At 39.9% G+C, this 216,302-nt stretch overlaps 8 protein-coding genes across 16 annotated transcripts in view; 5 read left to right on the top strand and 3 right to left on the bottom strand.

Moving 5' to 3' along the window:
* Positions 1 to 6,749: 6,749 nt before the first annotated feature.
* cavin4a (caveolae associated protein 4a) lies at positions 6,750 to 25,067 on the top strand. The gene is made up of 2 exons (XM_041991468.1): positions 6,750 to 7,289; positions 22,349 to 25,067. Exons 1-2 carry the CDS (start codon positions 6,882 to 6,884, stop codon positions 22,937 to 22,939), a joined length of 999 nt encoding a protein of 332 aa, XP_041847402.1. The 5' UTR covers positions 6,750 to 6,881; the 3' UTR covers positions 22,940 to 25,067.
* Positions 25,068 to 38,620: 13,553 nt separating this feature from the next.
* Positions 38,621 to 46,451, top strand: ift57 (intraflagellar transport 57 homolog (Chlamydomonas)). The gene is made up of 11 exons (XM_041992469.1): positions 38,621 to 39,111; positions 40,396 to 40,570; positions 40,799 to 40,917; positions 41,093 to 41,183; positions 43,359 to 43,427; positions 43,515 to 43,637; positions 43,745 to 43,816; positions 45,150 to 45,281; positions 45,373 to 45,435; positions 45,682 to 45,748; positions 45,826 to 46,451. Exons 1-11 carry the CDS (start codon positions 38,957 to 38,959, stop codon positions 46,005 to 46,007), a joined length of 1,248 nt encoding a protein of 415 aa, XP_041848403.1. The 5' UTR covers positions 38,621 to 38,956; the 3' UTR covers positions 46,008 to 46,451.
* An 868-nt stretch (positions 46,452 to 47,319) lies between these two features.
* On the top strand, positions 47,320 to 65,581 carry tmem71 (transmembrane protein 71). Of its 4 annotated transcripts, none has more exons than XM_041992472.1 (11): positions 47,320 to 47,497; positions 51,841 to 51,917; positions 52,209 to 52,285; positions 54,401 to 54,446; positions 56,787 to 56,996; positions 60,030 to 60,325; positions 60,412 to 60,606; positions 60,808 to 60,874; positions 61,790 to 61,851; positions 61,936 to 61,985; positions 62,071 to 65,581. In XM_041992472.1, exons 3-11 carry the CDS (start codon positions 52,255 to 52,257, stop codon positions 62,092 to 62,094), a joined length of 981 nt encoding a protein of 326 aa, XP_041848406.1. In that variant the 5' UTR covers positions 47,320 to 47,497; positions 51,841 to 51,917; positions 52,209 to 52,254; the 3' UTR covers positions 62,095 to 65,581. The 4 variants fall into 4 exon arrangements, with proteins under 4 accessions (XP_041848406.1, XP_041848407.1, XP_041848405.1 ...); XM_041992473.1 differs by having other exon boundaries at positions 51,841 to 51,929; positions 52,241 to 52,285; XM_041992471.1 differs by having other exon boundaries at positions 51,841 to 51,929; positions 52,214 to 52,285.
* A 2,086-nt stretch (positions 65,582 to 67,667) lies between these two features.
* Positions 67,668 to 72,300, bottom strand: LOC121644492 (zinc finger protein 768-like). The gene is made up of 4 exons (XM_041992464.1): positions 71,773 to 72,300; positions 71,191 to 71,294; positions 71,025 to 71,097; positions 67,668 to 70,485 (listed from the first exon to the last, which is right to left on the bottom strand). The coding sequence occupies exons 1-4, from the start codon at positions 72,251 to 72,253 to the stop codon at positions 69,698 to 69,700; spliced, it is 1,446 nt and encodes a 481-aa protein (XP_041848398.1). The 5' UTR covers positions 72,254 to 72,300; the 3' UTR covers positions 67,668 to 69,697.
* Positions 72,301 to 75,541: 3,241 nt separating this feature from the next.
* On the bottom strand, positions 75,542 to 85,429 carry LOC121644493 (B-cell CLL/lymphoma 6 member B protein-like). Its single transcript, XM_041992465.1, has 3 exons — positions 84,907 to 85,429; positions 78,437 to 78,494; positions 75,542 to 76,826 (listed from the first exon to the last, which is right to left on the bottom strand). The coding sequence occupies exons 1-3, from the start codon at positions 85,288 to 85,290 to the stop codon at positions 75,922 to 75,924; spliced, it is 1,347 nt and encodes a 448-aa protein (XP_041848399.1). The 5' UTR covers positions 85,291 to 85,429; the 3' UTR covers positions 75,542 to 75,921.
* dnaaf11 (dynein axonemal assembly factor 11) lies at positions 83,546 to 139,790 on the top strand. 5 transcript variants are annotated; one of them, XM_041992460.1, is made up of 13 exons: positions 83,546 to 84,025; positions 92,847 to 92,916; positions 93,710 to 93,877; positions 94,194 to 94,271; positions 95,518 to 95,690; positions 95,770 to 95,981; positions 97,239 to 97,412; positions 115,772 to 115,849; positions 116,245 to 116,310; positions 116,614 to 116,683; positions 119,281 to 119,376; positions 122,682 to 122,758; positions 138,987 to 139,790. In XM_041992460.1, exons 2-13 carry the CDS (start codon positions 92,907 to 92,909, stop codon positions 139,174 to 139,176), a joined length of 1,392 nt encoding a protein of 463 aa, XP_041848394.1. In that variant the 5' UTR covers positions 83,546 to 84,025; positions 92,847 to 92,906; the 3' UTR covers positions 139,177 to 139,790. The 5 variants fall into 5 exon arrangements, with proteins under 5 accessions (XP_041848394.1, XP_041848395.1, XP_041848393.1 ...); XM_041992459.1 differs by lacking the exon at positions 83,546 to 84,025 and adding an exon at positions 91,998 to 92,095 and having other exon boundaries at positions 119,290 to 119,376; XM_041992458.1 differs by lacking the exon at positions 83,546 to 84,025 and adding an exon at positions 91,998 to 92,095.
* On the bottom strand, positions 86,370 to 91,142 carry LOC121644495 (oocyte zinc finger protein XlCOF7.1-like). 2 transcript variants are annotated; one of them, XM_041992468.1, is made up of 5 exons: positions 90,649 to 91,142; positions 90,118 to 90,233; positions 89,148 to 89,271; positions 87,520 to 88,328; positions 86,370 to 87,462 (listed from the first exon to the last, which is right to left on the bottom strand). In XM_041992468.1, exons 1-4 carry the CDS (start codon positions 90,935 to 90,937, stop codon positions 87,559 to 87,561), a joined length of 1,299 nt encoding a protein of 432 aa, XP_041848402.1. In that variant the 5' UTR covers positions 90,938 to 91,142; the 3' UTR covers positions 86,370 to 87,462; positions 87,520 to 87,558. The 2 variants fall into 2 exon arrangements, with proteins under 2 accessions (XP_041848402.1, XP_041848401.1); XM_041992467.1 differs by having other exon boundaries at positions 86,370 to 88,328.
* A 19,297-nt stretch (positions 139,791 to 159,087) lies between the features above and the next one.
* Positions 159,088 to 216,302, top strand: part of kcnq3 (potassium voltage-gated channel, KQT-like subfamily, member 3) — a 137,775-nt gene continuing 80,560 nt past the window's right edge. Inside the window, exons 1-2 of the mRNA XM_041992455.1 lie at positions 159,088 to 159,225; positions 159,765 to 160,209. Of these exons, the coding sequence (XP_041848389.1) occupies positions 159,896 to 160,209 (314 nt within the window). The 5' untranslated portion in view covers positions 159,088 to 159,225; positions 159,765 to 159,895. The remainder of the gene's footprint in view (positions 159,226 to 159,764; positions 160,210 to 216,302) is intronic.

Genomic DNA, 216,302 nt, shown 5'->3' with positions numbered 1-216,302 from the left:
AACCATCAGGAGCACTTACAAAAAGAGAGACGGAGATAAACATGAATCACAACAACAGAAACATTAAAACAAAAACGTAACTTTACTTACTGGTGATTAACCCCACAGGACAACACAGAGACTGTAACAGCATGCAGGTTAGTGAGTGGTCTGGTGAATCCTCCCCAGAGCCTAGTCAGAATCAGAAGTACTTTATTAATCCCTTTGGAATTCCTCAGGAAAATTTGTGATGTGTTATGTCATCACATAATTAAATAGACATTGATTATTATGGTGTATTTTGCTCTTATTACATTTCAATTGTTGCATCTGGTTCCAAAAAGACCAACAATATTGGGACATCTGAATATCAGACTAGAGGCATTGAATCAATAGTTCACAAATCAGTGAGTCACAGGAGCTGCATCTGCTTTTTACATGTTATATTTAAACATTTTTACATACACCTTGGTCCTGAAATGTTCTAGAGACGTTCAGGAACAGTGATATGAGAAGACAGATAACCAGAGTTTTTTCCAAACTTTATTCAGAAACTTTCAACCCAGAGCTCTCATACCAAGCCTAGACAATCAGTAGGTAAAGTGCAAAGTTTCAGCTGATCCTCAAGCGTTTTGACTGAACATGCTGGTAGGAGTTGCTGCTTCAAACTGTTTTCTGATGACCTGTGTGTTGCCATCCACTTGCTTTTTAGGATCGGTCTAAAAAGAATATTGATATAAAGACAAAAACTGTAAACCAACATTCCCAGTTTGTTGTGGAGGAATGTTTTGCCTCCTGGGCATCCTATACCAGGGATGGTCAGGTGTGTTGAAGCAGGAAAATATCTAAAACCTGCAGGACAGCGGCCCTCGAGAACCGGAGCTTGACGCTTCCCACAACGCTGCCTTCTTATTTCATGCTGTGAAAACGTGTAAACAGCAACCATGAAAAACTGTGCTAAATTATCCTGAACATCTCTTAGTTCATGTGTGAAATCCATAATATCATGTCAATTTGCACCAGTCTGCTTTTAGAGCAACATTTAAATGTTTTCTAACACAAAATATAAGTAATATAAGTGTATGGAAGTACAATTAGACATGCCAAATAAGGATGCTGGAACATCCAAGTTGCTATGAGTTTATTAATTAGAAACACGTCTACGTTGCACTTCATTTCATTCGCCACTAGATGTTCCACTAAAAGTGTCGTCTCATTGAAGCCTCGAATAATGAGACATTTTTTTAATCAAGTATCAAAGATCCAACAAGGTTTCAGTCAGCCATCACTAGCTCCGGGTCTTACTAATCACCTTCAGAAGTTAAAAGTTAACTAAAAAAGGTCCACCTGTGTACAATCTAAGAATCACATGACCTCACCTGTTCTAAAATGCTCCAGGCAAGCAGCAGCTGGATGACCAAAGGACTCTCCAAACAGGTCAGAAACAACATTGTAAAGCACAAATCAAGGTTGGGTTATAAAACAAAAATATCTGAACCCCTGAAAATCCACAAAGCACCAAAATGTAAGGAACATGGCACCACAATAAACCTGCCTACAGACGTCTGTGCATCAAAACTCAGAGACAAGGCAAGGAGGATGTTAATCAGAGAGGCAGCAAAGGTAACAAAGGTAGGCCTGAAGGAGCTGGAGAGCTCTACAGCAGAGACTGCTGGATCTGTCCATGTAGGGACCAGGCACACTGGGTGCTTTATCCCAGTGGGCTTACCCTTATACATTGATTGGTCTGACTGGTTCATAAACTCAGTAATTAAGCGACCCAACTCACACTCGGCTAGCCCAATCAAAATTTTAAACACCGCCTGTGATCCCTGTGACTGCATAGCTCATTTATTTAAAAACAGGCACCACAGGATTTTTGACAAAAAAAATAAAAAAATAAACTGTTCTCCAGGCCTAATGTGCAGAAATGATTGCCACTGCAGTATCAGCATATACTGTATGTATATATATATATATATATATATATGTGTGTGTGTGTGTGTGTGTGTGTGTGTGTGTGTGTGTGTGTGTGTGTGTTAACATAGTCTGTTTAAGCAGTAAGAATGTTAAATAACTTAAACTTTAATTACAATGAGACATACTGGACCTCTCAAAAAGACCTGGGGTAAAACTTGAAAACAAATAAGAACCTTCTTCTCATATTATGAGACAGTGAAACTATCTCTCCCGTTGTTTTATCTAGCTGCTTTCTTTCTCCTTCTACCGTCTTGTTACCTGCCTCTTAAACTCTCATCTGTCTGCGCTTTAGTGCTGCGAAGTTTACCGCCGGCAGCTTCACAGACTTAATTGGCTGAGTGTATCATGTGGGATGGCTTAACTCAAACACAACTGGTCTGCGTGTTTCCACTGTGTGTGACCACTTTTGTGAAAACGACAAAAGCTGAGCCAATTTTTTTAAAAAAAGCACCCCATCAGATAGGTCCGGGTCCGTATGGGACAGGTTCTGGGTCTGGATCCGGACCGCGGTCCACTTCTTAGTGACATCTGGTATAAGGTCACTTATTTTGTAGTGCACATCCTTAAATCTAAGCTTTTAAATCCTTAGGCTGTCCACCATCTGAGGGAAGAAACTGATCCTTGGTCTGTCATGCTTTGATATCTCCCAGTCTGTCTGTGCATGCTTTAAATGGTTCCCAGTCTGTCTGTGCATGCTTTAAAAGGTTCCCAGTCTGTCTGTGCATGCTTTATATGGTTCCCAGTCTGTCTGTGCATGCTTTGCATGTCTCTCAGTCTGTCTGCCTGTGTTTTAAGTGGTTCCCAGTCTGTGCATGCTTTAAATGGTTCCCAGTCTGTCTGTGCACGCTTTAAAAGGTTCTCAGTCTGTCTGTGCATGCTTTAAAAGGTTCCCAGTCTGTCTGTGCATGCTTTATATGGTTCCCAGCCTGTCTGTGCATGCTTTATTGGTTCCCAGTCTGTTTGAGTGGAGAACAGTGAATAACCATGGTGGGTTGGCTCTTTGACAACTTCTCCTGTGCATCATTGTAGGTGAATTGAGTGAATGTCCCCATGTGTGGGAAGAGGGGATCTCATGATCCACTGGGCTGTTTTTTCTAACCACTGCAGGATCTGCAGCTGGAATACCACACTGTTCAGCAGTGAGATGAGGTGGTCTCTATGGTGCCACCGTAGACATTAATAAGCCACCTGCTGTGAGGTAGGATTCTCAGGAAAAAGAGACTTTGTTGGTCTTTCTTTGAGACGTGTGACATTCACATTCTAAGTGAGGTCTGAGATGGTTGCATCTGCAGACTTGATCAGACTGTTGGAGCTGTGCATGGCAGCAATCGTGTATACAGAGAGTAGAGGACTGGGTGAGCTCTTATGGGTTTTATGTTCCAGGAAGAGAGGGAGGCCAAACCCTGAGTCTGTCACCATGGTAACTTACTTCATGGACATAACTTGCTCACTGGCAGGTCATATATACCTTATCAATCATTTCTCTTGTCTGTTCTTTTTCTCTGTTCTAAGATTTATCATTGTGCTGGAGTTTAGATTTTTATTTTCTTCATAAATTACAGTTTTTGGAAGTGTTGGATTAGGTCTTACTGATGCCCATGGCTTTAGAGGTTTTAATGAGTTGATCAGGTCATATACCCATTCAGTGGAGCATAAAAATTTGTGGTGTGCATGATCATAGGTGGGCCAATTTGGGCCTTTTTTTTTTGTTTTTTGTTTTTTGTCTCAGCCCTCCTCTGCATTGAACCACTGTAAGCCATACACTTCATAGAGCTGGACTTTATGGAGTGGCCAGGTTCACCAAAACACATGTGGGGAACCTCCCGAACATATGGAAGAAGGTCTTATAGTCAGATGAGCCTGTAATGTTTAAAATGTGTTGGAAGGACTGAGAAAAAGTAGAGACCTCAGTCCATCTGAGAATCTGTGGCATGACGCAAAGGTTGCTGAATAGCTGCAGAAACCAGCCAACCCGAAGGAACTGGAACAGTTTTACTTTGAAGAAGGGACAAAAATCCCAGAGGCTGAATGTGCAGAGCTCATAGAGACGCAACGCTAACAGACTTCAAGCTGTCAATGCTGCTGAAGGTGTTGCAACAACGTCAACTTTTAGATTCATGGAGATCTGCAACAACACTTGTATGGTCCAACATCAACGTTGTGGGCCATCCACAGTGAGCATCATAAGACTGATATTTTTCTTTGGTTACTCACAGCACAATGTTACTGAAAAATCACTTGGTCTAAACTAAACAATCTTAATTTTGTCATTTGAGTTCATTTTCCCTAAGTTTTACCAGGATGTTGCTGCTCTTTGCTAAATTTACTGCAAAAGTCCATTTTGGACTGCAATAACATGCTGATGTTGGCCCAATTACTGAAGCTGTGGGAGTTTGTGGTTTGAAAACAAGGACAGAGGAGGTTGGATATGGCCTTTAGCTGTCATTATCAGTCCCCCCCTCCTGCTGTCAGAGGAGGTACATCATTAACTGTCTAATTAAAAGCCGCTTGTTTCCCAGAGCTGGAGCAGAGGTCACTGCCTCTCTCCATGCACTGCAGTGTGTGTCATACATTTCTGTGGGGGGCAGGATCTCACGCACGCTGCCCCTTGTAAATATAGGTCTACAGACTGGAGGTGCTGGTGGTGGGTGTTCAGGGATAGGACCAGCTGCTGACTTCAGTCGAACAGATTCACCAGTCAGTTTAAATACCACTCTGTAAAAGAACATCCAGCATTCATTTATAAGAAGCTCTGATAAGTTAATGCCGTCGTCACAGAAAGGAATGACACAGTTAGGTCTGGACATATTCAGACTAGTAGACTTTGTAAATTTGCAGAACACAGACTAAAGCACGATCTGTAAACCGTTTTCTAATAAAACCTAAAACACAGAAGTTGCTTATCTAAGTTACGGTGTCTTTTATATATGGTTAGATAAGCAGATGTCTGATTATGCCAGTGATGCAGGGCAATTTTTCATCATTCTTTAGTCTAGACTCTGGCAGAACATATTTAAATTATGTCTAATAATGATTCTGTAAACAAAATATCCTTGTCATGGTTGTTCAACTGGTCCACAGAGACCTCCTTGAGCTAGCTTAGCACCTTGCAGATGCATGCAGAGCTAAGTTAGCTAGCTATTTTAGCACTTAGAAGCAGCTGAGACCTGACATTGATGCTAATTGTTTTGCTAACAGCACATTATGACCGAGTTACAGATCACAATATGGTTTTAATTTATTTGTACATTTCTGAGATTAATTCATTAAAATTACTTTAGCATTAGTAGCTAATCCAAAAGGTAATCGGCATAAGTGTTAGCTTGGTGTTTTGCTTACTAGCCAAGTCAAAAATAAATTAAATTAAACTCTAGACTGAAACAGGAAATTACTAACAGTTCTTTTTTTCCACAAAATCAAGAGATAAAACTCAATGTTATTTGAGCATAACTAGCAAACTGTGCTCAGTAGCTTACATGCTAATATGAAAATTAATAACAAGAGAAAAAAAACTTATTTTTCATTCATTCAGCCTATCAGATTGCTTTCTGTTCACTTGGACATTTTAAAATGAGCAAAGGGCTGAAAGCTGCATATATGCCCATCATTGCTATTTGCAAGAGAGAGAGGGATGGGGAGAGAGAGAAAAAAACAATATCTGACTATTACTGCAAATGCATTTTACTGTGCCAATCAAAACTTAAAACTGTATAACAAAGAATTAACGATGTGCAAAAATCTAACGAGCATTTTCCTGTGTGCCTACACAGCTACCATTAAAAACAGGTTTGAATGTTAAGGCTTTGTGTAGAGTTACTTTTCAGCCCGTAGATGACAAAGAAAGCTGAAGCCTTTAGTTTCACCCATTAAACTGAGCTAAAGAGCACTACATACAACATATTAACAGCCATGTACTGAAAATGTACTGAATAATCACCTAGTTCTGTAATTTACACTGTAGGTGTGTATGTATACGGTGCAAGTGTATAAAAAATTTGTATGTTCATAGACATAATCTTTTAGGTTTTATTTTTTTTTCTTCTTCTTCTCTGTTGTCTTTTTCATACACTGTTTTTCTTTTCTTTAAATTATTCTATGTATTTTTGCACTGTGGGATGGAGAGAAACATCTGTTTCCATTTCTGTGTATGTACTCACAAACTGTAAAAACTGACAATAAAAAAAGTATCTAAGCTATGCTGAGACCAAATGAATCTGTGTAGTGGCTGTTAAATATTCTGACGCTCCTTCTCTCACTCTGGAACCACCAATCATCTCTATAAAGAGCTCCAGATCTCAATCTTAGTCAATGTTTGGACTTTGCTGCCCAGGGAAAAGTTAAAAGGGCAGAGTGGTGTTTAATCCCCTGAAGACATTCCAGCTCTGAGTAATCAGACCAGGCAACTGTGGCTTCTTTGCATCTGCAGAGCTGGCAGGGGACTCCTGAGCTCTTGTTGATGAACATGTTTCACAGCTGCTAACAAGAACATATGTGCAAATAACGGGAAATTATGAATCACTGGGTGTGGGTGCAGCAAAGCAAAGCAGGAGCTGGATGGGTATTTCCATCGCCTCCTGCTTTGCATCTTCCCAAAATGTCAGAGTGTCACCTTACAGAGTTTTTATTTTTAGCTGGGAAGGGGGTTTCGTGTGAGCATTGACGCTGTCCTCTTAGTTTATCGCCTGGCTCACATCCCAATGAGTGCTGAATTCAGATATCCTGATGCCTTTTTAAAGAAGGTGGGTGGAGTCTCCCTTCTTTCCCATTTCCAAACCTGAGTTTGGGTCACAGCGGTTGGGTGTTGCCACTCTCCTGTCTCCCTGCTGGTAACCCCAACGATACTTGCTCAGGTTCCCAAACTAAACCAACCTGCAACTTTTAAACAAATTTAAAAGTTAGGACCCAAGTCTTAAAAAGCTCCAATGGACCAGCACAAGCATCGTACGGTGGGTGTCCAAGAAAAGCTGGAGATCATTGGGGTGGAGGATGAGTCTGGGAACCCCATCAGCGCCCTGACCATCCTCTCCCTGCTGGAGCGAGTGGCCGGCATCATCGATAATGTCCAGTCCTGCCAGCAGCGCATGGAGGAGCGTCAGCTGGAGCTAGAGAACAACATCAAGACCATCCAGGGGGACGTCCTGAAGCTGGCCAAGGACCACACCGACACCAGTGGCACAGTTGAAAAGCTCCTGCAGAAAACCCGCAAAGTGAGTGCCAATGTCAAGGAGGTCCGGGCACGGGTGGAGAAGCAAAACGTTCGGGTCAAGAAGGTGGAAACGACGCAGGATGAGCTGCTCACCCGCAACAAGTTCAGAGTTGTCATCTACCAGGTGAGCCGATGAGAAAAGCCTAAACATGCTCCATGTTTGGAGTTAGACTTTCTGACTTCTAGACTTTTTTCTTTAATCCACAATGAACCCGATTTATTAAGGAGTAGGCAACTCTGGTCCTCCAGAACTTCCATCCTGCAGGTTTAAGATGTTTCCTGCAATGAAATGGATACAACATCTTACTACTTGAATGACTCATTAGTTTAAATCAGGTGTGTTCAAACAGGGAAACATCTAAAGCTTGCAGGACTGCAGCTTTGGAGGGCCGGGGTTCCCCTGGATTAATCCTTTAACTGCCTGCTTTACTATATAATAGAGCAAATTTACAGCAGCTGCAATGAATTTTAATAAAATCCTTGGGCCATTTCTATCACTTGGTTTGCTCATGCAATACCAAAAGCAATTGTTTGTTATCCCATTACAGTTTCAAGTTTTGGAGAGAAAACAAAAGCAGCACTTCACTTGGAATAGCTGATTAAAAATAATCTAAACTGATCTATTGGGAGGTCAACTATGAGGGCATAATTCATTCTTTCCTGTATTTCACCTCTTTCAAATACCTACTTGTCATGTTTAATATGAATTTATGTCTGTTTGCTTTATGCTTTTTTTTTATAGACTTTTGGATGTGTTGCCTAACCCTAACTCTGTTATATAGGTAAATAAAAGAGAAATTAACACTATTATTACCATACCGGCTGGTCTCATTGCTTCCATTCATGTCTAAATTACTAGAGTGTGCCGTCTTCAGTCCGGTCTCACAGTTCCTCCAAGACAACAATCTGTTTCATCCATATCAGTCTGGCTATGGGCAAGGCCACTCTACTAAAACTGCTCTCCTGTCAGTTACTGATTCCCTACAGCTTGTTAGATCCGCTGGTCAATCCTCAGTCCTTATACTGCTGGACCTGTCTGCTGCCTTTGACACGGTCAACCATCATATACTGTTCTCCACACTCTTGGAGCTTGGCATCTCAGGATCTGGTCTCTTGTGGCTTATGTCCGACCTCACAGGAAGATCCTTGAAAGTATCTTGGCAAGGGGGAGTGTCCAGATCACATAGGCTGACAACAGGGGTGCCTCAGGGCTCGGTGCTTGGCCCTCTTCTCTTTTCACTATACACCTCCTCACTCGGTGCAGTCATTAACTCTCATGGCTTCTCTACCACTGCTATGCAGACAACACTCAGCTTTTCCTTTCTTTCCCACCTGATGACACAACCATCTCAATGCGAATATCAGCATGCCTTGCTGATATCTCCGCATGGATGAAAGATCACTACCTTCAGCTAAATCTGTCCAAGACCAAGCTTATTGTCTTTCCAGCCAGTCCTTCCTTACCGCCACAGATAAGCGTGCAGCTTGACTCTATCACACTTGTGCTTACATCTTCTACCAGGAATCTTGGGGTCATGGTAGACAACCAGCTGACCTTTAAGGACCATGTTGCCTCAGTTGCTCGATCTTGCCAATTTGCTCTTTACAAAATCAGGAAGATCAGACCCTACCTGACTGAACACACGGCACAGCTCCTGGTCCAGGCTCTGGTCATTTCACGCATTGACTACTGCAACTCCTTACTGACTGGCCTGCCTGCATGCTCAGTTAAACCTCTGCAGATGATCCAGAATGCAGAGCTCATGTCACTCCGCTGCTAATTGCTCTTCACTGGCTTCCATTTGCAGCACGTATCAAATTCAAAGCTCTGCTTCTGGCTTACAAAACAATAACCCAAACGGCTTCGGTCTATCCCCACTCCTTAATCCAGAGCTACACTCCCTCTCTGCCAGCAAAAAGTGCTCCCACCACATGGCACAAAATCAGTAGCTAGACTCTTTTCCTCTGTTGGTGGAATGATCTACCAAACTCCGTCCGATCCAAACAGTCCTTATCCACTTTTAAGAGCAATCTAATAGACTCAGTTGTTTAAGGAGCATTTCCACACTTAACTTAAGTCTTCTACTCAACAGAATGAGTTAGAAAGATTTGTCCAGCTCTTTGGCTCAACCAAGTACTGAATAAGCTGTGTGCACTTATGCCCAAGATGATATGATTTGATGAAATCGTGATCTTGTATTTAAACAAAATGACTTACAAAAAAAAAAAAAAAAAAAAAAAATTATATGCTCTGCCTCTAGCACTACTTGACAGCACCTGGTCCAACTGGACTCACAGCAGTCTGACTACCACTTAATTATGATTTCCCATCTTGTTTGAATTCTTGCTTGTGTAACTCGCTTTACATAAAAGCGACTGCTAAATGACTGTGGAGTAGAATAGAATAGAATAGAATAGAATAGAATAGAACAGAATATTAATTGTTCAACCAGTTAACCATTTGTTAAAAACATTGACTCTTATTACTACAGTCCAACAGAAATAAACACAAAGAACTATCTTAGCTTTTTTCTTAGTGCAAACTCTAGAGAGTTATGAAAATCTGGACACAGGAGGATAAATCATCTTAGAATTAAAAGGGAAAATATTGACAAAGACAGAAAATGAGTGTGAATCTAATCAGTCGTCTCAAGATTCGCACCACTGATTTGATTTGATCAGACCTTTTCCTTTAGATTATGTTTCATTTCATTAGCAGGCTGTGATGAAGGGTTGCAAGCAGTATGATGAGGAGCCACCATATCAAATTATAAAATTCCTGAAAGACAATCATTAAAGTGGTGAAGATGCATCAAATTTTACCACTCTGGATTACTTCACTTTCTACTACAAACTAGGTGCCAGATCAGATTAAATGACAGTTTTAAATACAATGTAAGGAAATGACATAAATGGCTTTCAGAAAACTAAACAGCCTAAAAGCCTGAGCACAAATGTGAATTTATTTGATGAAGGAGGCTGTCTTCATCTATGTGAAACTGGGACATAATTACCAAGCAACAAGAGCTGAATTTAAACAACTCTGACTCACATCATTAAGAGACCGATGCTCGGTGAGACGCTTGAGTAGAAATGTGAGAAAATAAAGGGCAGCTAAGGTTCAAACACTTAAGAGCCACTTTCAATTTATAGTAAAGCATCCGCTTTATGTTGAGAGGGGACGCTTTCATCCCAAGTAGGGACAACTTTAATCTGGTTGGCAGAAACACATGAAAACAAGGTGATTCACCCAAGTTTTCTTTGAGGTATTTTTTCAACCATCTGCATGATTATACATTCCTGGGGAGTCATCTTCTGACATGAAGGCATGAAAAATAGACCTAAACTCCGTGTCTGATGGTAAAGTAGAAACATGTTGCACCCTGAAAGAGTGTGAAGGACTCAGAGGCACCTGAGCTGATTGCTGAGGGGGCTGCTACAGACGGACAGACCTTATAATGGAAATAAATTGGGATTTTCTGTGGGAGCAGTTGGTCTGATGATGGACAGAAAAAGATGTTGCTCTGCACTGAAGGATTTTTAATGGTGATCAAAGACATTGCTGCTGGCTGCGAGAGTTCAGCGTTGGTCAGACAAGAGGGAAGTCACGTCAAATTTTTAGTCTACGCATGAAAATCACTTCATTCATGATCATTTGATCAAATAGTTTGATTTGGTGACACTAACCAAATCAGAGCAGGTAAATGTACACAACTGGCATTGTTTGCAAAGTACTTGAAAAGTAAATAGTTAAAGATTAATGAAATCATAAGTTAAGACAGCTTCTAGGGAAGGAGGATGGATAGAGGAGGTTCCTCTCAAGACAAGCTGCATTAAAACTGTAGCCAAATCTTCTCTATTTTAACATTTGTCATTTCTTTGTACATTATTTGAAATTTGAAAGAATAAAACTCAGTCTCTGCTGTGCTTAAGACCTTCCTTGCAGAGCCCGGTAACCATAATAACTAACTTTTTCAGTTCCAGAAAAACCTTTGACAAGATAGTGTGAGAACTCTAAAGATTTGGTTAGGTTCAGGTACAAGAACAATTTGGTTAAGTTTAGGAAAAGAATTTGGTTTGTCTTCAGATAACTAGTAAGTCCACTAGAAAAGCTTCAGGTTGTGGCTGCTGTACAGCATATGTTTAAGCTCTCTTAAAACAAACTGAAATAGGCAGAAAATGAACCCAGAGGACGAACAGAAGCTTCCATGCACATGCATATTTAACATGAAACCCTAAAACTGTTGTTTTTTGTTTTGTTTTTGTTTTTTTGTAGTGACAGTCTCAGTCAGCGTCTATTTGATGCAAAAGCACTGAGGGTGGTTTAAAATTGCTCCAATGGGCCGCAACATGTGTTGAATCATCTTCTATCTTTTGTGATCAGTTTTATTGTTTTAGTATGAGGAAATAGAAGTTAAAATGTTTATTTATTTATTTATTTAATTAATTTTTTATCATGGACGTGCTATAAATAGCTCACAGGTTGCATATCCTTTCTAATTTTTATGTTGGTGTTACTGCATCTGATTGGTACTTGAACCAGATTGATTTTATAACCTGGTTCTGTAGTGTTTGGATGTCAATGTTACAGTGTGAAGTTAAACCATGAAAGTAATCAAAATCCAAACGTTTAACGCTTGTATTAGGGACTTTTTGTCCATACAGATATTTCTTTCCCTCAGTTTTTAGATGTGTTACCCTTTATGTGTTGATGTTTTTGTAACTTTTAGACTTTTAGAATTCCAATTTTTATTTCTCTTTAGTATCAACAGAACATTTGAACAAATTTACTCCCCTTTCCTGTCATTAGAGGATAAAATAATAATAATAATAACAATAATAATAATAATCCTCTCTCTCAAAAAAAAAAAACTGCAATTACCTTAAATTAAAAAATTACAGGTTAATTTTTCTAGGATTTCACATTCTTAAGAATTTTTTGTCCTCTAATAACGTGAAAGGACAGTGAATTTGAAATCAGACACTGTCAGAAACACTAACAGTGTCTCAACATCAATTTTCTTTCTAACTGTTAGCTTTGAATACTGAGATTAAAAAAAAAACAACAACATGCAGTATGTGGAAAGTTATGGAAGCCGAGAGTAGCCAAGCTCTCATGTTATTTTAACACCATTATCTCATGATAACGGATAACTTATCTCGTTTTCTTGAGAAAACAAACTTTGTTTTCTCGCAGACAGAACATACAAACCTCCTATCTTTTTTATAAAAGTAAGATATATAAGAATGTACATTAATAAATTATATTGGATTTTATTGAGTGTGTTTGTGGTTTACTGGGAGAATCATAGACCTCCTCCAAGCGCCTCTTCATGCTTTGGATGCAGCAGTCTGTCTCAGAAGGAGCTCTGCAGGGCTGTCGGTGGTCGCGGGGAACAGAGTTGTTCTGTACTGGGATCCTTCAGTACAGCAACAGATGTAAGCTGACGTCAAATCAAACATCGAACATCCATCACTGATCAAATATCCCGAAGAGGCTGAAATTACCACGTGTCTGACTGTAAAGTTTTACCAATCACTGATTGACACCAATGGACTGTGGCTCCTACCATCAGCTGTTGTAACAAGATAAATTATCCCGTTAACAGCCCTGGTTTCCTCGAGATAACGATTAAAAAAAGAATAATGGCCAATAATGGCTGCTTTCAGTTTCCAACAAAAATAACTAATTTTATGTATTTTTTCAAATAATAATAAAACAGTTTCATGTAATTAAATGTGCGTTTAAAGGGTTAAATAATTTGAATAATTGCATAAAGTAGAAAAAAGTACAAAAGATGTTAATCTATAATGTTTTCATATAATTTTTTGGAGAGGCTGTCCACTAAATGACCTGAATGGGTAGGAAACTGAAACGTCACACAAGGGTAAAAAGAATTACACTTAATTAAATGTGTAAAAAATCTCTTATAAGACCTTTCGCATTTAGAATCGGGTCTATTTGTGCTCAGGCGTCTTTGCAACCAGTTTGGCTTTGCTCAATTCCCCATTTAGGTCTGAGCTTTCTTCTTTTTTTAACCTATTCAGGCTGAGTCGAAGTTGATTTACACAGGTTCATTTTGCATCAAGTCAACAAGATTGGATCTGAAAAGACTAACATGCAAATTCTATGCAGCCTAGCTTAGCATAAAGATGCAACATAAAGAGAAAGAGATATGAATTTAAAAACATGGCTGAGGATTTTTAAAAAAGTTGCATGTTGGAACCATTTCTGTGCAGAAACACTGCTCTCACAGTGAGGTTTCTGGAAAGAAGCCAAAGCCTTCTGCTTATGTATTAATGAGCATATCCTATGATATACATTTTTTTTGTATTTTCTTTCTTTAAATATAAATAATCTTGTGAAGCGCTGAATGAGTTATTAGATGTGTGTGAAGTTTGGGAAGGTGGACTCCACCACCAGTTCTCACTTTATATTTAAACATGTTTTCATGGTGCGCTGCTGAAAATAAAGAGCTGCCTTTGTAAGTTCATCTCTTAAATAAGAAGCAGTCAAGGTTACATTTCCCAAAAAATAACTGTATTATTTTACAATTTTAGGTTCATCATTTGAATATATTAGGATTTAAAAACATTTTCTAGCCTAGGACAAGATTGTACCAGACAAAATAGACAAAGTTGTTAGTTTATTTTTTAATTCCTGCATAACTAATTTATAGATTTATTTCTTGGTAAAGTGCAGATTTCATTACTTAACAGAATATTTTTATATTATTCATTGACTTCTTGCAGAAGTTTAGTAGTACTGGTCGATTGCTTTTCCTCTTAGCTTCTAGTCTCAAAGGTCAAGTTGCATTTTTATTTCTTTATTTGGGTGGTCTGATGCTATCAGTGACCTACAATTACAGTAGAAAAAGTGTATTATCTTCCCCAATAAAGTTAATACTTTGTCCCTGGAGTTGCTCTGATATTGTATTCCTTCTTCAAACTGCAGTTTGCACATTATGAGGAGGCTCCTGAAAGCCTTGTGAAAGTTGATAATTCCATCCCGACTGTGACAAGCGCTTATCTTCACGTGCAGCTTTGCAGAGACACATTCAGCCATCAGTTTTAGATGCCTCTGTCCTCGATAATGTCCGGACTTCAGAATAGAAACCGGAGCTCTGTGTCCAGCTAACAGCTGCTGTGGATCTGTGACAGAGGGACCTATTCTGGGATCACAGCATTCTTCCTCGCTGCCAGCAGGGACAGGCCATAAACTGCTGTCGCCCAGAATCAGGATCTGAGATGGCAGCTTAACACAGAGATCAATATGCAGCAAGAGTGTCAATCAGCCTGACCTGCTGCTAAAAACAGCCCCGACTATAAAGGACATTTTCTTCTGCTGATGTCTGTGGCCACATGGGGGCAGCACACTGAGCATGAACCAATAACTTGTGTGGGTCACGTATAAACAGATGCTCCTTGTTGGTTTTCTCTAAGGCCTCGTACACATGAAAACAGATATTTTAAGCAGATTAGAAACTCTTAAATTGGACAACTGTAGGTTTTCATGTCCAGCACAGCGAGGAGGACAGTGTTTCTACGTCTAGATGTGATAGCTTTGCTGCTGCTGTCTGAGCTGCTTTTGGTTGTGTTGGTGCTTTAGCTTTTCTCTGCGGTGGTAAAGACAGAAGCAGTTTGTCTATATCTATATTCAGCCCACATGTAGCATTATCTCCAGATTCCTTCATTCTGATATGGATGGTGAGATAGATGCAGACGGACAAACGAATGGTTAAATAATACGTTCTGTTTCCATCACTGAAAAGAAAAGAGTTGAAGGAGGGAGATGGATGGACGGATGGATGGATGGATGGATGGATAGATGGATGGACGGACGGACAGGTGGGTGGATGGATAGATGGATGGATGGATGGACGGACGGATGGACGAACGGACGTATGGACGGATGGATGGATGGATGGACGGACGGACGGACGGACGGACGGATAGATGGACACTGAGAAAGACTGGGGTAGATGATTGATGGAGTGATGGATGAGGGAGATAAAGACAGGAAGGATGGATAAGTCAGTTTAAGTCCAATAAAACGTCATTATTCCTAAAAGAGAAGTGATGTTGTAGAGCAGACTGTTGATGACTGAACTCAATAAACGGATTAATTAAAAGTAAGAAAGTGTGGGACAAAAATGGAAAGCTGTAAATTATTGTTTTGGAACCTATACTCATCGTCCACTTCTCAGGTCCACCTTCTAGTACTGGGTCAGACCCGTTTCCTCCAGAACTGCCTGAAATCTTGGTGTGATAGATTGAACAAGGCGGTGGAAACCTTCCTGAGAGGTTTTGCTCCATATCAACATGACAGCATCACACAGCTGCTGCAGGTTTGTCGGCTGCATCCATGATGAGATGTTCATTACCCGTTAAAACTTTAATAGACCTCCAGCATCCCCGAGAGCAATCACTTATATTATTATCAGTTTCTCACAAACATGAGGTAAACTGATAGATAGTTTACACTTTAGGTTGATCTACAGAAGTTTATAAGACATTTATAACCTGTCCAGGAGGTTTACAATCCAGCCACAAAATGTAGTGTTATTTTTGACACTTTGACACAGCTAACTGTGACTTAGCGCTGAGCTAATCTCACCTCAGATCTGCATCTGTTCTACAAACAAAGATAAACCCAAATACTTCATATTTGTTCTGCTCTGGTGCCTCCTGTGTGTGTTACCAATGCTGCCTCTGGGTCCAGGTTTAGTTGGATCTGGTCCTGGCGAGCCCCCGCCTGCAGAGGAGAGACTCTCAGTGTCGAGTTTCCTCATGACTGATGCGCTGTCGGTTATTCTGAGGCCTCCGTTCGTCTCCTAATATAGAGCTTCAGCTGCACCCCTTCAACCAGGAAGCAGAGACGCTTTGTTAGCGACGCTCGTCGCCGGCGGCTGAACCATGGCGTTGGGCAGTAATAAGAAAAAGATAAATAGCCGCCACCTCCAGCCCAGGGCAGCTCTGCCTCGGCTGCTGTTCAGAGCTGGACGTTGGAGGACGATGTGTAATTTTAGAGAAGTTAATGGCTTTTAGTTTGTTACGTTACTGCTGTGTGCCAACGAGAGGAGATGAGCGCTGACAAATGCCTGCAGGCAAACATGAGTAAAGGAGGTCAGCCAGCTGACAGGGAGCTGTAACACAACAACCATGCATGTTCCAAAAAAAAAGTATTTTCCTGTAATATTCATGCTACCTGTAAGTAAGGCTGAAATCTCATGTTTGTTAAATTAGTTTGTATTTAAACCCTTTATCTATTTAAAGTGATGTGCAGCTTTTCATATTAAATACAATGAATGAATAAATTGCTCTTAGTTGCATGCTGCACCTGTTTAATCCATTAAAACCTAAATATTTATAATTATAGATTAAAAAATGTATACAATAAAATTTATGGGAAAAATTACAAAATAATAAATAAAAGAAATTAAATACAACAATAAATTTAAAGCAAAGTATTATATTATATTATATATATAAAGTGTGTCTGTGTTTTGTGTCATTATCTGTTATTTTTAAATTGTTACCTCTTGGAAACTTTTCTTTATCTTTTACATTTCTGTGTAAAGGTCTATAGTTATCACTCAGTTTTTCATACGTTTCAAAGAAAAGAGAAATAGTTGAAGTTATTTGCTGCAACATCTGGCAACGTAAATACAGACACTATTTATGAGGCAAAATGATGAGGTTTGTCTAGTTTTAATGAGCTTTAATGAGCTTGAAAATGAGTTTTTGTTCACAGCAGCTTTATTCTTCATCCCAGTCTGAACCCTGTTAGAGAAGCTTTCTTTAATTTCTTGCAGTAGTCCTCAGGAATAGTTTTCCAGGAACCTTGAAGGACTTTCCAAAGCTCTTCTTTGGATGTTTCTGACTTGTGTTCCATTTTCTATCCAGATGATACCACACTGCTTTAATAACGTTGAGGTCCGGGTTCTGGGGAGGATCCATTCCTCCATCAGACCTGTTCAGGTTCGAGTTCTGGGGAAGATCCAGGAGTTTTTAGTCCTGGGTCGTCTTCTTTTGTCCTCCACGTGTCCAGTTTTTGCCTCCATGCTGAGTTTCCAGCTAACAGCTGTTTGGGAATCACTTTGTTGCTGCTGTTTTCTGTCGGTCAGACTGTTTGATCTTTGGTGGTTTTCACAGATGAAACTAAAGAAATGGGAACAAATGGCTTTCTGACAGGCTGCCAGTAACAAAGAGCCTAAAGATCCAGTGTTACCTCCTTCTTTGCTAAGTCGTTTTTTATATGTTGACTCAACACTGGCTCATCCCTCAATTTAGAAGATGTCTATGTTTGAATGAGTTATAGGTCAGTAAAGTAGCTTAATGAATGAGAAACTGGACTGAAAATGAGTTGTTGCTGATAACCTCTTTAGAAAATTATATTGAACTCTGACTGCAAGTACCGTCAAGTCTCTGCGGTTACTTGGACTCATTTATTGTGTCTTTGTGGAAATGTGGTGTGTTCTTGGTGGTTTCATTTTACAGATTGTAAGAATTTTGCAGATTTTTATTAAGCTCCTGTCATTTCTAAAGCTGCATATCTTTGGCTGTAGTTGTGAGATAAAAAGAAAGGTTGTGCAGACCGGGTGCAGTGATTAATCTCTCTGTGGTCACATGACAGAGTTTGATCAATAATCTGTGTGTGTGGTTTCTGTTTTGTCTCTTTGTTTTTGTAATCGGAGTCTCTGATGGTCTGAACTTCCTGCCAGCATCTTTCCTCCCCTCACCACTGCTCAGGTTATTAATACAGGCGCTGACCCACATTCCCCATCGCTGTAATTATCGTGTCATTCGTCGTGTCAGGATGTGCTCCGATGACTCTTTTCTGATTAATGAGCGTGATCATCGCAGGTGGCTACGGTTTAAGTACGATTTATTGGCTTTCATGTCCAAAGTCACCTGTAGGGCGCAGCAGGTGGGGCAGATTGGCGATGACTTTCCTACAACAGCTAGATGGTGTTTTATCTTTTAAGAGATAATTACAGGATGAAATGTGTTTAATGTTGACTTGTAGTAGTAGGATTCATTCTGCAGGGCTATAAATACCAGAGCACTGATCCAGCAGCCGATACCAGATGGTATGGTTATTATTTCTGCTGGTCCTGACTTCCAGGTGCTGTTCCTGCCACCAGCTTCCCATCTGAATGAGCTTCAGTTACTCATCTGTAAAAATAGAAATGCTTGATGTCATGACGGTGCCTGTGTCTTCAGAGAGACGAGACTTGCAGGTCAGGTGTGACGGAGCATCTCAGAGGAATATCGTGTTTTCATTCTGAGCTGTCTTCAATTTAATGAACAGCACATTAATTTATCCTTAATGGATGGAGGAGATATCTGGATATCTCTTTCATCTGTGTGAAAGACAGATGAGCCGTCCTGTGAGGAAATTACCTCTTTTTCAGTCTAACATTTAAAGCTGATATAAGAAGGTCAAACCTGATATATGATGTGAGGCCTGAGATCAAAATCCCAGCAGAGCCTTAAAGAAACTGAATATTTGGGGAAAAATCTTTAGATAGGCAAATGATGATGACTTAGCTTTGGCATAATTGTAACTTACAGTAAACAACAACAAAAGGAGCTTCAGATTGTTTTCTAAACCACCTACTACATAGTGCAGACAGTAGTTCATAGCCAGCATGAATGCAAACTTCTGAGTGATTCCTTCCGTAGCATGCTGCAACATTTTTAGCTTCATGTTTAGAAAAGTGAAAGTAAACAATGGTGTTTAGAATGTTTACTTCCCATGTAAGAAATGTAAAAAAGTGCATCTTTATGACACATCAGTAGAAAAAGAAAAAAAAAAGTCTATGAAGTTGTTGGATGCCATTCAGCTGCAGAACAATCATGTACTATTTGTCACAATATTTCACGTCATTAACGTTACAACAGGCTTGTTTAATTTGATTTCACAATATTAGCTACAGATCCAGAGATGTGGCCACAGATGTGGACCATCCTGGGTTTGTTTGTGCTTTGATTTCTATTTGAGGACAGATAAAATACTTTAAAGATCAGATCATCACACTTTGGTGCTCCTTATTATAACTAATTTGTCATCCATCTTGCATCCTACCTGTACTCTGAGCTCTTTCCAGCAGTAAAAGTCAGTCCAGTGTTGACTTCTGCCTTATCTCTTGCTCTGTCCCTTTCTCGTTTTCTTTTCCTCGCTTCCGCCGATAATGTCTTCTTGCATTACTTGGTGAATCATCCAATATGTGATATCCAGTTGCTAGATTGTGACACAGTGCCTTGAAGTAAAACACAGCTGTAACGTGATACTCCGGGCTGGAAATAAAAGTTTTAAAATGTAGTTTTATCAGCCTTGGGACTCTGCAGGACAACTATATATCCAGGAATATGCATAATGAATGTCAGTGTGCCATCAAAATGGATAAGAAACACAGCACTTTAAGGTTGAAAAGTTATGTATTGTTGCTTTAAAATCAAGATTCAGACTGTAAGATGGGCAGATGAAGTTTTAAAGCTTGTGTCAGCCATCCTGAAGCACACGGCTTTGAAATAGAGGAGCTTGTATCATTCTGCAGATGTCATGTGGCTGGATTTTTAAAGATCAAGCTGATTCACAGGCATTAGCATTAGCATGTCTGCTCAGACTGCCATTAAAAAATGGGATATAGGTTATATGGGGAGGGAGTCAGATTTGGGCCACATTTCCCTAGAGTGTGAACACAACCTTTGTCTCTCCAGTGTGTCTCTTCCCACAAAAGATAGTGAAGATTACTCACCCTCTGCAAGTTGTAAATCTCCTTTTTCTGAAAGTGGAAATCAACCTCCCACTAAAATCCATTTAGTGGGAGGTTGCTCTTGATGCCATTCCTCCTCATCGTCTTAAGGAGATCTTTCCCACTGTAGCTCAGGTGGTCCTTGCCATTATTAACAGCAGTCTGGCAACTGGTGTTGTCCCCTCTTCTTTTAAACATGCAGTTGTACAATCCCTGCTCAAAAAACCTGGCCTTGACAGCACAGTACTGGCTAACTTCAGGCCCTTCCCAAGATGCCTCTCATATCAAAAGTCTTGAAGAAAGTGGTATAACTTACTGTCAAGGTCCCATATTCGCCAGCCCGGTGCCTCAGATCAGCTGATCAGCTTCTTTTGGAGGCACCGTGGTTTAGGCGGAAGCTCAGAGGGGGTAGGGCCTTTGCAGTCGCTGCTCCTAAACTGTGGAACTCTTTACCACTACAGGTTAGAAAATCTGTTTTTAAAACCCTTCTGAAGACCCATTTTTATGAGCTGGCCTTTGATTTAGCACAAGACTTGTTTTCTTGTTTTTAGTGTTTTATTATTTTATCTTTTTACTGCTATTGTTTCTGTTTTTACTTTGCATTTTATTTTACTTTTAATTTTTTTGCTTCTATGCTGTGTTCAGCACTTTGTTAAAATGATGTGTTCAAATGCAATATAAATAAAGCTGAGTTGAGTAAGAAAGACACTTCAGGAGATCAATGTTAAACTCTCACAATCAATAATTTCCACTGAGCAGCTGAACTCATTGATGTGGAAACCCCACAGAAATGACTGGTATGTTTACTCTTGAGGTGTATGTTTTACCCCTGTTTTCTTGTCTAAATCAAACATTTAAAATCATATAAAGGTCACCTTGTTTTAACTCTAAAGTTTGCACTGAGAAAAAAGCAAAAGAAAAATTATTTGCAATTTTTTTTGCTTTATTATCCTTTGGAATCAAAGAGTTTTAACATGTTTTTTGAATGGCAGATAATAATATAGTTACAATATTAAAGTAGTCCAAATTTAAAACATTAATCAGACAACAAATTCTTAAGTTTGGCATCAAACACCCAAACTATGTAGTAGAGATGGCTCAGATAGGTTTATTTCCACTAATCTCTAATTCTGTTCAAGAGTTAAGTTTTTTGTATCAGAACATCATAAAGGCATAAGTTATATAGCTCATGTCAGCCTAAAATGAGTTTATCAGTTCAGCTAATCAGTCCAGTTTATTTGCCATTTGCCCAGAAGAAACCACATTGGAAAACAGTTGCAAGTGACTTCTTTGGAAGGGGCTGCAGGGTCTCTTCTCTGATAAAAGAAGATGGCAGCACGGCTGTCAAAGCTGCATCTGAACAAACCACAGTACTTCTGGACCAATGTCTTTTAGACATACCAGACCAAAGTGGACATGTTGGGTCAGAATAAACAAAAAAATAAATAAATAAACACAGCATATCAGCTGTAGCTCAGGAGGAAGAGCAGTCGTCTTTCAACCAGAAGGTAGGCGGATCGATTCCAGGCTTCCACTGACTACATGCCGAAGTGCCTTGGGCAAGACACTTAACCCCACGTTGGCTCCCGATGTGCCACATGTGTGTGGGAATGGGTGAATGTGATAAGTAGTATAAAGCACTTTGAGTGGTCAAACTGACTGGAAAAGTGCTATATAAGTACAAGTCCATTTACCATTTACAAACACCTCATAGCAGCTGTCAGGGATGATGATCTGGGCTTGGTCTGCTGCTAGAGATACTGGAAACCTTGCAGTCACTGACCATGAACTCTCCACACATGTCCAGACTGTCCACAGATAAATGGCACAGATTATACAAAAATCTTCATCTTTTCCACACCCCAAAGCTGTGTATGCATGTAGACAAAAGGCGTAAAAATACAGGAAAATCTTTATTTGTCAAAAACTCCTGTTTGTGTTGAAATGGACCTAGTCCATGTGGGTGGGTATACATCTGAAACAGCTCTACTCACATGTGGTGTCTCCCAGGGTTTAGTGTTGGGCCCCATGCTTTTTCTTTATATCTGCTGCCCCTTACAGAAGGAGGGCTGATGATTTGGGATCTGAACATCTTGCAGTTATTGAGTGGACCATGAACTCCTCTGGATACCAATGTATTCTAGAGTCAGAGTCCATCTGCCCAACAGCTAAACCTTGGCTGAAACTGTCTCAAAATCGTCATCTGAGTTTGTATTTAGATCATTTTAAGTCCTGGAGTATCCCAATGTTTATTTTTTTATATAACCTGATATGTAAAACCAAAGAATTGGAACAGGGTTGTTTTCTATTCTATGACAGACCAAAGCTGCTTTCTGTTTTAATTGACATGATCACATGAAGCCTGCAGCATCTCATAGCTGAACTAGTTGGATAACACACATCTTTCTCTTTGTTTTTCTAGGGTGATACAGAGATCCCCTCAGTGGCAGTAACCAAGTCTCCCAAAGGCCCAGGCCTGGAAGGTTTGGATATTGAGCCTGACACCTATGACGTCCCTGCCGACCTCTCCTCTGACGAGGAGTACCTCAGTGTGGAGGAGACCGACCCCTCGAGAGCTGCTCGATTCAAGAAAACAATGGTGAAAAGCACCGAGACCCTGAAGGCCGCCTTCTCCAAGGAGAACATGAGCAAAACCAAAGGCACCCTGGGCACCAAGTTCCACAATCTGGGTGAGAAGGTCATGCCACCACAGCGAAGGGAGAAGATGCACCAGGCTGGCGAGCGGTTGAAGCAGTCTGGCGAGCGGCTGAAGGAGAACATCGCCAAGAAAGCTCCAACCAAAGAGACCTTCCGCATCAAGCTGAAGAAGGAGAGGGCCGTCGCTGAGGGCCAGGAGGGTGCTGAGGGCGAGGTTGAGGTTGAGCCAGGCACCCACGCCAAGGAGCCATCTGAGGGGGTGACCTACACTGAGGTTGCCTTGGAAACCAAAAGGGAGGGGCCCGTGGAAGAGGCTGGGGCTACCAGAATAAGAGAGGAAGATCTCAGGAAGTAAATGAACTGAACAAGAAGCCAACATGAAGAGAGGATGAAACACTGGGAAAAACAAGGGCTGCGATTCCTTGAAAACAATGACGGACATTTGTTTTGTCTCAATATTAAAAAATGGAAGAAGTTGGTTTCAATTTTTAAAAAACTTATTTATCCAAATCTGCTCATTTAAGCCCTCAAATATTGTCTGTTGTCTTTTAAACAATTTAATCAACAAACTCTGAGACAAGTTCAAGATTTAAGAGAAAAGGTACTCAAAGAGTCTAATTTGAGAGTCCAGATTGTTACAGATACAAAGTGTGGATGAAATTCAGGTTTATTTGCACATGATGGTTGGAGGGAAGAGAAAGATGACAAGCAGTTAACAGAACTGTGAGAAGGATGCTGAATGTTGACATTTGTGTAATCTCATTTATTCAGATGTACATATGTAATCTTGTACAAACTGACAAAACTGGGGAGATAAAATTGGCTTCAGCTGGTCTGGTGTTAAGATAAAAATGCAGATCTGCCTCAGACTGGTTTCTGTTGCAGAGTAAAACACCAGCGAGCGCTTAGATAGATGTTAAAGCTGCACCAGGCCAAGAGATTTGACTGCAGTGACGTCAACAAACTGTGATGCTGTATTTGAATGATGCACGTTACTCCAGCTCAGCTACGATGTTTACAAAGAGTTCAATATTCAAGGCAAATACTCATTTCTTAGTTTCTGCATCAGTTAGGAATCAGTGGAAACCCCCCCTCCCCCAACGTCAGAGACTGGAGGAGGAATCTTTGTCCAGTGCAGCTTTCAGTTTCATTTGACAGCCTTCTTCTTAGTGGCAATGATGTGGTAAATTTAACCCATTTAATCCCAAATTTTTGTACTCTGCAAAATGAGTACATACATTTCATTCTATGGATCTCCCCAACACATAATGTGTATGAATTATTTAATTTCATGTTGGTTATGTAAGTGAAAATGTAAGTTTTATACCTGGAAACAGTTGTTGTTGATGTTTATTTCATCAATCAAGCTTTGTGTGGTGACAAGGTTATCATAGGTCTGGACTTAACAGGTTCAAATCTTTCTCACGAGACAGGATGGTTTAGTCTTTTTCTGTGTTTCTATGGAAAAACTGGGATAGGTGTCAGAATATAAAGAACTCAGATAGCTAGATATTCATCATTCTTCACTTTTGTTTCTATATCACGTTCTTTGTTATAACTCAAGAAAGGTGTAAGATGTGACTTCATTACGTAGCTAATGCATCTAGCTCTATCAGCTGATGGAGATCAGGGTTCACTGAACCAAAATACAAAAACCCATCCCGTCCTGAGTGAAACTCCTTGGTGAAAATGATGGTTCTTACTTAACAAACATAATTTTTTAGTTAGTTTTAATCTGTGTAGAAAAAAAAACTTGTTACATGATATGAATGTGTAATGCTAACAGTAAATGTGCTTACATTTATTGTTCTCATGAAAAAAAATTATACATAAAGGCATATGATTCTCATTATATGTAGTAGACCCTTTAAAAATACATGTACGAAATATCTCAGTTATGTCTGTTGAGGTGTTTTATTAACATCCTCTTGCAAGTTTAAATGGGTTAAGTTGGGGTTTATCTTGAGTTTTGGTGGCTTTAGAGCTTTTGACTCTTTTTATTGTATGAATGTTTAATTCTTGCCGCTTATTTCATAGTTTCTGAGCACGAAGTGATGACTGAGGTCAAAAGGTGTTCTGCATGTCAGTCATTAGATACTTCTTAATGCATCCAGTAGGCACGTTGGTTTTAGAAAACTATCATTATACTCCAGTACAGTGTGTTATGAAAATACACTTCCTGTTTGTCTTCCATTTCTTTCATATATTTCTGATCTTGTGTTGCTGCTGGTGAATGAATTTACTGCTTTAGCTGAAGGTCGTTTGGTTCGACTTCTGTCTTTTTCGCTTTTTGATCACAGTTCAGCTTCCATGTTTTGTTTAGCTGTTTTTACATCCCCAACCAAAAACACTTTACTACAAGAAAGAAAGAAAAACAGCTGATTGTGGCTGAGGTTTTTCTTCTTCTTCTTTTTGCTTTACTCACTTTGTTTTGATTTTATATAAATAAAGTTCACGTGACACAAAATGTCACTTCTGTCTGATCAAAGAGAACATGGTCACTGTTTTTGCTGTTTTTTAATTTCCATGAGTTTTGTTAAATATTTGTAAATGCAGGCCACCTGAATTTAACTAAGCAAATAGGTCAGAGCCTCCTGTTGGATAATTACTGCATGGACGATTATCTTTCAGCTGCAACAAGTTATTTAATTCCAGTTGATGCAATGAGTAGTTTCTCATTTCTTAAACAACCACATGTAAAGACATCCTGTGGTTTCAGAAGGGTCAGCTCTTTGGCATCAAGCAGAGAAAACATCTAAGGAGATGCAGAAACTACTAAAACTGTCCAACGCATAATTAAAACTGGAAGGATCATAGGGAACCACCATCTTCCACAGCAAGAAAAGGAGGGAAGAAAAACAGCAGTAGAACTCAGGACTATGTTTAATAGTGAAAGTAAGAACATTTCCACACGAACAATGTGAAGGAACTCGAGAGATTGGGACTGAGCAGCTATGTAGACATAAGAAAACTACAAATCAGCTTCAGGTTGCAAGGGAGCATAAAGATTGAACTCTGGAGCAATGGAAGAAGGTCATGTGGTCTGATTAGTCCAGATTTACTCCATTCCAGAGGGATGGGAGCATCAGGGTAAGAAGAAAGGTGGATGAAGTGATGCAGCTACCATGCCTAGTGCCTGTTGTACAAGCCTGTGAGGGCAGTCTATGATCTGAGGTTGCTGCAGTTGGTCAGGTCTAGGTTCAGGTCTAGGTTTAGCAACATTTTGTGTCCAAAGAATGAGGTCAGTTGATACCTGAATATACTGGATGAGCAGGTTATTCCATTTTCCTTGATGGCACGGTCATATTCCAAAATGACAATACCAAGAATCATGGGGCTCAGATTGTGAAAGAGTGGTTCAGGGAACAGGAGACATCATCTTCACACATGGATTGTCCACCACAGAGTCCAGACCTGAACCCTATGGAGAATCTTTGGGATGTGCTGAAGAAGGGTTTGTGCAGTGGTTGGACTCCCCTATCATCAATACAAGATCTTGGAGAAACATAAATGCAACACTGGATGGAAATAGATCTTGTGACATTGCAGAAGCTTATTGTAACAAGGGCACAGCAAATGCTGCTGGAATCAAAGCTAAAGGCGGTCCAAAGCAATATGTGTGTGACTTTATATTTATTTATTTTGGCCAGGCAGCATATTATTAATCAAACTAATTAAAGTACATCCCTCCACTGAACCAATATTTGTCACTACATAAAACAGGGTGACAATGTACAGACCCCAGGACTTAAAAAGGAATTGGACTGTATGGTGTTCCCATCAAAATAAAGTCCCGTTCTTTCTAAGATTTGCCTTTATTAGATAGGAATCGACTCTTCTCGTCTACAAAGAATTGGCTCTTTCAGCCAGCTTATTCATTAACGACACATCACTACTGAGCACCATAGCGAAACAGCAAAAGGAAAAAACTGGGAGTCGTTTTAGATCATGTCCACACAGCACTGAAACAGGTTCAGGTGTGAAAACGGAGGTGACAACTAGGAGAAAGGCTTCAACGTCCCCATGAAACCGCTGTAGTACATACTACAAGGCTGTGGGAGGCACTATGATGATTAAAGAGTAACACTCCAGAGCTAGAACAAGACGTAGCGGATGTGCAGATAATGACATACTTGCTTGCTCCTGCTGTTGATGGTACAGTAGCGCAATACTGTATTGTAGCCAGGACTGTCTGGAGCAGCACCACAACACAGCTGGTCACGGACGCCATGATTGTTGTTGTGTTTGGCGTGCGTTCATCACACTGACGTCATATCCTCTAGTGGTGCTGTTATGCTTCTCACAATACCACAGATGGTAGAGGTCTCAGACCTATCCCCGTTGGTACCTGGTGTCAGACATGATCAGTTTCATGGAGGCTAATCTCTGGTTTCGTGGGGATGAAAGGGTGGATTGCTAAAATACTTTTATGGTTTCACTGCAATTCGGTGTCATAGAGACGGCCCCTTAAATAACTGAAAAAACTGTGGTGCTACAAATAAACCTAAATTGAAGAAATGAGTAAAAAAAGTGCATCACTTAAATCACAATAAAACTGAATCTCTCTGTTAGAAAATTAATCACCTCTGAGTCTTATTTGACCCTATTTCTCTAGATGTACACTAAACAGTTTTTAATGGGAAAGATACAAAGCTGCTCACAGTCACCACTCCATTACAACTCACGCTCACACTCAGCCAGTCAGAATTACCAAAAAAATACTTAAATTCTCAGTCCAGCCAAGGTCTGAACCAGAAACCATAAAAAGGGTGAAACCACTTCACCACATGCTCCAGTCAATGAGTGAAAAATACCTAAAACATACCGACTTTATCAAATTATTCTGTTTTTTAAAGTGTCAGATGAGACTGTAATACGATTGAAATATTTTCTTAGATAAGCTGAATAAATGTCGTGCAGAAGAACATGTTTTGACTTAAAATTAGCTTTAAATGACTAATTAGCCCAGGTTAAAGTCAGTGTGTCCAGTCAAACCCCTGCAGGCAGTAATAATTCATAAATTTGTACCTACATTAATAGTTTTCAGCAGGTTCAACTCTTAAATGGTTCCAGATGTGTCATCATCTGTAACATCTGTTTAACAGCAGTGACAGAAGCTCTGATCTCATCTGTCTGTGGCTCAAATTAAATCACTGGCTGGATCTCAGCTCGAGTTAAACATGAGTCGGCAGAGTCATGCGGATTCACCCCTCGGCTGGTGTCGGCCTCTAAATGAAACGCCAATCATTCAGTTTCATTCCTCTGGGGGGGATTTACCGTCCGGCCTGTCTCTGCATGGCCGGGGGCCACGGCAGTTTGTCAGGCAAGAATTTATTTCATTTATAGAAAACACTGGGGGTCTTATTTCCTAAAAGAGTCCAATCACTGAACAAGCTGCAACATAAACCCAGCCAAGATGAAGTATGATAGAAGAGGCTCTGCAATGATCCAATTTTCTGCAGAGGAGTGGATGCCTGGCAGAGGTTTATGTTCAAAGCAAAGCTGGTCACTCCTGCCAGATGAAATATCCTGTTGAGTAGATTTATTTGGTAACAAGAAGAGCCTGACGGTAATGTCATCTGATGGAACCAATTCATAGAAGAAACACACTTATGAAGTAACTTACCATTGTAACAGTAGTCTGGACTATATGAGGGAATGTCTATCAGCTGATGTCCTGTTTATATGTGAGGTAATATATATAAAGGAAAACACATATAAATACATCTTACAGCTCAGTTTTGAATGTTCACCTCCTTCAGGTCTTTAACTTTACATATCAGGACAAAACAAACAATCTGATCCTCACCAGTTCTTACATTTAGATATATGTAATTTAAGATGAATTAAATATGACATGAGCACATAATGTTGTTCATGATATATTGTTAATAATTTAACTAAAACTAGTTCAAAACACAGAATCACAGAGAAAAACTGCCTCCATCTTATGATGCAGAAGCAACTTTAGAAGCAATAAACTGAAGTCACGGTTTTCTCTTCGGCTCTTCATTGAGGTTTGCAGCATTTCTGCAGCTCTCTGAAGGTCCCACCACAGTGGTTTCAGTTTCAGGTCTGGACCATTGGATCATGTCAACACCTTGATTCTTTTCTTTTCCAGTCATTCTGTGTTAATCTGCTGCTGTGTTTGGGATCATTGTCCTGTTACATGAAACAGTTTCAGCTAAGCTTTAGCTTTAGACATATGGACTCACATCTGACTACAGAAAACGTTGGTATCCAGAGGAGTTCATGGTCCACTCAATAATTGCAAGGAGTCCAGATCATCATCCCTCCGCCACCGTGCTGACAGCTGCTATGAGGTGTTTGTGCTGACATGCTGTGTTTGGTTTTTTGGTTCATTCTGACCCAACGTGTCCACTTTGGTCTGGTCTGTCTAAAGGACATTGTTCCAGAAGTCTTGTGGTTTGTTCAGATGCAGCTTTGCCAACCGAAGCCGAGCTGCCATGTTATTTTTATAGAGAAGAGTCTTTCTCCTGCAACCCTTCCAAACAAACCACCCTGGTTCAGTCTTTTTCTAACTGGACTGTCATGAACTTTAAAATGTAACATGCTAGCTGAGGCCTGGAGAGTCTGAGATGTAGGTCTTGGATTTTTTTCAGTTCAGAATTATTTTTCAATCTGTAGGATGATGGACTCCAGATAGTTTGGAATTTACTTTATAACCCTCCCAGATTGATGGACAGCAGCAGCTGCTTCTCTAAGATCATTGATGATGTCTTTCCTCCTTGGCATCATGTTAACACACCTGAATCTGTAGCAGCATACTTACTATACTGGATGATGTTATAGAGGAGCTCACACTGATGTGATGCTTCCTATTCCCTTTAGAAGCAGTAAAGGATGGATAGTTTTTCACACACTGTTTCGGTGCTTTGGCTGTTTTGGATTAAATAAAATATAGTGTAACATGTCATATGATGGTGTTCATTTGTGGTGTATTTTTCTGACTTGGTAAGGCCCTTTTAACATAACTATACTTTTCAATTATCTCCTGATACGTAAAACTTAAGAATTTTAAAGAAGGTGCACTTACTTTTATATACGTGAATGTACATGTCATGCAACTAACTTTCATTTATACCTAAAGTGAGTATAATTTCAGTTTGAATGGCTGAGCTCTTTTTAAATGACTGTGTTGAATGAAATTATGAGACTAACTCCTCTGTCAGCGGCTCTGTCTAATTTCAGCCTCAACAAACTTGGAAAGCTGACACCACTGTCGTCTCCTTGCAAAGATCTGCTTCACCTGTTAATAGGTAGTCATGACAACCACCAAATCCTAAAATAAATTGAGCAAAATGACACATATTAACTCCCTCCACTCAGGCAGGTCTGGACGGACATCGGAGCCGGATCGTAGCTGTTTCTCCTGGTGTGTTGCTGCACAGACACCAAAACCATCATTTTGATTTATTTTCGTGCATCAGAGAGATGGGGACTGAGGTGCCCTGCCTGTTTGTTATTAGCGGAGCACAACTGAGCTCTTCAGGCAATCTGTTGAAGAGCACTGGGTGAAGTAAAGGGAAGGGGGGAAAAGAAGCCCCATTAAGATGTTTTCAGAGTGTGAACACTCCTTTTGAGCTGGAAACACTCAAATAACCTGCAGAGATGCGTTTCTGCAGAGATAGACTTGTCAAGTCTGTTCACAGGTAGATTTACATTCTGTAAAAGCAAACCTGGGGCTGGAGAAGCTGCACAATATCCAAGATTCTTTTCTGCATTTATTTGAACTCTGAAGCCACAACAATAGGTGTGTTTTCTTTAAAATATTCTGTGACTCATGTCTCTCTTGTGCCTGCTGTGAAAGCTACAAGACCACAGAAGAAGTGCTGCAGATAACAAAAAACCTGCTGCAGGCTTCAACCTTTTCTTTCCACGTTATCAACTCTTCCAGGCTGTTTAAATGACTTTTTTTCCTTTTTTTAAACAGGGTCAACACAACGGCGAGCTGCTGAAATATCACTAATAATCCCTCTTTTCAGAGAAAAGCATGCAGCACAGCCACAGCTAATTACAGCGGGTCAAAGCTGGCCTTTATCTTTTCTCTCTCAGTTGGAAACTAATTAAAATGTATCGAAATAGTAATAACAAACATAATGCACTGAAAACATTAAAGTCAAAAGTCTTGTTTCCATTCACATGTGAAGCAAACCTGACATGATCTTCTATAAAGCTGCAGAAACAAAACAAAACAGAAAAGTAAGTAGAAAAAAAATTAACAAGGTGTCACAGCAAACTTTTACATGATGGAAAGAATTTCCTTAATCCCGTCTCCTCTTGATGTTAACAGAATGACTTTATCATTTCAGATTAAAAAAAATAATAAAAACTCAGCCTATAGTCAATATTCATCCTAGCTGGGAAGCTACTTGTTTATATATGTGCATGTGCAGTTCATAAATCCTATGTATGTTTGTTTCCTCAAAGATTAATACATGATTAAAACATGCTTTCATCTTTAGTCGGCTCGATTATTGTAACAGTGTTTTTACAGGTTCTATCTAAAAAATCAGTTAGACACCTGCAGCTGATCCAGAACTCTGCTGCTCGAGTCCTCACTAAGACCAAGAAAGTGGACCACATCAGTCCAGCTCTGAGGTCTTTACACTGGCTGCCTGTTCGTCAGAGGATAGACTTTAAAGTTCTGCTGCTGGTCTATAAAGCTCTGAATGGTTTAGGACCAAAATACATCAGTGACCTCTTGATCCAGTATGAACCTACCAGAACCCTCAAGTCATTTGGATCCAATTTCTTATCAGTTCCAGAGTCAGAACCAGACATGGAGAAGCTGTATTCAGCTTCTATGCTCCACATGTCTGGAACAAACTCCCAGAAAGCCTCAGATCAGCTGAAACCCCTCAGTTTATTTAAATCCAGGTTAAAGACCCACCTGTTCTCTGCTGCATGGAACTAGTTTTTATTTAGAGTCCAGATCTGCATCTGGTTCTTTTTCGCTGAAATCTTAACTTTATTCCTTCATCTGAGCTTTTTTTCTTTCTGTTTTTACGTAATCAGTTTTATCTTTTTTAGTCTTTGTTTTTCTAATACACTTGTATTTTTTTCTGCACCTTGCTGTAATGTTTTTATGTTTTGTGTAAAGCACTTTGAATTGTCTTGTACATGAAATGTGCTATACAAATAAATTTGCCTTGTCTTGCCTAAATGGAAGACTGGAGAGAAGACTTGAAAATGGCAACAACAAGACAGAACGGGACTGTGGCGAATACGTTTTTGTCAAACTAAAAAGCAAAGATTTTTACTGCTTAAAATCAGCTTTACAGCAATTAAAAAAAAGCTGACAACAGCTGGATTATTGATCCTACTGAGCTATAACTATATGGTTTATTGTTATGTCTGCTGACAAGTCTGAGCCTCTAAACACTCATCTGTTGCTATGATTTTTATATGAATAAACTACGTATTTATCGAGGGATATGAAAGCCGTATTTTTATTTAATAACATAGAAAGAAATGTTGAAAAAGATGTGTAAATGAGGCCATTGCAGCTCCAAACTGAAGTAAAATGATTACATGTGTGAATGTGTTCACATTTTCTAGGTCAACAGAGCCTCAGTGCTTAAAAAAACGTCATCTTCTGTTTGTGTGAATGCACTCGCTGTGTGGGAGCTAATAGCTCTCCTTGTCAATCAGGTTTCAGAGAACATAATCACTCATCAAGCAGCAAAAAATAGAGAGCACGCTCCTTCCAAGGCTACGCATCCACCATGTGAAAGAAGCGATGTCTCCTGTTAGGGAAATGAATCCCGAGTTGCAGCAGAGGAAGAGGAATACTGATGACGCTGTGAGTCAGACAACAGCAACAAATAAAACCATTATCCTCTGCTTCTGAAAAATGTTTCTTTGAATTTTACTGACCTCTGTCAGCCGACAGTCTAATTACACGACCACAGAGATGTAATATGACTGAAACCTGCTTTTAAAAGATTTTTGTAAAAGTAAATAGATTATTTAAAACTTTGCATTAATTTATTTATGGCATATTTAAGTCTGGTTTTACACAAATGTCTTAAGAACAGTGTAGCAATGATGTTGTTCCACAACAGTCTGGATCCAGATTGATTGACTTTATGAGCAGTATAAATTGCAGCAAATAATTTTGAATGTCTAGTTGGATGGATCCATAATAACTAAATTATTCTAAAATATTCTAAAGTGGCTTCTATGAGCCCTGACCTAAATCCTATTGAACATCTTTGGAAGGAGCTGAAACATGCCGTCTGGAAAAGATACCCTTCAAACCTGAGACAAATGGAGCAGGTTGCTTATGAGGAGTGGCCAAAATACCTGCTGAGAGGTGCAGAAGTCTCACTGACAGTTACAGGAATCGTTTGATTGTGGTGATTGCTTCAAAAGGTTGTGCAACAAAATATTAAGTCAAGGGTACCATCGTTTTGTCCAGGCCTGTACCATGAGTTTATTTTTTTAAATAATTCTGTTGAAGCATGGTTGAAAAGCAGTGTCTGACTTTCATTGGTTAAATTTCATAGAATTTTTATTTATTATTACTTTTGTCAGATTCATATTATTTCAGTGTACATTGTGAGTTTTTCTTCCATTAACCAAAGGGTACCAACAATTTTGTCCATGTGTGTATATACACACACATACATGAATGTCTACACACACAGGAGTTGCGTTATGTGTGCGTGAAGTGGTGACAGTGGAGGGAAAGTGTCCGAATGACTCATAAAACCGTGATGCATTATAGAGTCTAACTGCTGTTGGGATAAATGATCTACGAAAATGCTCAGCGAGGATGTTGCAGTCTCTGACTGAAGGAGCCCACAGTCTCATGCAGGGTGATGGAGGTTGTCCATGATGGATGTCAGCTTTGCTAACATGCTAACATATCCAGCATCTGTCTTACATCCTACCTGTACTGTGGGCTCTTTCTAGCCAGTAAAAGCCAGTTACAGCTTGACTCTTACTTTATCTCTTGCTCTGTCTCTTTTTTTATTTATTTATTTTTTCCTGTCTTCCTCCGATAATGTTTTGTGTTTCTTTGCTGATTAAGTCATGGTGCACATTCAAAACAGCCAGTGTGTTGATATCCAGTTGCTAATGTATGATACAGCGACATAAAGCAAAACATGGCTGTCACGTGACGCTCCGAACTGGAATTAGAACTTGTGAAACGTGGTTTCTCAGCTTCAGGATGCTGCAGGGCAACAGAATATCCAGAAAATGTACATAATAAATATCAGTGTGTCATTAAAACAAGTCAGAAACAGAGTTTTAAGGTTGGAAATTTCTGTAGCTTTGCTTTAATAAACTATCATGATCCCATGGTAATGCGTGTAAATAGCACATCACTTCCAGCAGTTTTCATGTCTCATTTATACACATTTTAAGCTTTCCCCTTGTTATTTTACATAATTAATACTGTTTAATAACAAAGTTGTTGGCTTGGTGTCATCCTTTGTAGCTACATTGAAAGGATGACACTACGCTGCAACAACACGACATGTTATGTGGGCAGGTGGATAACAGAGAGTACAGTATCTGTAAATGTGAGCTGAGACTGCTGCACAATCAATGTTAAATTACACATGTGGTTTTAGTGGAGTTGTGGTCACAGCTCAACACTTATTTTCTCCAACTGGAAACACAGAAGCTGAACTATTAACATTCTGCTGGAGCTAAAAAAAAAAACTAACACATGTTCATGTTTGACAGAAAAAAATTATTTTCCACCATGAAGACAACCATGTGCCTCTCTACAGGGTGATTTAATGCTGCAGAACAGTCAAACATGTCACCTTTCACCTCTTTTGAAAACCTCCAGTGACATAATGATTCTCAGAGATATAAGTTATTTTAGTGCCAAAAGGCATAAATTGGCTTCCTGACTGATGCCCAGCTGGTTTATAAGCTTCCTCGTGGCCCTCAGGCGAGGCGCCTCAGCAGCCGGCGCTCATTACCGCCTCGTTTAGGTTAAGCTGTGGATCCACCTCTGCTTCTCCTCCCAATTACCTCTCCATCCAACAGTGGCAGGCTCAGGGGTGGAGGCCAGGCCACAGACTGACATGCCGTCCGCCTGCAGAGGGTCAGTAATCACACCAGAGCAGAGGTAAAGTTTGCTTTCTCCACAGTTTGTAGAAAGACTTGTTCAGGTCTGAGGGGTCTCATTGCCACCAGAACTCAGAGGCAGACCATGTGACAGATGATAATTTAGTGCTTCGTTAAAATTCTGTATTAATAATAATTGAATACAATATCTGAAAAGGTTTGAACTCACAAAAATATTTTAACAGCTTTAATCAGCAAGAAGGAGCAACCAGAACACAAGAAGCATCACAGACTGAATCTGGTGTGGCTGAAATTCACTAATCAGTCTACTGACTGAGGTCCTGTCCACATGGGGGTGTGTTCAGGGGTAAATGCTTAAATTTTTAATGATCTTTGAGTTATATCTTAAAACACAACCGTTTCGTCTTCATGTTTACAATCATATTCATCTTTCCTGAAGCAATGACACCGTAGCTTCATACCACAGCCTTTTTAGTGGTCTTTATTGATGGGAAGTCCGGCTCTGTTCAGAGATTCAGCTCTTTCTTTATTTAATATCACTCACGGCTTTTATTTTAGTGTAATTATCAGTAGTTTATATGTTTTTATTTTGTTTTTTGTTTTTGCATCAAAACCTTGTTTTTATGCATTTTTTCATAAGAAATACAGTTACTATTTTCATCAAAACTTTAAATGAACAACTGACCACTGAATTACAACAAACAAATCAAACGTTCAAAGTCTGAACATTTTGACATTTTAGATTCACTAATTTATCCTTTTTTCATGGCATACTTGTACTTTAAAGGTCCTGTGTGTAAGAATTGCAGCTGTTTATTAGTAAAGATGGGTGTAGCACAGTTCTGAATGTACGGTGGGTGTCAGTGGCTAAAATTTTTCCAGACATAAAAGATGTTTTTGTCTGTGAGTGGATCCAGTGGCCTCAGGTGCAACAATGATTGTTCCACAGGTAAGTACTTCAGCACTGTGTACATGTGTCTTGTCCTATGGTGCTTTTAAGATGTTACTTATCCCAAATGGTGCTCTAACTCCTATCAAACAAAGCTGCAGTTTTAAAGCTTCAAACAAAGAGTTTGTCCATTCAGAGACACCGTAGTAAAAATGGTGGCACAAATATGGCAGCTGCCATGTATGTAGACACATGTAGTGAAACAGATGTACAGATTAAAGATATAAATGGCTCATTCTAAGAGAATAAAAACATAATAGATGTGTTAGTAAAGTGATTAGATACCAATAGAAACAGTTTGTTATGATAAATTTTTCTGTCACTGCTCTTTGATTTTTTACACGCTGCTCCACTGAATCCAGATCCCAAAAATACCACGTTGTTATTTTTCTCGTTACTTTGCGTACCGACCCCTAAAACTACACTCGCTGTCTTCTTACCTCATGTAGTTTACACGTAGACCACGTGGTTAGACCATATAGATCAATTACATGTGATCCATATGTGCAAACATGTGAAGCACACGTGGATTGCATGTGGACCACATATGGTCCGCATGTAGTTCCCATGTAGATCACATGTGGTTTGGGAACACATCACGTGATTTACATGTGCAAATGTGAACATGTGGTCCACATGTGCAAACATTTGGTCTGGGAACATTTTCATGTGATCCACATTTAGTTCGCATGTGAACACACGTTATAATTGGCTCAACCAGGCCCAAAAAAGCCACAGGTTCTCACTTCCAAGTGGGCTCACCTCCTGTGGGAAGGGAAATGAAGGTTGGGTCTTGGCCAAGCCAGTCCATAGCATCACAAACTGGTTCATTTCTTTATTCTTTTTCCAAGTGGCCCAACTGTGTTTTCTTCTTTTAAAGTGGTTTTGAGTAATAGTTTTCCTGGTTTACTGGAGATCTTTCAAAGGTTTTCTTTCGACATTGGCTGCTTTCTCTTTCTTACAGAGTGGCATTACATCACATGCGTCTGGAGGTGCACAAAAACAAATAAACGCCACACTTTGGTGTTACTTTAATCAAAACATGATGCACAGGCTTGACACGCTTCACGTAATTTCCTCTTTGACCAGTGGGAGGTGGAGATTTATGCAGAGTACTGTCTCATTAATGTGTGGCAACACAGAGAAGTAGTGAAGCAGATGTATAGAAGGAAGTGATGCAGCTGCTTCAATTAATAAATCCCACCTGATGTGGTCATTTAATGATGATGTTAATGGTGATGCATTCCCTTCATGTTTCCTCACATCACCTTTGCTGTTGCATTAGTATGATTCCACACCTCAGCTGAGTTGGGGGCAGTCGATGGCATGAAGCCGGGCTGCAGCAGCTCACTGAGCATCATCATCATCAGGGATGCGGGAGGCTGTCGACAGACCTGTCAATAAAACCCAGTCAGCGGGGAGCTCCACCTGGGAGCTCGCAGACAGGCAGGGACCAGCATGTCGATAAAACAAACACACCCCTCCCTCCTCACACCGCCTGCTGCACTACGGGGGGAAAGAGATATGAATTATTCACACATAGACTCACTCACTAAGGTTTGTGCAGGAGGAAGCTGCGCCCCAGAGAAAGTCCCAAGGTTGAATTTAGTTTGAATATGAATGATTTATTTTAAAAAACAGAATACAGCAACAACCATAAAACGGAGTTCATCTTCAGTATCACCTGATTTTATAATCATTTATGACAACATGTTCATGGCAGAAAGAATTCTAGAAGGTGATGGAGGCTGGCACTTTTTAAAAATCTGCAGCTTTAATCATTAAAGTAGATGCAGCATCGATTTCTGCTGCATCACATTTGATTGAGTTGCAGCTGAAGGTTGAGAAAACAACATGGATAATACTGACTCATTGTTACAGAGATGTGAGAAGCACATCCTCTTCTTCCTCCTCACCTCTGACATTTCAGTTTGTTTTTTAACTCATTTAAACTTGATAGAAAAATGGTTCATTCAAGGAGTTTCTGCACAGTCTTCTCTCTCAGCATGAGGATCATGAACTCGGGTGTTAAAGCTTAGAACCCCCCCTCCGGTGCTCCCTGTCAGCTTGCTCTGAACACACTGTTTCTTAATGCATCAGGCTGTGTTTGTATCGAGGTGAAACTAACCACCTGCAAACTGTATTTGTTATATGCATAAATACAAGTTTTATAACAAGAATGAATAAAATAAGTTATTATAATTATGAGTGCAAACATGTAATAATTCTTACTTGTTTTCATTGTAACAGAAAAGCTGCAGACAGGTGTGACAGGCACAGGGATTTTTCAGGATATTTTAATATAAAATGCAAGGAGTGTTTAAATATTGCACCACACCTGCTGGAGGTTCAGTTAATGTTTGATATGGTTCCATCAACGCCACTATCTTATGCTGAGCTTTCAGATTTTCAGGTGCAGAAAGTAAATTTATTCAACTACTCTCAGGAGAGTACAATCGTCCTCAGGTGGCCTGGACTTTGTTTAAATTGTTAAATTCTTGGCCCACTTTGGACCCCTTAGTATCAGTGTGGCCTGGTTTAACCAGCACAGCCTACCTGAGTATTGTTGCTGACCATGTTCATCCCTTTATGACCACATTGTAGCATCTTCTGATGCTACTTCCAGCAGGATAATGCACCATGTCACAAAGCTCAGATCATCTCCACCTGCTTTCTAGAACATGACGATGAGTTCACTGGACTCCAACGGCCTCCACAGTCACCAGATCTCAATCCAGTAGAGCAGCTTTGCGATGTGGTAGAATGGAAGATTCTCATCATGGATGCAACCGACAAATCTGCAGCAACTGTGTGATGCTGTCATGTCAATATGGAGCAAAATCTCTGAGGAATGTTTCCAACACCTTGTTCAGTCTATGACTCCAACAATTAAAGCAGTTCTGAAGGGGAAAAGGAGGTCCAACAAGTAAAGTTTTACTAATAAAGTGAACAGTCAGTGTTGTGTGCACTATGGTCCGGTAGGTGGCGGTAGCGCGCCCCTAAACTAGTTTGCTAACTGATTATAAAACCAGAAGAAGCAACAGATAAACAGAAGAGGAGGCTTTGATGCTCCCAAACTAACAACCGCGTCCTCCTGCTACCTCACAGTAACTTATGTCGCTGTCATGTAGATGGAGTCTTTCGTGCTGGTTAAAAAAAAAAGAAGTTTGATTTAGAAAAAGTCTAAGTCGACGCTGCTAAAGTTAGCCACCTCCGCAACTAGCATCTGTTAGCTTCCCGTTGCCTGACAACGGGCAGGAAGGAAGCTAAACAAACCTGCAAACCGACCTAACCGAACAAGACCTGCATATTTAACCACATAGTTCTTCTGCTCTACAATCAAACAGTATGGCGGACAATGGAAGACGTGGAGAGGAGGACGACCGTGGTCCAGGAGCGATTCACCAGGTGTTTGTGTTGATGGAGAATCTGCTGGAGAAGCTGAAGGTTCTCAACTACGAGGAGGAAGTTCTTGGCAAGCACAATATGAAAAACCTGTCCAGGTGAGAAATTAGCCACGAATACTAACAAATAAAAGTATTTTCCCCACTATTATTTGTTTATGTTTATATTCTAAGCAGTCCGGTTTTATTTTAATCTTCGTTAGTCATCTTGGTCAGTAGTTCTCCAGTTTTCGTAAGGTCACTTCAACATTTCCAGCTTTTTCAGTCAGTTTCACTTAAGTAAATCAGACAAGTGGGGGACAAAAGAAGAAGAGTCAATATTAAAAAATATTCTACAGCAGATAAAAGTGATGTCCTGAAGACATAGGAACAAATCCAGCAAAGACCTGAACCAGGACGTGAGAGATGCATCTGGATTTTCAGTTGATCCATCTACTATTGGCTGAAGCCTCATTAGAAACCGTCTCCATGGAAACATGTATGTATGTTATGCCATGTGACATACATGGCACAAGAACTAGACTAAAGAACAATGGCAATGGTTTTGACAGAGGGATGGATCCTCCCCAGAACCAGGACCTCAACATTATTGAAGCAGTGTGGGATCGTCTGGATAGAGAACGGAACAAAAGTCAAAAACATCAACAGAAGAGCTTTGGAAAGTCCTTCAGGAAGTCTGGAGAACTATTCCTGAAGACTACTGAAGAAAACAAAAAACTAGTCCAGCTTTCATTTAGTCGGCTTGATTATTGTAACAGTGTTTTTACAGGTTCTACCTAAAAATCAGTTATACACCTGCAGCTTATTCAGAACTCTGCTGCTCCAGTTCTCACTAAGACCAAGAAAGTGGACCACATCAGTCCAGCTCTGAGGTCTTTACACTGGCTGCCTGTTCGTCAGAGGATAGACTTTAAAGTTCTGCTGCTGGTCTTTAAAGCTCTGAATGGTTTAGGACCAAAATACATCAGTGACCTCTTGATCCAGTATGAACCTACCAGAACCAGACATGGAGAAGATGCATTCAGCTTCTATGCTCCACATGTCTGGAACAAACTCCCAGAAAGCCTCAGATCAGCTGAAACACTCAGTTTATTTAAATCCAGGTTAAAGACCCACCTGTTCTCTGCTGCATTTCATAGTTTTTATTTCGAGTCCAGATCTTTATCTGGTTCTTTTAAGCGGGAATCTTTAAACTTGATCATGTTTTATTCAGTGTTTTTTTATTTTCCTTTTTCTTTTCTTTTGTTTATGCTTCTTATTTTCTGATGTTTCTATGTCTGTGAAGCACTTTGAATCAGCCTGTCGTTAAATTGTTTAACATCTTAACTTGTCTTGCCAAATGTGATCATCCTGTCTGTCTCCCCCACGTTTTTCCCTCTCCAGACATTACTTTGTCTCCAGTCCGTACATGGCATCCAACCCCGGGGAGCAGTTCTACATGTTCACCATCATCGCTGCGTGGCTCATCAACATGGCGGGGAGGCCGTTCACCGAGCCGCAGGAGTACGATGAACCCAACGCCACCTTGTCCAACATCCTAGCAGAACTCCGAGCTTTTGTAAGTCACAGCTGAGCTCAGACTGTCATCGTGCTGGAAAGTGGATGTTTTATTTTTTATTTTGAATAAATCAAATCTTGTGCTCATTTTTCCTTTAATATTTCAGACAATAACCATGTTGACTTTCAGACAAATGAAATATTTCAGTGTTTTTGATCCTGACCTGACACTGTGGGTCAGTGCTCAAGAGGTTTGAGAGTAGAAGCACCTCATCACTATCTCTGTCAGGGGGTGAAGGTGGACTTCCCACCATCCAAACTGAAGTCCGGCTCCGGCGAGTACGTCTGCGTTGTGTTGGACCGACTGGCTGAGGAGGCTCTGAGGAGGAGAGGCTTCACCTTCAGGAGGTACGCCAACATTCTTCTCATTTCTCCATGCAAGAGTCAAATGAGTTTATTCCTGTTTCAGAGGGATTTGAAGGTAAATTAATTTAGGGATTTCATGGAAAAAAGGACAGTCTCTTGTTCCAAGCTGTGATCTGGGAATAGTTAGCAGGACTGGAAGTTTGTCTTCTTCTTTCAGGCCAAACTATCCATCAGAAAACACAGAAGAAGAGTCTGTGATGGAGGACAACGCAGAGCTCATGCTCAGCAAAGTAGAGGACGAGATGATGGTGGGTATCCAAGTTTTATTCATCTGCTTTAAGTAGGAAATGGTACATAAACTCTTTTATTTATATATATATATATATATATATATATGTATATATATATATATATATATGTATATATATATATATATGTATATATATATGTATATATATAAATATGTATATATATAAATTTATTAACCCATGGAGGTCTGGATTTGGACTTGGATCTCCTGAAGGATCTTCTCCCAGACCTGGACTAAAGCATCCGCCAACTCCTGGACAGTCTGTGGTGCACCGTGGCGTTGGTGGATGGAGACATGATGTCCCAGATGTGCTGAATTGGATTCAGGTCTGGGGAACGGGCGGGCCAGTCCATAGCATCAAAACCTTCATCTTGCAGGAACTGCTGACACACTCCAGCCACATGAGGTCCAGCAATGTCTTGCATTAAGATGAAAACCAGGGCCAACCGCACCAGCATATGGTCTCACAAGGGGTCTGAGGATCTCCTCTTGGTACCTAATGTCAGGCTACCTCTGGCGAGCACATAGAGGGCTGAGTGGCTCCCCAACGAAATGCCACCCCACACCATTACTGACCCACTGCCAAACCGTCATGCTGGAGGACGTTGCAGGAAGCAGAACGTTCTCCACGGCGTCTCCAGACTCTGTCACGTCTATCACGTGTGATCAGTGTGAACCTGCTTTCATCTGTGAAGAACACAGGGCGCCAGTGGCCAAGTTACCAATCTTGGTGTTTTCTCTGGCAAATGCCAAACGTCCTGCACGGTGTTGGGCTGTAAGCACAACCCCCACCTGTGGACGTCGGGTCCTCATACCTCCCTCATGGAGTCTGTTTCTGAGCGTTTGAGCAGACACATGCACATCTGTGGCCTGCTGGGTTGTAGACTCCGTCTCATGCTACCACTATAATGAAGGCACTGCCAGCATTAAAAAGTGACCAAAACATCAGCCAGAAAGCAGGAACTGAGAAGTGGTCTGTGGTCACCACCTGCAGAACCCTCCTTTATTGGGGTGTCTTGCTAATTGTCTATAATTTCCACCTGTTGTCTTTTCCATTTACACAACAGCATGTGGAATCAGTGTCGCTTCCTACGTGGACAGTTTGATTTCACAGAAGTTTGACTGACTTGGAGTTACACTATGTTGTTTAAGTGTTCCCTTTATTTTTTGAGCAATGTGTGTATATATATATATATATATATATATATATATATATAAATAATTAGTATATAAGTATATACAACATATTTTTTATCTTGTTGATTTGTATAAATGTAGAAAAATAACATATAAAAGTATCCAGCAAGTTCTACTAACCAGTTAATTGACTAACTGAATGCTCTGCAGCACTCGGGCGTTAACACTATGACGAGGAGGTACGACATCAGCACTGATCTTAGAGAAGCAGCTGTTTCTGTTCGTCAGTCTGGAGGGTTATAAATCATTTAAAAAATGTCTGGGGTCCATCATCCTACAAAGAGAAGGATTATTCACAAAACATTCCACATTTGCTAATCTTCCCAGAAGTAGACATTCCAGTAAGTTCAACACAAGTTCAGACCAAGTTCAGACCATGTAATGCTCAGAGAACCTGGAAAAAACCCAAGACCTACATCTCAGTCTCTCCAGACCTCAGCTAGCATGTTAAATGTTAAAGTTCATGACAGTCCAGTTAGAAAAAGACTGAACCAGTACGGCTTGTTTGGAAGGGCTGCAGGAGAAAGACTCGTCTCTCTAAAAGGAACATGGCAACATGGCTTAGGTTGTCAAAGCTGCATCTGAACATACCCCAAGACTTCCGGACCAATGTCCTTTAGACAGACCAGACCAAAGTGGATGATGACCTGGACACCTTGCAGTCATTAATGGAGCATGAACTCCTCTGAATACCAAAGTTTTCTAGAGTCAGATGTGAGTCCATCTGTCTGTCTCTTGGCTGAAATTGTCTCATGATCCCAAACACAGCAGCAGATCTACAGCTGGAAAAGAAATTAATCAAGCTGCTGACATGATCCAGTCAAAGTCCAGACCTGAAACTGATGGAAACCATTTTAATTTTAATTTCTGTGAGACTGTTGTGTGAGATGAAAAGGGCAGATTTTGGCTGTAATCAGGTTTTCTGTCTCTATTTCTGAATGAGTTTTTTTTTGTTTGTTTGTTTATCTGACTTCAGGAGGAAGCCGATGATGATGAGGAGACCGTGATGGACCTGGAAGCTCTGAAGTTACGAACCACTCACACAGTGAGATCACCGGGAAGCAAATAAATCCGGCTTCATTTTAAGGTGTGTTTCTACCAGTTTGTTTGTAAAGCTGTTGTTTTCTGACAGGACACAGAGCTGTCAACCAAACCCGAGGAGATTCTGGAGTCCACGGTGGACGCCGCCGAGTGGAACCTGGAGGTGGAGAGAGTCCTGCCACAGCTCAAAGTCACCATCAGGACCGACAACAAGGTTCAACTGAGCAGCAGAGCTCTGTTTCCATGGCGATGTAAACAGATAAACATGAAGGAGAACGTTGCATTACTACGAACTTTCCCATCATGCTGTCTGTTCTGTAGGACTGGAGAATCCACGTGGACCAGATGCATCAGCACAGAGACGGAATCAAGTCCTCACTGAAAGAGGCCAAGGTGCGTTCACTGACCTGCTCAGTATTAATGGTCGTCAGGGGCAACGAAACTGTCTGTGAAGAGTTTAATTATGTTGTCTGATCAGAAAAACATAAACAAGACAACTTTTTATCTTTGTAGCTGTTTACAGTCCACCAGACCTGTCCACCAATCACCAACTGTTCACGGCTTGTCGACCAATCAGAGCTCACGCTTTTCACACTGTAATACACAGACTGTGTGATGAAGCAAAGCTTTCTTTTAGACATGAGCTCAGTTAGTTTTCTGGAAAAATCTTTCCACAACAGAAAGCAGCAGCAAAGGTTTGAGAGGAAAATTTGGGAACTTTTTTTTTTGTCTAATGCAGCCGGAATGATGGAATGAGTGTTCCGGGTTATGGATCAGAGGTATTAACAAAGAAATCTGGTTATTTTGGCTCATCAGTTTTAGGCAGCGGTAAATTCTACGTGGGGGAGGCCCAAATCTGAGGCAGCTGTGTGATTGGTTTACAGGTAAATGAGGTTTTTGTCTGACTTTGCTGGAGGGTTAGAGGTTTAAACGTGTTTATATCAGGGAGAAAATGTCCCTGTAACAGGGTTAGTCTTCAGATCTGCCTGGTTTTTGTTGAGAATGTCCATTTGTATTGAATAAAGTTAAAGGGTGTCAGGAGAAAAACCCCCCTATTGTGGTTGGAGGGAACCAGGGCGGCCAAGTGGTTTGTCACAGAGGTGATCACCTGCTGGTTTAGGCTGAGTTTAGAGAGAAACCTGGAAGTGTTTTTTTTTTTTTTTTGTAAGGAATACCTGGTTAAAAGAGAGGAAAAGGGGGGTTTTATGGATGAGTTAGTGGCAAACTGACCACAGCTCTGAGATCCAAGAGGACCAGGGACCGGGGACACGACCATTGTCATGCGCAACCAGAATCTCACTAGCATCTATGATCTGAGCTTCAGGCCTTGTTACCTTTTGTTTACTCTGTTACAACATGCTGAGATCTGATGTTACGTCCAGAAACTGAGAACAAACCTGGACAGCTTGAAGGGATGACGGAGACTTTCTGAGACATTTAGTTCCTCATCACCGACAGGATGGTGAACATCTCCTCACACAGAGAGACAGACAGTAAAATTCATCAGTTGTGTCTCCTTTTAACCACGTCAGACATCTCGTCTTTTAAAAGACACGTAGAGCTGGTCCCATCTCTGTGGGCTCTCTGTGCTAATGATGTGTTTAATGACTAGTTAAAAAGCCCGATTTCTCTAAATCTGATCTGATAGTCAAACAGGTCGAGCGGAGAAAAGGTTACCGATTACTTCAGGTTTCTGCTTGTTCCTTCTACTTGTCCATCTCTGCAGAACTACCTGGACAAGCTGCAGGAGGACATCGGAAAGACTCTGGAGAAGGTGGGAAGCAGAGAGAAGTACATCAACAACCAGTTGGAGCTTCTGATCCAGGAGTACCGCAGCGCTCAGGCCAAACTCAGTGAGGTAAAACACTGGAGAGTAAAACTTCCTGTTGGAATTAAGCTCAGGAGAGAGTTTGAGGAACGGAGACTGATCTGCATGTTTCCTCTGTCAGGCCAAAGAGCGCTACCAGCAGGCCAGCGGAGGAGTGATGGAGAGAACTAGAGTTCTAGCTGAGGTCAGTGAACGCATCACAGAATGCTTCAGTTTTATAAGTGCAAAGTTTTAGTGAGTGAAGAAGTGCTGATGTTTAACCAGTCTGAGAAGAAATGATGATCAGGTGAGTGTCTGGATTCATCCTGATGAGGTTTGTTATGAGGTTTCTTTAGCTCTTAGAGATGGTTATTTTCTGTTTGGTAGTTTATTCTAAAGTTAAACATTTTTTATTCTAACTTCATCCATTTGTTTTTATCACCTGATCCAGATCAGCGAGGAGCTGGAGAAGGTGAAGCAGGAGATGGAGGACAAAGGCAGCAGTATGTCTGATGGAGGTAAGGCAGAAATCTTTTTCTCTGATCCCACGAGGTCTCCTTCCAGTCTGACCTGCCGTCTCTGCGTGTCCCGGCAGCTCCGGTGGTGAAGATCAAGCAGAGTTTGACGAAGCTGAAACAGGAGATCGTTCAGATGGACGTCAGGGTGGGGGTGGTGGAGCACACGCTGCTGCAGGCCAAGCTCAAAGAGAAGTCCAACATGACGCGCGACATGCACGCCACTAACATCCCCGAGCCCGCCGCCGGTCCCTTCGCCTAGCATCACCAACAAGGAGTGCTTCAGATCTAAGCCATCATATTTATTATTTCATTTTTATACTTAGGTTATCACTCTGTGTGTAAATAAATGTAAAATAAATTTTCATACTCATCTTGTCTGTTTTGAGGTTTAAAATTTGCATGTTGCTAACATGTCCACTAGATGGCGCCAGAACTGCACACAATGTTTATTTAACCATGAAAATGAACTGGTCTGGTGTGTGACAGCTTTAGCTGGAGTTAGCTGCACAGTTTGCATGAGAAAAAGTAAATGTGGTAAAAACATACCTGTAGAGGGGTTTCAGGAACTTTAAAACTAGACAACTGAACAAAAACTAAAATGTTTCCATCTTCAGATTGAGTTAGAAAGAATGCTGTTACCTCATGATGAAATCATTGTCACATATAAATTTGTAAGTTTAATATAAATGTTCAGATTTGTTTACATAATCTTTTAGGCTTTTTGTCCTTTAGTCACTATTTTTTCACAACTTTGTTCATAGCAAATACCAAAAGAAATGCAAATGTCACGTTCTAATGCATGGAGGTTTAAAGTGAAGATTCGTTCTGAACAGCTTTACTCTCCACCCCAGTCTGAACCCTCTTAGAGAAGCTTTCTGTCATTTCCTTAAGTAGTCTTCAGGAATAGTTCTCCAGGATCCTTGAAGGACTTTCCAAAGCTTTTCTTTTCTGCCTTTTGTTCCGTACTCTGTCCAGAGGATCCACACTGCTTCAATAATGTTGAAATCTGGGTTCTGTGGCGGATCCATCCCTCCATCAGAGCTGTTTCTACTGATCTTCTGTCCAGTTCTTGTGTCATGTGACATACCTCAGGCTTTTCTTCCTGTTCCCTTCCTTAACAGTCATAAAGGCCATTTCTGATGAGGTTTCAGCCAACAGTAGATGCATCAACTGAAGGTCCAAGCACCAGGTCCTGGTTCAGGTCTTTGCTGGATTTGTTCCTATATTTTCAGCACATCACTTTTCAGATCCTGTTCAACTGCTGTGGGTAGATTTTCAGTCCTGACAGATCATTGGTTCATCTCTTGAGTTAAGAGATTGTTTATGTTCAAATGATTTATAGGTCAGTAAAGTAGTTTAATGAATGAAAATTAACAGAAGTGAAAAGCAAAGAATGTCAAGAAAAAAACACTGAAAAGGCTTCAGAAGGATGGAAACCTGTTGGTCAAAACCATTTAAAAATATTAAAACCATTTCTGAAAGTTGGGAAGGTTTTGCTTTTAAAGTCTCACCGGAAGTGGTATTGCATGTTTTAACTTGACAGGATCAGCTGCTTCCGGTTCGTAGGCGAGGTTCAGTGACAGCTGCGGAGCTCCGGGCTCCAGACTTCTGCTTGTTTTTATCCGACAGAACAAACAACTAAAGACGATAAAACAAAAAGGAAGCAACGAGAAAGAGGAAATTTTAACTCCTGTAACTAAAGAAAACTACTTAAAATTTCCGGTGAAGAATTAGGAGGAAAACGACGCGGTGAGTTGAAAACAGAACCGTTATCTTTTCTTTGTCTGGTTCATAAGAATCTGCTGAGCCTCGGAAAATGCGGAAACAAATATAAATAAGTTATTTTCTTCTTCTTTAATTAACAAAAACTGTTTTAACTCGTTTCTTTTCTTTTGTTTCATATTTATGATTTTAAAATAGGTTTTCTTGTAAGAAATCCAGACATTCCTTCCTTCTTTCTGTTAGACTATACCCATACAAGCTTTAATATTTTTTAAAATACAGTTATTATATATATTTCTATGTGAAAAAATAAACCACAGCACAGTCCAGATTTACATCATGTTGGAAATATTGTCAGAATGCGGTTAACAATAGCATCAAGATATAATATTTACACTATATATATATATATATATATATATATACTCATTAGGGGGTAAAATAAAAAAAACGAAAATATATATTTTAACATTTTAAGCAAATTTGTTTAAATGAATGGGATTTTTTCTAAATTAAATTTGAAGTAGTTTAATAAGTAAGCATCTAAGCTGCTTAACCACTTTCATTTGAATTATTTAATAAACATTAAACAAAAATAATATATCATTAAATTATTTGAAACAGTAGAAAAGCAAAAATACAATAATTTACTTTAAAAAAGAAGCAATAACATAAAGGAGACTGATGATAATAATAAATTAAATCCCAAAATAAAGTCAGGTCAGCAACATTTCCTTTTTATTTACATTTAAAAACTTTAATTGAGTTGCTGAAGGAGATGAAATGGTTTGGTCCATCGACGCGTTTTCCTCCAACATCAGCAGCTCCAGCAGAAAACAGGCTGCTGCTGCAAGGCATGCTGGGAAACACAGGATGGGGAGAGTCCAATATGACACACATGAGGGGGAACTTATTAAATATGATGAAGCCCTGGAGGTGAAAGACATGTGCAGAAAAATCCTTTAATCTGTAGTTTATAGGTCTAATAAACATATAAATGAGACTTTCAGTTCTGTAGAGTTTTAGTATTTTTATTAACCAACACAAAGCCCTGATTTTTTCTGCTTTTCCACATTCTGTTTAGTTACACACAAAAAAGCAGGAAATGTTCATGCTTCCTTTTACTCTCCAAACAGCCAGAGTCCAGACAATAGAGCCGAGAGAAACGCATGGAAGGACACGACAAACATCACTCACGTGTCCGACATTCAGTGTTCCAGTTTTGAAAAGAAAAGAAGGATTGGAGTTGTTTTGGCTTCTTTGTAGGATTTGGTCTGCTGAACGGCGCGTCAGGAAGTTGCTCCCTACAGGACTCATCTTAGGAAAAGTCTGAGAAGAAACAGCCAGAAAGACCCAAATCCTTTCAAATCAGAATGCTAAAAATCTAAAGATGATGAACCGTCACAAACGCAAGAAATGAAACAAAGAAAAATGTTTTTTTTTTTTTTTTTTTTTTGTGGTTTGTTCCATTTTTTCCACCTTTAATCAAACTTTGTCATCGTGAAGCAACTAATTTGTCAGTTACTTCAGACTGACTGTAAGTAACAGACTTACTGACAGCTGTATGGTTTTATCCTTTGACCTTTATGTCACTGTGGCTGTAAAGAAGAAATTATATTTAATTTCACTCAGACAGAAAAGTCTGACACGTCTTTAGATTTGAAAGCACCACATTTCAGAAATGAGTCCCTAATAGTGCTCGCCCTGAAGACAAACAGGAGAAAGTTGAAGGAATAAACAATAAAACAAGAGTTTGTGGATGATGAGAAGGAGGCCGTCTGCTAACCCACTGATCTCACTTTATCAGCTTTTTTACCAATTGAATCTTTGGTGATGTGTCCTCCTCGTGGGGCCCCTGTGGCTCTGTTTTTTGCTCTGTTCGTTGGTCATTTGTGCCTCCTGTCATTGCAATGGGATGTTAAGGTTTCGATAAAGAGCAGTTATTTCAGGAATCCGTTTTCTTGCTGTTTGGATCAGTTGTATTAACATGACGTCACATCCGCCTTATTAATCATGTGTCCACGTGGTTAAAGTTTCATAAATCACTACTTCAGCTGGTTAGAGACCTTCTCTGTTTGCTGACCACGGCTAAATTAAAGCTCATGGGATAATAAAAAGTCAACAACATGTGAGTTGAGCTAATTTTCTGTTGGGATACTTTTGGAGTCATAGTAAAAGGAACATTATTTATTTATTTTATTAAGATGTAATAATATCAGTTTATGTGTTTTTTGGTGCGGACTAGATAAAGATGGCACGCAGCACAAATAAAAAACGTTTCAGGCTTGCTTAAAAAAACTTTCAGGATGAATCTGAATATGTCTTTAGAATGATGCAGCTGTAACAAGCCCTCTATCAGATTATAGAACAGTATGGGAACATCATAAAGTGAAATCAGAACAGAATTTAAAGTTTTACTACAAACAGTTCAGGTAAAGTCTCCAAAATGGTTGGTTTTAATCGGTCAAGAGGACATAGACGGGGCTTCTTTAAAACATCGAGGGCCATTAGAGGGAAACAGCTGGTAGTGGTTTATTTACATCAGGGCTCCGCAGCCTGCTTTAAACCTTCCTAACTGGTGTGTAATTCTGCATGGACAGGTTCATTTATGTTCTTTCCCAATGATGTTCACTTACCTGCACGTTTGATTTGTGACAAGAAATTAGCAAACAACAGAAAAATGAAGCAGTGAAAGACATTTCCAGCAACACTCAGCATTTCCTAAAAGTACCAAACAAAAAAGTGTTTTTTAGTGGAAATCTGAACAGTGCAGACATAAAAGAAGTGGATCATGTCCTCAACACAAACAGAGAATACGCAAAAACATTGTTCTTAAACATATTAGAGCATCCATAATTAGACTTAACTGAAGTTAGAGACACGTCTCTCAGCACAAAAACCTAAAATGACAACAAACATCCCGATTTAGAAACGGCTTCATCTCCAGAAGAGCCAGTCATTCATGAGTCAAGCGATGTTGGCGCTATTGAGCAGAAATGGTTATTTTGTAGATGTGTGACCTCTGATGATGTGGAGGTTTACCTTTTTATCATGACACATAAACCTGTTTGATTCTTTTTAAGAATCAAGCAGGTTTTGCTTATTTGTGGGGCTGGTAATAAAAATGGCTCTTTTATTGCTATAAAACACCTAAAGTTGTTCTTCTAGGATCAGAAACCACTCAGGATTTGTCATGAAGGGTCTTAATACCAGCAGCTTCCACCATCCACTCACCACCATGTTCTAGTCTTCCAAGGTTTTCCAGGTTTTCCTCTGCTTGTCCATGTAGAAGCTGGTCTGAAGCAGCAGAAAGTTCCTGATACCAGGAACTGAACTGTTGGGTATTTCTGATTTAAAAAGAAAACATCTTTAACACCTAATATATTTAATACATGCAGTTTCTGACACCTATTTCATTGTTTTGTAGTAAAACTTTGCTTAAAACCATGTTGTTTACAATCTGATACTTGTCTTCTGCCCCCTAGTGGACACCTTTTGCACTGCAATAATTCTAACATTATTTGGCCATAAACGGTACATATATGCAAATTATTTTCTGGCCATTATTTCTTGGCTCAGGCACTAAGGGATTAAATCTGTCTTGGATAATGTAAAGGGGTGCATGCTGATCAATGCAACAGTCAGATGATCAGAGCTTTGGTTGTATCTATTAGTTGCAAACCCCAATTTTCCTGGAGTTAAATTAGCCTCTTAGCAATAAGCTCTTTATCTTCTCTCTCAGAAAATAAATGACCTGTTTTTACTTACATGGATACACATGATTGTTTCTGGGGTGGTACCTCAAAGCTACTAATCTTGTACCCTCAACAGCAGGAACTTATTTGTAATTTTGCTGTTTGTACCTTATAAAGACCTGCATAGTAGATTTAGGGCACATTACATTACATTACAGCCATTTAGCAGACGCTTTTCTCCAAAGCGACTTACATCTGAGAGTAAGCAGTAGCGTTAAGGGTCTTGCCCAAAGACCCAACTGGAAGGTGTTAATATTCGTCCCCGCATGGGAGATGGTTGCCCTGCCAACTGAGATATCCAGCCACTAGTACTGTACAGTCTTTATGAGGTACAAAGAACAGAAATAAATACCCACTCCTGAGGGTACCACCCCAGTGACAATCCTTTGTACACGTAAAGTCAGATAGTTGTTGTATCTTCTGATATAAATAACTCTGCAACATTTACGGCGAATCAGTGATGAATTTGTTCTTCTAGATGCGAAGCAGAGATGAAGAAATGAAAAGTGGTTTGGAACGTTGTCTGTGTGAGTTGTTCCTGAGCAGACGAAGAGTTAACAGGAAACATGATCTCAGAGTCACGGCCCCCCTGTTTTTCTCTGCTTTTCTTCTCAGGCTGCTGCTTCGTTCCTGCAGGATGTCACAGGGCTGCAGCAAGAAAACACGTCGCTGAAACTTCGAGCCGAGCAGGAGCCCGTTGAAAGGTAAGAAACTTATCCAGCTCTGGTTTAGTCTGACTCCGGTTAATCCCTCAGTTCCCAGACGAGAAGAACCTCCTCTGATCAGCTCTGCAGGGATTAACTGGACTGACAGATTTAATCTTTACTTATTGTTGTCACATTTACGGCTTTACCAAGAACACCAGAGAGAACATCAGCCTCTAGATTTACCCACACACAAAACTCTCTTTAAAAATCAAAGTTTTTTCACAGTTGTTTTCAGAAAGTTTTCAGTCCTCTAACAAAGTGTTTGTGTCTCTCACCAGCAGGCGTCGGCTTTCTGATCTCTTTCACAGATCCACAGAAAAACATGGCTCTGTTCTTCTCTGGAGCCGTTACAAGTACGTCACCGACACACTCCAACATCAGGGACACATTCATGAACATGCCGAGGATTCATCCAGGAGGGGGAGGCGCTCCTCAGCTGAGTTTAAGTCTGAGAGGAGCTGCAGAAAGTCCAGGCTCATGTCCGTCTTTAAATACAATATGCAGCCGCCTCCCGTCTGAGCCAACATCCTTTTTATTTATTATTATTAATATTTATATAGTGATGAAGAGCACACTTACCAACACAGTGAAGATGTGAGACGTTAAGTTTTAAAAGGAAGAAAGCAGGTGAATTTAAAAAAGAAAAAAATAGGAAAATACAAAGAAAAAAGAATAAATACAAACACATGAAGGAAATAAGGACTGAATGTTAAACGGGTGTGGTAAAAAAAAAATCTCTGTGATAGAAAAAAATGACAATAATTCTACTAGTAAACATGTTTTATTATTATTATTATTATAATTATTATTATTATTAATAATAATAATAATAATAAGAAGAAGAAGCATAAAAATAATTAAGTAATTAAACTATTTTTATTATTTCATTATTTATAGCACTTTCATAAATAAATATTACAAAGTGTTAACAACTTAAAGCATTAAATTAACAAATAAGAGCAACATTGGTATTAATAGCTTGAAAAATAAATGGGGGTGTTGAACATTTGCTTCATGTACGTTAACCCTAATTTCAGCTGGTCCAGGTTCAAGTCCTGGTCTGGGGCCTCTAACTGCACGACATTCCCCTTTCCTGTCACACTACTGTCAAATAAATGCCAAAATATTTCATAAAAATAAATTAAATAAGGAAATAAGTCAATGAGAATCAGAAAAGTAGAATAAATAAATAAGTAAAGTCTCTTCAATAATAACAAAATAATGCAAGTGGTAATAATAATAATAATAATAATAATAATAATATTAATAAAGTAGTTTTTTTCTCCTCAGCCTTTATGAATAACAAAATAGACTGATGGTTTTACCATTATTTATCACGTTTTCATCATATTAAATATCACTGTCACTAACATAGTAGTGATAGTGATCTTTATTTTTATCACCATAAACATCACTATGGTAGGAGGCCTCAATTTAGACCCGGAAATTATGATAAGGTAACTTCCTGTCAAACTTTCCACCAATCAGAGAGCTTAAATTGACAGTAATGTCCAATCAGGAGCAGCCAAAGATCAACAAGTGAGCAGAAAGCTGGAGTTGGTTTAGTGAGGATAGCAGGTAAATAGAAGCAGGAATAACTGGAAATGAGGAAAAAGTGGAAACATGGAAATAGTTTCTGTTGTGTGTTTGTTTCAATAACAATACTTTTTCTCCTGAAAGCCAAGACTTGAGAGAATGATGTGCAGATGAGAAAAGGCTTGGTTACTGTTGATCTGTGTGTTATTTCTACTAAGTTCTGTTAGTGATAAATTACGTTTTGTATCTATTGATACACTCATTTTTCATAAGTTTAGCTTCATAATCTGACAACTGAGGCTGTCCTGAAAGTGTAACGTCAGCATGCTGACTGGGATTAAAAGTGTTGAGCTTCTACAGGCAGTTTATATGTATAACAAAATCAGCAGACTGAAGATAGCAAAAATGGCTTAGAGTTTTAAGGGTTAAGTCACCTGTTTGATGACTTTTACATGTAAAAACATGATATTTTAACTATTGTATGAAGCAGCTAGTTTTAAACGGGTTTGTTTGATATACTTGCGTACACCTGCAGGAGATGGTGGTCAGGACGTTTTGTTTGGACAGTGAGGGAGGATCTGTGAGCTAAAAGTTGGTGGGTTTTTACACAACTTTACTTCTGCTCCAGTTTTAAATCATATAAATAAAATGGGACCAAGCAGCACATTATTATGTACATGTGTTGGGCGGAAACATGATGTCATCCAGAGTGGATTCTAAGCCCCGCCCCTTTTGAGGAGCCTCATGACAGCATGACCGATGTGCCTCAAACACGCTGATCTGTGTTGTTGTCACATTCCTGTGATATGTGTCGCCTGCATGTCTCCTCGGCTCTGAAGAGTAAATTTACTCAGGAATGTTGTCGGGCTGATAAAAGTCTGGAAACCGGTTTGCTTCTGAGTCTGACTCCGTCTTTTCTAACTTGTGTTCAGGCTCCCCCGTCAAACGGAGGCTTCGGAGCAACAACACCTGCCAGAGGTAAAATCAATGAATCTTTGTGTAAATGATGGTTTGTTGTCATAGCAACAACAATACAGTACAGCTACCATGTTGTAACGTTGTTAGTTTAACCCTTCTGGGTGATTATGGACTTTTTTTGTCAGTTTGGCTCATTTTTCTCGCGACGTTTGGTGATATTAACACATATGGGGAGATTTTTTTTGTAATAAATTCCTCTTAAAGAAATTTCAATTTTTCTAAAAGGTCAACAAGACACTGAAAACACATTTATTGTGTCGTTAGTGGACAAGAAAATGCTCAAAATCTGCTATAAAAACATTACAGATTAATATTTTCCCACGTTTCCTTCACTCAAATTGCAAAATCAACTTCAATCCAGAAATAACAAATGTGTAATTGCTCAAACTATTTTAACCCTTTAAAGGCCAGTTGGATGACATAATGTCACCGTTTTAATTGGGAAAAACAAAAGTATTGTTATTTTAAATCATAGATTTTGAGTGTTTTTGGATTTTATTTAAAGATCAGTGTTTGTTCTACAGTTTTATGTTTTTCTCTCATCAGTCTGACATTTAAATGGTTTAAATTAATTGGACAAATTACACATTTGGTCGTTGTGTTTAAGACTAAAGTTGTCTGGAAGCGATGAACAAAAGAATTAATCTGTAGTTTTTCTTTTTAGCAGTTTTTGGGGAAGAAAAAAAAGAGAGATAAAAAAGAAAAAGGAAAAAAAAAAACTAACAATGCTTCAATTAATATAATTAATTCATTGGATTAATTACTAATTTGTTGCACATTTAAAACCTAACTTTAAATACAATCCTCAGTCTGCCCAAATCTGTTATAATAAAATTATTTTAAATGTTTTTTCTTTTCTTAAAAATAGTGACATCATGTCACGAAACATTTAAAGGATTAAAATCATTTGAATAATTACATACTTGATAGTTTCATGACAAAAGTTGATTAAAAGACTTTTAAAAAGTAGAAAATATAAATCTGAATTGTTTTTATAGCAGTTTTGTGGGCAAGGACTTTTTGTCTTATAATGACCTGATAGGTTTGCAGATTGAAGGAACACATGACGGTTAATTAAAGACAAGTTCAAATACATCATATACATAGAAACTTGTGGCTCTAAATCTGCATTAATGCAGCTGTTAAACATAAGAAGCAAAAACCTGACAAAGCAGGTTAGGTATCAGGGATGCAGCTCTGGCTCAGATCTGCTCTCTACAGTTTCCACCTATAATCTACAGAAAGTTTCTGGTGTGTCTCTGACTGCATGCTACCTGTTCATGTGGAAACACTGACTAATCCTGGAAAACGTCTCCATTTCCCACCGAGTTCGGAGGTTTAAATGGAAAATCTCTGTCACATTTGGCCAGAGGTCGGAGTATAACTTTAGCTGTAGCTTTCTTCTTCTTTTCTGAGTTGAGTTCAGGACTGAGGACTGGGTGGGTTTGCGTTTGAGTCTCAGAAGTCCAGTTAGACCTCTTCACTGTACACCACTGCCTTAATGAGTTTTAATGTGAAGAACCATCAAAGAACGACTAAAGACGATGAAAATGTGATGATGACCACATTTTAAAGGTCCAGTATATAAGAATTACTGACATCTAGTGGTAAAGATGGGTGGAGCAGAGTTGTGAATATATGGTGGCTGTTAGTGGCCAAAATTCTTCCAGACATAAATATTTCTCAGACCAGCTTCTACAGATGAAAACATGGAAAACGTTGGAAGTCTAGAACTTCCTGGTCCATGGAGGGTGAAAGCAGGTGGGATTAAGACCCTTCATGACTAATCCTCGTTGTTTCTGCTCCTGGATGTACACGTTGTGGTGGTATGTAGCATGACTGCTACGTGTGTTAAAAAAAACACGACTGGTTGTTTCACTTTATCATGGAGACCAGTCTCTGTAATCTTCAACAGAAGAATTGCTGGGACGAGGTTCACACACCACCTTTCTTAGTGTCTTTTTTATATAAATCCTTGGTTTGTTCTCCTAGTTTTTGATTTCATGTGGAAATCTAAAGAAAGCTTGATTTCTTTCACTATTTGAATAACTGAAACAACCAAAAACAATGTAAAGCAATCAAGAAAACATAATTCACCACATACACTCTGGTCCACAGCGAGTCAAGCCGACCAGAACCAGAACAAACGAGGAGGATGTGACGTGATGTGAAAACAAACCATTTAGACATCATGATCTGCCCTCGTTATGATTTTTAATGTTTTAAAAGAACTTGTTTGTTAAAGTGGATGAAGTGGCGTCAGGAGTTTATTTTAAACCAGACGAGGTACTGGTTTCATACTGGTATCCACCATTCTCACCTCCCACCTGTCTCCTGCAGCCTCGACCTGTCCCTCCTCTCTCCTGACTCCTCCTACGTCTGCTACCCCTCAGCGGACGGGGGCAGCCCCTGCAGCTGCCGCCGCTCGCCACGCCTCCTCACCAATGGCTACTACGCCGTCACAGAGGACAGCTTCAGCTGGGACGAGGACGGGAACGTGTCGCTGACGCCCTGCAAAACCAGCGTGTCCTACAAGGAGAACCTGGTCAGGTGAGACCGTCCTTCCTCTGGCTGAAGCATCCTGCACTGCTGAACATATTAACAAGCTTCTAAATCTCAGTGTCACAAGATTTTAATGGTACTTTTGATTTTCAGGACCAATTTTTACAAACAGTTCAAATAATTCTGCTTAATTTTAGTCCAGTTACAATCCAGTTAAATCAAACATATTATTTAAATTAGTCCAATTTCTATTAACTGTGTTCATATAAACCAGTTAATTAAACATAAAGACTGAGCTAAGGAAGCCAAGAGTTCCATCAGATCTTCAATCATCCATCCTGAACTCCATGAGGAGACAGCGGAGAGGAAAACCTCCATCAGAACCAGAACCAGGATGGAAAACCTCCAGCAGAACCAGGAAGAAAAACCTCTATCAGAACCAGAACCAGAAAGAAAAACCTCCATCAGAACCAGAACCAGGATGGAAAACCTCCATCAGAACCAGAACCAGGATGGAAAATCTCCATCAGAACCAGAACCAGAAAGGAAAACCTCCATCAGAACCAGAACCAGGAAGAAAACCTCCATCAGAACCAGAAAGAAAAACCTCTATCAGAACCAGAACCAGGAACAAGTCAAAGCAACAAGTCGGTTCACTTTCTGTTTATCAGACCGGTTCACTCTGCAGGATTATGTCAGCAGCAAGCAACAAAACTGCACACACACACGCACACACACAGAGCGATGAGGTCACTGTCAACAGCCAATCAGAGCAAGGCTTGCAGCACATGTCAGGCAGGTTTACAGGCTATAAATTCCTTATCAGTGACTTCAGCTGTGTTCAGGGGCCTCAGTGTGATGTCATCTACCCTGGTTGCTAGGAGACCAAGTTATGTTATTGAGTGTTTGAGCTCCAACATGATTTTCATGGCTGTTGAACTGTGCAGCTGCAGACTTTCAGTGGTTTTATGCTCAGGTCCTGAACCGACTCCAACTGCTGCTGCCAAGCCTCCACCGACATGACAACACGACCACGTTTCATCCATGAATCTGAGCTCGTCTAGTTCACCTTTTATTCACAGGTTCACTTTGTTTTAGTTTTCCATCCATCCATTTTCTGCCGCTTATCCGGAGTCGGGTCGTGGGGGCAGCTGCCTAAGCAGGGAAACCCAGACTTCCCTCTCCCTGGCCACATTCACCAGCTCATCCGGAGGGATCCCGAGGTGTTCCCAGGCCAGCCGAGAGATGTAGTCCGTCCAGCGTGTCCTGGGTCTTCCTCAGGACTTCCTTCCGGTGGGACGTGCCCCGAACACTTCACCAGGGAGGCGTCCAGGAGGCATCCTAACCAGATGCCCGAGCCACCTCATCTGGCTCCTCTCAAGGTGGAGGAGCAGCGGCTCTACTCTGAGCCCCTCCCGGATCTCCGAGCTTCTCACCCTATCTCTAAGGGAGAGCCCGGCCACCCTGCGGAGGAAACTCATTTTGGCTGTTGGTATTCGCGATCTTGTTCTTTCGGTCACTACCCACAGCTCGTGACCATAGGTGAGGGTAGGAACGTAGATCGACCGGTAAATCGAAAGCTTTGCCTTTTGGCTCAGCTCCTTCTTCACCACGACAGACCGATGCAGAGTCCGCATCACTGCAGACGCCGCACCGATCCACCTGTCAATCTCCCACTCCATCTTTCCCTCACTCGTAAACAAGACCCAGAGATACGTGAACTCCTCCAATTGGGGCAGGACTCTATCGCAGACCCGGAGAGAGCACTCCACCCTTTTCCGGCTGAGGACCATGGTCTCGGACTTGGAGGTGCTGATTCTCATCCCAGCCGCTTCACACTCGGCTGCGAATCGCTCCAGTGAGAGCTGAAGATCACGGCCTGATGAAGCCAACAGAACCACATCATCCGCAAAGAGCAGAGACCCAATCCTGAGGCCATCCTCAGAGATCAGATTAATCAACATTTACTGAAGCAAGTAAGTTTCTTTGCTTCACTTTGTGTTAATTTTATTTGACATTTTACTCATTTGGTCCCATCAGTCTTTCTTACTGGTTTCATGGACGTTTGGTTCCACCTTGTGGCCGTTTTGTCTCTTTGAAGTTGTTTTGCAAATGTTTTTCTCTCAGAGCTGGGTATACATTTTTAATTTATTTGGTTGTTTGTCTGTTTTTAATTATTCTGTGTCACATTCTTGATATCTGGTTTCCTTTTCTGGTCATTTTCTGCGATTTTAAAGTTTTTTTTATTTAAAAATAATTTTTTTTTAAAAATAGATTATTTTTTTTTATGCTGAAGTCATTTAGATCTACTTTTGTCATCATTTTGAAGTTGTTCGTCTCTGTGTGTTATTTTTGGAGCTCTTTTGAGTAATTTTGTCCCATTTGATTTTTTTCTTGTTTCTGTCTTAATGTTTTTGACATTTTGAAGTAGCTTTGCAGTCTCATCAGGACTTTTTTGTTTGTTAGTGGTTATTTCTGGTGGTTTTCTAGTTGATAACTTTGTAGTTATTTTGTGTCACTTACTGTGATACAAGGTTATTTATTTAAGGTATAATTATTTAATAACATATTGTTATTGCAAATGGATTAATAAAGTATTTCTGATTCTGGTTATTGTAATTTAATGAACTTAGAATAATTGTCAGGCTTATAAATTGTAATTTAATAATATCTGTAGAAAGCTAAATGATATTTAAAAGCTGCATCTTGGTGTGAAGAAAAATATAAAAATAAACAACATTAAAACAAAGTGATGAAAAGAAATATTTAAAATTATCTCTATGTTGTTGAGCAGCAGGAGTTACAACAAAAGTCCCTAAAAATTAAATTAAATTAATAAAAAAAAAAAAAAACAAAGTAAGATGAAGGGGAAAAAAGTAAAATAAAATAAATTGACGTAAAAAAAACTACAATAAAATAGAATAAGATTTAAAAAACAAAGTAAAAGAAAATGAAAAAATAAAATTCCATTAATTAAAATATAAAATGTAATAAAATTAACTAAATTAAAATAATTTAGCTTGAACGTATTAAAAACCCTGGCAGATGGTGTGAACACCTGGATGGCTTTTCTTTCTTCAGGGTTTTCCGGCGCCGACGGCGGCCTCGCAGCGCTCTGGTTCGCCTGCTGAGCAACGTCACGGAGAGCTGCCAGTCGTGGCTGGACCAAAAGGTCTTCAGAGGCGTGTTCAGAACCGGGCACAACCAGAACCAGGACCAGGATCAGGAGGAGGACCGGGATCGAGGCTTGGACTTGGACCAGGACAGAGATCTGGACTGGTCCAGGATCAGCCATGAGGGCCCCGCTCTGCTGGACGAGTCTCTGTGGTCAGGACTGAACAGCACCGAGCTGGACGACACTCGCAGCTTCACTTACGGTGGGTACCAGCTTCAGACATCACCGTTAATTATATATTATAATCTATATTTTTTATGTCAGTCAAACTCATTTTCTCTCATTCAGACCCCACTGAAGTCCCGCCCCCTCCTGATAAAGAAGCTCCGCCTCCAAAGCTGCTCATCCAGGAGGAGATCTGCTCTGAGATCTGTCAATCAAAGAAGCGCTTCACCCAAACGCTGAGCGGCCTCTCTGAAGTCCCGCCTCCCTCACCTTTCTACGTCACCAGCTGCAGCTGTCAGGCGTCCCCAGAGCACACAGGTGAGCTGCAGGTTGCTAATGAACCATTCACACTGCAGCTGCAAAACCCCAGAGCATGATGGGAAACGGCTGATTGGTTCATGTTTGATCATCATGAATTTTTACAGAAACTTTTATTTTTTAAACAGGAAGGAAGGAAAAGTGTTCTCTCTGGTTCTGATTTGGTTGGTTCTGTTTCTGATGAGTGTTTTTATGTTTCAGGGTTAACGATGAAGGCCTTTCTCCTCCTCATCTTCATCATCTTCTTCTTCACTGCTCTGTACTCGGGGTAAGACTTTTTCTTTGGATCTGCTTTAAAAGCAGTTCGATAAGTTTAAAGACCGCAGCTTAATGCTGCATTCAGGAAACCTTGAAAGTGGGAATTTTTAACTCTAAATCTCAGGATTATTTACCTGAAGAATGAGATAAACAAATAAGATGTTTTGTTTGCTGTATAACCTGTTTTTCTGGGAAAATTGGACCCAGATTACTGACTAGGAAATCCAAATTCTTATTATGTCTTTTTGTGACTTTTGTTGGAGATTAAAAAAGATACCATTAGAAATAAATCTGAATTATTCACCCCTTTTTCAATAATTCCCTCTACCCTCAGCAGGTGTTCGTTGCTGGCTAACACCATGTTGCTCACATTGTCATGAACACATGCACCTACTTTTCCAGTTAGTCTTCAGTGTCCAGCAGCCATGACGTTTCCAGCATTGTATCTGTCATCACTTTGGTCTGCAGAGCCGCTTTGTGGATTTTCCAGCTGAGTCGGAACAACTTGTCATGGTTAAATTTAAGTGCGTTGTTGCTCTGCCCATGGATCATCGGTTTCTACGGTCTAATGATGATGCTTTTTCTTGATGGGACTCTAACTCGAGCTCGACTAAGTCCAGCTCAGTGCCACCAGACCAGGTTCAACCCCGACGTCTCCCTGACCCACTTTCTACTGCTGAACTATAAAGGACACTAAAGCCCACACAATGTTAAAAATATAACAAACTAATAAAAAAAACTAGTTTATGGAAGTCAAACATACAAAGAACATATCACGTTTTACAATTTCCTTTTGGAGATTGTCTTTTTTAAATTTCATTATTGATGACATCATGATGATGTCACAAATAATCGATTTTGAAAGGCCTTTAAAAACCACCTAAAATCTCCATCCTCTCCATCCTTATTGTTTTCCTCCCGGTAGGTGCCTGTGGTGGAGCTCCGCTGTGACGTCAGCCGTGTTTGTGACGATCACGACATTTATGCGTGAGTTACAAAACATGCTCTGAAACACGCTACAGCTACTTCAGTAGTTCAGCGTTGAAACGTTGTGGATCTGATCTCTTTCAGTCCTGACGAAGTCGGGGCCGATGGGCGAGTGGAGGAGAGCGAAGACGGAGGTGAGTCTGAAGTCAACCCGGTTTCACGCCCTCTGCCTGCAGGGAAGAACGAAGTTTACAGCTTTTTACTGATTCTCTGTTTCAGGACATCACATCCAGAAATGAGTAAAACTCTGAGGAGAGACGGATGAAGCGAGAAGGTCTTCGGGAATCAGTAGAAATATTTTATCATTATTTCTATTTTACTTAATGTTTGCATGTAAGTTTCACTGACATAGTAAACATGTCCTGAGCTCTGGAAGCTTTTACAGAAACACCTGTTCGATGCTAAAAATTCTTCCTTTTTTAATCAAAAGCTTTGATATTTTTGCTCTGAATTAAATAATGAAGAATAACACAATAAAGAAAAAAATGACTTTAATTAATCAGCTTCATCCTCAGCATCATGTTCGGATGTTTGCTGTTAAAATGCAGAAGGAGCTCAGGTACAGAGACACCAGTTAGTTTAGCAGCTCAGAGGAGTGAATAACTTCCATGTCAGATATAGAAATATACCCAAGTGTTTCTTCTCTTCTTAGTGGTTGAACTTGGCTGTTTTGAGCTGTCCAAAGTGACCAAACATCAGACTTTGTGTGTCTGGAAAAGAAATTCAGGTTTAAAAGGGCAAATAGAAAATCAGAGTTTTGACTTTTTCTTAAAAAATAAAACAAATGCACAAAAAATCATCTGTAATTTGTTGCTGCGCGATAAAAAAACAGCACAGATTATTTTTACATTAAAGATGCACCAGCGTGGATTTTAATCCCAGTTGCTGCTCATAGACGGGCTTTTCTCCCACTCTGATTGGTTTAGAATAATTTGATTATTGATTAACTGATCACTGACTTTATAGATGAAAATATTCACAATATTCCTGAAAATTCTCACCTTACGCTCATTACATTCCGCTAGTTCCAGAGTAATAAAAACTTTCCTGGTGCAGCTTTAACATCAGGTATCATGTAACAAATGTAGTGAATTCTGAATATTAAATGTTTCCTGCAGCATTTTGTGGCTGTAAAGTGCCTTTACATCAGCCAGCTGGGCAGAAATGTTAAACGTACGAGCAGTGCAGGGTAGAAACAATAAACAGACCTCTGCAGTTAACGTGGACAGGTGCTTCTTAACAGTTACAATAAACTAATGCAAACCTTCTTTAATGAAGCAATCAGCAGCAGAATAACCAGATTTTAGATGTTTGTCCGTCTCCTGCTTGTAAACATACGAAAACACTGCAGGAACAGCGACGTACGTGCACCTGCAGTGGATCTAAATCAGGTCTGAAAGCAGCTTTTATTGTTTGTCAACAGTCTGGTTTTGTTTTAGAGTAAAATCCAGCTGAAAACATCCACCTGTCTAAAGTGTGTGTGGTTCAATTAGTGTCATGATAATTGAGGAAAGCAGCATTTATTTACCGTTTATTTAAACACACACACACACACACACACACACAAAAAGAAAATGCTGGCCAATCTGGAGGCTGCCAAAAAGATTGTTTTATGAAGAAATTCCCCAAATAACACATTGTGATGACTTCGTTCTTCAGTAGTCTGTTAACAAAATTAGCAACAGCACAATCTTGACTACTTCTGCAGTTTCCATGGAAACAAGAGTTTCTCTTACATAATCCCTATGTAATTAGAGACGTCTGTTTCCAACATCACTGACCTCATATTTCCATGAGTCCCTTTACGGCCGAGACATACTAGCTGTTAGCAACGGGTCTGCATCCACATCATGGCTGCCATGCAGTCCTAGCGGTCGTAGGCCGCTCGCATTGACGTGATGTAACATGTCATGTGCGCGAGTTACAATATTGACTTGAGCGCTAGAGGCACTAGTGAACAAAAGCATGACCACGAGGTCAGAGGTCAACGCAATGGCAGATAGTTTTGAAAAGCGCCTCTCGGAACTTGTTCGCAGCTACCGGTATTTTTCTTCCCCGTTGCACAGTACAAACACTCGTGCCTTAACAGTTGGCAACACGTTGGTAAACTGTTGTTTACAGAAATGTGAAAATTTTATCAGCAGAAAAATCAGTCCAGGGTGTACCCTGCCTCTCACCTGCTAAAACGCTGGGATAGGCTCCAGCTCACCCACGACCCGTAATGGAATAAGCGGTCAAGATAATGGATGGATGGATGGATGGATGGAAAAATCACTATCTATTAAAACCTCTGGGTTCTTTTTGTTGTTGATTTTCAGTTATTATGACACAAATTTAACCCCATACACTTTTAATTATGTCACATCTTTGCTCATTTAAAACTCGATGTGAAACAGATTTGTCTATGTGGGAGCAATAAAATTCAGAAAATGGGGGAAAAAAAAATACAGAAAAACCTCAAGAACGGGCCAGAAGAATGTTTGTGGATTTGGACGAGGGTCTTTAAAGTCACTGCGAAAGTCAAAAAGAGAAGGAAAAGTAGCCCTGACCAAGAAATGTAAAGAAAAACGAGTACTGTACAACTTTATGAGGCTCTGGCCGTATAAAGTCTTTTTTAAATAACGCATTTCAATCATGTTTGGACCTCAAACTACGCCAAGATTTAAAAACGAAGAGATGAGCTGCGCTTGGTTTCACCGACAGCTCGGCTCAGCTCTTCCTGTGTGAACGTTTTCAGTGTCTGTCTTTGTGTAATGAAATGAATAAATATTTAACCAGAGAGGCAAAGAAATCTTTAGCTCCTCATGTTTCAGATTCTATAAACCCTTTAGGGTGAATTTAAAATAAAATGAATGCTGCATTTTGGTCACACAAAATATAATTTAATCGCCAGTTTCTGACTTGAACCTGGTCTGAAATATCTAACGCACAAAATTATACGTAGAAAAATTAAATTCAAATTTACTACAGTGGGATTTGATTTAAATGCAGCATCAGTTCTGTAACATGAAAGGTTATAAGAAGACTTGACTTAAGTGCCAAATTTATTTAAGAAAAATCAGGTAAATGTCCGTTAAGACCAACAAAAACTAAATATATTTAATTTTTTCTGCTTTTTTGAGCTGCGCTTGGTCGTATTTGTACTTTAAAAATGAGTTGACTGTTTTACGTTGAGTGTTTGAGCTTACAGAGAATCAGCATCCCTGTCTGAATCAGATTGTTTTGGCCTTTTCTAGCTCCATTTTTGGTTTTCTGCTAAAATCAGAGCTATTTGTGTTTGTTGAGATGGTGGAGACAGAAATGGAGCAAAAACCCCATGAATATGTGCAACCCTCATTCTGCTGCCCCTTGTGGCCTGAATGTGTCAGTGCAGCTTCAAATGAGAAAATTTAAACATGGAAATCTTGTGAAATTATTCCTTTACTGAAACTGGATTATCAGATTTTTTTATACCCTTGGAGCTAAATTTATGGTTAGATGTTTGGGTGATGTGTAAAGCACTGAACACGGTGTTAATGATGTAGTATTTTATATTTTTATTTCCATTGACTGCACTTGTTTCCAAAGAGGGAAATGTGATACTCTGCTTTTGTTGGCACTTATTATTCTTATTTTAATGTGTCTGTGTTTTATTACAGTATCTGACAGCAGCTGTTTGCAGATCTGTCAAATTAAATCTTAAAACAAAGGACAAACTAAAAAAAAAGAAAAAGTTAGGTGTTCAGTAGAAGTATAAAGTAAAGTGACTGGAGTCGGGAAAATTTCATTATCCAGCCTGATGATGTGTTTTAAGATTTAATTTTTACAGCATGTTGTCAGATATGTTGTTGTTCCAGTAAAAGTTTTATTTTAAGTAAATGTTTATGATTAAACCATTAAAGACAAACCACATCTGTTTGTGTATTTTTATTTAAAGTCCCAGCGTGTAAGAATAGGAAATATATACATTTAATAAATAATTCAAAGCAGCGTGTGATTAAAAAATCGGTTCTTTTAAACTTATTATTCATAAAAATAACATGCTTTTGCATGGCCCTGTAATGTTACCATGGCTGTTTGTCCCGACATCTACTCGACTTTTTCTGCTGATTTTTAAGCACAAAAAACAACAAAAAAAACTTTATTGACGTTTCAAAGCTGCTTTACAGACTGTCTCATTCTCTCCGGATTACTAGCTGCACCCTTTTAAATAGACCCAGTAGTCTACTGTTTACTAACTTGCTCCAATCAGTAAATCCTGATTGAAAGTATTTTTTCTATTGAAATGTATTTGCTTTTGCTTTTCATTGAATTGAACCATTTGCAGCCATGAACCCACATGAACGCAGCGTGGAAGAGGCATGCACAGATGGAAGTGGAGAAAGTGGAAGAGTTTTTGGTTATGGATGTTGTTTTGTGGGAAATGTGATGAGGATGGAAGAGAAAGAACAGAAAGCAGTGCCTGATCTGAACTTTAAGGTTCAGTGTGTAAGAAGTACTGACATCTAGTGGTAAAGATGGGCATAGCACAGATATGAATGGTTGTTGTGTAGTCTTCTTCTATGGTTCTTTTTAAGGCGTTATGTATCCCAAACCTGCTTTAGCAGCGATCGCTCTTCTCATCTATTCTCTCATCTTGATTACTGTTTCACAAACTGGTCCCACAAGCATAACTGGACTAAAACGTGTAGAATCACTGAAGAAAAAAGCTCTAAAAAATATAAAAGACTTGCACCACCACCATAGGAGGAATATGTTTAACTAAAATCACTCACCAGAGGAGACTGAGGTGCCCACAGATGCACCACTGTGCTGTCAGTGAGGGGTAGAAACATCTGGAATTAGACACATACACCACATTTACATCCCCAACCAGTTCTCCCAGTGAGACAGATCCAGCTGTAGTTATCAGACTTGCTTCTGTATTTGGTTTTTTAGCTACACTCTAACCTTATGCTCTTGAAATGTGACGTTTAAATCTTACCTGTTATAAAATATTTACTACCAGTTTATACTTTACTTTTTTAGGTTTATGTGTTGTTGAGGTTGGTTTGAGATCTGCCAAGGAACAACAGAATTAGCAGTAATGCTAACTCTGCACTTATTTACATTTTCTAACTTTTTACTTTTGTTACACCTGGATTAAATGAAGGGCTCGTTACCAGGCCTCTGCAGAGCTGAAAAGTTGTGTCTAAAAGCTGCAGAATGGGAGCCCTCAAGAGCTGGACTCGGGCACGCCTAATATAGATGAATCAATTATTGATAGCCGGTGCATGAGAGTCGCTATCTACAACTTCACCACTAGATTTAAATAACTCCTGAAGAAACAAGTCTTCCGTTTGTGTGCTCTTCATCAGCTTTTTACTGTCTGAAAGTGACGTCTTTGTTGATCGTTTCCATCTTTAAAACTCTGTTATCAACAAACTGTTGCATTTAAAACAGCAGCTAGCGCCTGCAGGGTTTGTTTCTGTTCATCTTCTGGTGAAAACATCCTGGAACCTGAAGGCAACACAAAGAACAAAATACCTGACTTCATCTGGAAGAAGACCTGCAGCCAAAATGTAAACTTTTATTTCAATTCAACGTATTTGCATCACTTCACTTTACATCAACTCAAGGCCCTTTTATAGACATACTCCAATCCACTTCCATTCATTATAGTCCAATTATGATTCTTTATGTGACCACGTTAGTCCTATTCTGTGTTTATATAAGCCAAACCATGATGCCTAACTAAGGAAACTAACGGATTAAATTGAATTTTATCGTTAGATTTAATTATCTAGAAGTTTTGATTGAGAATATAAAGCTGAAAGAAACCAGTGGTTGGACAGAGGTTGTTTAAAAAAGGTTGTTTATTACAGAATGACGAGAACACATTTCACACAGTGGAAACATTGTTCCTGACGACCATGCAGCTCTAAAATCACCTGGAGAAACGGCTTCAGTTTACAACTGAACGTAAAACGAACACTTGAATGCTTGTCTTTATTAAACGATTAAAATGAGGTTCAAGGTTCAACTGCAACATTTCTGAACTGCTGCACCTCATCCACAGGTGGAGGAAATTAGTGACGTCAGAGCGGAAACGCCCGATGAAGATCTCAGGATGCTTCTTCCTTTCCAACAGCTGCCTTTTATTTACATAAAACTACATCTCTGATGCTCACGTTTATATTAAATGGCATTAAATTAAAAGTCGTAAGACGCTCGATTGTTCTGAACATTTGTTGTATGAGGATGACGTCATCGGTGAGCTCGTCAGCTCACCTGCAGATTGCAGAGCCTCCAGGTGAGTCAACTCGTCTCACACATGAAACAATCTCTGGTTACTTTGTCCCACCATCATCTCCAACAGCAGCAAACGTGGACAAGATGGAGTCTGTTGTTAACAGGGCTGGAACCTGAGGAGGTAAGTTTATACCACAAACATGACGATGTCTAAAACTGGGGATGAAGCTGCTTCATCAGAGAGGAAGTGACTGAAAACTTAAGCAAACAGCAGCTGTTCCTTCATGTTCTGGCGTAGCGAGTATGTGATGGATTCACCGTCTGCTCAGAGTAACACAAAGTAACGCTTTTATTTACGCATGCGTGTTTATTTTGGCTGCTTCGTGTGCTTTGTTTGTTTGAAGCATCTTTTGTGCAGAAATTAAAGCTCTGCATTGGCAAACTGTGACTTCCCAGTGGAGGCAGTTTAGGGACCAGTTTGACCAGAGAAAAACTTTCCAAGACAAAGTCCTTCCAGGATTTTACAGTGATTCTTCTCCCGAACAAAAACAGCCTGACTTTGCAGCAGCTTTGGTAAAAAAAATTTGCAGGTTTGTTTGTTCTTGCAAAAAGGACCTGAAAATGTCTTTAGAATACTTTAGTCCAACCGTCCTTACTGGGGGAGCATTTTACCATTCAGCAGGGAGACGCGGAAACTGCAACTTATTTCAACAAAAAGGACAAAAACTAAAAATGTAGCTTCTATTTATTCTTTGTTTTATGTAAAACTTGAATTGTCCTATACAAATAAACCGCCTTGCCTTTTTCTAATACTTCCCGTGTTTACAGCAGATCCGGGTCTTATAGACTCAGGATGATTTTAACCATCTCTGATGTTTCGTGGTAGAAAAATGTTTGGCAACCTTTGCTTGTTTTCCACCATGGTCTTCACCATGAAAGCATTTATAGGATCTGAGGTCTTTTTTAACAGTTGGTCACCAGGAAAGTGGGGCGGATGGGGGCAGGGAGTGGAGATGGACAACATAACCCAGTCTGGGATTATCTAATCTGGGTCAGCTGCTTTGAGGTGCTGTAGCCTCTGTGTGAGGTGTTTATTTAACTCAACCAGCTCTTGACAATAACTGCGTATAATCCTAGTCTTTCCTCAAATGTGATTGTTTGAGTGGTGTGCACATCAAAATAAAGCCCTTTCTAAAATCCATCTCTTTCTTACAAGAGTCGGCGTTTGCCACCACAAAGAATCAGCTCTTAGATTTGACTCATTCGTGAATGAAACCTCACAGGAATGAGCATGACTGCAGGATGTGCAGAATTGGTGAGGATTGGCCGACTGTGCGTTTAATTCCTGGAGGGACCGACGGGACCCAGTGTGCTCCGTTTAGGGGTTTTTTAACCCATAAAAATGCTGCTGCTGTTGGTCTGCTGGAATATCATATTTAACCTGTCCTCGTCGGCATGTTTGTCTTGTTTAAACTCTACAATTTTAGCTCTATACAGTCTGAGTTTTCTAGTGCGCCCCCTACTGGATTTCTCAGGTAAAACACGTATAAAAACCAACACAAAGTGGCTCTGACCTACGAATCGCTTCTCTCTTCGTTCGTCTCTAGCAGCTCAGAGTAAACCACCTCCAGACTCCTCACAGTAACTCGGCAGGAAATCGCTTCTCGCCGGCGTGGACAGTGATGTGTCGCCGCAGGTGGCTGCCGGATATAAACGTCTTCCCGCAGAATCCACACCTGAACTGTTTGCAGTCTGTGTGGACGCTCATGTGGACCTTGAGCGACCCCGACTGCGCGAAGCGTTTCCCGCAGTGGACGCAGCCGTAGCGCTTCTCCCCGGTGTGGACGCTCTGGTGGCGTTTGAGGTTGCTGGAGTCGGAGAAGCGTTTGCCGCAGAGCGCGCAGACGAACGGCTTCTCGCCGGTGTGAACCCTCATGTGGGTCTTCAGGTTCTTGAGGCAGGCCAGAGTTTTTCCGCACCAGTTGCAGATGAATGTTTTCCCCCCGGAGTCGTCTCTGCTGGCCCGGTTCTGGAGCCGCCACCGGTCCCTCCTGACCATGGCGCTCTGTCGTCCTGTCGGCTCGTCTGTAGGAGGTGGCGGCGCCATCTGCTGTTGACTGTGGAAGCCTGCAGGCTCATCAGCAGCAGACAGACTGGAAACGCTCGCAGTGGGGTTCAATGCAGACGGGCCGCCAGCGTCAGCACCTGGAGGATTCTGGGTAGAGCAGGAGCCATGTTGGATCTCAAACATCAGGCTGTCGTGGTCGCTGGTGTTTGGAGCATTTTGGGTGGAGGTGGAGCTGACCTCCCCACCGGTCCACGACTTTGAAGAGCTGCCGCCATCATCTGCTGTTTCTTGTTTAATCAGCGAGGACGAAGCCTCTGTCTCCATCGTCTGTCCATCAGCAACGGGACAAAAACCCTCTGGAAACACAAAATCAGAACTTTAAATTCAGACTCTTAAAACCTTCTGGCTCCTCGGACATTTTAAATTATAAAAACATTTAATAATAAATAATTTAAGACTAAACTCTTTTTTTCTACATAAATATCGGGGGTGGCAATTAGAGTCTTGGATATGACAGATAAGTAATAAATCTGATTTTAATAGCATCTAGTGTTGTATCAGATGATCCTTCTGGGGAACCTTCATGGCCATAAATGTCCAATTGACTTCTATTACAACTACATATTTTAATCTAATAATTAATTAATTTAATATCAACACTAATAACCACGAACGACCCATCCCCCTGATATTATGTAAGAATCATGTTTTTATTTTCTTTTTTTTGTTTTTTGTAATAAGGCAGATATTCAATTATTCAAACTGGCATTTAAAGGGTTAAAATCCCCAAAATTATTGTTTGTAGTTAAGTTGGTTTTTCTTTCGAGGGGGTGAACAATTATTTGGGTTTAACTGGAACAGTTCATCTATCCAATCCATACTGAACTGTACTTACTGTCCGACTCGGGCCGGGACCAGGACTCCCCGTCCTCCACTTTGATGACTGCTGTCGTCTCACCTTCTGCAGGCTGAAATCAGAGCAGAGAGAACAGAAGCTGCAGGAGTGATGAAGATGCAGTTAGGCACAGTGATAATGATGCTTCTCTTCCTCCTCTACTGACCGTCTCCAGGTTTGGCCCCTCTTCTGGGTCTGGTGGTGGACTAGGATCTCTGCAGCTGGATGTCTCCTCATGGGACAATCGGGACAGCGCTGTCTCAGATGGAGCTGAGTGAAGATGCATTTTCTTTAACATGGAGCTTTCTTTTAATTGCTTTGTTCATGGTATTTATTTGGATTTTCTGTCCTCCTAATTAAATCTACTTAAGAAGTCGAAGCTGACTAAATAAAGCCGTTTATCTCAGTTAAAACACCTAAAGGACACAATTATGCTCACCTATCCTCCATTCTTATGAGATGTTGTTTGACGAAGTTATTAATACTTTTAGGTCTGACTGTTATTTTCTCAGTTTAAAAAAAAAAAAAAAAAACAATTTTATGCCAGATGCAACTGTCACTAAAAACAACCAGATTTTGCTCCGTTTTTGTTTGTTTTGTTTTGTTGTTTTTTTTAACTAAAGTGCAGGGTGTGCAGATTTCCTACGTTCCCCTTAGTAAATAAACGCAGCACGCACCGCGCCAGCGTCACGCTCTCATTCTGTTCCATTTTTATTTTAGTTTTGTGTATTTAAATGTAATAGGTTACCTCTCGGTGTCCCGCCGCTCCTTCTTGGCTCGTGCCCCGCGAGCAGGTGAACTCGCGGGCGGCCGCTCGCGTGAAGCAGCGCGGTGCCGCTACAGCCGTTAGCTGTGGCACGCAGGGCGATCGCGCGAGTGGCTCGTAGCTCCATGAGCCGCAGTTTCCTCCGAAGCACCTCGTTTTCTTTGCGGCTCCGTGAGATCTCGAGCTGCAGCACCGCGTAGCCGTTGTCCACAAGCTCGCAGATCTCCGCCACCGCCGTGTTTGCTAGCACCTCCATAATGGAAGCGAGCTGCGTGTGGAAGGCTACGGCCGGAGACATTCTTTTCAATCCGGGTTGTTGAAGCAGAAAATGCCAGATTACCCGCAATATAGGGGGAAACAATAACAGGAACTCTCGCGCCTCGCAGTTGACCTGATTGTGGTCTCTTCCCTTGTTGTGTACGGTCTTAAAGCGAACCAGGAAGTGATGCCACTGAAATAACATTCAGTGCGCATGCGCGAAGCATCCTCTGGCATTTTGTTACAGGCGTAAAGTCTGAAAAAAACTATCTGTGATGAGATTGTTTTTATTTGTTAAAGTTGTTAAACAATAGATATGAAACAGATTTTCAGAATGAATTTTCAAAGCAAACTAAGAAGAAAATTTGACTTTTTAGCTCGCATTTACACTGTAAATATTATGATCGTTTAAATCCTTTCAGTTAGTCAAAGTCTTTAGTCTAATCTTGGCAGGATCGTAGCATGAAATTCTGTACAAACCATCTAGTTGGGCCCCTATGCCAACTTCATCAATAGGTTGTCTCTGTCTCTGCGCACGCTACAAGGAGGACAGACCCATATAAGCTTAACTGATACAAGATTAGCTTAAACTGCTTAAATAACATACAAGAGAATTAAAATTAATTGATGTATGTATTACTAGGATTCGTTCATCTGGATCGGCTACAGATGGTTGATTGTAAACTGAATAACTTTGGCCTCCATGAGCTCAGTGATCATCTAGACATGATGCTGGACCTGCTGTGCTGTGTCTGAAACCGAGGGCCAGATGGTTCATGATGTTAATCTTAGCTAATCCTGATATTACAATGCTCAAGTGGTACTTAAAGGTTCACTATATGATTTCTATGCAACAAACCATTTGTTAGTTTACACCAACAAAGAAACTAAAGTCACCTTAAGTGAACTTATAAAATACAGACTGGACATCTTTCTGATTCATGGCTCTCTTCACCAATGCATTTATTAATTCGGTAACAATAAAACAGACCTAGTTACGAAGTCAGACTCAAATGCACCAACAGCAACAATCAGACTCTGCTTTATTCGCTTTTCATTATGGCCTTAAAGTTGTAAAATCCTCCTTTGTTTCATTTGATTTAAAAATGATAACGTGGTGCTAATTTTTTATAAGGAATCTATTGATACCAAATATGTCATTGATCACTGGAAAAGGACTAAACTAATAATACAAAGTTTAACCTTTTTATTACAAGGTTCACAAAGGCGAATGATTGGTTATAACGGATTAATCTGATAGTAACTAATCTGCGTTGTCCCTAAAGGAATCCTAAAATGCTGCTATCAGCTCAAACTGTGTTAAACCAGGTGTGCTGCTCATTTCTTCTCCAAGAAACCAGTAAGTACCAGTAAGTACTTCTTATTGTGCTATTGGTAAATGGTAGTTTACTGTTGCCATCTTCTGGTTTGACTGGACAAATATCATCTTTCCCCCCACAGATTAATAATCTGATTATATTTGGTAGGAACAAGAATGAGCTATAAAGTTCACAACTTCATTTTAACGTGGCCAAACGTTTTGTTTTTATCTTCCAGTTAAACTCATAATTGATACGTTTGCTGTTGCAGTGATTTTGTGAGCCTGGTTTATCATTAAACATGTTAAAACACAGTCTGTGGTTTTTCCTGTGTTAAAGCAAATGAGCTTCAATCCAGATCTACCAGTTATTACCATGTGATATATTAAAAATATTATAATATGGTTTTCTGCTTCTGGGTATCTATTAGGAGACAGAAGACAATTATCTGACTGTGTTCAACAGGATTTTGAGCAAAGTTTATACCATAAACTGAAGCAAAATGTCTCAGAAACTGTATGTGACAAATATGTCACGTCGGGCTCTTATGGGTTAATTTCAACTAATTTCTGATATGTGGAAATTAACGATCTAATCTGTGGCCGTAATTTAGTAACAAGTGTCCACAATAATTTTGTGAGGGGGCTCAGCAAACACTGCAAGTGTAATTTTTTGGGGGGAAATTTATGCAGAATTTTGTTCTTATTTTACTCCATTTAACAGAATAAGCATGTGTTTGCACAGAGATGGATTTCTACGTCCCCATCAGACCAAAGCGGGGCCAGAGCTCTGACCGCTACGCCGTGCAGCCGTCCCTGCAAACGTTTGTTTCTGACGCCGTTATCTCGAGGTCATGAAGTCATTTTCACACAAGTTAATTTATCTGGTTTTCTTATTGTGATACCTATAATCGTTTTATCTCAAGTAAACAGTCTTTTTTCATAGAAATTGAAATTGAAATTATTTTAGCTTAAAAATACAAAATGCCCAAACCAGGAAACTTTCTTCCATGTAGGATTTATTTTTATCTCATTGTCACTTTTCACATTTTTTCTGTACAACATATTCTTCTTTCACTCTTCTGTGATCTTGTATAAAAATGCGGGTCCTTTGCACAGATATGAATATACAAATATTGGTTGAGTGAATTTGTTCTAGTGCCTCGTACATACAAAGTCAATATAGTGATTTTGTTTAGAAAGTTCTGACTGCAGATTCAAGCAGAAATGGCTTATTTTCACATCTAATGTCCAGACTGATCCTTCTGTCTTTATAACACATCCATCAATAAAACTTTATAACAGGAGATGAGCTGGTTTTAAAAAATAACCCAATCCTGGACTCTGCACATTGACTGCCTGGAGAAGAAGGCGAGGCAGCACCTTGTTTAACCTCTGGACAACTGAGGAGGTTCAGAGTCTCTCTGAAAATCATTTTGTTCTACACTGGAGTGGTGGAGTGTTCTGACTGGCAACATTACCCAGTGCTACGGGAGCAGTACTGGGCATGATCAGAGGGCCTTGCAGAGGGTGCTGAGGTCAGCAGAGCGTACCATGAATACAACGCTCCCCACCCTCCAGGACATCTTCATGGGGAGAACATTATCATGAGACCCTCATCATCCTAACAGTGGTGTGTTGGAGGGGCCACACTCTGGCTGGCGTCTGAAGGCTCATTAAGGTGAACACACTCAGGAGGAGCTTCTTCCCTCAGGCTTCCAGAACTGTGAACTTGACCCTGTAGCGACGCTGGCCAGTGTCCTACCTTCTGCTGCAAGTCATTTTATTCATGTCACTTAACAAGGTTTATGTATTAATCTACCACCTACATTGTAAATATTGTATTTGTGTGTGTGTGTGTGTGTGTGTGTATATATATATATATTTATATCAGTCTGTATAGCATGAACATCACTGCAAAATCATTGCACTGTGGCTTATTACATTTATACTGTTTTTAGTTTATTACGGTGTTTGTTTTTTTTACTGGTGGTAAATGTGTGTGTATGGCCTTGGATTCATGTATGACTGCATTTCACTGCCATTTTGCATGTGACAAATAATGTGAAACTCCTTCTCACCAGTTTTCTTGGGTCAAGCTTTTAAGGTCTAAACATATCAGCAGGAATTGGTTTTAAGATGTGACCCTTCAAACTTCTTAACCAGGAAATGATCAAAACTTCTGAACTGGTTTTATTGAGCAAAACAACCGTTACTGTACACTGTTTTTACAGTTTTCATCTGTTTAGTGACATGGCTCTTTAAGTTTTCACCAGCAGCTCCTCATTTGGTCTTTAGTTCACTGCTAAGTGCCCACGTTTCCCATGTGTCTTTGAACATCTCATTTAGTCCATTAAATAAAGTCAAAACCCTACAAGTTATTTTAGTTAAGAGCAGCAGATTATATCTGAAATCATAAAAAGATCATGAATCATTAAAACGGTAAAAATATTAAATTATTCTCATCATTTAATCAGTCTTGGATAATTTCCCTCCTGTACGGATGGGACTCTGGACCTTCAGACTGTCCACGGGCTGGAGCGACTGCTGTGGGCTCAGGAGTTGGGATGGTACTTCTTCATGTGCAGCTTGAGGCTGTATTTGACGATGAAGCTCTTGGAGCAGACCGTGCAGACGAACGGCCGCTCGCCAGAGTGAATGTTCAGGTGCGACCTGAGGTGCGCCGACTGGGTGAACTTTTTGCCGCACTGGTCGCAGCTGAACGGCCGCTCGCCAGTGTGGATCCTGGTGTGGACCTCCAGGTTTTGGGCGTTGGCATACGTCTTGCTGCAGATGGAGCATGCAAAGCGCTTCCTCAGGGACCCAGGGGGGAGCTGGGATGGGCCCGCCTGGTCCCGGTAGAGGCCAAAGTTCATCATGTTCCCGCCGTTTTCATACTCCAAGACAGAGCTCCTGCTGCTGGACAGCTGGCAGTCTGTGGAGGCGGAGCCAGAGATGCTGATCAGCTTCAGCCCGAAAGCATCGCCGTCCATGCTTTCACTCTGGTGAAACTGAGGGTAACTCAGACCTTTGGACTGTTTGGTCCAGGACGCGTCGGCATTCAGATCCAGTTCTACTCTGCTGGATGGAGACTGGTCCTCCATCATGGAACTACTGAAATATACCTTCCTGCTGGAGCTCGGGGAAACCAGCGAGCAGTCCTGGACCAGATGGACATCTGGATCCATCGTCGACGAGTATGAGCAAACGGCCTCGTCGGCCTCGGTGAGCTGACCGGAGCAGCCTGGCTCGCCTTGAGGGGAGTCCAGCGTGTAGACGGACATCTTGGACTGTGTCCCTGCAAGGAGTCTGGATGTTTTTATCTCCAGCTGCTCGGAGGATGACGGCCTCTCTGCATCTTCATTTCCATGACTACGCCGCCTCCTCCGCCGGCCGATCACAGCAGATGCGACGCCTTCACTGACCGCAGACGAAGTTCCATCAGCAGGCTTGGTGTTAGCTGAAACAATATTTATAATCAGATATTAGACCTCTGCAGCAGTTTTCACCAACAGAGTTAAAGATGTAAAATATTCCCTGAAGGTGCTTCTTCACCACAGGATGTTTAATGAAAAGAACCTCCAGTGAAGTTGATTTTATACAGACTGGATGAGTAAATACACTGAACCAACTTTCTACTATTTAGCTAAAAGTCTGGGTGCAAAGCTCGTCCCACTGCCCTAAGAAAGCGCCTACAATAATACATCATAATATGCAGCTCCATTGGTATTGGTGTACTTTTCACTGTTGCACCACTAAACGAGCATGCTCACTAAGGGTGGGAATCTTTAGACCCATTACGACTCAGATGGTACCACTTTCACTGGTCCTGCCTTTACAGTAAAAGAAAAGAATTTAACATATTTGTACATTAGTTCAGAATATTCCACACATCTTATACCTCCACCCCTAATGTGCACAGAGATTCCTTCTAAATCTTTCATATTTATACACTGTGGTCGGTGGGATCTTTAGTCCAAAATTTAAAAATTGTTCCACAATTTTTAGACTCAGTTTGTCTGATTGGTGAACTTTTGTCTACGTTTCCATCTGCCTCTCTGAAATGCTCCCTTTATACCCAGTCTTTACCAACCTGTTAGTTAACCTTATTACTTGTCAAAAGTTCCTCCTCTTATGTTAAACACTTATTTTATCTGCTTGTACCCTAATTGTGGGAACTTCTTGTAAATGTAAGGAGCTCTTATTTTGAAAATCTGACATGAGCTTTTCCTGTTTCAAGATAATGAACTTCCTGAACTCTCCAGACTTGTATGATCACTTCTTATCAGAAAAAACAGGGTGTCTGAGATTAGACAGGCCATGTGGGGACGGCCATGATGGAATATTCTGGTTGCTATGGTGATTCCTGCCTTTTTCAGAAGCGGAGCAGGAAGAGGGAGAACACAGGTCCTCTGAGCAGGAGGTGGCTAGAAAAAAAAGCCTCAAACACAAACTTTCTATTGAAAATGTTTGAACCATCACTGGCAGAATATGATGTCACCATAAAGATGTATTTTCATTTATTTCTGTGTTTTAGTTTTATGGCCGGTTAGAGACGCTTCCAGATTCCAAAAATAGCGTCTGAGCTCAAATTTGTCAGTTTGACTTAAGGTCGACCCACTTTGTTTTAGGGGTATTTCTTTTAGGAAAAACCAGTAAGTGCTACGGCTGTGATGATGAGACTACATGAAAAAGGACAAATGTCCTAGATTTGGATGAATAAACTGCATGTAGAAGTGAAATTATGGGTGCAGCAGCAGAAGGAAACCACAGATCTCTTCCTTTTTAGAGAAATTTTAGAGAAGTTATGACTGGGATGATGGCTCAACATGTAAAGATGGGATGGTGTTAAAAAGTATAGAAAGCAGAGACACCAGCTAGAAGGTAATCCTGCTTGTCGGTGCAAATGAACCCTTTATATACCATAGTATGAACGAGGGGTGGTGCTTCCGGTCACCAGTGACGCAGTAGGACTTAAAGGGGCTGCTTCAGTTAGTTTTGCATAAATTAGTTGGGAATCACTGCAGCTGTAAGACGGTTTTCAGCTGGTAAACGTAGCCTCGTACTCACCTTCCTCAGAGTCGCTGCTGTCAGAGTCTTCATCTTTAATCAGAACCACATCTGGAAGCTGCAGATGCCACAAAATAAAAGCATCACTGACATCACATGAGACAGAAAAAACACTTTGAATTAACATCAGGGGAGAGATGGACTTTTATCTGAGATTAAAGCAGCAACACTAACAGCTTCTTAGCCCTGATTGGCCCACACTGCAGCGGGAAGGTGGCCACAGACCATCCACATTCTCTGGTTTATCATCACTTTATCTGCTTTTTCTTTCTCGGGATAATAAGATAATTAAGCCAAGAAAACAGCTTTCTGCCCACAGCTATGAGGCTGCGACAGAAGTGAGTATTGATGCCTTATCTCTACATCAGTGTGGACAACTTTACTGCAGGGATTAAACTAAATTAACTGGTGGAGATGTTTCTGGATTAAACACAACTGCAGCCTTGGCTGTTGACACTTAATGCCTTTATGTTTGGAGTTCATTTCTACCTTAATAAAAATTTATTAATTGGTGTTGACTGTATAGAATCCCACGAGGGCCAAAACTATGTTTTTGTTTTAAAATATGAGATGTGAAAATCTCTCTGGATTTGAACTTTTACCAGTTTTTCTTACCTGGGGGAGGGAGAGAAGGCTTGCGATCAGAATAAAATCTTTACTGTTCATGAAAATGCAGTTAAGACGTTAAGAAGCACAATTTTTAGTTATTTTTTTGTGCAGATTTTCTCATTCACGCTTTCCCCCAACGACGGCTAATCCAGCGTAATCTTGCGTTTCTTTGCTGAATCGACCACCTGAGCATTCAAAATGGCCGCCGTGTTTATCTGCTTGCTAGCGTGTGACGCATAGCGTAAAGTGAAACCCAGCAGGAACGTCATGGAGCATCCCGGAAGCAAAAGTTGCAGTCGTTTCGCAGCCTCAGGAGGCTGCTGGACACCGGTGGCTCCAGAAATGAAGTCACTGTGCCATTAACACTAGAACAGCCGAGAAGGGTCATTTTTACCACCCCCTGCTGCAACAGCGCAAATAACGCAAAGATGCATTGAAGATGTTTACATTTACTATTTTAATAGTTATAATGGAGACTTAAAAAACTAGCTAAACAGTCAAAACAGCATATTAAATAATAACAGATTTAAATATTTTAATTTTAGAGGAAGATAATATAAATAAATGTTGCTGCAAGCGTCAGACTCCTTGGCCGTGTTTTAAGACGGATCGGGTGGCCGACGTCACCGCAGATCTCTTGCGCCCTTTGTGTGGGCTGATCCCCGCCCTGGTGGTGCAATGCGGTTGGGGCGCATCAACAGTCCGCCCCGGTCAACAGTCCGCCCCGGTCGACAGCTGCGCTGGGGGCGAATGAAATAAACTAATGTAGAATTAGCTCAGCTAGAGCAAAGAATGTTCCCAGGATGTTACAAAATGACATGTCATCACCTTTCACTGCGCTGTAAACCCAAACAGCTGTACTAGCTCATAACTAATGAGGTCATACCAGTCAAATGTCGTTATGTTGAGCTCTGTTTAGATTTACACCATTTTAATTGAATAGGGCTCAATATTTTACAGCTAATTTGTGTGCATCGCTCAAAAAGTTTTGGAACCACACAGTAGCGTCATGATAACGACGTCATGGCGTTACGGTGGGTGGGTCTTATCTTCTCAGGAAAGCTGAGTCAGCCATCTTGAACTTGCCTAGATGCGAAGCGGCCAGTTTGAATTTTTACCAGCCGATGTGGATGTGCAACACAGTTAAATTAGTTTTCATTTGTTTGCTTTGCGTTATCTTATTCTCTTGCTTCAAGCCACCACCACCTCGTTTTTTATTATTTGTCTCATTGTCGTTGTTTTGAGTGCCGTCTTGTCATCAGCCCTGATTTGGTAAGTAATGTTAACTGCTTTGTTTTGAATTGAATTTTTAAAGATGATTTAAATGTGGAACTGGGAATGCATCCGTACAGTGTGCACACTAAATATTTGTTGTAAATTGTTTACAATTCCAAGTAATGGTAACTTTAGAAGTTGTTAAATGTGACAAATATTTGTTACTTTGCGGGTTTCCTGGAAAAACTACATTTCCCATAATGCATGTTTGCGTCATATAATGTGTGCTTACTGATGTTTTTCTTGTCCCCGTTGTGCATTCTGTGAGTATATTGAATAATTGTTACATGGTCAATATGTTACGTTGTCGAGTAACCCACATATCGGTAGCCAACCTTCTGTGTGTGTGTGTGTGTGTGTGTGTGCTAGCGGCAAATTTAAAATGTTAAACAGTATAATGTGAGTTGTTATACTAACCAGGCCCGTGTTTGAATTTCTTCGTAAGCTCAACTGTGTGGTTGTTAGATCATCTGGAAATCCTTTTAACAGTTCAGGTAGGACGCATTATGAAAGTTGTTAACAATTTGTTTTTTTTCATGTGTTTCCACAGTCATTCTTTTTGCAAATGACTGTTTTTATCTTAACTGTGGAGTCCACAGAAAAAAAATAGCTTAATCACTTAAACACTTTATTAATAGAAAAATATCGGGTCCATAAGCACAAAACAATGTTTTGCTGTTAATGACTTACTGGCACATCTTTTAACATTTAAATTTTTACTATAATTATTGTGCAGTTAATGTTTTTTAATTTGGATTTTTTGTCTGTGCCGTCTCATGTTGTGTACAGATCTCACACCACAAAGCATGCTACAGAGCCTGCTTTTCACCAGCAGCCAGGTACCAAAAGGTGAGTTGTGTAAATTGTGCACTAGTTTTCACAAGTTTTGATTGTTAGGATTTTTGCAGCAGAAGAACAGGCTGAATCAAATTACCAATGTGTTGTCAACTGGTTGGAATTTTTACTTTGCATGATTAATAGATAATTAGATTATTTTGCAGACAGCTGTAAAAAGCTATAGTGTGAGTTGCCTTCTATGTAGTTAAAAAGTCATATCTTGGGACTATGACCTAAGTTTAAGTAGTTATGCCATGAACACATTATTGTCATCTCACCAGAAATAGACATGTTGAAAAATGTATTCTATCAGAAAAAAATACATTTAAAAGATATTTGAAGTGTTTGCTCTGCATTTGTATAATTACTGTTGTAATGGATCATTTTTGTCCATCCAGGAACAACGTGATGTAAAAATGAGACAGGCTCTTGTCCTTCATGCGCTTCCTGTGAACCTGTAATGTATGTCTGTAAGTGTACTGGCCTCACTTTCCGTCCCTTTGCCTATTAATTTAACCTAAACATATGACCACTCAAATAACTCCCAAGAGAACCAGGACCTGTTTACAAAGTTTACTTTAGTTATCCTGCAAACTGACATGTAGAAAATAAATAAATTAAAATGTAAGTATGAAGCATTCCACTAAACAAAAGGTATGCTAACAGGTAGGTGTGAAACTAACGTAAGATACCAGCATATGTAAAGAAAATGGTTAAAACATGTAGCTTAGTTGCAGTCGAAGTGCAAAGTGACTTCGTTACATCATTAGTATGGTTTTTATCCTGGAGGGGCTGAACTCATCTTTGTATTGTTTGTGTTTTGTAGTCAGCTGATGGTCCAGACCTCACAGACTGACCCTTCTGTCGCCTCAGCTGACACTTCTGATGCAGCTCTCTTCAGCACTGAGAGAATCTGCGTTGTTGTGGGCGATGAAATATTTGTGAGTGGTCCCACAAATCTGGCTGACTCATTTTTCCTCCTCTTTGGGTACATCTATGCACTAGACCTACAGTACCCAAAAACCCGAGCTTACACTCACATTTATCCAAAAAGTTTGGTGTGTGTTGAGGACAACAAACCGTCTACTGATGCTGAAGAATGATTTGTTCTATGAGTGGTTTTCTCAGAATGAGATATTTGCTGAGCTGAGTATTAAGGAAGTTTTTTGTTGTCTTCCCCTTCTTTACAAATGTCATTTGCTTCTTCTACCTCAAATTTAAGATGTGACACTGTGTGCCTCTTCTACCTCAGATTTAAGATGTGACACTGTGTGCCTCTTCTACCTCAGATTTAAGATGTGACACTGTGTGCCTCTTCTACCTCAGATTTAAGATGTGACACTGTGTGCCTCTTCTACCTCAGATTTAAGATGTGACACTGTGTGCCTCTTCTACCTCAGATTTAAGATGTGACACTGTGTGCCTCTTCTACCTCAGATTTAATACACAGATTAACATATTGTCTAGTTGGGTTCATGTACTGAAGAACTTGTTGAAAATTGTTCAATTCATTCACAATACATGTTTAATGTGCTGTTGCCTAATGTCTACTTTTATGCACTATGTTGATATTACCAATTGAAGTACAGCATGGTAGAAATTAGAGTTTGATTTGAATATTTTATTTTTAAAAATGAAGTTGCAGCTGTCAAGTTGCTGTGAGTGCCAAAATGTTTTTGTTACGTTTTTTTAAAACACTGTTAAATGGTTCTACATTTAAATAGTGCTAAACATCAGAATGGATTTTATCCTGCATCCTTTGAGTTTTTATCTGTGTTTACTGAATATTGTGATATGTAATATGTAATTACCCTAAATGATTATAAAACCCTATTACTCATTCTTTGACAGCTGTCAAACTCACGTGCGTTCCTAAGCAACCAGGAGTGGTGCGAATCGGCGTGAAAACATCTGACAGCTGAACACAGTGCATTAAATTAGACGGTAGAAATGACCTCCTTGGCGGTTCTAGGTATACATGCTCGGATTTCTTTTTCTTGTGATCACACACTCACCAAAATTCACTGTATGTTTACTGGACCCAGTTCAGGAAAAGTCACGAATTGAGAGAAGTAGGGATTTTATTTTAACAGAGATGCAAGTGTTTGAAAAACCAAGAAGGTAAAATTTACCCCCTTGGCAGTTCTAGTGTTAAACGAGTCGGGAACGCAGAAAGTTGCGTAGTACATCTTTAAGCCACGAAGAAACCCAGCTGTTCCCTGCTGATATAACATCTGTCAGAACCGACCAAAAACAGACGTATTAGTTCACTAAACAGAAGAAGATTCTTGAGGTAATTCTGCAAACTGTGTTGTGTTAAAGGACCAACTGGTAAAAAAAAAGCTGGTCACTAACTCCAATGATTACCAAAGATTTAGTGTCCAAACAGTGAAATGCTGAGTCATGCTGAGCTGTGAGTTCGTCAATTACACTGAGAAGTTTAATAGCATACCAAACACACCATGACTTAAGTCCTGATCTTGTCCTCATATCTGGGGGTGGAAAGGGTGAGCAGCTTTAAACACCTGGGGGTCCACATCAGTGAAGACCTCACCTAGACTCTTAAACAGCTGATCAAGAAGGTGCAACAGTGGCTGTACTTCCTGAGGAGGCTGAGGAACCCGAGATCTTCAGCAACTTCTACATGGTGTTGGGGAGAACGTCACTGCGTGGTACGACCGCAAGCGTCTGCAGAGAGCGGTGAAGACTGCCCTTTCTGCTGACCATTTACCAGCACAGCAGAGCTGCTCCATCCTTAAGGACCTCCACCCACCCTGTGCACTCCTCAGGATGGTGGTACGGGAGTGTGAAATGCAGGACTTCTTGTTTGAAGAACTTTCTTCTCCTCGGCCATCAGGACACTAAACAGTCAGTGAACCTGACACACACCCACCATCCACACGCTGGACGTGCAGCCTATTTGCTCATTGTTATTGCTGCTAGTACCGACACTCTTGTCTCTTTGAATTGCACCTTCCACAGTATTTATTTTCTAATATTTTAGGTTTACAGCAGTTTGTCTACAGATACTTTTAGGTTTAAGGTTTTTACCATAGTTCCATTTACTAATTGTGCAAGTGTGTCGTTGCACGTTGACATTTCTGTTGCGGGTACAGGAATATTTTTTGTGTACAGGGAAACCTGTTTCCTCACTTTGCATAAGCCAGTGAAATTTGAAACTTTCTTTTTCTCTTCCAAGCAGCCAGACTTTTTAAATTAAATTCTTTTAATGTGGTCCAGATTTAGTTTATTCAGCTTTCTGAAGATCCATAAAGGATTTAAAAAAAAAAACATTTTCTGCTTTTCCTCCCACTCATTTTCAGCCCAGACCTTGTTCCTGACCATTTCCAGAGGAATTTAATGATTGATTACTCAAACTTTTCCAGAAGACAAAAATCTTCTCTGAGGGCTCAGACAATGAAGAATAATCTGCTCAGACTAAAAATTCCCTCTGAACAGTCTCTTAAACTGTTTATGTATTTCAATTTTCTAATGAAGAAATAAGTGGTGTGTCAGGCAGTGGTTCTGATTTATAAGACCTACAATTGTGAAAATGGGGGATAGGGGCGGCGAATTAATTTCAGACTACAAAATAAATGGATAAACTCTTTCAGATCTGAATCCTTCAGACCATCCATTAACATTTTAAGTTTTAATTAACTGATCTTCATCAACAACATCAAAACAAACACCGATGATCCTGACTATTTATGGTAGTGAGAGTTACTGGAGGCCGGCGGTGTGTTTACCTCCTCCTTCCGCTTCACCCGGCCAGTTCTGACTGCCTCTCCGTCCCCTGCGGGGACATCCGCCGCTTCCCCTCGGCCACCGTCCCGCTGTTGCTGCGGCGAATCCGCCTGCCGACCCATCTCAGCGGACGGTTCGACCTCCACTAGCTCACTTTCCCCCGCTAGCGCCTGCTCCCCACCGCTGCCCCGGACCACGATGGACTCGATGAGGTGTAGCTTCTTCTTCAGGTCCTCGTTCTCCTTGTGGCTCCGGCAGATCTCCATCTGCAGCACCGCGTAGCCTTCGTCCACCACCTCGCAGATCTCCACCACCGCCGCTTTGGTCAGTGCCCCCATGATGATAGACAGCTGCTCGTGGAGAGCTTTGTTGCTTACAACGGACATCCCCGCGGCTTGAGAGCAACCGGGACCGAATCGAAAATCTTTGTTATGAATTAACACGAACCTGTGGCGGCCTCGGAAAAACTCAACGATGTCGAAAAAGGAGCAACACAGTAAGCTAGTTTGGACTTCAAAGCGTAAAAAGGACTACAAAAACAGAACGGGTTTCCACTCCCCCAAACGTAACTTCCGGAATATATACCCATTTCAAAATAAGAGTTTATGGTGAAAACGGGAAGTAGAGGACAAAATGCATAGAGACGTTAAAGTAAGAATGAAGTATCTTAAAAATGTGAAAGTTTCTGTAAAACCAAGATATCAAAACATTATTGTGATTAAATCGGCATAGCAATTCTGAAATGTAAACCATTAATGTTTATGCTGATATTTCAGTTTTTGCTGTTATTTAGACTCAAACTGTCAAAATCCTGCAAAAACTATTTATCATATGATGCTAAAAAAATAGAGGACCAAAACTGTCATAAACAAAAATGAATGAATAAACAATTGTGAGGTAATATGTTTTTCATTTATTTCTCAATTTACTCAATTTATTTTGACTATTTCTATTTTTTTACATTTAATTTTATTTGCACTTTAATTTTTAGTTCCACATTCAGTTATTTATTCCTTTCTACGTGTATTTTTATTTTCTACATTTCAGTGCACAGAGAAGCCTGACCAGTAACAGGCTGCTCCTCCCCAAGAGTAGGACCAACCGGCTCAGAGACTCCTTTGTCCCCCGAGCCATCAAACTGTACAACTCTGCATTAGGCAGGGGGGGGAGAGGGAGGTGTGCAGTCCGCCTGATACAACACATGTACAATAAGTTCTTTATTAATTTTTACCCATACAAACAGTTGCAATAACTTATACGTGCAATAGTGATCTGGGAATCTGTACCACCTCTACTGTGTGCAATGCTTGTTTATATTGTTTTATTAACTTATCTTATTGTTATTATTGTTATATTTATTGCATTCTATTTGCCTCTGTTTTGCTTTGTACCTGTATATATTGTCTTGTGCTTGTCCTGCTTTACTGTTGGTGTTGTATTGCTACTGGTACCCAAATTTCCCTGAGGACTCTCTGAAGGGATTAATAAAGTATTTCTATTCTATTACATTTCTTTACCCTGTTTTTTTTTTTTTTCCCTCAAGTCTGTGGTAATGTGGTGATTTCTAACCTGGGTATCTAAAAGAGCATGAGGCAGAAGCCATCCACTGATAATCTTTGGGTAGCTGGGGATTTTATTTAAAGCTGTTTTATAAATACTAAAAATTTGTAACATTTGTTTTTGCTGCATCAGATTTATAATTTACTTCCTTTTCAGGCCATTAGGGGACTAAAGAGGTCCTCTCCCTAAAACTAGAAATCAAAAATGAATTTTTTGCCACTTTTTTAATTTTCAAAACACTAATTGACTTCAGTCCTTATCCAAAATACCAAATATGTAATTATTTAGATATTTTTTAACCCTTTAAATGGTCATTTGATGAGACAATGTCTCTGCCTTTAATGGAAAAAGCCCACAAAAACTGTCCAAATTGTTAAAGGGTTAAAATAATTTAAACTATTAACAAGGACTGAAGTTAATTAAAAGATTTGAGAAAAAAAATGTTTGTTTTTATTGCAGGTTTTGGGAGAGGTCCACTGACTTGAACAGGTAGTAAATTTGTTTCTGGTGTCCTGTTAGGCCATAAACTGAGGAAAAAATTTGGCTGAAATACAAAAAAAAAAAAAAGTTCAACCACACAGGTTATAGTAAATTTACATATGAGCCTATAATATTTAATAAATCCAAAATGACTTCTTTTTTTTAAATTGCACATGGAAAGCAGCAACACTTGAGTGAATCAGCAGGAAATAAATAATCCAAGATTTTTTTTTTTATTTGGAAATAAACAGACATTCACATGCTTCTTCCAGCTGTTCCAGAAAATCTGTTTTCATCAGAAAGTCTCATCCCAAACCCGAAATAATCCAAAAATGCACCTCATTTTGTCTGAGGAAAGAACTGTTCTGGATCGAGTGTTTGTTTCTGTCTCAGTAAAGCAGGTTCAGATAAAACGGAGTGAACCAGCTTCTATAAAACGTTTCTTTCTAAAAACCTGGCGGATGAGTTCCCGGACCACCTCCTGGTCTGGCAGCAGTCAGACCTGTCGGTGCTGCGGAGTTAAACCGGTGCTGCGGAGTTAAACCGGAGCGGTGTGGTTAAACCGGAGCGGTGGGGTTAAACCGGAGCGGTGGGGTTAAACCGGAGCGGTGGGGTTAAACCGGAGCGGCGTTCTGCTCGGCCGTGTGGTGTTTCTGCTGGTGGATTTTCAGGTTCTGCTTCCCGGCGAATCTTTTCCCGCACTGCTCGCAGGCGAACGGCCGCTCTCCGGTGTGGACGCTCTGGTGGGTCTTCAGGTGACCCGACTGCGTGAAGCGCTTCCCGCACTGAGCGCAGCTGTACGGCCGCTCGCCGGTGTGGACACGCACGTGTGTCTCCAGACTTCGCGATGATGTGAAGCATTTGCCGCAGTAGCTGCAGACAAAGCGCCTGTCCCTGCAGTACCTGTTCAGGTCCAGAGGGTCCAGTCTGGATCCGTGGAGGGGCAGAATTGCCACCCGGCAGTCTGGTTTCATATAAGGCCGATGGGAGACGGGCACCATGCCGTGCAGGCCCTGGCTGCTCCACGAGGAGCTCAGATCCAGCTCGGTGTTGTAAGGCAGGGAGCCAATCATAGACGATCCTCGCTTTGCCTCCGAGGGCCTGGGCAGCGGGGCCGGACTTCCCCCAGACCCCAGTAGGAACTGCTTCCTGGTCTCAGATGGAGCGTCGCAGTCCGACTCCGAGGCCAAATCCAACACAAAGTCTGAGCTGCTTTCAGTGGCCCCCACGGGGCCCGGAGAGCCCGGAGCACTGTGGTACCCCCGTTGCTCTGGTTGGATCCTGTTCTGGTCCCAGGTCGGCATCTCACTGGATGAGGGGGAGATCTTTATCCCAGAGGGGCCGTCATCACTGTGGGACCCTTCTGACGGCAGCGCCTCCGTCCCTGAAGACAAACAATAAATAAATGAAGACTGGCCGTTTTTCTTCCTGTTACATAGAAAATCACTTTTAAAAAACGTCTTGAGCCAACCGTCATTTATTTCTCTGCTGAGGAAAAAGATTTTATATACGTCAGCCTGTTTAATCTTCTGTGTTTCCTGTAAAAACTACTGATGAAGACCACTTTGAACACAACAGTCTGACTGCTGGGAGAGAAATATAAACCAGGGAGAAGTTTAGGACATTAGGAGAAAACTCTTCAGTGGAATCTGCTGCATTTTGAAGGAGACTTCACATCATAGAAGAAGGAGCTGATTACCATGTAACTCATCCAAACAACAGCGGGAATCCTCTGGAACTCGCAGTAGACAGGAAGTGACATCACTGAAATATCCAGAAACATGTATTTTAACTTGCACGATCAGCTAAAACTGTGAACTATTTTAGTGTTGCTGTATATTCAGCAAGTTTGTGTTTAGTAAACTAAATGAACTTCCTCCTGAGCTCGTCCTGTTTGTTTAATGGAAACTCTGAGTGCACCTGAGGAGGACCTGGTCTAAAACTACACCTGGAATTCTGTGTTGCTGCACAGTCAGCGGTTTCCTGCATCAATCGTCATGACGACAAGATGTGCAACAACCTCACATCAACATGCACGATCGATTGAAGTCACCCTGCTGCTTTTCCACTTGATGCACCACTTCCTGAAACCTACATGCTGAGAGGTCAGCACAGGTTTAGTAAAACTGCCCTGAGCAGGACGTCTGTCTTCTCAGGGACTGAATCAGACAGAATCAGGTCTCTGGGCCGTTTCCCATCTTACCGTCCTCGTTCAGAAGCAGTTCGTATGCGTCGTCGTCACTCTTCAGGTTCTCTTTGTCTTCTTTGATCACGACAACATCCTGATCAATCTGGACCGGCTCCTCTGCAGCTACGGTGGGAGAATCCTGGGAAAATAAACATCAGCTTAGTTTTAACCCTGAGAAGTCGGCCGGCCACCACCCAAATTACAGAAACCAGCGTCAGCATCTCTGTAAAGAGGGAGTTATGAAAATGTTTGACAGTCAGGCAGGTTGGGATGGATGGACAGCTGGATTCTATCATATCCACAGCTGCAGCTCTTCCCGGTCAGAAACTACTAAAAGCAAACCAGAGGGGGAAAACCGCTGATCAGAGCACAAGCAGCTCGGGCATCTGACTGGATAGTGACTAATCAAACTGTCCAATCAGAGAGCAGGCAGCTTCCTGTCCTTCCGCACCGCTGCAGGTTCTTAAAGGGGAGTAGATACAGTTTAAGGACAGGTAATGGTTTTAGGTTCCATTTCTGGATGCATTAGTGGACTGTGTTGACTGAAAATTGTTTTCCAAGGTCCTCCTGGGTCCATGTGGCAGTAATGACAATTTCTCCTGCAGTGCTGCCTGAGGATTTGAAGGCCATCCAACAGTGGTCTTTACTCTTGGCCTTGAGATTTCCCCAGGTTCTAATTTTTTTCCTTCTCCATTCTGTTCTGTAGGAGACCAAATTTCTTCACAATCTTGCATTTATTTAAAACTTACTGATTCATCCTCCGAGTTTAGATAAGTGATGATCCAGGACCCATCCTTGCTTGGTAAGACTAAGCATGTAATGGATGCTCCTTATATACCCAATCCTGACACCCTCACCCATTAATCTTTCAAAAAATGCATTGCTTTCTGTCTTTAACACTGCAGCACTTCCCATGTGATTAGAGCACTGATTCTGGTGTGAAGTCCATTATTCAGATATACTGTGACACATGTTCGAATCTCACCTCTGTTGTGGTTGGAGTCATCTCTGTGGTCACCTCCAACAAAGGAACCCGTTCACATCCTCTGAGGTTCAAGGCTTTGGGCTGCTTAGAGCACAGTCTGGCTGGTAAGGCGAGTTCTGGATCAAAAACACAAAGTAACTCAGGTTTATGTGGGATCAGGTCTTTGAAAGTTCCTATAGGATGTAAGCACAAGTGTCTTTATCATTTACCATTCACCATCATTTGTTCATCTTTATCATCACCTTCATTTTTGGCATTTAATACCTCACGTTTTTGAGATAATCCTCGTGATAGTCTAATTAATAAGCTGAATTTAATAATAACCACCATAAACACATATTGAGCTGAAGAATCCATCAGAAACGCTTCTACAGAAGTAACTAATAAATTTATCTACAGTTTTTAAATTAAGTTAGTTTATCTTAACCCACTTCCTGCCGCCATCATCGGCATCCTTGACGTGAAAATGTCGCACAGCCACGGTTAACCTCCACCACCTTACAGTTTGAGTTATAAGGCCCCGAAACTCACCGGGGTTAAAATCCACCAGCTCTCCACCACCTTCCTCCTCCTCCTCCTCCTCTACCGGCCCACCGTAGTCCACCATAGCAGCATCCCTCCGGTGGCCCCTGGCGATGATGGACTCGATGAGCTCCAGCTTCCTCCGCAGCGTCTCGTTCTCCTTGTGGCTGCGGGTGATCTCCAGCTGCAACACGGCGTAGCTGTCATCCACCAGCTCGCAGATCTCAGCCACCGCCGCTTTGGTCAGCGCCTCCATGATGGACGTCAGTTGGGAGTGAAATGTCTTGTAACTCGTCATTTTGATGGAAAACAACAAAAACAAACAACCGTATTTTCTGAGGAGAAGAAGAAACAACGTCCACAAACTTCTACACGGTCACGGCGTCCGGTTGGAAACCGAGCACCGGGTGAACTGACGAGGAAACGGACGGATGCGACGGTTGACCGTTGTTGTTTGGAACTGGTCGGTTAGCTTCTCTGCAGCGTGCCAACGCACTTCCGGAAACCGCGTTCACAATAAAAGTTCAGAGAAAACCATAAACGTGCCCTGGTAAACATCTCTCGGTGTAGCTTGAATCTGCGTTTCAGTGCAAAAAAAACACAATTCACGGTCTTTTCTGGGGCTCACTTTCAGCTCAGTTCACATCATCTGTATGTTATAAATACTGCTGCGTGGTCAATGTGCTCATTTTCAGAGTGCATATTGAAAATTATGCTTTTATCATCTAAATAATCTACAGTACTGTTTTGACTTTAATGCTAGGAAAAATATTCATTCATTCATTCATTTTTTCTGTGTTGTCTGGGGTCCCCAGAAACACAAAGGGTTCCAAAGGCTGACTGTTTTAGAGCCGGTGTGAGTTAAAATTATGGCCACGTCTTGAGGTGTTTTATCATTTTTATGTTTCTTGAAAAGTTTTGGGAGCCTGAGAACGTTTGAAACCAGGTTTCAAAGTGAATAAATTGAGATTATCAAAGTTTGCTTTAACAATATCTTCAAAACATATATCCTTAGTCAGAAATGAAAAAGCTACTTGGGTCACATGTTGTGAATCCAATAATTTTCATCCATGTACATTTTTATGTCAAGGACACAGGCAACAGGATGCAGGTTAGGACTAAGTTATTTCATTAGAAAACTGGTAATTACTTTAGGACAAATGTTTTTAATTTTTCAGTTCAATATGGTGGTTATTATTAAATTCAGCTCATTAATAGGACTATCACGAGGATCAGCTCATGAACCTGAGATATTAAATGCCAAAAATGGAGGTGATTATAAAGATTAACAAGTAATAGTGAATGGTAAATGATAAGAAAGACTTGTGCTTGCATCCCATTGGAACTTTCTAAGACCTGGGCCCACATGAACCTGTTTATTTTGTGTTTTTTATCCAGAACTCTCCTTACCAGCTGGACTGTACTCCAAGCAGCCCAAAGCCTTGAACCTCAGAGGGTGAGTAGGTTACTGTTGGAGGCTGACTCCTCCAACCACAGCAGAGGTGAGATCAGAAAAAGTTGTGTGGTTTCTCAGCCTCGGGACGCTGCAGAGCTGCTCTTAGAATGTCTTTAATAATGAATGTCAGTGTGCCATAAAAACGAGTGAGAATCTGAATATTATGGTCAAACATTTGTAGTGTTGCTTTAAGGACATGATTGGTTTTTTTTTTTAGACCTGGCACGTCTTCTTCTGTCCTTCATTTGTCCAGTTTCCTGAAGTGGTTTACCAAACAAATAAATCCTCTGTAAATGGTCAACTACAAGGACTGGACTGAAAATGAGTAAAAAGCAGAAAAAATCCAGAGAAGAACTTTGGAGGACTTTCAGAAAAGCTGGAGAACTGTTGATCAAGACCACTTTCATCATTTGACTAGCTTTTAAAAATGAGTGTTAATTCTGCATAAAGTCCAAACCCATTTACATATCTTTACAATAATATGGTTAAAAACCAGAATCCATATAATATCAGACATGTGCTTTTAAAAATTGGCCCTCAGAATAGGGAAGTGATAGATACACTTCTACTTTCATAATTTGATTTATTAAGCTTCTTTCCCGTTTTTTTCAAGTGGACATTATTCATAAAATATTTATTGACAGTTCATTTTAAACTATTTTTTGGCAATTTAATAAAATTTTCAGTAGTTATTAAAAAGTTATCGGTTGCGGGAATGTGACTTTTATTTTGAGTTTTAATCTTCCCACAGTCCTTAAACGTTTCACTGGTTCGGTTTCCACAGCAACGGGCGACAACAGAGACGAAGAAGATGGTTTACAGTAAGTTACAAAAAATAAGACCGAAACACAAAGAAATACTGGTTTAGGTTGAACCTTTTTCTAGTGTATTGCCACTGTCAATGTTGTGGACTGATTGTTAAATATATCTGTAGCTTCCTACAGCTTTTTTTTTCTTTTTTTCTTTTCTTTTTTTTTCCTTTTTTTTTTTTTTTTTTTACCGTTAAGCAACCGTTCTCCAACTGCTAATTAATTTTATTTCGGGAAATAGATTATTAGGCGACAAATGAAAACTACTTGGTAAATTTACGTTTTACGCCGTTTTATTTAACTTTAAATACCGTTAACGTAGTCTCCTTTTTGAAAATCATTTGCTAACAACCTACTTTGTATCGCAGGCTGCGTTAGCTGCGTAAGTTTTATTGACTATTGATGTTAGCTTGAACCACTGGCAAAGCTCCTCCTAATGGATGATTCCTGTTATCCCAGCAGGTGTTGTGCGACTGTTTTAAAAGTCTGAATCTTCCCAAAGATACTTTCGGGGGAATCTGTCTCACTCCACATTTTATCCTTTTTGATAAATTCCTGGTTATAATATCATCATGACTGCTATTTAAAACCAAACACATTGCATAGATGGGTCAGCATAACCATATATTCCTGTCTGACATAAACAGACCATCTATTTATCTTTTAACTTTGGGAAACAAATTCTACCAGAACTAATGCTTTTCAGCTTTTCAACCACATCAGCAGCATTAAAGGATACACCTCACATTTTGAAAGCCTCAGTGTTTACATGAATAAAGTCCCTGTCATGTGTTTCTGTGTCCAGTCACTGAAGACATGATCCGCCGGCGGGCTGAACACAATGACTGTGAGATCTTCTCCCTGGAGGAAATTTCTCTGCACCAGCAGGACATAGAGAAGATCGAGCACATCGACAGGTGGTGCAGAGACCTGAAGATCCTCTACCTGCAAAACAACCTCATCCCCAGGATCGGTGAGATGTGACACAACAAAGACCACGCCAGTGGAAAAGCCCAGGTTTTATATATCTGGACTCTTAGAGGCAGGACACTCATATTTTTATTTTCTGAAGTTCTACGTGTTTTTTTTCCATGTTTTGTTTTTTTACTCTGTTACATAAGTTTTTGGTTGAAACTCAGCTATAAAAACAAACTTTAAGTTGAGAAATTACATTATAAATATTCTAAAAGCTCAACAGTTGCTTTTCACACAGGCTCAAAACGATATGTTTGAGCTAGAAAAATCTCCGTCCCTATGTTTGCAGTGTTCTTCAGTTTTGTTTCTTCTAGAAAATGTTGGCCGCCTGAAGAAGCTGGAGTATTTGAATCTGGCCTTGAACAACATTGAAGTCATTGAAAACCTTGAAGGTCAGTGCACAGACCAGAAAGTGCTGTTTTGTAGTGGATTCTACATATTATTATTGACTGGGTTTTAGAAAACAACTTTTAGTGTTTGTATTTATTTTGCTTTTGGGTTTAATCCCCTGTCCACCAAGTGATGCTTCCTTGTTCTAATTTAGAGTAAATTTTAACCGACTACCGTTCAAGAGCTGGAATTTTTTCCAGGATTTGGGTTCTGTAGGGGCGTTTTCCCCAACCTTCCCCTCATTTTATCATTACCAGGGGAGATGGTTTACCCTTAAATTTAGGCAGAGTAGGGACGGAGTTCTTTGGGGATTATCTCGACAAACCAAATTGTGAGTCTTAGATGAGCAGCAGGGCTGCCGGTTCACTAAGACTCTTCTCCCATCCCCTCCAGCATCTTTATAAAACACAAGCAAGACATGGAATGTAGACGTCTTCACAAAGGAAAATCTATGGGAAACGAAGGATGTGGGTGTGCTGATGAATAGAAACTTGAGCATCATCTTTGTCGGGGAACTGAGCGTCGCAGACGTTGTCATTGTATCATGACTGCCTCCATGTTTAGCAGAACCAACATCTCACCATTGGTCATGAGAAAGATCAGGTTCTGTCTTTATCTGTGTGCACTTGTTTGATTTTTGCTCATTGAGAATCTCTACAACTGTCTTGCTCTCTTTCTGGCCTTTGTTGGTGTTACTGTAGCTGCAAACTGTAACTCAGCTCGTGTGTGTTGTCACTGCTACACATCTGTGTAGATACGAGAACGGTGAGAAGAGGAGGTGGAAGATACTGAAGCTGTGTTGACAAATTATTTTGACTTAAGGGGATTTCTTTACCTCCAACATACATTAATCTGCAGAGACCAGTCCCTGTCTGTGTTCAGGTACCTCCCGAGTTACAAATCAAGTATTTTCTCTCCTGATTAAAGATAACATTAAACAAATAAAAAAAGCATTGGCGAACTTTGCAGGGTTGCATCATTGTCCTTTTGAGATAGAAAATGTCTGTTTTCACAGAAAACAAATCTAGAAATAAACACTTCTTTTAGGGGTTCATTTATTGAATCACATTTGGTGTGGAAGGAGGATCCAAAAGCAAAAACAGTAGGCAGGTGAGGAATCAGAGTAAGCTTAATTAAATCTAAACACTGCATATATCCGTCAGCACATCCCCAAATCAGAAAATAATAAAAACAATCTGGTGGGAAAAACCAACCAGCAAACATCTGTTGAATGTTTTCCTCCTCCAGGCTGCGAGAGCCTCCAGAAGCTGGACCTGACGGTGAACTTTGTGGGCCGCTTGAGCAGCGTGGAGTCCCTGAAGCACAACATCCACCTGAGGGAGCTGTTCCTGGTGGGGAACCCCTGCACTCAGTTTGAGGGCTACAGGCAGTTTGTGGTGGCCTCGCTGCCTCAGCTCAGGGTAACTGCCCCCCACCTCCCTGCTCGTTCGTCAGTTTTTATTCAGGGTTCACCCCCCTGCTGCTTCTCTGCATCCTCAGTGGCTGGACGGGACCGAGATCAGCCGGTCGGAGAGGATCCAAGCGTCCCAGGGCCTGGAGGAGGTCAGGAGGCAGGTCTGGGAGCAGGAGAGGGAATACCTGAAGAGGAGAGCCGTGGAGAAGGAGGAGGCGCAGAGGAAGGAAACAGGAAGAGAAGAGGGGAGGAAGCCGGGCTTCGACGGTCGCTGGTACACCGACATCAACAACACAGTGTGAGTCCAGACGTAGTTTTATGTGTGTGTGTGTGTGTATGTGTGTTTTTCCTAGAATTTCTCCCTGTAAGTTGTGTTGAAAGTCTTTATTTCTAAAATACACAATAAAAAAAAGATAAAACACTTTAGTTTCTCTGATGTTTGAAAACTGATTTTTATTTTAAACCATTTAAGATAAATGTTAAAAAAAACTTTATTTAACCAGCAAAAGCCTCTGAGATCTTTTCCAAGATAGTCCTGGCCAAGACAGCAGCAGCACAGTTAAAATCTTCCTGACACAAAACACACGTGAAAACTGACCCGGGTATTAAAATCTGCCTCCAGATCATCCAAAACATGAAGTTTAAAGACATTTAATAGTTCCAGGCAAAGGAAGCAGCATATAAGAAAGCCTTTTTCCACCTCAGTTCGCTCCTGTGGAGCCGAAACTAATAAAGATCCTGAAACGAAGACTTCAAAGTCCGGAACCCTGCAGATGGAGGAAGGCAGAGAGGTAGGAGGGAAGCAGACCAAGAGTAGCTTCGTAAACAAGAACATGGCCGTAGTTGAGCCAGCCAACATGTTCAATAAGAGATCTACAATTATTAATCAACCAGCCCAACTTTATTTATATTACATTTTTTATACAGTTTCATAACTCAAACAGAAAAAAATCCATAAAGTGTCTTTATGACAGTTTAAATAAAACTAAACCGAGGAAGTGTTTCCAGTGAGGAAAACTACGGGTGAAATAAATAAAACAGAATAAAATAAAAGAAACATTAAAACAGACTGAAAATAGGAAAATGAAATGTAATAAAATAGAAAATAAGAAAAATAAACAAATAAAAGTGATGAAATATAGCAGATAATTATTTTAAACAAAGCTGAAAATTCAAATGAAAATACTTTCAAAAGAAAAATTTGGTTTCTTTCATTAAAATAATAAAAAGTTAGGTTTTTAGTTTGATTCCTAATATCCAGAACACGTCGAGTCTTGTATGTACAAAACATCAGCGCAAGTTAAAGCCGGCATAAAGCAGCAAACCTTGTTTTGTGTTTTTATTCATATGAAAAACAGGATTTAATCCTGAAATAAATCCCAGGATTTAAACACACGGGATAAAAGAGGCTCATCAGAAAATCAAGATGTCTGAAACATGAGCCAGACTGTAGTACCGAGGCTGAAGGGACAGAGATGCAGAGAAACACCCAGAAGACAAAGTGAATGTTTGTCATCTTCATCACCCTGACTTGTCTCTGAATCCTCTTCCTCAGTCCAGGGTCGGAGGAGAATAAGGAGAACCAGGAGCTGGATCAGAGCCAGAGGAGGCCGGAGTTGGACGAGGAGGAACGGGAGCGGGAGTTCTGGCACACGCCGTGTTCCTTCACCCCCGAGTCTCGTCTGGAGGCTCACCGCCACCTGCAGGAGAAGAGGAGGGCAAAGGAGAAGTAAGTTTTCTCCACCTTCATCACTTTCACCAAGAAACGCTGCACCTGATCGATCACACACGTCCGACATCAGCTCCACATTTCCTCTGAGGATGTTTTCTTCCAGCGGGACAATATTAAACTACTCTGTTTGTTGTCCTGAATTAACTTTTAATAAATTTACATGGTGGAATTTTAAAAAACAAAAAACAGCATTTGATAGGGAAGTACCTCCGCTTCCATCATCAGTTATGATGATGATGATGAAGAAGCACGAACGTTCCTGGAAAGACTCATGGAATCACTATTCTTGTAGGATTCAGCTGTTTTATTTTGGTAAAAAAAAAAAAAATTCCAGACATGATAAAAACAAAACAAACCAACAAGACGATTTTAAAGCTGAATGTTCTGGATTTTTCTTTTAAACACAAAACTTTTTCAACTTTTTTTCAGATGAAGTAGAAAAACATTCAAACTCACTTGGAATTTGTATTTCCAGAAAAACTACAGAACTTTAAATATGCAAACTAGTCTTCAGTTAGGCAGCCTGGCGGAGCTGAATGAGTGGAACCAGCCTGACTTATGAGGAACGTAAACTTCCTGAGAGAAATGGAAACCAGCATCTTTCCCCACTTTCCAGAAAGATGCCGGCTGTTCCCAGTCAGCCGTGTCTGACATGTGGAGCAAGTACAAACAAAATCAGAATGTTGGAAAAGGGAAACATGCAGGTGGACCGAGGAAAACATCTTGACATCTTGGATAATTTTCTCCTTCCTTCAATCAAAAGGACATTTGGTGATGCTGAGGAGGTTTTTCAGGATGATGATGATGATGATGATGCATCTCTCCATCGAGCAAACTTTTCTGCTCCATCAGAAGTGCTTTAGACTCCATCCTGCAGAGCTGATCTGGACAAGAAAGTTGGAGCCTGAATGATGAAGAGTTTTGTTTATTATTAGTGATGTCAGAAAGACAAAGGAGACACTACAACGCAATAACTCATTTATTTATTCATTTAATCCATCCATTTTCTAAACATCTTATTCCAGTTCAGGGTTGCAGGGGAGCTGGAGCCCATCTCAGTAGGTAGCAGGTGAGAGGCAGGTACACCCTAGACAGGTCACCAGTCCATCACAGGACCAATTTATTTATTTAGTTCTACATTTTTCCTCCGATTCCTAACAAAAGAAAAAAAATCTCAAAGTATTTTTCACTAAGCCAGAATGTACAGCTGATAGACAAAATTTACAATTTACTTTTGTATCGGGATTTATTTTTTAATCCATAAAGGCCTGACCCATGAAAAAATGGTAAGAAAAGTCCAATTTTTTAAATATGAGCTCTTTATTTGGCCCTTTAACAAAATGTAACAAAAAATTAACTTTTTAATCTACCATTTATTACCATGTGATAGTTTACAAATATTATGATGTGGTTTTCTTCTTCTGGGTATCTATTAAGGGGACAAAAGACAAGTATCTGATTGTGTTCAACAGGATTTTAAGCAAAGTTTATACCATAAATTGAAGCAAAATGTCTCAGAAACGGTATGTGACAAATATGTCACGTCGGGCTCTTATGAGTCAAACAAAAACAGGTGAATGAACTTCATTCATTGAAGGTCTTCTAGAATAGAAATACTTTATTAATCCCTTTGGAGAGTCCTCAGGGAAATTTGGGTACCAGCAGCAATACAACACCAACAGTAAAGCAGGACAAGGACAAGACACAATATATACAGGTACAAAGCAAAATAGAGGCAATAAGGTGCAAGAAAAGTATAAATAGAATGCAATAAATAACAATAAGATAAGTTAAATAAAACAATATAAACAAGCATTGCACACAGTAGAGGTGGTACAGATTCCCAGTTCACTATTGCACGTATAAGTTATTGCTATTGTTTGTATGGGTTATTGTGCATGTGTTGTATCAGGCGGACTGCACACCTCCCTCTCCCCCCTCCTTCTCCCCCTCCTGCCTAATGCAGAGTTGTACAGTTTGATGGCTCGAGGGACAAAGGAGTCTCTGAGCCGGTTGGTCCTACTCTTGGGGAGGAGCAGCCTGTTACTGGTCAGGCTTCTCTGTGCACTGATGACAGTGTGCAGAGGGTGACTGGCATCATTCACAATAGCCAGTAGTTTTTTTTAGTGTTCTCCTCTCTGCCACTGTCACCAGGGAGTCCAGCTTCATGCCAACCACAGAGCCCGCCCGCCTGATGAGTTTTTCCAGCCTGTTAGCACACCTTTTTGTCATGTTACCCCCCGAGCAGACAACAGCATAAAAAAGCGTACTAGCCACCACAGACTGATAGAACATCCACAGGAGTTTCCTGCAGATGTTAAAAGATCTCAGTCTTTGCAAGAAGTACAGACGGCTTTGGCCCTTCTTGTACAGGTGATCTGTACAGCATGTCCAGTCCAGCTTGTTATCCAGCCACAACCCGAGGTACCTGTAGTTGTCTACAATCTCCACCTTGTTGTCCCTGATGGTCACTGGACGTGGTTGTGGGAGTGGGAATTGCATCATGTTTACCAAGAATTGTAGAAAAACGTTTGCTGGCTCTTTAGCAGTAGTTTACATATCAGCCACTAGATGTCGCTGTTGGGCAACAATCTGTGGTGACTCGTGCATCAACCACCTCACACTGAACACATAACGACTGTGTGTGTGGTGACAAACAAGAAGAAAGAATACTCTTTTTTTTACATGACTGGTTATACTTTTATTTATATTTTACTGAGATGTTTCCACCGGATTATGTAAAAAAGAATAACTAAAGATTGGATTGAAGATTTTATGTATTTTAACCAGGTCTTAAAAAGAAGCAAATACTACCTCAGATGACATGACCAAAACCATGTCAACAGCTTGATTCTTTTCTTTTTTCTGCATTCTGACCAAACATATCCACTTTGGTCTTGTCTGTCCATCATTGTTCTAGAAGTCTGGTGGTTTGTTCAGATGCAGCTTCGCCAGCCTAAGTCATGCTGCCATGTTCCTTTTGGAGAGATAAGACTTTCTCCCCCAACCCTTCCAAACAAGCCATACTGGTTCAGACTCTTTCTAACTGGACTGTCATAAACTTTGATATTTAACATGTTAACTGAAGCCCGGAGAGTCTGAGATGGAGCTCTTGGGTTTTTTGCAGTTATTCTGAGCATCACACAGTCTGAACTTGAGTTGAACTTGCTGGGACGTCCACTCCTGGGAACATTAGCAACTGTTTTAAATGTCTTGTGAATACTGAATGATGGACTCCGGATAGTTTAGAAATGACCCGATAACCTTCCCAGATTGATGGACAGCAGCAGTTGCTTCTCTAAGAGTCCTAAGGATAAGTTAATCAGGTAAATTAATCAGTAGCACCTGCTGCTGGTCATTCATCTTCTATACCGCTTATAACAGTTCAGAGTCACAGGGAAATTAGAACCCTTTCAATTAACAGGCGAGAGGCAGGTAAACTCTGGACAGATTACCAGCCCAGTCCAAAGGACTACACTGAGAGACAAACCACCACTCACACTACGGAGAATTTAGAGCAAACAGGCAAAACATGCAAACTCCACACAGAAGGACCTCTGTTCAAACCCCTCCCCAGCCAAGGCTCGAACCAGTGATGTAGCTGTGAGGCTGCGGTGCTAACTACCACACCTCCATGCAGACGCACCTGCTGCTAATGATCATCTTAATTCCTGTGGTGAAGACAGACTTTTTTCATACTACTTCTGCATTTTGATGCTTGTTTAATGACAACGGTGTATTATCTTGTTGTTCTTTACCTATTTATTTAAAATGTTAAAGGACCAGATTATTATTATTTAATCTCCTTACACATAAAACCTTAGGTGTGTTTTTTATTGTTTGTCCTACAAAACAACAGTTGTGGATATGATGTCTTATCAGATAAACATTATTATCAGTTTCCCCCCATTCCTATTAAAAAAAACTGGAACCTGGATGCTGGAATCACACACTGCTCTTTGACTGAGATGACCGCCAGACCGACCCTGAAGTCTCAGTGAGGGAAGCTTCCTGCATTTACTCCATGGATCTATGACATGTCCGCTTTATTTGTGTGCTCTTTAATCACAGTTACACTCCTGGCTTCATGACACCCAAGTTATAGAAGAAGAGAGAGAATATACAGCAAAAAGGGAAAGTAAAGGGGACAACTGCAGACCAAAGACCAGGATCTTTAGTTACAGCTGCTAGAAAACCACAGGCACAGAGATAAATACCTAACCAACAAGCTTTGGTTCGATGTGTTGGTGCATGTCGTGTTACTGGTAAATAATGTGCAGTGTTTTGTCCAGTGTTGGTGAGTCTGTGTGAATTCTAGCTTCAGTTTCCTGTTTTTAGCTGACAAGAGTGGCACCCAGTGTGGTCTTCTGCTGCATTCTGGTCCAGACACCTGCTGCTCACTGGATATTTTCTCTTCTTCAGACCATTCTCTGTAAACCCTAGAGATGGTTGTGTGTAAGAAAATCCTAGTAAATACTCAGAACAACACAGTGACAAGATGTGACCTTATGAAAACACTGGTGTCACAGCAGAGCTGCAGCATCCTGGGTCAAAAACAGAACCAAGCCCTTCGATTGCTCCAATGTTCAGACTGCTCCATTATCAATGAGCCACAGCAGCATTCTGACCATTTCTAAAGAGAATAATGTGTTTTACAGCCTGGCTCCAAACATTTTAATCCAACAGCTGCACCAATGACAAAAATGGTTTCAGAGCTTTAATGATGGACGGAACAAAAGTGTTGAGTGAAAACTTTGTGTTGGTCTCTAGTAATAGAGATAGCTCGAAGGTTCTGTTGCTGTTTAATATCGTCCATGTTTTAACTATTTTTTATACAAAATTTAAATTTCCCTATAGGATAAAATATTTTTCATTGTAATTTAATTACAAATTGTTGAATATTTAAGCTTTTCTCCAGCAGCATACAGTAGCTCCCAAAGCCAGCAGGAAATCTTCAGCCACTGATGCCAATGCAAACTGATCAGTTCCTTAGAAATGTTCATACTTTGCTGTACAGCCAGTGTAGTCAAGGAACAAGCTCCAGATGCAGCGATCCTACCTTTAGCTCAGTTTTGGTTTATACCAGTCAGCGCTGATGGCTGAAAAACTGCAGCTGAACACGGAGCTCAGGAGGAAAAGACAAGCCGTTCTCGCTGTTAACCTTCTCTGTGCTGTCAGCTCAGATAAAACTCCTGTTGTTTCGCTCACATGACAAATGTCAGCGATAATTCTGCCCCAAACATCGTGATGAAATTGCTCTATTTATGTCTTAGGAGTGTTAATCTATGGGTCTGCTGAGTGTGTGTGACAGCTGGGAGTTTATCATGTTCATGCCCATGACATGAATATGCATCATGTTTACATCAAACTGGATTTCAGTCTCTCTGCATGCTCACCATTTTTACACCCATAAAAACCCATAAAATCATTTGTTTATAGTTTGCAAACTATCCAACTACAGAGATTCTGTTCTTGGGATGATCTGAAAGACAATGAACAGGAAGTCAGACTGCAGATTAACAGATGAGCTGTTGTGGACCACAGTCTGCAGAAAGTCTGCTCACTTAGCAGAAAGGAAGGTGGAGGGAAGGAGGGCTTTTCTCTTTGGACATTTTCTATTTTTTCTATTCATTTTCAATACAGTTCTTCTGTTTTCAGAGGAATGTGAGTTTTTGTTCATTAAGCCACTTAACTCTGAACTATCATTCAAGCATAAAAATGGCCCTAAACTCAAAGGAAGAACCAGTGATGTGTTGATACACAGACAATTTGGCCCAGAAGCAGTTTCAAACTGGATCGTAAGGCTCTTTGTCACAAAAACTCATTTGTTCCCATTTCATTAGTTTCAACTGTGAAAATCAACAAAGATCAAACCAGTCAAGTCATTCTTAAAGAAGGGAAAGTGGGAGAAAAGGCTGAGGTATGTCACACATGATCAGTGGCTACAGGTCTGATGGAGGAATGGATCCTCCCTAGAACCCGGACTTCAACATTACTGAAGTAGTGTGGGATCATCCGGCCAGAGAAAGGAACAAAAGACAGAAACATCCAAAGAAGAGCTTCGAAAAGTCCTTTAAGAAGTCCATAGAAGTATTACGTAAGACTACTGAAAGGAATGACAGAAATCTTCAGATTAGGAATAAAGTTGCTCAGAACAAATATTCACTTCAAAGATCTTTAAAGAACTGGATAAACTTGTTTTGGCCTCATATACTGGATTAACATTCATGACAGCACAATTCAGTAAATCTCTGCAGATATTTCCTGTTTTCCTGTAAACATTTACAGAAATGAGGATTTCTCAAGACTTTTGCACAGAATTGAACATTTTAAATGTTAAGTTGCCAGGAATAAGTTTCCTCTCATTCTTCAACATGACAAACCCTTCCTCCATTCTAACTCGTATCTAACCTAACTCCATCTTAACTTTAATGCATTTATAATTATGGAACCACTTCAAAGCCGTCTCATACAGCTGAATCAGCATCCTCTGCTTCTCTCTGACATCAGTGACCATCACTTCCAGGATTATTGGCTCCCTGGAGTCCAGCAGCTGAGTCATTTGTTACAATCAGACTAAAATCCTCTCCGACGTCAGACCCTGCTCGACTGTTCTCCAGCAAATGTCATCAGAACAGCTCGTTCATTTAGCTCCTAATTAACCCGACAGGTGAACCTGAACCTCGCGGTCAGCACAGCCTCATCTGTTCTGCTAAACTGGTACTTATGACTGATCCTGCTGCTGAACTCATGTTTTACACCATCTTGTGAAGGAAAAAATAATAAACAGACTGATCCTGGGTCTAATCATTAAAGCTGAAATATAGTGTGGTATCAGCTTCATAGAAAAGCATGTTGAAAAGGTCAGACGTCTGTAGAAACTGTTGTCACGTTTATTATTAAACTGTCAACATGCATGAAGTGCAAAATGTCATGATGTAAGAGTTTAATTCAATCAGCCACTGACTGAAAGACTGAGCGGCTTTTTATTGAGGAGGGTGTCGGACTTGTGCAGCACTAAAGGTTAATGCAGTTTTTTCCTCTGATGGCTTTTAATCCCATTTTCAATCATTCACATTTGTTCAAAAAGACTATTTTAACCCGGTTCAAGCAGTTTAAGAAATAAAAATCTCAGAACGGTTAGTTGCAGATTTACTCAGAAAATTTCATGTCCACAAAGTGTTTATTATCATGTGAGAGAGAACGTTCATCTGTTAGTTAGCATTCAGGTGGGTTGACATAATGCCAAGGAGGAAAGACATCAGCAATGATTTTAGAGACGCAGCTGTTACTGCCCATCAATCTGGGAAGGTTATCAGGTCATTTCCAAACTATCTGGACCAAACTAAAGTTCATGACAGTCCAGGTAGAAAAAGACTGAACCAGTATGGCTTGTTTGGAAGGGCTACAGGAGAAAGTCTTTTCTCTCTAAAAGGAACATGGCAGCACCGTTTAGGTTGGCAAAGCTGCATCTGAACAAACAACAAGACTTCTGGAACAATGTTGGACAGACTAGATTAAAGTGGACATGTTGGGTCAGAATATCAGCATCTCAGCCCAAACACCTCGCAGCCGCTGTCCAGCATGGAGGTCTTCAGATCAATGCAGCTTAGAAGTACTCGGCTCTGGGTATGGGGAGATGGCTCTGTTGCTGTTGTTGCTTCAAAGATGTGAAACAAGTTACCTTCAAACTCGTGCATGACTGCAGACCTGGTCATTTTTAATCTGTACTTAAAACTTATTTTTTCACATTGGTCTTTTGTACCTAGTGTAGCATTGTGAGGGCAGTTTTTTACTTGTTTTGATACGTTTTCTAATTTATTTGTTTTTTGTTTTTAGTCTTGTTTTATCTTTGCTATGAGGCACTTTAGTCGCCTTTTGAATTTTGAGGGATGATGACAAGGACAGCTTGCAGGCATTAAGTGGGCCATGAACTCATCTGGATACCAAAGTATTCTGGAGTCAGATGTGAGTCCATCTGTCTGACAGCTAAAGCCTGGCTGAAACGGTCTCATGAAGCAGGACAATGATCCCAAACACAGCAGCAGATCTACAGCAGAATGACTGGAAAAGAAAAGAATCAAGCTGTTGACATGATCCAGTCAAAGTCCAGACCTGAAACTGACAAATACCGTGGCAGGAGCATCCGAGAACTGCAGAAACCAAGGATGCAAACCTCAATGAACTGAAGCAATGCTGGAAAGAGGAGTGGAGTAGAATTCCTCCACAACCATGTGGCAGACTGATAACGTCATCCAGAAAACTATTACTGTAAATTACTGCTGCTGCAGGATGAGGTGGAAGAAGTTTTTCATGACTGACTATTTTGTTTTTATTTTATAAAATCAAAATAGTCTTTATTTTGTTTTATGTTGTTTATTATTTGTGGTTGGATTTACTTCATGATTGTCTCAAATCACTGTGCTCCTACTACATTGATCCATAAAGGATATTTTATGTTTTTTTTTAGTACAAATAAGATCTTTGCTGCTGAACAGAGCAAACAGTTTTGGTCACAGATCAATGGATGGTGCAATTCATCAACTGTTCACACACATTTGTAAAGCACAGTGTGACTGAGCTGTGCTGCTTGCTCCTTTTTCTGTTCTATGAAATGCCTCTTCAGTGTGTGTCACCCTCTGCTCGCCCTGCTGACCCGAGGACGCAGCGCTGACTCACAGCGTTTAGTTTTCATAACACCTCCAGCCACACAAAAGCTGAGCTGCGTATGATGAATACTGTGGAAGTGTCCTGCTGTGTCGGCGCTCTTGCCACTACTTTATCTCCTGCCCACGGAAACGACTTCCACAGGCCCGAAGGTATTACAGCGTCTGTTTTCTGGCTGTGCACATAGTGTTTCTGTCAGACTGGTTGAATCAGCCCTCTGTCTTCTGCTGCTGGATATCTCAGTCTGTTCACTCTGCAAAGGATTCTGTCTTTTAGAACGCTTAATTTAATCCTCCCATGAGTCTACAAAGATTGGATGACATATTTTCTGTTTACCTTCTTTGTTTGACGAGCAGTGCTGGAATGAAATGGCAGAAACGCATTAAAAAGCCTTTCTGCTGATAAGAAGAGGGGTTGTGTTAATGGATTAGTCCTGTTTGAAGGTGTGTGACAGCTAAGAAGCCGACCCCTGACAGTACGCTTCCTCCCCCAGATCAGACTCATCCTGGGCCCAGATGCATTAAAGCATTGTGATACAGTACCGCCGTTTTCATCGCCTTCCCTTGCGCTGCTGTCAGAGCGCACTGACGTGATGCATACGGTCGTGCCATCACTGGATTGTCAGGAAAGATGAATTTCCTGCTCCTGAGGTGGAAATCAGCGATAAGGTCAGCCAAGAGACGGTTCTGTGTTTAAATGCTGCTCTGTTCCTCTGGGAAGAAGCAAACATTCGATGAGGAAGAGATCCAGCTCTGAACCAAAAAGCACTGTGAAGGTTTGAGGTGTAGAAACTGACAGGCTGATGAATGGGTGTAGTTAACTGAGGTGCATGGTGAGATGGAGGTAAAGATTTGAATAAAGAGTTTGTTTGCATGAGATATCATGAGGTGTGTTTCCAATGTTAAGAAATTTAGGAGAAAAAAAGAGTTTAATACCCTAAAGGGAAATTTTAAAGTATGGGTGTCCACCAGGACCTCTGCAGCTGGAGTGGGGGATTCCTGCAGGTTTAATCTTCAGTAGCTATAGTTGTGTTTCCAACATGCTCTTCTCAGTTTGTTGTCTTATGGGTGCTCCTGATGATTGTCTGACTTCTTTTCCTGCAGAGATGTTTTCTGTTAAGTTTCTTTGCAGGTTTAGATGGTAATTGTTCTTTTTTTTTTTTATTGAATTTTTTCATTTTATCCTATTTTATTTTTGTAACGAGACAAAATGAACAAATGAAAAAGTTTAATAGTACAAATACCACAGAGTACAAATACAACGATACCAAAATGTAAGTGAAATAATTTTCAAATCACTTCTGACATACCATGCATACAACTTAGCGTGTCATTAGCATGTAGTATTCCAACTCAGTGGTTCCCAATCTATTTTTTCTCGGGGACCCTCTTCATACATGTGTTTAAAAAGCAGCAAACCCCACCCCATGCTGAAACCATACTTGGTTTTAATCCTTTCAAAAGTGAGATTCTCAGCATAAATAATGTAGTTCTGTCCTTTGATAAAGCAAAAGCTAATCCATCTATCCATCCATTTTCTGCCGCTTATCCGGAGTCGGGTCGTGGGGGCAGCTGCCTAAGCAGGGAAACCCAGACTTCCCTCTCCCCGGCCACATTCACTAGCTCATCCAGAGGGATCCCGAGGCGTTCCCAGTCCAGCCAAGAGATGTAGTCCGTCCGTGTTCTGGGTCTTCCCCGGGGCGTCTTTCCGGTGGGACGTGCCCGGAACACCTCACCAGGGAGGCATCCAGGTGTCATCCTAGCCAGATGCCCGAGCCACCTCATTTGGCTCCTCTCGATGTGGAGGAGCAGCGGCTCTACTCTGAGCCCCTCCCGGATCACCGAGCTTCTCACCCTATCTCTAAGGGAGAGCCCAGCCACCCTGCGGAGAAAACTCATTTCGGCCGCTTGTAGTCGCGGTCTTGTTTTTTCGGTCACTACCCACAGCCCCCCTGAATAGGGGGCATGGGAACTGATAGAACTGGTAGAACTGGTCCACTGTTCCACGACCGGCACGAAAACCACACTGCTCCTCCTCAATCCGAGGTTCGACTATCCAATGGACCCTCCTCTCCAGCATCCCTGAATAGACCTTACCGGGAAAGCTGAGGAGTGGGATTCCCCTGTAGTTGGAGCACACCCTCCGGTCCCCCTTTTTGAAGAGGGGGGCCACCAGTCTGCCAGTCCAGGGGAACTGTCCCCAATGTCCACGCGATGCTGCAGAGGCATGTCAGCCAAGACAGCCCTACAGCATCTAGAGCCCTCAGGAACTCTGCGCAGACCTCATCCACCCCCAGGAGCTTTTTCACCACCTCAGCGACCACAGCCCCAGAAATGGGAGAGCCAGCCCAAGCTACCCCAGACTCTGCTTCCTCATTGGAAGACGTGTTGGTGGGATTGAGAAGGTCTTCTAAGTATTCCCCCTACCGCTTCACAACGTCCTGAGTCGAGGTCAGCAGCCCCCCATCCCCACTGTACACAGTGTTGACGGAGCACTGCTTTCCCCTCCTGAGCCGCCGGATGGTGGACCAGAATCTCCTCGAAGCCGTCTGGAAGTCATTCTCCATGGCCTCTCCAAACTCCTCCCATGCCTGAGTTTTTGCCTTAGCGACCACCGAATCTGCGCTCTGCTTAGCCCGCCGATACTCATCAGCTGCCTCTGGAGTCCCACAGGCCAAAAAGGCCCGATAGGACTCTTTCTTCAGCTTGACTGCATCCCTTACTGCCAGTGTCCACCAACGAGTTCGGGGGTTACCGCCACGACAGGCACCGACGACCTTACGGCCACAGCTGCGGCTGGCCACCTCGACAATAGAGGCAAGAAACACAGCCCATTCGGACTCAATGTCCCCCGCCTAACCCGGGACATGGTTGAAGCTCTGCCGGAGATGGGAGTTGAAACTCTTTCTGACAGGCGACTCTGCCAGACGTTCCCAGCAGACCCTGACAACACGCTTGGGTCTGCCAGGCCTGACCGGCATCCTCCCCCACCATCTGAGCCAAATCACCAGCAGGTGGTGATCAGTTGACAGCTCCGCCCCTCTCTTCACCCGAGTGTCCAGAACATGCGGCCGCAAGTCTGACGACACGACTACAAAGTCAATCATTGAACTGTGGCCTAGAGTGTCCTGGTGCCAAATGCACATGTGGGCACTCTTATGTCTGAACAAGGTGTTCGTTATGGACAGTCCATGATGAGCACAGAAGTCCAACAACAAAACACCACTTGGATTTAGATTAGGTGGGGGGCGTTCCTCACAATCATGCCCCTCCAGGTCTCGCTGTCATTGACCACGTGAGCATTGAAGTCCCCCAGCAGAACGAGGGAGTCCCCGGAAGGAGTGCTCTCCAACACCCCCTCCAAGGACTCCAAAAAGGGTGGGTACTCTGAACTGCTATTTGGTGCATAAGCACAAACAACAGTCAGGACCCATCCCCCCACCTGAAGGCGGAGGGAGGCTACCCTTTCGTCCACCGGGGTAAACCCCAACGTACAGACGCCAAGTTGGGGGGCAATGAGCATGCCCACACCTGCTCGGCGCCTCTCACCGAGAGCAACTCCAGAATGTAAGAGGGTCCAGCCCCTCTCAAAGACAGTGGTTCCAGAGCCCAAGCTGTGCGTTGAGGTGAGTCCAACTATATCTAGCCGGAACTGCTCAACCTCACGCACTAGCTCAGGCTCCTTCCCAGCCAGAGAGGTGACATTCCACATTCCTAGAGCTAGCTTTTGCAGCCGAGGATCAGACCACCAGGGTCCCCGCCTCTGGCAGCCGCCCAGCTCACACTGCACCCGACCCCTATGGTCCCTCCTGCAGGTGGTGAGCCCACGGGAGGGGAGGCCCATGTCACCCTTTCGAGCTGAGCCCGACTGGGCCCCGTGGGCAAAGGCCCGGCCACCAAGCGCTTGCCTCCGTGCCCCATCTCCAGGCCTGGCTCCAGAGGGGGGCCCAGTGACCCACATCCGGGCAAGGGAAACCATGGTCCTTCTTTTTTCATCATCATAGGGGTGATTTGAGCCGCACTTCGTCTGGTCCCTCCCCTAGACACCTGTTTGCCACGGGTGACCCTACCAGGGGCAATAGCCCCCGACTAGGATGGTCAGGACACACAAACTCTTCCACCATGATAAGGTGGCAGCTCAGGGAGGAGAGCCAAAATTAAATTAAGTTAATTCAATTAACTTAGAGCCTTACTTTTTTTTCTTAAAATAGGGACAATTTGAAGACATTAATCACAATGGCTCTTAATGTTCAAAGCCTTTCGGACCCCTAGTACCTGTTGGGAGAGACTCCCTTGGGGGGTCCCAGACCCCAGGTTGGGAACCACTCTCCTAGATTATACATGGTGAGCTATAGCATTTTAATCCAGTTTCTGGTTTAGAAAAGTAGAAGTAAACATTAACCCCTTTTCCACTGCAGGAACCTTTTTCCTGGGATTTAAAAAAATCCTCAATGCATCTCTACCGACAAGTGGTATCAGCCATTCGAATAAATTCTCTTGAACTTTGCAGCGGAAATGCTAACCATGCAGATTACCAGGAATTATATTACTCTAGTAAATAAGTTCCATCTACAATATAGCGCCCTCTAACAAAGAATAATCCAGCATCCATCTTCATCCTGTCTCTTCGCTGAGATCTTTCCAGCCAGTAGAAATCAGTCTGTTGACTCTTGTCTTATCTCTTGCTCTGTCCCTTTGTGTCTTGCTTGTCCCGTCTTCCCCCAATAATTTCCTTCTGCATTTCTTTGATTCAGCCATGATGCAAGTTCAAAACATCCAGTGTGTTTATATCCAGTTGCTGGCATATGATGCAGTGCTGTAAAGCAAAATAAAGCTGTAACGTGATGCTCATAGCTGGAACACAAAGTTGTCAAGTGGTTTCTCAGACTCCGGATGCTGCAGATCAACAGTGTCTCCAGAAACATACATAACAAATCTCAGCATACCATCAAAACGAGTCAAACACAGTTTTTGGTCAGAAAGTTATGCAGTGCGGCTTTAATACTCATAGAAGAAACTTTAAAAAATTAGTATCTCTTTGATACAATTACAACTGTTATATTTACTTACCTGAAGGAGAGGATGCCTGAATGTGTAGAAGAATTGGTCCCATTAAAAAACAAAACAAACTTGTAGATATTTAACACTGAAAATAATAATAAAGCAGCCCATAATCACAGATCTTTCAAATACTTTTCTTCAAACTGGTAAATCAATACACAAGATATCTAGTTTACAATGAAATAAAAATATTAGAAATAAAAATTTCTGTTGTATTATGTTGTTGATAGGACATGTGTGGGGTTGAAAGTAGTGCTGACTGTCACAGCGATGCACAATTGAGCCCATGAGTTGAAGCTGCAGACGTCGTTGAGCTACCGGCTCATCCTCTGCTCAGGATCTGGAGTTATGTGGATGAATCCCGAGAGGATTGAGTGTTCTCTGCAGACGGAGACGAACACGGCTAACTGAACACTGTCTGAACAGATCGACCTCAGCTCCAGACTCCACTAAAACCAGCAGAGGAGCTGTCACCTCTGATGTCGCCATGACTCAGCGGTCTCATAGATGCCCTGTCACAGCCCTCAGAAGAGAAGAAAAGTTATAGAGCTGGATTTTACAGCACAGAAAGCCACACTATGACCTTGTCAAGGGAGAAGCTGCTGTTGGAAGGGGGAGGTGGAGGTGAGGATGCTCTTTTTGTTAGAGAAAAACCACATCAGAGAAGTGACCAAATGCTTGTAATATCTTTCCTAGAAATGGACTAAATGTCAACATAAAGCGGGTAAAGGAGGCAATGCTCCTCCAAGAACAGCTTTAATGCTCTTTTATTAATTTTTAAATATATTCCCAAAGTTTTTAAATTCCACTGCAAGGATCTCAAATATCACCAAGGTGTTCCATATGATTTACTGGCTATTAATGAAACCCTTCAGGCAGACCTAAGTTTCTGTACTGAAGCATCTGAATTCATCTTTTTAGGGTTTTCCTTAATCCTCACATGCAATTTGCACACACAGTTAATTCTTTCAGGTAATGCAGTTAAACTGGCTTCCCTCAAATGGTTTTTACAATTGTGCCAAAAAAGACGCTTAAGTAAGTAAGTAAGTAAGTAAAGTTTATTTCTATAGCACCTTTCACAGACAATGAACATCACAAGGTGCTTTACATCAATACAAATAAATTAAACACAACAAGTAATAAAATACAAATAAAATACGTTAAAATAAAAAGCAAAATACATTAAGATCTGAAAGACATAATAAGCATAACACAGCCCTCGCACGTCAATTATTAAAAGCCTGAGAAAACAGGTGAGTTTTAAGTTTACTCTTAAAAACATTATAGAGTCGAGGGAACGCAGGGACGGCGGGAGGTCATTCCATAGCCTCGGCGCAAAGGCCTGGAAGGAGCGGTCACCCCGGGACTTATAGTGAGTACGAGGGATCATTAGAAGATTTTGGTCCGAAGACCTCAACTTCCGAGAGGGAGTGTAGGGACAAAATAAGTCTCTAATATAGGAAGGAGCCTGGCCATGTAGGGCTCTAAAAGTCAGCACCATGATTTTAAAAGCAAAACGAACGGAGACTGGAAGCCAGTGAAGAGACTTTAAAATTGGCGTAATATGTGCCCATCTGTTAAAACTTAATTATGAATTAAACCGTTTTTGTCTCTTCTGACGCATTAAAATCTAAGACTGGTTCTCTAAAGAACTTTCTGCTGTCATCTAAAGAAACTATATGAATCATTGAGACCTTGAGCCTTTATTGTAAACTACACAGAGGTCTCACTGAGCCATCGACCAGGAAATCTCCCTTATGACTGAGCAGCTCCTCAGTCAGCCTCTGCTACCCACCACTTTGATAAAACATGGACCATCCTTGAGTTGAGCAGATGGAAGTCTCTATCAGACATCCTCCTGAAGTATGGCTGCTGAGGTCGTGATGGCCGACCCTCTGCAGAGCGCTAAACACTCGCCATCTTCGCCCGCCGACACAGTCATCAGCTGCTCAGTGGGGCTGATAGATGGATGGATTTAAAGTGTGTTTCTCTGCATGTGACTGTGTGACAGTCTGCTTAATGTAGCTAATGGACGTTAGCAGCAGATGGTTATACGGCATCCTTTGACTCGGAGGTAGTAGTCCAAATACCTCCAGTTTAAAAATAGGCTATATGTACTTCCACCGATAGGAGTTTTATAAATGCTTCATGATAGATTCGGGAGATACATCTCATAGTTGAACATATTAACATCAGGTCATAGTTTCAGGAATTTGGATCGGGCCTCATCCTGGTGTTTAAAAACAAAATAAATAAATAAAAGCAGAGAGAAAGCAGGATGCTGAAACCTAAAGATTTGTCTCTTCTTTAGAGTGATGAAGGCTGTAAATTAAATCATCTGCTTAGTCTGAGCCAAGTGTTAAACATAACATCTTCCTCCAAAGAAAACTGAGCAATGAAGAAACCCAAGGCTTCAGAATTCTTGATATTTTTTATTTATTTCTTTATACTTTCTCTAAAAAACAACCACAACATACTCCATATTACAAAATCTGTGAGGTTTGTTATCTTAAATTAGGGAGTAATTTAGTCTTTGCATAATTAGGATTTCTTCTTACTCTTTTGTATAAGAACAGCAAACGTTAGGCTTAGGTTGGCAAAGCTGCATCTGAACCACAAGACTTCTGGAACATTGGGCCTCATTCACCAATATCTTCTTAATTTGTTTTTAAGTTGTACTTAGGAAGCTTTTTACGAAAACCTCAGTCAGATTCATGAACATGTTCGTAGACCGCGAAATTGTTTGTGTCTTTCCTCATAGATTGGTATTCCCCAATCTCTCCTAAGTTAAAAGGTCGGACCAGCCCATCCTACTTTGATAGGTAAACACCCAAAAAATGCCCAAAAAAGTCATGACTTTTGTCATGACATGAAAACAGACAGAAGGCAAACGGGTGCAGAAAAAACAAAAAAAACCCAGAACGACAAAATGATGAATGAAAACAAAAAAATAAATAATAAAGATGAGCAATGAGGCCTGATTTTCCCAAATTTTAAAGTATTTACTTGATCATAAATAATCACATGGTGTGCTTAAAAAATGATAAAAATGACATATAAATGGACCATTAAATTACTCCTGAACTCGGACAGCAGCCTGCAGTCTGGTCCACGAGCGTGTCAAGATGCACATCCTCGCGGTGCCGTGGCTAAAGTGGAAAGTGGTACACTGTAGAATAAAATTTCATTACATAGCCTACTGTACCTCCTATAGTTTGTAAAGAAAATTTGAGTCTGATAGGTGTTGTTAACCAGGAAATAACTTGATTTCTTAATAAAAGTAATCATTAAAAGACACTGTTCTAGTACATTTTGGACGTTTATGGAGTGATATTCTTGTGGTTGAGGGAGCAGATCTGGTGTGTGTTCAGACTTTTGCACCGAAGGTGTTAGGAAGACCAACAACAGAATTAGATGTCTGGATCAATTATGGATTAAATTTTTAATGTTATGTGCTCAATGTAGCGCTTTGTAAACTTTTGTTTTTAAAGTGTGTTGACGGCGTCTTGCTCCTGAATGAATGAAATGGATGACATAGTTTTGAAAATGGTTGATTAATGAGGCCTATTGTCCTTTAGACAGACCAATGTGTTTGGTCAGACTGGACAGCAGCATGTCTGGAGAAAACCAAGCGGGGCAGCAAATCTACAACAGAATGGCTGAAAAAGAAAATCAAGGCTATCAGACCTGAACCTGACTGAAACGCTTTGGTGGGACCTTCAGAGAGCTGTGCAGAAACCAATGAACTAAAGCAAAATTCCTCCACAACCATCTGAGAGACTGATAACAATACCCAGGAAACCATCACTTCAACTTATTGCTGATAAAGGAGCTTCTACAAGCTCATGAGATGGATGCAGCTTTTCACACCGATTCTGAGGACACCTGTTCCTTTCTTTGGACCATCCCTCCTGTTTAGCCACTCAAGCAAACATAGCTGTGTCTTGGTAAGGTTCATCCTGCATGAGTTTAGTGTCGCTCACTGGTGGGCTGCTGTAGAGTAGGGTCAGGTGGGATTTGCAATGGGCATTTCTCCTCCAGGTCTATGTGATTCTGAACTTTGGATCTGCAGTCTGGGAGGTTCTGCTACCAGTGGTTTCCCCATGATTGCCTCACAGGGTTTGTGATCACTCTACCAACAACATGTTGACCAGACATAGTGTTGGAAACGTGAAACCAACCAGTCCTTTATCTGGGCACATTTGTTTTAGTTGCCAGTGATTCTGAAGCAGGACTGAGGAGCATGCCACCCTGTAGTAGGACTGTAGACCCTGCTTTGATTTACTGACTGGTAGTTTTAGCTGTTTTAAAAAGGTCAAAACTGGTCCTGACTGCTGTGTGATCAGCTCTTTAATTTTCTTCAAGGTTTGGTTGTGCTGTTCACACATTGCACTGGAGAATGTTGGTCAAATAATTTAATGACTCATTTCCTTATACTTTTATCAATTTTTTTTACCTCCTCCAAAACATGCGACATGTTGAAGGTTGTTTCAGGTATTTAATGTACGTAGACACTCTCCATGGTATGATCTGTTTCACAGACACTAACTTCAGTTGTGTCTTCTGTCAGGGTTTACTTTGCAAGCACTCGAGTTTGTTTTCCTCTCATGCCGCCCCATTTCTCTGCAGGGAGGAGGAGAAGAAGCTGAAGCCACCGAGGAGGCTCGTCACAGCTGATGGACAAGTACTGAACGTCAACGAGCCCAAGTACGAACCTTTAAAACAAAGGTTTCAAAACAGTTTAAAAAGAGGGTTTTTCTTGCTTTTTTAAAAAAATGTTCTGTCTTTTACCATTTATATTTCACATTTCCCCATTTTTTTCTCCATTTATACTTCTTACTGACAGTTTTCAGCCTAAACTAAACCTAGCTTCAGTATTCAAAATGATAGAGTTGGAGCAGAAGTGAATTGCCTCACTGTCGATAAACCTGTTAGATGACGGCACTTTGGGTCGTATTTGATGCCACCAACAAACAGCCTACTTGGTCATTTTATGGGACAATTTATTTTCTGGTGTCAGCTGCGATGCCAACTAGGAAGCACCTGGAAGTTAACTATTAGTTTTTAATAAGTCTGGAACCATTCTGTGTGTGTGTCATCAGGTTGGGTTTCTCTCTAACTGCAGATGAAGAAAACAACACAGTTGAGTTGGATCTGGCAGTTTACAGGTACTAGTAGCTTCATTTATTAAATTAAGCATATGTTAAGAATTTAAAAGCATTTTTTGTTTATTTTGAGCCAGCTAAGTTTATTTTACTAGATTATTTTCTGGTTATCTGTGTAGGCTCTGTAAAGTTGAAGTACTTTTATGTAGAAGATTTATGTTGCAGCTGCAGCAGAAATGTCACATCTGACTGATGCAATGCTGAAAAGAGCAATGCGAGACTTTGATTTGGAAACACCAGCATGATTCAGCTCTTGTATACGTGAGTGTGGAAACTGACCTGGATCTCCGCTTCCCTCCGTTGCAGACACATGGACACCTCCTTGATCGATGTAGACGTTCAGCCAACGTACGCCAGAGTCAACGTGAAAGGAAAGGTACGACTCAGAGCTTCCTAGACTTACTGCTCATTAGTAGGTGACCTTTTGAATTAAGTAACGCATAATTTTGAGTTTGTCAGCACAGTTTTGGCTGCATTTATTTGGAACATTTAACATCTTAAAGGTCAGCAGCAGAAACTCAGACTCAGTGTTTGTCGACATCTTAATAGGTCACAGAGTTGCTCTAACTTTTCCCAGTACCATGAACTTACAGTCACATTGTGCTGAGTCATTACTGTAATGCTTGCACTTATAAAAATGTTTGGAAGTGACTTCTTTATTCCACTTTTCAGCATGTAGAGAATCAGAAATACTCATGTTGGATAAATTCTTCAAATCTTGAAAGATTTTTTATTGTTATCTTTGTCAGCTTTAAAGATGTTTGTTTTTTAACCTGCATTTCATCGACCAAGTCACTCCAGCTTCAAACTGAATATTTATTCTGAGCAGCTTTATTCTTCATCCCAGTCCGAACCCTTTTAGAGAAGCTGTCCTCTTTTCTTTCAGTAGTCCTCAGGAACAGTTCTCCAGGATCTTTGAAGGACTTTCCAAAACTCTTCTTTGGATGTTTTTGTCTTTTGTTCCATCCACTGTCCAGATGATCCACAGTGCTTCAATGTTGTTGATGTCTTGGTTCTGGGGAGGATCCATCCCTCCATCAGACCTGTAGCCACTGATCTTCAGTCCAGTTGTGTCATGTGACATACCCCAGCCTTTTCTCCCTGTTTCCCTTCCTTAAGAATGACTTCTTGACAGCCATGTTTTCATGGAGATCATTTCTAATGAGGCTTCAGCCAACAGTGGATGGACTGAAGGTTTCGATGCATGTCTCAGATCCTGCTCCAGCTGTTTAGGAATCACCTTGTTGCTGCTGAAATCCTGTTTTCTGGCTGTCAGACTGTCTGATCTTTGCTGATTTTCAGAGATAAAACTAAAGAAATGAGAACAATGAGGCTAGAGATCCAATTCAAAATTGGCTCTTTGCTAAGTTTTCTGTTATATGTCAACACAACACAAGATAATCTTTTGAGTTAAGAGACTTTTTTTTTATCTTTGATTCATAGGTCAGAGTTAAGAAGATTAAACAAAAATAAAACACATTCCTCTGATAATTATTATGTATAAGAACTGGAATGAAAATAAGGGAAAAGGCAGAAAATGTAAAATGTACTTTATTACAACAAAGTAAATAAAATAAAGAAATGAGGACTGGACCAGGACTTTTTCGCAGAACTGTAGATAAGAGAGAAGATAAGATTTAAAAGTTTCTGACGTGTAAACACTTTACCAGCATTATTAACCTCTCCTAAAATGAAGCAAACCTGCAACTGTTCGTTTTAAATAAATTGAGATGACGAGTGTTTTCTCCTTCATTTATCGCTCATCTTAGTTTCCTCACACTCGCATTCAGTCTTGTCTCTTCATTACCGACGAAGCAACTTTCAGTGTCTTTTCTCTCTTATAATTTTCAGACGTGTTTGTGTTGAGGTAATGACATTTTTGTCAAACCTTACCAAAACTAAATTGGTGCTGCCTCGGTGTCCACGTTGCACCTTCTTGTTTCAGGTCTCTGGTGCCTCCTGAATATAAATTATGAGTTGCTACTCACTGCTGAGCTGATAAAGAATCAGATTTAGAAGATAGAAAGGCCACCAGGATCTGCAGAATCACCACACCTGCTGTAATGTCATCTCTGGTGGGGATGAAAGCTGTAATCAGCTGAGTTTTCTGCTAACAGAGGATTTTCTCATGTCATGCATGACATATCCAGTCATGCATCATTTGTGCTTTGGTGTTAATGTGGATTGTTGTGAAGGAAACCACAGTCTTTTACTTGGAAGTGTCTAGTCTCATATTTCTCTCAGCGGGACTGTAGAGCATTTTAATCTCTCACAAACACACCACAGCGACCTTTAAGCCTGATTAAACAGCTGTATAACCATCTAGTAGCCGTAATATGTTTTGTTTTCACCCTCCAGCAAACATTACGAACACCCAGCCCTGCAGTTTTGGACTTTTTGCAGAGTCTTGAATACCCCGGCTCCACTTACAGTATTTATGGATGGATGTTTTATGCCAGAGGTCAGCCTGATTGCAGCGGTGTGGTGATTTATGCAGCGATGCATCAGCTCAGGCCTTTAAAAGTCCCTTTTAAATATGAGCTCACTGAGGGAAGCAGCAGAAGCAACAGGACGAGTCATCTGTGAGGAGTGTAGATCACGTCAGCCGCCTCTGACGGACAGCTGCAGTTTTGCAGTTTTCCTTCTTCTCTGCCTCCTCTCAGCATAGTTTCCATTAAATCCACACCCCAGTTTGAAATAAAAGTAAATTGAAAAATGAAAAAAAAGTCTAATTTTATGCTTAATTTGTCCTCCCACATGGATAATTTTTAGTTTTCACAGGATTTTGCTCTTGTGATTGATTGCCGCTGCTCTCATTTGGAGCTATTCTGGTTTCTCTCTGAGGTCCTTTCTGGAAAGTGAAGCTATAAAAAGACCTGCTAATGATTAAAGTCATTTGACACACTGGGACAACGCCAGCCCCAGATCAGCACATTAATCTTACTAATTAAAGTTCTGAATAATTCACTGCAGATATTTCAGATCGTCCTGCCGGCTGAAGTGAAGCCTGACAGCTCGACGGCTCGGAGGTCCCAAACCACCGGACACCTGGTCCTGACCATGCCCCGGGTATGTATAGTCACACTCAGCTTACACGTGCACACCTGAGCCAGGTACGAGACGCTGCAGCAGGAAAACTTTGAAAGGCCGTCACCAATCATTCAGGAAAGCAAACTTTGTGGAGTCGAGGTTAATTGATGTTAAATATCTTTAGTTTTATGTCCATGAAAAGTGTTATATGCATTCATGTTCCACAGAGGATGGATCTTAATCTCTTCTGCTGCTTCAGCCTTCAGAGGTACGTACGTGTTCACGTTATATAAAACTCTAACAACACTGAGCCTCAACTTTAACAGTTTTTATTCTGACTGGAAACTTCTGAGTGTTATCACAAACAAAAACGCTTATTTGGAAACCAGTGGAAAGAACTGATGAGGAGAGCCTTAGCCATAAATATTTTATTTAAATGTGTTTAACTGGTCCAGTGAAAGTAACCGTTTAGCCTGTTAGTAGCTGCCGTTCATAACATGATGTCCTATTACTCTGTTACTGAGACCGAAGGGAAAAGAAATTAAAATAAATCCCAGTTTGGATGCATGTATAGACCTTATTTCTAGAAAAGATGGGAAAAACACATCAAAAACTTAAATCAGTTTCCTGTTTTGAACCTTCTAACAGACACAGAAAGGATCATCTTTATTATGATAATAAATGTAAACTTTTATAAACTAACAGAAACTCTCAAAAGTTAGAAGAGAAGCAAAAGTAGACAGAAAAATGTGCAGAATATACAGTAACATAGCTCTGGAACAGGTGAGGGTGTCAGGATTTGGTACAAAAGGAATATCCACCAAAAGTTCAGTCTTTCCAAGCAACGAGGGGATGTGGTCTACCACTCTGTGCCAAACTACCCAAAAATATAAGAAGTTTTAAAAAACGTTTCTTAATAACAGACTAGAAAGAACTTTGGAAATCTCAATGTTTCAAGGACTGATGAAAGACCTTCCATTCCTCAGGCAGCACTACAATAGAAACAGCCATCCCACCATGAACAAAGACTCACATGGGGTCAGGACGACAGTAGAAAACCATCTTGATTGAGCACAGTCAACCGCTGCCTCCAGAAATGTAACCTGAAACTGGATTACATAAGGAGGAGGAATATTTGAACTCATATTTGCCAAAGATGATGGATCCAGGCTGTTATTAGAGAAAGCTGTGATGTCGGGGAGCATGTATGAAGGTATCATTGATGCAGATGGATGCCGGAATTTTATAGAAACGTATGCTTCCATCACGGTGACGTCCACAGTCATTTCAGCACAATGATTTCAGACCTCGTTCTGCACTACCGCCAACAGTGTGGCCTCTAACACAAAGTGTGTGTGTTTGATTAGCATAAAGAGGAGAATCAGATAACAACCAATGACTGTTGAGCAGCTAAAAACTTTGATTTAGCAGGAATGGACATATTCCATAGAAAACTCTGTTTCCTCAGATCCCAAACCATTAAAGAGTGTCATTAACCTCCTCTTAACAAGGCCTAATTTTCTGCCTCCTGTCCGAAATTACAGACGCAATATAAATTAGGTTTCTTTTCACAACTGCAAGGACTGTATGTAAAATATTGGACTGAAAAAAAGCGTCAGAATCAAGGTATGTGTTACTGTGTCAGAGAAAATTCACCTGGAACGCAGTAGAAAATGTAAATAGTTATCTCCTAAAAGAAAACCACATTACCTTCAGTGAAAACCTGAGAATAGCAGCCCAATTCATCTATGAACGAGTACACTAGTCCTAGGAACTATTGAAGTAGTCTTAGGACCAAGTAAAGTATTCTTAGGGGACGAGTAAAGCAGTCTTAGGAATGAGTAGTCGTAGGAATGAGTGAAATAGTCCTAGGAAAATATAAATGGTTATCTCCTCCTAAGAGAAAACCATGTTACTTTCAGTGAAAACCAGAGAATAGCAGCCCAATTAATCTATAAACAAATAAAGTAGTCCTTGGAATGAGTAAAGTAGTCCTGGGAACAAGTGAAGTAGCCATGGGAACTATTAAAATAGTTCTAGAAATGAGTAAAGTATTCCTAGGAATGAGTAAAGAGTTACAAAAGAAGAGCTCATAGAAACGATACAGAGAAATAATTAGAGGAATAACAAGATGAAGGAGAAAGTTTGACCTAAGACAGAAAGTGTCTGCTTTTTAAACTTTATCTTTTCAGGAAAAGCTGCTGTGATTTAGTGTCAGTTTGTATCCAGGTATAAATCATCACTATAACAATAGGTGTGTTTCTTTTACCCCTAGAATTGCACAAAATTCTAAATATCTCAATAAAAAACTGGTAATGGAAACACCAAAATTTCTAAAAACCTCTCAAATATCGCTAAAAAGTTTTTATGCTCTCATAAGTGGTTTTTCCAGATGTGTCAATATAGAAATATATTGCAAAACTGTAATGGAAGCACTTTTTTAACATTTGCACATCCCCAGATGTGACGTAAGGGGTCACGTGACCAGTTTCAACTAAAGATGGCGTGGTATGAGTAGACCCAGAAGAAGACGAAAATCTTTTTACAAATAAAGAAAAAAAAATATAAATTCTCTCCTTGATAGCAAACAAAAGCAAAATGCAAAGTTTTACAAAGAATTACAAATCTCCATCCTTCTCAAAATGGCTGGTGCAGAAACATGACATGGGGGCGCATGGGACTGGGAAAATGTAGCAGACAAAGTAATGTTTGGACAACTTGGGCTCTTGGAAACATTCTGGTCCACACTCCAGACCACTTGGTGGCAGTAATGCACCGAGTCAGTTTTTGCCAACTGCCACAAAATATAAAGAAGAAGAAGAAAAACTGCAGAACAGAGATCAGGGTTTACTGAACGCATTGAAGGGAGAAAAGAAATAGACAAATGAAGAAACAGGTAACTGGGATGAAAGAAAGAAGAAATTCCTCCAAAGGGGGCGCACAGTAGAAAAAGTTAGAGAACCAGTGACTTGCAGGAAAATTGGCCTCAACTTTAACTTGATCTGTCAGTAAAAACTGCTCCACTAGAAGCCCAAAAATTAACAAAGTTTTTCATGATGGAGATGTGTTGTTACCAAAAGCTAATAATACTGTTATCCAGGGAAACTTTCACACATCCTTTTCAATTCTAAGTTTTATGTGATCTCTGTAGTTCAGTGTTTTGCTGAGTTTTACCGAAGAAACTCTTTATAGCGTCTATAAAGAGCGACAGGTGATGATCCTGCAGTCAGAGCTGCTGCTGTTCATCACCCAGATGGCTTTAGTTGCATCCTGAATCACCTGAGCACCAGTAAACAGCTGTTAGACAGCAGTAAGCAGGTTTCTCCTCTGATGTGTTGCTGCAGGCCGAAGGTGAAATCAAAGCAACAAAGACCACCCCACGTCCACGCAGACCACGCAGCTCATCGGAGGACGATAAAAGGTAGAGATGTGTTTCCATGCACAGATCAGGTGATTTACGATGTGCCGGCAGGAGGAGAAATTGATGTTAGCATAAACAGACCAAACAGAAAGTCATTATTTTAATTAACTTGTGTTTATGTTTTATTGTTGCTCTATAGATTCCAAAGAATTTTCATAAAGCGGGTTTACAGATAGAGAAGTACATTACAGAAAATAACAAAACTACATCCTGAAGATGGAAAGCTTGCAAAGATGCAAAGTCAATTTGTGTCGCACCTCTAAGCATTAAACAGCATTTTGCAGGTTAGTAGTTTGTGATTTAAACTGTAGGAAGATTTAGAAAAAATGTTATTTATGAAGCACATAAAAAACAGAGGTCTTCCAGAGTGCTTTACAACATAAAACATAGAAAAAAATTTTAAATGTGAGGAAAAAAGACTGTTTTGTAATATAAATGAGACATAAAAAGCAGCAGATCTGAAGCCTGAAGGCCGTTAGATTGTCTTTGTGTGTTGTATGAATTGATCTCCGCACTGTTTGCAGGGATGTTCATCTGTGTTTGGCCTTGAGTTGAGCATGCACATATTTAAATGCCTCTAGCTTATCAGGTCCCTCTTGTTGTAATTACAGATACTGGTTGTATAATAAACTGTGCATGATTCGTGATAGCGTGTCGACGACGATGAGCAAAACACAGATAACCTTGGCCAGAGCTGCAGCGAAGTAAAAACACATCTCTGTGCTTTAAACCTTCAGGAAAACAACCACAAACCACCAAACAGCTGCTGATTACAAATTTTGGACGCATAATTTTAATTGACCCTTTTACGTAATTCTAATATGAATTAAACAAATCATCGTTAAATCAGGTCTACTTATAAAGCAGGAGAAATACAGTCTGTCCTCTCAAAGCTGTTCATTACATTCAAACAATATGTGGCCAGACATGATTAAAAGAGCAGCTGTAAATATCAAAATAATGTCTATTAAAGCAACACTACATAACTTTCTGACCTTAAAGCTCTCGTTGTTTTCAGAGCACACTGACATTAATTCTGTACATTCCTGGAGCGGTTGTGACACTGCAGCATCTCGAGGCTGAGAAACCACCTTTTTTAACTTTCTTTCAAGCTCGGAGCATCACATTTAGCTGGATTTTGCTGTACTGCACCGCCTCACACAACAGGAACTGCATCAAGACACTTTCCAATTTAACCGCACCGCACAGCAAAGAAATGCAAGAGGACATCATGAGAAGAAGACAGGAAAAGAAAGAGTACATCATACTGACTTTTACTGGCCGGAGAGATCTCAAAGTGGAGACAGGATGCATTGCTGTTGCTGTTCAAAGTTCAGGAGCATTGCTTTACCCTTTAACCTTATAATTGTATATCTATCATATTTCATACATACAGTTTCTGAGACCTTGTATCACTATATGGTAAAAACTTTGCTCAAAACCGTGTTATAACACAATCTGATACTTGTCTTCTCTGCCACTTAATTCCCACCCAATTACTGTTTCAGGATTTAACCATTCAACTATTGTTAGTATTTTTTAACTGTTATATCGACCAGAAATAAATGTTTACAGCCAGGTACAGGAAAAAGTTCAGTGGTTTCATGGAGACACCTTACCCTTCCAAAAGAAAGAAGAAAAAAAAAAAAACAGTCTAAGATGGTTGGTGGTGTTGAGGTGAACTCTGAGAGCAGGTTTTAGTGCAGAATGGTTCGCTCTCCTTGCCCAGAGCTGCCCTCATCACTACACTATCATCATTATTATTTTATGACAGAGAGCCGCTTCCTGTCCTTCAGCTGGCCCCCATCAAACACTATAAAGATCTGCAGTTCAATGCTACACACTTAAATTAAAACTGGATAAAAAGGCTAAGCCGCTGCGGCACAACAGTAAGGTGACAGGCGAACAGCGCTGCCGGCTGCTGAGTTATTGCATCACGCGGACATGATTGGGAACGGCCTTTGACCCCGGGCTTTCCCTCACCTGCCATATCCACATGAAAACCGACCTGAAGGACACAATCAGGTTTGAAATGGATTTTCCTGATGAGACAAGGCAGGGAGACGTGCGGATTGAGTTACGGAATAATGGAATATCAAACATTCTCTAAAACCTGCAGCTTGTTGCCTGTAAGTGCGTCCTGGCTGGATTTGAAAGGGTCAAGGTGAAATGCAAAGTGAAACTGGTTATTTTAAAGGCAGTGCTGCATTCTTATTCAGACACAGTGCAGATAGCAAACATTTCTGTTTATTATTAAATAATACAAACACGACAGTGATGGGAATCTCTCAGCAACCCACAATTTAGTTAATCCAAAGTGCTGCAAAGTAATTAATCATGATGACAATTTGTCCCTTTCAAACGTTGTCATACATCTGCATCCTCGTACTTCTATGCATCTTTTACGTTGTCATGGTAAAGTCAGTTCATCCACTTGTGGGGGGTGCTGAGTTCGGAGTTCACTTCCGTGTTCTGAGGTCAGTTTCAGTCTGACCAGGCTGTTTGCAACCATCCGACACACTCATACAGCCTTTCTTCAAAAGCTCCCGCCATCTCTAGAGTTGTTGTCCTCGTTGTCGTCTTCTTCATCTGCTGGTTTTTCTTCCTGCTTCTTTTCTTTTTCTCTGGTTTGTTTCTTTCACTGCCCCCATGGTTCCAGTGGTATTGTTGTCTCTGCTGCATCAAGTGTTGAATCCTCTTGCTGAAGTATGCAACAAGCTTAAAAAGAAAAAGAACAAACAATATTGAAGTCAAACTTTACTAAATTGGTTATTATAACTAAGTTCTAAAAGTTTGAGACTCTAAATAGGAATTAAGTTTTCACTTTATTCTGATTTAATGTCTACAGATAGAAACTTATTCTTCCAGTTTTCTTTTACATAATGTGAACATTTTAAAGTGCCACTGCTGAACTTTGGTGGATGTTCTTGTGTCCCCTAATGACGGATAATTCAGCATCCATCTTGCATACTGTCTCTTCTCTGGTATGTCTCCAGACAGTAGAAATCAATGTAAAAGTCAGTCTGATGTTGATTCTTATCTCTTGCCCTCTCATTACTTCTTTTCTCTCTTTTCCCAGTTATTTCATCTTGTGATTATGAATCAGCCACAGTGCACATTCGTAACATCCAGTGTGTTGGTATCCAGTTGCTAGTGGATGACATGGAACCATAAAGCAAAACACAGCTGGAAAGTGATGCTGGGGAAAAATAAAAGAAAAAAAGTTGCGTGTGCTCAGTTTTCGGGCGGCTCCAGAAATGTACATAACGAATATTATTGTTGCATTAGAACGAGTCAGAAGCAGAGTTTTAATGCCATTAAATTGTTTATTCTTACTCTAAATCTCCATATAAAGAATGTAGTACAGTCAATTTTTGGTTAACAGAACTAATTGTTTTTCATTTAAATGTTTGAGCTCTGGAAAAAAGATTTTTAGATGATTAGATGATTTTTTCTTCAAGTCTAGTGGTGATAAAATTATTTACTGAAAGTACTGAAAAATGTAAACACCTTGAACTGGTCTAAAAAGCTTAAAGAGCATAAATTCTGATCTGTGCTCAGACACAAACTGAGTTTTCCTTCTGTTCACTATAAGAAACATTACTGTTATTGTTTGTGAATTGTGACAGCAACATCAGTTATAGCCAAGATCCAAACACAGTGTCCTCAAAGGCTTCATCCGACTCCTCATTCTCCCGACTGAAATTAATCTGCTGATATATTATTGATTAAATGCCCTAAAACAGTGAAAGCTCTCTGCCAGTGTCTCCCAAAGTCTGAGCGGAGTTCTTCAGGTGACTAAGCAGCATATGAAAAGAAAGATAATACACAGAAATGCTGCTTCTTCTCACATTTGAGACAATCAGCACAGTAATCAGAACAGTTGGTCATGAGGGTGCTACTGGTGAAGTATCAACAAAACATATAAATCTAAATTATCCCCAAACTTCAAGCTACTTTTTGGGGGTTTGAAAAGCTCTATGTCATAAACTATGTTCAGTACAAATTTTGAGCTCTATTAAGAGCCACAGAAAGTTAGGTGTATATTATTCTCTGCAGCTAGGTCTTATACTGGAATAATGTCAGAGTGGACTCCATCTATGAGGGACAGACCCAGTGATCGGGTTCCTCAGGGCCAATTTGTCTTGGTTTACAAAAAACATTTTTACTCTCTAACTTTTGACCCAAGCAGACTTGTCAACGAATGACTTCATGTATATTGCACCGTCTGCAGTTACCACAGTCTGGCTCTCATTATGAAGGCACTGAATGCTCTTCATTACCAGTGAGAAATGATGACCAGTTAGATCTTAGCCTAGACTGTAACAGGAATCTGGTCTGAACCTCATGCTGACGATGAGGTTTACCTGTTACCAAGATTAACTGTGGAGCTAAATTTAGACCTGTCGCCTCTTCTATGTAGACTCTACTTCATCACTAAAAACCTGCATATGCCTTTACACCCCTTACCAGATTGGTCACTTAAGATGTTCTTGGCATTGAAGATACCAAGTGATGAAGAGTTTCAGGTGTTATTTTGTCCCGGTCTTCATGCAAACATGTTAAGCCTCATTTTTTGCTCTTTCTTTTAATACATACACTACTGTTCAAAAGTTTGGGGTCACTTTGCCATGGGATTCAATAGGGAAGTGACCCCAAACTTTTGAACGGTACTGTATATGAACTGAGTCTTCTTTCTGTCTTCTGCATTCATTTAATGCATATTTTAGTCCACTTTCAGAACGTACCAAGATGCAGCAAACAGAGCAATACCACCAGAAAACTTCAGGGGCAGTGTTGCACAGTATAGCTCCAGTAAAAGAAACAAAGAAGTAGTAGGTGATGTATTTATAGGCTCCACAGACCACCACAGTCTACTGCACTGCCCCTTTTTACGTCTCTTTCTGAGAATGTACATTATCGTGATCTCGTCCACCACTGCCATGTTTGTTTTTGTCTGTTTGTGTTACTTAGTTATTTAATAAAAAAAGGAACACAAACAAAACAACAACAACAAAAAACAAAACAAAAACAAAACAAAAAAACCCCACAAGAACAAAATGTTACGGCTAAAGGAAAAATGTGCGGACCGCAAAACACCAGCTCTGTTTTGTGAAAAGCTCTGTGAAAAAAACATAATTTGAGATTTGAAAGAACTTCAAATTATAAAGGGGGAGAATCTGAGATCGGTAAGACGTAAATAAATACACACACTCAGGAATATTTGTTTACATCAGAAATTGCTGTTTTTTCCACTGCTCTTTCTGCAAAGTCGGACAATTCTGTGCATGTCAAAATGATTTATTCTGTTCAAACGTGATGAATGTAAACTCCCGTCATAAGAAAAACAGCACAGGTTTTGTAAACCAGTTGAAGAAATTTTCCACATGTAAACATCGATACTGATCTGACCCCATGCTGCCACAGAAACCTGATTCCACCCATACATTACAGAATCCTGATCCAATCCCATACCATCACAGAACCTTGATCCAATCCCATACCATCACAGAACCTTGATCCAGTCCCATACCATCACAGAACCCTGATCCAGTCCCATACCATCACAGAACCCTGATCTAGTCCCGTACCATCACAGAACCTTGATCTAGTCCCATACCATCACAGAACCCCGATCCCACCCCATACCATCATAGAACCTTGATCCAGTCCCATACCATCACAGAACCCTGATCCAGTCCCATACCATCACAGAACCTTGATCCAGTCCCATACCATCACAGAACCCTGATCTAGTCCCATACCATCACAGAACCCCGATCCCACCCCATACCATCACAGAGCCTTGATCCAGTCCCATACCATCACAGAACCTTGATCCAATCCCATACCATCACAGAACCTTGATCTAGTCCCATACCATCACAGAACCTTGATCCAATCCCATACCATCACAGAACCCTGATCCAGTCCCATACCATCACAGAACCTTGATCCAATCCCATACCATCACAGAACCCTGATCCAGTCCCATACCATCACAGAACCCTGATCCAGTCCCATACCATCACAGAACCTTGATCCAATCCCATACCATCACAGAACCTTGATCCAGTCCCATACCATCACAGAACCCTGATCCAGTCCCATACCATCACAGAACCCTGATCTAGTCCCGTACCATCACAGAACCTTGATCTAGTCCCATACCATCACAGAACCCCGATCCCACCCCATACCATCACAGAACCTTGATCCAGTCCCATACCATCACAGAACCCTGATCCAGTCCCATACCATCACAGAACCTTGATCCAGTCCCATACCATCACAGAACCCTGATCTAGTCCCATACCATCACAGAACCCCGATCCCACCCCATACCATCACAGAGCCTTGATCCAGTCCCATACCATCACAGAACCTTGATCCAATCCCATACCATCACATAACCCTGATCCAGTCCCATACCATCACAAAACCTTGATCCAGTCCCATACCATCACAGAACCCTGATCCAATCCCATACCATCACAGAACCTTGATCCAGTCCCATACCATCACAGAACCCTGATCCAGTCCCATACCATCACAGAACCCTGATCTAGTTCCGTACCATCACAGAACCCCAATCCCACCCCATACCATTGCAGAACCCTGACCCACCTATACATCACAGAACCCCGATCCAGTCCAATACTATCACAGAACCCTAATTTAACCCAGTACCATAGCAGAACCGGGCTTTTGGACTTGTTGCTGGTTTGTTCTATCAACATCCATTCCAAGATCTGGAATACTGATTGGTCTCACCACATCCAGGTTTCCATTGTGTGATGGTCCATCCCAGATGCCTCTGAGTCTGAGTCCAGAGAAGTTAACGCTGTGTCTGAAATCTGGACCAAGTTAACCTGCAGCTTCTTTTTAGTGAATCTAACTGTATTGTAGAGCTTGACAAAGGTTTCCACAAAGGTTTCCTTGTTCATGTGGTTCTGTCAGCTGTTGATGGATGATGAATCTTTATGGGATCAGAGATCACGGGCGTCCAGCTCAGGCTTGCTTCCTAAACTGGGAGAAATTCCTTGTTTGTCCATGTTTACTGTATTCACTGTTAAAACTGAAATTTTATGGTTAAATAAGCTATTCTGGATATTTCAACCATGAATAGTATTATCTTTATTACCATTTCACAATTTGCTGCTCATTCAAGCTTCTTAATGTGCGCAGAACCTTAAATCATATTTTTATCTTTGCTTTTGACTCATCAGGAAGTAGCTCAGTATCTCCACATCAAACCCTCCATCCAGACAGGCAGAACATGACATCAACCATCTCCACATGACTTGTTTCGTCTGGTTCTTATCTGAAATCCAGATGATGGGATTAAGATCAGACCTGTGACATCACCTCACTTCCACTTCCAAACACAATCCTTGATCAGAGTCCGCAGACACTGAACAGAACCAGCTGATGTTGTCAAAGCAGCCGGTGGCAACTCGATTACATCCCCATTACCAAAGTGAGACTGATATCACTGCCGGAGCTCAGTCATAGTTGGACTTCTGCAGCTATTCACAATACTTTCACTAGTTATCTAATTTTTTTTCTCTGAGAGATAATGGAAACTTTTCTGGGGTGATGTTTTTAAGCTGTGCTTCTACAAACCAAAATTACTTTAGTTTTATTTGAGAAAATCAGGTTCTGGAAGAAAATTCTGTAATTTTGTGGATTTTAGGTGGTTTACAGCTGAAGGTCTGGTGCTTTTGGACCTGCACTGAGTAATAAGTGAAGATGAATGATCAGTAGGATAGTTACTAACATCAAGTGGTCAAGTTGGAGATGACCATATTCATCTCAAGTGCCTTGCACCAACAGTCAGGCAACATATAATTACATGTAATGTGCACAACATGATTGTGTTATTGAGACCCACTGAGTTTTCACATCATTTGGCCACCCAAATAATACGTTAGAACTCACTGTGAGGAATGGAAATGAAACAAGCTTTCAGCTGTGATTTTCTGTTGTACTGGGATACTGTTGAAAGCAGTGACTCACAACTCAGTAAAGAAAATCATAAGACTGAGTCAACAGACGTGATTTTTGCTTTTGCTGAACTTATCAAATCCACTGTCTAGTAGCGGGTTGGACCCACTTTTTAATTCTTGGTGACAAGGTGATGGAAACATTCCTCTGAGGTTTTCCTCCATATTGACATGACAGCATCACTCAGTTGCTGCAGATTTGTCGACTGCATCCGTGATGAGAATCTGGTGGCTGTGGAGGCCGTTGGAGTCCAGTGAACTCATCGTCATGTTCTAGAAAGCAGGTGGAGATGATCGGAGCTTTATGACATGGTGCATTATCCTGCTGGAAGTAGCATCAGAAGATGCTCCACTGTGGTCATAAAGGGATGGACATGGTCAGCAACAATACTCAGGTAGGCTGTGGTTGTTAAACCAGGCCACGTTGGTACTAAGGGGCCCAAAGTGGGCCAAGAAAATATCCCCCCACCATTACACCACCAACAGCCTGAAGTGTTGATCCAAGGCAGGATGGATCCATGTTTTCATGATGTTTCCAGCAGATTCTGAGCCTAGTATCTGGATGTGGAGCTGAAACGGAGACTCATCAGACCAGCAACGTTTCTCCATCTTCTATTGTCCAGAGTTGGTGAGTTTGTGTGAATTGTAGCCTCAGTTTAACTGTTCTTAGTTGACAGAAGAAGTGTTAATTTTATCAGCCATTTTTAAATTTAGTCTCTGTTTTAGTCCAGTTTCAGTCGCGCTAATTAATTTTTATCACGTTTAGTCAACCTCATCTCGTTTTTATTTAGTCAAGATTTAGTCGACTATAAGACGAGTATTTTAGTCTTTATTTTAGTCCAAGAAAACATAATTTTCTTTGTCTAGTTTTAGTCAACATTTTAGTCTATCTTTAGTCAGGGCAATCATTTTACCCTTTTACTTTTTTGGTCAGCAGATAATATTTTAACATTGTTGGTAGTATATTACTATTAAACTACATTTAACAATCCATTTCAACTCATACTTAAAACATAACTATCCTATTTTATGCAGAAATAATTGCAGACATTTTTATGTTTACATGCATTTATTTATATTAATATTGATGCACCTGCCCGCTGCAGGTTTGAAAGGGGGTGTGTGTGAGTGGCGGAAGAGCCGAGGATGAGGAGGAGGAGACAGGATTTGACTAAATCATATTTAAATTTAATTTTCATCTCGTCTTTGTTCGTGAACTTAAATGTCCACAGATTCTAGTCCAGTTTTTATTTAATGAACTGCATTTTCGTCTCGTCTTTATTAGTCCACGAAATTTTGGAATGTTTTCTGATTTAACTACAGTTATTGTTTATTAACGGGGGTTTTAGTCTTGTCTAGTCTAGTTTTTGTTCGGTTAAAAATGTGCTTTGATGAAAATATTTTCGTTTAGTTTTCATTAACGAAATTAACACTAGGCCACCAATAACCAGTCCTAGGCCACGTTCAAAGTCACTTAAATCCCCTTTCTTCATCATTCTGATGCTCAGTTTGAACTTCAGCACGTCTACATGACTAAATGTGTTGAGTTGCTGCCATGTGATTGGCTGATTAGATATTTATGTTAACAACCTGTTGACCAGGTGGATCTGATAAAGTGGCCCAGAGTGTAATAACATTAACAAAGATGCTCTAACAAGACAGCATTGTCCTGTAGTTTTTAGTTATCGACATCTAACAGACTGTCAGAAGAATAAACACCTGACTCCAAAGCATGTGACTAGACTTTTACTATAAGCTTAATACTATTATTCATATGATTTTTTTTCTAATTATTTTTATTTTCTTTTTCATACTAAACTTCCTTTGTTCTACTACTGCAAAAATAACTTATATAATATATTCAAATAACCATAGCTTTTCTGAAGCTGAGCGGATATCTTTGACCTTAGAGTTTCAGATTTCTGAGCACAGTCCTGTGCTGTGGGAGGCTTTTCACCTGATGTAGTACAAGCTGTAGTATCACTTAAAATCCTCTTTGAACATTGTGTTCATTTATTAAACATTCATTCCAAAAACAGATGCCGGCTTTCTCTATCAGCAGGAAAATTATCCAATTTACTTGCCCGTGTCTCAGCTGGAGCAGGTAATTTTCCTGCAGCGAATTAAAACGCGACTGAAAGCGGCAGGTTCTTACTGTACAGTGTGTCCTCTGGCAGCTTTATTCCCCTCTCAATAAACTAGCTGCAGAGTCCACAGAGCAACGAAGAGCTTCTTCTCCTGCGTCCACCGGCTGTTTATTGTTAGCTGCTGTGCAGAGATTTAATTATAATAGCCACACTCTTCCTGGAAAATCAGCACATTTCATTCATTTTCTTGCCCATGGTTGCTTCTTTATAGACTGATAGCCTACAACGGGAACCTGAAGAGGCTTAATTGGCAGTGCAGATCATGATATACCAGTGCTATTGCAATAATGAATTACACGGCAGCCCATATATCTCTGCCAATTTTTATTTGGGTTCAGGCAATTAAGGGAATGCATTTTACTCCATCTGGTTACTTGCAGATAAAGATTTCATGAGACTATATTAACAATTCCAAATTAAATGACTATGTTTACTTATGAATTTTAGCAACAGGGAACTGCTGCTACCTTGTCTTTGGAAATCATGTCAGCAAATACTTAAGCAGTTTTATGCACTTGGAATATCCAAATAAAGCCTGGTACACACATAACGATTTTTTAAATCTGAGATTTTTTTATCTGGTCGAAAATAAAAAAATCAGGCATTAAACAGTTAACTTTAGTGTTAATTCTGATTTATAGACGTTGGAAGTGTTTGTGCATGCTTTTATAAATCTGGAAGTTTTTGTGCACCACATTTCCCTTTTTCCCTGCCTACATACCTACATATGGCACCTATACTCATCTTTGTGTTACAGCCCCAGGATTGGTGGCCTGTAGTCAACATATTCAAAGGGGACTGTGCCAGCCCTTCGCGGTGATTGGCTGATGATTCATCTTGTGGACTTTTCCTTCCTCTGTTTGGAGTGGTCGACTGCTCTCCAAGTTCCAGATGGGGAGCCCAATCATTAAGCACGACTGTCTATATATACAGAGGATTGCCCTCATTCGGGGCAGCTGTGTACAAGCGGTACACAGTTCGCCAGATTGGGAGAGACTTTCTGCATGGCTTTGAGATTTGGGTTGTGTAAAGTTTTAAGCTTACCTGAGTTTGTACGGCTTATCTTTGTGTTTTATTGTGAATATCTGCACAATTTGAGTTAATCGTTTCTTTTGTTTTGACTACCCGTTTTGGTGGGGTTTCAGTTAATCCTTTTGGTACTTTTGATGTAGATTATTTCTTGTGCTTACGTGTTTTACGGGTTTCAGTTTATCAGAGTTGTACGTTGTGAGTCAATAAAGTGTGGACTTTTAATATCCAGTCTCCTATCTTTATGTTAATATATTTTTTCACCCCTGGACCCAAGGGTGTGTAACATTTGCTACGCGCAGTTTTATAAATGAGCCCCCCCCAAATCATTTTCACACACAACCATCTCCAGGGTTTACAGAGATGGTCTGAAGAAGAGAAAATATCCAGTGAGCAGCAGTTATCTGGACCAGAATGTCTTGTTGATGTCAGAGGTCAGAGGAGAATGGGCAGACTGGTTGGAGATGATAGAAAGACAACAGGAAGTCAAGGCAGAAATATTTCACTTTCCATGAGTCTAAATATTATATTAGTTCACCTTTTTAAGTTGAATTACTGAAATAAATTAAGTTTTGTGCGATATTCTAATTTTTGAGTTTCACTGGTATATTAATACAGCAGCCAGTAAAGCTGCTCTCATTCACATACAGTATTATTTTTATACTTTTGTCAGAAATAGGAAAGCAGCCTGGTAAAACTACCTGTAAACTCGTGGAAGCGTAGAGCATCTCTAGTATCACTTTGCTCCATGATGTCGTCAGCAGCAGAGGGAAAGAGATCAAATATGCAGCATATTGTTCAGTAATTCTACTCTGCAGTGTTTGAACTGGCAAACATGATTTATCTGAAAAGTGCAAAAAATAACTAAAATAAATCCCCAAACCCTCCTATAGGTGATCAGGAATCAGTGGTTATCGATTCAGTTTGTATCAAAGTGTTTAACACAGGCAGTGTTCAGCTTTTTTCCACTAAAGATTTTCATCAGATGGTCACAGAGGCTCTCTGTGATTTGTCATCCAGAAATATTAAACCTCCTGTCTGTGACATGAGGTAATTAGTTTTGTTCTGCAGTGAAGCAGCATGTATTTATAAATAAGGCTTTGTGTAATAAAACACCTTAACTGCAGCATATTATATACGGAGGTTTTAACTGCACATTGTATCACATCTGTGTCAGACTTTGATGTCTATGAATCAACTTCAGCAAAGCAAATTACACCTACTTTCTTCAGCAGAGTCTCTGTTCAGCCTTTTACTTCAGTTCTTCAGAACTTCACTGACCATTATATCAAAATAAATAAAACTGCGTGCAACCATTAACCTCTTCTTGACAAGACTTTTCTGTACCGGGGGTAGCATGACATCCATTCTGGACAGCAAACACTAGCAAGCAGCAATGCTAACATGTAGCATAGCAACATGACAGGGAGAAATCCAGCTAAAAGACTCTACCAAGCACAGGCATCCAAACTAAAAACAGTTCAAACCCCAAGCAATTATATGGGAATGTAAAAAAAAACATGAGAACAGCACTGTCCACTTTAGAGCTTCTACAAATTTCTCCACTTCAAGCAAACCACAGAAACAAGCGGTCATATGAAAGCAGAGCCTCTGCTGATTATGACGACATCTGTCTCATCATGGTGGGACAGAAACTCTGGAGCTAGCAGCCAGAATCAGAAATTATGTCTTACTTTTGCTGTTTTGTGGTGAAGAGTTTGATTCCAGCTCTAAAACCTCTGCTAATGTGTTCTCCTGTGACTCTGCCTTTGGCATGAATCACGAGGTCCTGCTAGTTTCCATGGAGATGAGGGAGGTTTTATAGTGACAAGTTTTACTCCTTCCTAGGACTACTTTACTTATTACTAGGACTACTTTACTTATTCCTAGGACTACTTTACTTATTACTAGGACTACTTTACTTGTTCCTGTGCAGGGGCCCCATGAAAAGAAACTGAAGTGGGCCCCCCCTCTGAAAATTTTGATACTGTAATACATAAATTAGCTATTTTAATAATATTTTGACCATCATACCTATATTTGTGAATAAAAAAAATATGGCCGTTAGGTTACTTGGTAGGGGAAGCACTAAAATACAATGACGTTAATTTAGATTTAGTTATTTGCTGCAAGACAGATACTATATATTTAAAAACCCATCTCTCTTTTTTTAAAGTACTTAAACAATTCATTATCTCAAGATCAATTACTTAAAATACAAAACTTAAATACAAAATAACCTCTTCCATGAAAATGAAATGCATTTATAATCTGTGGAGAAACAAATCAAATCTCAGCTAAAACATTAAAAACAAAATGGCTGCTCGTTTATGATTTATAGTATTGTGAGCATTATCATTGAACATTATTACTGAGCAAGAGGCAACAAATAATAAATAAAAACAAATAAATAAAATCAGAAGCAAATGGTAAAATAAGTTAGGTAGGCTCAGAAACAAAAAATCGCAGGACCTCATATGGTATATTGTATTATATGAACTGAGTGTAATACGGTCACAAGCAAACCACTGTGGAGATTTACAGCCAAACAATGGCTGAGAGCCATCTTTAAAATTAAATAATCACATTTTAAAAGGTAGAACTTTGAGTAATAAGATATCAAGGAGTGGTAAACGTACACTATTGCTGAGTCAAGCTCTTGCAGTTCCATTCACAGTCACAGGTCCTTGCTCAGCCTTTTTCACCAAGAGCCCAACGTGGAGCTGGAAAAATCCCTTATCAAGTCCTTTTAAGTCCAGCTTTCTGTTCTATCCAGCTGTTCTATTATATAGTATCTCCAATGTCATTTGTAATAGCATCACAATCATTATTTCTGGCGGGCTCACACTATTTGTTTTGCTTAAAGGTGCTTTCAGTGATTTCACCAACAGTGTCAAAGGAAACTGATTTGACTACCAATCCTCCACGTCATCGTCTCCCTCAAGTAGCAACACATGAAGTCTAATTTATCTCCAGATCTGTAGACTCACAGGTGAAGCAATAGATTAGTGGGGGAAACATATATGATGATATATAGTTGTTGCTAGTGAATCTTCTGATATCTAGAAAATCTGATATCTAGAAAATTTAAATATTTCTCTGATTGGATTGAAAGCAGTCACCCAGTCTGCTGCACTAGAAATGTGCTCTGTTCCTGGACAAAAATGATGGTACCCTCAACCTAATAGTTTGTTGCGCAACCTTTTGAGGCAATCAAACGATTCCTGTAATTGTCACTGAGGCTTCTGCACCTCTCAGCAGGTATTTTGGCCCACTCCTCATAAGCAAACTGCTCCAGTTGTCTCAGGTTTGAAGGGTGTCTTTTCCAGACGGCATGTTTCAGCTCTTTTCAAAGATGCTTAATAGGATTTAGGTCAGGACTCATAGAAGCCACTTTAGAATAGTCCATGTTTTCCTCTTAGCCATTCTTGGGTGTTTTTAGCTGTGTTTGGACCATTGTCCTGTTGCAAGACCCATGACCTGCGACTGAGACCAAGCTTTCTGACACTGGCCAGCACATTTCTCTCTAGATTCCCTTGATAGTCTTGAGATTTCATTGTACCGGCACAGATTCAAGACACCCTGTGCCAGATGCAGCAAAGTAGCCCCAGAACATAACAGAGTCTCCTCCATGTTCCACAGTAGGGACGGTGTTCTTTTCTTCATATGCTTCATTTTTCCGTCTGTAAACATAGAGCTGATGTGCCTTGGCAAAAAGTTCCATTTTTGTCTCATCTGTCCATAGGACATTCTCCCAGGAGCTTTTTAGCTTGTCAACATGTAGTTTGGCTTTTTTATGATTTGTTTTCAACAATGGTTCCTCCTTGGTCGTCTCCCATTAAGTCCACTTTGGCTCAAACAACGACGAATGGTGCGATCGGACACTGATGTTCCTTGAGCTTGAAGTTCACTTTTAATCTCTTTAGAAGTTTTTCTGGGTTCTTTTGTTACCATTCGTATTATCCGTCTCTTTGATTTGTCATCAATTTTCCTCCAGCGGCCACATCCAGGGAGGTTGGCTACAGTCCCATGGATCTTAAATTTCTGAATAATATGGGCAGCTGTAGTCACAGGAACATCAAGCTGCTTGGAGATGGTCTTATAGCCTTTACCTTTAACATGCTTGTCTATAATTTTCTTTCTAATCTCCTGAGACAACTCTTTCCTTTGCTTCCTCTGGTCCATGTTGAGTGTGGTACACACCATGTTACCAAACAGCACAGTGACTACCTGTAGCCTATATATAGACCCACTGAATGATTACAAGGTTGTAGACACCTGTGATGCTAATTAGTGGACACACCTTGGATTAACACGTCCCTTTGGTTACATTATCTTTTCTAGGGTACCATCATTTTTGTCCAGGCCTGTTTCATGAGTTTATGTTTTTTAAATAATTCTGTTGAAACATGACTGAAAAGCAATGTTTGACTTTCATTGGTTAAATTTCATAGAATTTTTATTTATTATTACTTTTGTCAGATTCAAGTTATTTCTGTGTACATTGTGAGTTTTTCTTTCATTAACCGAAGGGTACCAACAATTTTGTCCATGTCTGTAATATGGGAGCAAAGTGAGCTAGCTTATACTTTCCATCAGACGAACTAACTGTAACTAACTGACCCACCTCGCCTCTGAAAGAACTGGGTGACGTACTGTCCACCCCTCTGCTCTCTCTCCAGTGTCAGCTTTTATTTTCTTTTTTAACTTTTTTTTTTATTTTTGAGGCATCCTGCCATCTGCAGCTGATGGAGCAGGTGGACTGAACCATTAAAAGGAATAAAATAAAATATAGAGGGGGGCTGGGTGTTCAGAAATGTTTCCAAAACAAAGAAACTTAATGATACCATTGCATTGTACCTACAATGTTTGCATGATTGTAAGTTTATCATTGAGTGTTAGATATTTTGGTAGTATTACAATTGTATTGAGGGCCCTTCTGGGCCCCTAAAATCCTTTCCCTTCTCTCCCCCCCAAGTTTAAGTGTGGCTTAAATGCTCCTCAGCTCAATTCTGATCTCTTTCATTCTCTGTCTCCACTAAACAGGAAGAATCGAGTTCCTGAGTGGCTGGATGTCGATCCCAGCAAACACACATCCATCGACTTAGCCAACATTGTGTCGCGGGAGAGCACCAGGTCAGGTCCACTGGAGACATCCAAAGTGGGTCCACCTGCTGCCACAGGTGCCCCCTCTGAAGGGTTTGTGGACAACCCCGAGGTCCCCCCACTCATATGATCCATCTGAGTGTTTTTACGTGCAACAAACTGCCGATAACTTAATGTTTCTTATCGAACCTTCTACTGCACACAAACCAATGAGAACAGGAGCTCATAACTAAAGTTTTCACATTAATACTGTTAAAAGAAGGCTTTTAAAATTACTTGGAGGTTTAGAAAATTTCACATAATTTACAGACATATTACAGTATTTAGTTTAGTTTCCAGGAAGTTTTAACATATCTCTGGAAGGAAAATCCAAAACTTGTGAAAACCTGGAGAACTTCATGTAACAGTGGAACAGAGTTCATTTCAGTCTAAGCTCTGATGACATGGTTCCTCTCATCTTCTATTAGCCTGTTTGACATTAAAAATACATCTCTGCAAAAACAACACACCTCTCCCCGGACCTGACATTAAATCTGGTTTTACTTAAAGATTTAATAAATGGCACATTTAGCAAGTTTGAAAAGTCAGATTTGTTTCTGCATACCTCAGAATTTCAGAAGTAAAGTAGCTCATCTTACTAGTCCAAAAAGCTATATCCTATCATTTTTAATCAGAAGAGACCAAGAGACCACTGCAGAGTCTGACTCCACTCTTTCTGAATATCAATAAAAGGTTTATACACCATTTTTGTCAACGTCTTTTTGTAAAATCTTTGGCTTGCTCTCCCTTTTTTAAGGTATTCAACTTCATGACGAACCCTGAAGTTATTTATAAAGTAACCTCCATTTGTTTCACAACTTGAATAAAAGGAACAACCCTAAACAACACACAGACATTTAGCACATAAACTCTGGTCTACAGTGAGCTTGACCACCACGTCAAGTAACGCAGGACTACTGAGGCAGAAGTAATGTCCCATGAATATAAACTACAGTGTTCTGGAGTATAGACGTGGAACTGAAAGGTTTTTTCATGGAAAAAAGAGAAAAAACACATTACATTAACAAAAGCTGAAATCTTTACACCTACGACAGATTTGAGTTGTTTGTACATCTAATTTAATGGTAATTACTGTTGTGTTGGACAGCTTGTTAACCATTGTGCCCTCCTCAAGTTTACTACCCTCTGGTGACCTTTTGGCCAAAAATGTCCACACAAAAAACTGCTATGAAATCTTTATAAATCTATAGTTTATGTGTATATATATATATATATATATATATATATATAAATCACTGAAATAACTTCAGACTAAAAAAATCTGCAATTGTTAGAATTTTAAACCTTTAAATATCATTTTAAAGATTTAAAATATTTGTTTAAAAGAATCACAAATTTTTTTTTTCTACATAATAAATGTGAGAATGGGACTTTGGTGGTGACTGGAGTCTTGGGTTTGTCAAAGATTAGCTGAAAATTGATTTGATCACATTTGTATTTTCTATGTACCATCAGATACTTCCTCTGGGCATGTTCTAATCAAAAAGCAGAAAAAATATTGATGATTGTATTAAAGTTTTTTTTGTGTGTGGACATTTTTGGCCATGAAGTTCAACAGCAGGTGGAAAATGCATCAACAGAGTATAAACGACATGTGATAGAAGACACGTGACACTGGGTTTGTCTAAAAGAAGTTAAAAATGATAAAAAGTAAAAATTCATGGCACTGGTTTCAACACAAGGGCTGACAGTGGTTCACCTCAGTTGGCATGACAGATACTTGAACCCAGGTTCTCCAGACCCAAGCCCACCTCTGCAATTACTAAGCTACCACTCCCCTAAATGACCGAAATAAAAAGTTGAAAAAAATGAACAAAAATGCCCAAGGAGGGTATAAGAATTAATTAAATGCATCCGAGGAATACAGTTGTTGTTCTTGTACCGACTTTGGACTAGAGCTGATGTCTTCAGACGGTTCCCAATTTCACCAGGTGTTTCAAGCCTTAACTGTGACCTCCTCCAGTGGGTGAGTTGGCAGTTGAGGCCAAGCCACTTCCCATCAGCACCAGTCCTTCGCTTTCTTTTATGCCAGAGTCAACAAGAGGCTCTTTCTGCTGCTTCCCCAGTCCTGCACATGGCTGACTTCCTGTCCTTCCCAGTTAGTCCAACTGGAGTGAGCATTGTTCACACAGACTGAGCTGGGAACCCTCTGGACTCCACATCTACAGGAAGCAGCCATGTTTGCCACCCTGCCTCTACGTTCCTGGATAAAGTGTTGTTAAGTTGTGTGTGATGTAAGTGAAGGTGATGATCAGGTGTAATAGAATTTAGTTACTAAAGGAAATCCAAATCAACAGCCCAGGTTTTGTGTTTTGCCGGCGGCTTGTTCCTCCCATCATCCTCCCACAACCTCAGACTCTGGTTCTCTGCTTGACTTCCATCATGGAGGCTCTTCTTCTTGATCTGTCCAAAGACATTTTAAGCCAGTTCATCTCACTTTGAATGTCCACTGTAGTCTCCTGGGTCTTCACTTTCCTTTGAGTTGTCATTTCAAAAAGTTCAAAGGTCATGACTCCCCCTCCTCTTCTTCCTCCTCTTCCTCCTTGCAGCTCAGAGTGTCACTTCAGCATCACTGTTCCCTCATCATCAACTTTTCTATATTTGGACTCTCGCCATCCCAGAGATTCAGAGGTGGTTGTACAGTGTTCTGTATGCTGTCAGGAAATATAAAGATGCATTCAACTGCATTTAATATCGTGTATTTTTTACTTTCACTGCCAACATCTGGGATTTTGTAACTGCTGTGTTTAGGTTTAAAGGAGAAACTGCCTCTGGTAAAATGTGCTTTCATTTATTCAGAATAATAAAAATTAAGGAGGTGTTGGGGAATGAATCAAAGACAAACTTATAATTCCACAAATTTATAGTTTTAAAATTCATACAAACTTTAAGATTTGTTTTTTTTGTGGGGGGTCATTTATATTTCTAAAAAAACATACAAGTAATGAAGAAATAATGTGTGAGGCAGGATCTACTCAGGAATTAAAAATGTTCATTTATGTTTTTAGTTATTAACCCCTTAAGGCCTCATGTCACAAATTTGTAACAAACCCCTTCTGGCCTTAATTTATTTATATCTATTTGCTTTTACTCACTCTTATGTATGCATTTGTTTTACATTATTAATTTATTATTAGTGTCTTTGTTTTTTATCTATTAATTTAGTATTAATTGTATTTTTTAGTCTTTTTTTGTCTATGTGTTCCTGATTTTCTTTCCTGTATTTTAAATAATTGTAAATAAATTCAGGCATTAAGGGGTTAAAATTTTAAGTTCATCTGTCTGACTAAAACAGATTTCTTGGTATTTATGGTCTTTGTCTACGTTATAAATCTCAGACTTTGTCATTACTGGATAAAATCTGCAGTAGATATATTATAAAGTAATCTTGTTTTGGAATTTTTTGTAAGTTACAGAAACTCAGAAAGTTCAGAAATGTTCCATCTTTTCCAGAAAAACGTGTTTTAAAAAGATCTGCATTGGAGTCGTGGGATTTTCAGTTAACGTCGGCTGGTTAATGAAACTTGTTTCATGCCACTGAAATGTGACGGATCAGAACTTTTTTCCAGATTTATTGGAGAACATTTTTAGGACTTTGACTCGGATGTGAGCAGTGAACTGACAGCAGACAGCGATCAGTGGTCCGCTTCATCCATTATTGATGAAGAAAGATGTGACACGAGGCCATGCAGAGCAGACTGTCTTTTGTGTCGACATGAAGCAGCACCGCTGCTGCTGGTTGAAATACTGCATACCCACAAGGCCCAATTTGTGATTAGAGTTGGCTGCAATCAACGGGAAAAGCGTCATTAGCAATATTTAACAAGTCATTAAACTCCTATTTATTATCACTCTGGGGCCATTGCACCAGTGTGGTTTAATGGCTCTGAGTGGTTTCAGTGGACGGGTTCACCAGCCTTCATTTTCCTCTGTGTGAAGCCGACTGCTGTGGACGTTGAAGAGGAACAATTTGTCCTCTGTGTGACAGAAATGTTTGCCATAAATCACCTTTGTCCAATAATTCATAGTGTTTTATGTTGGATATCTTTCATTCTTTTTAACAAAAATCACATAGCAATTCAAAATAGAAAAAAATAAATTCCTATCCTGTCTGACGAAGTACGAATATTATTATTATTTAAGCCGACCCCTTCTTCGTTTTTCAGCACATTTATATGCTGATGATCAATTAATTTATTTGATGATCACATTTAGAAAAACTTTCATATAAAGCATCCAAAAACTCCCAAACTGGGCCAATTAGCATTCAGTGGTAGTAAAAGATTTAAGAACATAAATGACAGAACAAACAACTTAACACATGAGAGCAGAATAAAATAAATAATGCTCAAAAATATGGTGAAATTATCATTCACACAATCCATATAAATTATAGTAGATGTAAGCAAACAGTTACATATTACTGTTATAATTTCAGGACACGTCATTAAGATATTTTATTCAGTAAATATGAATTGTATTGATTAATAATAACATGAATTCAGTTATAAAAAGAAATGAGGCTATAGAAGCTAAAAATATGTGTTGCTGGTGAAGTATAAATGAAAATAGCACATACCACAAATTTACAAAGTTCCAGGCTTCCCTAAAATAAAGTTAAAAAGAAAACCCCTTTACAAACCAAAGTTAAAGGTTTAAAATGTATTAGAAATAAGAATACATAGGCTACAGTATTTTTACAGTAATTTTACTTTTACTCCAGAGTAAAAGTAAAAGAATCACTCATACAATGTGTCATAAAGAGGAAAATAAAACATGTATATTTCACATTGAATAAGTGGCAATTATTTATGAATTTATTTAACAAAATCCAAGACCAAGAAAAAAACATTTAATCTGGAAAAGCGTGTAATTAAACTGCAAACCAGCTCACAGAACAACAGGCTGAATATGTGTCTGGTGTGTAAACTTTACACCAGGATTTCCTCCAGGATTTGTTTAAACTGTGAGGGAGAACTAGTTTCCTTATTACACTTGATAACCAGCTGATTGTGGTGCTGAGAGAGTACAAAAATGTATACATCACATTTAAAGACTTGGACACCAGTAAGTCCACAGTCCTGCCACCGAAAAAGTTTCACGTTAAATATTAAATAACCAGGTCCATTGTTCATTGCACATAAAGACACAAAAAACTCCAATTACGAGTTGTTAAGCCTAGAGAGAAATAATTAAGGTTTGCTAAAAGAACAGAAAAACTTTAGACCAATTACATGTGAATTCATGGATATGTACATCATGGAGGACACAGACTGAAGTATGAATAAAACGTATCTGCAGAGTCCCTGCCGCTTGATGGAAACACTGACTGTGGATACAAGGTGCCTTTTGCCATCATTAACACTGCTGGTTGTGTTAGAGGCCGACACAATTCATCACTCTGGAGTGTTAATGGTATATGACATACCATTAACCATAAGCAGGCTGGAGGAGGTGGAAAGTCACAGGAAACTTTCAATATGAAACCCGAGTCCGAAGCACTTTGATTTTCACTTAGGTTTAGGCGCTCCATCTACTTAGTTATGGTTAGGAAAGGATGTTTATTTGGTTAAAATGCAGCTTTATATCAGGAAATCCTGACAAAGCTGCAGTGTGTGACGCAGATGGAGTTTTAACAGGCTGGTTTTTCATTATCCTGAACCAATCACTAATCTCCGCCTCCTCCTGAGGTCTCAAATCTAATATCTGTTGACTGTGCTGTCAGTGATGATGTGAGATGATGATGATGAGTGTATAAAACTCATTTCACTGCTCTGTAATGAGCAAACTGTTCATTATACAGGGAGCTGATGGTGAGGGATCAGTGGGGTGATTCATACAGATGGAGGTAGATGTAGCTCTCCGTGTCAAACATGAAGCCAATGAGGAAATGTCTTCAACCTGCATTTCAACACATGACCAGCAAGGGGTTGACACCTATGGTCATATAGAGGTGTATAGAAAATGGATCTGCTTCTCAAAGGATTTGTGACATTTACCTCTTGAAATTATTGCTTCAGTTTTCATTTTTAATTTTTCTTTAATTGGATGAAGCCTGTAGACATTTAAAGTATTAAATTGACCGGACGGTCCCGGATTGGTGGTCAAAGCTGCAAAATGCCCAAGGTGTGCCATGATACATTATGCAGTATCGGTTACAAGACATTATGCTAATACTCATGAAGTCTGGAGTAAGCATCATTCCCACCACTTGTCTGGTCTTTATATCCAGAACAGAAGCAAATATCTTCCTCCCTGTTATGGCCCCATAAAGCCAAATTTAGCATGTTAAATATATGAATTTCTGAGACTTCTAACCAACAACAAACAAAACTTTTCTAATAATACTGTTGGGAACTATTTCACACAAGTCTTCTGTACAGTGGCCTCGAAGACTCAGCAATACAAAAACCACAGCGCTCCACAATTAGCAACAACACAAAAGCTGTGGCAGGAGTCTCGCCACTTTTTTTTATTATTGTTATATTTATACAATTTACATGAAGTCGGCAACAGCAAAAGTTATGCCACAGAAAGTGAGCATCACTTTTTAAAGTGGGTTTAAGACTCTTTTATGGGAGCTGATTTTTTATTCCCAACTCAGATGTTTGTGTTGGATTATCTGCTGAATAGTTGAATGACGTTTTCTGCAAGTGTAACCAGGGCTGAGTGGCTTGAGAAGGAGGTAATTCAACCAAACCTGACAGCTGTGGAGTTCTACTCAGTAACTAAAGAGTTTTTAGCTACAGATTCATTTGGAAGTCAGTCTGAGATCTGTTAGATCTAAACCATGGTTAAACTTTGTTTTATAGCATGGTTAGCTGAAGCAGACTTATTAACAATGAGTAATGACCTTTTTAAAATGGGGAACTCTTCATAGAGATCTTTCTTCTGTCTTTGTGAAAAACATAAAACCTGCTTCACGCTGAATTAAATCAGAGCCAGAACAACCTCAGTTTTGTTTTCTGTATGATTGAATATACCTGCTGGCTGATCAGGTTTCTTTCTTATCTGTCCCCATCCATCGCTGCTTCATTGATTTTTGTCTGTTGCCATGACAGCAGATGGTCCCACCGACTCATCGTGCCAATCCAGGTCAGATCGACCTGATCTCCACTGTTACTCAGAGCTGCCAGGAGCTGCTCATCACACCTGTTGTATCAGCAGCCTCTGAACAAGAAAAGGAAATGTTGCTTTCTTCAGCTGAGTTAGGAGTCCTGGTTTTACTTCCAGTTCATCCTTAACCTTCAGGACATGGAAAAGTTAGTTTCTAAAAGCATTTACTGTTCACGCAGAGATGCTCAAACACAAATGCCTTCATTATGCATCTATGTCTGTAAGGACTCAGGATGCTCTATTTACAGCTACATGATCACGATTTACTAAACTATGAGCTAATTTAATCATTTTAGTTTCATTATAAATACTAGTAAACAGGACATTTGGTTCAAGTGAAAATGTCTCACCTGGGCCAGTTGTTGTTTTTTTTTGTTTGTTTTGTTTATTATTTAACTGAAGCAACCAACAGCTGCACACTGTATCAGTAGTGTATTTTAACTGGTAATAACCTGCTACAACACGACTGTCAGTCCCCATGGGTTATTTGTTCATGCGAGGAATAAATTATAATTAAGTTCAAAGAAGAGTCAGTCTCCATGTAAAGTGTTAACATGGTATCCATTAACATAACATAGTGGAAAGCATGATTTTTCACTCTTAACCATGTAGTTTTAATATGTAATCACAAGCGAGTATTATTTCCTTAATCCAACTAAGAGGTGTCAAAAGCTATTTTCTGCCAAGCAACAGCAACATAACAGTCTCTCTTGGATTATATGGACTCTGATCCAATCCTGATGAATCAGTTGTTCCAATGTGCAATTTTTACTTGAATATCATAGTCAGGAGGCAACAGTAAGGTTTCCCCCTGGGAAAACGAACCAGCGCTCCTTTTATCCTCTTACATCCATCTGAATGAAACCATCACACAGCAGACAGGCTGGTAATCATGAGCTGCTGTCTGGCTCTGTACAATCATCATCACTTTACAGCATTTCTCGCTTTTAAACTTCGAGCGCTGACTGTGATCCATAAAGTGGCTTAAGTTTCCCGGCACTCCTTTAAAGGAAGAAACTCTTGTTTTTTATGAGTTGGATGGGTTTTTCTGGCTCATCATTCCCATCAGTGATGAAATGTTTCTCAGCACAGCACATAATTCAAGCATTTCAGCAGTCATGTTATCAGACAATCTGCAAACCTGGCCAGTTTTCCATCCTGCCTGCCTCTCAAACGTATTTATTCAGCATAAAAAGTCTGGTGTAGTCAACAAGGCTTGATCTTTTTACATGACGTTTGACCTCTGAAGTGTGTTGTATGTGATGAATCAGATAAAATGCTGCGAGGCCTTTTGTCTGCGGTCTATCCCAGTGGGGTGATGGGAGCTTCTCACGTCTCTCTGACCTGGTGTCAGTATCATTCTGTGCAGGTGCTTTAAACCGAATGTAGTTCTGGCTCGGTTTAATTAACACAGCACCAACCCTGCAAAGAAGATGCCACAAAGCTGCATGCAGAGTCTAGAAACGGTGGAGACTGGATCCCTGCTGGGGGGGAAATTTCACACTCAATGTTTGGCTGCCACTCAGCAAATGGACACTTAAAGGAATCATAGGAAGGAAATCTGGTGATATTTTGTTTCATGAGTGGACTTTGCTTCTTTTTTATCGTTCCGTTGGTCTCTCTGTCCTCAACCCTTCTTCCCTTTCTGGGATGAATTATTAAATCCTTCTCCTCATGGTAACCCTCCCTCCTTCCATCTCTCTGGACATCTCTGCTGGTCTGGGAGGACAGATGCAGAGCTGCGATGGGTACTTCACTTTGCAGCAACACCACCACAGGAAACCAGTTGGAAGCAGTTTATTACTAAACATATAAAAGGAAGGAAGCTGGAAGCTGCTTTAAAACTGCTAAATTCTCCTCATTAAACTCCTTTAGTCAGATATGCTCCTTTATATTTAACACTATTATGGCTGGATAGCTCAGTTGGTAGAGCATGCCAGAGTACGATTCCTCCAGGGGATGAATGACACCTTCTAGTTTAGTCCTTAGGCAAACAACTGTAAGTAGCTTTGTATAAAAGCATCAGCTAAATGACTGTAATGTATTTTAAATATTAACCCAAACCAAGAAATAATGTGCTGGAAATTAAACATTTTTAAATATGAAGTCTTTATTTGACCATTTAACAGAATGTAAAAAAAAAAAAAAATCCCTAATTAATTTGCATATATGTGCTGTTTGTTATCATGTGATGTTACACACAGTGGACCATCAGATCTTTTTGTCTCCCCCGGACAACTGGGTTGGCATTCGGGGTGGAGCTTTACAATGGCTGAGATCGTATTTAACCTTGCGGAGTTTTAGTGTCCAGTTTGGCGCTGCAGGGTCCTCTTCTGCTCCTTGTGTGGAGTTACTCAGGGCTCCATTCTTGGATCTCTGTTTTTTTCTCTTTACTTGCTCTCTCTTGGAAGAGTTCTTTGTCTCTGCATGTCCTTTCACTTTTATGCTGATGACAGCCACATTTATTTCCCCCTGAAAAAAGTGCATCTTCAACAAAACCATTACTTGATTGTATAAAGGAAATTGGGGCATTTGGTCTTTGGCATTTTGGTCAGCTGTGTTGTTTTTAAAGTGCTATATTAATAAAGTGGAGATGGAGATAGAATTATTGTAGTGCAAAAGTTATCCACCAGGGGGCAGAAGACAAACCCAAGTCATACACAACTTCAAATTTAGCCAAATTTCCCTGAGGACTCTCCAAAAGGATTAATAAAGTATTTCTATTCTATTCTATTCTAAATAGCACAAGAACATTTCAGTGTTACATTAGGTCAACATTAACATCATTTAACCCATTAATGTGCATTTACCTTTACTTTATCATACAAATAATTTGGTAAAAACTTTGCTCAAAACTCATTTGTGTTTAATTATACTTTCCCTTTGGGGACAAGGAAATAATTCTTCTAATAAAAAATTAATATTGCAAACAAATACAAATGTTGGTTACTGCACAAATTCAGAGGTCCAGAAATCCAGAAACGAGTAATAACAAACTGACCAATCATAAGGGAGTACTTTCTATGTAACCGTGCTGTGGTGCTCGTCAGTTCTGGAAGAGGTGCACATCAAGCCTTCGTGGATCTATGTTGAGTGTACCGCGGTGACGCTGGGACTGAACACGCAGACGCCATGCCAGTATAAATACAGCTTTACACTGGGGCTCCTGGGAAGCCTTTTTTTCCAGTCATGTTCCATGTGACGTGCATGCACATCTACTGTATATTAGTGCATAGTAGCGCGGTCAAAGGATACTGCTAAAACATCCTGCTACTACTGCTTGCACAGTAAAATAAAGTTCTTTCAATGAAACAAAGTTATCACAGGTGCTATTTTACTAAGCAGAATTTTGTATTATCCCGATGAGAGAAGCTGATTTTGGGTGTGTAGGTGCCTTGTCACAGTTGTGAACAAATGCCAAAGAAAACAGTTTTCAACATTAAATTTATGGAATGGCCGCAGGAAAAAACCATTTGATAAATTAACTGCTCAGTCATCCCATCTGACACTCTGGTCCACACTCCTTACCATGAACTGTAATGGGATTTATTAGTACTCATTTCAGTACTCAAATGTATTTAAATGCATTTTAAGGGGAGCCGAGCTCCCCGTAATTTCAACCATACTTATGCTGCACCATGATTACCTCCTAGCACAGAAAGACTTTTTCTTTCTTAACTTCATTGCAGATTGTTTTATGTTAATCAATGTTTCTACCTTGTTTTTAGCCATATTTATTCTTTATTCTTTTCTATGTGTTAGGGTTGTGTCCCTTCTAACACCAGGCGGGATTAAAGAGTTTAGTTCTACCTTGAAGGTTTGCTTGCTGAATTTTACTCTACCCCTCCACTATTGGCTCAGACCTGCTTTCACAATTTTCAACCAATAGTCAAACTAACCTTCTCTGCTCTCCAAATAGAAAGAATTGATCTCTAAAACACACAGAATTCAACTGCAAACACGACAGCAGCTCGCTGGGTGACCTTTTTTCCTTGTTGACCCTTCCTGACTGAATCGCTGTCGCCTCTCCGCCCGTGAGGGGAGCAGCTGCTCAGAAAATCGATATTCAGTGCTGCAGCTTCCCAAGATGAGCCTGCGTTGTAAACTAAGAAATGACCTGAAGCAGCATCAGAGACATTTCTGGGTTTTTATTCAGCCAAAACGACTCCAGCAGCAGAAACGTTGCCTAGTTTCATCACCTTGAGCTCAGGATTTGACTCTGGTGGGCGCACAGGCCCCTGTGGATGCAACACTCCACTGGATGTTGGGGAACCTGCCTCCCCTCAGAGGTCACATGGTGATTTATGCCACTCTGTGAGATTGATATGTTTGTCTTAGCATTTATGCTGAATCTTCGTATCTGTTGAACAGGGAGTGTCAGTCCCACAGCAGCTCCATCCTCTGGGAGCCGACAGCTGGAGTCATTTTTCATGCCGCCCCGAGCGGCTTGATTCATGACGGCTTACAGTGTTGAGTCACACAACAGTGTTCAACACACACACCATGATACCTTCACCTGGGGTGGAGGAGCTCTGAATCATTATTAACCTTCACATGTTCAGTCTGTTTTGTGTTCTGTTTCACTTCTAGTCTTTTATATGTGAATACAAAGCTAGGAATCTTATTCTAAACCAATTTTCTCAAATGGGAGTGTCACATACAGCTTGAAGACACTCCAGGGGAAACATGAGAAACTAAAAAGAAAAGAGGATTACTTCTATCTTTTCTATTTTTCTTACTTAACAGATGTGATTTCAGTTTGTATTCTGAGCTGAATCAGATCAGGGCAGGATTACTAAACATGTGAAAATATCTACACGTATGTACATTTAAAATAACTTCTAGATCTGGAAAAGTTAATCTGGTTATGATGTGAAATACTGGATTTTTCACTCTCAGTTCGATGGGATCTAAATGTTTTGTGAGACTGTAGATCTAATAAATGTGTAAATATGTAAAATAAAACATCAATTAAAAATAAGTAAAAAGATGTATATAATGTATATAATAAGAAAATATATTTAATAAATACAGTTAATTAAATTTATTTTTAAAATATATTTAAAATAATTTTTTTTTATAAATTTAATATAAAAAATGTTTAGATACATTCTCATAAATTACTTATAAAAATCAAAATCAAAACTAAATAACTGACTAAATACTAAATAACTCATAACTGAATAAATAAAATGAAATGAGCCGCTACCGTACTGTGGTGGGGGAGTTTGTGTGTCCTGATGATCCTAGCGGCTATGTTGTCAGGGGCTTTATGCCCCTGGTAGGGTCACCCATGGCAAACAGGTGTCTAGGGGTGGGACCAGACGAAGCGCGGCTCAAAAGCACCCCTATGATGATGACAAATCATGGACCCAGGTTTCCCTTGCCCGGACGTTGGTCACCGGGGCCCCCCTCTGGAGCCAAGCCTGGAGGTGCGGCCCAAAAGGGTGACATGGGCCCCCCCTCCCGTGGGCTCACCACCTGCAGGAGGCGCCATAGGGGTCGGGTGCAGTCTGAGCTGGGCAGCTGCCAGAGGCAGGGACCCTGGTGGTCTGATCCTCGGCTGCAAAAGCTAGCTCTAGTAACGTGGAATGTCACCTCTCTGGCGGGGAAGGAGCCTGAGCTGGTGCGCGAGGTTGAGCGGTTCTGGCTAGATATAGTTGGACTCACCTCGACACATGGCTTGGGCTCTGGAACCACTGTCCTTGAGAGGGGCTGGATCCTCTTCCATTCTAGAGTTGCTCCCGGTTAGAGGTGCCGAGCAGGTGTGGGCATGCTCATTGCCCCCCGACTTGGCGCCTGTACGTTGGGGTTTTCCCCGGTGGACGAAAGGGTAGCCTCCCACCACCTTCAGGTGGGGGAACGGATCCTGACTGTTGTTTGTGCTTATGCACCAAGCAGCAGTTCAGAGTACCCACCCTTTTAGGCCGACTCGCCTAAACAAGCTAAGTTTTTTTTTATCATTTCTTGGAGGTGGAAATTAACAAGCTAGTTGCAGGTTCATTGTAGGAGACATGCTCCCCCTGTCAACTACTGAATCGCCCAGGTTTAGAAAAATACAAGATAAAATGGTTGAGACAAGTTTTATTATGAGATTTATTATAGAAACTTTACAATTAGGCTGTTTTTTTCCCTGTTTCTTCACTATAGTCTTTTAGCACCCAAATTGCTGGAATATTACCTTATTTATTTATTTATTTTCCATGTGTGACAGATTATTAAATTGTTGGATCATTAAGTAAGTGAACTTAAAATACTTTATCATGTTCAAAGGAAAGTTATTTAATTTATTCTGAATGGAGCTAAAACCAGCTACCAGTTCATTATACTGGATACGGAACCACAGGTCCAGGTTGTTCTCTACTTTGCTCTTACTGCTCTGTCTGCGGTCCGTCTATGGTCTGAAAGCTGCTGTTGAGTCTGTAACTCATAATGAAGTCAAGTCTCTGGGAAACGCATTCCTGGTTTCCCTGCTGTGTCCTCATCACTGCTCCGAACTCGTCCATCTTACCTGCCGGTGATCCTACATTCTTCATGATACTCAAGGAAAGAAATGGGGTGAACTGCTCTTTTTGTATCATTTAACCTTGAGCTCTCAGGTTGGAGCTCAGCCAAACAGTCCTTGGCACAGTAAAAAGCCGTTCTATGAAGACTAATTCAAAGCTCGTTCAAACACCGTCTCTGTCCAAATGTCCCAGTGCATCTTCAAATAATGAATCTGACCTGCTCCCTCATGTCATCTGCTGTGATTTACTGCCTCTTTGGCTGGAACGCTGCTGGTGTAAATTGAACAAAATGACAAAAGCCTCTCGACTGAAAGTCAGAATTCAGCTCATCCGCAGCCTCCAGGGACAGAAGATAGTTCATTTTCATTTTCTAACTAAACGCCAACACCTTTGAATTTATAGAAATGGCTTGTTTGAGTTGTCAGAACTAATAATCCAAGGTTGTTGTTCTGCCCATTAATAATCTAAATCAGGCTGATTTGACTCAGTTTATTTTGGAGAATGTTTAAACTACACGCTTCAACTGATAAAAATGTCTTCATAAAGAACAACCTCTTATGTTCATGTTATATATTATACAGTATGTATTATGAATATATAGTGATTAGAAAATAAAATAAATGCTTTAATATTTTTAGACATAACTGGTTTTTAATATCTAAACATGAACAAATGCCAACCAAATCCGGAGAAGTTTGGAAGTAAAATATGATTCATAATCATCTGTTAACCATCTGGGTTTATCTGTAAAGCTGCAATTTACAACATTAAAGATCCACACCAGTTACGATCCAGTTCAACATAATCCACATCTATCTACGTAAATTAATAAACATGTCCTACACTGCTAAATATTTCTCTTTTCACAGTAACTTGACATTTATAAATCTCTCATGTTATAAACTGCATGCCACATACGTTTACTAGTGAGCTTCTACAAAGCAATCTATAAAAGTGATGCGAAAAACAAGGACACAGTTAGTTTAAAAGCTGCATTTAAATGAGATTGTGGCCTGATTCTTGCAGTCTGGAGTACAACCCCAGTTCTTAAAATGTTGTGGCACCATGTAAAATGTAAATAAAAACAGAATGCAATGATTTATAAATCTCATCAACCCATATTTTATTCTCATTAAAACATAAACAACATCTCAGATTTTACCATTTGATGGGAAATACGAGCTGATAGGGAATCTGATGGCAGCAACATGTCTGTATAAAGTGGATCCAGGGTGATGTTCAGCATGGTGTAGCATTCCCTCTTCTTTTAACAACTGTCTGTAAACATCTGGATTTCTGCTTCATGATTCTCCAGATGTTTTGTATTGGTGAAAGGTCTGGACTGCAGGCAGGCCAAATCAGCAGCCGGACTCTTCTCCTGTTATTTTGAATTAAATGGGTTTTCCTACGTCTACTTGCCTCCCACCTCTGTCTTGCGTTTGGGTCCTCCTCGCTGCAGTGTGACAGGGAGAACCTCTGTCTTCCCAGCTCATGCGGAGGAGAGTCATTTAATATGAATCAGGTGTGTTGGAGCAGAGAAACATGTAAAACCTGCAGATCTGTGGTCTGCACATGCTGAACAGAAGCCACTCTGGTCCTCACACTGTAAAACATGGTAAAAGAATTGTTTATTTATTCAGGATCATTTTTATATTTATATATTTGATTTATTCATGATTACATTTATAATATTTATTGTAGTTGCTTTTTTATTTCACTTCTTGTTTCTGTTTTGGTCCTTAAAACTGTCTGGTAAACTGTCAAGTTTAAACATTTACCTTAAGATCCTGATAATCCCCTGAGTTATTGACAAAATTGAGGAAAGTTTATTTAATTTCAGCTGACTGAACAGTAAATTTGAACCAGGTTGCTGTTTTGTGAAGGTCATTTAATCAGTAATAAAAAAAAGAAGCTTACATGTAAACCTTGGCATAAAGTCTCTAACTAAACACATTTTCCTGCTCAGAAAGCTGTAAATCAGGTAGATGTGTATTGAAAGAAGGAAGAATTTCCTGGAAAAGCATAATTTCTGATGCAGTTTTGCCTGCAGAAAAGTGTGTGCATCATAATAATGGAGGATGTGACGGGTCCAGTTTGAAAGTCTCTATGGACTCTAAGCCGTCTGACTGCCTCACTGCCTGCAGCACTTAGCCATGAAAGCTTCAGGAGGAGGTGCGGTATTAAAGATTGAAGGACCTTCTGGTACACCTGACAGGTGATGAGTCCAGGACAACCTGGAAAGACCTCAACAAACACAGGAGACGTGGACCAGCTGCTGGTGTGATGAGGTTTGTGTAAAAATACAAGCTGCTGATTCAGAAAAATAACGCTCATGTCAGCGTGTTATAGATTTTATGTTGATGTTATTGAAGTGGAGGTTTTTGTGATTCATAGAGGAAGAAATGTGTCACCTCTAACTGAACTTTAAGTCAGTATTTCACTCTCAACCCTGAACGTTCATGAGTTAGAACAAAGAAGAACTGAAGGACTTTTAGTGTGTTTGGGACAACTCCACATAAAAGTCAGCAGACCAACACCTCACATTGTCCATCTTTCCTCCTCATTCACATTTTCTGGACAAATAAACAAAGCAGAACATACATTGTAATTTACTTAGACGTCAAACATCCACTTTATCCAAATCTGACACATAAGCAGCATCTCTGAAGGGAAATCCGATAAACATTACGAAGAAAAAAAGCTAAACTTCCTTTTATACATGACTGAGTTCAGGAATCTACAGAAGCCCAGAGTGGCCATGCCTGAAAACAATTTTAATGTCACTATTTCAAGATATTGAGGATCTCTTTCTTCATATAATGAGTTAATTATGGCTGAAAACTATGATAAAATAAACTGTTTTGCATTATTTAACATTGTGTATTGTAACGACCATGGGGGGTAGATTAGGGTAGGGATAGTTTAGACCTGTCCCTACCAATGTCCAGCAATGTCCTGGGTTGTTCCATCATTTTTCATCACACAATCAGCTGAGAGATCCCTGCTCTCTGTCTGGAACAAGCAGTTAGTGCTGGAAGTCCAGCCTAATAACCTGTGTGGCTGTCCTGATTGGGTTTGTGTTCTTCTTTCCACCGTATGTTTAAACATGGAGCTGGTCCTGCTTTGTTCTTATTGCCGAGTCACACAGAAAGTGATGATTCTTTCCATCAATCAATGGATTGCAGTGCATCAAGCTCCACCCATCTGGGTTGGATCAGTAAGACTAGGACCCCAATGGAAGGGTCCCAAAAACGTATGACACCTCAGGTCGGATATTCTGCCACCCCTCCCGGTTTTTGCTTAGAAAACGCAAAAAAAAAAAAAAATGCAAAAAAAAAAAACAACAACAGCAAAAAAAAAACAACAATAAAAGTATAACGACTAGTAGCATACCAGACTGGACCCGTTGGTGGAAACTGGGCTTTTGGTGTGTTTATCTGGAAAATGGTACTTCATTTAGAAATGTTTAGACATTCCTACTTGTAGACTTCTTTAAATCAAACCAGGTCTTAGAGACAATTTTGTTTTGGTAGCCAAATATCATGATTTTTTTTTCCTTTTTTCCCCAGTTTTAAACATGTAAAATGGATCCAAGTTCATTTTCAAACAACAAGCAACAAAGCTCACCCTAAGATGGAGTAAAAATGACATGCGCTCCTGATAAAATGACACTAATTTGGCTCCATACCTGAGCCTAAACAGTCTGATGAAGAAAACAGTGTAAAACTAAGCAGATACTTCCTGTCCAGCCTGCTGAACATCCTGAAACATGGATGCTGTCAGCTGGATGATTTCTACGTGCTCCTCTCAGTCTGTAAAATTACACACTTGATAAATCCGGTTCCATACATGGACACGAATATTGATCATAGCCTCTTCCATCACCAATCACTTTACACCCACATATTGACAGTCAGGGAGCTGTGAAGTGCTCCTCTGAGCTCCATCAATTCACTGATGCCAAAATACTTCACTGAGTGTCAGAGAGGCTGAAATGAGACCTGCAAGTTTTAAACCCAAACACTTTATTTCATGTCCTGCTGTGGACCTGGATTCTCCATGTGCAGGATCACGTGACATTTCAAGGGCATTCTGAAAAGGAAGGTTTTTGTAGAGTGTAAATTTACCGCAGCAAAGGGCTAAAAAGGACCAACCAGCAGGTGGATGTGTTTATATGAGAGGCTTTAAGAAGCAGCTCTGATTTCCATCTGTCCGTGTGAAGCCAGCTGGAGCTGCCGTGACCTGCCGGACCACCGGCAGACAGCTGGAGTCAAATTATTGCTTTTTCAATTACAGACTCGTTCAGCTGTTTTTCATCCAGATAATTAGTCAAATCCACCAACCGCCAGCGATTAAGTAGAAACACTAAAGGCCACCAAGACTCACAATCAATCTATTTTAAGATGGCTCCGTTCTGTTCCTCTGGGTAAGTCCTGTTAGGCTTTGTGAGAATGTGTGATGATGATGATGATGATGATGATGAAGACAACTTTATTTTTCTGCTGGAAAGTTAACTGCAACGACTGCTGCTTTGTTTTTGTCATGATTTGTGTGCATGCATTTCTGTCTTATGCACTTTATAACAGAAACACTCATAAAACACCACACACATTAAAAGAAAATGATCACCAAGAGACACTGACACTCACCAGCCATGTTATCAGATCCACCTGTTCAACAGGTTGTTAACACATATATCTAATCGGCCAATCACAAGGCAGCAAATTAATACGTCTATTCATGTAGATGTGATAAAGACGACTTGCTGAAGTTCAAACTGAGCATCAGAATGAGGTAGAAACAGGATTTAAGTGACTTTAAACGTGGCATGGTTGTTGGTTTGAGTATTTACTGGGATTTTCACACACAACCATCTCTAGGGTTTACAGAGAATGGTCTGAAGAAGAGAAAATATCCAGCGAGCATCAGTTGTCTGGACCAGAATGTCTTGTTGATGTCAGAGGTCAGAGGAGAATGGGCAGACTGGTTGGAGATGATAGAAAGACAACAGGAAGTCTAATAAGCACTGGTTCCAACCAAAGTCTGCAGAACAGTATCTCTAATCACACAACACATCCAACCTTGAAGCAAATGGGCTACAGCAGCAGAAGACCACACTGTGTGTCTCCTGTCAGCTAAGAACAGGAAACTGAGGCTACAATTCACACAGACTCACCAACACTGGACAATAGAAGATGGAGCCATCATAAAAACATGGATCCATCCTGCCTTGGATCAACGCTTCGGGCTGTTGGTGGTGTAATGGTGTGGGGGTATTTTTTTGTCCCACTTTGGGCCCTTAGTAGCAATGTGGCCTGGTTTAACCACCACAGCCTACTTGAGTATTTTTGCTGACCATGTCCATCCTTTTATGACCACAGTGTAGTGATGCTACTTCCAGCAGGATAATGCACCATATCACAAAGCTCAGATCATCTCCACCTGCTTTCTAGAACATGACAATGAGTTCACTGGACTCCAACGGCCTCCACAGCCACCAGATCTCAGTCCAGTAGAGCAGCTTTGGGATGTGGTGGAACGGGAGATTCTCATCATGGATGCAGCCGACAAACCTGCAGCAACTGTGTGATGCTGTCATGTTGATATGGAGCAAAATCTTTGAGGAATGTTCCAGCATCTTGTTCAATCTATCACACCAAGAATTAAGGCAATGGTTCCTGATGTGGTCGTCTGCTGCTGAAGCCCATCTATTGTTTTGCTTGTATCTTTTTCATTTCATAAAACCCTAGGGATGGTTGTGGTTGAACCATGCCACGTTCAAAGTCACTTAAATCTTCTTTCTTCCTCATTCTGATGCTCATTTTAAACTTCAGAAGGTTGAATTGCTGTCATGTGATTGACTGATTAGATATCTGTTAAACAAGCAAACAGAATAACCTAATAAAGTGTCATTATTCTGTAGTTTTAACTAATTATCTTTCAGGTTTCTTTCAGCAGATGAAAATAAAACCATGTAAACGGTGAATCAGATGAACCATCTTTTCTGTGTGAAGCTGCAGATCAGCTCAGTTTATCTTGTTTATCTCATATAAACATATAACACATAATCAACATAAAAACAAATAATGTACCTACAGATGTTTACAGCAAGGTGCGCGTGCATGTGTGTGACTATGCATAACATCTCGCGCACGCGTCTGTTCGCGTCAGTCTGTGCTGACATGCGTGTTTTTCCTCCTGATTACATCGAATAAGGCAGTCTTTCAGCGCATGCACGCCCACAGCGCGCATACATGCATACATGCATGTGTGAGTGTGCGAGCACGTCACGTCTGCGTACCGCTGATGAAAGCCCGATCCTCTTTTTCTCTCTGTGTGCTGCTTCTCTTCAGTTTCAGTATCGACCTCCTGCACGCAGCATCTCTGCTCCTCATCATTCGTCTCCACCCTCCTCCTCCTCAGCGCCCCGCTTCCTCTGCAGGTGGATGGAGGCTGGTAGCCCCGGAGACACGCGCCATGCAAGGGATCCGCTGCTGGTAGGGCTCGGTGCTGCTGCTTGGAGCTGATGTTGTCTTCAGCGGGTTTCCTCCCATAGGTGTCTCTTTATTTTCTGTTTGTGTGTCTGCGCGCGCGCGGTGTGTGTGTGAGGATGCAGCTTCACGCTCGCTCTTTGTCTCTACGGTTTGTGTGTTTTTGGGAGGAGAAGCTGTTTCGGGAAGTGGGCAATTGTTGCTGGTTTTTCCTTAATTGGCTAATTGACGCTCAGGAGAAGCGGACATCAGGTGCGTTTCCGCTTTAAATCGCGTAAAATCTGCTAAAAACCCCGATAATCCGAGACTAAAATGTGCTGCGGTGCGCAATAATGAGTTTATCCGACTTTGGGGTGATCTCACCTCACGCACTGTAGCCCGTCACGGTGGTGTTCCCACCGTCAGGGCGTGTTTTGTGTGCGATTTTACGCACACTCCTTTATTTGGCGTCGGATTGTTCCGCTGCTCGCGAATGCCGATGGTTGACCAAGTAATATGTGTAACACTCCTCTGTCCCTCTCCTCCTCCTCCTCCTTGTTTTGCAGTCAGACTGCTGAGCACCTCCCTTCGCGCCGGGGACCACATCCTTAAATGACCCACGGCTAAAGTCTGGGTGTCTCCGGATCCAGCGCCCAGATCATGGCATGCTGCCCACACCGGGCATCCAGCACTGACCATGGGGCTCCGGTCCAGGACCGTCGCTAGCGGCTCGGAGGAGCAGAAGAAGACTTCCAGCGCTCCTCCTGGGGACTTACTGGACCAAGGCAGCGGTGGAGCGGATAAGGATGGCACCCTGCTGCTGGTGGGTCCGGGCCGGGAGGACTTCAAGCGGGGCACTCAGGGAATGGGCATCGGGCTGCTGGCCAAGACCCCCCTGAACTACACCCGGCCCGTAAAGAGGAATAACATCCGCAAGAGGAGGATCCAGAACCTGATCTACGACGCGCTGGAGAGGCCGAGAGGATGGGCGCTACTCTACCACGCGTTCGTGTGAGTAGAAACGGCACGTGCGTGGTGACTGATGACGCTTTTGTCGGGAACTCACTTTGTAACAGTAATTTTCAGCACATTAATGAGGCTTGATGCAGCGGGGGTGTGGAGGCTGCAACTCGGTGCTGATGTGGGGAATGAGGAGTGCAGCTGCTTGGTTATACAACTTAGATGGTTCGGTTTCCCCAAAATTGACGCACGTGTATGCGTTTGTGTGTGTGTCCTGTAGAGACTGGTACATCAGGTTGACATGTGGATTCTTGTGCTTCTAAAACTTTTAAGCCACTTAAACCCATCAAGGTTACATAAGCGGAGCTCCAACAGATGCTGGAGAGGGTTATGAGTTTTGATGACTTCAGCTTTCATTAAGAGTTGATGGAATAAATGGAGTATTTGTTGAGGCGAATCATTTCCTGCCAATTTGATTGGTTGTTTAGAGTGAAAACACAAGAAAAAATCAGGGCAGGAATATTTTTTAAAAAGCATTATAATCCTTAAAGATCTGATTATTTCTTGACTGAGCTTAAAACTTTATAAAGTACTGGAAAGATGTGAGTGAATGTCTGCTGGTTAATCAGTTGTTTGCTTTTGCTTTATGTGGCAACTTTAGGAGTTTACAGTCTTGAATATTTGTTCTGAGCTATTTTATTCTTCATCTCAGTCTGAACCCATTAGAGAAGCTTTCTGTCAATTCTTTAAGTCCAAGTCCAGTCCTCTACTATCTACTAGCTACTATCCTGCAGCTTTTAGATGTGTCCCTTTTCCATACCTGAGTCAAATGAATGGGTTGTAACCAGGCCTCTGCACAGCTGAATAACATGCAGAAGAAGGAATTTAGCCATTTAATACAGAATGGGTTGGAGAAGGGATGCATCTAAAAGTAGCTCTTGAGGACTGGACTTGGCACCCCTGCTTTATATAGTCTTTGGGAACAGTTCTCCACAATCAATGAAGGACTTTTCAAAGCTCCTTTTTAGGATGTTTCTGCATTTTGTTCCATTCTCTGTCCAGATGATCTCATATTGCTTCAATAATGTTGAGGTCTGGGTTCCTGGGCACAATCCATCCCTCCATCAGACCTGTAGCCACTGATCTTCAGTCCAGTTCCTGTGTCATGTGACATACCTCAGCCTTTAATCCCTGTGTCCCTTAAGAATGGCTTCTTGCCAGCCACGTTTCCATGGAGACCATTTTTGATGAGGCTTTGGCCAACAGTAGATGGATCAACTACAGGCCCAGATGCATCTCTGAGGTCCTGGTTCAGATCCTGTTCATCTGTTGTAGATTGTTTTCAGTCCTGATTCTTCTTCTTTTGTCCTCCATGTGTCCAGTTTCCACCATGCTGAGATATGCAGAGTTTCCAGCTAACAGCTGTTTGGGAATCACCTTGTTGCTGCTAAAATCCTGTTTTGTCTGTCAGACTGTCCGATCTTTGCTGGTTTTCACAGATGAAACTAAATAAATGGAAACAAAATTTGAGTCTTTGTGACAAAAAGCATAAAGATCCTGGTTCTTTGCCAAGTTGTTTGTTGTGAGTTGGCACACTGGTTCATCCCTTGAGTTAGGAGCCTTTTTGGCTTAACAAAGACAAACTGGACTGAAAACGCAAAAATTGACCTCCAGAAAGCTGGAGAACTAATGAGAAAGACCTCTTTAAAAGATGTGGAGCTTTCGGATGATTAGAAGAAGCAGCTGCTCGGAGAATTAAAGCACTGAGAGAAACTGTAAACTCCTAAATGAATGTTGTACACCTCTGTCTGAGCTCTGGTTGCATAACTTGGTTCGGGAGCAGTAAAATCTGTCAGCTGCTGTCAGAAGTCATCACATCCCTCAGGAATAGAGTTAAAGTGCTGCTTTTCGCAGCTCTGAAGGCCCTCCAGTCATCCTTTTCTCCTCACAGGTCAGTGATGAAACCAGATGAACCCAGTCAGGTTTAGTAGTTTAACTCAGCAGCTGACGAATCGTCTTCCTCTCCGTTTGACTGTGGGTGTGTTTTCCGAAGGAAGCAGTAATTAATATTCTCTGTCTGCATCTCTCAGCTGTAGACGTTTTCCCTCCTTCAGCTCTCGCTGGATGGGATTTCTGTCTCCAATGAAGCACTTTCTAAAAATCTGATAAAATGACCGCAGATACCAGCAGACGGGAAGGAATTTCTTTGGTCTTCTCATTCACACATCTCTCTGTTAGCGGCTCATCAGCTTTTGCAGTTACAGCAACAACCAACAAAAGAAACCACCTTCTGTTCTCCTATCTTATGTTTTTATCAGTCAGTTAATGAATTATGCATCTTTGATGGCTTTTCCTCAGAAATATTTTCTTTTATTCCCACTTGTGATCGCATCTTGTAGCTAAAACACTCAAGTGTTCAAGCTATTTGTACATAAAACCACCATTCTCCATCTTTTTCCATCCTTCTCTGTTCAGAGTCTGAAATTGTACCTCCAGATTTCTCTCTGTTCGTTTGCTTCCTGGATATTTTACATTCATGTCAGAAAGGTCCAGATTGTTAGAAGTCCAGCCTGTGAGACTCAACTCAGGGCAACAAAACCCTTTCTCCTGACACAACTGCCAGTTTTTTTCTCCTTTCAGCTTACAGGAAAACACCCGCGACTGTCCCAGCCTGACTTATGGAGTGTGTTGCATGTTTTCTCGGCAACACAACACGTGTAACTCCCAATATGGCCGCTCCATATGTGCTGCTGGTGAAGTAGAGCAGCTCTTTTATCAGCTGGTATCACACAAAGTCCAGCTCCATCAGAGTCTTTAGTGCAGTATTCTCAGGTGTGGAGTTGGGTGTGAAATCATCTGTTTCCAGCAGGTGATGAACACACAGCTCGTTTCTGTCTGTGTGTGTCATCATGCAAACTGCAGGCCAACACAAGTTGTGTGTTTTAAAATGCTTAGAATAACAACAAAAAAAATTGTTAGTTTACATTCATAAAAACAGTGTTTTCTCACTTTTAAGGTGAATTTTAATTCAGCCACAATGAATGAGCTATATGTATAAAATATAAAATGAGAAAAATCAGGAATAAAAAAATTGATGTTTGATGATTTTATAGCGTGGACACTTTTGACTGTGATGGTCACTATAGGGAACTGAATATGAGGAGGGAGGGCACAAGGGCTGTAAGAAGAATTACGTTTCTCTATTGGGTATGTTTGAAGTATTTATGATAGAAATTAAAACTGAAACTTAAATCGCACCATTATCTGGTTTACAGTAAGCTAGGTCCTCTTCATGGTCCACAGGACTGATGAGGAGGATGTGACGACATGCAATTAAAAGCAAATCCAGCAGAAATTAGTTTAATCCAAAATCTTCTGTTTTAAAAAATCTGTCAAACATTATCGTTTAAAGAGCAGAATAAACTGGAAAAGAAACATTTCACTACTTTAAGTGGAAACACAAGCATATGTCATCATGTCAGCTGCAGCTTTAAACTGCAGCTCACTGGTGTCTTGCTCAAGGGCACTTCAGTGGTTGGTGCTGACAGCCGGGGAAGCATTACTCACACTCTTCACCCACAGGTCGTGATGCACAGGCAACACTTCAACGTGACACATGTATAGATAGAGAGGGAGGTGGGACGGGGATGAATGAGCAGAAAGTACAGATATATGAAGGGGAGGACAGACTGATGGAGCAAAGCTGCTTTATTTTGACCCGAAACAAAGGAGGAAGTTACGTTTTTGCATCTTAAATTCTGTATCAGTTAAAGGAAGATAATTCTTCAGGTGTGTAACTGAAGTCAGAAACTCCACAGGTAGGATTCATTCAGTCAGTTTCACTTTTGTCAGGCTGATAACCCAGATAATTGAATTTAGTCTGCAGTTCTTTTCCTCCTTGGGGATTTTTATTATCAGCCGTGTGACTTTGGATCACTTTAAGTCCCTGGAGTTCAGGAAGCTCCCAACAGCACCCGAGGAGGCTTCATAGCATCCTAACAAAACCAGGAGGAGTCTCATTTCAGTGATGGGAAGAGGATTACACTGAACAGCTAAAATATTTAACCTTCTATAGTTTAGTTTTACCTGAAAGCGATGTGGCTGTTACTCGGTACAGATATCTAAATCCACTCGCCTGCTGTGATCCCTCAGGTTTAAAATCCACAACTTTTCCAGTCCAGGTCAATGTTTGAATTACCGTGAAGTGATTTTTAGTTTAAAAAGCTGCAGAAATATGAATTAGACTTGTTTTTCTTTCATCACAAACGGGCCTCAGAAACTATCTGAAACCAAAACAAGATCGAGTTTCACGAGCAAAGACCAGAACAATGTGAGTCAGCAATTTACTAAAGGTTTAAGGTTGGATGATGATCATCTGGGGTGTGTGTGTGTGTGTGTGTGTGTGTGTGTGTGTGTGTGTGTAAGTAAAAATGTTGAAACCAAGCTTAAAATTTAGTCTAGAACCTGTTCAGAACATTTTTATATCAGTGTGGTGCACTGAGACGTTTCTGATTAAGTCTCATTTAGATTCGTTATAAATGATCGATTCAGAAGGTTTTTTTTTCTTCTTCATTACTTTTCTGTAACCTCAGTGAACCGAGCTGCAGAGGTTTAGTTGTTATCGTTCGGCTCCTCTCTGGAGACGACTCTCGGACTTTCAGGTTGCAGCTACCAGCACAGGACTTGATGTACTTTGGTACCCAAATTTTGGTTTCCATAACAACGCAATGGAGAGAACAAAATCAGATCTAAAGTGGATGCTGAGTGTGGTCAATCAAGAATAAGAGAGAGACGGGAGTGAAAGGAAACGGGAGATGTTCGACATCAGCAGTTTTGATGGCAGATCTCTGGTGATCCTTGGCCTCATCCTGCCATCCAGACAAGCCTGACAGCCGGGCTGTTTCCCACAATGCAGCTCTTCCTCTCTGATGCCCACATACAGTAACACTCCATCAGTCCTCCCTGATGCTGCTTCTTTACTCTTATAAGGTACCCGCTTGGCTCATTTTCTTTAGTCTCAGCAGAATTTCTTTTAAACATGTTTGATGTGGACCTGAAACAAAAATCCGCATCTCAGACGAGCTTCCATCTCATTTGATCCTCCCTGAAACTGCTGAACCTGCAGGAAGATGGTTTACTTGTTTTTTTAGCAGCTTCCTGGCTGAAGACGAGCAAAACGTCGCGTCTGTCCCTCCTGCAGCTGCCACGTTCACTGCTGTCTCTGGATAAATACTTGTTACAGGCAAATTGGTCATGTTGGCATTTTCAGGTTCAGGATTTGTCCTAACAGTCAGGCTTCTCTCTGGGATCTTATTCAGAGAAAAGCTGCTTCCCTCATCACATCAAGGTTCAATTGGTGGAAGACCTGTGGTAAAAATATGTCTCGGCACCTGGAGAAGAGGGGATGAGGATGCACTGCTGTATCCTAAAAGTGGTTTGAAACAGTATCTGACATTGTTGGAGAAATCTAAAATAAATAAACCGACTGACACAGACACTATTGATCCTGCTGGGGCTCCACCCCCAATAAATTTAAACAAACAAATGAAAACATATCACCTGCTGGATTTAGCAGCATGCTTCATCTAACATTATTTCAGTGACTGATCTCAGAGTCATAACGAGTTACCTTCAGGTTCAACTAGGTTTTTTTCACTGTCATGAAGCGGGTTAATGTTTATAGACTCATTTACACCTCCTATACGTATGTAAATAGGTGGTTCCCTGCCCTCATAATACCAGGCATCCTGTTGGCATGGCTGTTAGGTAATACATCCACCAGAGGGGAGTGCAGAGTTCAGAGTTTACCTCCGAGTTCTGATCCGTTGCAACCACAGTCATAGTGATGGAGAAGAACATAATGTTCGTCTCAGAAAGAGACATAAAAAGAGGCCGGCAGTAGATGGTGGTGGTCTTTGCAGCCGTTAAATAACAACTTCTTCTTCTTGTTTGTTCTTTTCCCTGATCGTACATCAGCTATACAGCCCAACACTGCCCCTCATGGTTTCCCATAGTACTGCTCTGTCTGCTGCGTTGGGGGAGGCATCTGCGATTGTCCTGGAATTACTTACGTAAAGGATGCTGGAGACAGACCTTGTATCACTCTTTAGCATAGAGCATTAAGGGGCCATAAAGTGGTGTATCACCATGGCAACCTAGGCTGGAAACTAAGGATGTCCCAACCAACAAATAGCCCATTTATTCACACCTGAAATCTGATTATTACCTGATTTCTGGAGTTACCAGATCATTCTAATAATCATGCAGATAGCAAAATCTGATTATGCTGATTATGAGAAATTGGATTAACACACTGTGATGGCTTAGTAGAGACCCTATATGTGATTTCTATTGTCTTTTAATATCTGCGTATCTGTAAAAAACTGTGTTGCTTGCATCTTTATGTCTTAAAGAGATGGAAGTAAATCATTTACCTGTTTTCTATGTTGCCTGCTTATTAGCTCCCAATTTAGCAGCTAACACCAAGACCATAGGATTATAGGCTGCATCACTACGTACATACGTACTCCAAAAGAAATCTGATAATGGTCTCGAAAATGTAGAACGGGGTTTTTCGAATATGGCATTTCACGGTGACACGGTGGCATAAAGCAAAATGCTGCTGTAAAGTGATTAAGCCTCCTTTTAGGCCAACTCTGAGCCAGGGAGACCTGCTGAGAGAGAAGTGGAGAAAGACAAGTTGATGATGTTAATAATGTCATAAATTTATACATGGAAAATAAAGAGCAGAGAGATGAAAAGGAAAAGGGAAGGAGGAGCCCAGTGCATCATGGGACGTCCCTCAGCAGTCTAAGCCTATGGCAGCATGACTGAGGAATGGTTATACCACCCCAACTATAAGATTTATCCGTAAGGATTGGACTTTTCTTGTGACTGACCTTGTGATGCTGACAACATCCTTTTTTTTTTTTACATGATCACAAACATCCAGGCAGAAAACCTGTTCACTTAGAACCAACATTGTGACCTCTTGATCTCAGATTTGTTGGCCCTATAACCAACCTGCTTGGGAATCGAAGCCTCCATGCTTCCCACAACTATAATTGTGGGACTGAATCCTAATTCTTGTTCAGCACATTCCCTACAAAGGTCTAAAGATGTCATCTGAGCTAATCAATTGATTATTTTCTCATGTAAAACTGGTCTTAAATGCTGAACGACTTTCTTCTTCTTTAAATGAGTCAAAGTACTGTCAGCAGTTTGTCTTCTGTGGATTAGATCTGGTTTCTGCTCAGATATGTGTTTTCTCGCTGTTCTGTTCAGATGAATGAAAAGAGTCCGGCCGATCAGGCGGTATCAGGATGAAACGGTTGTAGTGAGTGTCAGACTGGCTCAGTGTGTAGCTCATTAGGGTGATGAGCTCTCATTAGTGGCTGCAGATTCCACACGGCGATTTGGTCGCGGTGCACGGCGGCGCGTGAGCTAAGAACAAGGAGCTTATCAAGCTTCGGTTAGACAGCTCCACAGGAAGCAGCACTACAACTCCAAGCTTCGGGAAATTCACAGATGAGCTTAGAGAAAATATTTGCCATCTTGATTTAAAGTTAGAAGCAAATTTAAGTGTATTTTTGGCGTTTTTGGAGCGTCAGTGTCAGAAATAAAGCAGTTTCAGATTGAGTTTCCTATAATAAGGAGGTGGCGTTTGCTCTCTGCTCAGCTGATGGTTTCAGTGTTTAAACTCGGGTAACCTAAATCTGTGAAGCTTGAAATTATCTGTGGCTGATGGATGGAACGTGTGCAGGATTGATGACTTTGCCCTGGGAAGACTCAGATTGACACTTCCTTTTACTGGTATTCTCATGCAAACAGACTGTAGTGATACAAAACAAGGATTATTCAGTGCGATATAAGATTGAAGTGATACAAAACAAGGATTATTCAGTGTAATATATGATTGTAGTGATACAAAACAAGGATTATTCAGTGTAATATAAGATTGTAGTGATACAAAACAAGGATTATTCAGTGTAATATAAGATTGTAGTGATACAAAACAAGGATTATTCAGTGTAATATAAGATTGTAGTGATACAAAACAAGGATTATTCAGTGTAATATAAGATTGTAGTGATACAACACAAGGATTATTCAGTGTAATATAAGATTGTAGTGATACAAAACAAGGATTATTCAGTGTAATATAAGATTGTAGTGATACAAAACAAGGATTATTCAGTGTAATATAAGATTGTAGTGATACAAAACAAGGATTATTCAGTGTAATATAAGATTGTAGTGATACAACACAAGGATTATTCAGTGTAATATAAGATTGTAGTGATACAAAACAAGGATTATTCAGTGTAATATAAGATTGTAGTGATACAAAACAAGGATTATTCAGTGTAATATAAGATTGTAGTGATACAACACAAGGATTATTCAGTGTAATATAAGATTGTAGTGATACAAAACAAGGATTATTCAGTGTAATATAAGATTGTAGTGATACAAAACAAGGATTATTCAGTGTAATATAAGATTGTAGTGATACAAAACAAGGATTATTCAGTGTAATATAAGATTGTAGTGATACAAAACAAGGATTATTCAGTGTAATATAAGATTGTAGTGATACAAAACAAGGATTATTCAGTGCGATATAAGATTGAAGTGATACAAAACAAGGATTATTCAGTGTAATATATGATTGTAGTGATACAAAACAAGGATTATTCAGTGTAATATAAGATTGTAGTGATACAAAACAAGGATTATTCAGTGTAATATAAGATTGTAGTGATACAAAACAAGGATTATTCAGTGTAATATAAGATTGTAGTGATACAAAACAAGGATTATTCAGTGTAATATAAGATTGTAGTGATACAACACAAGGATTATTCAGTGTAATATAAGATTGTAGTGATACAAAACAAGGATTATTCAGTGTAATATAAGATTGTAGTGATACAAAACAAGGATTATTCAGTGTAATATAAGATTGTAGTGATACAAAACAAGGATTATTCAGTGTAATATAAGATTGTAGTGATACAACACAAGGATTATTCAGTGTAATATAAGATTGTAGTGATACAAAACAAGGATTATTCAGTGTAATATAAGATTGTAGTGATACAAAACAAGGATTATTCAGTGTAATATAAGATTGTAGTGATACAACACAAGGATTATTCAGTGTAATATAAGATTGTAGTGATACAAAACAAGGATTATTCAGTGTAATATAAGATTGTAGTGATACAAAACAAGGATTATTCAGTGTAATATAAGATTGTAGTGATACAAAACAAGGATTATTCAGTGTAATATAAGATTGTAGTGATACAAAACAAGGATTATTCAGTGTAATATAAGATTGTAGTGATACAACACAAGGATTATTCAGTGTAATATAAGATTGTAGTGATACAAAACAAGGATTATTCAGTGTAATATAAGATTGTAGTGATACAAAACAAGGATTATTCAGTGCGATATAAGATTGTAGTGATACAAAACAAGGATTATTCAGTGTAATATAAGATTGTAGTGATACAAAACAAGGATTATTCAGTGTAATATAAGATTGTAGTGATACAAAACAAGGATTATTCAGTGTAATATAAGATTGTAGTGATACAAAACAAGGATTATTCAGTGTAATATAAGATTGTAGTGATACAAAACAAGGATTATTCAGTGTAATATAAGATTGTAGTGATACAAAACAAGGATTATTCAGTGTAATATAAGATTGTAGTGATACAAAACAAGGATTATTCAGTGTAATATAAGATTGTAGTGATACAACACAAGGATTATTCAGTGTAATATAAGATTGTAGTGATACAAAACAAGGATTATTCAGTGTAATATAAGATTGTAGTGATACAAAACAAGGATTATTCAGTGTAATATAAGATTGTAGTGATACAAAACAAGGATTATTCAGTGTAATATAAGATTGTAGTGATACAAAACAAGGATTATTCAGTGTAATATAAGATTGTAGTGATACAAAACAAGGATTATTCAGTGTAATATAAGATTGTAGTGATACAAAACAAGGATTATTCAGTGTAATATAAGATTGTAGTGATACAAAACAAGGATTATTCAGTGTAATATAAGATTGTAGTGATACAAAACAAGGATTATTCAGTGTAATATAAGATTGTAGTGATACAAAACAAGGATTATTCAGTGTAATATAAGATTGTAGTGATACAAAACAAGGATTATTCAGTGTAATATAAGATTGTAGTGATACAACACAAGGATTATTCAGTGTAATATAAGATTGTAGTGATACAAAACAAGGATTATTCAGTGTAATATAAGATTGTAGTGATACAAAACAAGGATTATTCAGTGCGATATAAGATTGTAGTGATACAAAACAAGGATTATTCAGTGTAATATAAGATTGTAGTGATACAAAACAAGGATTATTCAGTGCGATATAAGATTGTAGTGATATAAAACAAGGATTATTCAGTGTGATATAAGATTGTAGTGATACAAAACAAGGATTATTCAGTGTAATATAAGATTGTAGTGATACAAAACAAGGATTATTCAGTGCGATATAAGATTGTAGTGATACAAAACAAGGATTATTCAGTGTAATATAAGATTGTAGTGATACAAAACAAGGATTATTCAGTGCGATATAAGATTGTAGTGATATAAAACAAGGATTATTCAGTGTGATATAAGATTGTAGTGATACAAAACAAGGATTATTCAGTGTAATATAAGATTGTAGTGATACAAAACAAGGATTATTCAGTGTAATATAAGATTGTAGTGATACAAAACAAGGATTATTCAGTGTAATATAAGATTGTAGTGATACAAAACAAGGATTATTCAGTGTAATATAAGATTGTAGTGATACAAAACAAGGATTATTCAGTGTAATATAAGATTGTAGTGATACAAAACAAGGATTATTCAGTGTAATATAAGATTGTAGTGATACAAAACAAGGATTATTCAGTGTAATATAAGATTGTAGTGATACAAAACAAGGATTATTCAGTGTAATATATGATTTAAATCTGACAGTTTCACTAATTTGTTTCAGTATGTTACATATTCATCATTGTCCACTCATGAAAGTGAGTTTGGGTGGCGTGGCTCAGTGGGTAGAGTGGTTGTCCTGTCGCCTAAGGGTTGCTGGTTTGATCCCCAGCCAACGAGCTCATGTCAAGATGTCCCTGAGCAAGACACCGAACCCCTAATTGCCACTGATGGGTCGTGGTTGAGCGCCTTGCATGGCAGCTTCTGCCATCAGTGTGTGAATGTGTGTGTGAATGGGTGAATGTGACGTATATGTACAGCGCTTTGGATAAAAGTGCTATATAAGTACAGACCATGTACCATTTATGAAAGTCAGACTGCTCTTGTGTTTTGGTTTTTCTGGGATTTGCTTCTGACTACAGTGTGATACAGATGATTTTCCACAGCAAATATAGAAAATTTCAAAGTAACAGGGAACACATTTAAATCTCTAATTTGTAGGTTGTCGAAAGTTTAAAAAGCAGCATCATTTTTGTAGCTGTGAGTCCGTTTCATTTGCAGTTTTACACACAATCATCCAGGTCACGTTCATAGATTAATAATATAGCTATAATAATATTATTATTTAGATATTTAGTTGTATTTTTGAAGTTTATTTTCAGAAATCCCCAGGCTGGACTTTGTTTCACTGTTCACATTGACTTGGATGATTGCTTTTAGCTGTGTTTTTATTTATTTATTTATATATAGTAAACAATTTTTTATTTTATGTGCCCAAAAATCTGCATTATTTCCTTTTTAAAAATGTAAGCCAGCGACTGGTTGTGATGAGGGAAAACTGGATAAAAGGCTGATCTAGCCAGAGTCTGAAATCAATGCCAATAAAGAAGCACCTTAAAGTGTAATACCATTGACGACCACTAGGTGCTGACGCCATCTTTCATAAAATGCTAAGTCAATACATTTTTCATATGAGCCATCGTAGTCTTGTTACTAGAATCCTCTCCCTCTTATCACTGAGCTCGTTGGTCTTCCAGGTTATCACGTCTGACTTTTTTCTGTATTAAAATATAGAAATGTTTACCACTGAGCGCTGGAAGCTAAAACCAGCGTGTGATGCCAAAGTGCTGATGTCTGTTTTTCAGAAATAATCTGACTGAAATAAAAAAAAAAATCAAACGTAAGTGAGGGAGCATGTTGGAAACGAACTGTCAAATGAGCCAGTATATGTTTAGTGCCTAAAGTAAATGCTTTCTAGTCTACTCTCGTTTTAACCAGCATCTAGTAGTAATGCATTACTACCACAACAAGGTAGCAAGACTTTCCCATGCTGTTCATCAACCACCAGGAAAAAAAAAAGAAAATTCTTGTAGAACCAAAGACAACAACTAGGCCTGTCGCGATAAGCAATAAGACAATTAATTGCACGGTAAGAAAAAATGAGTGCGATAAATTTGCCTGTTGCGATAATTTTTTTTTCTATCTTACTTTACCATTTACTGTGTATGACAGTAAGTTTCACTATGGAGTAGCCCGACTGAAGGCTTTTGTTTCTTGCGGCGTGATCTCTCTCTTGTCATACTTGACAGTAGCATGTTGCAGCATGAGACCGTGGTGAAGCACTTAATCTTTGCGGGCCGGTACGCCGCATTTGTTTACAGTGCTGCCAACTCTCACGCATTGGTCGTGAGACTCACGCATTTGAGTGGCTGCTTACGCTCTCGCGCTAAACTTCCGATTTCTCACGCTGAAATACACATCAATCTGCTAATCGAGAGGTTTGGGAGGATTCCGACTGGGCTGCATTACTTACTTAATTTCTGAGAAAATATATCGCACAGCAAAATTTGTTATTGTGCCTAACAACAACTGACAAGAAGTTCTGTGTGGAACCTCTTTAATAAAATAAATGAACTCCAATTCAACCTTTTACTGGTAAAATTGGCATTTTGTAAGTCCACCACGAATGTGAACAGTCATTTAGAGAATGAAGCATTAAGGCTACAGGATATTAGAAAAACATATGATAACAGTGTTGAAAGCTGCCATGACGATATGATTTGTGATAAATAAAATTGGATATGACTTTGGGGTTTCCTCACATAGAGTTCCACCCACAAATCTATGTACGAACATCTGTTGAACTTCATAGTTGTTGCATGACTCAACTCAGTTGTTGCCGTAGTTGTTATCATCTACATGGAGCATCCAGGCCAGTAAAGCTTTGTTTCCACTAGCAGGTTTGGGTTGGTATGGGACGGTTTGGTTTGGTAAATCCCGATCTCTGTTGTGTTTCCACAGCTAACCGTATCCACATATCAGTTGGATAACGATAGCTGCGTCAGCTATGTAATAGTATGATAGTATGGCAGCTTCCTTGAATGCTAATGAGGGAGAAAGTGACACAGAACAGGAAGTGACAATTCTTTCGACCAATCAATGGATTGCAGTTTGTCACACTACATCCTTTTGGGTTGGATCGTTAAGCTGTGGCAGCAGCTGGAAGCAGAGATGCAGCCGATGCTCTGTGAACGGGCGGTGTTAGCATACTGCTTCATCACTGCTGCGGCAGAAGATTCAGAGACCACTGACTGGGCCGCTAACCTCATGTCGGTTTGCACTGCCTCTTCTTCTACTTTGAGTGAAAAGTCATTTTTGCTTGAGGATTGTTTGATTGTATCATCTTTGTGGCTGCAAAGGGCTCTGAATCATTTCCGTTTATCAGTAAAAAGCTTCCCTACAAACATCTGAAGTTCTTCAGCACTGCATCAGTATCCTTTGTACCATAAATTAAAGTACTTTTATCGGTTCTCCAATTTAGAAAAACTGAATATTGATCTGGCTGAAGGAGAAATCCTAAAAGGCCCTGCTCATATTATTAATGCTTAAATAATTTATTGCTTGGTGCATAGAGCAGGAAACTGTGAAAGACGTCTTCTCAGGAGTAACTTACAGAAAAACTCGGATCTGTTTGGACAGAAATCAGGGAGTAATCTGGTAGGACTTTTTAAATTTTGGGATGAAAATGGCAGTTTCTCTGTTTAGGGTGCTGTTAGATAAATTCTCACATTAAAGTGCTACTGTGTGGAGGTGCCAGGAGCAGACATTAATCAGAGGTGTTCACTGACAGCTAATAAAATGGGATTTTTCATGAATTAGATCCATGACTTCCGTCAGTGAGCTCAGGCTTGTTGATTGGAGTCCCACTGTGGAGGAGACTGTTTATGTTTACCAGTTGTGGATTCAGTTCAGGGTCCCTAATAGCATCTGTGGTTGTGGTCATTTAGCTTAATGACATTCATCTTCCACAAATGTTGCTCCGTTGGGAGTCGCTCAGCTATGAAACATCCGGACTCCATTAACCAGAAATATAGTCACATATTGAATTTAATTTGTAAAATGAAAAAAAATGAAGCCTTTATTTAGATGTTTTGATTAAGTTTTAGGCTTTTGTGGTTTGGAAAGTGGTTTAATCAGGAACTGAATCCCAGCTTGCTTCCCAGATGGATGCAAAGTTGTTTTGGATAATGTTTTATTGTCTGTTGGAGAGTTAGTCATATGAATTATGTCCTGAGGAAGAATGACTGTTTAGTTTTTTTCCTCCAAACCTGTTCTGTCTTACTGATTCTCTAAAACTGGAGGATATTACTGAGATATGACCAAGAAAATCAGTTAAATATTCCACTTTTAAATTCTTTAGACACTTTAAACCTGACTGGGGGCGGGGGGTTAAAAATGTTCAACCTAGAGTAATTTTTAAAAAAGATTTGGGTTCAGAGCCCAAATCTGTGTTTGTATTTGGACGATCAGCAGAAGCCTGAAAGAATAAGATCGTGAATATTAAATCAGAAGTTTGAACATTTGAAATGATTTATACTAAAACTTCATATATCATCGACACAGTCAGTCAGGAGGTCTTTGAGTTGATTTGTTGCTGTTAGGTTAACTGGAGCATCTTACGAAGGTTCTCATCCAGATGTTTCTGCTCTGCTGGGAGTCCTCTTTCCAGACCAGAGGACAGAATATGGCCGGCTGTCAAAAAGTACTTACTGCTGCAGAAAAATGGCTTCCATAGAGAGGGATCGGGAGGTGGTTGGGGACATAATGAAGCCCTCAGGTGTTATTCAGGGTGTTACCACAGCCTGCAGAGTATGTGGGGGGTGGACTTTTTATTTTGCCCACGCTGGCTGTTCCCTGTTTGTACTGCGCAGGGCCTCTAGGCTAAATTCAATCACTTAATAATCTGATTGCAGGTCTGACGGCCCCTTAATCAGGTCATGCTGTCATTGTTCATCAGAGTAACGAGAGCTGGGCTGTTGGAAGGTGAGGAAAACCCTTCCTGAGCTGCGTGGTACTGATGAGAATTGTAAACATCTGGAAGTGATGAAGCATCTGAAGGAGGTCCATCATCGTGCTGCAGATCGGATGCTGCAGGAGTGGCTGCAGGAGTGGCTGCTGAGCGGTGGCCAGGAAACGGATGAGGGATCAGATTACGATCTGATACCACCGCTCCAACCTGTCATGTCTCTCATCTCAGCTCCATGTTTGCAACAAACCCCACAATCACTCATTTCATCGATGAGTCAGCGTCCACGTGAGCTTCTGTGAGTGTTTGACTGGAGTGTGATTCCATCAAACACAGGAGCAAACTGTTATTTCTCCCGGTTCACTGTGCTTTATGACATTTTCCTCTGTCTCCTGCACCCAGACAGCAGGAATATTTGAGGCGTCCCGAGGATCCAACGTCCCCTGAGACGGGTTTCCTCGGGCTGCAGGTGATTAAAAATGGTGTGTTTCAGGTGGGTTTACATCAGACTGGGGAGGAGCTGGAAGGCCTGGATGAAGCCTTTTAGTCATCAGATGCTAAAATAAACTTTTCTAATATCACCGGAGGTAAAAATGTTTTAATAAATTAAAAAAAACTTTAAGTTTCTGTAAAATGTCTTTATTTGTCCTCTTGAATATCCTCATGATCTCATTGAGGTGGATTCAGCTGTAAAAAAGAATACATCAACCGGCTTCCGTCTTCCACAAAGCTCTGAAAAATCAGATCAGTCAGTAAACGCACCATTTACATAGCACTGAGAAAACCTATGTTTCCTGTTCAGTAAAAGCACCATGTCAGTAGCACTGAGATACTGTTTGCTTATTTATTTTTGGTAAATCCACCTTGTATGCATCACCCCAACTACTGGTAGCTTCCCATTACTTTTAAATGTGTGTGCGTGCATCTGTGTGTCTGCACACAATGTTTTATTCTCCTATTTTTTTTTTTATTCTGTAAAGCACTTTGTGCTGCGTTTGTTTGTATGAAAAGTGCTATATAAATAAAGCTTTGATTGATTGAGGACACTAACACTGGGAAATCTGACTATTTGTTGTTAGGTAAATGCCCCATTTACATCAGAAATGTATCTATTTCTAAATTTACTTATTTATGATCAGTAAATGCACATTGCACTGAGAAATACCACTTTTTAAAATTTTTATTTGTATTTAAACTTGATTTAAAGCATCACGCCTGACCACTATGACCACTATATACTATTTACATTTATTTCATCATTTTTAAGCTGAATTCATGTAAAAATACAACATACAAATACAATTCATTGATCCGTTAAGTGTGCGTGCTTTAGGTGTGTGTGTGTGTGTGTTCTGGGAGGAAATGTTCTGTAAATAACGTTGAGTTATTCGTTTTTGTCCTCGGTGTTTAGTCAAATCTATTGATCTTCTAGCTTTAATTAGATTAGCTGCTTTGTAGTGAACTCAGACAGCAGTTTCATATTAAGACAAAAACATTTTATTAATTAGTGACACTCAAACTATAGATCTATTAAATATCTAAACAGATCTCAGATCAACATGTAAATATGTCTGTATGTACAGTGCTGAAGCTGTGTGTGTGTGTGTTTTACACCCCGATGTAACACAATCCTGAAGATGTTGAGTGTTTGTGCTGCAGGTAAATATTCTAATAATCTCTTTTAAATCATAGACTGAGGTATTAAACTGAATAATTTGACTTGACTCTGGTTACCTGCGTTACGTCAACATTTACTGGGGGAATTCAGAGGTGCAGCTACTTTAATGCAACTCCAGCTTTTTACTTTTTCCAGTATTTGTCGTGTTTCTTGTGACTTTGTTGTCCAAAATTATTGTTGGTAAACAAGAAGAAACCAGTTTGCGTCCATTCCGCAGCAGAAAGCTCAATCCAGATATTTCAGGTTTACAGTCTCTGTGATTTGCTGCACGTTAGCAGGTGGCTAACCATTATTTCTCTGCTCGTTTGTCTCCAGGGAGACGGGCATAGTTTACGACTGCAGTGATGGATGCTGGAAAACCGTAATCAGTGATTTCACCGAGTCTAATCACAGATGAAGCATTACTCAGTTTTACAGAGCTGGATCTGTGCCCAGGATTTTAAGGTGTTGTGTGATTAACACATGATCCCAGAGGGACGACGTTAATGTGGGCTCTGACCCTGCAACACGCACCGCTCAACAAATCATGGTAACGTTATCAGTGAGCGTTTCTCTGCAGAGTTTTATGGAATCAGATTCTGGTTTTAAAGCTCATATTTGTGCTGAAACATCTGGAACGAAGTCGGATCAAACTGTAGCTGGAGTTTACAGGAAACATCCTCCATCGATGTTGGATGCACAAGATTTCTGCTTCAGTGTGATGATAACTGAGACATCAGGAGGAGAGTTTGACACTCCACCCTTTTTTGTTTTTTTTTAAAAAAAAAAAAAAACTTTCTTCTAGTGATTTATTTTTGCATTTTTTACATTTTTATTAAAGTAGATAAACTTTTCAGCCTCCTTCATGATTATCATCCTGTTTTTTTTGGGGTCTTTTTCTTATTGTCTCTGCAAAATTACATGTTTTTAAACCTTTTTTTTTTTTTTTTTTACCTTTTTTCCAGCTTTTTTCAGCAATTTACCATTTTCTGTGGCTGTTTTTGTCTTTTTAGTACCTCTTCTGGTACCGGTAGATGCTCCACGACACTCTGTTTGCAAAGTTAAAAACACAGCGATGTTCCAGATTGTTTTGCTTTGATGTGATTTCTCTGACAAACACATTTTCTGGTCGTCACTGCAGCTCATTAATCTGATATCTGAGCTACACACACACCCGTGCATGCAGACTGGGATCGATGGGTGCAGGTGGAGTGGTCAGACCCTGAGGAGGATGCTCTTACTGGGAGGAGTAAAGAGATCTGGCTTTTGTAAAGGGAAACCCCCTCTTCAGTCCCACAATCCTTTTCTCCACTGCAGCTGAAGCCCAAGTCTCTGATCCTCCGTGTGTGTGTGTGTGTGTGGGAGGGGGGGGGGGGGGGGGGGTTACATGTTGGGGGTCTGTTGGGGGGAGGTAACTCACTGCAGGATGAGGAAAGGGAGAGGAGGGGGGAGTCGGGTGAGGACTCATTACCGTCTGTAATTTCAGTCCCAGCTGAATCTGCCGTGTCAGGGATTTTTCACACACCGCCTCACACAGCATCACCGACCTCCCGCAGCACCACAGCTGAAACGTTTACACTCGCCATGAACTGTCCAAGTAGGCAAAACTCTTTTTTACAACGGCACCTGAATGCAGCGTTAACACTGTACCCAGATTATAATTTGTTGAGATTTTCCTTGTTTTAGTGAGACGTGATGACTAAACTAACAGAACTATTAATTTTTATTCTAATATTGTCCTAAGGAATCATGAAAACTGTGGACTTCTATTAATCCTTGAAGAGCAGCAAGGACTCGATACTTCGATAAAAATCTACTCAGGAAGCAGCAGAATGTCGTGAGACGACTAAAAAATGAATTTAGATTAAAGGCAACAAAATTTTATGCCACAACAATAAAACCGCTGAACGTCTCAATCCATGGAGCATTTCACCCTTACAGGGTGCTTTAATTTCCCTCCTATTTAGACCATTAGTGAACAAAAAAGTCCTCTTCTAAGAACTGCCACAAAATCATAATAGATTAGCATTTTTTTTCTCAAATATTTAATGAAAATCAGTCCTTATCGTAACAATCATAGATGCAGTTATTCAAATTATTTTAACCGTTTAAATGATCATTTTATAAAATCCGTTTTTATGGAAAAACAAAATTGAGTTATTTTTCATATAATAAATGTTGAGTTTCTTCTTTCTTTCTTTCTTTCTTTCTTTCTTTCTTTCTTTCTTTCTTTCTTTCTTTCTTTCTTTCTTTCTTTGATTTTGGTGCATTGTTGATGTTGTTTTTTTGTGTGTCAGATTTAAAACTTTATACTGTTTTTAATACTTAGTGGACAAAAAAGTTCTTTCCCAAAAACAACTACAGAAACATTATAGATTATTATTTTTCACTTTAATTTTTATTTATTTTTTCTGAAATAATTCAATCAAGTCCAACCCTTTAAATAAACTGAATCTCCAGTTGTGATTGTAGCCTGGAATGGTTTACATTAGCTTTCCAGTGGTGTTTAACATGTGAAGGTACGTTGAAGGAAGACTGAGTAATCATGTTCTGCCCACGGGACATCTGGTACCAACTGGTAAGGTAATTGTAAGGAAAACACTGGTGTGAATATGTGGTCGATGCAGAGGTTTCAGAATCTCCCATGTTCAATATGGTGCATCAGGCATTTCAGGCCTAAATGTGTTGTCACATGTTAGCTAAGCAGACACAGTGAAATGGTCCTGGCTTTTATAATATTTCCTGTAGTTGCGATAATTTAGCTCGATGAAAAAGCTCCTGCACCAGCAGGAGAAAATATAAACAAGTATGCAGCTCCAGACATTAAAAAAAACCAAACAACAAAGTTGAATTTGAAACTGATCAAAAGCAGGTCATCTCTGCAAGAACTGAAACCGACATTCAGTTTGGATCCCAGTTGATACAGCTGGTAATTTAAGCTGTAATTGTTGTGGGCGTGGGGGTGGAAATGACTTTTATCTGCACTCTGCTCCGGACTCAAATCACCACCAACTGATCTCCCCATGACTAATGAGAGCCCAGTAAAATGGGGCTACAGCACATTAATGCACCCTGTGGTGTCTTGATACTGCAAATAAAAGACTCTGCACGCCATCAGGATGTTTGACCAGAAACATTTCCTCGTGCCGTAACTGATGGTTCAGATAGTCCTCCATCTCAGGCACCATGAAGATGAATTCCCCTCTAATCCTGATACAGTTACACTGTCTGAAGAATTCATTTACTGCTGCTGGTTATTTGGGAAAATGCAGCAGACAATAATTTGCACATGCTGGAGTAAATGACCCATTTGTTTGGGATTATTTGTAGGCCATGTCACCAAGCCTTTTTTTTCTGAAGAAAAGTCTGAATACTCTTTAAACTGAAGAAATGTATCATCATCATCCCAAAAATCTCCTCTACATCACACTACATGTCAGAGTAACCTGATTTTTTACTGATGAGGTCATGTCATCTCTTCTGGTTCTTTATGTGACAACAGCTTCATCATCAGTGATGCTGGAAAGGTGCTGCTTTTCCTCACTCGTCCATCTTTCTGTTTCTTTGGACCTTCATCAAAGTTCCAGCATCGTCTCCTTGTCCAGATTGCAGCTCCATCACTGAACATCACTGTCATCCAATCTTCTATAGTCCATATGTAGTTATGACTTCTTGTTGTCTTTCTATAATCTCCAACCAGTCTGCCCATTCTCCTCTGACCTCTGACATCAACAAGACATTCTGGTCCAGACAACAGCTGCTCACTGGATGTTTTCTCTTCTTCAGACCATTCTCTGGAAACCTGGGAGATGGTTGTGTGTGAAAATCCCAGTAAATACTCAGACCAACAATCATACCATGTTCAAAATCACTTAAATCCCCTTTCTTCCTCATTCTGATGCTCAGTTTGAACTTCAGAAAGTCATCTTCACCATGTCTACACGACTAAGTGTGGCTTGTTAGGTGTTTAACAAGCAGTCAAACAGGTGAACCTGATAAGGTGGAGGCTGAGTGTACAGAGGTCTGTTATACAGTATGCATTCATAACTGAATACTCATATACATTTATAGCCTCAGAAAGTCTAAAATTCTATATAATGTAATTTGATGTGACCATCTGTTATCACTGATCTGAGCCTGCATATCCCAGGAGTCGCTGTTTATTAGATCCACCATGAGCAACTGGATTAAATACAAGTACATATGTTGCATCATTTTAAAGGGGTAGCGCATCCTAGAACATTAACCTCATAGCATAAAACATACATAAACCTGCAGGCTATTACATGAGTCATATTTCTAGGTCTTTAGTAATGATGATAAATGGTGAATCTGCAGTGTGGGGGAGAAGAATTAGGGTAGACACCACAATTTGGCCAAAAATAGGATTTAGGCAATTATGCTATGATGCTAACCATGTCTTTTGAGCTTTAAACATCCATATGTGACTTTATTGTTGTGAAAATAGCCGATACTTGTGTTAAAATGGACATTTTGTAAAAGGTCAATTCTGGTTTAAACCAGGTTATTTTTTCATATTAAACCTGATGTAGAAGTATTTAGGATTTTACTACGTCACAAGAAAAAGAATCCCTCCAGATACAAAGAGGGTGGGCTGATAAAGTTTCAGACTTTTACAGTTTCTAAATTTTACTCAACATTTTGCTACGATCCAGATTTGTGTTTGAGGATTTAGAAGAAACAGCAGCCTGCATTTGGTTCCCTGCTGATCCTCTTTTACCTCGACTGGTTGCAGATGGAAGGATGCTATTAGGGCTACATTTGCACCTTTCACAGGAAAGTTTTCCCAGTATTGTTTTCCCAACACCGCCAGCACACCCCGCCCCTCTCAGGCTTTTGCAGTAGGTGTAGTCACTTCAAAGAAGCACTTTGAACTTTAGCAGATTTTCCCACTTTTGCAACGGCTAATTAACATCCATCTTCATCCAGTCTCTTCTCTGAGCTCTTTCCAGCCAGTAAAAGTCAGACTGATGTTGGCTCATGTCTTATCTCTTGCTCTGTCCCTTTCTCTATTCCTTTTCCTCTCTTCCTCTGCTAACGTCATGTTGTGTTTCTTTGATGAATTAGCCATGGTGCACGCTCACCACAGCCAATGTGTTGAAATCCATTTACTAGCATATGACGTGTTCTGTAAAGTAAAACCTAGCTGAAACATGATGCTCCAGGCTTGAACACAAAGTGAAGTGTGGTTTCGAATGATTCTTTGGGTGGGACGCTGCAAGGCATCAGCAACTCTAAAAATGTACATAACACAAAATAAAGTTATAAAAGTTACACAGAGCTACTTTAAGTACTTAAGCTGTACAGAACATATTTAATCTTTACTGGTCAAGATTATGGAAAATGCAAAAAAAAAAAAAGCTTTGTACAAAAACAACAAAAAGATTTCTTGGGTGCTTGTGTATGTGGGGTCATCAAACCTAAAAAAGCTTGTTTATGTGCATAATTATAATATTTAAAAAGTGTCAGCCTCAACGTGTTTATTGGAATTATCAACAGAAAATGCAGTAAAAGACACAGAAGGGTTTAGGTTTGAACTAAGTGCATGATTTTATCTCTTCCCTGTGATGTTGTTTTATCATTTAGACGTGATGCTGCACACCTAAATTATTGTTTAGCTTCTCTTTGAACATTATACAACATACAGAGTCATTCTGGATCCACAGATTGGAACGGTTTCTGGATATGACTCATTGGAGTGTGTAAAACAACTTTCCTGAATTCCCTGAGTAAATGAAGGTTTAGCTAAACGAGTGAATATTTTTGGCTGGCCTGTAATAGATGACTGTACGTGAGGAGGAGGATGGAAGTGCTGCCACCAGCCTCCTCCTGCTGTGTAATGGGGTGTTTGTGCAGAAAGTGGGTCAGGACGGCCTCGCCGTGCTGCTGGCCTCGGGATGTACAATGCAAAGGCTCAAAGGCTTTCGGCCCGCGTTCATCCCTGCTGAGTTTCACAAAATATGTTTAAACAGAGAAAGACCTGAAACACAAAAGCTGCAGCCCACCGACATCAATATGAAAGAAAAAAACTGAGCTTTTTTTTCTTTTCTTTTTAACGGCGGCTGATGAAACACCTCAGATTTTTTTTCTGTGCTGAAAGTGAGAAATCCAGAAATAGAAGATTGGTTACAGAACGCGTTCCCACAGCACCTGGAATTTGAACAAATGGATAAATCGGTAAAGACCTGAATAATGTAGAAAAGTTTGCACATCCCTCAGTGATGCTAATTCTTCTTCTATACATTAAATATCGATTTGAACCAAACTGCAAGTCTATGAGGGAAATATGAGAATATTTAGTCAACACAGACTGTGGAGCACTAAAACTGCCAAAATCTAAAATGAAAACAGAAATATAAAAATATAAAGACATAAAATATCAGATGCAAATTAAATACAGAAAAAAATAATTTTGGAGGATAAGAAAATGTATAAATACAGGTAAAAAAATAAAGTAGAAATTATATTTTAAAAAGCACATGGAACAGTCAATAAATATTATTACAAAGTTAAATTTAAACAGTTGAAAATGAAAATAGAAATATAGATTTGTATCATTTTAAGCTAGAGGTGGGACTCAAGGCCTTGTAATTAATCTCGATTAATCGCTTGACAATATTTGTCCCAAAAAGTATTTTTTTAATTTAAATGCATTTTAGTAGACTACTGAATTTAAATAATAGACACAGACATTAATATAGTAAACTCAACCTTTAGTAATGTCTGGAAAAATTCATTTCATCGCATTTCAATTCCAAACAGTAGAAAAGGAATAGAAAATATCTCTGGCCCAAAATGAACACACTTGGTGTCATTTTAAGAACTATAATTAATAGTCTACAACATGTTACAGTACTTAACTTTTATAAAGTTTTCCTCCACACTCTTCATTAAAAGGCATTAATATCCAAGGGGCCAGGACAGGATCAGCCAGCAGCAGCTTTTCATTTTCATTCTGGTCCAGAAGCAGAGGTGAACGTCTCTGCTCTGGCTGCAGCTCGAAATGATGCTGCTGCGTGAGGACCGAGGCTTTTCTGTGTAGGCGGGAGCTTGCAGCAGCACCCACTGCTCTATTCACTGTAATTTAATATAATAAAAAATTAGTTTGTGTTTGAATTTTAATCAGTCACAGTTTCCTAAACCTGCAATGAAATGACTTTCCTACCCTACAGGTGGTTTAATAACACTGCAGCACAGATGATGCAGGAGCTGATACCACACACCAAGTCTAAGGCCTGGTACACACAGAACCATTTTTATAATCTTATAAGATTTTTTATCTGTTCGAGACCTCACACGTGAAGATAAAAAAAATCAGTTTTGATCAGTTTTGATGCTCCGAAAATGTAATCACAGAACAACACACACATAACAATGCTGTCCCGCAACTCATCTACAATCTAGTTTTCCGAGCCGGACAAACGTCGAAACGTAGAAGAAGAACCATAGCAACAACCGGCAAAAAACGAAGAAGAAAAAACATAGCAACAACCGGCAAAAAACGCAGAAGAAAAAACATAGCAACAACCGGCAAAAAACGCAGAAGAAAAAACATAGCAACAACCGGCAAAAAACGCAGAAGAAAAAACATAGCAACAACCGGATAACACAACACACAGCATGGAAGAGGATATATAGGACGAGGGAATGATGGTGGACTACTGTTAACAGAAAAAGCCAGAACTGAAAAAAATTTTAGCCTGGAGACGGCCTGAATACAGACTTCATTTACTTCCTTGTTCCCCAGCCAAATCGCTCTCTGATTGGCTACATTCTGTACCACGTCACCATCCACGCAGTCAGAATGCACGAGTCGTCGGCGTTCCTCAGAAATCGGCTCTGAAATATTGTACAAATTCAATATTCCCCACTGTCGGCTACGACCCGTTTCAGAGCGGATTATCAGGACAAATCAGCTCGTAACACACCACAGACCAAATGATGATTGCACAGGGAAATCTCACGATGATCTGTGTTTGCTGTCCGTGGTCAGTAAGAGGCAAAATCGGAACAAAAACAGCCCAAAAATCGTTGTGTGTACCAGGCCTAAAGAAGTTTAAACAGTTTATCTAAGAGCAAGGTCCGGGTGTTTAGCTGTGGTAATCTTAATGACACAGGTGAGTGGGCGGCAAGGCAGGTCTGCAGGTAGTCTGATTAATGGGAGCGCCCTGACGTTACCATGGGAACAACAATCTGACAAAGACTGGTGATCAGACCAGGGTTAAAATACTGAAGCAGTGATTCTTGAGATTGTCTTTATTGGAAACACATTATTTCAAAAAAGCATCCATTCAAACTGCTGTCACACGTCGCCAATCCTTCAGACTTCCATGCGTCTTTTACGTTGCCATGGTTATGAAGTCAGTTCATCCACTAGTGGGCAGTGCTCACTAGAGTTCAGAGTTCGCTCCGTCACTTTCAGACACCAGTTGGTGGCAGTAAAATATCAATAACTGCTATGAACACACCCAACACGCTCAAACAGCCTTTCTTCAAAAGCTCTCGCCATCTCCACAGTTGTTGTCCTCATCGTCTTCTTCTTTTTCCTCCTGTTTCTCTTCTTCTTCTTCTCTGGTTTGTTCCTTTTGCTGGTCACATGTCAGCTATACTGCTTAACACTGACTCTGTGGTTTCTGGTGGTACTGCTCTGTTTGCTGCATCAAGCATCAGATCCAAAAGGTCCCTGAAAACGAACCATTTACACACATAAGGAGCCCAAAGCAGTCGAAAATTTCCGTTCGTCTGCATACCCGTCTTCTGCGTCGAGCATAAATGGACCCTTTTGTGAGGACACAAACAGCAGATTTCTGGATTATCTGCAATTGTCTTAGAGAGACCTGCAAAAACTCCTTTGCAGTCAAGACTACTGAAAACAAATCAACAAATGTATCTACATCAATACATCAATTGAACGATGGATTAGCCAAATGGAAAATATTGACCAAATGTGGTTCCAGTAACCTGTAAGAAGCATTAGGGGGGAACGTGTGCAATGGTTTCCATTGTCTTTGTTCTAACAACCAAAATGCCATTTTAATCTGAGAAAAATATCTAGACGTGAAGTGTAACTATGATAAAGTCAGACTGTACTAACTCACCGAGTTCTACAAATATTTGGAGTAAGGTTTACACCATATCCCGCCTCAATGTCTACAAATAGAGATAATATGATGTCATAATGCGAGATTAACATCATTTCCACTATCATGATCAAACGCCCTCAGTCCAAAGAACAGTTGATATATTTAAGCTAACTAGATGTACCTTTCCAGGATGCAGCCTGCCTCTTGCCTGGTAGCAGATAGTGGATATAGACAATGAATGGATGGATATTTAAGCTAAATTAACTAATTTTCTCTTTCTGCTTTAACACAAATAAAAACATACTTTTTAAGTTGCCAGGCTTCTTTTTGCAGCAGTCAGCTGATTTGTGAATTTTTTGCTGCTTGGCAGTAAAAACCGAAGTTACGACCTCATTAAACTCCGTCCACCACAGCTCACCGTTACGTCACTGCAGATTTCAGGCCCCTTAATGTTTCTGACTCATGGCTCGGTATTGTTACTCAGATGACAGCTGTCCCTTCATCAGCCGGCTGAGGTTAAACAGATGATGGTGAGCTGCTAACCAGGTTAGAGGAAGACTCACTGCAGCTCAGTTTACGTGTGTGTGTTGGTGTTTTGATACTCTTTGTATTTACAATAAACTAGCAGTTAATTAGTCAGTGCAGCTGCTTTTTCTTGCTGTCCAATTTGTGAGTGTTGGTGTTCGTTAGAGGGGTAATTTCCATATGATTTAAATATGTGTGTGTGTTTGTGTGTGTGTGTGCGGCATGTGTGTATTTAATTATGAATGGCAAACACAAAACTTCTATTCAGAATAAAACTATTTGCTTTAGAAAAACTGTTTTTAAAAGAATTTGTGTCAGACGTGAGATTAGGCCTGAGCAATATGGGGAAAAAAATCTTATTACAATTAAATCTTTAAATTCCAGCTTCTCTTCAGTGTTAATGCAGATATATATTTTCTATATGAGATTAGGCTACTGCATTAAATGACATGTAAATAGGAACTGCTCTATATTCTGACAAGGATGTAAAGTTGAGACATGAACGGCTTCACTTAGATCCTGATGCAACCTGTGACCAAAACACTGACGTTACCACTAGAACAGGTTTCTACTTTGTCCTGGTAAAAACTAACCAGTCTGATATCATGATTAGCACCACATCTCCTCATTTTTCTCCCTTGTGTTGAGCCCATCAGTCTGCCTGATCCTGTTTGTTCTATATGTTGTTTTTGTCTGCTTTTGGACTGGTTTGTACTGGAAAAAATTTTGTTGCACCTGAATGACAATAAAGTTTCATTCATTATACAGTTGGAGACATTTTTATGGATTTTTAATCTCATCAAACTCAAATGGCATCCGTTTCATAGAATGACCCAGCTAGTAAAACTAGCTCCCACGTGAACAAGCTAGGATCTCCAGCCATGTTCTATGAACACAATTTTTTTTTTAATCAAACTTTTTTTGTTTCGGATGAAATGGATATCCTTGATAACATGAACTATATTTATTAAATAAATAAATATTTTATTTAGTAAAAAAAAATAAAAATTTGAGTGTATTCCTTAGTTTGACTTACCACCCCATCACACTTACTTTTGTTGTCTATAAAAAATATACTCTTATTTTACATGGCATCACAAGTTTAAAAGCAGCATGTTCCCACGCTTTTTTATATTGTTCATTTGATGTTTTTATAGGTTGGCTAGGGTCCGTCAAGCTCACCCTGTCACACAAAATAGATCAGGAAAATGTTTCTTTTCATTTGTTTTCTCTTTTTTTTTAAAAGAAAAAACAATATTAATGGAAATAAAAGGATATTTCAGATTGAAATCAGATATGCTGAGTCAGCTAGCTTACAATGCAATGAACTGGCAGCCATTTTTTGTTTAAATTTACCACCCCGTCACATAGCACCCTGTCACTTTTTTCATTGTGAAGTGGTGGTATGTATGAAGCATATACACCTGTGAAGTTGTTTTAAACTTGAATTATGTTTTTAATTATTAATATCTAATAAAGGCCTTTTTACTGGTAGGAAAACACACGATTTTTAGAAATTATTTCATGTATTATTGGTCATTGTGTGCATATTGTCTGTGACAGGGTGGTACAAGAATGACTCCCGGTTCTAAATAAATAAGTAATATTAATATTGAAGGTAATATCAAAATATTTTATACCTGAGATGAGAAAATATGTTTTTTTGGAGGTTTTACTTGTCTTTTATATTGTGGATTTCTTCAAATAATTTTTAATAATTTTTCGTTGCATAGAATGACTTAGCTCCCAACCTAGTTCTCAGCCAAAGTAATGGCATCTAAACCTAGACCAGCTCCGGGCTCTTATGGTTCGCTCAGCTCACAGGTGGCTATAGCACCATCTAGTTAATTCTGTTTAAACCACCTAGCTTGTGCTAACTTGTGCTACAGTGCTTTCACATTAGCTACATAAGCTCAACCTGCAAGATGTCAGGATTGGTTCCTGCAATAATCTGCATAGAAAATTTATTTATCCGTAAGGAATTAAATTGTACTCTGTAAATTCATCTGCCATAACATTTATGAATGATTTTGCTCACAACATGCCATCAACTACACAAGTCATGTTAGTCATGTTAATGGTTAAGGACTTCAGTCTTTTTAAATTTTATAATCTTGTTTACTGCCTAAAGAAGCTTTGTTCCTAAAACATGTTATTGATATATTTATGTCCCCACAACATGATAACACACCGTGACTTTCTCTCAGCTCCACACACAGCCTCCTGTCAGAGTGTGTTTGTGTTGCTGTGCAGTTTGCTGCCGTCCTCTCGCTGGGATCCATTTTGGAAAGCGACAGCCTGCGGTTTGAACCAGATGCCATTTAAACATGCTTCAGCTCTCAGACTTGCTGTAAAATCTTCCTCTGCAAATCTCCTGGAGAAAATTATCACCTCTTTTCTCCCCAGTCTGTGGTGGAAGTGGCTAATTGTGCAACATTTTTAAATGAAAATCCACCTGCAGCCTCTTTGCAGCAGCATCTTATCCAACCTTTTTGTCTTTCTGAGGCCAGTGTTCCTAAACACGGCTAAATGATTAAAAACATTAAAGTGAAACTTCTAAAGAGAAGCTAACATGATGTATTGATCTTTCCTCTGGATTGCTTGTAAAATGTTACTTTTTTATTAGTAAATGTCTCATTATTTTATCACAACTTATTACGAAAACAGTTTGGTGTCTTTCCCTAAAATTTCTAATTGTATATTTCACCCGACCAAAAAGGATGAACATGCTATGCTATGCTAGCATACTAGCTTGTTGAGACTGTTAACATAATGTGAAGTTTAGATCTTCAAATATATTTCCCACCATTTTTGCAATGACTTGCCTAACTCTTAGAACTTCATTCGATCTCCAGCATCCTGAGCACCATCACTTATATCAACAGCTTCTCAGGAACGGTGGTGTGTAACTCTGTGGGGTAAATTGTGATATATAGTTTACTCTCTAGGTGATCTACAGACGTTGTCCTGGCAATTAATCCGGTCCAGGAGATTTACAATCCAGCCGTAAAATGTAGTTTTTATTCTGAGACTCTGTGGTAAATCCACAATGAGTGATCCATTTATTTGTACATCACATTTCATGTACAAAACAATTCAAAGCGCTGTACATAAAACATTAAAAGCATTACAGACTGTGCAAAGAAAGCAAAAGTTGTAAAAGGCAGCAACAAATAGCAAAAATCCAACAAAATAACAATAAAATCATAAATTACATTAAAATGATTAAAAGCAAGATAAGTTAAAAAGTTACCCTGCAGATTTCATGCAGAGGCACATGAGAAAAAAGTTTTTAACCTGGATTTAAAAATGTCTACATTTGGTTAAAATTTAATCTCCACTGGCAGTTTGTTCCACTTGTTTGCAGCATAACAGCTAAATGCTGCTTCTCCATGTTTAGTCTGGACTCTGGTCTGGACTAGTTGACCAGAGTCTTTGGATCTAAGAGCTCTGCTAGGTTTATATTCTCTGAACATATCACAGATGTATTCTGGGCCTAAACCATTCTGGGATTTGTAAACAAGCAGAAGCGTTTTGGAAAAACCAGTGTAAAGATTTCTAAACTGGTGTGATGTGTTCAGATCTCTTAGTCCTGGTTAAAACTCTAGCAGCAGCGTTCTGGATGAGCTGCAGATGTTTAATGCTCTTTTTAGGAAGTCCTGTTAAAAGACCATTACAGTAATCCAGTCTACTGGAGATGAATGCATGGATGAGTTTCTCTTGGTCTTTCTGGGAAACTAAACTTTTAATTCTGTTGATGTTTCTGAGCTGGTAAAAAGCTTCTTAGTGAAGCTTTGATGTGGCTGCTGAAAGTCAGGTCTGAGTCTATCAACACTCCCAGGTTACGAACTTGGTTGGTGATTTTAAGAGCCCGAGTCTCCAGGTGTTTACCAATGCTGACCCTCTTCTCTTTCTACCAAACAGAATAATCTCAGTTTTGTCTTCATTTAATTGTAGAAAATTCTCCCTAGTCCAGGTGTTTATTTGCTCCAGACACTGACACAGTAAGAGTTTAGATTTTCAAATATATAACACCGTTATTAACCACATTTTCATCATAAAAAGAGATCACTATACTACTATATTGCTAAGAGACCTCTATTTGAAGATAATGAAGCCTTCCTATCTTTTTTTAAAATTGTTTTATTGATTTATTTTTATTGTTTCTTATTGTTGATGACTGTTGTTACTGTGAAGTCTTATGGTCTGCCAATGGCTTGTTAATGTGCTATATAAATAAAGCTGGCACTGACATTTTCAAACTTTCCACCAATCAAATAGCTTAAATTGATAATAATGTCCAATCAGAAGTTCAACAAGTTGGGTGACTTCTAATGTTTTTTCCAATTTTGATGAAGAGTTGCAGTCTGGTTAAAGAGGTTTTGATGGCATTATAGAAGAGAATTTCAATTGGAAAATTGTTGTAAAAACACAGGTGAAAATTAGAAACTAAGAAGGTTTAAAGAGTCAGCAGAAAATTTAGATTTTATGTAAAATCTATTACCCCTACATACTGACAGGCAGCAGGTCTCTGGTTTTCATGACTGACATATGATCTTGAGCAGCTTGATCAGGTAACACTACTTTAACCTTTCACAGAACTGAAGTCTTTAAAGATTAAGATTTAATGTTTTGAGAAAGTCTAAACATCTCTGAAAACAACAGAGGCAGCATTCACCTTTCTACCAAAGCTGATCTGATTCTCATGGTGGGGATGAGGCTGATGTGCTAGTTTGTGGAAATGCAGCTTGGTTGTAGAAGAGTCCTAGTTTAGTGTGATTTTACAGCAGAAGTGACAGTTTGTGACAGAAGCATCAGATTGCAGAGCTCCTCTCCAGCTAACCCACTCTGCAGCTGACAGAGCACTTAGCTCCAGTGTGAACTACGCTCTCATCATTTATTCATGCTTTATTTTGCACCAGGAACCATTTGTTCTACCTTTCCTTACCCCATCCACCTCACTATGGCCTCTCTTCTCTCTGAGGGAAATAATGGAGCATCACTTCCAATTCCTCTGAGGCTCGTCTTGAGACAGCTCTCCTACTACAAAGCTCCTTGTTTTCTGAATGCCACCAGTGAGCCTCAGGTAATTGGCTGCGCCAAAGGGCTTTTTTGTCATTTTTTCTTTTTTTTTGTAGGTAGGGAGTTGTCTGTTTTGGCAGTGATGAGATAGAAAGGAACTTTCTGTATTTACAGAAGGGATTTGTTTTTCACTGAGGCTTTGGAAAGAATTGAGAGTTAACAGAAGGGAGTGTCTGTACTTTTGAGAGCTGAAAGGGAAAATGGGTGCTGATGCAGATATAGTATGTTCCTAGTGTACTGGTACATCTCACATATGTGCATTTAATTTACTCATAATGATTAGAAGATATGTAAGAACCAGTATTCACAACAGTAAAACCTTACAGAATGTTTCTTCATACCCTTAGGCCTGGGATATACTTGCTGTTAGCGACGTGTTAGCATACATATCATGGCTGCCACGCTTTCCTAGCGTTCGTTTGGCACGTGGGCCGCTAGCGTTGACGCAAGGTAATGTGTCGCTAGAGGCGCTCATTATGTGGAACTACCACCATCTATATGATTTTTCTTACCCGTTGCACAGTGATAAACATTCATGCCTTAACAGTTGGCAATAAATTAGAAATGTCCCCAGAAATACAGTATGACCGGTGGATTGACCTTTTCACTATTTCAGAGTCCAAGTGTTCTCCCCCTTGCGGTGACCTCAAGTATTGAGCGTTTTTGCTGCGCCATGCTTCCATTGTTTGCAGTATGTAAACACAAATGTAGCAGAACGTTGACTTGTACACTTGCATTCACAGCAAGTATATCCCAGCCCTTAGATACAAAGATCAACCAGTGTGCAGAAAGTTCTATGTGTGTCTGAAAAGAAGAAAAATAATTCTCCTCTATGGCTGGAATAAAGCCAAAAAGACATTTCTGATTCATGGTGGCGCCAAAAAGCAGCTGAGTTGGTTTAGTGAGGATAGCAGGTAAATAGTAGCAGAAATAGCTGGAAATGAGGAAAACATGTAAATATGAAAATAGTTTCTGTTGTGTGTTTGTTTCAATGCCAATATTTTTTCTCCTGAAAGCCAAGACTTGAAAGAATGATAAGATGAGAAAAGGCTTGGTCACTGTTGATCTGTGTGTTATTTCTACAAAGTTCTGTTAGTAATAAATGCTGTTTTCTTCGACTAGTCGGCCTTTATGTTGCTATATCTATTGATACATTCATTTTACATAATTTTAGCCTCATAATCTGACAACTTAGGCTGTCCTGAAAACACAATGTCTGCATATGGACTGGGATTAAAAGGGTTGTGCTTCTACACAAAACTGAAGTACTTAGTGTCAGTAGGTAACTTTAATCTGAGCAGACAAGAATTACATGTGGAGTTCCCCAAGGTTCCATCCTGGGGCCTCTTCTGTTTAACATCTACATGCTCCCACTTGCACAGGTCATAAAAAAACCCAAAATTAGTTACCATAGCTATGCAGATGACACACATATATATGTTACATATATATTACTCAGATATATTTTACAATGTCAGCAGGAGACTGAGGCCCCGTACAGGCTCTTGGTAAATGTATTGAGGAGATTAATGACTGGATGTGTCTGAACTTTCTTCAGTTTATTTAAATCACGGTAGAAGACCCACCGGTTCTCTGCTGCATTTCATTAGTTTTCATTTAGATTCCAGATCTGGATGTGTTTCTGTTAAGCTTGAACTTTTAAACTTGATCATGTTTTTAGTGTCTTTTTTTTTTTTATCCAATTTTCCTTCGTTTGATTCTCTCTTGTTTTTTATTTGAAATTATGCTTTTTGCTTTCTGATGTTTCCATGCCTCTGTAAAACACTAAATAACTCATGTTGTTGAATTGTGCTATACAAATAAACTTACCTACATGTTGTTTTACATATAAAAAACAAAACCAAACAGAGGAACTAAAAATAGCAAAACAGAGCTTAGACTTTTATGGGTTAAAGACAATAACGTTACTTGGTTATAGATACACAAAGGTCATGGTTAGAGCTAAACTACAACTCCAAAAGTTGAGATGGTGAGTAACATGTGAATAAAAACATGATACAGTCTCAAAATCTTAAGTATTAGAAAACGGATTAATTGTTGAAAATCAGACATTTTACTTTTATTATAAAAAAAATATCCCATTTTGAATTTAATGGAAACATCATCTTTCTTCTTGAATCAACATTCTGTAAACATGTGGGAGCTAAGAAAACCTGTTGCTGAACCTTCAGCACAGGAATGTTGTCCCATTCTTGTTTGATAAACGACACTATTTGCTCAACAGTTCTGGATTTTGATGCAACAAAGGATTTTAGTTGGTGAAAGGTCTGGACTGAAGGCAGATCTGGTCAGCACCTGGACTCTTCTCCTGTGAAGCCATGTTGTTGTAATAGATGCAGTATGTGGTTCAGCATTGCCTTGCTGAACTAAGATGTCAGGGTGGGAGCAGATGTTGCTCTTAAAGTCAGGGATACCTATGAGCTTGGAGGAGATTTTGCAGATGTGAAAGTTGTCAGCTCCAGATTCAGTAATGTAGCCTTTCTCCACACCATCAGAGATGGAGGCTTTTGAACTGAGAATTGATAACAAGCCAGATGTTTTCTCTGCTCTTTAGTTTATGACACAAAATCTATGATTTCGAAGAATTTCAAATTCAGTTTGTCTGACCACAGAACAGTTTTTCACTTTGTCTCAGACCATTTTAAATGAGCTTTAGTCCAGAGAAGACAGCATCGCGTTCACATATGGCTTCTTCTTGAAGAGAGCTTTAACCTGCATTTGTGGATTGCACAGTGTACACTGTCACGAATGGCGGCGGAGGTGAGGACCCAAATGCAGGCAGGAGGCAGAACTGGTGCAGGTAAAAAGGTTTATTTCCCAGGAACACAAGACAGGCAACCATAGACGACGGGGATAAACTCCAGAGAACAAAAACCAAACATGACAAAATGAGGATCTGACAATGAATGACTGAAAACCGGGAGTACTTATACACAGAGGGAGTAACAAGACACAGGTGAAGTGGATGACTAATCAGACCAGGTGAACTAACGAGGCAGGAACAGAAAACCACAGGAACACAAGAGGGAAAACCAAGCATGACAAAACTGAAAACTAAAGCATGAACATAAGAACTACAAACCAAGAACATGACCAAACTAATCATGACAAAAACCAAAATCCTAAACAATCAAAACACCCACCAAAACCCAGAAACCGTGACAGTACACAGTGATTTCTGGAAGGCTTTGAATGATGGAATATTCAAAGTCTTTGCACTTTTAAGCTGAGCAACATTATTCTGAGCATCACTACAGTTTGTAGACCGGTTTTTGCAGATTGCTGAACCTCTGCTCATCTTTATTTCTGAAAGACTCTTCCTCATTAAGGTGCTCTTTTTATACACAATCATGTTACTGGCCAAGTGCTAATTAAGGTAATTAGTTTGCAGTATTGTCCTTCATCTGTTTCCTTGTAGTGCTGTCTTGTTTGCACACATACTGTCTCTTAAAACCTGGTTGTATTATGTTTTTCACTTTGACTTTCAGATGGCTGAAAGACCTGACCAAAGCTTTGCTCAGTAGCTGACAAATACTTCTAGCTAGTATCTGTAGTTGGTCATCAGAGTTTGTAGTAAAGAGATTCATATTTATTTCTGTGCTCCTTATTTTAAGAAAATAACAAGTCTATTAGTGCATATTAATTCCTGGTGTTATGCCTGTGAAAACAATCTCTTAATTTCATTAAGACCTTTTGTTGAACTTGAAAGTTATTTCTGTTTTTAATCGTTCTGTGAAAAAGAGACAAAGAGATCCTTTTCTTCCTCCGTAAGCTTGTGTCTGGTTGGTGAGCTGTTGGCTCAGGTGGGCTGAGACACTGGAGGTGGTGTGATACCGTGGAGGCAAGGATCATAAATGTATGAGCAGAGACCAGGTGCATCCGGTAATGTTAACACATGCTGAAGCCAAATCGCTGGCAATAATGCCGACCCACGTGTGGTGGTTGAAGGGCGAGGACACAGCGGGAGACGATGCCAGAGGGATCGCAGGGACTGCTGACTCCATGAGGTGGATTTTTCAGCTGCAAAGGACAGCACAACTTTTCCTGTAGGTGATCTACTGAAGTTTTCCAGGGATTTCTATCCTGTCTAGGAAGTTGTAAATGTAGGGGGCTTTCAGAGACTGTGGTAAATCCACAATAGGTGATCCATGATAACGCCATTCTTTCACATTTCCATCATAAAGAGACCTCTATTTAGACCTGGAAATGATGATGAAGCCACTTGCTGTCAAATTTTCCACCAATCAGGGATCTTAAACTGATTGTAATGTCCAATCGGGAGCAGCCAAAGATCAACAAGTGAGCAGAAAGTTCTATGTGTGTCTGAAAAGAAGAAAAATAATGCTCCTCCATGGCTGGAATAAAGTCAAGAAGACTTTTCTGATGCACGGTGGTGCCGCAAAGCAGCTGAGCTGGAGTTAGTTTTGTGAGGAGAGTAACTCCTATCAGTCAATTCATTTAGCTACGAATCTGAGACCATTACTACATTACCAACCTAGACTTGGTTGGAAACCTGCTCGGGGACCCTTAAGACATCATGGGTCCCAGATAAATATGCTCACATTGAAGAAATGTCATTCGAGGCTGCTGTGGCTCATTTGGTACAGTTTTCCTTTAACTGAAAGGTCAGCAGCTCCATGTGTTAATGCATGTTAATGACCCCACATTGCCACCAGTATGCTCCGCAGCAACTGGGTTTCCTGTCAGTTCTTGATTCTTATTTAGAAGATGTGATTAAAGAAATGATGTGGTAAAAATTATGCTCTTTTGGTGGTAATAACTGAGTTTAAAAACCTGAAGAGTATTGGAGGGAATGGAAACAGTGTTGGACATCACATCTAACCTGGCAAAGACTAAACAGATGTTTCTCACCAGCTGTTAGGTTTGAGGAAACAAACAATAACTTGTATGTTTGACCCAAATATAATATCCCATTAATTAAATTAATATCTTGAATAGAACTGTCAGTGATTATCCACTTCTGTTGTTTTTTTCTGTCTTGAGGTTTGTTTCCACTTAAAATGACTATTTCTTCTACTGAATTACAGCCATTACCATTGTGGCCTCTACTGCCTCCCTCTGGCCTCTGGAGGTTAATCTACCCATTGTATTGCTTATTTTATTTTATTTTATTTTTTTATTATATTTTATTATTTGCAAAGTCAAATGTTTTAACCCTTTTGGCTTTTGTTAAAAATTTGGAAAATTTAAATGCAAACCATAGGACATGAGTTACAGTGATATTGGAGGATATTATAAGAGTTTAACTTGAATACATTTTTCTAAAATAACAAAAGTTCTACAGTAGAAAATGATCAATACAGTATTTTCTCATGTTTATGCTGAAGACCGATGTCCGTGAAGTAGCTGGGATGCAGCCTGATCTTTGATGGTTGGTGTGTAGAACTCCTCCTGGTTTCATCATTTCATTGACCAGCATGCATTTGTCCAATGAAGTGTAGAAATATGGTTCTTTAAAGTGATTCATACAGCTGTTTTACATTTTATTTCTAATTTTTTATGAATAGAAATGTCAGAGTTGAAAATAGCATGTGCAAGTTTTTGAATACAAAATTGGAGCAGTGCACCAGAAGTTTAAAAAATTTGGGTTGTGCACCTAAATTATTTTTGGCATAAGTAATTATTTAGCCATGTGCGCCAGTGCACCTTTACTCAAAAATGTGTTTAGAGCTTTGCATGGCATTCAATACAATTTTCATTAAAAAACAAAGAAAACAATGAACAGAACGACCTCCTGTGCCTCCCTCCTCTTCCTCGTGTATCCTTAGGTTCATTTCCATCTCAGACATGATGGATGGGAAGCTCAGAGGAAGACGAGGCTGATGACTCCTCCTGCTCCATGGCCTTAAAGGGATCATTTAAACAATAATTAGATCTGGAAAACATTTGGGCTCTGGGACTTGAAGATGTTTTTTCTTCTTTTTTCACATACATAATGTAGTTTGTGGAACAGATGGCTCTGAGCATTAAGATGGAAGAAGACCACGCCAGAATCGAAGAGCTCCACTGTTATAAGAATATTTTGTTTATTTAAAACACGTCTTTATTCCCTTAAGACAACAACTTGAAAAAGACCAAACTATGTAAAGGTTAGACTCTGAAAGCACAGCCCAGAAAGCCTTCAACCAGCTGCTGTACTCTGAATAAGGAGAAACAAAGTGTTTTGAGCTTGCATAATGATTCTGCATGGTTAGATGTATTAATATTTTAATTACACCCTGTTTCAGGAAAATGCCAAATGGCATATTTGTTCGGGTCAAAGGATTTGGAGAAACACATTCATACATCTGGAATTTTCAGCGTAAAGACAATCTGGTCTTTTAGATTCTTCAGTGTTTTTATTTCATCATTTCTTAGTCTGTGTTAGAACAACAAAGATCCTACACAATGAAATAAAGAAGTACATACGTAAAACTTTGAAATACGTTTATAATCTTCATCCTCCTGAATATTGCAGTTATGTTGTGTCGGATCTGTTTTTCTGTTTAAACACTTGTTTATTAGGGCTTGGAAGTTAATCAAAAAATGATCAAAACCGACATTCAGAACCAATAATCGATGTAATCTAGCTCATGTCAGTAATTTAAATTACCTCTTAAATATATTTTGAAAATATTCATTAAATGACCATATATAGTTAATCTGTGTGTTCTTTCTTTCACTTATAAAATCAATATCTGCTCTGCTCTTTGGAAAATATTTGCAACAAACCTTTCAGTTAGTTATGAGGTCAAAAAATAAAATGATACTAAAATGATCACTAATTAATTGGAATCGATGTAACCTGGTCAATTAATGGGGATATTGATTTGAGGTCATATCGCAAGGTTTGACTGATTTTATGATAAATCCAATAACATTTATTAATATTTGACACAAATATTAGACACCATTTACCTTTAACAAATATTTTAGCTCAGTAATTAGGGAAGTAAGGGAATTTGAAGCATGTACTTGGTCCATTCAAGACATCCACATGCCCATGTTTACCCTTACAGATGTTTTAGCCTTCATCATATTGTGTTATCAGTTGTCACTTTCAACTGTTGGTGTATTTGATTAGTTTTCTTTCAACCAAAGAGCAGGGAGTTTCCTCCCGGCCAGGGAGAAGATGCTTTCTTGTGCAGCCTGACAGACCTGCAGAAAGCGTTTGTAGTGGTTTGGTCTGAGCATGTGCAAAGCCTGCTGACATTTTCCAGCTTGCTCAGACTGGTGAATAATTGATCACAGGTCTTACCTCTTTCAGTCTGTGTTTGTCACCCTCAAATGCTCAATCAGTTGTCCATCCATCTGCTTCTGTGATATGTCATTCTCCTATATATATATATATATATATATATATATATATATATATATAAATGAAAGGTATGTCTGAGCTTTGACTTTTTCAACTAGCCAGTTTGGAGCTGTGACATTATCCAGTCATTTGTATCTGCTGTCTGGTTGTTAGTGGTGCAAAAGAGCATCAGCTACTCATGCAGCAACTCAAAATGATCCTTAGTACAAAGCACTTATTTAATTTTCCACAGGAGCAAATAACTTAATCCAAAGTAGATAAAATGTGCTAGTTTATACAGCATTAGCTTATTTTTTTTCATTTAACCCTCTAGCTCTATACTGACTTACAGCCACAAAGGGAAGTGAAATAAAAATGAACCTTTTATTTTTTATCAGTTAAGTGCTTAAAAAAAGTCAAATCTAGTCTAATAATTTATAATGATGTAAAGCAGCTAGTCTCTTTCTATTAGGGTTACTAGTTGGTGACAGGCTTATCGTGTCTTATTCTAATTTGGCAAACTGACCCAACAAACAAGTGCAACAGGAGTTGAAATGCACTTATCAGGTCCACCCGTTTAACTGCTTGTCAACATAAATTTCTAATCAGCCAATCACAAGTTCAAACTGAGCATCAGAATGAGAACGAAAGGGAAATTAATTGTCTTTGAATGTGGCATCTTAGCACCAGCGTGGCCTGGTTTAACCACCACAGCCTACCTGAGTATTGTTATTCACCATGTCCATCCCTTTAGGACCACAGTGGAGCATCTTCTGATGCTACTTCCAGCAGGATAATGCACCATGTCACAAAGCTCAGATCATCTCCACCTGCTTTCTAGAACATGACAATAGTTTCACTGGACTCCAACGGCCTCCACAGTCACCAGATCTCAGTCCAGTAGAGCAGCTTTGGGATGTGGTGGAACGGGAGATTCATCATGGATGCAGCCGACAAACCTGCAGCAACTGTGTGATGCTGTCATGTCAATATTTGGAATGTCACAATTACACGATTTCAGAACCAATCACAGCCATCATGATTTATTCATTTTAAAGAATCCACTATCAAGATCATAAGTGTCTCAAAAGTAAATCAGCCGAGCTAGTTGCTATTTCCTCCTTGTTGGCATAACTACAAACGGCTAATGTGTGTAACGAGGATGCTAGCAATAGATCATATGATCACGTAGGCCCATGGTCATGTGACTGTGAATCCTGCTCTGCATGCTGCTGTGAGGGGCATCTGCTGCTTGTATTTAGCTAATATGTGGAGATTCAGTAGTGTTTTTAATTATTTTTGTGAAGCCATTTACTGTTCGATAATGACACCTTGCACATCATTCAAACAATTACAATATTATCATCAATATATACGCACACCCAGACGTTCAACCCCATGCATGGCTTGATAAGAGTGCAAAAAATTATATTTAAGATTTATTATTATTATGTCATTGTACAGTTCATATTCTATTATATCCTATATGAGTGCACTAAGCTGCTACGAAACTTTTTATGAGCAGCAGTCATGCAGAAGATGTTAGATTTTATGGTAGTTCAACAAAAAATGTAAAAACTGCAATTTAGAAGTGAAATAATGGGATAATTGGTGTGTCTTGAAGCAGGGTTGATGGAATCAAGAAGATTTTAAGGTGACACATTGAACATGGAGGAAGTTATGAATTTCTGTGAGAAAAGAAAACAGAAGCAGATCATACCACAGAGCGCTTACGGCTGTAGGAAAATATACAACGTAAAATAAATGCTAATTCAGCCATATTTATTTGAAGTATATGAAGTTTACTTCAGATAAAAACTTATTTCTTTGCAGCAGGGGTTTTTAGGGCCAGACTTTGAGTGTTTTCTCAGTGTTGTCAGGGTTGAGGTCTGCTCGCTGCTCTTTTATCAGCCTCTGTCACCACGCTCTCACTTCCTGCCACCAGCTGTCTGTTATCTCTGCTTCTCTATTTCTTTCTTGTCTCACTCCAGCCTTTCATTTCTGCCTCTCACCCCCCCTCTGTTTGTTTTTCTCGCTTCTCTGGCGGCTTTCCCCTCATTTCTCATAGCATCCACCTCAGTCACTTCCACTGCTGTCTCTCTCTACTCTTTCTTTTTCTGTTTCTTTGCTACCTAAACTGCAAAAAGAGGTTCTTATTATTTTCTTGCAGCAGACCAGAGAGCCACACAGGTTGGAGAGGTTCACTGGACATCAAATTATTTTTGTAACATTAAAAGAATGTTACAAACCATCCATGTTTTTTGCCGTTGCATCCTGCTTTAGTGTTTATTCGGTGCTAGAAAAACTCATTCCAGATGTATGGACATGAAATGCATTGCAGTTGTAATATATTTAAGTTGTTTTAGCTTCATTAGTAGTTGGTTTGTCATCAAGTATGTTAGCTGAGGTGTAAAAGTTTGATTAATTTCCACATAAAGGGCCTTGAAACTACCATCCCTAATCCAGAGCAACATGTTAATTTTAATTTGCTTATTTGATAAAGCTCCAGTTGGTTGTTTATACATGCTAATGTGCAAACTTTAAATGGATGATAACTATAGGCTTAAATAATGCCATAAGCACTGTTAATGTTAGCATGTTAGCCTGCTAACGTTACAGATTAACCCGCAGTAAGGCCGTATGTGTTACAGGCATCAACGGTGAAGTTAGACATAAGACTTGAAGGCAGCTTATTTAGGCTAACTGGCTAGTTAGCATTTGGCAGCATTATGCATGCATTTCTTTGTTTTTGGTTAGATTTAGCTACTTTTTATGTGGTACATTCTTGCTTTTTTCCTATAAAAACTTTGTGACCAGTTATTCCTTTTGAGCTCCAAGGCGTGGCCATAATGCACTCCTAGCCTGAACTAGCTTGAGTGCAGTCTTCGTGATTTTGTTATAATATAAACTATATTTTTTTGTTGTTAGGGAAAATATGCACCTTTAGAAACTGAGATATTTTACCATTTCATGGAAAGTATGAGCTGATTGTGATGGCAGCAACACGTGTGTAAAATGTTAGAACAGGAGCAACAAAAGTCTGGAAGAGTAACTGGTACAAATAAAAAATAACTGGAGGAACATTTGGCAGCTTATTAGGTTAATGTGCAACAGATCAGCAACATGACCTGGTATAAAAGAAGCCTTTTAAAGGGGCAGAGTCTCTAAAATGGCAGAACCCAGCTCAGCAGGGCGGCCATCTGCCTCGACTGGTCTTCCCACCCTACAGGTCTGTGGTCCAATTGTAAACTGTTTCCTGCAGCAGGAGCATCATGAAAGGGTTTCTGTTTGATTTCTTACTACACTGAATTATCATTGGTTTTATGGAGCGTTCCAGATGTCCTTGGAATTCTGAGGAATTTTTGCCAGAAATGACAAAGTGATCTCGTTTTTCCAAGCAGCAAAGTCCTAAGTTTCCCCCAGGACCCCAAGATTCCAGATATAAAGACGGCTGCGCCCAGTTCCACTCGTGGTCCATCGTTGTCTTTTATTAAATTGCTTTATGATTAATTTAGTGTCTGTTATGTTTCTAGTGTAAACAGCAGCGAGTTATTCATAATTACGTTGTTATGGCGGGTTTGTTCATAAAATATCAATATGTGTGGTTCATTAATCATTATCACCAAAATTGGCAACTGTTCTCATGGTGTACATTTTTACAACAGATTTACAATTTTCTAGTTTTGATACAGCATTTGTAGATTTATCAATTAGCTGTTTTGGAGGCGTCAATTTTTTCCAAGTTGGTGCAACTGGAATGCCAACTACCTGGTGATGACATCATCATCTCCCGTCTGCTCAGAATCTGAAGACAACTATAAGCACCATAAGACTGTCAGTTGGATAAAGTCATCATTTTTGGTTATGGTCTGCTTGCAGTAGCTAATCCTTTCATCCCAGTTGATTTCTTTCCATTTCTGTGGTCACCAGGGGGTCGTCTTATCTTCCTTCCTGAGCTGAGGCATCTACCTGTGAACCACAGATAAGGTTGTCTTCATCCTCAGTCCACTTCTTTAATCTCCGTCTGCTGCTTTTTTGACCACTTGTACCCCCACTTTGAACTCCCCGCTGCCATCTGGACTACTTACAGTGGTTACTATGGGTAATCATGTGACTTGTTGCCATGGTAGCCCCACTCTGTTGCCAGGTAGGGGTTTGCTTTGCTCCATCATTGCGCTCAAAGTTTTTTGGCTCCTGATCTGCTTTTTTTGGCTGCACACTGCAGACACGCAGCAGAGCGATCGAAGCGCTTTGTAGCCACAAACCGTAGAAGCGGAGGAATGTCGAGTGCCCGTACATGAAACACAAAGCTGGAACCCTCCGCTTCCCCCAGCACTACCCCAGCATGCTGACTCCATCAGCCCATGCTGCCTATATTTAGTAAACTGGTGGGTGTGCTTGCTCAGATTAGAGTGTGTGTGCTTTCGCTACAGCACGATGACACAGCCATGTTCAACAAAGAGTCTCAGTTGCTAGGCAACCACATCTAAAAACACTTGCTAACCAAAATATAGCATTTATGCAGCAGCAGCAGCAGCAGGTTGGACTGTTACAGAGGATCGGTTTGATCTCTGAGTGCAGCTGCTGCTGATATCACGTCTGAAAATAAATACTGAGTGAGCTGATAGCAAAAGATTATTTTCATCATCGTGAAGCCTGACATGACAAATTACCTGTGAGGACTTCAAAGTTTATGCAGAAAAGACCAGCCTCAGCGGAAACCTCACGTCCATCAGCAGCCTGTAAATCTGATGTTTATAAAACTGTGCATTTACATATCAGGATGATAAGCTTATAGTAAACATTTATGTAGATTCATCAGTATCAGCAGATATTCAGCTTGTTCACTGTAATCAGACAGTCTTCAGATATAACAATTACTAGTCTGTCAGTGACTGATATTTATCTGATGTGTCCTGGTTGTGTTGCATTGTCTTTCCTCTGAATTGGTTTTTATTTATTCCTTTGTTTAACCAGGGAAGTCGGATAAGAAACAATTCTTATTTGCACCAACGACCTGGCCAAGAGGCAGCAGAAAAAGGGCAAAATTTTATAAATAGAAATTCACTTATTCACAAATTCATATATAAGAATAATAATAATAAAAATAGAATGAAAACAAATTAAAACAAACACTCACACATCTACATGACATTCAACAAGAAAATCCTCTAAAATCAGAAGTATTGCACTGATCAAACAATTCTTTGTAATAAATTATTGGAAGTAAACTGTGAGATATCGGTGCAGAGTTTTAGTGTTTTTTGTTTCTTTTTCTTTTTTCTTTTTTTTTTTGTTTGTTTGTTTTTAACATATTTCAGATGCTGGAGGCAGCAAATTGGAATAGAAAAAAATGCCCCAAAGAGCTGCGGTGACATAAATTACTGGAACATAAGGTCTGATTGTTGTTGGAAATCTTGATTAGTGTAAGGACAACCACTGGCCAAACTATTATCTTAACATCAGCTTTAGCTGAGAAGCCTTGTGCAAAAAGCTTAACCTTTTTGTTGTGAAGACCTGGAAAGACGAGGCAATGTTCAAACATAATATTTTATATGGATTAATGCTAAACAGACCAAGAGGAAAGGCAGAATCTCCTGTAAGAAAACAACTGATATGTTACAACATCTTCACTGAAACCACCAGCCTTACAGACCTTTACAGAAAATACACGTTTCCCCAACAGTATCACAAGATTTACTTTGGTTTATTCTTTACACCTTCATGCTTGCTGTAGGAATATGTTGTATTTGCTTTACAGTTTAAGGATGCAGGAATTTGTGACATCTAAATACAGACTGCAACCAAGTCAAGTTTCTCTAAATGATCCTTCTCTTTAAAGTAGCAATACCAGAGTTTCTGACCTTAAAACTCTGCTTCTGACTCATTTTGATAACCCAGAGATATTTGTTTTGAACATTTTACCCACTTTACAGTAGGGACTGGGGATTATCATCGATCAAATTGGTGAATCTCTTCATCCCTACTTCAGGTAGCATTATGCTTTTTGGCACCATGTAACACACTAGAAACTGGATATCAACACACTGGCCATTTTGAACGTGCACCTTGACTGATCTAGTAAAGAAAAGCAAGAAGACATTAAGAGAGGAAGCTAGGCAAAGAAGAAGACAGAGCAAGAGATCAGAGTCGACATCGAACTGACTTTTACTGTCTGGAGAGGGTTCAGAGAAGAGACAGGATGGAATATGGATGCTGGATTAGCCACCGTGAGGGCCAGAAAAGGTCAGTAGCGAGCCTTGTAAGTTGACTCTACTGTGTACTTAGGATATCTGTTGAATTTTGAAAATTACAATGATTAACATTAAGTGTCTGTTCCTTTGACAAATGAAGAGTAACTGAAAATGTCAGTTATGTTGGTGAAAAATTTAAATTATAGCCTTTTCTGAATCTTCTACATTCCTTTTCATCATTTAGTTATTTTATTATGTGGTTAGTCCTCTTTCTCAGTGGTTTAATGACACAGATGAGAGAATTATTGCCACCAACTCCTCATGATATAATAGTGGTGGTAGACTTGCTTTAATCTGCACTTCTTTGTGCGGATTTTCTGAGTAACTGCCACATTTCAGTTTAAATCCATCCGTTCTCAATGATGAAAGTTAAGCTCTTGACTTTAACACATATTTCTGTGTTTGGTTTCTTTCCAGTTTTTTAACATCCCTTTATGGATTCTTTCTCTTTGTCTTTTTGTGGTTATCTATAGTAGAAATGGCTGTTTTATCAGATTGACTTCACACAACTTTTGTAGAAACTGACCTGCTGTCACTTTGAATTTGCAGAGTTGAATTTGTCCCTAAAGACCTGCAGAGGTCAGTGGCAGGAGTTCAAGTTGATCTTCGGCCTAGAAATCCTTCCAGTTCCCCTCTGCACTGCAGCTGGAGCCAAGTGGAGTAATTAGTTGGTGGCAGGTGACCTTGGTTAATCATATCACTGAGAGCAAAAACAGCTCAAAGTGTCTGTTCACAGCTTCATAATGCTGATGTGGCCTCAGAAAATGGCTCTGAGCTGGACTGTGATGGCAACAGCAAGGTCAGATATGATCTAAATACTGACAAGTCAGACTTTTGTTCTTCACTTACTTGTTTTGCATATTGAAACAGTGGAGGCTTCTCGAAGTGCAAATGAAGCATTAATGGTTTGGTACTGGAGGGGGCCAAATCTCAGTCAGATTAAATCAATTTGAAAACAAGAAAACAAAAAGTTGTGAAGTGGCTGGATATGCAGCCCAGTGAAACTAAGAGACCAGGTAAGCAAATTTGGATTTGGGATGGAAGGAAGCCAAATACATCCAGGAGGGAAGTACTGTTGGCGAAGAGGTGTCGACTAGGAGCCAAGAGGCTGAGTGCTGCACCTGAAAATGCAGGAGTTGTAGAGAGGACGCCAGAGGGGACAGGAAATGCTTCAAGAAGGGGAGGAAGAATGTCGACCTGGAAAAATGAAAGGGAAGGACATAATGAGGATATAAAAGAAGTAGAAAATAAGAAAGAAAATGGATCTGGCCTTCAGGTGCACTGTTGACCTGCTGCTGAAGCAGATTAGGGACCCTGTGATGTTCATCATTGTATCTGGAAGCTTTTTTGATGTGAAGTCCTTTGAAAGTTAGTATTTTCTTGCCAGTTGCCATGAAGTGACCTTCAGGTGTTGGCTTCCCTTTCAGGCTGGGAAACCATTCTGGCTCATTTTCCACTATTAACAGAGCTGATCTGAAATGAAAAATGAAATGAAAATGATGAGTGAATAATGTGTATCTGAGAAAACTTACTCCACAAAATCTTTTGGTCTGTCACATCAGATTTTCTCTGCAGGATTACCATGGCAACAAATATCCATAATAACAATATTATTGCTATATATATATATATATAAGCAGATATAAATGTTTTATAGATACTGTAATATCTATAGAAAATACATATCTATACAACTTCACAATAACAATATATTGGTGATATTTGTTTTGCAACCGTTTTGTCCTTTTGTTTAGCAAATAATTTAAATTTAATTGAATGTACTTTATTTATCCCAAACAAACTGAAATAAATAGAAAATATAATTATGGATCAGTATTGTTGTTAATTATATAGTAACACTACAACAGCATATGATATCATACAGTGTGATATATCAGTGGTTCCCAAGCTTTTTCTGCAGGACACCTTTTCATGGACAACAGTAATGTCAAGCCCGTCCCCCAGTTTGGGAACCACTGTGATATATGATACGATGTGATGCAACACATTGCACTATGATACAATATATGATAAACTATATGATAAGATACAACACAATGTGATTTGATTCGATGTGATATAATAGGATACAATACACTATGATGTGATACGATACAATATGTCCAGATACAGTGTGATATGATACAATACAATACTGTACAATGCAATATAATGCATTAAGAGGCAAAACAATTTATTTTCATGCGATATGATACAAGACTGCAATATGATGTGTTGTGATGCAATCTGATATGATACAATACGAAATATTGCAATACGATATGATAATGTAATACGATACAACTTTATTATCAGGAATGTGTCTAAAGTTGATTTGCATTGTTAGCAGTGTTTGCCCAAATAATACAAATATGAAAGTTTCACACATTTACATCATCATTAACAAAACATAAAGTAATATCATAGTTTGTGAAAACAAGTGAAACTCCTGAACAAAACTAACAATATCATTTGTGTGCAGCAGTTTGACTCTTCAACTCTTTAAACTGAAGTACATCTGAGGTTGACTTAGTTCCACCCTCCTGACGTCCACTCTCCACATCTGCTTTTTTCATATTCATATTTTTCGGCATTGATAATTAACCTTAATTCTTGGTTCCCTCACGCTTCTTTTTGTTTTTTCCATGCATGGCTGGATGTTGAAGTTTACGATTTTTCCACAACCTATTAAAATTATATCAGAAGGAGTTTGTTCAAAAATCCACTTTTAAAGAAAGGCAGAAAACACCAGAGATTGAGAAGAATTGACAATTCTTTGTTTAGCCAACAAAAAGAAAGCAATACATATCTCTTAAGAGGAGGTCTGTCTTAGCCTTAGCTGCTGAGCTCTAACACCGGAAATGCAGAGTCTTCAGATTCAGCCAAAAAGACCTGCCTATCATTAATAATCCTCCTCTTTATACTGTTACAATATGTGTGACTATGTGAATGCATGTTATGCAAATTCACGTGAATGTGAATTGTGCATGGGCGGTGCTCCTCGTCTCTCTTCAGTCAAGGGTTCCTCTTTTCGTCCAGCCGTCTATCACCAGACCTGTTGAGTAAACATAGCCTTCCCTGCGGCATTTTGGTCACTGGGTGATAACATCATGTGCCCAAGTGTTGGCCTTTAAATGACTTCTGCCTTAGTTGTTTTTCACTGCGTCTTAGCAGAAGTTTCAAGGTTCCCTTTTTTTTTTTTTACCTAGTTTCCTCTTTTATGTGAGCTTCTTCCTTTGTCTTGTATCTATTTGACACTCTGTAGCAATTCTAATAATTGAGCTATTTTGAGCTTAATAACAACCTTAACTTGAACTTTGTGCCCAGCATTAAGAAAGCATATGAAATAAAATATTTACAACAGTGTTAATGACATTTTCCATTGATTCAGAGAAAAATTACTGTAGTAGATCTGCTGATAACAGCCTTGTCATGAGAACTGTACATGGTACCAAAAAACAAACCATTTTAATGTTGTGAACCTGTCCACAGAATTTCACATTTAATACAACTGATCAATGAACCTTCAAATGACAGTGTTGGTCTGAGGTCTGTCCTTCCAATAATCATGGTGCAAATGATGATGTTTAGCTCTCATAGTCAGGTGCAGAAAACTACATGGTTCCAGTTTAAAGGTATGTATTTTTAAGATTACAGATTTTACTACTTACGGGTCAAACTACCCAACAGATGAAGCGAACACTGACCCAAACTAAACAGCTGCCAGCTCGTATTTTTAACCTTGAGTTGTGATGCCTCCTATAGAATATGTTCAGTTTCATGTTTTCTTGTGAGATTTGGCTGGAAAATGTTTCACCACACAACCTAATCACTTTATTTCCACGTTGTGTGGAGTTGCAGGCATTTAGGTTCTTCTGGGATCACGCGTGTCCTTTTGCCATGACATGAGATGATGGGGTCACATTAATCATGGTGCAAATGATGGTGAAACGCTTGCTAAAAGCCACCTCTTTTACTTTATGATTGATGCTTTATTTCACTCCCCTCAAACATCTGTTTGCAAACCCGTATCTTTTAACCTTTAGATGCAGATGGATTGTTGAGTTATGACCTCAGGACATGTTCTGTTGAGCCGTGCAAACGAGAGGTTGTTTAGTTTCCATAAAAATAAGTCTCTGCACTCCTTGCTGCACTGAACTAGAATATGCAGCATCGCTCAGCAAGTCTTTGGGTCTTTTTATTCATGAGCTGAGTCAGTTTTAGCCTGAGATATACCAGAATTTCATGTTCAAAGGAAATTCTTTGACTTTTCTCAGACATCCCTGCCACATATAGAATGATAAAGTCCTTAAGCCAGTTAAAATAATAAAAAAAAGTCCACTTGCTTATTCTGCTTTCTCTTACCATTACCAAAGGTTTTCAGTTTGGTGTGCTCGCAGATGACAAGAGGCAGGTTTGACAATCCAAAGACCACCTCAAGACCATCCTCCAGAACCTCAAAATCCTTGTTTAAACCAGGCCTCTGGTTGGTAGTTAAGGCACAGCCTGAAAGCAGAGGCATAAAGCAGCATCGAAGCTGAAAGTAACAGCTTGCCTAGATTTGTTTTGTCAGACTACATTAAGTTAATTCAAGTATTCAGTGAAAGCCTTTTCCTTGTATACCACATCTTTGTCATGTAGTAACCTAAGGACATAAATTTGAAATAGGCTTTGTTCAAATTAAAGGAAAAATGCAGCTGTATGTAAATGTCCCAGACACAACATAACATGATATAAAAGTTAACATCAGTTACATGACTCCGTTTTTCGAGCTGAACATCTTAAAAATGAAGGAACTCTGATTCTGGTATAGAAGTGAAACTAGTTGGACCTGATGGGAGAAGGAAAATGCCAAAGGCTCAAAGCTCAAAGTGCAGCGCACACATCTGCCAGAAAGTTGGCACACAACCGTGCTGGAAACTCTGCGGCTGAACGGATCTATAAATACACAGCTGTATGCAGCGGTGTTACACGGGTTTTAAATTCCCTTAGAGTTTTAAACGTAGGTAGGAAGGTAAGCAACAACAGGACTAAGCTTTGGTTGTTATGGTGACCCAGTTTGGCTGTTGCTGAGCTATTTCACCCCTTGCTGGGATGTGGGACACAGAGCTGAGGTGCATTTCCAGTGCATGAGTTTATAGTTGAGTTATGACTTTAAAAAGCTCCATGACAATGCTGTAAAGTTATCTGAGGCGGCTCCTGTGTGCTTTAAAGTCAAACATTCACACGCTGCAGCTTCTATTTCTGGCTGGACTGGATCTTCGTCTCGAGGAGTCTTGAGGGGTCCAAACCTACGCAGGTTGTCCACCTGTCTTTTGCACTGCACTGGGTCTGCTTTGTCACTGTGATGACACACTGAAGGTCAGCAGGTCTTTGTCACGAGATGCAGTCTGGTGGTTTGAGATGTGTATATAATCATTCTGTCCTGCAGACTCTGAGACAGTATTTACATGATATTTAAACAACTGAATGCAGAACTCAAGCTGATAAGGTTCAGAAATCTATATATATATATATATATATATATATATATATATATATATATATATATATATATATATATGCACTGCCTCTAGCACTACATGACAGCACCTGGGTCCAACTGAACTCAAAGCAGTCTGACTATCACTTAATTATGACGTCCATCTTGTTTGATTTCATGCTTGTGTTGTTCTTACTCAAATGTAAGTCGCTTTGGATAAAAGCGTCTGCTAAATGACTGTAGAATAGAATAGAATAGACAAAATACTCAGTTGAAAATCTTCTGTCCAGAACTTTGACAGAGGTGGAAAATGCTGTATATATGACAGAAAGACATCCGTCCTCCCCACGTTGTAACGGTGCCTCATTCCTGAGCAGCAGAGGTTTGTTTTGATGCCATTGGCTTATAATATAATGTGCTGTAACTTAAAATGAAAAATTGAATCACTTTGTAGAATTTGTCAAATAATATGCACTTCAATATAAAAAAGATGTGATTCTAAATAAAATAAGATGAAAATTTACCGTGATACGTTTTATTCTGCCACCATGCACACACATTACAGAAATGAGTTTAGTTGTTTCCACCTCCAGACACTTGCAGTGGCTCTTTCTGCTTCTCAGTCCCCCGTTGTCTCTTTTATCCACATAGCCGGTTGGACAGAGGGCATCTCTGGAGCCGGTGGAACAGCGGATCGGTCCACCGTATTGACAGTCGTAGTGTTTTCCCCTAATGAGAGAAAGGGGGGAAAAAAGCTGCATGTAGCATCAAACAGCACATTCCCTCTAAGGCTTCACGTTGCCAAAAAGTGTCCGAGATAATGAGCAATTATCTTTTGTCTAAAGAAGCGATATAATCAGCTATGTTGTTGTACAGTTCAGTAAAAGCTCTAAGAAATTCCATGTAATAAACACTTTATGCTGTACTTTGGACACCAGTTATTAATGCTGTTGAAGTGAAAATGCAAAAATAAAAAGAAGGGGAAGAAAAGGAAGAGATGGTGTTTTACTTTTCACAGACGTGAGGTAAAGCTGTGAGAACAGCTGCATCTTTTAGGATTATCATAATAATTATGAATGCTGATTGTTGGCCCACCGACATCAGGGCTCCCCTCCTTCATTTGACAAGCAGCAGCTGTGTTTAGCTGCCGTGGTTGTTTGGAGGTGAAGTCAGCGACTTCTGATGGTTTTAGTTTGGAATTCCCTGGAAAATGTGAAACCCTGGAAGCTGCAGTTCAGGAAGTTTTAATCTTTCTCCTAAAAATGTATCTTATTATATTAAAGTAGTCAAAGTATGGATGTGTGTTTACTGAAGAGTTGTCCTGGAGCTTTTGTGATCTGTTCCTATGTTTGTTTAAGACTACAATTAGTCTTTTGGGAGTTTTTCTGTTATTTGTAGTCGTGAGCAGCATCAACCAAAGGTCATGTGGGATCCAGTAGCAAAACAAGGATAAAAATGCCATTTAATGTAATAAATGTCTAGATTTACTGTGGTTCCAGCTCGTCTGCTCTTCATTGGTTGTTTTTTACATAATGGAAGCCAAATGTTTCTGCTGACATAAACATGACTTGCACACAGACCAACGCTTCTTATGAAATGCTGGCAAACAGCAAAGAACGATTTCCTCCTGAAATGTGTTTCATCATGTCTGTGTTCGGTTTTACCACAGTGATCTCGGTGTTGCAGATGCTGCTGCACTTTCCACCGCTATGATGCTAAACAGCTGAGTCAGCAGCCACCGACAGCTACCCACTTCCTGTCGTTTAAACAGCATTTTGTATTTTTTCTCTTTCACCTCAATCACTATCCTGTCCCCCACATCTCTCCTTTCCACGCTCACAGTTTGAGGAACCATCTGTTATAGGAGTTGTTCATTAGGAAAAATCAGTCCTTGAATGCACCATTAGATGTAGTCCCAGTGAGACTGAGGGCAATAGTTCATGATTAATCCTCTGCAGATGCTCTAATTAAAGAGAAGAGCACTCCAAAAGGACTCACCTTCACAGGTTTGTCCTCTTTGAGGATGGAAACCTCAGAAAAAGGGTCATTTGAGTTACCTCTTTAACCGAGTTTGTAGACAAATCAATTGATTTCTCAGTGACGCTGATTCTTATCTTATTATTTAGACCTTTTATTGTGTTTTCACCTTCTATGTATCATTGCTGTCATTTTTATCCAGTTGTTTGGTGATGTTTATGGCTTCTGAACCTCTCCTTGGAAACAACGGTGCGACCATGTCACACTGACTAGTCCTTCAGTCACAGACCAAACAGGAGGTGTGTTTTTAAACATTAAATATGATCCATCATGGTGATCTTTACCCTAGAGTGACCAGATTTGAGTTGGTGAAAAAGAAAAGGAAGTCTTGAAAACTCCCTCTGAATCGGTCCAGTAACCGAAACAGTTGAAGAAGAGAGCCAAAGGCAATGCACAGAGAAACGTCCCACCCAGATGTTTGGCCCACCAGATGGAAAAGTGAAAGAAAAATATGGTGATTTGTGGTGCGGTTGTGTTAGTGTGAATGTGCAAAGTACAGATGGCTTTGGTTGACCTGGATGTCCACATGATCACTAATGTTAGTTATGGCTAAAATACCCGTTAATGAACACTCTTCTGCTGGTTGCCTTGGTGACACATCAAGACATGTAAACGTGACTTCCTGGTTGGGTTTAGGCCTCTATTCATTCCTCATTTGATGTTAGGATTTCAAACTACTTGCTTTGGGTTAAAATCAGAGCTGTCAAACAAATTCCTTTCAACGGTGCTATTTTTCCTTGACGCACGATTAAAGTAAACATGTGTAGTTTCACAAAGAGATCCAGAAATAAGGTTGTGGTTCTGAAGTAGAAATGGAAACAGAATGGGTCTTTTACACAGACAGTTTAGCTTTAAAGTTCTGCCAGTTTGTTCTCTGGACAAGACTAAGGTAAATTTTATCTCCTGTGGATGTAAACTAAGTTTCCACCATAGTTCGACGTGTCTCTAATACCACCTGATGTTCAGCACACAGCTGATTCAGAGAGCCCTCCTCCTCCTCTACAGACGGTCCATGCTGGACAGCTTCTGTTGCGTTTCCACAGCCAACCATAACTTTACCTGGTAGGCGATGTATCAGCCAGATAGTGATAGATGTGTTAGCATTATAAAGAAAAACATGACCCAGAATTAAAAGACGAAGGTAAACATCCAGCAGTTTGAATTCTTGTGGATTTAAACAACAAAAAATCCACCGTATATTTAAACATAGAGCTTTTTACTATTTTGTTTTTAGTGTTGAGTCAACTGAAACGATTCTTTCAACAATCAATGAATTGAAATGTGTCTGACTGGTAAGACTGGGACCCCAACGGAAGGGTACTAAAAAACGGGGACGGTTCAGTTATGCTGGGACCCTTCCCAGTTCTTACCTGTGGAAGTACAAAAAACCGGACCGGACCTGTTGGTGGACAATAGGTTTTTGTTTCTAAATAACGGTAAGGCTGTCAGAAGTGAAGAGAGGGAGTGTGCATGTGGGGTTATGTGTTTACACGTGCATGTGTGTGTGTGTGTGTGTGTGTGTGTGTGTGTGTGTGTGTGTGTGTGTGTAGGAAGTCATTCAATCACAGGTGAGTAAACATAGCAAGTAATTAAAGCGTCTTGTGAAGGATACGGAAGCAGAGAGCGACCTTTATTGGCTATTATTTGTTTTAATCGTTATCTGAAGATAACGAGTTAGTTTACAAGGTTTATTATAACATTTACTGTTGATGGTTTTCACTGGTGCATTCCTTAAAAAACTTTTAAGTAATGGTTGTTAGTTTCTTTTAAAAGCAATCTCATAAGAAAGTTATTTTCATTCATAGGCGTAGTCGTCTTTCCATCAATACCTGGTGGCGGGCCAGTCTCGGCTCAGCCAGTCCAGCCCTGCACAGTGGGATATTTTTTAAATAAATTAATCGAGCAATTATGAATTAAAGGAGGGAACATGTGAGTAAAAGAACTAATTGGAAACAATCCTCAAGGAATAAATGTCTCATTTGTAAAGTGTCTGAAGAGACTGTGCTGTTTAAAAAAACGATTCAAGTGATGAACTGATGAAAGTCGCCTTCTCTGTCAGCTGATGTGTCGGCCTGAACTTGTTTTTATTTCGACCCAGGTGACCTGCCAGTTCAACTCTTCTCACTGTTATTTTTGCTGCTGTCTCTGTTGTTTAATTTGTACCTTCATGTTCCAGTATGATGCATTCTTCTTCTTTCTCTGCATATGTTTTGTTTGTGTCCCTCTACGAACTCAATATCCCAATAAAACCATGCGAGAACATAGCAGTCAGTCAGAATGACTGTGGGGGAGTTTTACATTGGCCATCCTTCGTCTCTCAGCTTGATTCTGCCCGGCGCCTGTGTGCTGAATTCAGCTCCCACCCACCACCGACTCCATACCTCTCCATCATTAAAACCCAGAGCACACGGGAGGCAGAGACTCAGCCTCCCAGGTGGAAACGCTGCCTTCTGGTTTCTGATTCAGTCTAAACCTCAACGCAGAGCAGCTTTATAATCTGCTTGTCTTTTACATGCAGTATGTATCTGCTTCTTTTTACTGTATGTGTTTTAGTTTATTCTCCAGAGCATCTCAGGATTAGAGACCCAGCAGCTTCTCATCATCTCACTGCAGGGAGTTTTCCAATCACGTTTTTAAGATAAGAAGAACTTGAAACTATGAATCTAACACACTTTTTTTGCTTCCTAAGTTGTGATTAACTCCATGTAAACTCAAAATTAAAATGAAAAATGTGTGTGGACCAAATAAGCAGGGTGAAGGGTTGCAGATTTTATTCATGTGTAGTTTTGTTTATAATTATTTTTTTATTTTGGAATAAATATTGGCACCTGTTTTGAATATTTTTCATGAATTATGGACTCCCAAATAGTTTGGAAATGGCTTCTTAAATCTTTCCAAATTGTTGGGTTGCTTTTCTAAGATCATTGCTAGTATCTTTTCTCCTTAACATTATGTTAAAAACCAATTATTAATTCATCAATTTTTCATCTGAGGTTGTATTTTGAGAAGCTTAAATAGTACCTAATAAAAAAAACCTCTTTTTCTTCCCTTACTTTAATCTAAGGCTTTCAAAATTGAAGCATTAATTCAAGGAGATAATTTGTGGACTTAACGCGATCATTTATTTATAATTTCAGGCTTTTAATTTCAGAACGATCATTTTTTAATAATTTCAGAGGTTTTTTTATAAAAACGCATTAACCGCCATTTGACATATCACACAATCAGTCGTTGGATCTGACGTTCTGGTCCACACTCCTTACCAGTTGGTGGCGGTAATGCACCAAAATGTTCCATGCCCACCACCAACAAAAGGAAAAAAAGGAAAAGAAAAAGAGAGGAAGAGGAGTCTCAGCCGCATCTACTTAAGGCTGATTGTGATGTAAG

Source organism: Melanotaenia boesemani, chromosome 8, assembly GCF_017639745.1.
Source record: "Melanotaenia boesemani isolate fMelBoe1 chromosome 8, fMelBoe1.pri, whole genome shotgun sequence".
Classification (NCBI taxonomy): Eukaryota; Metazoa; Chordata; class Actinopteri; order Atheriniformes; family Melanotaeniidae; genus Melanotaenia; species Melanotaenia boesemani.
This window is presented reverse-complemented; position numbering and strand designations above follow the sequence as displayed.

Bases quoted from the DNA above. Each gene is read 5' to 3' on its own strand.
- cavin4a (XM_041991468.1), top strand. From the start codon at position 6,882: ATGGACCAGCACAAGCATCGTACGGTGGGTGTCCAAGAAAAGCTGGAG. The intron at 7,290-22,348 runs GTGAGCCGATGA...TTGTTTTTCTAG, and splicing joins TCAGAGTTGTCATCTACCAG to GGTGATACAGAGATCCCCTC.
- LOC121644493 (XM_041992465.1), bottom strand. From the start codon at position 85,290: ATGTCCGTTGTAAGCAACAAAGCTCTCCACGAGCAGCTGTCTATCATC. The intron at 78,495-84,906 runs GTAAACACACCG...TGGCATCTGCAG, and splicing joins GGGTGAAGCGGAAGGAGGAG to CTTCCAGATGTGGTTCTGAT. The intron at 76,827-78,436 runs GTGAGTACGAGG...ATATTGTTTCAG, and splicing joins CAGCAGCGACTCTGAGGAAG to CTAACACCAAGCCTGCTGAT.
- dnaaf11 (XM_041992458.1), top strand. From the start codon at position 92,006: ATGAACCTGTTTATTTTGTGTTTTTTATCCAGAACTCTCCTTACCAGC. The intron at 95,691-95,769 runs GTAACTGCCCCC...CTGCATCCTCAG, and splicing joins CCTCGCTGCCTCAGCTCAGG to TGGCTGGACGGGACCGAGAT. The intron at 116,311-116,613 runs GTACTAGTAGCT...CCTCCGTTGCAG, and splicing joins TTGGATCTGGCAGTTTACAG to ACACATGGACACCTCCTTGA.
- tmem71 (XM_041992472.1), top strand. From the start codon at position 52,255: ATGGCTCTGTTCTTCTCTGGAGCCGTTACAA. The intron at 54,447-56,786 runs GTAAAATCAATG...TGTCTCCTGCAG, and splicing joins AGCAACAACACCTGCCAGAG to CCTCGACCTGTCCCTCCTCT. The intron at 61,852-61,935 runs GTGAGTTACAAA...GATCTCTTTCAG, and splicing joins GACGATCACGACATTTATGC to TCCTGACGAAGTCGGGGCCG.
- LOC121644495 (XM_041992467.1), bottom strand. From the start codon at position 90,937: ATGACGAGTTACAAGACATTTCACTCCCAACTGACGTCCATCATGGAG. The intron at 90,234-90,648 runs GTGAGTTTCGGG...TTTTTGATCCAG, and splicing joins GCTGGTGGATTTTAACCCCG to AACTCGCCTTACCAGCCAGA. The intron at 88,329-89,147 runs GTAAGATGGGAA...GTTTGTCTTCAG, and splicing joins ACTGCTTCTGAACGAGGACG to GGACGGAGGCGCTGCCGTCA.
- LOC121644492 (XM_041992464.1), bottom strand. From the start codon at position 72,253: ATGTTATTTCAGTGGCATCACTTCCTGGTTCGCTTTAAGACCGTACAC. The intron at 71,098-71,190 runs GTCAGTAGAGGA...CTCTGATTTCAG, and splicing joins AGGGGCCAAACCTGGAGACG to CCTGCAGAAGGTGAGACGAC. The intron at 70,486-71,024 runs GTAAGTACAGTT...TTGTGTTTCCAG, and splicing joins GTCCCGGCCCGAGTCGGACA to AGGGTTTTTGTCCCGTTGCT.
- ift57 (XM_041992469.1), top strand. From the start codon at position 38,957: ATGGCGGACAATGGAAGACGTGGAGAGGAGGACGACCGTGGTCCAGGA. The intron at 41,184-43,358 runs GTGGGTATCCAA...ATCTGACTTCAG, and splicing joins AAGTAGAGGACGAGATGATG to GAGGAAGCCGATGATGATGA. The intron at 45,749-45,825 runs GTAAGGCAGAAA...GTGTCCCGGCAG, and splicing joins CAGCAGTATGTCTGATGGAG to CTCCGGTGGTGAAGATCAAG.